This window comes from Salvelinus alpinus, chromosome 3 (assembly GCF_045679555.1).
Source record: "Salvelinus alpinus chromosome 3, SLU_Salpinus.1, whole genome shotgun sequence".
NCBI classification, from domain to species: Eukaryota; Metazoa; Chordata; class Actinopteri; order Salmoniformes; family Salmonidae; genus Salvelinus; species Salvelinus alpinus.
The window spans coordinates 41,020,758-41,309,115 of NC_092088.1; the positions used below are offsets into that span (position 1 = coordinate 41,020,758).

General features: G+C 42.5%; 4 protein-coding genes across 14 annotated transcripts in view; 2 read left to right on the forward strand and 2 right to left on the reverse strand.

Moving 5' to 3' along the window:
- Nucleotides 1-274: 274 nt before the first annotated feature.
- LOC139570707 (cilia- and flagella-associated protein 46) lies at nucleotides 275-119,022 on the forward strand. Of its 9 annotated transcripts, none has more exons than XM_071392829.1 (60): nucleotides 275-543; nucleotides 635-738; nucleotides 10,834-10,965; nucleotides 13,319-13,383; nucleotides 14,407-14,571; nucleotides 14,760-14,883; nucleotides 15,075-15,169; nucleotides 16,120-16,281; nucleotides 16,554-16,653; nucleotides 17,172-17,273; nucleotides 19,203-19,393; nucleotides 19,490-19,718; nucleotides 20,109-20,229; nucleotides 21,445-21,574; nucleotides 22,093-22,217; nucleotides 31,599-31,738; nucleotides 34,533-34,645; nucleotides 35,228-35,440; nucleotides 37,782-38,007; nucleotides 41,087-41,236; nucleotides 44,433-44,543; nucleotides 44,858-45,039; nucleotides 45,521-45,652; nucleotides 45,870-46,035; nucleotides 46,251-46,320; nucleotides 46,832-46,979; nucleotides 47,829-48,012; nucleotides 48,748-48,901; nucleotides 49,010-49,075; nucleotides 51,025-51,248; nucleotides 51,495-51,632; nucleotides 51,882-52,046; nucleotides 52,862-53,010; nucleotides 53,646-53,744; nucleotides 53,875-53,950; nucleotides 54,540-54,689; nucleotides 54,881-55,081; nucleotides 55,350-55,456; nucleotides 55,710-55,892; nucleotides 56,025-56,157; nucleotides 58,240-58,437; nucleotides 61,089-61,277; nucleotides 61,440-61,562; nucleotides 62,904-63,086; nucleotides 71,944-72,117; nucleotides 72,446-72,543; nucleotides 72,913-72,989; nucleotides 81,741-81,910; nucleotides 83,186-83,292; nucleotides 86,544-86,629; nucleotides 89,676-89,843; nucleotides 99,777-99,856; nucleotides 100,225-100,285; nucleotides 100,692-100,724; nucleotides 108,563-108,665; nucleotides 108,853-108,965; nucleotides 116,218-116,299; nucleotides 116,531-116,667; nucleotides 116,831-116,932; nucleotides 118,663-119,022. In XM_071392829.1, the coding sequence occupies exons 1-60, from the start codon at nucleotides 495-497 to the stop codon at nucleotides 118,788-118,790; spliced, it is 7,986 nt and encodes a 2,661-aa protein (XP_071248930.1). In that variant the 5' UTR covers nucleotides 275-494; the 3' UTR covers nucleotides 118,791-119,022. The 9 variants fall into 9 exon arrangements, with proteins under 9 accessions (XP_071248930.1, XP_071248933.1, XP_071248932.1 ...); XM_071392832.1 differs by having other exon boundaries at nucleotides 108,566-108,665; XM_071392831.1 differs by having other exon boundaries at nucleotides 49,013-49,075.
- A 62,111-nt stretch (nucleotides 119,023-181,133) lies between these two features.
- Nucleotides 181,134-218,317, reverse strand: LOC139570708 (vertebrate ancient opsin-like). Its single transcript, XM_071392838.1, has 5 exons — nucleotides 217,559-218,317; nucleotides 214,025-214,235; nucleotides 208,798-208,915; nucleotides 208,352-208,585; nucleotides 181,134-188,415 (listed from the first exon to the last, which is right to left on the reverse strand). Exons 1-5 carry the CDS (start codon nucleotides 217,923-217,925, stop codon nucleotides 188,179-188,181), a joined length of 1,167 nt encoding a protein of 388 aa, XP_071248939.1. The 5' UTR covers nucleotides 217,926-218,317; the 3' UTR covers nucleotides 181,134-188,178.
- A 50,743-nt stretch (nucleotides 218,318-269,060) lies between these two features.
- On the forward strand, nucleotides 269,061-271,568 carry LOC139570710 (homeobox protein Nkx-6.2-like). Of its 2 annotated transcripts, none has more exons than XM_071392843.1 (3): nucleotides 269,061-269,862; nucleotides 270,228-270,400; nucleotides 270,775-271,568. In XM_071392843.1, the coding sequence occupies exons 1-3, from the start codon at nucleotides 269,451-269,453 to the stop codon at nucleotides 271,021-271,023; spliced, it is 834 nt and encodes a 277-aa protein (XP_071248944.1). In that variant the 5' UTR covers nucleotides 269,061-269,450; the 3' UTR covers nucleotides 271,024-271,568. The 2 variants fall into 2 exon arrangements, with proteins under 2 accessions (XP_071248944.1, XP_071248943.1); XM_071392842.1 differs by having other exon boundaries at nucleotides 269,324-269,862; nucleotides 270,207-270,400.
- A 3,275-nt stretch (nucleotides 271,569-274,843) lies between these two features.
- Nucleotides 274,844-288,358, reverse strand: part of LOC139570709 (inositol polyphosphate-5-phosphatase A-like) — a 189,605-nt gene continuing 176,090 nt past the window's right edge. Inside the window, exons 13-16 of one of the 2 annotated variants that reach the window (XM_071392841.1) lie at nucleotides 279,079-279,190; nucleotides 276,065-276,133; nucleotides 275,218-275,254; nucleotides 274,844-274,968 (exon numbers count right to left, since the gene is read on the reverse strand). In XM_071392841.1, the coding sequence (XP_071248942.1) occupies nucleotides 274,931-274,968; nucleotides 275,218-275,254; nucleotides 276,065-276,133; nucleotides 279,079-279,190 (256 nt within the window). In that variant the 3' untranslated portion in view covers nucleotides 274,844-274,930. Of the gene's footprint in view, nucleotides 274,969-275,166; nucleotides 275,255-276,064; nucleotides 276,134-279,078; nucleotides 279,191-288,358 lie in introns of both variants that reach the window. The other variant, XM_071392840.1, reaches the window with a different exon arrangement.

Here is a 288,358-nt window from a genome sequence, read left to right on the forward strand (position 1 = left end):
TTGCAGCCCATCTAATTATTTGTTGAGGTAAAACTTTATTTGAACTCACATGTCACAATCTGACATGATGGCAGTCAAATTTGTTGGCTTACATTAGATATTTGCAATTTTTACATGGTTTTAGGTAGTCTACATTTTTAAGCGCTACTGAACGAAGAGCGATTTGTGAGCCAAATGACCATCTTTTTGAAACGAATGGAGCCAAATGAACCGGATCACTTAGAGTCGCTTCCGCCGTTACTTGTTGCTAAGATACACTCCCAATTTCCTAACAACAACAAGCAGCAAGCTTAGTAGTGGTGCGACAGGAGATGCAAAAACTTGTCAGTAAGGCTAAGTATTTAGCTAGTAGTATCTATTAAAGTAGTACTAGTGACATATAAATAACTTACCAGGTTAATTAATGTTATGTTAGCTAGCAAGCTAGTTATTTGCTAAAGCTAGCCGGGCCCGCCTAATTCTAGCACAGCAACCACCTGTCAAGACTGAGCATTATGGATCTTCACATTCGCCAGTATTTGACCAAGGCACGCCAACAAAAAGGTAACACACTACTAGCTAGTTTCTTAGCTAGCTAAATAGTTGACTGACAGTGTTGTTGAACACGTTTCATATCGTCTGGTTTTGTCTTTAGACACTGATGCGCTGAATGCAGCCTATGACATGATCAGAGAGGGGTCAGATACGCGATGCTTCTGCCCGGAGTTGTACGTTCTGTGCGCAGAACAAGCCCTACAGGTAGGCCTATGATGTGCTATAACGTTGCAAACAATTCTATTAGCTACAGTGTTACATTGTTGTTACAATGTTGCATTGTTACCATTGTAAGCCAGGTAACGTAAACTCAAGTAAACTCGTACATACAATTGCCCTTATTTTAGTGCCCCCAAAACGTAATACTTCCAGATCAACTGTAATGTCAATACCATTGTAAAGCACAATTTATCCCCTTTCCATCAATAATCAATTACATGACCTAAACACTGCCCGTTTCTGCATAATTCAAGCAGGCATGAGCCCCATCGGGTCTTTTTAAAAATGGCGGGTGGGGAAGCGAAACTAATGCGTGATAGTGAGACGAGATATGTTGTGTGGGAAAATTGCTTTTTTTCACTCGATCTGTCCAACTGATCACCTTATCGCCTCTAAAATGTAAATAAAACACTATAAAGAGTTTATATAATGTGTCATTACATACCTATTTGAAGGTTTGTGTCGAATTTGAATCAGGTTTTTAGAGCGATGCTAAAGTGATCTTAGAATTAAACAGCGGCTTTGAGAATGATGATCACATGCAATGATGATGCAAAAAATGACTAGGTATCCCCCCTTACCCTGTCACTGTGAGTAGTGCTACACCTGGTGGAGAGAGATTGTAAGACAGAAATAGTTGCTTTATGCGTGCTGTACGTTACGACATGACATGTCCCGATGTAACGGAGGGTCCGTTTTTTCAACTTTTCTCCAATACTATAGAGCCATTACCATGTCGATCAACGCTTGAATAGAAACCTAGTTCACACCCCTGATTTTGAAGTCAACACAGTCGCTACAGTCCCATTAGTTTTCTTTGTAGCCTTGTTTGAATGTTGTGGTTGCGCACATTAGTACGGAAGGGGGTGAGTTTACGTTAGTTAGCTAGTGTTCGCTACAATCATGCAGTGGTGATGTTAGTCTTGTTGGGGCAACCCCCCAATGTTTTTTAGATGCATGCCAGCAAAGCCACCACACAACACTAGTGAATTTCACTATAATGGTGACAAACGTTGCCCACAAAGTAATAGGGCCTACATAAAGCTGTCCCAACCTCAGAGCTTTCTTTGCAGCACCATGGAGTGAATCCATACCACCGCTACCACCAGGCTATCCGCGGTGCCTTGTCTGGCAGCGAAACAGTTCGGAAACAGTTCAGTTGATATGGCTGACTTGCTTAAACAATTGGGATGTACAAACTATGGCATAAGGGAATGATGAGCGGATAAGAGGCAATCTGTAATTTCAATGGGCCATTCTTACACTATTCTCCCTGTACACCAAGTCAAAACCGTAGGATAAATAAAGGGGCATATAAGCAGACAATGAAAGCTCTTACAATATTCAATTATGACATTTCTCTAAAACAGGCTATAGGCTACATGTACAAGCGATTTGGTGGCATTCCCTGAGTCTCTTTACTGTGTCGCCACCATACTCAATGCTAGGTAGAAGGACTGCTACTTCGATGCCGACAAGAAACAGGGTTTACGTAAAATGCCAAGAGTGTGCAAAGCTGTCATCAAGGCAAAGGGTTGCTACTTTGAAGAATCTAAAATATAAATATATTTAGATTTGTTTTACACTTTTTGGGTCACAACATGATTCCATATGTGTTATTTCATAGTTTAGATGTCTTCACTATTATTCTACATTGTAGAAAATAGTAAAAATAAGGAAAACCCTTTGAGTGTGTAGGTGTGTCCAAACTTTTGACTGGTACTGTATATATATTTTTTGCTGAACAGGTGTCTCAGAAGAGGTGGGGTTTAGCCCCAGCTGCCCTGAATGATGGGTCGCCACTGCAATCATGTCCCTAATCCCACATTCCATATGCGTCTAACTTTTCTTTCTGTGCTTAGCGCAGTCATGTCATGGTTGTTGGTATTAAAATGATATAGTTAAGTGTAGGCTTCTCTATAAAACGTTTCTATTTAAGATCAGGAAGTAGACTATTTACTTTGAACAAGATTGAATACTCAACAATGACATATACAGCAAACAATGACTGATGATGCACTACCCAATGATGCAAAAACTGATGATGCACTACCCAATTTCGAAATTGCACCTTGTGCATTCTACTATTCTACTAACTTTCAAGAGTCAGTTAAAAGCCGGACTGAGTTCCTTAAAAAAAAAAAAGTTTGTCAACCACTGGAAAGGGGGATAAGCTCTATCTGGCTGTGCAGAATATAGAATTGATCCGCACGCCTGTTACATTAAATGCAACATCTTGGAATCTAAATTCAATAGAGTGCGTGTTGTAAGGGCTCTCTTTCGATATAATAATGATGGAACTGTCATATGCTCACTTGATCAAGGATTTAGTCTGTGCTTGAGACTGATAGCATTGAGAAAGATGTCGGCAGCAGTTTTCTGTTGAATTGCTGTACATCAACCAATCAATCAAATGTATTTATATAGCCCTTCTTACATCAGCTGATATCTCAAAGTTCTGTACAGAAACCCAGCCTAAAACCCCAAACAGCAAGCAATGCAGGTGTATAAGCACGATGGCTAGGTAAAACTCCCTAGAAAGGCCAAAACCTAGGAAGAAACCTAGAGAGGAACCAGGCTATGAGGGGTGGCCAGTCCTCTTCTGGCTGTGCCGTGGGGAGATTATAACAGAACATGGCCAAGATGTTCAAATGTTCATAAATGACCAGCATGGTCAAATAATAATAATCACAGTGGTTGTAGAGGGTGCAACAGGTCAGCACCTCAGGATTAAATGTCAGTTGGCTTTTCATAGCCGATCATGAAGAGTATCTCTACCGCTCCTGCTGTCTCTAGAGAGTTGAAAACAGCAGGTCTGGGACAGGTAGTACGTTTCCTGTGAACAGGTCAGGGTTCCATAGCCGCAGGCAGAACAGTTGAAACTGGAGCAGCAGCACGGCCAGGTGGACTGGGGACAGCAAGGAGTCATCATGTCAGGTAGTCCTGAGGCATGGTCCTAGGGCTCAGGTCCTCCGAGAGAGAGAAAGATCTCCGCCACGGCACAACCCAAGCGGGGGCGCCAACCCAGACAGTAAGATTACGTCAGTGACTCAACCCACTCAAGTGACGCACCCCTCCTAGGGACGGCATGGAAGAGCACCAGTAAGCCAGTGACTCAGCCCCTGTAATAGGGTTAGAGGCAGAGAATCCCAGTGGAGAGAGAGGAACCGGCCAGGCAGAGACAGCAAGCGCGGTTCATTGCTCCAGAGCCTTTCCGTTCACCTTCACACTCCTGGGCCAGACTACACTCAATCATATGACCCACTGAAGAGATGAGTCTTCAGTAAAGACTTAAAGGTTGAGACCGAGTCTGCGTCTCTCACATGGGTAGGCAGACCATTCCATAAAAATGGAGCTCTATAGGAGAAAGCCCTGCCTCCAGCTGTTTGCTTAGAAATTCTAATGACAATTAGGAGGCCTGCGTCTTGTGACCGTAGCGTACGTGTAGGTATGTACGGCAGGACCAAATCGTAAAGATAGGTAGGAGTAAGCCCATGTAATGCTTTTTAGATTAGCAGTAAAACTTTGAAATCAGCCCTTGCCTTAACAGGAAGCCAGTGTAGGGAGGCTAGCACTGGAGTAATATGATCACATTTTTTGGTTCTAGTCAGGATTCTAGCAGCCGTATTTAGCACTAACTGAAGTTTATTTAGTGCTTTATCCGGGTAGCCGGAAAGTAGAGCATTGCAGTAGTCTAACCTAGAAGTAACAAAAGCATGGATACATTTTTCTGCATCATTTTTGGACAGAAAGTTTCTGATTTTTGCAATGTTACGTAGATGGAAAAAAGCTGTACTTGAAACAGTCTTGATATGTTCGTCAAAAGAGAGAATGGGGTCCAGAGTAACGCTGAGGTCCGTACAACCATCAAGATTAATTGTCAGATTCAACAGAAGATCTCTTTGTTTCTTGGGACCTAGAACAAGCATCTCTGTTTTGTCCGAGTTTAAAAGTAGAAAGTTTGCAGCCATCCACTCTCTTATGTCTGAAACACAGGCTTCTAGCGAGGGCAATTTTGTGGCTTCACCATGTTTCATTTTTATTTAATTAATTTAATTTCACCTTTATTTAACCAGGTAGGCTAGTTGAGAACAAGTTCTCATTTACAACTGCGATCTGGCCAAGATAAAGCATAGCAGTGTGAACAGACAATAACACAAAGTTACACATGGAGTAAACAATAAACAAGTCAATAACACAGTAAGAAAAAAAAAAATGAGTCTATATACATTGTGTGCAAAAAGCATGAGGAGGTAGGCAATAAATAGGCCATAGGAGCGAATAATTACAATTTAGCAGATTAACACTGGGGTGATAAATCATCAGATGATCATGTGCAGTAGAGATACTGGTGTGCAAAAGAGCAGAAAAGTAAATAAATAAAAACAGTAAGGGGATGAGGTCGGTAAATTGGGTGGGCTGTTTACAGATGGACTATGTACAGCTGCAGCGATCGGTTAGCTGCTCAGATAGCAGATGTTTAAAGTTGGTGAGGGAATTGAAATGTACAGCTGTGTGTCATCCGCATAGCAGTGAAAGTTAACATTATATTTTCGAAATATATAGTGAAAACAATAGTGGTCCTAAAATGGAACCTTGAGGAACACCGAAATTTACAGTTGATTTGTCAGAGGACAAACCATTCACAGAGACAAACTGATATCTTTCCGACAGATAAGATCTAAACCAGGCCAGAACTTGTCCGTGTAAACCAATTTGGGTTTCCAATCTCTCCAAAAGAATGTGGTGATCGATGGTATCAAAAGCAGCACTAAGGTCTAGGAGCACGAGGACAGATGCATAGCCTCGGTCTGACGCCATTAAAAGGTAATTTACCACCTTCACAAGTGCAGTCTCAGTGCTATGATGGGGTCTGAAACCAGACTGAAGCGTTTTGTATACATTGTTTGTTTTCAGGAAGGCAGTGAGTTGCTGCACAACAGCTTTTTCATTTTTTTTAAAGGAATGGGAGATTCGATATAGGCCGATGAGTTTTTTATATTTTCTGGGTCAAGGTTTGGCTTTTTCAAGAGAGGCTTTATTACTGCCACTTTTAGTGAGTTTGGTACACATCCGGTGGATAGAGAGACGTTTATTATGTTCAACATAGGAGGGCCAAGCTCTTTCAGTAGTTTAGTTGGAATAGGGTCCAGTATGCAGCTTGAAGGTTTAGAGGCCATGATTATTTTCATCAATGTGGCAAGAGATATATATATAAAAAAAAAAAAGTTGAGTGTCTCCCTTGATCCTAGGTCCTGGCAGTGTTGTGCAGACTCAGAACAACTGAGCTTTGGAGGAATACGCAGATTTAAAGAGGAGTCCGTAATATGCTTTCTAATGATCATGATCTTTTCGTCAAAGAAGTTCATGAATTTTTCACTGCTGAAGTGAAAGCCATCCTCTCTTGGGGAATGCTGCTTTTTAGTTAACTTTGCGACAATATCAAAAATACATTTTGGATTTTTTTTTTTCCTCAATTAAGTTGGAAAAATAAGATGATCGAGCAACAGTGAGGGCTCTTCGATACATCACGGTACTGTCTTTCCAAGCTAGTCGGAAGACTGTAGCACCATTTCCATTCCAATTTTCTGTAAGCTTGCTTCAGAGCTCGGGTATTTTCTGTATACCAGGGAGCTAGTTTCTAGGGTATTACGCAAGGTTAAATTGAGTTCCTCAGTTAGGTGGTTAACTGATTTTTGTACTCTGACGTCCTTGGGTAGGTGGAGGGAGTCTGGAAGGGCATCTTGGAATCTTTGGGTTGTCTGAGAATTTATAGCACAGCTTTTGATGATCCTTGGTTGGGGTCTGAGCAGATAATTTGTTGCGATTGCAAATTTAATAAAATGGTGGTCCGATTGTCCAAGATTATGAGGAAAAACATTAAGATCCACAACATTTATTCCACGGGACAAAACTAGGTCCAGAGTATGACTGTGGCAGTGAGTAGGTCTGGAGACATGTTGAACAAAACCCACTGAGTCGATGATCGCTCCGAAAGCCTTTTGGAGTGGGTCTGTGGACTTTTCCATGTGAATATTAAAGTCACCAAAAATGTGAATATTATCTGCCATGACTACAAGGTCCGATAGGAATTCAGGGAACTCAGTGAGGAATGCTGTATATGGCCCAGGAGGCCTGTAAACAGTAGCTATAAAAAGTGATTGAGTAGGCTGCATAGATTTCATGACTAGAAGCTCAAAAGACGAAAATTGTAAATTGAAATTTGCTATCGTGAATGTTAGCAACACCTCCGCTTTTGCAGGATGCGCGGTGGATATGGTCACTAGTGTAACCAGGAGGTGAGGCCTCATTTAACACACTAAATTTATCAGGCTTAACCCATGTTTCAGTCAGGCCAATCACATCAAGATTATGATCAGTGATTAGTTAATTAGTTAACTGCTTTGGGAGTGAGGCATCTAACATTAAGTAGCCAGATGTGAGATATCACAATCTCTTTCAATAATGACAGGAATGGAGGAGGTCTTTATTCCAGTGAGATTGCAAAGGCAAACACTGCCATGTTTCGTTTTGCCCAACCTAGGTCGAGGCACAGACACTGTCTCAATGGGGATAGCTGAGCTGACTACACTGACTGTGCTAGTTGCAGACTCCACTAAGCTTGCAGGCTGGCTATCTCATTGTGGAGCTAGGGGAGTTAGAGCTCTGTCAATGTTTGTAGAGAAGATGAGAGCACTCCTCCAGCTAGGATGGAGTCCATCACACCTCAGCAGGCCAGGCTTGGTCCTGTTTGTGGGTGAGTCCCAGAAAGAGGGCCAATTATCTACAAATTCTATCTTTTGGGAGGTGCAGAAAACAGTTTTCAACCAGCGATTGAGTTTTGAGACTGCTGTAGAGCTCATCACTCCCCTAACTGGGAGGGTGCCAGAGACAATTACTCGATGCCGACATCTTTCTAGCTGATTTACACACTGAAGCTATGTTGCGCTTGGTGACCTCTGACTGTTTCATCCTAACACCGTTGGTGCCAACGTGGATAACAATATCCCTCTACTCTCTACCCTACATTTAGGCTACTCTACTAGCCATTTCCTTTGGTTCACAGGAGTGTATTGTTGGTCCAGAAATAACCATGTCCACATTATTTAGGGCAGTATTCCGACTTGACTTTGAGCGTAACTCAGACTTTCAAGTGAATCATTCATTGATGTCAAAGGGAGACTTGTCAGATGTCAAGTCTCTGAATATCGCACTTACTGTGTACAGTCCTGGTATACCCGAAATAGGACATTGAAGTGTTCAAAACATCAGATTTTATTTGATCTGACTGTGTTCTTACACTGACCGAGTAGGTAAATCAGGTGAGAAATACACTACATGACCAAAAGTATTTGGACACCAGCTCGTCGTACATATCATTCCAAAGTCATCTGCATTAATATGGAGTTGGTCCCACCCATGTTGCTATAATAGTCACCACTCTTCTGGGAAGGCTTTCTACTAGATGTTGGAACATTGCTGCAGGGGCTTGCTTCTATTCAGCCACAAGCATTAGTGAAGTCGGGCACTGATGTTGGGTGATTAGGCCTGGCTCGCAGTCGGCGTTCCAATTCACCCCAAGGTGTTAGATGGGATTGAGGTCAGGGCTCTGTGCAGGCCAGTCAAGTTCTTCCACACCAATCTCGACAAACCATTTCTGTATGGACCTCGCTTTGTGCACGAGGGCATTGTCATTCTGAAATAGAAAATGGCCTTCCCCAAACTGTTGCCACAAAGTTGGAAGCACAGAATCGTCTAGAATTTCATTGTATGCTGTAGTTTTAAGATTTCCCTTCACTGGAACTAAGGGGCCTAGCTCGAACCATAAACTGCTCCAGACCATTATTCCTCCACCAAAATGTTATAGTTGGTACTATGCATTGAGGTAGTTGGCGTTCTCCTGGCATCCGCCAAACGCAGATTAGTCCGTAGACTGCCAGATGGTGAAGCATGAGTCATCACTCCAGAGAACCTGTTTCCACTGCTCCAGAGTCCAATGACGGCGATCTTTACACTCCAGCTTGGCATTGCGCATGGTGATCTTAGGCTTGTGTGCGGCTGCTGGGCCATGGAAACCCATTTCATGAATCTCCCGAGGGACTGAGTAATGAAGTGGCTGTACATAATTTGAAAAACGTTTAAATGAATAGAATCACAGTTTGCTGAGTAATTGACTGAAATTCACTACAATTATGTTTATTTTCCACTTCGATGGCGAAATTTCTGTACTGCTAACATTCACTTCCAATAATTTTTGCTCGCATTGCTAGTCCTATTGTTTCTAATTATTCCACATTTATGCAAATGTTTACGGGATATTACAATCCTCTTGTCTTAATCTGTATATTTTCATCCTAGCCTGTAAACTAATCCTGCCTGGCAGATCTTAATGTGCCTTTAGCTTCTACCAAGCCCCATTCCTCTCTTACGTAATCTCAACAACAGCCATTAGAGTGTTATATGATGCAGAAGGGAATAGCCTATGTTGTTTAGTAAATAAAAAGTTAACACATCAAAATACTGTTTAATTCCTAATGAGCCATCCTTGTTTACAGCAATTAGAGACTCAGGCTAATGACAAATATGTTGTGGTTAAGATGAGCTGAGATGTATGTTGTTTATATATGGGTCAGGTTGGATAGCACAGAAAAAGTCAGTGTGAGTAAGAATCACATTTGTCTTTTGCTCAGAGATCCATGGGCCATAAAGAATGGTTGAATAATGCTTAATTCTTGCCGGCAGCAATATGAGCTCACATGGGGCAAATCTTAGGCATGTAGCCTACATGCTTCACAAGATTAAGCATTATTCATATGAACCCTTTCAGAAGACTTACGGGAAATCCCAACAAAGACTCATCATGATTGTATGCTTTTCCCCAGAGTAAACACGTGCCATAAGAATTGTTGAATATACCGAACTGAATATTTACAGTACCTTCGGAAAGTATTCAGACCCCTTGACTTTTTCCACATTTTGTTACATCACAGCCTTATTCTAAAATGGATTAAACGTTTTTTTGTCCTCCTCAATCTACAAACAATACCCCATAATGACAAAGCAAAATGTATTTTTAAAAATATTTTTGCTAATTTATAATAAAAATGAAAAAAAACGATGACATTTACACAAGTATTCAGACCCTTTACTCAGTACTATAGAAGCACATTTGACAGCTATTACAGCATCAAGTCTTCTTGGGTATGAGCTTGGCACACCTGTATTTGGGGAGTTTCTCCCATTATTCTCTGCAGATCCTCTTAAGCTCTGACAGGTTGGAGGGGGAGCGTTGCTGCACAGCCATTTTCATGTCTCCAGAGATGTTCGATCGGGTTCTGGTCCGGTCTCTGGCTGAGCCACTCAAGGACATTCAGAGACTTGTCCCGAAACCACCCCTGCATTGTCTTGGCTGTGTGCTTAGGGTTGTTGTCCTGTTCGAAGGTGAACCTTCGCCCCCAGTCTGAGGTCCTGAGCACTCTGGAGCAGGTTTTCATCAAGGATCTCTGTACTTTGCTCCGTTCATCTTTCCCTCGATCCTGACTAGGTTTCCTCCAGACGTGACGCCAAGAGTTCAATCTTGGCTTCACCAGACCAGAGAATCTTGTTTCTCATCGTCTGAGAGTCCTTTAGGGGACTTTTGGCAAAGTCCAAGCGGGCTGTCATGTGCCTTTTACTGAAGATTGGCTTCTGTCTGGCCACAGACTGCTGCAGAGATGGTTGTTCTTCTGGAAGTTTTTCCAATCTCCACTTTGTCATTATTAATTCATTTTTGAATCTGGCTGTAACGTAACAAAATGTGGAAAGGGGTCTGAATACTTTCTGAATGCACTTTATATTTAATTTGACCCTGTTCTGGATCTGGACTGCGGTCAGCCTGTTGAGTATGGCTGGTCTACATAGCTTTAGCCAGTGAAACACTGGCTTTCATTGCACAGTCAACTTTGTTTAATGGGAAAACACATGCATACAAAGAAATAAATCAACATCGAACTCCGATTTCAGTCAACTTGTTGAATTACAGATTAAAAGTAGAATACTGTTTGAAAACAGCATATTTCAGGGTCTGTTTTGTGTTTTTAGCTGGGATGTGCAGATATCAGCCGAGACTGCCTAATGATGTACTTTGAAGGGAAACCCCCAGCCAATCAATTCCTGTGCCGAGCGTACCTCTGTCAGGGCCAGCTGGAGTCTCCACAGAGCTTTGGGAGTGTGGTGAGGACAAACACGACTACTAGTTTGTGGTTGTTCAGCGATGTTTGATCGTCTAAGCGTATCTTGTCTGATTACCATTGGTTTGACATTTTATAATGGATGAACAGAGACAACCTTTGTGACTCTAGCAGGACTGTCATTATTTTCCCATAGAACCAGCAGCTTAGCACTGGTTCCTCTGCTCTGACCTCGGCATACTTCCATATGAGGCTCTGGGCCCGGTTGCATAAAACACCTGAAGTTAATATCCCCCTTATCTTTTCCTTAAAGTTTCCCTAACTTTAAGTCCGTTGCACAAAACATTTTAAGGTGAATTTCCAGAGGGCCCAGAGCCTCATATGGAAGTATGCAGAGGTCAGAGCAGAGGAACCAGTGCTAAGCTGCTGGTTCTATGGGAAAATACTGAAGGTCCTGGCACACTTTTTTACTCCATACATGTTTCCCTGACACCAAAAGTACTCATTACATTTTGAATGCTTAGCAGGACAGGAAAATGGTCCAATTCACACACTTATCAAGAGAACATGCCTGGTCATCCCTACTGCCTCTGATCTGGCGGACTCACTATACACAAATGCTTTTTTTTGTAAATGATGCGAGTGTTGGAGGGTGCCCCTGGCTATCCGTAAATTTAAAAAACAAGAACAATTGTGCCATCTGGTTTGCTTAATATTTGAAATTATTTTTACTTTTGATACTTATGTATATTTGATCATTTACATTTACTTTTGATACTTAAGTATATTTAAAACCAAATACTTTTTGACTTTTACTCAAATAGAATTTTACTGGGTGAATTTCACTTTTACTTGAGTCATTTTTCTTTACTTTTACTCAAGTATGACAATTGGGTACTTTTCCCACCACTTTCCACCACTAGTTAACAGCATTTGTTGAGGTGAATGTTGCTTTCATCTGCTCTGGTTGCAAAAGGAAAACATCAACCAGCTACTTACTTAGCTAAACAATGGAAGGTGCTTGGCTACAAAGCTACTGTAGCTGGCTAGTTCGCTATAGCTACTCTGTAAGCTAGCTTGAGGTACTAGAAATATAAACAAGTTGAGAAAAAAGTAACTACAAGAAACGTGGTTTATTATTGTCTGAATCAATTTGGTTATCCTGTCTTGATTGTAGAAGTTCTATTTTGCTAGCTAACAAAATGAAAGCAATCTATTTGAGAGAAGTTTAGTCCGTGAAATCAGGCCGTCTCCATGGAAACCAGAAACTCTTTCTGCCATACATGCCTTCAAACTACCATAAAACCCCTTAAATATGCCCTTGACTAAGGAAATATTTGAGGGGCTCTATGCAACGCCCTTAAGCAATTCCCTTAGGTAAGGGAACATTGTGCAACATCATAAAACATCTTAGGTTATTTTTCCATCATCTTTTCCCTAAAAAGTTTCATTAACTTTAAGTCAGTTGCACAAAACATTTTAAGGCAAATTTCTCCCTTAAATTAGGGGCCCGGTTTCATAAAACATAAAACATAAAACCCCTTAAATTATGCCCTTAAGGAAATGTTTGTGTGTCTCTATGCAACACCCTTACACAAAAGTGTTTCTCTTCAGGGTTTACCTTTAATAAATAATTTTCCCTTACCTAAGGGAATTGTGTAAGGGTGTTGCATAAAGCCTCTCAAACATTTCCTTACGCAAGGGCATTATTTTTACAGGTTTTACGGTAGTTTGAAGGCACGTAGTAAAGCAGAAAGAGTATCTGGTTACCATAGAGACGACCTAATTCACTGACTGAATGTCTCTTGAAAGAGATCACATTTATTTTGGATGATTGCAAAATAGAAGTTCTACGTTCAAGACAGGAGAAACAAATTGATTCAGATGATGATAATAATAACGCATTTTCTCAACTTGTTTCTATGACTTTCTAGCAAGCAAAGCTAATTTACAGAGTAGGTAGCTAGCTAGCCAGCTAGCTTTGTAGCCGTGGATTGTGCACCTTCCATTGTTTAGCTATGTAGCTAGCTAGATATCTATTTAGCTGGTGAATGTTTTCCTTTTGAAACCAGGGCAAAGGGAAGCAACATTCACCTCCACAAAGGTGTTTACATTGAGATCCGTAATGAATGAAGCACGTAAGGGACCTACCTCATGGGCACCCTTAACTTATTCACTTCATTTAAGGGGGAAATGCACCTTGAAATGTTTTGTGCAACTTTAAGGGGGAAATTAACTTAAAAATATGTTATGCAACCAGGCCCAGATCCCAAGCCTTGATATAAATACGATGAATAACTCATATAACATACATCTATAGTGTTTATTATGTTATTCCTCCTCTACCTGTCTGTTATTGTGACCCCCCTCTTTCATACTCATTATTTCACTCTTAGGAGGAGATTGAAAAGGCTGTGATTTATTTTCTGAAGGCTATTGAGATTTCAAAGGTCAAACCAAGGTATGCAATCTAACATGAGTCATTTTCCTGTCTTCATCGTTGACCAAAGTGAGCCGTACCCACACTCTTTGTGACAGAAAAGTTGAATTATTTATTTGATATGTGGTCCGTCTTTCATATTGTCTAGCACAAAGTTGCATCATGTCAGTCTATGTTAAAATAGATCATAGAGGGGAAATATTCACAGGATGACGACAGGCTTAGGTGGGAAGTATGGGGGATGAAGGTTTACTCTGTTGCTGGGGCACAGAAATATCCAGGAGTGGGAGACTTAGTGAAAATGTAGGCCTTTTTTCAATATAATTAATCTCTTGGTGCGCAAACATATGATACAAATATGAAGTTGCTCTTAAGATTCATATTTGTTTCACCTTAAGGGTGAAAAGGCTAGCCATAAGCAAATAGCAAAGCAATAAGAATATCAAACGTAATTATCTACTGGCTTATATGCCTTGTGACTGTACACAGATATGTTATGAGCTTTATGCAAAAATGCTCTACAGACAGTAAGAGGTGCATTATTAAGTCATCATATAGGGCCCACAGAGATCTTATTAAATTACAGATCTAATATGTAAAATATATGTGTCAATGAAGGGCTGCCGGAACAATCCCAATTAAGACCAAAGGGAATGACTTTAACACAGTCCAGACTAAAGTACTCCTTCATCCCTGGAGGATAAATTAGTTTGAATTATGTTAGAAAAACTGCAGTAATCTCTGCATCCTTTTTAGTTGATAAATTCCACCCTCGTAGCCTGTAAGTCAGTAATGGCTGTACTCCAAATGGAGATTTACCATAGGGCTAAAGTCTCCAGTCACTCATTGAAAGACTGTTATACTGTACTGTGTACATACATTTTCAATTTATAGGAATTTTCATCCCAAAGTCAACACTTGGCCTAAATTAAAATGTACTGTATAACTGCACTAAAAAGATCAGATAGTGTTTTTCTGCTGTGTAAATGATTGATCTCAACAACAGGTTTTCTTCTTTCTCTCATACTCTTTACTTTCGGGTAGATACCACTTTTTGGTGTTCAATGCTTCAGTGCTCTACTTCCAGATGGTCCGGCCGCTCCTGCGGTCCGGGCCACGCCAGCACCTGGTGCCCACCCTCACTCAGGTGGTCAAGGCACTGGAGGAGGTTGGGGAACAAGACTACAGTTGGAGGGCTCAGCTCATGCTGTAGGTGGCTCTAACTGTCATGCTTTGTCTCATCATACAGTAACAATCAGTAATGCCAAATGTCCCTCAATTATGACACTGAACATTTATGAATCAAGATTTAAAAAAATAAATATATATTTCAGTACAACGATTTGTATTGAGGTGCAGAGTAAAGTGATTGTTGTATCCATTGTCTCTACATGCAGACACCTTGTTGAATGCCTTGTGGATGCTGGGAAAGGGAAAGAAGCTTCTAGTTTTGCCAAGGCCACCTCAGACTTCATAGAGTCACATATCCCTGACCTGTATCCAAAGATATTTTCCCTACAGGTAAAGCCTCTTTTTTGTTGTTGTTATGTGCTGACTAAAGTCATGAACTCCTTTTCGGATGTGGTGTCAGGGTCTGGAAAGACACAACTAGCGTCTCCCTTGTTTTGACTGTCTTTGGGTAGAGCATGGTTACATGTGGGGTTAAACTGGGTCGTTCTATTTATCTACTAATACAATTACGTTACTCCTAGGTACGACACAAGCTGTTTGACTTCACTAAAACCCCCCAAAAAACTGAAGCAAGTCCTGTTTTATCAGTCATCTACAAAATGCAGAAGCTCAAACAGTAAGTGTTTCCCCCCTTTGTCTAACATGATATTATTTTGTTTAATCAACTTAAGAGTTCTTTGTCACTTAACTTTTCCATGCTCCGTTGAGCGTCTTCGTAGGCTCAATGTTTTTTTGCGGCAAGACATCCCAAGAGATTACGCGTCAGAGTATGTTTCTTTTCCACCTATGGATGTATTCTATATCTTCATTTATGAGACTGTAAAGCAGTAACCACAATAACCGTTAACAAGTTGAAGCGAAATATTTTGAAAGTGCTTTTGGGATTAGGTTGTGATGTGCATATTGATAATCTTTTCCTTTGAAAATCCATCTGAAGAATCATACTGCAGCCACTGTTATTTTTCCCCAAAGTTTTTTGCAAGAAGCAAAAGGCTTTGATCTCATTTTTTGCAGCCATACACATTGTGCTTTTTAAAGACTAAAAGGTTATTGTTTGCTGTGGTATGTCTGTTTATTTGTTTGCCATGGTTTAATGAGTTGAGAGTGGGCAGTTCTTTATTAGTGGTTTTAAAGATCAAATTGCATAAGTTGATTTGGACCCTCTGTACCCACTGGACCTAGGTCATTGGGTTAGTGATATGCTGTCTCTCAGCTAGACCCGGAGCATCTCAGAGGTGACAAGGTTATTAGACCACTGATATTTATTGCCCGTTAGTATGGCTTTTGGTACTACTGAGAGGAAGACCAGCGCCCTCCCCGCAGGCGTGTACTCTACATGTCAGACTATCTCACGGTTAACAAGCTGAGCTATAGACATGGGCAGCATGACTCATACCATCACCCAGACCCTACCATCATCATGAGAATTATAAACAGTAGGTTAACATGCCCTGGGTTCAGTGTGTGTGTGTGTGTGCGCGCGCGTGTGTGTGTGTGTGTGCGTGCGTGCGTGCGTGTGTTTGCGCGCACTAATGTGCATGTGTGTGTTCATTCTGCGTTCCATAGTAAGGTTGATGACGTTTGCGAGGCCAGAAAAGAGGACGCTGCCAGGATTAAGGAGATTTTCCTGCTCCTTATGCATTCTGCTGCAGCCCAATCCCCTGTTATAGCGCGTGGCTCCAGCCCTTGTCTTGCAGAGAGCCCCTCACCCATCCCTCCAGCTGACAGGTCGACATCTCCTCTCCTGTTGCAATACTTACTATCATCACTACAATTGGCCTAGTAATTGCCCATATTTCGTTGGACTCTATTCACCTGTCGTTGAATTCATGTGAATTGATAGTCTATCTTCAACACCAATACAGTGGCTTCACATCTCAGTAGCATCAGTCTGAATATTACATGGCTAAATAGTTTTTACTCTTACAGATGATCAAAGTATTGTGAATATCTTATGATTGTCTCACTAACCATGTTAATCTTATACATTGTTTCTAAAGAGTTGCCTTCCTCCTGGAGCTAGCCTTTCTGGCTTTGCAGTTGAAACATCACCAGATGGCAGCGGACTGTCTGAGAGAGCTGAAGACAGCGGGAGTCACTGTGAGTGGCGGCCAATCACAGATAACTCTATTATCATGTCTCTATATTCCATATAGAGTGATGCAATTATGCAAACACATGCACGCAAATTGACCCAATTTCTCAGTCGAGGTCTCGACAAGAGACTTGATTAGCTAGAAGAGGCCCACATATTCCCTTTACCATCAGTTGTATTTCTAATGCACTCAGTAATTCTACATTACATGTGTGGGTGGAAATGGGTATTGGGTAAAGATAAAAGTTAGACGTACAATGTCATCTACACTCTCACTTCGATACTGTGATTCAACTTGAGCCATCAAGGCCCCTTTTCACAGAGCATCTCAAAGAAATAATGCTGATCAAGGATCATTATTATAAAAAATGTATCATAATGAATACGATTATGGACATGGGGGGGCCTGATCCTGAATCAGCGCTCTACTCTGAGACACGGTGGATACACATGGCTGGTCTCACTATAATTTAGCAGTAGAAATGCCATGCTCCTTACATGTTTTGAAATTCTCTATTTGTAGAGTGTTGGCCAGTGCATCATGATGGAGTGTGTCCAGTGTGACCTGGACCTCCAGAAGAAGCAGGAGGGGGGGATGAAGGACTACTCCAAAGCCAATGTGGAGGTGCCCTCTCCTGTGCATGAGTTAGCAGCATTACTGTGCCAGTTTGCCACCCAGAACATATTACAGTACATCAATACAGTGTTAACTGAGCTCAGAAGAGCCTAGCGCCTTTTACGCATTCGCTCTTTTTACTGCAAACCAAGCTGTGGATGTCATTGGGAATGTGTGTTGTAGTTAGAGGTTGACCGTTTATGATTTTTCAACACCGATACCGATTATTGGAGGCCCAAAAAAAGCCGATACCGATTAATCGGACGATTTTTAAAATTTATTTGTGATAATGACAATTACAACAATACTGAATGAACACTTATTTTAACTTAATATAATACATAAATAAAAATCTATTTAGCCTCAAATTAATAATGAAACATGTACAATTTGGTTTAAATAATGCAAAAACAAAGTGTTGGAGAAGAAAGTAAAAGTGCAATATGTGCCATGTAAAAAAGCTAACCTTTAAGTTCCATGCTCACAACATGAGAACATATGGAAGCTGGTGGTTCCTTTTAACATGAGACTTCAATATTCCAAGGTAAGAGGTTTTAGGTTGTAGTTAATATAGTATTTATAGGACTATTTCTCTCTATACCATTTGTATTCCATATACCTTTGACTATTGGATGTTCTTATAGGCACTTTAGTATTGCCAGTGTAACAGTATAGCTTCCGTCCCTCTCCTCGCTCCTACCTGGGCTCGAACGAGGAACACATCGACAACAGCCACCCTCGAAGCAGCGTTATCCATGCAGAGCAAGGGGAACAACTACTCCAAGTCTCAGAGCGAGTGACGTTAGAAACGCTAATAGCGCGCTAGCCATTCCACATCGGTTACACCAGCCTAATCTCGGGAGTTGATAGGCTTGAAGTCATAAACAGCGCAATGCTTGAAGCACAGTGAAGAGCTGCTGGCAAAATGCACGAAAGTGCTGTTTGAATGAATGCTTACTGCTGGTGCCTACCATCGCTCAGTCGGACTGCTCTATCAAATATCAAATCATAGACTTAATTATAACATAATAACACACAGAAATACGAGCCTTTGGTCATTAATATGGTCGAATCCGGAAACTATCATCTCGAAAACAAAACGTTTATTATTATCGCATATACCCTGACTCTGCGTGCAATGAACGCAAGAGAAGTGACACAATTTCACCTGGTTAATATTGCCTGCTAACCTGAATTTCTTTTAGCTAAATATGCAGGTTTAAAAATATATACTTCTGTGTATTGATTTTAAGAAAGGCATTGATGTTTATGGTTAGGTAGACGTTGGAGCAACGACAGTCCTTTTTCCGCGAATGCGCACTGCATCGATTATATGCAACGCAGGACACGCTAGATAAACTAGTAATATCATCAACCATGTGTAGTTAACTAGTGATTATGATTGATTGATTGATTGTTTTTTATGAGATAAGTTTAATGCTAGCTAGCAACTTACCTTGGCTTCTTACTGCATTCGCGTAACAGGCAGGCTCCTCGTGGAGTGCAATGAGAGGCAGGTGGTTAGAGCGTTGGACTAGTTAACTGTAAGGTTGCAAGATTGAATCCCCGAGCTGACAAGGTAAAAATCTGTCGTTCTGCCCCTGAACAAGGCAGTTAACCCACCGTTCCTAGGCCGTCATTGAAAATAAGAACGTGTTCTTAACTGACTTGCCTAGTTAAATAAAGGTGTATAAAAATAAATAAATCGATGTGCAAAAATACCGATTTCCGATTGTTATGAAAACTTGAAATCGGTCATTCCGATTAATCGGTCGACCTCTAGTTGTAGTATCATGATGTTACAGTATTATCTAATTATTATACTGTTAGCGCGATTTAATATATTTGCTTGTCCTGCGCAACAGTGTTGCGCCATACTTTGTAGAATCTGTAGATGCATTAGGCAGTCCTTGCTGTAGTTGTTGCCTGGTCCCTTAGGCCCAGCTGAAGGTGATAGGCAGACTGGACAAGGTGCTGCAGAGTGCAGTAAGAGAGGGGGATGCCAAAGTGATGCAGGCGGTGTGTGCCTCACAGTGGAACACCTGTCTGCCCCTCCTTCAGCACAACCTCAGGAGGAATGTCAAGAGAGCGCTCCTCAAAGTGGCCCAAGTCCTGGAGGACACATACAGGTGACTAACACACACACAGAGGCCATTATGTGTGTTTGTGCACTTTCATGCCTGCATGTGTGTCCAATCTAAAGTGTTAACTTTGTTCTCTCTCAGTGTGCAGCTGGAGATGCGCTGTCAGGTCCACAGTGAGCTGGCAGTGATCGAGGAGGAAGAGGGGAGGCTGGAGCCCGCTCTGCTTCACCTTCAGAAGGCCCTGCTGCTGGACGAGAGGGGGGTGCATCACGAGCGGCTCACCTCAGCCCTTAACCTCCTGCAGCTTCGCGGCACCCTATATCAGACCCCCAGCAGCACAGAGGACCAGGCTGCCATGCTCATCCAGCAGGTCTGTGGACCCCTTACACTAAATACAAAGCAGGACTGGGGAGACTGGGGAGACTTGGCCTGACTTATCCTACTGTAAGATGAAACCCGGCAGTAGGGTGAAATATAGTTTGTGATGTTCCTGATAAGCATGTTTGTTGTTGCCCGACTGTGTGATGAAAAGTCAAACTGTGATGATATGTCAAACTGTGAGATGGTCAGTCAATTGGTAAAATGCTTTGAGTAGACATCAGAGTCGGCCTGCAGAGAAGAGAGATCATAGTAGGTGAAAACAGCATGGGTGTCAGTCTCTGTCTTTCTCTCTGTATTTCTCTGTCTGTCTCTCTCTCTTCGTCTCTCTCTCTGTCTCTCTCTCTTCGTCTCTCTCTCTCTCTCTCTCTCTTCGTTAAAGGCTAAGAATGGTCAGCCTCAGGAGGAGGTGAGAAAAAGACGGCCCATGCTGGTCAACGCAGGCCTCACCCTGGCCCCCGACGCTTTCCAGGTGGTGCTCGACGCGGATAGCACTGCAAAAAGTACAAACTATCTTTTTGAATAGCCATTTCATTTTAGAATGACTTTGGTGTAGTGTCTTTCACCAGCCATCTATAAGATTGCCTAATCCTGCTATGTAAAGCTCACTATTGGTGATAAAGGTACCCTCAAAATTAAGACCGAGTTTCGAGGGGGCTTAGTTGGAAAGAGAGGCTTACTTACTTCACAGCCCAGCATCCAAGTACTATAACCATTTCTTGGAGGATTTGACTGACTCCTTGGTTCGATACGTCTGCATGACAAAAACCCTATAGCTCCTATGCACTGGATCATAGAGCCTATGGAGCCCTGGGGCTAAGGGGCTGGTACTTTGATCTCTCCCGTCTTTGGCCCCCTTGTGCCCAGGATCAAATGAACACTCAGTTGCCTAACGACCCAGACAGGGCCCTACATCTGACAGCCAGGCCATGAGACTGGAGCAGACTAGCTGCTTATACAGACACGGGTCAGGTGTGCAGGTCATGACTACTTTTACCTAGCGATACCTCCTGTGTTACAACACAAACACCTCAAGAACCAGCTGGCTTTCGAGGCATAAGACAAAGAAAACCGATGAAGCCGTTTGAACATCCAAGCAACCCGAGTGACCCCGGAGATTGGAGAAATATGCTGAGCATGTGCTGAAGATGAACCAATGAATAATAGGATGTAGTGTTTGTACCATGCTGTTATTGATCCCCAGACTGTCATCAGCAATGTGCTGTAGTGAGACGTGTCTGGCTGTCTGCGAACTCCGCAAGCGAGAGCAAGGGCCTAGCCTTGGAGCACTCTGCCTTTTTAAAACGCTGCAATCAGATGGAGGCACAGGCCTCTTTTACATTATTCAAGCAGGAACACTATGTGCCTCTCGCTGTTGCAGACACAGTTGTGTGGATCCTTTGTTCAGGGATGTCATTTCTTGATTTCTGATTAATCACCGATTCCTTGATTATCGGAGTTCATTTTCTCTTTAGCAGCCGATAGCTTTAAAAATATATATTTTATGCCAATCACGACGCTGTTTGTCAGGGCTGGGAAGAGTCTGTGGCAAATTGCAGGCTCCTTGGATTCGTTCCAATTTCAAAGTGATTGTCCATCATTGTCATATGACGTATTTTTGTATTTGTTTGTGTGTACGGCACCAATATGATGGACTGTTTATCACTATTCCAATGCAGTTGGTTTCTTCATGTAAATGTGTATTCAAATGTGTTTAGTCCCCTCAGGCACCAGTGGACCTGGCGGTGTGGCTCATCTATCTGCTAAGGCTCAGCACCACTCTGCATGTGTTGAGAAGGTACAGGGACACCTGACCAGACAGGGAGCTGGCAAGAATGACAGGGAGAGGTGTGTATCATGTAAATATGAGTGAATGTGTGTGTGCATGCGTGTTTGTGAGTGAGTGAGTGAGTGAGTGAGAGAGAATATATCAAGGTTTTCTACAAACATGTGCTCTTGTCTTGATATCTTAACCGGCGTTAACACAAATGAATGCACATGGTGCGTAATCAACATTTAACGAACATGAACCATTTGGTAGCTAGCAACTTTAAGTACGTTTCTATGTGCTAGGACACTGTGAGGCCAAGCTGAACTATGTGGCTTATTTAGTTTTTGTGCATACTACTGGTACTGAATATCAATAGTAGGAGGTTTTTCAGGGTGAGGATATGGGATAATGTGTAGCAGCACAACCAGCCTTCCACCAGGCTTCAGTAACACCCTGAAGAATAAACACATCAAAAAGATCTGGAATCACAGTGGGGGAAGAACATACAACCAGGGCTGTCAAACTAGCCAAAGGAAACATTTATTATTTAACCATCCCCAAACAAAGTGTGGATAATTGTATACATTTTTTTCAGGGTGAAATTGTGGGCAGCCCTGGCAAAGACAGCTAGGAAGCAGGAGGTTTGGGATGTGTGTCGAGCTGCCTGTCGTTTCTGTCTGCTCTACGAGGATGGACGATGGAAAGCTCCTAAATCAGACTGTGAGGAAATTTCCATTTGACCACAGAAGGGATATATATATATATATATATATATATATATATATATATATATAAACAGTGGGGAGAACAAGTATTTGATACACTGCCGATTTTGCAGGTTTTCCTACTTACAAAGCATGTAGAGGTCTGTAATTTTTTATCATAGGTACTTCAACTGTGAGAGACGGAATCTAAAACAAAAATCCAGAAAATCACATTGTATGATATTTAAGTAATTAATTTGCATTTTATTGCATGACATAAGTATTTGATACATCAGAAAAGCAGAACTTAATATTTGGTACAGAAACCTTTGTTTGCAATTACAGAGATCATACGTTTCCTGTAGTTCTTGACCAGGTTTGCACACACTGCAGCAGGGATTTTGGCCCACTCCTCCATACAGACCTTCTCCAGATCCTTCAGGTTTCGGGGCTGTCGCTGGGCAATACGGACTTTCAGCTCCCTCCAAAGATTTTCTATTGGGTTCAGTTCTGGAGACTGGCTAGGCCACTCCAGGACCTTGAGATGCTTCTTACGGAGCCACTCCTTAGTTGCCCTGGCTGTGTGTTTCGGGTCGTTGTCATGCTGGAAGACCCAGCCACGACCCATCTTCAATGCTCTTACTGAGGGAAGGAGGTTGTTGGCCAAGATCTCGCGATACATGGCCCTATCCATCCTCCCCTCAATACGGTGCAGTCGTCTTGTCCCCTTTGCAGAAAAGCATCCCCAAAGAATTATGTTTCCACCTCCATGTTTCACGGTTGGGATGGTGTTTTTGGGGTTGTACTCATCCTTCTTCTTCCTCCAAACACGGCGAGTGGAGTTTAGACCAAAAAGCTCTATTTTTGTTTCATCAGACCACATGACCTTCTCCCATTCCTCCTCTGGATCATCCAGATGGTCATTGGCAAACTTCAGACGGGCCTGGACATGCGCTGGCTTGAGCAGGGGGACCTTGCGTGGGCTGCAGGATTTTAATCCATGACGGCGTAGTGTGTTACTAATGGTTTTCTTTGAGACTGTGGTCCCAGCTCTCTTCAGGTCATTGACCAGGTCCTGCCGTGTAGTTCTGGGCTGATCCCTCACCTTCCTCATGATTATTGATGCCCCACGAGGTGAGATCTTGCATGGAGCCCCAGACCGAGGGTGATTGACCGTCATTTTGAATTTCTTCCATTTTCTAATAATTGCGCCAACAGTTGTTGCCTGCACTTGAAGAAACTTGATGATGAACTGTCGTTTCTCTTTGCTTATTTGGGCTGTTCTTACCATTACAGTTGAAGTCGGAAGTTTATATACACCTTAGCCAAATACATTTAATCCTAGTAAAAATTCCCTGTCTTAGGTCAGTTAGGATCACCAGATAATGATTTATTTCAGCTTTTATTTCTTTCATCACATTCCCAGTGGGTCAGAAGTGTACATACACTCAATTAGTATTTGGTAGCATTGCCTTTACATTTTTTAACTTGGGTGAAACGTTTCGGGTAGCCTTCCACAAGCTTCCCACAATAAAGTTGGGTGAATTTTGGCCCATTCCTCCTGACAGAGCTGGTGTAACTGAGTCAGGTTTGTAAGTTATCCTTGCTCTCACACGCTTTTTCAGTTATGCCCACACATTTTCTATAGGATTGAGGTCAGGGCTTTGTGATGGCCACTCCAATACCTTGACTTTGTTGTCCTTAAGCCATTTTCCCACAACTTTGGAAGTATGCTTGGGGTCATTGTCCATTTGGAAGACCCATTTCTGACCAAGCTTTAACTTCCTGACTGATGTCTTGAGATGTTACTTCAATATATCCACATAATTGTCCTACCTCATGATGCCATCTATTTTGTGAACTAGTGCACTAGTCCCTCCTGCAGGAAAGCACCCCCACAACATGATGCTGCCACCCCCGTGCTTCAAAGTTGGGATGGTGTTCTTTGGCTTGCAAGCCTCCCCCTTTTTCCTCCAAACATAACGATGCTCATTATGGCCAAACAGTTCTATTTTTGTTTCATTAGACCAGAGGACATTTCTCCAAAAAGTACGATTTTTGTCCCCATGTGCAGTTGCAAACTGTAGTCTGGCTTTTTTATGGCGGTTTTGGAGCAGGGGCTTCTTCCTTGCTGAGCGGCCTTTCAGGTTATGTCGATATAGGACTCGTTTTACTGTGGATGTAGATACTTTTGTACCTGTTTCCTCCAGCATCTTCAGAAGGGCCTTTGCTGTTGTTCTGGGATTGATTTGGACTTTTCACACCAAAGTACGTTCATCTCTAGGAGACAGAACGCGTCTCCTTCCTGAGCGATATGATGGCTGCGTGGTTCCATGGTGTTTATACTTGCGTACTATTGTTTGTACAGATGAATGTGGTACCTTCAGGCGTTTGGAATTGCTCCCAAGGATGAACCAGACTTGTGGAGGTCTACAATTTTTTTATGATGTCTTGGCTATTCTTTTGAATTTCCCATGATGTCAAGCAAAGTGGCACTGAGTTTGAAGGTAGACCTTGAAATACATCCACAGTTACACCTCCAATTGACTCAAATGATGTCAATTAGCCTTTCAGAAGCTTCTGAAGCCATGACATCATTTTCTGGAATTTTTCAAGCTGTTTAAAGGCACAGTCTTTACAAATCAAATCAAATCACATTTATTTATATAGCCCTTCTTACATCAGCTGATATCTCAAAGTGCTGTACAGAAACCCAGCCTTAAACCCCAAACAGCAAGCAATGCAGGTGTAGAAGCACAGTGGCTAGGAAAAACTCCCTAGAAAGGCCAAAACCTAGGAAGAAACCTAGAGAGGAACCAGGCTATGAGGGGTGGCCAGTCCTCTTCTGGCTGTGCCGGGTGGAGATTATAACAGAACATGGCCAAGATGTTAAAAAGTTCATAAATGACCAGCATGGTCAAATAATAATAATCACAGTAGTTGTCGAGGGTGCAACAAGTCAGCACCTCAGGAGTCAATGTCAGTTGGCTTTTCGTAGCCGATCATTAAGAGTATCTCTACCGCTCCTGCTGTCTCTAGAGAGTTGAAAACAGCAGGTCTGGGACAGGTAGCACGTCCGGTGAACAGGTCAGGGTTCCATAGCCACAGGCAGAACAGTTGAAACTGGAGCAGCAGCACGGCCAGGTGGACTGGGGACAGCAAGGAGTCATCATGCCAGGTAGTCCTGAGGCATGGTCCTAGGGCTCAGGTCTTCCGAGAGAGAGAAAGATCTCCGCCACGGCACAACCCAAGAGGGGGCGCCAACCCAGACAGGAAGATTACGTCAGTGACTCAACCCACTCAAGTGACGCACCCCTCCTAGGGACTGCATGGAAGAGCACCAGTAAGCTAGTGACTCAGCCCCTGTAATAGGGTTAGAGGCAGAGAATCCCAGTGGAGAGAGGGGAACCGGCCAGGCAGAGACAGCAAGGGCGGTTCGTTGCTCCAGAGCCTTTCCGTTCACCTTCACACTCCTGGGCCAGACTACACTCAATCAAATGACCTACTGAAGAGATGAGTCTTCAGTAAAGACTTAAAGGTTGAGACCGAGTCTGCGTCTCTCACATGGGTAGGCAGACCATTCCATAAAAATGGAGCTCTATAGGAGAAAGCCATGCCTCCAGCTGTTTGCTTAGAAATTCTAGGGACAATTAGGAGGCCTGCGTCTTGTGACCGTAGCGTACGTGTAGGTATGTACGGCAGGACCAAATCGGAAAGATAGGTAGGAGCAAGCCCATGTAATGCTTTTTAGATTAGCAGTAAAACCTTGAAATCAGCCCTTGCCTTAACAGGAAGCCAGTGTAGGGAGGCTAGCACTGGAGTAATATTATCAAATTTTGGGGTTCTAGTCAGGATTCTAGCAGCCGTATTTAGCACTAACTGAAGTTTATTTAGTGCTTTATCCGGGTAGCCGGAAAGTAGAGCATTGCAGTAGTCTAACCTAGAAGTAACAAAAGCATGGATACATTTTTCTGCATCATTTTTGGACAGAAAGTTTCTGATTTTTGCAATGTTACGTAGATTGAAAAAAGCTGTCCTTGAAACAGTCTTGATATGTTCGTCAAAAGAGAGATCAGGGTCCAGAGTAACGCTGAGGTCCTTCACAGTTTTATTTGAGACGACTGTACAACCATCAAGATTAATTGTCAGATTCAACAGAAGATCTCTTTGTTTCTTGGGACCTAGAACAAGCATCTCTGTTTTGTCCGAGTTTAAATGTAGAACGTTTGCAGCCATCCACTTCCTTATGTCTGAAACACAGGCTTCCAGCGAGGGCAATTTTGTGGCTTCAACATCTTTCATTGAAATGTACAGCTGTGTGTCATCCGCATAGCAGTGAAAGTTAACATTATATTTTCGAATGACATCCCCAAGAGGTAAAATATATAGTGTAAACAATAGTGGTCCTAAAACGGAACCTTGAGGAACACCGAAATGTACAGTTGATTTGTCAGAGGACAAACCATTCACAGAGACAAACTGATATCTTTCCGACAGATAAGATCTAAACCAGGCCAGAACTTGTCCGTGTAGACCAATTTGGGTTTCCAATCTCTCCAAAAGAATGTGGTGATCGATGGTATCAAAAGCAGCACTAAGGTCTAGGAGCACGAGGACAGATGCAGAGCTACTGTAAACAGTAGCTATAAAAAGTGATTGAGTAGGTTGCATAGATTTCATGACTAGAAGCTCAAAGACGAAAACGTATTTAATTTTTTGGGGAAATTGAAATTTGCTATCGTAAATGTTAGCAACACCTCCGCCTTTGCGGGATGCACGGGGGATATGGTCACTAGTGTAACCAGGGGTTAGGCCTCATTTAACACAGGGGTTATGCCTCATTTATTCATCAGGCTTAAGCCATGTTTCAGTCAGGCCAATCACATCAAGATTATGATCAGTGATAAGTTCATTGACTATAACTGCCTTTGAAGTGAGGGATCGAACATTAAGTAGCCCTATTTTGAGATGTGATGTATCACGATCTCTTTCAATAATGGCAGGAATGGAGGACGTCTTTATTCTAGTGAGATTGCTAAGGCGAACACCGCCATGTTTAGTTTTGCCCAACCTAGGTTGTACAGGTTGGGCAAAACTATAGTACATAGTGTATGTAAACTTCTGACCCACTGGAATTGTGATAAAGTGAATTATAAGTGAAATAAGCTGTCTGTAAACAAATGTTGGAAAAATTACTTGTGTCATGCACAAAGTAGATGTCCTAACCGACTTGCCAAAATTATAGTTTGTTAACAAGAAATTTGTGGAGTGGTTCAAAAACGTGTTTTTATGTCTCCAACCTAAGTGTATGTAAACTTCCTACTTCAACTGTATATGGACTTTGTCTTTTACCAATAGGGCTATCTTCTTTATACCACCGCTACCTTGTCACGTCACAACACAACTGATTGGCTCAAATGCATTAAGAAGGAAAGAAATTCCACAATTTAACTTTTTAAAAGGCACTTCTGTTAATTGAAATGCATTCCAGGTGACTACCTCATGAAGCTGGTTGAGAAAATGCCAAGAGTGTGCAAAGCTGTCATCAAGGCAAAGGGTGGCTACTTTTGAAGAATCTCAAATAAAAAAATATTTTGTTTTGTTTAACACTTTTTGGGGTTTCTACATGATTCCATATGTGTTATTTCATAGTTTTGATGTCTTCACCATTATTCTATAATGTAGAAAATATAAAGAAAACCCCTTGAGTGAGTAGGTGTGTCCAAACTTTTGACTGGTAGTGTGCGTGTGTGCGTGTGTGTGTGTGTGTGTATGATATAAATTCAGCAAAAAAATAAATGTTCTCTCACTGTCAACTGTGTTTATTTTCAGCAAACTTAACATGTGTAAATATTTGTATGAACATAACAAGATTCAACAACTGAGACATAAACGGAGCAAGTCCCACAGATCTGGTGTGGCCACCAGCTGCTTTAAGTACTGTAGTGCATCTCCTCCTCATGGACTGCACCAGATATGCCAGTTCTTGATGTGAGATACCCCACTCTTCCACCAAGGCACCTTCAAGTTCCCGGACATTTCTGGGGGGAATGGCCCTAGCCCTCACCCTCCGATCCAACAGATCCCAGACGTGCTCAATGGGATTGAGATCCGGGCTCTTCGCCGGCCATGGCAGAACACTGACATTCCTGTCTTGCAGGAAATCACGCACAGAACGAGCAGTATGGCTGGTGGCATTGTCATGCTGGAGGGTAATGTCAGGATAAGCCTGCAGGAAGGGTTCCACATGAGGGAGGAGGATGTCTTCCCTGTAACGCACAGCGTTGAGATTGACTGCAATGACAACAAGCTCAGTCCGATGATGCTGTGACACACCGCCTCAGACCATGACAGACCCTCCTCTTCCAAATTGATCCTGCTCCAGAGTACAGGCCTCAGTGTAACGCTCATTCCTTCGACGACAAACGCGAATCCGACCATCACCCCTGGTGAGACAAAACCGCGACTCGTCAGTGAAGATCACTTTTTGCCAGTCCTGTCTGGTCCAACGACGGTGGGTTTGTGCCCATAGGCGATGTTGTTGCCGGTGATGTCTGGTGAGGACCTACCTTACAACAGGCCTACAAGCCCTCAGTCCAGCCTCTCTCAGCCTATTGCGGACAGTCTGAGCACTGATGGAGGGATTTTGCGTTCCTGGTGTAACTCGGGCAGTTGTTGTTGCCATCCTGTACCTGTCCCGCAGGTGTGATGTTCGAATGCACAGATCCTGTGCAGGTGTTGTTACACGTGGTCTACCACTGCGAAGATGATCAGCTGTCCGTCCTGTCTCCCTGTAGCGCTGTCTTAGGCATCTCACAGTACGGACATTGCAATTTATTGCCCTGGCCACATCTGCAGTCCTCAAGCCTCCTTGCAGCATGCCTAAGGCACTTTCACGCAGATGAGCAGGGACCCTGGGCTTCTTTCTTTTGGTGTTTTTCTTTTGGTGTTTTACAAAGAAAGGCCTCTTTAGTGTCCTAAGTTTTCATAACTGTGACCTTAATTGCCTACCATCTGTAAGCTGTTAGTGTCTTAACGACTGTTCCACAGGTGCATGCTCATGAATTGTTTATGGTTCATTGAACAAGCATGGGAAACAGTGTTTAAACCCTTTACAATGAAGATTTGTGAAGTTATTTGGATTTTTACGAATGGTCTTTGAAAGACAGGATCATGAAAAGGGATGTTTTTTTGTTGTTGCTGAGTTTATAAACATCACCGTTCAAAAGTTTGGCCTCACTGAGAAATATGATATGAGATATGACTTTTCTTTGCAACTCTGCCTAGAAGGCCAGCATCCCGGAGTCACCTCTTCACTGTTGATTTTGAGACTGGTGTTTTGCGAGTAGTATTTACTGAAGTTGCCAGTTGAGGACTTGTGAGGCATCTGTTTCTCAAACTAGACACTCTAATGTACTTGTCCTCTTGCTCAGTTGTGCACCAGGGCCTCCCACTCCTCTTTCTATTCTGGTTAGAGCCAGTTTGCGCTGTACTGTGAAGGGATTAGTACACAGCGTTGTACGAGATCTTCAGTTTCTTGGCAATTTCTCGCATGGAATAGCCTTCATTTCCCAGAACAGTAATAGACTGAGTTTCAGAAGGAAGTTCTTTGTTTCTGGCCATTTTGAGCCTGTAATCAAACCCACAAATGCTGATGCTCCAGATACTCAACTAGTCTAAAGAAGGCCAGTTTTATTGCTTCTTTAATCAGGACGACAGTTTTCAGCTGTGCTAACATAATTGCAATAGGGTTTTCTAATGATCAAATTCTTTTAAAATGATAAACTTGGATTAGCTAACACAACGTGCCATTGGAACACAGGAGTGATGGTTGCTGTGTCACGCGGGACTAGGTGGGTGAAGGAATCAGACGCAGAGAGTTCCACTTGGGAAAAGTGCTCCTTTTACTATTGCACACAAAAAATGATAAGCCCAAACATACAGGGCGCAGAGAATAACTTGACAACCCAAAACACAGGGTGCCAAGTAAATAGCAAAATAATATACCTCTACCTAAAACACACACACGTAACATAAAGACAATCCCGCACAAAACAAGGGCGGGTCTACCTACTAAATATAGGGAAGCTCATTAACCGAAAACAGAAACACAGGTGAAACTAATAAGACAAAACAAACAGACAAACGAAAAAGGGATCGGTGGCGGCTAGTAGGACGGTGACAACGACCGCCGAGCACCGCCCGAACAGGCAGGGGAGCCAACTTCGGCGGAAGTCGTGACATGCTGATAATGAGCCTCTGTACGCCTATGTAGATTTTCCATAAAAAATCTGCCATTTCCAATTACAATAGTCATTTACAACATTAACAATGTCTACACTGTATTTCTGTTCAATATTATGTTATTTTAATGAACAAAAAAGTAGTTTATTTCAAAAACAAGGACAAACTTTTGAACATGTGTGTGTGTGTGTGTGTATATATATGTGTGTGTGTGTGTGTGTGTATATATATATACAGTGGGGAGAACAAGTATTTGATACACTGCCGATTTTGCAGGTTTTCCAACTTACAAAGCATGTAGAGGTCTGTAATTTTTATCATAGGTACACTTCAACTGTGAGAGACGGAATCTAAAACAAAAATCCAGAAAATCACATTGTATGATTTTTAAGTAATTCATTTGCATTTTATTGCATGACATAAGTATTTGATACATCAGAAAAGCAGAACTTAATATTTGGTACAGAAACCTTTGTTTGCAATTACAAAGATCATACGTTTCCTGTAGTTATTGACCAGGTTTGCACACACTGCAGCAGGGATTTTGGCCCACTCCTCCATACAGACCTTCTCCAGATCCTTCAGGTTTCGGGGCTGTCGCTGGGCAATACGGACTTTCAGCTCCCTCCAAAGATTTTCTATTGGGTTCAGGTCTGGAGACTGGCTAGGCCACTCCAGGTATATATATATATATATATATATATATATATATATATATATATATATATATATATATATCAATATATTTAAATATTAACTAATTGTATCAAGAGGAATTGATTATGACTCCTAGACTAGTAACTGATTGAAACTTAAGTTGCGGGTATCTCTGGAGGATTGTAGTGTCCGATACTCTTTGAGTTTACATTTACATGTAAAAAATGTTTTCACAGCCTAATTGATTTCACTAAGTCAGTCTATCCACAGCGCTCAACTACTTCATTGAAATCATTAAATCATCTTAAATATTTATTTGGGTGCAAATTAGTTAGTTATCAACCAATGATATTGATAACTAGCATGTGGCTCACTGGTTAGTGCCAGCAGTAATGGAGATTAGTGTAGGAGGGAGGAGAGATTGGGTTTTAACAGAACCACTGACGCATAACTGCACATGCTCACTCTGGCTCGCTCAATACCCTCTGGTCCCCAGGTGAGCGCAAGGCGGGGGATGAGAGCCCAGTGGAGGGTGGGCTCCATGGTGACCGGCGTCCATCGGCAGGACGACTGGCCCAGAGTGCGGAGAAGAACCTGCTCCGTCTGCTGGCTGAAGTCTGCTTCATCAATGCTGAGGTCAGATGACCACCTTTGACCCTTGACCCCTGTCCCTTAATATGCTTAGAAAATCGGTCTTCTCACGAAAACTTCTGTAGTATTCGAACGGTTTGGCCAACAAACTATTATGACCACTCCATGGTAAGACTAACGAACACAATGTTGTTCTCCGTTTTTCTCGACAAGCATCACGGGACTCATCTGATGTCGGTACCGCCGATCTGCCAAGTTCTGTCCGTAGCGTCCAAACAGTTTTGGCTACACACGAACACATACATGTCAGTTGTTTTGCTCTAGGACACCCACAAGCCTTAAGGCTCATCTGGAGGTTGCCCGGTACCACTTAAAAAAATGAATGGAAGTGTATTCGGAAGTAGTTTAGTGGCCAATTTTTGGGGGGTAAATATGGATCCCAAAAAATATAAATAATTTCATGATCTTATATCTCTGATATTGGACATACACTTTAAAACAAACTTAATTTTGATTTATTTTTTGACTGTTTTTTTATTTATGAATCTGTTAGTTAATGCGTTTCTATTGGCTAATAGCAGTAAGGCCAAATACAGTGTTTCATCAAATAATGTTAATTCTAAAATCCAAAATCAAATTGCTAAATTATTGTTGGTATGACCATCTTAAAACAATTCTATATGTTAGCTTAGTAGAACCCCCCCAATCCTCAGTTCTCCTGACCACACACTATAGTCACTGTCACTTTTCTTTATAGACATTGATTGATTCTATTGATGCAATTAATGCAAAGTAAAGATGAAAGACCAATATTAGAGTGGCGCTGTGAGATTTAATCAGATTGAGCCCAGAGGTACAGAGATGATGCGAGATAGAACAGTTAGTGAGCTAACTTTGGTCAACTCTGAGTTCAACTCGGGATAACCGGGCACAAGAAAGTGGCTCACCTTTTATTGCAACGAATCCTTCAGAACTTACCTGCTCCGGGTGCAGACTAACTCAAGGCCAACTCCACTTATCCTGAATGAAATCAGATTCTCCCCCTCTCGCGAAGATGGCGTCATCATCCCCTTCATTTGAGGAAAACAACTGAGTAAATGTAGAGTCAGCAATATGATGTTTATTTAACAGAAATATAAACGCAACATGCAACAATTTAAAATATTTTATTGAGTTACATTTCATATAAGGAAATCAGTCAATTTAAATAAATTAGGCCCTAATCTATGAATTTCACATGACTGGGAATATAGATATTCCTGGCTGTATCACAACCGGCTGTGATTGGGAGTCCCGTAGAACGGTGCACAATTGGCCCAGCATCGCCAGGGTTAGGGTTCGGCTGGGGTAGGCCGTCATTGTAAATAACAATTTGTTCTTAACTGACTTGCCTAGTTAAATAAAGGTTAAATACAAATGTACAAATATGCATCTTTTGGTCGCAGATACCTTAAAAAAATGACCTCACAATGGGCCTCAGGATCTCGTCACGGTATTTCTGTGCATACAAATTGGCATCGATAAAATGCAATTGTGCTCATTGTCCGTAGCTTATGCCGGAACATTCAATTCTCTGGCAACAGCTCTGGTGGACATTCCTGCAGTCAGCATGCCAATTGCACTCTCCCTCAAAACTTGAGACATCTGTGGCGTTGTGTTGTGTGACAAAACTGTTATTATCTCCAGCACAAGGTGGACCTGTGTAATGATTAGGGCTGTCCCCGACCCCCAAAAATCTATTGGTCAATTTTTTTTTACTTGTATATTTCCATACATAGACACATGTTTTAATCAAATCAACTATATGCACTGAGCTTTTCTGATGTTTTACGCGACCTGTTTGATGAAATAATTAAGACACACATGACTAGAGGGAGTCCGACCGCAGTTGATATGATTGTGCCGCCTGGCTCAGACTTGATGCGCTGACTAGCACCCGTTGCCTCTCTCTCCTCCCTGCTGCAGCAACCACCACAGAACATCAGTGTGTGTTTAGCGCTGTCTGTGTTGCTGAAGCTGCAACATAATTACATCCATTTCTGACTGAAAAGTTATGTTACCAAAATCCCTCATTTGTTTAGGAAATAGATGACATATTCCCTCAACCCTTGCTCTCTTTACGTGACACGTGTATTCTTTGCATGCACGTGACCAATAGGGCCTGACCTATAGCATGATCACATCAATAAACTGGTTATATCAAACTATGAACACTGTAACACATGTGACAGCAAAATGGATGCAGAGGACGTGACAAATAAACTCGAAACGGGGGAAGCTTTATTGGTTGCGCATGAGGTAAAGGGGAAGTCGGGTGTGTGGAATAAATGTCACTAGTTGTGGAAAATAAGGTATGGAGCAAGCGCTGTGTGCATAGTAGGCCTATGTGTACCAAAGAGGTGCTGTTAAATTACAATATAATTTTTCTAACAGTTTGGAACAATGTAAACTACACAAAATAAATGATAAGTGTACCAGAGAGTCTGTAGAAGGAGGCTTGGTGCTCACGGAATCAGTCGGCTATCACCCAAACACTCAAACACACAACAGAAGCAGGATCTGTCTTATTTTACTTTGTTCTTAGAGACAAAAAAAGGTGCCCCAAGTGACGTTACACAAAACGTTTTAAGAGTTTCAACTCAGTTGTCAGACAGCCACAGGAGTTAAAATCATTGTTCTCTGAGTTCACCAGTTATATTTGCTGCCTTCGATGACTATGGCTGTGTGGCTGCCCGTTTGTCTCTTTGCTATTTGCTGAGTGGTGTTATTTGCTCCTTTTGAGGCAGAGTTATGGGGAGGGCAAGTCATCATCAATATCATTCGAGGTTGTCCCTTACAGGCCACCATACACAAGCTCCGCTCTGAGGGGGTACAGCTCAACACCCCAGCCGCCCCTCCTGAGGAGAGAGGACTCCGCCTCCCTGAGGACAATCCACAGTGGGCTGTCTACAGGTGAGGACACATGCACACACTCATGTTTTTTTTCTTCTGTCCTAAAATGTATTTCCATTCAAAATCCTATTTTTCTTACCCTAAGCTTAACCTTTAACCCAAACCCTAAACCTAACCATTAAACCCTTACCTTAACCCCAATTCGAACCATAACCCTAATTGTAACTCTAAACCTAACCCCTAAGCTTACAATTGCTTTTGTCCTCATGGGTATGTGGAACATTTTCCTTGTTTTCCTATCCTTGTGGGGAATTTGGGGGATTTTAGGTCCCCACAAGGCTGGATGAATCAACACACACGCACACGCACACACACAAACACAAACAAAACATGCAGATAAACGGACAAAGCACAGCATATCATTTTACATGAAATTTAAACACTATTATAACTTATTTGTGGTTCTCAATATGACCAGTCAAGTGTGTATGTGTAGTTACGGAGCTTGGTTCACCAGGTTGTTATATGTAATATGTAGTGTGTTATACTGTATATTAAAAATATAGTGTGACTTCCTTTGTTATCTCATATATTATGCGCTGCAGACAACATAACTATTGTTCCCCTCCTTCCCACTCCCAGAGATTGGATCCAGGACTTATCTGCCTACGCCACCTCCAACTTCCTGCGGGCAGCCGAGCTGGGAGTAGAGATTCGCGAGGCCTGGGTGGTGGTCAACGCAGCCGTGTACTTATGGAACTACAACAGCCACCTGGTGGAAGCTGGGGAGCAGCGACGCCTCCTGCCCACCTTCCAGAGAGCCGTGGAGCTGCTGAGACAGACCGGACACGCTGGGTAAGTTTAAGAGGAACATCTCACTGGACGGTAACACTTAAACACTACATATTGTAACATTTGCTTGTTGCTGTCACGCACTTCATGCTCATCAGCCTTTTCGTGACATAGTACATATGTGACCCGATTCAGGAAACTAGGCATATGTCGCAAGTCACAACTTCACAGGAGAGCTGTTTGAACGTAAAAAATTATTTTTTTATCAAAATGCATTTTTTAGCAGAAATGCCTTCTCGAACATGTGAACTTTCATCTGCCTTAATATCAAACTTGCATGTAGGGTTGCACAATTTGGGTAATATTCAGAGGTGGAAACTTTCCGTGGGAAATAACGGGAATATATGGTAATTAACGGAAATATATGCAAATTAATATTAATACCATTTAAATGTAGATGTTTTTTGCATTGGATATATTTACCATATCATATGGAGACATAACCTTTTACCTTATCATAAGTACAGTAGACATAATTGCAAATTATTCAATTCTTTCAATAGAAATACAAAAAAACTATTTAGTTATGAATTGAACTTTAATTAAATTAGTTGACTCTTCACATGGGATGATTTCACTGAACAACAAAAGAAAGTGAATATTGAATGATCCCCAATGATCCATCGCATCTCCCAAAACTGTTTTCAGCATACATCTGTAAAATGATAGTCTAGAAACTAAAGCTTTGGTTGTCTTCTTCTCAAGCTTCCATGTCTTCTCCCTGGACCTCCTCAATGTCCACCTCTTGAACATCAGACTCTGAGGCCTCATCTTCACTGTCACTTTCCAACCTTGTGGACAATGGCTCATTGTCAGGCTCAAAAAAACTGACATTTTCCCGGATGGCCACCAATTTTTCAACCCTTTTATTGTTGTGTGCTTGGTCAGCCTGTTGTGTGCTTGGTGTGTGTGTTCCCAAACAAGGACCAGTTGCGCTCTGAGGCGGCTGATGTTGGTGGGATTTGGAGGATGATGGAAGCAACAGGGGAAAGAGCCTCAGATCCACAAAGTCCCTTCCACCAGGTGGCTGATGAGATATGTTGGCACCATTGGCCTTGTTGAACTCTGCACCTAACAGGATGCTCTTGCCAGCACACTTGGGGTCCAACATGTACACTGCGGCGTGTATGGGCTTCAGGCAGAAGTCTTCACGCTTTTTAATTTATTTCAGAACTGAAGTTTCCTCTGCTTGGAGCAACAATGAAGTGGGCAGGGCAGTATGGATTTCTTCTTATACATCTGCAAGCAGACCACTCTCTCCCAAAATACATAATCCAGGAGGATCCTCTTGATGGGGCTGTCCATATCGGCAGACTGTGATATGGCCATTTTTTGGAGAGACTCCTTTCCCTCCAGGAGACTGTCAAACATGATGACAACACTACCCCAACGGGTGTTGCTGGGCAGCTTCAATGTGGTGCTCTTATTCTTCTCACTGCTTGGTGAGGTAGATTGCTGCTATAGCTTGATGGCCCTTCACATACCTAACCATTTCCTTGGCTCTCTTGTAGAGTGTATCCATTGTTTTCAGTGCCATGAAGTCCTTGAGGAGCAGATTCAATGCATGAGCAGCGCAGCCAATAGGTGTGATGTGAGGGTAGGACTCCTCCACTTTAGCAGCCTTCATATTCGCAGCATTGTTTGTCACCAGTGCAAATACCTTCTGTGGTTCAAGGTCATTGATGCCTGCCTTCAGCTCATCTGCAATGTAGAGACCAGTGTGTCTGTTGTCCCTTGTGTCTGTGCTCTTATAGAATACTGGTTGAGGGGTGGAGATGATGTCGTTAATTATTCCTTGCCCACGAACATTCGACCACCCATCAGAGATGATTGCAATACAGTCTGCTTTCTCTATGATTTGCTTGACCTTCACTTGAACTCTGTTGAACTCTGCATCCAGCAAATTAATAGATAAAGCATGTCTGGTTGGAGGGGTGTATGCTGGGCGAAGAACATTTAGAAATCTCTTCCAATACACATTGCCTGTGAACATCAGAGGTGAACCAGTTGCATACACTGCTCGGGCAAGACATTCATCAGCATTTCTCTCAGTATGTTCCTCCATTTGGGTCAAAAGAAGCTGTTGCTATCGATAGGGTGTCTGATTCATCACTTTCACCTTGAATAGACGTAGAGAAACTTTTGTCAGAGGTTGCTTGTTGTGAGCACTGAGGGAACTTTATGCACTTGGCCAGATGATTCTGCATCTTTGTTGCATTCTTCACATATGATTTGGCACAGTATTTGTAAATGTACACAGCTTTTCCTTCTACATTAGCTGCAGTGAAATGTCTCCACACATCAGATTGTATGTACAGAGTATGACGCTCTTCTGTGCTTCCAGGGAGCCGGTGCTGTTGGTTATGCTGTGTGATGCGGTGGCCCAGGGGCTGATCCAGCCCTGGTTTGTGTCGGCTGCTGGGTCGGGAACTGGCCAGGGAAGGGAGGACAGCGGAGGCAGGGGGGAGCTGAGGAAGAAAGGAGCCGGGAAGGGAGCCGAGAGGACAGGCAGCATCCACAGCCTCCCCCTCGACCATGCGGCCCTCCAGGACATGCGGAAGGCTCTGGAGGTGTGTAAGTGTGTGTGTGGGTCAAGTAGTGAGCTAGCCAGGAGACGGGGCCATGGGAGATTTTAAAGGTGACTTGCTAATTAGGTTTGGCAGAGAGTCAGGTTCTATTATCCTTCAATGTGCTGTCAAGGGTACTCCCTCCCCTGAAGAGGTCTAAATTTGGGCTCTGCAAAAATAAACACCCTCTCTCCCACTCTGAGCTTATTGGGATAGGCAGAGGGCAGAGGTGGACCTGCATAGAGACCTGGACTGTATTACTGCTGGGCAGTTTGAGGGATCAGAGAGCTGTGCCTGTGTATTCCTGAAGGGCAGCCTCTGGTCTTCAGGTTTCACAAGTTTCTCTGAATAAGTGATCTCTAAATAAGTTCCCGGAGGGCTGTTGAAACTCTTTATGTCTTACATCTTAGTGTCTCCAGTATCTTTCTCCTATATTTTATTTTGTTGAAAAGGGGGGGGCACAAAAAATGAAAGAATCAAGGCACTTTGATACATTATGCTTTTCAGAAATACTCTAAATACAACTAGGGCTCTATTTTAACAAATACATTTTTCTACAACTAGGGCTCTATTTTAACAAATCAATATTTCTAACCTAGCGCTATGGTAAATCTTAGCGCAGCCGCTGTTGAGTTGTGGTTGTTTTGAAATATTTATTATATTTTCACAGCGGGAATCATGGGCGCAATAGCTGGCGGTGGCAAGGAAAGGCTGGGTTTTGATGAATAAATAAGTTGTAGGTGTGGCGAGGGCTTGACCACTCACTGGCTAATAAATGTTCTCCATGGCTTAATACTGCATGTGGTTGTCTCAAGTTGTTTAGGCTATTGGCAGTCTTTGCGATATCATCAGCTCCAATTCGTCTGGAGGGAATGGGAATGTAATATTCTCGTCCTAGTCCTTTGTGGATTGATACTGTTTATTAAATAGTGTACAGCCACAAATAATAGCAGTAACAGTAAAATACATTGCTTTGTTTAATGTTTGGCATATTTGCGGTCTACATTGTTCTATTTGGCTTCAACATGTAGGCCTAAGTGTCTTTACGCATCACATATTCACTTCTCCAGAAAGAAAAAAATATTAGCCCCCAAACATTGTGAATTAAGCAAAAGCATGAGGGCAAAAACCTCAAATATTTCAAGGCACTCTCACGAGTAGAATATTTTGTAACATTTCATTGATAGGCTACTTGGCTAATGTATGGCCAGAATAAACAAAAAAGATGCGAAGACACATTGCTGTTGAACAAGACTTATAGTAGGGTAGCCTACTGCGGGCTTGGTTTTTAATCAAATAAAATCGAAAACAAGGAATTGGACAGGAAAATAACTTAAATATTTCTAAATATGAGGGTCACCGACATATTCAAATCTTTCGTTCCATGATGGGCATATGGACATATACATTTTTTTTTTTTTTTTTTTTTTACCTGTCTAGGACTGGGGTCCTCGCCAACAGCCAATGAAATTGCAGGGCGGCAAATTCAATCAACAGAAATCTCATAATTCAATTTTCTCAAACATACAAGTATTAGACACCATTTTAAAGATACAATTCTCGTTAATCTAACCACAGTGTCCGATTTCAAAAAAGCTTTTCGGCGAAAGCAGAACATATCATTATGTTAGGTCAGCAACTAGTCACAGAAAGCATACAGCGATTTTCCAACCAAAGAGAGGAGTCACAAAAAGCTGAAATATTGATCAAATGAATCACTAACCTTTGATATTCCTCATCAGATGACACTCCCGGGACAACATGTTACACAATATATGTATGTTTTGTTCGATCAAGTTCATATTTATATCCAAAAACCTCAGTTTACATTTGGCTTTGCCTCCAAAACATCCCGTGAATTTGCACAGAGCCACATGAAATCACAGAAATACTCATAATAAACATTAATAATAGATACAAGTGTTATTCACAGATTTAAAGATATACTTCTCCTTAATGCAACCGCTGTGTCAGATTTCAAAAAAACTTTACGGAAAAAGCAAACCATGCAATAATCTGAGTACGGCGCTCAGAGACCAACACAACCCAAGACGATATCTGCCATGTTGGAGTCAACATAAGTCAGAAATAGCATTATAAATATTCACTTACCTTTGATCTTCGTCAGAATGCACTCCCAGGAATCCCAGTTCCACAATAAATGTTTGATTTGTTCCATAAAGTCGATCATTTATGTCCAAATTCCTCCTTGTTGTTCGCGCATTCAGTACAATCTAAACTCACGACGCGGGCAGGTCCAGGCAAAAGTTCAGACGAAAAGTCATATTACAGTCCGTAGAAACATGTCAAACGAAGTATATAATCAATCTTTAGGATGTTTTTAACATAAATCTTCAATAATGTTCCAACCGGAGAATTCCTTTGTCTGTAGAAAAGCTATGGAACAGAGCTCGCTCTCACGTGAACGAGCGTCACGAGCTCAAAGCATTCTGCCAGACCTCTGACTCACTCCCCTCTCATTCGGCCCCACTTCACAGTAGAAGTATCAGACAAGGTTCTAAAGACTGCTTTGTTTGAACTATTTCATGTGAATGAAGTGCATTTGTTCCTATTCTGCTATTCTCCAAAGGGTTCTCCATTTTCAACATATAGGCCTATATATCAGATAAGTTAGATAGCTGACTTAAACAAACTCAGATTACGCAATGGATTTTCTCTAGATACTGTCATATGTGGAACTCAGAGCTGCAAAGCCCCCACTATGGAGTCCCAAGGTTATGAGTGTATGTGGATTCGAAAAGAGTATTGTGCAGATTCACCTGGTTAGGCTAGTTACTTTGCTAACTGCTATGGTTATGCAAACAGTTTTAACGCTTTTGCAAAGCAGACAGCCTAGCTGTTAAGAGTGTCGTGCCAGTAACCGAAAGGTCGCTAGTTCGAATCCCCGAGCCGACTAAGTGAAAAATCTGTCTGTGTCCTTCAGCAAGGCACGTAAACCTAATTGCTGCTCTAAGTCGCTCTGGATAATAGCGTCTGCTAAATGACTAAAATGTAAATGTAACCCTTATGCTGCTATGGTTACTATGCTAACTTTTATTTCCCCCACTTTATGAACTTTTAGCTGTGTGACTATGCACTGCACCTGTCTAATGGCAATGTGCCGGGAGAGAGCGTCCCTATCGCAGCGAGGAAACAGGTCATTTCTACGTGGGTGTGGACCAAGAGGCTCCTCCAGCAGCAGATTGGACAGAAGCTGGACATTGATGATGAGGTACAGTAACATAACAGTCCAAGTCTCCCTTGGGAAATATGTTTTCTGACCTCAATGGGACTTTCTGGTTAAATATAGGTTAGATAAAATCAAATAAAAACATGCTCACCCAGTCAAGTTAGTCAGTATGATGAGCTGTTCATGAATCTGCCTGGCTGTCAGCCCAGCACCTCAAGCTCAACCTCGACAAGACGGAGCTGCTCTTCCTCCTGTGGAAGGCCTGCCCGTTCCAAGACCTCCATCACGGTTGACAACTCCATGGTGTCTCCCTCCCAGAGTGCAAATAACCTTGCCTTACCCTGGACAGCCCTGTCGTTCTCCAGGTTCATGCTCTACAACATCCAGAGTACAACCCTACCTCGCACAGGAAGCGGCACATGTCCTAATCCAGGCACTTGTCATCTCCCTTCTGGACTACTGCAACTCTCTGTTGGCTGGGCTCCCCGCTTGTGCCATCAAACCCCTACAACGGTGCAGCCCGCCTGGTGTTCAACCTTCCCAAGTTATCACATCTCACCCCAGTTCTCCGCACACGCCACTGGCTTCCAGTTGAAGCTCGCATCTGCTTCAAGACCCTGGTGCTTACCTACGGAGCAGCAAGGGGAACTGCCCCTCCCTAACTTCAGGCTATGCTCAAACCCTACACCTCAACCCAAGCACTCCGTTCTGCAACCTCAGGTCTCTTTGCCCTCCCACCCCTACGGGAGGCCAGCTCCTGCTTAGCCCAGTCAAAGCTTTTCTCTGTCCCGGCACCCCAATGGAGGAACTAGCTTCCCCCTGACTCTCATCCCCTTCACTCAAAAGTCAGTCACAGCAGCTGCCAGACAAGGGGACTTCTTCAAGTATGGGGACTCTTTTATTCCAACAGCCATTAGGCTGTATAATAGATAGTTTGTTGTTCCATCGAGTATACAGCAAATTGCGTTTTCACTTTAAATGTGTAGCTATAGCACTTTGAATGAATTCTATTGTGTAGTTTCTGTGTTTCCTGTTTTATGTACTGTCTTTTTAAGCACATTACCAAATTAATTTCCCCTGGTGGGATAATAAAGTTGATCTGAATCTGAAGGACAGAGTACCTGCCCATCTTTTGAAAACGTCTGAACCCCCCCCCCCCCAAAAACCCACAACTAACTAACACCCTTGCCTTTTGTAAACTAAAACTTGTACTTTACTTTTTTCTACTAGCACTGGCTTTGTTAATAGCTACTTTGAGGAAACTATAACTGAGATGTAGTTGTCTCACCTAGCTATCTTAAGATGAATGCACTAACTGTAAGTCGCTCTGGATAAGCGCGTCTGCTAAATGACTAAATTACAAAATGTGGTTATTCCCCCAGACTCTGAGTCAGTGCAGTGTTAATGTGAGAAGAAATATGATCCATCACCCAACCGTCTGTATATAGTAAATCATTGTTTTAGCTCAAATTACAGTCGTGGCCAAAAGTTTTGAGAATGACACAAATATTAATTTTCACAAAGTCTGCTGCCTCAGTGTCTTTAGATATTTTTGTCAGATGTTACTATGGAATACTGAAGTATAATTACAAGCATTTCATAAGTGTCAAAGGCTTTTATTGACAATTACATGAAGTTGATGCAAAGAGTCAATATTTGCAGTGTTGACCCTTCTTTTTCAAGACCTCTGCAATCCACCCTGGCATGCTGTCAATTAACTTCTGGGCCACATCCTGACTGATGGCAGCCCATTCTTGCATAATCAATGCTTGGAGTTTTTCAGAATTTGCGGGTTTTTGTTTGTCCACCCGCCTCTTGAGGATTGACCACAAGTTCTCAATGGGATTAAGGTCTGGGGAGTTTCCTGGCCATGGACCCAAAATATTGATGTTTTGTTCCCCGAGCCACTTAGTTATCACTTTTGCCTTATGACAAGGTGCTCCATCATGCTGGAAAAGTCATTGTTCGTCACCAAACTGTTCCTGGATCGTTGGGAGATGTTGCTCTCAGAGGATGTGTTGGTACCATTCTATATTCGTGGCTGTGTTCTAAGGCAAAATTGTGAGTGAGCCCACTCCCTTGTCTGAGAAGCAACCAAAAACACATGAATTGTCTCAGGATGCTTTACTGTTGGCATGACACAGGACTGATGATAGTGCTCACCTTGTCTTCTCCGGACAAGCTTTTTTCTGGATGTCCCAAACAATCGGAAAGGGGATTCATCAGAGAAAATGACTTTACCCCAGTCCTCAGCAGTCCAATCCCTGTACCTTTTGCAGAATATCAGTCTGTCCCTGATGTTTTTTTTCCTGGAGAGAAGTGGCTTCTTTGCTGCCCTTCTTGACACCAGGCCATCCTCCAAAAGTCTTTGCCTCACTGTGCATGCAGATGCACTCACACCTGCCTGCTGCCATTCCTGAGCAAGCTCTTTACTGGTGGTGCCCCGATCCCGCAGCTGAATCAAATTTAGGAGACGGTCCTGGCGCTTCCTGGACTTTCTTGGGCGCCCTGAAGCCTTCTTCACAACAATTAAACCGCTCTCCTTGAAGTTCTTGATGATCCGATAAATGGTTGATTTAGGTGCAATCTTACTGGCAGCAATATCCTTGCCTGTGAAGCCCTTTTTGTGCAAAGCAATGATGACAGCACGTGTTTCCTTGCAGGTAACCATGATTGACCGAGGAAGAACAATGTTTCCAAGCACCACCCTCCTTTTGAAGCTTCCAGTCTGTTATTTGAACTCAATCAGCATGACAGCGTGATCTCCAGCCATGTACTCGTCAACACTCACACCTGTATTAACGAGAGAATCACTGACATGGTGTCAGCTGGTCCTTTTGTGGCAGGGCTGAAATGCAGTGGAAATGTTTTTTGGGGATTCAGTTCATTTGCATGGCAAAGAGGGATTTTGCAATTAATTGCAATTCATCTGATCACTCTTCTTAACATTCTGGAGTATATGCAAATTGCCATCATACAAACTGAGGCAGCAGACTTTGTGAAAATTAATATTTGTGTCATTCTCAAAACTTTTGGCCACGACTGTACAGTATCACAAGGGGATAGTGAGTCATTTATTAATTGCAAATGTCAGTCTCATTGATATACTGTACATGTATGATTGTGCCTGTCAGAGATAGAGTTGTTAATTCATCTCTATTGTTTTGACTGGTAAGCCACGGTACCATTGTGATGAAATATTCAGTTTCTTTATCTTTATCTCTTTTTGTCTTTCCAGTGTAAGAATGAGGCAGTGTCAGCCATGACACGTGTGCTGGTAGGAGTGGAAATGCTGTTATGCAACAGTCACCCCAGGCAGATAGAGTTCTCTGTCCCTAGTCTCTCTACGGTAGGTCTTGCTTTCTTAGCCAGGAGGCAACAGATGCTTTGAGACCGTACTGGTAATCAGAGCGTTTGTTCATGTCTATGTCTGTGAATTTGGTCAAAAAATGCTTCCTCAAATGAACATCTTATTTGATTTGTTTGTTTTCATTTCCTAGCCCTGTAGGACTGTATGCATTTCCGCCCTGCATTATTCCATCATTAAACCCCAGTTCTATGGATCCAGAGGACAGAGCACTCATTGCCTCTTTCTCCCTCATCTCCCTCCTCTTCTCCTCCTTCCCTACTATTTTCCTCTCCTCTCTCCATCCTCTCCTCTAGCTGGTCCGCATGACGTCAGACTGCAAGTGGAGTGACCCTGTGGTCGAGCTGCAGGTGTGGACACACCTGGCTTGCTTCTCTCACCAGGCCCAGGACCACAACCTGGTCATGACCTGCAGCCACAATGCACTGCAGCTGGAGGCCGCTGCAGCTCAGAGGTTGAAGGTCATGGCCTATGCTCTGTAGGTGTTGGTCACTATGGTGACTTTGATTCCATCTGTTTTACCAAGGCTGAAATGGTCAGATCTTCCCTGTATGTTTTACCTGATATATACCCATTTTGGTCAATTTGCCTTTAAATCAAAATATGGGATGTGATCAAGTGTTTTTTTTACATAGGACGTTGAGGTGCAAATGACACCTACAGTAGTGTCCACAAGAGAACATTACAATATACTCAGGGCCATATATGCAGTAATACTTTTATGTTACAACAATGTGCAATATACTATCATCGAATGACTTCAGTTAAGGGTTATCTTCAAGGCTTTAAGGTCCCACTCTTTGTAGGATTCTGACAGTCAGTCATTCTAAAAAATGGTGACTGTCAGTATCTACGTTACTGTAGCAGTGACATTTTGTCAAATTCCTGACTGGCTGACTTGATTCTCTGAACGGCATATTTGTCCGCTTATTTAAAAAAAAAAATTGGACCTTTTCAAGTTATAGCCAGTCGGCCGTGCAGGAGATGTTGAGCAATGCTGCATGTCTAAGAGGATTGAGCATGGTCCACAAGTCAAATGGACATCCTCACAGTTACAGAGATGCCTTGCAGATGCTCCAGTCCAGTGTCAGGTTAGTTTCTGTTTTCTGTCATTCCTAAACAATAGACTGCTCATTACTTTGTTCTACCTTTATTTCACTTTGTTGCTTTGACTACAGTATCTCTCTCTTTTTCTCTCTGTCTCTTTCTCTCTCTCTCGTTTTCGATCTGTCTTAATTTTCTCTCTCCATTTCAACCATCTTCATATCCATCCGTGCCATAGCAACCAATGCTTTCTCTCTTCTTCAGCTATGCGGAGCGGGCAGGTAACTCTGTCCTGTGTATGGCTACAGCGCGCCACTACTGGAACAACTGCCTGCCCTTGACTGAGACCTCACTGGAGAGACAGCAGCTCCGACAGCCTCTGGAGAAGATCCTGAAAGCCCTGGTCCACACCAGCAAGAAATACCCAACTGTAAGAACCCCATCTCGAACTTGCCTGGTCGCAGATCTAGTTTTATAGCGAACTCCTGTCGTATTTGTCATGTTTCTCTGGTACGAGCCCTTCCCCACATTGGCTTCTGTACAGTATGTGTATCATTGGTGCTGTCACTGTAAAAAATACTCCTATTCAATCAAGTGGGGTTTGAAGTGTTCATGTGTATGATTCATTTTCTCTGGTGGTTTAAGCAGGGGGAGGAGAAGGGAGGGGCTTCCCTGACTCTGATGCCCTCTGTGACCTCATCGCTGGAAGCCTCAAGTGAGTCCCCACACAAACTTCAAATGTTCATACCGCACAAACCTTTTGACTGCTGTTTCACAGCTAACTACTACTTTTTTATTCTATAATCTTGTTTATGACTTTAATTCCATAAGCCTGCTTGTTTATTTATTTCCAAAACGGCCTGTCTTGTGCTGTATCGTTCTCAAACACCACTAGTAGACTTGATCGATGAAGTCACATTCCCACGCACACCAGTAGGCCATTAGATCTGTGGCATTTACATCCAAGCAGTCACATAGAGTAGTGCTTTTTCCTGAAGTTCTGTTAAGGTCCGTCACCCAACCTATTCACTCTCTACAGAGAACTTCAGGATGCAACAGATCTAATAGCCTACTGGTGTGCGAATCCAAAATATTTGTGATTCTCATTCTCTATTCCTTTCTTTCTGTGTCTGTTTGTGTCTCTGCATTTGTGTTTGCGTGTGTGCGTGCGTGTGTTTATCTATACATTTTTGTGTGTGCGCCTCTGTCTGTGTGTGCGTGTGTAGGCATGGGGAGCCCAGAGGATGACCTGACCCTGAGAGCAGCCATGTACGGCCTGCTGTTCCACATCCACGCGGACAGCTCAGATTGGACAGGAGCTCTGACGTTGCTGGAGCAGGCTATCAGAGACATGCCCCGCACCAGACACAGGCTGTGAGTGCTGGAGAGAAATGATGCGGGGAATAAGGGGAAATAATGGGGAAGGCCAGGAGGAAAGGGAGAGAGGAGAGAGATGGAAGAGGTTTTAAAGGCCATGAGTACTACACTGACACTAGGAGAAAACGGGGGATAGAAATGGTGAAAGGAGAGGAGAGGGGGAGGGAGAGAGAGAGGGAATACAGGACTGCGGACTCCTATCACTGGCGTCATCACATTTCTGTGTGCTTATTTGTACGCATGTTAATATGCCTCGATATGAATATGACGCTATAAATAAGTATGTGTGTTTTATGAAATGTCATATTTTGGATATGGGAAATTCCATCATTATGGAGGCCTCAGCAAAAAAGCCTGACCCTTATTGGGTGAATAAGCATAAAATATGTTTGATTTGTAAAATCTTTTGCTTAAAGAATTCGTTTTTTTGGGGGGGGGGGGGGGGGTTTCAGCTTTTGCGAGGGCTTTTCAGAGTGTCAAATCCTTAGTAATGAAAACATTAGGTCTTGATAGTTTAGCCGGAGGAAATTATGCCCTTAATAAAGCATCACACACGTTTTTCAGTGTTTGAAAAGGACATATATAAAACGTAACTTTTTCATGGCGATTATCACAATCATATTTCTGTGGTGTTACCCATGTGTGAGAACGTGATACCCTTTTCACACTACTGAGCCAAGATAAGCCGTACTGTGCTGGCCTGGTTACACATCCACATAGTTGCTGGAAATGACAATATGAAAAGAAAATGTCTGAGCCAGCACAGGATGGTTTGGGTTGGCACGATGGTGGGAAAAGGGCATGAGAATGTGAAACTGTGTTGTCTTCCCCTTTACTGTGCCCTAGGCTCCTGTTCAAGCACCGGGTGCTGGTGAAAGCTCGGCTGGGGGAGAGTGTGGTGATAGACATGCAGAAGTTCCGGGATGAAGGGGAGCTCTACTGCTCCCACATGTGGCACCGAGTGGCGCTGTGTTCTGGGGAGATGCTACAGCAGTTGGCCTGCTACCAGAATGCCATTACTTCTTTACTGGTAAGGAAAGGGGGACACCCAGTCAGTTGTACAACTGAATACATTCAACCCGAAATGTGTCTTCCGCATTTAACCCAACCCCTCTGAATCAGAGAGGTGCGGAGGGCTGCCTTAATCTACGTCCACGTCATCGGCGTGGGCGTAGAGCGTTTGTGTTTAGTGAATCCACCAGATCATGTAGTAGGGATGACCAGGCTTGTTCTCTTGATAAGTGCGTGAATTGGACAATTTTCCTGTCCTGCTAAGTATTCAAAATCGAATGAGTACTTTTGGGTGTCAGGGAAACTGTATGGAGTAAAAAGTACATTATTTTCTTTAGGAATGTAGTGGAGTAAAAGTTGTCAAAAATATAAATGAGTAAAGTAAGTAAAGATACCAAAAAAAACGACTTAAGTATTTTCACTTAAGTACTTTATACCACTGCACATGCACAAACATATACACACGAAGACACATTCTTGAGCAAACACACACACACACACACACACCTACACCACACACATACACATACACTTTTGCATTTTCACTTTTGATTACTTTACATACATACAGTTCTTCAGTGTGCTCTTATATTGCTGCAGTTCCTTGCCAGGTCTGAATCCAAGTGGCCCTATTGAGCTAAGGGACTCTAGCAGCATCTAGTGGAAGCTTAGTGCTATTGCAGCCAGGCTCTGTGCATCGCTTACGTTGTAGCTTTGTATGGGTGAACCTTATGAGTTTGTTGTGTTTGTGTAGAGTGTGAAGAGTCAGTGGCAGAAGGCGGATTTCCTGTTGGAGTTTGGGGAGTGGCTGTACTGTCAGAACTTTCCCCTTGCTGATGCCCAGCACCAGATACAGTGGGCTATCGACATCCTCCTGCACATGATCACTGACCAGGAAGAGAGCAATGGTATGTTTCTTGTCATTGCTATGTGTTTTGTGTGATTGCTATGTAAAGGTCTGTTTAGTTACTGAAGAATCGTAAACCATTTCCTTTTTTTCTTTTCATTTTAATTAGTAGAGAAGACCGGTTCCAAGGGAAGCAAACTGAAAGAACTGGAGAGGAGAGAAAATTCCCAAGGAGGTACTGCTTTCTCTTGGGATGAGTCTACTCATTTATGTTGAATGCTGTGCGTGTGTGCTTGTACATGTACGCCAGCCTTGGGTTCGAATACTATTTCAGATGTTTTCAAATATTTTAGCAGGGGTTGATTGAGCTTGCCTGGACCCAAGAGAATATTTTCAAAACTGCAACCCTGCAACTAGCACTACAGACAGGCCAGAGCGAATGGGAAAGTATTTTAAAGATTTAAACCCAGGTGGACAGTATGTGGGGAAATCCGACCAGAGTTAAGCACGCGTAACTGGAACGCAATTCCCTTTTTATGCAGTTTTCTCTCTATGCGTATTCTGACCTTGAACTTAAGCATGAGAACAGCATCCTATTCACCATTTGAGATCTAAGAGGTGTGTCTACAGATAAGCCGCATTCTGACTTAATTCCCTCATAATTCCACCACCTTTACTCACAATGAAATGATGATTAAGGTCGAGCAACCTGTCGGTCCCAAGTGGAACAACATCTACTTAATTTTTCTGAAATAACACCGTTCTCCGTGCACTGTAATTTACAAATTGATAAGAGCTAGGTAAATGGAGTAAGCCGTTTGGGTAAGGGGATTGTAAATATAAATGACAATCGTTTTCGATCTTAGGATCGCTTGTAGACAAATGTGAAACCAGTCATATGGCAGCAAACTGACGCATGTCAACAGGTCACCTTTTATCACCACAGTGACGTTTATGAAATGCTGGCCTTATAACATGTAAGGATGACATTTGGAGATCAACGCTATATATAGGCTTCTGTAGCCATGCGCAAATGACAGGCCTATAGCGCAAATGACAGGCCTATAGCGCAAATGACAGGCCTATAGCGCAAATGACAGGCCTATAGCGCCAAACCTACCGAGTTGATTTATGATTTCTAAAATGTTTTAATTATGCCCAGACTTTTCACTGTATCTAACAACAACAAAAAATGGTATGGTGTTAAATATTAGCCACTATCGGTAGCCATTGTCAATTATCCCTACATTCATGTATTACTGTCACTTTTGTTATTTTATTATTATTATTTTTTGCTGGATTCCATTATATCGTTAGCTTACCTTTATTTCCTCTGTCACGTTCGTGTGGTTGTTCCTTAGGATTGCTAGCAATAGTGGATCATATTAGGCTAACTTATTACAAGTTGTGCAATAATAGGGGACGGGTAGCCTATTTGTGTCATTATGGAACGCAGGCCATACGTAGCAGTTTAAACCTGGAGCATAGCGCATGGTTCACGATGACCGTTGTCATCACAGATCCATGGTGAGTGAGTATTATTAGGGTAGATTCATATGACTACTGTTCACTCACCTGTTGTACACTCACCTTCCAATATTTCAACTATTGAACAATTGAATATGGCAACTTCAGGATGAATCAAACCACTGTATTTTTTGATTCGCCAATATATTTAGTGTGTAAAAGCTCTCCAAATATATATTTTTTTATCATTCATGAATACCTTCTAACCCTAAATAATATACAAGATCAGAATATTTTTTTAATCTACCAATTGATGCTGAAAAGGAGACAAATATGTGTGTATTTAGGCCTACATGGCTTTCTTGGATTGATCCCTAATATTCTGAACCGTTCTCTCCATATATTCTAGTGAGTCTGTCGAGAAAATTCTAACTAAAGGTACCCAAATTTAAAGGGGTTGCTTCAGATAAATGTACTGAAACCTCTATTGAATGAAAACTCCACCAGAAAATCTGTTAGCAAGTGGGAGGGTTTTCAGCAGTTGAATTACTTTTATTCAGCGCGTGCAAGGGAACCACGCCTGCAAAGCCCTTTACGCACCTTTAAGGTAAGTCTGAATACCAACTACTGACTAGTGCGTAGGAAAGGCGTGCGCAAGGCGGCGTACATTTCTTAAGTCTGAAACAGGCCCTATGTGTTTTTCCTCCTCCCTTACAGATGAGTCGGGAGAAGGGACAGGGCTGATACCAGTGAAGGTTCAGTCCCACATCGGGGTGCAGGGGGCAGTGTCTGGGCCCTGTCTCTCTGACCTCAGGGAGGTGAGGCGTCTGGACAGCCTGGTCAGAGCACACACTCTGCTGGCTGCCATGGGGGACAGGGCATCCCCCCAGCACCAACAGAACCTACTCAGGGCCTATAGCCTAGTGCTGCAGATCTGGCAGGTAGGGACTCCTTTAAAACTACCACACCTAAGTTGTGTTCATGAGGGCACACCGTAGCAAAACATTTTGTAATGGACAACAGGTTCAGATAGTACCTTTACGTTTCATGTCTACTGAACACGACCCAGTAATTTCACAATGTTTTATACCAGCAGATGCATACAGTATAAGCCACAAAACGGTTTCTCCAATTAAAAAGAATTTGATTTACGGGTAACGAGTGATAGCAGTGCACTCCCATTGCAGGTGTCCATGGCAACTGCACGTGAGGTAATCAGGGAGATGATGAAGAATCCTCTAGTCCCACCGTCCCGGCCATGTCCCTCTGCAACAGCCCAAAAAGACAAAGATAAGGAGAAGGACAAAGGCAAAAAATCTAAAGAGGTAGACCTGACCACCCAGGGCTGATCACCTTCAGAGAAGTCCATGGCTATTTTTTGTTGTTTTTCTCATTGTATAGCATTGCAAATGACAAGTAATGAATGATACGATATGTTATTTTACCATTGTACATTATTGCCAATGTGCAGTTTAGAGTATTTGTACAGTTCAATTGTACACTTTTGCCAGCTGAAAGCAATTAGGAATGAATATTTGGCCAAGGAATACCAGAGCTCTTCTGTGTTTAAACAGCCACCCCCTACTGAGGAGAAGCCCAAAGCCCGGAGGCCACAGGATGACGTGTTGCCCTCCAGCCCAGAGGAGTGGGCACAGTACGACTGTCCCGAGGATGTCCGCCAGGCCTTCAGATATGACACCAGCCCCCACTGCATCAACAGACACAGCCTCAGCAAACAGGCAGGCACCACTAAGCTCTCTCTGACTGCCTCTGTTATAGAGCCCGATAGGGTCATGTTCATTAGGGCACACCATGGCAAAACATTTTGCAACAATAGTTGACAAGTTCAGGTAGTCTCCCTATTTCAGTCTGTTTTCGTCCTTTTGGTCCCTAGTGAATATAAATTATTGAGTCATTATCGGAACAGGGACTGTTTCAATTGGCCGTGGCGGCTCAAGGTCGAAGGCTTGAAAGCCGGAAACATTGACTCGATATTGATCCTCGTCTTGACAAGTCATAATTTGTTTGTTGGAAGAGGATGCCTACTCATTGATTTTGGGAGAAAATCAGAATGTTGGCGGAGAGGAAAAAAATAAGCTTATTTTAAATTAAAGACGTGTAGTGATTAATTTATCTTATGCCACTCCAGTGTGACAGTATTAGGTGACACAATTATGCTTGGTAATCATACAAGTTAAATGAGAACATGCTCAGATGGTGCAGTCCTACACAGTGTCAAAAATATGCTAAACGATGACCAGTCCAACACTTCATGTGATATCAGGCTGTACTGTATTTTTTTTTTTTGTCTGTCCTGTTCCACAAGCTGTATCACCACATGATACAGGTGGATAAAGTCTTATTGTCTATGGCTCAAAGTTTGTCCTACACACGTTCTACACATCAAATTTAACCACTGTCCTGCACAATTTAACCACTGTCCTGAACTACTTATTAAATTACTAATTACAAACGCAGGATGTTAATGAAACAAAATGGTAATGATTAAGTCATGTATTTACTTCCTTTTCTCCCTGTGTCTGGGTGGCTACAGACTCAGAGCTTGTTCTTCCTGGACCTGCTGGTGAAAGAGCTGCAGTCTCTTTCTCTCACCCACCTGACTCTTCCCATTCTGCACCTGGCGGAGGTCATTGCCCATGACCTGCTGGACAGAAGGAGCCTCTCTGACCTCTACCGTCTCAGGTGAGAGTTTATTCTTTCTGTGCAACACTGCTACTTTCACTGGAAATAGTCTATGGGGCGTTTTACCAGACACCAGGCTAATACGGGACTAAAAAGCATTTTCAATGGAGATTCTCCATTTATCTTGCTAGACTTAATGTGTCCGGGAAATTGTGCATATGCACTGAGTATACAAAACCATGAAGAACACAGTCTGTCATGCTCTTTCCTTGACAGACTGACCAGGTGAATCCAGGCGAAAGCTATGATCCCTTATTGATGTTATTTGTTAAATCCACTTCAATCATTGTAGATGAAGGGGAGGAGACGGGTTAAAGAAGGATTTCTAAGCCTTGAGACAATTGAGGCATGGATTGTGTACAGTATGTGTGCCATTCAGAGGGTGAATGGGCAAGACAAAAAAAATGTCAACTCAATATTAGGAAGGTGGTCCTAATGTTTGGTATACTCAGGGTATGTTAGTTAAGGCTACTGCTTTTACTTTTGGCTTGTCAATTATTGAAAAACAGTGTAGGTTTTCCACATGTGTGGTCCAAATCCTTGCCCATTTCAGAATCATTGATTTATTGTGAAATATTACCTAATAGTTTTCCCGTTTATTTCCTTTCCCGTTTATTTCCTTCCTAACGTTTTAGAATTGTGAGGAGCTGTTCTCAGCTGGATATGGAGACGTCTACAGTGTACCACGAGAAGCTCCTGAGCCTGACTGGTATCCATGAGCAGGAACAAATGGAGTATGTGTGCCTCACTCTTTTCCACCAGCTCCTGTACATACTGAATACTCATTTGTATTGGATTTGTAGTGTTTGCCCTGATTCTGTTACTGGTGTTTTGATCTCCTGTCCATGCATTATTTCATTGCAGGTGTCGCAAAGCTATAGCTTTACAAAGAGAGAGAAACAGCCTGTATATGGATTATAATGGCAAAACGGACAATGAGGTTAGTTTCAAAGCGTCATAGCTGAAATAAACAAGCATACCATACAAGGTGTATTATCACCGTAAGGGTTTATAGACCTAGAATTGAAGAGAAAGAAAGCGAAATGACCCCTGAAATGAATAACTGTACTACTGTAGTTCTTAGTTTTATTCTACTTTTATTATAGTTTAAAGACTGATTGGCAAGCAGCACAGGTTGATTACAGTCAAACGCAGAGACAGGGGTATAAGTCCAAACTGCACTTTTCATAATGTGAAACCCATAACACATCATTATCACAGGTTCATGAGAGTTTAATTAGTTGCTTGTTAAATTTCAAATGGCCGTCGCTCATGTCAATCTGGCATGACGATGATCCTCTTCTTTTTTTTTTACGAGCATTATTAATGGTTGTACTTTTTCATTGCCTTACCCAGAGTTCTGCAGCCCGTGAACAATCCTTTAGATTTACAGTATGTTCAGACTTAACCTACTGAGTTCATTCCATAATTCCATATTTTCCATGTGGTGCAGGGCCAGGGGATTGAATATAATTTATGGATCAGAATTCTGACATTGCTGCCTTTATCCTTGTCTCTGTTTACACAAGTCTAAGGTTGACCACATCTGTCTGTCTGGGAAGCAGTGTGGGGATCTGTGGAGTCAGGATATCTGGCTTGATAAGGCTGAGATATGCCTTGGTATGGGACTGTACCAACCCGCCAGACAGCTACTGGCAGAGGCCCATCTGGTGGCTAAGGTTATTTCATTTTGAGTAATTTTGTCAATAGTTTGGTTTTCAATATTTCTCTTAAGTAGTCCACTGCATATTTGTGAAGTGTTTCTCTGTTTTGGTTGAAATGTGACTCCTATTTATGTGTGTGTGAAGTCATAACAGTTTAGCAATTCCCTTGTATTATATTTTTGTGGTCTCTTCTATTGTGTGCTCAGGAGCTGGGAGATCAGGCTGCAGCAGGGAGGAGTCTGCTCTCTCTTGCCGTCCTGGCCAATAAGGAACAGAACCACTCTCAGGCCTTGGCACTGCTGGAGAAGGCCCAAGACATGGGAGGTGATGAGGACTTCTGGTACAAGCTCACCCTGGCCCTGCTGACAGCTCCGGTGACCCAGAGGGGCCAGGATACAGACACCAAGGTCAAAACTATTCTATTTTATTCTATTGAAGCTCCTACAAGCCTCTGCTCAATTGTCCCGTGTGGCTCAGTTGGTAGAGCATGGCACTTGCAACGCCAGCGTTGTGGGTTCATTCCCCACGGGGGGACCAGGATGAATATGTATGAACTTTCCAATTTGTAAGTCGCTCTGGATAAGAGCGTCTGCTAAATGACTTAAATGTAAATGTAAATGTCTCCTCTGAAGCAAATGTTGTCTTTTTCAATGTGACCACTCTCTCCCGTTACAGACAGATCAAATAGTAAAGCAAGGCTGTGGAGCCCTGAAATCTATGCTGGAAAAGAGGCGGAACCGAGCTCCCGTGCTCAGGTTCCTGATCACGTCTTTGGAGAGCAGGTAAGGCTCTTTGATGTCTGTGTTCTCCAAATTCAGTCCTGGAAAGCTGGGTTGTGCAGGCTGTCGATCCAGCCCCGCTGTAAATCACCTTATGGTCCAGAGTCAGACTCACCACCTTGATTAGTTTGATATTTGAATCAGGTGTGGTACTGCAGGGTTGGATCAAAAGCCCTGGTGTACAGTGTTCTCCCCTGTGCTGTGACCAAAACAGACCTCTAGATGTCATTGACTCACTGTGATGTCTGTCTTTCAGAGGGGCGGTGGAGCGTCTGCATGCAGCCAGCCCTGTCGAGCCAGGTGAGGCTCTGTCCACCCAGTCAGTACAGAATCTCATGGCTGCCTGTGACTCCCTGAGAGCGAGCACCAGTGAGTTCCTCCGACTGGGCCACAGAGAGCAAGCTGCTGAAGCTCTCCTGGAGCACGCACAGGCATTGAGGTCAGACATCAACACAACACATCATAGTATGATCTATCCAATTTGGGATCAATAACGTTCATTCATTCACTTTTGTCTACAATTCCTCTGTTGGTCCGCTTCAAATCATTCACAGCATGTTCTACTTTGCAGGATACTGGCTAAACACACTGATGATGAGGGAAAACTGCGCCACCTGCTGGATGCCTACTCCTTCATGCAGCAGGCCGTCTCCGTACAGGAACATGTGGTTCTGAACGCCCAAAGCCTGTTCCCATCACAAGAGGTAAAGCACATACTGTATACCTTCCCAATATCAGCCTTCAAGTCAGAACATACCATACAGTTCAAACTCTTAGGTAATAATTTGGACCTATTTTAAAACATGTTGTAATTTTACTAATCATCACCACCAGGTTGAGTCAAGTTATTCGGTTAGATTCTGATCTAAGGATGACGTGTGTATGAAACAGAAAACAGAACACATTTATTTTATCATTTTTACTCCCTTTTTCTCCCCAATTTCGGGATTACGATCTTGTCTCATTGCTGCAACTCCCCAACGGGCTTGGGAGAGGCGAAGGTCGAGTCATGCGTCCTCTGAAACATGACCTGCCAAACTGCGCTTTTTATTACCCGCTCACTTAACACGGAAGCCGGCTGCACCAATGTGTCGGAGGAAACACCGTTCAACTGATGACCAAAGTCAGCCTGCAGGTGCCTGGCCCGCCACAAGGATGCGCTAGAGCGCGATGAGCCAAGTAAAGCCACCCCGGCCAAACCCTCTCCTAACCCAGACGACACTGGACCAATTGTGCGACGCCCTATGGGACTCCTGGTCACGAATGGGACTCCTGGGATCGAACCCCAGGCTGTAGTGACGCCGCAACACTGCGATGCAGTACCTTAGACCGCTGCGCCACTCGGGAGGCCAGAACGCATTTATTGGAACCATATCTCAGCAGTGTTCTTCATTGTGAAGGAATTTGTCTTAATAAGCGTGCAAATCCTATTTTGCTCAGCTGTTACAGTTCCTCAAAACAGAGTTCTGGCTGTCTGTCCTGGAACTGAAAGCATTTGCAAACAAATTACACTCTATTTAGAGAGTAACTGAACATGTTGACAGGGTTGAGATATTAGATTTGCTTGTGAAAAGTCCATATATGGCTTGTCAGAAAGCCTGATTCGCTGCTTGGACTCAAGTCGACTCAGGGCTGCCAAGTCCAAGCCAGTGCTGCTAAATTATTTATTGAATTCATTTTGCCCTTTGTTTCACTAGGGATCTACATTGTTACATTTTCCAAATGGATGATTTAATTATAGAACAAGGAATTCCTGAAAAGGAGAGAACCATCCATTATAAAGCAGATAAATATACCTATGAACAAGATAATCCTGACCTGCCTGTTAATACTCGCTCAATAAAAATGGCATAATCAGTTTTTTTTTACTGAACATGATATCTCAGCCAAATCATTACTGAATGTGTGTGGACTCTGGTGGATCCACCTATTTGCTCCAGACCTCAGTTCATATCCGATATAGCCTACAGAGTAAACAGACAGACAAACAGACACACACCCGTTTTGAGTTGTTTTTTTCAGAAACACCTGATGGTTAAAAGCCAACTTTCAAACAGGCCAACATCCAAACTGCCTTATGTAGAAAAAGCATTCCAAAAGTCAATGTCAAATATGGAGCAGACACGACTTGCACACTGCCATTTTGAAGTGCATCTTGATCTAATCATGAAAGGACATTGAAATTGCATCTTGCTTCATTATTAAACCACCTGCTGAAATCCGGAAGAATCCAGTTAGCTAGATACAATCTACTTTGACGGTCCAATTCTGCATTTAGGATTAACAGTCTATAGCCCTGTGCTTTCAGCAGATGGTACTGCTGCCCCAATAAGTTACATTGAAATGACATACCAAATATGAAAACAGCAGTGTATATGAATTCACTTACTCTCATGGAACCAGACGAGTGTCTGAAAATTGCATATGAAGTCTGTCACGCAAGATTTGAGTTTATTTGACCCAATCTACGTTTTGTTTCTTGGTTACTTCCCTTTCGTTACGTTGTAAATGAAGGTGTCACTTTTGTTCAGTCTGAAGATGTACGTCGATATACGTTTATCTTCTTCATGAACTTTTCCATTACAAAGGAAATCAAATTCAGATCTAAGCCTTTTAAAGCTATCTTGCACTGGGTTGAAAAAGGAGCTGGGCACGATAAGACATTTTAACTTCCTGCATTTGCATTTACAGTGGTGTCTGTGCGTGTGTTCTTGTTGTTGTAATGTGTCTGTCATAATCTTTGTCTTTTTCTCACTCTCTCTTTCTGCCCTCTGTACCTTCCACAGTGTCAGCCCTTGTCTCTCCCAGCCACGAGGAGGCTGTTGCGGGTCAGACTGGCTCTGGCTGAGCTGTCCTTAGCCATGCTGGAACAGGTGTGTGCTGAGGAGAACAGACTTGCCCTGGCCCAGGACAGGAAAGCCTCTGTGGAGAGAACCGTGGAGGAGTTTGTACGCATTACACCAGACCTCGGCTCTGTAGAGCAGGTAAGGGCATAGACAGAGGTCGTGTCCAAATACACATACTTGCGTTCTAAATAGTAGGCTTTTTGGGTATGCGAAGAAATTGAACGTTTTATAGTATGTGACATTTCTGAAATGTTTTATGCTTTAAATACCAGGATGTCATACTCATTTCGCTTTTCATCAAGTAGAATTCGCTGCACACTGTTGAGGAAGAGAATCATATTTTCACACTTTTTGACTGTTTGACAACAGTTGATAATCAGAATAGGGGATGCCCTCATTTTTTTTTTTACGAATAGCAGCGAACAAGCGTGATTTTCAAACCTGTTTGGTTTGCTTGGATAGCTAGCTAGCTAGTAGTCAATGCCATGGCAAGCAAGATAGGATCTAAGCTAGCTAGCTAGCTAGCCTATTATGCTAGCGACGACGCTTACCGTTTAGCTAACTAACGTCAACAAGCTAAATACATAGCTCTGAGTCTGGCTGGCACTGGCAGGAGTATGGGGTAACGTTAGTTACAGCATGGTGAGGGTGAATTCAATTCTTCAACATCTTGCTAGCTAGCAACATTAGCAAAGCTAGCTGCAGTTATATATTGGCTGCCTAGCAACATGACATCATTTCTGGAGGCAGTGTAAACACAATTTGTGTTAGTCCACCAAGGCCATCCCAACCTGGGTTGACTTCAAAGTCCCAATGGAAACGGGGATTAAGCCAGTTCCAATGTGATCGGTACCCCTCCCCTTGGCCCTAATTACCCCTTCAATGTTTGCAGATCTGTACGGTGAAAGCAATATGGTGGAAGCTTTACCACTAACACCTCTTACACCTATACAGCCTCTTCAGACATGCTAACATCAAGGGATTAGTGCCAAGGGGGAGGGATAGGGAGACATTTGAGACTGGTGGATAGACATAGCGAAAGAAAACTACTGGCCTACACAGTTATTGGACAAGTTACAAACAAAACTATTTCCTCAATTCTGGGAGGCTTATTACAAATCAATGCCCGACTTGTGAGAGCGGGAGAGGAGATTGCCGATTTCATCAACTAGCACTTTGAGTTGCAAATGGTCTATCTAATATTTATGTGTGAAGCTAATGATTAGGCTCAGACAGGGATGGGCTCGTAGGATATGGGCATGCAGACTGCAGAGCACACGCACTCCTCTGGTCAATCTTCAGTAGTTCTGTGAGAGGACCGCAATCATGTCTGTCTGATAGTAAAGGGCTTTTCTCCCAAAGTGAAATCTCCACCGCTATAATGGTCTGATCTGATCAATACTGGCAGTGATTAAGCTTATTGCTTGATGACTCGCTTCATGTTGTTTCTCTCTGTTGCTGCTCCCCGTCATATCAGCTCCCGCATGAAAAAAACTAAGTGAGATCTCACTATTAGTAAGATCTGGTCTGTAGCTACAACCTTTAAGGGTTTTTCTTTGTTGAGAAATGGCCCGTCTTCTGCAACCAAGACGATTCATTAAACCAATGTGCTTTCGATTTGGAGAAGTTTGTGTTTGTCTTGAAATTCCCGAAGTTGGTACACGGGAGGGAGAACCTCCTCTATTAGAGGAAGTCCAAGTTGGTTTTGGAATAAGGATTAGGCCTACCTATTGGGTAATGACCGACGCCGGGGATGAGAAGCAGGTACGGGGAGTTGAACATTTAATGCGGAACAGACAGGTAACAGGACAGGAACAGCGTCAGCACACGGGTATACAAAGACATACGAACATTCATGTTGAAGCCGGGAACAGAGCGGGGAACCAGATAGATATAGGGAAGGTAAGGACAGAGGTGATTGAGTCCAGGTCAGTCCAATAATTGCTGATGCGCGTGACGGGGGGAAGGCAGGTGTGCGTAATGATGATGGCAGGAGTGTGCAATGCTGGGGAGCCTGGCGCCCTCGAGTGCCAGGGGGGAAGAGCTGGAGCATAGTGCAGTGGTTTCCAACCAGTGTACACTCACTTATAAAAGTGACCTGTGGAATGCACATGGAATTTTGACTTGGGGGCATTAGTGCCGGTCAGATAATACATTAAATGGCACATGGTTCCAACTGTATCATTGTTTCAAGTCCAGTGCGCTCAGGCTATCATTTGAGTGGAGTGCAGTAATTTGAATAATTTTTCTTCATCTGTGAAAACCATTAGCAAAGGCAAATCTGATTTAGGTTTAGTCAGTCATTTATTTCTTAATAAATGGCTCTGGGCTTAGCTCTACCACAGCCTCTGCCATAGAAACAAACGGAGCATGCCATTGTGTCTGCGGTTGCGCCTTTATAATGCCTAAAACCGCTCGTCTGTAGCTCAAACTGTTCAAAACTAAAGACCTATTTTACCAGAGCTACATTTTCTTCCTGGTGCAGATTCGCGGAACGCGCTTACAGGGGTACACACAAATTAACATGAGTAAGGAACTATCAAACTATCAAAACGATGAAAATATTTCAAATAAACCCTATTTAATGTCTAAACTTTAGTCACAGAAAATAGATGATTTGCAGTGTTGGATCAGATGAGATGGTCATTACCACAAAAAAAAATGAATAGGGACATTTTAGGTGTGCTGCAGAATTTTGTATTCCATCTCCCTCCCTTCTTCCTTTATACATCCCTCCATTTCCTCTGTGTCCCCCATTAACCACCCCATCCCCTTTGTTCCCTTTGTAGGAGTGGATAACTACAGGGAGGACCCTGGGGCAGGTGGCTTTGAGCCAGCTGGCCACAGTCAACTCCCTGTCCCTTGACTGTTTGGAGACCAGAGCCAGCTCTCTGAGCCTGATGGGGAAATGCCTGAGGCTGCTAGCCATGCAGAGAGACCCGCTCTACCCCTTCACCCTCTGGGATGGACACAACCTGGTACAGACACTGACAGACAATACCAAAAACATAAAACATGGACTAAAATAACTTTTAGGGGGGCTCTTTTAGAGATGTCATTGCTCTTCATAAAAATCTAAGAGCTCAAAAATTGTCAGCGTTCATGACCAGATTGTAAACTAATCTTGATTCTATGAACAGGAGGAGGACCGGTCAGAGTCTAAAGCCAGCCCTGAGGAGGAGGAGGAGTTAACTGGAGAGAATGGCCTAGAGTCAAGCAGAACGGAGCCCAGACAGTACGCAGCCAAATATGCTGAGTTGCAGGTACTGTATAGTCTACCTGGAACCTTTCCTCCACTTTAATCTGGTGTCTTTAGACAAATCGAATTGTTCTTATCTTCAACGGAAGTCACTTTCTTGGCTAGTCTTGATATACTGTAAAAGGCCGTCTTTATTTTTAAAGTAATCTTGGTTACCCAGAAGTAAAATTCTCTCGTGAAAGTTTGTCGTTTCCTGTTTTACTTCTGGGGGAATGCCATTAGCAATTGTGATTATCTTTGTGCAAAGCAGTGATGGAAAATGTACCAAATTGTCATACTTGCGTAAAAGTAAAGAAAGTTACCCAGTAAAATACTACTTCAGTTAAAGTCTAAAAGTATTTGCTTTTAAATGTACTTAAGTATGAAAAGTAAATGTAATCGCTAAAATATACTTAAGTATCAAAAGAAAAAGTAAAAGTATAAATCATTTCAACTTCCTTATATTAAAGCAAACCAGACAGCACAATTATTATAATTTTTTTAAATTCACGGATAGCCAGGTGCACACTTCAACATTCAGACATAATTTACAAAGGAAGCATTTCTGTTTAGTGAGTCCGCCAGATGAGAGGCAGTAGGGATGACCAGGGATGTTTTCTTGATAAGTGCGTGAATTAGAACATTTTCCTGTCCTGCTAAGCATTCAAAATGTAACAAGTACTTTTGGGTTTCAGGGAAAATGTTTTAGGATTAAAAAGTACATTATTTTCTCTAGGAACGTAGTGGAGTAAAAGTAATATAAATAGTAAAGTACAGATACCCTAAAAAACTACTTAAGTAGTACGTTAAAGTATTTATACTTAAGTACTTTACACCACTCGTGCAAAGGAAGGAAGCGAAGTCTCCTCCCTCGCAAAAGAAAACTCTCGGCCAAATCCCTCCCTTCCGCTAATTTCACCCATGTTTATCATGGCCAAAAAGGAAATGTTTTTGTTTAATGAATATTTACGATACAGCCGATTTTGACTTAGTGGCTGTGGAATCTAGTGGAAACCGTTTATCATCCGCACACAGGCTTGAAAATCACCGCACTAGTTTAAGCACCGCCTTCGTCCAATCCTGATTCATCCAAATAATCAATGACGAAAACCCAAAACCAGGAACTACTGTTGCTCGTAATCACAAAATTCTATGTGCGCTTTGACAGATTCTTGCCATTTCATCTGTCCACGAGAGTATATTAAAAGTAACCTAAGAAGGTCAAGTCCATCCAGAAATGTTACTCTGAAGTTGGTGCAATAGATTAATAGCAACAGGTGGCATTATGATAGCATGGTGGCATGCACAACTTGTAGCTACTTGTTTTCTCTCTCTGTTTGTGTGTACGTGTTCGTGTGTATTCCAGAGAAGAAGACGTTCTGCCCAGCAGCTTCTGGCTCAGGCCAGTGAGACTTTAGCACAGGCCGTCAGCCTCTGCCTCCAACACAAACTCCCCAGCTCCATCCTCTCAGAAGCCTGTCTCAATATGCTGGAGTGTCACGGACAGTTTGACCCCTGTGCCACTGGTCAATACCTGGCCCTGCTCCAGGTACAGTATGTACAGTTGAAGTCGGAAGTTTACATACACTTAGGTTGGAAAAATTAAAACTTGTTTTTCGACCACTCCACAAATTTCTTGTTAACAAACTATAGTTTTGGCAAGTCAGTTAGGACATCTACTTTGTGCATGACACAAGTCATTTTTCCAACTATTGTTTACAGACAGATTATTTCACTTATAATTCACTGTATCACAATTCCAGTGGGTCAGAAGTTTACATACACTAATGTTGTGTCTTTGGCTATGCCGGATTAAGTGAAATGACATGCTATTCTATAAAATCCTTTCTCTGTAATTAATATTACCTGATTGAGCTAATCATGTAAATGTAATTAACTAGAAAGTCGGGGCACCACGAAATAATATTTATAGTGCAGTTATCTTCCGAATAAACTCTTAAAGACCTAGTAATATTTTACATCAATAGCAGTCAATATTAATCGTCACCTTATTTCAGTCTCATCTGAAAGTTGTAAATTCTTGGTTATCTTCACGAACCCTGGCTAACAAGTTGAATCAGCAATACAAAATTGGGTTTAATTATTTATTTACTAAATACCTAACTAATCACACAGAATTACATATACACAGAATGAATCATACCTTGATTACAAATTATGTCATAAAGGAAAATGTCCCGAGCGGATGGAACAGATATGACAGCTGGTTACACAAAGAACGGGGGTTGGGTTTGAGTGAAAGAGCGGGAAGACTGAAGAACAAAGGGAGAAGCTGTGTCTCTATCGGGCCGTAGGCAGCTACTCTATCGTAAATACAGAATCTTATGCATTCTAAATTACCGCCCATTTGGAACTTTGCTCCGTTCATCTTTCCCTCGATCCTGACTGGTCTCCCAGTCGGGCTGTCATGCCTTTTACTAAGGAGTGGCTTCCGTCTGGCCACTCTACCATAATGGCCTGATTGGTGGAGTGCTGTAGAGATGGTTGTCCTTCTGGAAGGTTCTTCCATCTCCACAGAGGAACTCTGGAGCTCTGTCAGACTGACCATCGGGTTCTTGGTCACCTACCTGACCAAGGTCCTTCTCCCCAGATTTCTCAGTTTGGCTGTGCGGCCAACTCTAGGAAGAGTCTTGATGGTTCCAAACGTCTTCCATTTAAGAATGATGGAGGCCACTGTGTTCTTGGGGACCTTCATTGCTGCAGAAATGTTTTGGTACCCTTCCCCAGATATGTGCCTCAACACAATCCTGTCTCGAAGCTCTACGGACAATTCCTTCAACCTCTTGGCTTGGTTTTTGCTCTGACATGCACTGTCAACTGTGGGACCTTTTATAGACAGGTGTGGACTTTCCAAATCATGTCCAATCAATTGAATTTACCACAGGTGGACTCCAATCAAGTTGTAGAAACATCTCAAGGACGATCAATGGAAACAGGATGCACCTGAATTTCGAGTCTCATAGAAAAGGGTCTGAATACTTTTTTGTTTTTAATACATTTGCTAAAATGTCTAAAAAGCTGTTTTCACTTCGTCATTATATTATTTTATATTTATTTTGTGTAGATTGATGAGAATTTTTTAAAATGAGATTCATTTTAGAATAAGGCTGTAACGATTTTTTTGGGGGGAAAAGTCAAGGGGTCTGAATACTTCCGAATGCACTGTATAAATCTCTTTATACTATGGCAGTGTTGAATACTTGTTTCTGATTGGCTTGAAGGCAAGGGCATTCTAGAGAGTGCATTATTTCCCTGTAACACACTGTATATCATAACGGGAGAATTCAATGGCTATAGTTAATTTTTAAATGTTCTATGTTTGCGCTGCTTTTGAAAGCAAAAGTAGATTGGAAAACATCATTGGCATTGTTGAAATCGATTTCCATATTAGCAAGGTAGTTTGGTTAGCAAAACTAGCAAGTCTATTTGTTTCGTTACCAAAACAAATACTGTAGCTATCTAGTAAACTTGCAAGCTATTTCAGTGGATGTTGAATACATTTGTACCCGCAAATTAACACATTTTTAGCATTCCTTGGAAAATAATGCAACTCCGTAGGACATCGTGGAAAATACCTTCCACGTCGGTTATTAATTTCCATATAGCGCATAGCCCCTCGTTGATTTACCCTTACGTGTGTATGTAAACATGAACTGAGAGCACTTGAGCAGGATATGAACTCTATTGCGCTTAAACTGCTCACTCAGAATGACCCTGGTCTGGACAGAGTTTTGCAAGACAAAATACATAAACTGGGGTTATTCCTATATGAGAGGGTGAAAGGGGCCTTGGTCAGGTCTCGTTTAATACTCTCAAGGAAATGGTATGACAAATTATCCTAAATATAGTAGGGAGTTTGACCTCCTAATAAAGGTGATTTTAACATTCAAATGATCTTCCTCTTCTCCTCTTCACTTTTTCTCCTGCCATCTCAGAGCTGTGAAGAGCAAACGGTGTCATAGTCCTCAAAAGCCTCAATCCAGCCTCCCCATTAAAGGCTGCAGGTAGCCTAGCGGTTAGAGCGTTTGGCTGGTAACCGAAAGGTAGCTAGTTTGAATGCCCAAGGTGAAAAATCTGTTGATGTGCCCTTGAGCAATGCACTTAATCCTAATTTCTTCAGGGGCGCTGCTGATAATGGCTGACTGTCATGATCGTCGTATGAGAGAGACCAAGGTGCAGCGTGGTATGCGTACATTCTCTTTAATGAATGAACACTGAACAAAAACAACAAAATCAACGGACGAAACGTGAAGCTATACAAATAGTGCAGACAGGCAACTAAACATAGACAAGATCCCACAACACAAATGAGGAAAATGGCTACCTAAATATGATCCCCAATCAGAGACAACGATAAACAGCTGTCTCTGATTGGGAACCATATCAGGCCAACATAGACATACAAAAACCCCTAGACATACAAAAACTAGAGTACCCACCCTAGTCACACCCTGACCTAACCAAAATATATAGAAAAACAGAGATATCTAAGGTCAGGGCGTGACAGTACCCCCCCCCCCCCCCCCAAAGGTGCGGACTCCCGGCGCAAACCTGAACCTATAGGGGAGGGTCCGGGTGGGCATCTACCCTCGGTGGTGGCTCCGGTTCGGGGCGTAGTCCCAGCTCCCTACACTGATCCCTCCGCTTCTGTGGAACCGGACCGTGGATTGTTGCCGGAGGAACCGGACTGTGGATCATCGCCGGAGGCTCAGAACTGGGAACCACCGCTGGAGGCTCTGGACTGCAGCTCATCGCTGAAGACTCTGGACTGCAGCTCGTCGCTGGTGGCCCCGGATTGGAGAACGTCGCTGGAGAACCCGGACTGGGGACCGTCGCTGGAGGCTCCTGACTGGGGACCGTCGCTGGAGGCTCCGGACTGGGGACCGTCGCTGGAGGCTCCGGACTGGGGACCGTCGCTGGAGGTTCCGGACTGTGGATGCGCACTGGAGATCTGATGCGTGGGACCGGTACAGGTGGCACCGGGCTGATGACGCGCACCTCAGGGCGAGTGCGGAGAGGAGGCACAGGACGTACTGGACTGTGGAGGCGCACTGGAGACCTGATGCGTGGGACCGGTACAGGTGGCACCGGGCTGATGACACGCACCTCAGGGCGAGTGCGAAGAGAAGGCACATGACGTACTGGACTGTGGAGGCGTACTGGAGGTCTAGAGCGCAGAGCTGGCACAACCCTTCCTGACTGGATGCTCACTCCAGCCCGGCAAGTGCGGGAAGCTAGCACAGGACGCACTGGGCTGTGAAGGCGCACTGGAGACCTGATGCGTGGGACCGGTACAGGTGGCACCGGGCTGATGACACGCACCTCAGCACGCCCGTTCTGCAGCGTTCTCAATGACAGCACCTCTCTCCGGAATCTTGCGTCGAGCTCCTCATTCGAATCCCTGACTGGCTCTGATTCCCTCCTCGGCTCCGCCGACTGCTCCATGTGCCCCCCCCAAAAAAAGTTTATTGGGGTTGCCTCTCGTGCTTGCTCCGTTGAGCTATCTCCTCGTATCGTCGCCGTTCCGCTTTCGCTGCCTCTATCTCCTCCTTAGGACGGCGATACTCCCCGTCCTTTTCCATCCAGGATCTCCTCCCAAGTCCACTCCTCCTGTACACACAGCTTGGTCCATTTTTGTTTGGATCTTCTGTCACGATCGTTGTATGAGAGAGACCAAGGTGCAGCGTTGTATGCGTACATTCTCTTTAATGAATGAACACTGAACAAAAACAACAAAATCAACTAACGAAACGTGAAGCTATACAAATAGTGCAGACAGGCAACTAAACATAGACAAGATCCCACAACACAAATGAGGAAAATGGCTACCTAAATATGATCCCCAATCAGAGACAACGATAAACAGCATACAAAACCCCCTAGACATACAAAAACTAGAGCACCCACCCTAGTCACACCCTGACCTAACCAAAATATATAGAAAAACAGAGATATCTAAGGTCAGGGAGTGACACTGACCCTGGCTGTGACCCCACTCTCAGGGGGAGTTGAGATATGCACATTTCCATTTTACATGTGTATAATACACACTTGTACATGTGTGAAACAGTACCAATATATATTGGTATTATTAGGGCTGGGAATTGCTAGGGACCTCACAATATGATATTAACACGATACTTTTGTGCTGACTTCGATATGTATTGCGATTCTATATGTATTGTGATTCGATTCTATAATTTTATTGTGATTTGATGTTCCAAACATATGTCTGCTGAAGAGGGACAAGAGAGAGCCATGAGAAAACACATTTTGATCTGTCATGGAAATAAAAGTGCTGGAAACAAATGGTCTTCCTGTTTAAAAAGAAGATGGGGAACAAGCTATGAATGAAAAAAATTTGGGTGCAGGACTGGTACAGCCAGCTAGCGCAAAAATTGTCCAAACAATACCACACGATATAAATAATATCCCCATATGTAACTGCATAGATTTTTCCCCCATCACAAATTATTAGTTACCAAGCTATAGCCAAATAACCTCTAAATAGGGGTTATTTGTTTGGAAGGGAAGGGGCACAAACAGCCATTCATTTCTATATTTACTCTGAGCTGCGCTTCAATAGGTTGGTGGTAGATGGAAGGCCGTGTTGCCCAACAGAGTCCTTGGTCCTTTGAAGAGTGTCTCTGGTGGTGAACGGTATACGTTGTAGTGTCGTCGTTGTGTGGTAGACGGGATACTCTGTCTGTCCTCTCCTAGCCCATGTTTACAGCGGCCGCTGCTAACTCAACGGCTAGGAGGTGTCACTTCTGTAGCGAATAAGAGTTCAAAGTTCATACCATTCGCAACCAAAGCTCACACTGAGGTTGGCTTCGTTCTGTAGTTATTATCTGAATACTTCTGACATCGGACCGTCATCCTAATGTCCCCGGAACAGGAGGGTACATTTTCGTCAAGGGCTTATATAGTGGAGGGAGAAGGGTGTGTTTCATAGTTTATAACCCATGTCTCTTCACAGGGGCGGGCCACTGATTGAGCAGAGCCCTAACCTTATGAAAACCCAAATCTCTCATTTGGAAGCTAAAATTACATTTAATCTTTTCACAAATAATTTTATATTTAAACATTTGAATTGCACAACAATTCCATGTGAATCTGATAACTATAATGTGTAGACTTTCCCAGTTACAGTTTAGGTCGTCCTGTCATCAGTCATAATGTCTCAGATGACAACCGGACTGACATCATATTCATTAACTTCTTACGGCTGAGATCGGCTGAGATCCCGTTAACGGACTTGACAACAGCCAGTGAAAGTGCAGGGCGCCAAATTCAAACAACAGAAATCTCATAATTAAAATTCCTCAAACAGACAAGTATTTTACACCATTTTAAAGATAAACTTGTTGTTAATTCCACCACAGTGTCCGATTTCAAAAAGGCTTTACGACGAAAGCACACCATCTGATTATGTTAGGTCAGTACCTAGTCACAGAAAAACACAGCCATTTTTCCAGCCAAAGAGAGGAGTCACAAAAAGCAGAAATAGAGATAAAATGAATCACTAACCTTTGATGATCTTCATCAGATGACACTCATAGGACTTCATGTTACACAATGCATGTATGTTTTGTTCGATAAAGTTCATATTTATATCCAAAATCTTAATAATAAACATTGATTAAAGTTACAAGTATTATACATGGAACTTTAGATAAACTTCTCCTTAATGCAACCGATGTGTCAGATTTCCAAAAAACTTTACGTAAAACGCACACCATGCTATAATCTGAGTACAGCGCTCAGAGACCAAAACAAGCCATACAGATATCCGCCATGTTGTGGAGTCAACAGAAGCCAGAAATAGTATTATAAATATTCACTTACCTTTGATGATCTTCATCAGAATGCACTCCCAGGAATCCCAGTTCCACAATAAATGGTTGTTTTGTTTGATAACGTCCATAATTTATGTCCAAATACCTCCTTTTTTTTTCGCGCGTTTAGTTCCAAAATCCAAATTGATGACGCGCAGGCCAGACGAAAAGTCAAAAGATTCCATTACAGTTCGTAGAAACATGTCAAACGATGTATAGAATCAATCTTTAGGATGTTTTTAACATAAATCTTCAATAATGTTTCAACCGGAGAATTCCTTTGTCTGTAGAAATGCGATGGAATGCAGCTAACTCTCACGGGGGAGCGCCTGAGTGAGCTCGTGGCACTCTGCCAGAGCCCTGGCTCAATCAGCTCTTATTCCCTCATCCCTCACAGTAGAAGCATCAAACAAGGTTCTAAAGACTGTTGACATCTAGTGGAAGCCTTAGGAAGTGCAATATGACCCCATAGACACTGTATTTTGGATAGGCAAACCTACAAACCTCAGATTTCCCACTTCCTGGTTGGATTTTTTCTCAGATTTTTGCCTGCCATATGAGTTCTGTTATACTCACAGACATCATTCAAACAGTTTTAGAAACTTCAGAGTGTTTTCTATCCAAATCTACTAATAATATGCATATCTTAGCTTCTGGGACTGAGTAGCAGGCAGTTTACTCTGGGCACCTTATTCATCCAAGCAACTCAATACTGCCCCCAGCCATAAAAAGTTAAGAACCAACGCATATTTTCAACTGGTTCTATTACCGAAATATGGTTCCTTTCCCTCCACTTGTTTGATGTTCCCAGACTCTCTATGTTTAACAAAGGCTATTCAAGAGTCCCTCTGTAGAGTCAAGAGAGAGGGAAGGGAGAAAGGTATTTATGGGGGGGTATTAAACCTTACCCACAGGCCAACGTCATGACACTAAGTTGACTGTGCCTTTAAACAGCTTGGAAAATTCCAGAAAACGATGTCATGGCTTTAGAAGCTTCTGATAGGCTAAATGACATAGTTTGAGTCAATTGGAGTTGTACCTGTGGATGTATTTCAAGGCCTACCTTGAAACTCAGTGCCTCTTTGCTTGACATCATGGGAAAATCAAAAGAAATCAGCCAAGACCACAGAAAAAAATTGTAGACCTCCACAAGTCTGGTTCATCCTTGGGAGCAATTCCCAAACGCCTGAAGGTACCACGTTCATCTGTACAAACAATAGTATGCAAGTATAAACACCATGGGACCACGCAGCCGTCATACCACTCAGGAAGGAGACGCTTTTTGTCTCCTAGAGATGAACGTACTTTGGTACGAAAAGTGCAAATCAATCCAGAACAACAGCAAAGGACTTTGTGAAGATGCTGGAGGAAACAGGTACAAAAGTATCTATATCCACAGTGAAACGAGTCCTATATCGACATAACCTGAAAGGCCGATCAGCAAGGAAGAAGCCACTGCTCCAAATCCGCCATAAAAAATCCAGACTCCTGTTTGCAACTGCACATGGGGACAAAGCTTGTACTTTTTGGAGAAATGTCCTCTGGTCTGATGAAACAAAAATAGAACTGTTTGCCCATAATGACCATCGTTATGTTTGGAGGAAAGGGGGGAGGCTTGCAAGCCGAAAAACACCATACCAACCATGAAGCACGGGGGTGGCAGCATCATGTTGTGGGGGTGCTTTGCTGCAGGAGGGACTGGTGCACTTCACAAAATAGATGGCATCATGGGGCAGGACAATTATGTGGATATATTGAAGCAACATCTCAGGACATCAGTCAGGAAGTTAAAACTTGGTCACAAATGGGTCTTCCATATGGACAATGACCCCAAGCATACTTCCAAAGTTGTAGCAAAATGGCTTAAGGACAACAAAGTCAAGGTGTTGGAGTGGCCATCACAAAGCCCTGACCTAAATCCTATAGAAAAGTTGTGGGCAGAACTGAAAAAGCGTGTGCGAGCAAGGAGGCCTACAAACCCGACTCAGTTTTACCAGCTCTGTCAGGAGGAATTGGCCAAAATTCACCCAACTTTATTGTGGGAAGCTTGTGGAAGGCTTCTCAACACCTTTGACCCAAGTTAAACAATTTAAAGGCAATGCTACCAAATACTAATTGAGTGTATGTAAACTTCTGACCCACTGGGAATGTGATGAAAGAAATAAAAGCTGAAATAAATCATTCTCTACTATTATTCTGACATTTCACATTCTTAAAATAAAGTGATGATCCTAACTGACCTAAGACATGGAATTTTTATTAGGATTAAATGTCAGGAATTGTGAAAAACTGAGTTTAAATGTATTTGGCTAAGGTGTATGTAAACTTCCGACCTTAACTGTATGTGTGTAGGGAGGGGTGTTTGTGTACATGTGTACATGCATGTGTATGTTTGCATGTTTGCTGTGCAAGTGTGCGTAGTTAGAGACTGTCTTGGTCACTGTAAGATGTTGTGTCACAGTCTAAATGTTTGTGTGTTACTGTCCCTATTCCTCTTATTTTAGATATTGTGTGCTTTTGCTAATCTCTGTTAATCTCTATTCCCAGAGCTGCTCCTGCACAGCTATGATGGCTGACATTCTAAGATCTGCTTGCACTGACACTCGTGTGTCCCAGCTCTCTGCGCTGCTCAACTTACACAGCAACCTGCTCCCCTCACAGGAGGAGACCCCCACTAGTCTGCTGAAGGGAGTGGAGGACTCACTCAATGGCCTCTCCAAGGTACTGTCCCACAAAACACCCTCAATACAACAGATGTTTTCTAGGCACCATAGAGATTCACTTGAGCACCCATTACTGGTTCCCCATGAATGTATTGCAATAGATTAATTATGCCTTGTTTTGTTTCACACATTGAACGCCATGTGGTCTCTCTGTGGTGTGTCTATCTTTCTTAGCTGGCTAATTGCCCTTTAGAGAGTGTTCATTACAAGCTTTGGATAAAGAGTATTTATTTGCAGTTGCCATTTCAATTATGTATCAACATAAATAATGTGCTCAGTATAAATGGGTAAAAAAAATTATCAACATGTAGCAAATCTGTGCCCAGACCTACAGCCACCTGACCATCAACCCAAGTCACCTGAGTCTCCTGGGAGAGCTGCCCTCTAACCTGAAGATCCTGCTGCTTCAGCACACACAAGACAGGTACATGTCAACGCGGGCTTTTAGTCTGTCTACCGTGTGTCAGACACACACAAGCCCACGAGTCTCCTCTGGCCCCATCTGTTACACTGGCTCGCGGTCTGTCATTTTATGACCGCGTGGTCACATTTCACATTGTGTTAGTTTACATACATTTTCTGGAGCTGGGTGCAATATTTGATGACGCCACAAGAGGGATAGTCTCATCCTATGTCCTCTGTAGAATCAGCACAGTCAGGCTCCTGCTACACCATTTAACATACTTTACTGGAAATGCCAAACATACTTTACTGGAAATGCCAAACATACATATACAGTTCTGTCATGACACGGTTTGCATGGCAAATAGGTGAAATGTGTGTTCTTTTTTAGGTCAACTCTCTATGGAGCTTTCTATGAGAGGAGCAAACTTACAGAGAGTCAGAGAGGGAAGGCCATGCAGGTTTCTGGTGAGGCTTCTCAAACTTTGGGATATTTTCATGTAGTACATGTTCAGTGGGTGGTAACCAGTAGCACTCTTGCATTTATGGAATAAGAAGATGGATGCCAACCTTTAAAGTTGTATTATTTATTTAATTTATTTTTGTGTATGGGTGGGATTTTCATTGCTATGATATGCAATTCGTTTTTTAAGACTAGGCAAATATTCCATTGATATGCAGCAGCAATGCACTTAAGTGTTATCAGCATTCAGAATTAAACTATAAAGAAATAAATCATTCCAGCGTAACATTTAGTATGCCGGGTCTCTCCCTAACAACAGTGCCAATGAAAAGTTGAGAGCTAATTTAGACAGAGACACATGCAAAGATGAACACTGAATAGTAAGATACCTGGACACGGACCCTTTGTCACGCCCTGGCCTTAGTTATCTTTGTTTTCTGTAATATTTTGGTTAGGTCAGGGTGTGACAGGGGGGAATTTTGTGTATAGGTGTCTCGTCTGGGGTGGTTGTATGGTATAGGGGGTTTAGTAGAGTGTATGGGTTTGTGTTGAGTGTAGGTATCTAGGTATGTCTATGGTTGCCTGAATGGTTCTCAATCAGAGACAGCTGTCATTCATTGTCTCTGATTGGGAGCCATATTTAAGGCAGCCATAGGCATTAGGTTAATGTGGGTAATTGTCTATGTGTAGTGTTTAGTGTCAGCACTATTTGTTTGAATAGCTTCACGGTCGTCTGTTTGTTGTTTTTGTTCGTTTGTTTCGTCTTCATAATAAAGAAGATGTCTTTCTATCACGCTGCGCCTTGGTCCACTCTGCCTCATTACGACGATCGTGACACCCTTTCACCTTTTGTCTGCAGCTGCTAGCCAAGCATGGGAATAGCAGATTTTCTAATTCCAAAAAACAAAGGAATGTTTGCATATTGCCTCCTCAAATTACCTTTCTGTAGACTCTGCTGTTCGAAAAGGCACAGGCTAGCATCTGGGCTTGTTTCGGGAGATTGAGATCAAGTACATTCATCACAAAGAAGAGAGGGGAAGGGATGGAGAGACAGGGTTCGTACGGTCTTGAAAAGTAATAGAATTTTAAAATGGTGTTTTCCAAGCCTGGAAAAGTAATGGAAATTAATTTAATAATTTCTGTTAATTCAATTTATTTAGGCACAGTTTTTAAATATTTTATCAATCAAATAAAAATCAACATATCATTCGGGATCGGAAAGACACTGTGTTTGCGAGCATCACCTGCGTGTGTGCGAGACAAGTGGGCCATTGCTCAAGGAGAGAGAGACAGTCAGACATGCAGCAGCAGGTAGGCCTAGCCTATAAAATATGATAGAGAACAGACTAGCTAGGCAGCAATTCAAAACAAAACTTGTACCCTCTGGTTAACTGTTTAGCGATTGATAGCATGTATTAATGTTTTCGTCATGTCCCAAAAAACTTTCCACCGACATTTGCGAATAAGCCCATACAAAATTGATAATTTTTTTTGAAAGATTCATTTGATTATTTTTTTTTTCAATTTAAAGTTTTATTAAGTTTTCAAACAACCAACCAAACACATTCCACATTCACAGATGTGACAGACTTAAAAAAAATTATAATAATAATAAAAAAATATGTTATATATATATATATATATACATATATACATACCTACATATACATACATACACACATACACACAAATAATAATTATAACAAAATTTAAAATGTAGAACTTGCAGCAGCACTATCAAGGTTCTTATTTGCTATTTCCAGCCTTAGCTGAGATGACGAGCCAATGATTAGTTTTTAGATTTTACAGCACCTTACACAACACGCATCTGCTCACCTCCCCGATCCCCCCATTCACTCTGTCCAATTTGAGATATAGTGGAGTAGTGGAGACCAGAGTCTATCAAACTTGGGCTGTCTCTTGTGGAGGTCATAAGTGAGCTTTTCAAGAGGGAGAAAGTCAACAATCTGGTCAATCCACATTTTAAATGTAGGAGAGGTACTAGAGGCCCACAATAGAAGGATACATTTCTTAGCAAAGTATGTAATGGTCATGAGCAAATTTTCTCTGTCAGGATCAAGAACAAAGTCCTGCTGGGCATTAAGAAGATAGAGACACGGGGTCATATCAAACTGTACATCTAGTATTTTCTGTGCAGCAGTATGTATAGATTGCCAAAATCTGGCAATCTCTCTACAGCTCCAAAATACATGCATATAGGTTCCACTTTCAGAGGTACATCTTTTACAGTTAGGAGAAATGTCTGTTTTCATTTTATGGAGTCTCAAGGGAGTGTAATAAAATTTGTACAAAAATTTGTAATTCGATTCTTTCATTTTTACATTAGTAGAGGAGCAGTATACCCTGTCGCAAACCTCCGCCCATAACTCATCACTGATAGTCAGACCAAGGTCCTTTTCCCAGATTATTTTCAAAGGAGTAAAGGAGGAGCCTCCTTTCTCAGAAAGGAGTCTATAGATATAGGATATTTTGCCTTTAATGGATTGTGCTGTGACAAGAAGGGTTTCAACTTCGTTCAACTGAGTTCTAAACCTCCTCTTGGAAGTAAATGAGGAGATGACATGTCTAATTTGAAGATATTTAAAAAAATGGGATCTTGGCACATTGAATTCACTGCAGAGCTCTTGAAAGGATTTCAGTGTAGTGGTCTTCTGATGAAATAGGTCTGAAAAGGTCCTGATTCCTAGAGTATGCCAAAGATTAAAGTTGGCATCCCTCAGGGCTTTTGGCAAGTCTGGGTTGCCTACTATAGGCGAGTGAGAGCATATTTGGGAGGAGATGCCCAGGTATTTCTTACAGTCCCTCCACGCTAGTAGGGTGCTGTAAATCACAAATGTTTTGGCTATGTTGCCCACTTCACTAAAGTTATTAATGAATATAGTTGAGCTTAGTGGCAATGAACCACAGGATTGGGCTTCTATCTGGATCCACGTTGACTCTTGTCTGTTTGTGATCCATGTTAGCATGTTGCGGATTTGGGCAGACCAGTAGTACAATTGAAGGGAGGGAAGGGCAAGACCGCCCTTAGATTCAGGTTTCGATAGAGTGGAGAGCTTGATCCTAGGTTTTTTATTGCCCCATATAAATTTGGTGATGCTTTGGTTAATTGTTTTGAAAAAGGAAGCTGGGAGATAGCATGGGAGCATCTGAAATAAATAGTTCAGTCTAGGGAGGATGTTCATACGGATTACATTCATTCTTCCTACTAAGCTAATTGGGAGGGAGATCCAGGTTTGGAGGTTGTTTTTGATTCGATCCAGGAGTGGAAGATAATTCTCCTTGAAAAGCCTATTCAGATCTGGTGTTATGAATATCCCAAGGTATTGAAACCCCTGTGTCTTCCATTGGAATGGGCATAGTGTCTTCATAGAACTGGTGAGTGTAATATTGAGAGGGCAGACAGTGGATTTGTTAAAATTTATCTTATAACCTGAAAACGTGCCATACTGAGCAATTGTGTCTAAAATGGGAGGAAGGGATTTCTCAGGGTTGGATATGTAGAGCAAGACATCATCCGCGTAAAGCGAAATCTTGTGCTGCAGGCCGCCTGCAGGAACACCTGTAATACTTGGATTGCTCCTTATCAACTCTGCCAGAGGCTCCGCCCCCAACAAGTAGAGCAGGGGGGATAGCGAGCACCCTTGTCTTGTGCCCCGTCCCAAAGGGAATCTGTCAGAGTTCAGTCCGTTAGTAGTCACCATGGCATTTGGATGAGAGTATAGTGATTTGATCCATTTAATAAAGTTTGGGCCCATATTGAACTTTTCTAAGACTGAGAACAAAAAGCTCCACTCCATCCTGTCGAACGCCTTCTCAGCATCCAGTGAAGCCAGCAGGACAGGGGTCTTCTGTGCGTTTACTTGATCAATAATATCAAAAAGACGGCGAATGTTATCAGAAGAGTATCTGTCTCTAATAAATCCAGTTTGGTCCGCTTTTATTATTTTGGGAAGAAGAGTGTTTAGTCTTTTGGCCAGCAATTTGGTAATTATTTTGTAGTCGAAATCCAACAAGCTTATGGGCCGGAAGGAGGAGCAGGATAGGGGGTCCTTGTCTTTTTTGAGCAACACTGTAATGCGAGCTGTGCGCATTGAGTCTGGGAGAACTCCGTTTTTGCAAAAATCCTCCAGCATTGGCATGAAAATAGGGCTAAGCTGGGGCCAAAAAGCTTTGTAGAACTCTCTGGGGAATCCATCTGGGCCTGGGGACTTGTTAGGTGGCATGGAGGTAATTGCCTCCAGGATCTCCTCAGGAGTGAAGGGGGAGTTGAGATCTTCTTGGTCAGTCTCTGATAGTTTAGGTAGCGAGATTCCCTCTAGGAAGGAGTGGAGTTCTGCTTCCGTGTGTTTTCTCTCAGAGGTATATAGTTTGCAGTAAAAATCATGAAAAGTTAAATTGATATTTTTTGGGTCATATGTGACCTCGTCCTCTGCTGTTCGGATAGCCATAATTGTACGCTCTGACTGCTCTTTTTTTAATTGATAAGCAAGCAATCTACTAGGCCTATTGCTATACTCATGGTATTTCTGTTTAGTAAAGAAAACTTTTTTTTTAATCTCCCGAGTATAGTCCAAATTCAGTTTGGCTTTGGCTGCTTTAAGTTGACTCCAGGAGGTGCTGTCTGTGGATTGTTTATGTACTTTTTCACAGCGTTCCAGCTCCCTCTCCAGATCTAGCCTGTGTGCTTCCATTGCTTTTTTCTTAGAGGAAGCATATGCAATTAGATGACCTCTTAGTGTGGCTTTAGCAGCGTCCCACATTGTGGCCGGAGAAACAGGAGAATCTTTGTTGTCTTGTGTGTAGTTGTCTATCCATGTAGTTACCAATGTATGGAATGCTTCGTTTGATAGCATGGAGGTGTTGAATTTCCAGCTCTTTGACCTCGGGATGTTTTTGCAGAGGTCAAAGCGGAGGTGGACAAAGGCGTGATCCGAAAGCGCTATGGGTCCGATTCTACACGTGGCTGAATTTATGAAACTCTTTGGGATAAAAATGTAATCTATACGGGAGTAGGTGTTATGGACATTAGAGTAGTATGTATAGTCCATAGATGAGCTATTAGTCTCTCTCCAGATATCTATCAGTCCCATCTCTTTAGTAAGAGAGTTCAACATCTTTGCAGATCTAGGATTTGTGGTGGGGACTTGAGATGATTTGTCTAGGGTTGGGTTCAGGGTACAATTAAAATCTCCAGCCAACACTCCAAAGGAAACACAATGCTCATTGAACAGGGTTATCATTTTCGACATAAAAGCAGGAGTATCTGTGTTAGGGGCGTATATGTTTAAGAGAGTAATTGGTTGCCCATACAGTGACCCAGTTATCAAAATAAATCTCCCCTCCGGATCAGATATGTTTTTGTCAATTATGAATGGAACATTCTTATGGATAAGTATGGCTGTGCCTCTACTGTTGGATTTGAAAGATGAGAAATACACCTGTCCCACCCAAGCTCTGCGGAGTTTGGCATGTTCAGCATCACAGAGGTGTGTCTCTTGCAATAGCGCGATGTCTGCTTTTTCCTTTTTTAGAGCACATAGTATCTTTTTCCGTTTTATTGCATGACCTAGACCATGGCAGTTCCATGTCAATAGATTTAAGGTACTAGTCATCGTCATCGAACAGTAATCGAACTTTAGTGCAAGTCATCTCTGGGTAAAGGTGGATAGTAGTTACAGCTGCGTTCACATAAAAGGAAAATAAATGGTTTACATAAAATAACAGTCTCTGAACACCCCAGCCGAGTTCCCAAACAACTCGACATATCCCGTTGGATCTATTACCTCCCCGCTCAGTCACAATTCTGTGTTCCCACAACAACAAAAAAAAAAACGGGAACAGTTAGCAACGCACAACGTCTCCCCCTCCCCACCAAAGAAATGCCTCATCCTCTCCGCCCCGCATTGGGTAAATGACAACGTAGCCCCCGTCCAGACCACATTAAAAATGGGAGAAAATAAAATCAATAGCCCAGCCTACATATAGTAGGCCTAGGTTATAATATGGAGCCTATCCCTCTCAGCTAAAGGAACATAAATATAGATTAGACGGCTATAATGACATTTAGCAGGGCGGGTGGGTCTTTGGATATCGGCTATATGTTGTCTTACCTCCTTTAGTAATAATAGTAATCGCATTTAGTCATTGGTCCATTTCTCATTGACCGGGGTTGTCTTTCAAAAAACGTTTTGCCTCTTCGGGAGTTTTGAAGTGTCGCAGGGCTCCTTGGTAAAGAATCCTGAGCTCGTTTGGGTATTTGAATCCCCTAAAGATGCCTCGGTCAATGGAGCATTTCTTCACCTCGTCAAACTCTCGGCGCTTTCGGCGTATTCCAGCTGACAGGTCCTGGAGCAAGATGAGTTTGGCGTTTCCCACTGTAATGGTGTTGGTTTTCGCCGCCTGTAGGACTCGTTCCTTGTCGGTGAATCTCAAGAAACGTATGGTGATTGGGCGCGGTGGTTGTCTGGCTGCTGGTGGGGGCCTCAGTGCTCGGTGAGCTCTCTCGAGTTCTATGGGTCTGTCGGTGGACAGGTGGAGCCACTCGGGAAGTTTGTCTTGCAGGTAGTGGATCAGTGGCATGTTTCCCTCTTCTTTTTCGCCCAGATTTAATAGAACACAATTATTCCTTCGCCCCCTGTTTTCCAGGTCCTCTGTTTTCTCTTCCAGCTGCTCTATTTTTTTTTTAGCATATGCTATTGTTTCCATGGCGTCTGTCAATAAGTTTTCCGTGGATAGGATTCGCCTCTCTGCCTCGTCCAGGCGCCCCGCGTTTATGGTTATCTTGTTGTTTATGTCAGGCAAAGCATTTTCCAGGATTGTCACCTTGCCCCCTATCGCACTGAGCTGAGCGTTAATGGCATCTAGTTTAGTGTTGAGTTCTGTACGTTGGGATCTCAGCTCAGAAAAGATGTCTTCGACAGAGTGCGAGGTTGGCCTTCGTTGGGCCTCGGGGGGGAACGGGTCCTCTTGCTCCCGGCTAATGGCGCTAGCTTTTTCTGAAGCTAGCTGCTTCTTGGAGGTTTTTTCCGTCGCTAGTGCTCGAGTCCGGGTAAAAATGTCACCTGTAGTGTCGCCTTTTGTAGCCGCCATGACTTTTTGACTAAAGCTAAATGAGTTTAAACTTGAAGTGGAGGTAAGATTAGGAATTGGAAACTACTTGTGCGGAGCTCCTAGTTCATGCGGCCATCTCGTTCAGGGGTCACGTGATCCCTCCATTTGATTATTTTAAATGATTATTCTTGATGAAACAAATGATTCACTTCACCATTGTATTAGTTGGGATCTAGTTTAATCGTGGTGAATCGAATCATGTGAATCAAAATAATAAAATGGGAATCGTGAACATTTAATTTTCGGAAAAAATATTAGATTTAGCCTTTCTTTTAGATTATCTGGTTTATTGGGCATCCAATGTATGGGACATTGCAACTCAATAGATGCTAGTCAGCCTGCAAAGTAAATACTTCTAAAGTAGCTAATCTAAATATTTGAAAAAGAAAAGGCAAGGAGCTCAGATGCAAAAATGTAATAACTGTCACGACTTCCACCGAAGGTGGCTCCTCTCCCTGTTCGGGCGGTGCTCGGCGGTCGTCGTCGCCGGCCTACTAGCTGCCACCGATCCATTTTTCTTTTTCGTTTGTGTCTGTCTGTTTTGTTTACACCTGTGTCCTATTAGTTCATTTCGGTGGGTTTATTAACCTCCGCTGCCTGCTATGCTTTGTGCGGGATTATTTGCTGCTGTTTGCTCTGTTAGGGGTGCGTGTTTGCGCCACAGGGTTTTTCTTTTCTCACGGTCGCTGTACCGTTTGGACTGTAATTAGGAGTAGAGGTTTCTCCTCCGTGTGTGACGTTACTTCCCTGTGTGTGGCGACTTCTTTGGGTGTGTTTCCCCACCTGTTGTTGTTGTGTTGGGACTTTCAAATCAACATTGTGCTACTGGGACTTCCTTGCTCTCCTGCTCCTGACTCCTACAATAACAATGTTTTGACAGCCAATATGTCTTCATCAGGCTATAGTCTAAGATAAACATGACTAAACAATAAAAGGTTTATTTCCTGAAGAAAATGTGTGCCTGCCTCAGCAGAATAAAAAGATTCGTAGCTTACCATAGCCGTTTGATCTTTGATATATTGAATGAGCACATTATTTAAAAAGGCATTAAACATATTTGATTGTATTGTTGCATGTTTTACATCAAGGGTGGTCAACCATCCTCCAGGAGAGCTAATGGGTGTGCAGGCTTTTATTCCAGTCCCCCTCTAACAAACTACATTTTAATTTAATTTAATTCGCTGGTCAACCGGACATTGATAAACTAGCTCTGGTGTGTTTGAGCAGGGCTTGATCAAAAGCTTGCACAACCAGTAGCTCTCCAGACTGAGGGTTGACCACGTGTTTTATACAGTTGCCTAACAGGTATTCTACTTTATGGGGGGTTAAGTGCCTTGCTCAACGACAGAAGATGGTACCACCCATGGTGTCGATACCACATTATGCTTACTTTTCTATACGTACATAGAGACGCTGACAATTGTTGGTCATGGAAATCTGGTTAAAAGTCACGGAGAACTCATTGAAAGTCATGGAATTCTATCTTTCAAAATGTGTATGGCGAGAGAGAGGGAGGGAGAGACATGGAAGGGAGAAGGAAAGAGAGATGGGAGGTACTGAGCAGAGAAGAAGGATGTGGGTTTGGGGGAACCAGTTACAGAGGCTGTGCTGTTCTTTTGTTGCAGGTATGCTGGTCTGTACCAGGGTCGCCAAGGTTGCTGTCCAGCCCAGGGCTCTGCTTGATCTCCAGGACAGAACACAAGCCTTCAAACGCGAGACCAAACACAACTTATTGAAAGAGGCGCATTGGCTTGGCAATGAGGGCAGGGCGGGGAGCGAGCGTCACGTTCACCTAGTAGGTCACGCACCCTCTACAACCCCTTTATGAAGCCACTACGACCCTTTGCGACCCTTTGACTTGGCTGTGCAAGTAACATTTTTAATTGGTCGCATCAATGCGACCTGCATATTCTAGCTGGTCACTTCAGTCAAAACATATTTGGGGGGCGGCTAAAACCATGATTGGCTCAAACAAGATAACTCAGATGTGCTAGTGCTTTTGGATTTTGGAACAACATTCAAAATGCAATCGCAGGGAATGAACGGTTTGAACACACATACTGTTGTGACTGTTAGAGAGAGGAGGGTCTCAGCTTCCTGTAGGTATTACGTTTATTTCTCATCTCTCAATATAGACTGTATTAGCACCTTTTTTAACCGTCTATACATTTGAGAAATATGGAGCGCGGGAAGTGTGCATCTGCCATTTTCAGTGATTTCATTGGCTAGTATGCTTAATTCAAAAAAGGTGAGTTACTGTATCTAGAAACAGGTTCAATGAAAAGAGAAACCCGCATCATACATTTTATTAAAGCTTTTGTGTCGGCCTCTTGGCCTTCGTCAGAGCTTTGAGCTTTAATCAGTGACACGAGCAAGAGAAGTTTGCGCGCTTCTCTTTTCTTTCTCTTTTTTTGTTGCTTTTTTTAATACATTACATGTACTGTTAGTTTGATTAATTACACAATGGTGAATTAGCACCAAATGAATAATGATATTGGTACACAAAAAATTTACCAAATGAATCTCTATTGAACAAAAGGAATCTGCAATTCTGGAGCCCTATTTTGAGAGTAAAATATAGCAACAATAGCCTAATTGTCAACCCAAAATTCATGACAATCACTTTTTCAGATTGCACACAAAATATCTTGATCATGCATTCCTGCTTGGACATGTTCAATTCAACGTATTTCTTGAAACATACCATCTAGGTAGCACTGTGAATTACTTTATGAGATGATTGCAAAAAATATATATATTGCATGACGCCTCAACAACATGGTGCGAACAAATCATGACCTGGTGCCACCAACTGAAAATGTTAGTGGCCCTGCTCTATTACCCCTCCACAAACCCTCTACAACCCCTTCTTCTCTTTTTCTCTATTAAAATGATCGACTGGCCTCATAAATAAACCAGTCTACAACAATATCCCGGAGCTGAATTTCTCTCCTCCCTCACTTCCTGACGATATCGGATTTTAATGTCGGTCTGTGTAATCGTTGTCAGTGCTCGAGACAAGTGTTGATTTTACATGTCAGCTAGGCTTTTTCTTTTTGTCCCTGTATAGAAATCGAACTCAGAAGAGAAATTGGAATCTCATTTCAAAGCCATTGTACAAGAAATGGAGGACTATTTGTGTCCAATCCTCTCTCAGTTTGACTTCTCATGCTTCGGGTAAGTCAGTACAGGTCCGGATATTGTCCTGTATTGTACAATGGTCATTTTAGGGTAAAACAATTTTATACCGTTTTCTTAGCTGTACTGGGAGGTCAAAAACATTCTGCTACTGAGTTCTGTTTATTGCAGAACTTAAACTAAACCCAGCCCCTTACACTAACCTTAACCAATTGGGAACTTACTGGACCTAAACATGACCAGCCTATTTTTTTGGCTGAACCACTCAACCAATCACATTGTTTCTGCCCTTGAAGCAGAGCTTGAATAAGGAAAGTTTGAATAAGGAAAATTCCAATGCAGTTGATTTTGTCTACAGTTCATCATAGATATGGGCAAAAAGCCATATTGCAATAAATTGCCTGAATTGATGCATTAACAATAAATAGAATGATAAGACTATAACATTAATGTGCAACACATTTATTTTTAAAATGTTTATCCTTTAAACTACTACGAGCAATTCGATGGTTGTAGCCATCAATTCTCCCATTAACATCACCCATATTAGAAAACTTATTTCATTTCAAACTTCTCTAGTATAGGCTATGATCGGTATGGTCAGTGTTGATTATTTTCTGTTTACCTTCCCAGGTCTAGTTCATCATGTCTGACTTATTCATGTGTTGTATCAGCTAGACATTCACATTGCAAGACTTTGTGTCAGTGTGGCCTGTGATCTTTTTCTCTCTCTCTCTCTGTGTTTGTTTGGTTTTATTATCCTTGTGGGGACCAGAAGTCCTCACAAGGATAGTAAAACAAGGGACATTCTGTGTTTCATCCGACACGTTGGTGCAGCAGGCTTCCGGGTTAAGCGAGCTGGTGTTAAGAAGCGCTTCTTGGCGGGTAATGTTTCGGAGGACGCTTGACTCGACCTTCGCATCTCCCGAGCCCGTTTGGGGAGTGGCAGCAATGAGACAAGATCGTTATTACGAAATTGTGGAGAAAAAATGCAAAATTGTAATTTAAAAAAATTAGGGTTGGGTTTAGGGTTCAGGATAGGGTTAGGTTAATGGTTAGACTGGGGCGGTATATCGTATATTATAAACTGGGTGGTTCGAGCCCTGAATGCTGATAGGCTGACAGCCATTGTATATCAGACCGTATGCCACGGGCATGACAAAGCATTTATTTTTACTGCTCTAATTACGTTGGTAACCAGTTTACATTAGCAATAAGGCACCTCGGGGGTTTGTGGTATATGGCCAATATACCACGGCTAAGGGCTGTATCCAGGCACTCCGCGTTGCGTCGTGCAAAAGAACAAGCCCTTAGCCGTGATATATTGGCCATATACCACACCCCCCCGGGTCTTCTTGCTTAACTGTATACCGTATACCAGGGTATTTGGAAAAAGCCACGGGATGGTTTTTCAATACCATCAAAACTATTTATTTTAAGTTTTTCAATACATTTTTATATTAATACCTGGACTTACCTTTAAGTTAATACCTGGAGTCAACTTGTGCAATGCGTTAGGAGATACAGCAGATTGTGTTCTTAATTTCACCTGTCACATTATTTGACATTATGAAGCTTACCGTAGTTCCCCAGAACAGTTGAGCCAGTCACGTGTTTGTTTGTAAATTGCACAACAGGAGAAAGCAGGAGCTGGTGAGTCCATAGCGTTCTATTTCTATCTGCGAGTGTCTTGTGTGGCGCACTTGAGGTATTTATTTAATTACATTTTTATTTAACCTTTATTTAACTAGGCAAGTCGGTTAAGAACAAATTCTTATTTACAATGACGGCCTACCCCGGACAAACCCTAACCCGGGGAAGGACTATAGCTCTCCTATAGCTCCTCCTACCAGCCTCCACTGGTGTGTATGTTTGTGCCTGCGTGGGAGTGGGTTTCTTTGTGCATGTGCAGTTGAAGTCGGAAGTTTACATACACCTTAGCCAAATATATTTCAACTCAGTTTTTCACAATTCCTGACATTTAATCCTAGTAAAAATCCCATTTTAGGTCAGTTAGGATCACCACTTTATTTTAAGAATGTGAAATGTCAGAATAATAGTAGAGAGAATGATTTATTTCAGCTTTTATTTCTTTCATCACATTCCCAGTGGGTCAGAAGTTTACATATACTCAATTTGTATTTGGTAGCATTGCCTTTAAATTGTTTAACTTGGGTCAAACATTTCGGGTAGCCTCCCACAAGCTTCCCACAATAAGTTGAGTGAATTTTGGCCCATTCCTCCTGACAGAGCTGTTGTAACTGAGTCAGGTTTGTAGGCCTCCTTGCTCGCACACGCTTTTTCAGTTCTGCCCACAAATTCTCTGTGGGATTGAGGTCAGGGCTTTGTGATGGCACTCCAATAGCTTGACTTTGTTGTTCTTAAGCCATTTTGCTACAACTTTGGAAGTATGCTTGGAGTCATTGTCCATTTGGAAGACCCATTTCCAACCAAGCTTTAAATTCCTGACTGATGTCTTGAGATGTTACTTCAATATATCCACAATTTTCCTGCCTCATGATGCCATCTATTTTGTGAAGTGCACCAGTCCCTCCTGAGCGGTATGACGGCTGCGTGGTCCCATGGTGTTTATACTTGCGTACTATTGTTTGTACAGATGAACGTGGTACCTTCAGGTGTTTGGAAATCCCAAAGATGAACCAGACTTGTGGGGATCTACAATTTTTTTTCTGAGGTCTTGGCTGATTTCTTTTTGATTTAACCATGATGTCAAGCAAAGAGGCACTGAGTTTGAAGGTAGGCCTTGAAATACATCCACAGGCACACCTCCAATTGACTCAAATGATGTCAATTAGCCTATCAGAAGCTTCTAAAGCCATGACATAATTTTCTGGAATTTTCCAAGCTGTTTAAAGGCACAGTCAACTTAGTGTATGTAAACGTCTGACCCACTGGAATTGTGATACAGTGAATTATTAGTGAAATTATCTGTCTGTAAACATTTGTTGGAAAAATGACTTGTGTCATGCACAAAGTAAATGTCCTAACCGACTTGCCAAAACTATATTTTGTTAACAAGACATTTGTGGAGTGGTTGAAAACAAGTTTTTATTACTCCAACCTAAGTGTATGTAAACTTCCGACTTCAACTGTATGTGTCCGTATGCATCAGTCTGTCTATTTGTCGAGTTAGGTGTCAGCTGTGACGTTCCTCTGTGTTCTCCTCCTCCTCGAGCTTCTCTGGGCCTTGTACATTCATTTTCTCATGTCTGGACCAGGTCCCCACTGTATCCCTCCTGATCCTCCCTGTCCTTATCTACTTCACTTAGACACCAGACGCCATCAATTTCCATCCCGGAGTCCATCCGGCCCAAAGAAAAGGAGGAGAAAGCAGGCATAGATAAAGGTCTAGCGGGTACGTATTGCTTTTCCCAATAACTGATATATACAGTGTATGGATCAGGGGACTGATGTTCAGAATCTGGAGAGTGCTTGATGTGTTGTAATGTATTGTACTATACCTGCTCATTGCTTGTGATTAGCCGCACAGCTGGATCTACTTAGATTAGATTAAGTTTACTAATTCCCCCTCCATCTCCCATTTCTTTAGATTTTTGTTATACCAGTTTGTTTATTGACCAAATGATGTACAGTGAAGCCACATCAGCATGTTTTTACACAAAAGGCAAATGGTATTTAATTCCCTAAACACAATACTACCTGAAATATATATGTTGTTCAAATATTTACTCTAGTGCGAGATACAGTACAGCTATAGTGTATGTAATGGAACATATAACTTACCAAATAGCTAACTGGACCAGGGCTTAAGAGACCCATTTCAGATGGTGATTTGTACTTTGGATTTTCCCTCGCGCCATTACATGAATAAGTATACGCTGAGTGTAGAAAACATTGGGATTGCCTTCCTAATATTGAGTTGCACCTAGGGCTGTGGCGGTCATGACATTTTATCAGCCGGTGATTGTCAAGCAAATAACTGCCGGTCTCACGGTAATTGACTGTTAATTAACATAAACACATTTTAGCATCTCCTGGCTTCCACGTATAGACTACAAGCCACTGATGCAGACTTTTTGGAACAGCTACATTTTAAAAAGTCTAATAAATCCATACCTTTCACAATAAATCCATTATGTATTTTAGACAGGTCTAAAGAAACATGATGTGAAGAAAATGTTGTATATTTCAGAAGAACAGAATAGAATACTCCTTGCCCTTATGTTAGATCCTGATCTGGCTATGCCATATGGGTGTGGGCTACACTAGTTTATTTAGCAGACAAGATTTGCTTAGAATTCCGTGGCGTTATTTTATAGTATGAAGAATACAATTGAACATAGCTGAATAAAATAGATAGGATATTTTCTCAGCGATTTCTGAAGGAGTGCGCACATGTGGCTATACTGTGTTGAGCGGTTAACAAAGAAACAGGTCCTCCTATATGCTTAATTTAGAGTTATTTATGCAACTTTAGTTGTGATCAAAACATATAGCCCGACGTTTGTATTTTTAATACGTTCTAAGGCTGCGTGATACGACTCTTAATCATGATTTGAAAAAAGTCGCATGAAAGGCATGAGCTCTGTTGTTATTTGCGCAGGTTGCACACATTTCATCAGTCTTTTATTCACAACACTTGATATTGCCTCGATTTTCCCGACGGCATCCCCTGTGTGTGGCCGTAATGCCTCCTAAATAAATCCATGCCTTTTGCGGCCAATGGGTCGTTATGCCCTTGGGCTGAATATAATAATTATAATTCCCTTCTCCCGGCTACGTGCTCTGAAGAAGCACCTCTCACTCACATGGGTCTCTCAGCTCAATTCTTATTAGCCAATGCCCGTCACGTGATCAGGTCTTTCTCGCAGGCTTTTCGGCGGCCAGCATGATGAGTAGGTCTAACGAACAGCAAAAGCACTAGGCTATCAACTTTTGTACTATGGGGGACAGTAGATTGACATAGGCTGCTATGTCAATCTACAATGCCTCATAGTACAAAAGTTTACCTATTCTGTTCGAGAAATAAATATTCCAAACATAGTCTGGGACAGTTGTGGGATGCGATAGATCCCAAATGAATACAGTATAACCACTAGCATCCCCCAAAAAATTATTAAGCAATGAGGCTGACGCAACAGATCAGAACGTTTAGCTTAAAATGTTGATAAACTATTAGGCTTTTTCGTCACATTATAAGCACGGGAATGTGCACACAGCAGTAGGCTATAAGCACAAATGTTCCAAAATGCAATCAATTAGCGGGAAAAACACCATTCTCAAAAGTGACCGCAAATGTAATTATGCATGTCAGGCTTTTATTAAAAAGGTGCATTTTTATGGTGAAAATGATCTTCCCCAAACTTGAAACTCATGCGCTGCTTATATATGCCAGTTAGGCTCTACACCCGTTGTAAAGTGGATTAATGTGCTTAAATTTAAGATGTTATTTGGCTGCTTTTGTTGTGATATAAACCTTGGGCTAGGCTACATGAGGTGTGTGATTATAATTGGAAAAATTCACAAAAAAAGGCATGCTCTGTTTCTTGCCTTACTGCACACAACCTGGGCATGATTCACAAGTGATAAATTATATTATTCACAAGTGAGTTAGCAAGTTTGGTAGGCTACTAACGACCATCAGCAGCATCAGTGCTTGGAGAAGCCTAATTACAGTGACTAAATGGTCACATGGAATTTGACTTCCTTCATGGCTCGTGACTGCCGGTCTGGAGGTAATACGGTCACCGTAGCAGCCCTAGTTGCACCCCCTTTTGCCCTCAGAACAGCCTCAATTCATCTACAAGGTGTTGAAAGCGTTCCACAGGGATGCTGGCCCATGTTGACGCCAGTGCTTCCCACAGTTGTGCCAAGTTGGCTGGATGTCCTTCGGGTGGTGGACCATTCTTGATACACAAGGGAAACTGTTGAGTGTGAAAAGCCCAGCAGCGTTGCAGTTCTTGACACACTCAAACCCATGCGCCTGGCACCTACTACCATAACCTGTCCAAAGGCACTTGCATTTTTTGTCTTGCCCATTCACCCTCTGAATGGCACACATACACAATCAAATGTCTCAGGGCTTAAAAATACTTCTTTAACCCGTCTCCTCCCCTTCATCTACACTGATTTGAAGTGAACCTAACAAGTGACATCAATAAGGGATCATAGCTTTCACATAGTTTCACCTGGTCAGTCTATGTCATGGAAAGAGCAAGTGTTTCTAATTTTTGTACTCTGTATAAAGTATGTTGTATGGCTTTTGATCACATTTTATTTTCACTGTTTACCTAATCAGAGTTTGTGAATGGCAACAAAATGACTATATATACACTAATATAAACATTTTCACAGCAAGCTTAGCATATTGTATTGACGTGTGTACACTGTGTGTGCGGGTGTGTGTGCTCACATTTATCTGTGTCTGTTTGTATGAACAGTGGGGTCTCCTGCAGAGCTCGGGGAGTATGTCGTGCTCCTGGCTGACTGGATGCTCATGGAACTACCACTGGAAGCGTTGGCAATCCTGCAAGAAGAGGGGCTGAGCTCTGTATCTCGTGACTTCTCACTGCAACTCCTCCACACTCGCCTGCAGAGAGAGGAACCAGGTGAGGGGTTACACACACACATTAGCATGCCCACACTAGTAGTATTAAAGGAAGACTCAGCGATATGACGTAGATGCAGAAAGTAAACAGCGTAGTCAGTCAGTTTCTGCAACAACTGAGAGCATTGAAGCACGAGGCTCAACTTGTCCGCAGTTTTGGTGCCCTGGCTTCCACACTGTTAACAGAGTGACACAAATCTGTGCACATGCGCAGATACTGTGTGTGACGGTGTGCGAGCGACGTGTTGCCTCTAGCTCATTTCAATATCTCCGGTGCTGCTCGTGGCAACGTCATTTAGCTGAGTCTACCTTTAACAAAAACATTATTTAAGGTAGTTCATCACACATGCATAAATTAGGCAACTTGCAAACTTTGCAAGTGCAAATTAGCGTCTAAGTCCGTCCAGAGGGTTTTGTACTTTACAAGCATTTAATCTATTCTTACCCCTCCATCCAATTGGCAAAGCTTCATTAAACTTTTTGGAATACTAATGATGTTTTCATGACATAATTTGTTCAGGCAGGATTTAACACCCTCGCCCACACTGTAATCGCTTTAAACCTCAGTTGGAATGACTTTGACAGTGTTTGCATAGCTACAACACTCCATTCCAGCCATACTCAATAGGCAGAATATAATAGTCCCGATCCAGACCTACAATGTGTTAATAAACGCAGTTGGGCTTTAAACTTACTGTTGAGGGAAACTTACTGTAATAAAAGAATGCAAAAGAAGCAATTATTGAAATCAACTAGCCCATTTCTTTAGCTAGGTTAGTTAAGCTAACCAGCTATCTAAACCTTGTAGTTATCATGGCCAGATTCTCTGCTGAGGACCCTATTTGATTTGGTTGTAATGTCGGAGTCACTCAGATATCATATTGACATGGCAAAATGTGTAGAATTGCAGGAAATAATCTTTAAAGCGGCAAAATGTTCTCTCCGCCAAAAAGAGGGTTGTGAACAATGTGGCAAGTTGAAGTTTTATCGCATGCACAAGTACAGTGAAATGCCTTGCAAACTTTACCCAAAGTGCAGTAATCAAGTATAACTAATACAAATAAAAATAAATATTAGGCGAAAGTGGCGGGTAGCAGGATCAATAATAGTAAACAGTATGGCAGCAACTTAAGGGTGGGACATTTTAGTTAAAAAAATATACATTTACATAAGTATTCAGACCCCTTACTAAGTACTTTGTTGAAGCATCTTTGGCAGCGATTACAGCCTTGAGTCTTCTTGGGTATAACGCTACAAGCGTGGCACACCTGTATTTGGGTAGTTTTTTCCATTCTTCTCTGCAGATCCACTCAAGTGCTGTCAGGTTGGACGTGGAGCATCGCTGCACAGCTATTTTCAGGTCTCTCTAGAGATGTTCGATCGGGTTTAAGTCCGGGCTCTGGCTGGGCCACATTCAGAGACTTGTCCCCGAAGCCACTCCTGCGTTGTCTTGGCTGTGTGCTTAGGGTCGTGGTCCTGTTGGAAGGTGAACCTTCGCCCCAGTCTGAGGTCCTGAGCGCTCTGCAGCAGGTTTTCATCAAGGATCTCTCTGTACTTTGCTTCGTTCATCTTTGCCTCGATCCTGACTAGTCTCCCAGTCCCTGCCTCTGAAAAACATCCCCACAGCATGATGCTGCACCTCCATGCTTCACCATAGGGATGGTGCCAGGTTTCCGCTAGTCGTGACGCTTGGCATTGAGGCCAAAGAGTTCAAACTTGGTTTTATTAGAAAAGAGAATCTTGTTTCCCATGGTCTGAGAGTCCTTTAGGTGTTTTTTTGCTAACTCTAAACGGGCTGTCATGTGCCTTTTACTGAGGAGTGGCTTCTGTCTGGCCACTCTAGCATAAAGGCCTGATCGGTGGAGTGCTGCAGATATGGTTGTCCCATCTCCACAGAGGAGCTCTGGAGCTCTGTCAGAGTGACTTTCGGGTTCTTGGTCACCTCCCTGACCGAGGCCCTTCTCCCCCGATTACTCAGTTTGGCCGGGTGGCCTGCTCTTGGAAGAGTCTTGGTGGTTCCAAACTTCTTCCATTTAAGAATGATGGAGGCCACAGTGTTCTTGGGGACCTTCATGTTTTGGTACCCTTCCCCAGATCTGTGCCTTGACACAATCCTGTCTCGGAGCTCCAAGGACAATTCCTTCGACCTCACGGCTTGGTTTTTGATCTGACATGCACTGTCAACTGTTGGACCTTATTTAGACAGCTGTGTGCCTTTCCAAATCATGTCCAATCAAATGAATTCACGACAGGTGGACTCCAATCAAGTTGTAGTAACATCTCAAGGATGATCAATGGAAACAGGATGCACCTGAGCTCAATTTCGAGTCTCATCGCAAAGGGTCTGAATATTATCTAAATAAGGTATTTTTTTAATTTTTTTTATACATTTTAGAATAAGGCTGTAACGTAACAAAATGTGGAAAAAGTCAAGGGGTCTGAATACTTTCCGAGTGCACTGTATGTGTATTAAAGTAGTACAAAGTTTAGTATTTGGTCCCATATTCCTAGTGCGCAATGATTACATCAAGCTTGTGACTCTACAAACTTGTTGGATGCATTTGCTGTTTGTTTTGGTTGTGTTTCAGATTATTTTGTGCTCAATAGAAATTAATGGTAAATAACGTTCTACATTATTGTTCCATTATTGTGGATACTACCATGGTTACGTTTAGTTCTGACTGAATCGTGAATAATGATGAGTGACAAAGTTAGAAGCACAAATATCATACCCCCAAGATATGCTAACCTCTCACCATTACAATAACAGGGGAGATAAGCATTTTTGGGGGGGGCTATGATATATGTGTGCGTCTGTAACTTTCTCACTCTCACTTTTGTTGGTGGGAGAGGGCAGAGTGGAGTGCCGTTGAGATTGCGTCGTCTGTGGATCTGTTGGGGTGGTATGCAAGTTGGAGTGGGTCCAGAATTATGTGTGCCATGACCAGCCTTTCAAAGCACTACATTACAGATGTGAGTGCTACAGGGCAGTAGTCATTGTTACGATGTCGATAAAGTACAATATCCATCCGGACCTTTGTCGCCTAGGAAATTTGTGTGACCGGACCTTCTCAAAAAGTATTTGAGTACCTCTGCTCTATTCTTTCCCAATATGGTCTGCGTATCCAAATTAATTTGTAATTTGGTTGTAAAATTCACATGACAAGTGAACTTTACGTTTATATCTGGGAAGGTAATTCTGATAATGACACGGAGAAATGTGAGCCTCACATTCTAGAGGATACAATAAAATAAGTATCAGATAGTGTTCAATCAATATATTTTATTAGTAAGCTGCAGTGTCTATCCAATAAGTTATGTACTGCACATAGATCATGATGCTCTTACATAGAGTACCAATCAAAAGTTTAGACACACCTACTCATTCAAGGGTTTTCTTTATTTTTACTATTTTCTACATTGTAGAATAATAGTGAAGACATCAAAACTATGTTGTAACCAAAGAAGTACTAAACAAATCCAAATATATGACATATTTGAGATTCTTCAAAGTAGCCACCCTTTGCCTTGATGACAGCTTTGCACACTCTTCAGATTCTCTCAACCAGCTTCATGAGGAATGATTTTCCAACAGTCTTGAAGGAGTTCCCACATATGCTGAGCACTTCTTGGCTGCTTTTCGTTCACTCTGTGGTCCAACTCATCACAAACTATCTCAATTGGGTTGAGGTTAGGTGATTGTGGGATCCAGGTCATCTGATGCAGCACTCCATCACTTTCCTTCTTGGTCAAATAGCCCTTAAACCAGATGGGTTGGCGTATCGCTGCAGAATGCTGTGGTAGCCATTGCTGGTTAAGTGTGCTTTTAAATTCTAAATAAATCACAGACAGTGTCACCAGCAAAACACCATCACACTTCCTCCTCCATGCTTCACGGTGGGAACCACACATGCGGAGATCATCTGTTCAGCTACTCTGCGTCTCACAAATACACGGCGATTGGAACCAAAAATCTCAAATTTGGACTCATTAGACCCAAGGACAGATTTCCACCGGTCTAATGTCCATTGCTCGTGTTTCTTGGCCCAAGCAAGTCTCTTCTTCTTATTGGTGTCCTTTAGTAGTGATTCACGTAGTCTCCTCTGAACAGTTGATGTTGAAATGTGTCTGTTACTTGAACTCTGTGAGCACTTATTTGGGCTGCAATTTCTGAGGCTGGTAACTCTAATGAACTTATCCTCTGCAGCATAGGTAACTCTAGGTCTTCCTTTCCTGTGGCAGTCCTCATGAGAGCAAGTTTCATCGTAGTGCTTGATGGTTTTTACGATTGCACTTGAAGAAACTTTCAAAGTTCTTAATTTTCCAGATTGACTGACCTTCATTTTTTAAAGTAATGATGGACTGTCATTTCTCTTAGCTTATTTGAGCTGTTTTTGCCATAATATGGACTTAGCCCTATTTGGTAAAATACAATTTTCTGTATACCACCCCTACCTTGTCACAACACAACTGATTGTCTCAAACACATTAAGAAGGAAAGAAATTCCACAAATTCACTTTTAACAAGGCACACCTGTTAATTGAAATGCATTCCAGGTGACTACCTCGTGAAGTTGGTTGAGATAATGCCAAGAGTGTGCAAAGCTGTTATCAAGGCAAAGGGTGGCTACTTGGAAGAATCTAAATATAAAATATTTGGTTACTATATGATTCCATATGTGTTATTTCCTCGTTTTGATGTCTTCACTATTATTCTACAATGTAGAAAATAGTAAAAATAAAGAAAAACCCTTGAATGAGTAGGTGTGTCTAAACTTTTGATTGGTTCTGTAGATCATGATGCTCTTACATAGATCATGATGCTCTTACACCCACCACTTTTTTGGTAAACAGCTAAGGGATTGTCTGGAAAAATGTAACATGCTCAAATTCATAGACTGAGCTGTGGATGCTTCGTTCTAACGTCATTGATTTGAGTGTAATCCAATTCAATGGAATAAGAAATGTTTTAGAGGCATTTTGAACAAATAGATCCTGAATGACAGCCATTGTTTAGTGAAGGACAATGTTTACTGTAGCCTGAAGCATCTACAACACAACCACGAAAATGTAATAATGGACAAGAAAATACTTATTTAAGTATAAATAACTTTACTACTTTTTAAAAAAAATGTAAAGGTCAATTTTGTCAGCAAGACTCATTAATTATTTCAGGCTACAAGAGTGTAGGCCTAATGACAATTGTTGAATGTCATTACACTTTTTTAATACATTTTTTTTCATGAGGTTTTATAATTTATTGGTTGACAAGACAAACTATAAAACACAAACACACACAAACCAACAGACATTACACATTTATCCCCCCACCCAAATTCCCATCTCACTCACAGGACTTGCTTACTTAAGTACATGTATGTACAGTAATGATTTTATACTGCCAAGTGTTGTAGTTTTGCACAATGCAGTAGAGAGATTGACAGTTCAAATTGAGCTATGTCCATGAATAAATAAATCCATTGCTAATGTGGCAGAGTGTGTGGGTGTAACGTCTGTCGTCTTCCTCCTCCTCGGACGAGGAGAGGCGAGAAGGATCAGATGACCAATATGCAGCGTGGTAATTTGACATAACGATGTTTATTAAAGAATAAAGACGAACACGAAAAACACTTGAGAATTTACAAAATAATAAACGGAGTCAACAGACCTGAACAAACGAACTTACATAACACGAAGAACGCACGAACAGGAAAATAGACTACACAAAAACCGAACGAACAAACGAAACAGTCCCGTGTGGTGCAAACAGACACAGACACGGAAGACAACCACCCACAACAAACAATGTGAAACAACCTACCTTAATATGGTTCTCAATCAGAGGAAACGTAAACCACCTGCCTCTAATTGAGAACCATATCAGGTAACCCATTAACCAACATAGATACACATAACATAGAATGCCCACCCCAACTCACGCCCTGACCGACTAAACACATACAAAACAACAGAAAACAGGTCAGGAACATGACAGTGGGGCTTGGCATTGTAAGGCAACCATTCTCTTGGCTGTTGTTAGGCCGGCAAGCCAAATCCTTCTCTGCCTGTATGTTAAGTTCGGTGAAGACTCATCGTTAAACAATAGCACATTGGCCAGACATGGGATGGGTTTAGACAAAATGCCTGACATTGATGAAGCCACAGATTGCCAAAAGGAGTGAACCTCTGGGCACTCCCAGACCATATTAAAAAATGTGACCAATATATATTGTCCTGCTAATTATTTTATTTTTTATTTTACCTTTATTTAACTAGGCAATTCAGTTAAGAACAAATTCTTATTTTCTATGACAGCCTAGGAACAGTGGGTTAACTGCCTTGTTCAGGGGAAGAACGACAGATTTGTACCTCAGCTTGGGGATTCGAACTTGCCGCCCCAATAACAGGGTTAATAATATAACTGTGAGAATGTCCAACGGGCTTTTATATAATTCTAAATTAATATTAACAATAATCGCTTTGTTTAAAAAATAACAATATTTTGGAGATTCTATTTTCAAATAACGTAAAATGAGCGAGGAAAAAGGCCATTCTTGAACATGGGGTGAGACATTGTTCCAATTTGTTATTTAGAATGATTTATTTCTGTTTTTAGAGGGAGAGAAACCAAAAACCTACAATCATCTCATGGGTCTCCCAGTCGAGGGCGGCACAGGTATTGAACCAGCATCTGTAGCAACACAGCTGGCACTGCTATGCAGTGTCTTAGACTGTTGCACCACTCAGGCGCTGTATAATGTGACTGGTCGGGAGTGGACTACACTACTACAGTAAGACCAAAATAAAATAATAAAAACCTTAGTGTAACAACAGTTTTAGTAAGTAATACTGAAGTCGTGCACAATTATCAGTTTCTATTTAGGTTTATGTCGCCCATTCATTGTCAGAGACCCATTTGGACCCAAAAGCATAATCAGTGTTCTAACTCCCCCTTGCGCTGGTCTGGAGCAATGAAGTGGTGGCGCAGGGTACCGTACTAAACCACAAATTATCCCGTGGTGTAAGCTCACAATTTTTAAAGGAGGAACCACTGTACTTTGGCATTAAACCACACATTGTGGGCACAGAATAAAGACCCAGTAATATAATTTAAGATTGGGGAGATTTTGGCCTCCAGAACACTTCCGTCTTTGTAAAGTGGACATTTTGATCCAAGGGCACTTTCCCCTCCATATACATTTGGAAATCAAAGGGTGCAGTTTCTTCCAATATCCCAGTGGCTGTGAAAGGGGAATCATAGAGCTGTAAAAGTTTATCCGAGGAAGTATGTTCAGCTTAATGATGTACATGCAAGTTTGAAAAGAGTTTGAATTTGTGCATTGAGACCATCTTTGTAGGTCTGACTCTACTTGTTTATGAACACTATTAAAATTGGTAGTGATCTGTAAGGATGGATAGATGTCAATGCCTAGGTATTTGAAATGGCTTACTATTGGGATGTCAGGGGACATGTAGGTATCGCTTCATTAAGCGGTAATAGTGTGGATTTGGTCCAATTAATTGTGTAACCTGAGATTTAACTAAAGTTTTTAAAGATATTGAGAAGGACAGGTAGAGAACGAGGGACGTCTCCAACCTATAGTAATATATCATCTGCATATGGTGGTCAGAGATGTGAGCAGTGGTAGGAACATGTGTGGACTGACAGACTGCCTGAGCCAGGGGTTCTAGTGATAAAGCAAAGAGTAAGCTGCTGAGAGCACATCCTTGCCTTGTCCTTCTGGCAATGAGGAATTGTTTAGAGGTACTGCCATTCAAAGTGATCAAAGGCCTTTTCGGCATGAAGTGAAATGAACAGCATCAGCTAGTTCCACATCTGCAGCTGCAGAAATGACGTGTAGCAGACGGCAGATGTTGTCAGAGGCCAAACAAGTTTTTATAAAACCAGTTTGATCATGATGAACTAAATTTGTCATGCAAGGTTCAAGTCTGCGAGCCAATAATTTTTGCATATCATTTAACATCTAAATTGAACAATGATATGGGGCGATAGAATACTGGTGCCATCATTATCGTCATGTTTAACCTACAATTTAGAATAAAAAGAGCGAAAAGTATTGTTAATTAACTTTTGGTCTGTATGCACTATCCCCTCTGTTGATTTGACTGTAATATTATTTGCAAAGCCCTCATTGGTCCTTAGTTTCATAGCCAATAACCGGCTGGGCCTTGCACTGTTGAAGTAATAATTCTGACGAGCTTTGTACATAAGAAATTCCGCACATCTGTATAAAACATTCAGTTCTTTCTTAACCAATTCTATGTCGTGTAAATATTTTGAAGAGGTGACAGATTGCACTCTGTTGTAAAACATTTAACTTTGCCTCCAATCGTTTTGCTTCATTAATATTTGCCTTGTGTAAATTAGAAGAGAATAAAGTTGCATTGCTTCTAATAAAGCCTTGAATTGCATCCCGAAGTATGCTTGGATCGTCAACCGATCCTTCATTAATGCTAATGAATTCTTTGAGATCTATTGCAAATTGATGTTTGAAGCTCTTATTTTGTAGGAGAGGGGTATTGAAGCGCCAGCGAGCTGCAAAGTTCCTGTTACCACATAAATTAGCCATATACAAAACTATATTATTGTCTGACCGAATATTTGGCATACACTGAGTATACAAAACATTAAGAACACCTGCTCTTTCCATGACATAGATTGACCAGGTGAATCTAGTTGAAAGCTATGATCCCTTATTGATGTCACTTGTTAAATCCACTTCAATGAGTATAGATAAAGGGGAGACAGGTTAAAGAAGGATTTTTAAGACTTGTGTTGTGTTTTATTTTTGTGTTTTATTTATACATGAACATTTGCAGTGTATCTCGCAGCCTGTCTGGGTGTAAAACAAGTGTAACAAACATCAGACATGCATTCAACATTTTGAACCTCTGAAATAGTCTTCACATGTAAAATTACAGTAAGTAAATTGTATTTAAATGTTTTATTGTAGTTCTTTTGAAGGATGATGTTTTCTTAACCTTTCTGAAAATATGCACATTTGTAATTTACAAAAGGAAAAGTAGTTCATGTTATGTTTGGGCAAGCTTAATTAACTTTAAAAAGGTTAAATAATTTGCATAACACCAGTGGGTGCTCAAAGGTTACAGACTTAAATGAGCAGAGACGTACATAGGGCATTTGGAATCTGGTGTGTGTATGTGTGTGTGTGTGTGTGTGTGTGTGTGTGTGTGTGTGTGTGTGTGTGTGTGTGTGTGTGTGTGTGTGTGTGTGTGTGTGTGTGTGGTGCACACACATGTCGTACTGAGCAGAGATTGTATGTGGATGAGGTTGGCTGGAGTATATATAAAAAAAGTGACATTTACTTTCCACACCTAGGACAAACATTACCATCATTTTGACATCTATAGTTTACCACTGTGTCAAGAAGATGTAGTGCCTGAAGCACCTTTTGGAAAGCGATATTTGTTATTCTACGCAGTAGTTTGCATGAAACATGCACAGGATGAATTTGAGCATACAAAAGAATTCCTTTGGGAAAGCAATGGTTATTTTGTTTAGGTGTCTGTCTGTTGTTTCTGGATTTAATTATAGGGTACATTTACTGAAAAGGAATTCTTCAAGGCCTGACGTTTAAAGGTTCAATGCTTTGCAGTTCTCTAGTTTGCTATCTCGGTTAACATGGAACTATAATCTTGCTTAATTTGGTCAGACGTAGCCTGTCCGCTAGAGATTACTAGTTTGCTAGTGGTCACTGCAGAAGGAAGTATTTATGGGTCGTAGGAAAACTTTCAGAGTTTCTGTATTCTTTCAGCGTCTTCAATGATGTCATTGGCTTTGGCAATAAACCTGAAAGTAAAGTAAAGTCATTAGGGATTTGTCAAAATGCTGTGTAATTTAAACCGCCAGACAACTGCTTCCTTTATTATTTCTGCATCCTGTTTGTGGCAGTTGAAAGTGACAACAAAAAGGAGACCAAAGGTGGAAAGGGAGCCAAGGGGAAGGTAGATCAAAGCAAAGCCATCAAAATGGTGAGTTCAGTAAATAAATATAGGCCTGCCTTTTTACCTGCCTTCAGCACAGGAAATTATTTAAGTCCCCTGGCCCGCTTGTGACTTCTCAATCAATTACATAATGTTTCTGTAATGATCCTGTGTCTGGCTTCTAAACCATATTTATTCCCTGTCACCCTTTCACTCTTGCTCTCTTTCTCTCTCTCTCTTCCTCTGTCTCTCTTTCTCCCCCTCTCTCTCGCGCTCTCTATCTCCCTTTCACTACTCCACTCTCTCACTCCCAAGTCAAATTTATCTCTTCCGCTCTTGCTGTCACAGATGTTTGTTTGGATGTCTCTATCCAATATTAGTCTACCTGGATTTAATCTGTGTTTTTTGTTACCCAGGTGCCGGTCAGTCGTGTCTTGCCTCCCAACACCCTCCCAGTAGACACACACAACTTCAAATGTATATTTTACTTGTTTGACTTTAATAATGACCTTTAACACCTCCAATAAGTATTTCACTGATTTTCAGTGGTGAGATAATCTATATTTCTAGGAATTTCCTAGATAGGTATTTCTTAAATATCTTCCCGGTACAGCCAGAAGAGGACTGGCCACCCCTCAGTGCCTGGTTCCTCTCTAGGTTTTTTCCTATGTCCCTGCTTTCTAGAGTTTTTCCTCGCCACTGTGCTTCTACCTATGCATTGCTTGCTCTTTGGGGTTTAACCCTGGGCATCTGTAAAGCACTTTGTGACAACTGCTTATGTAGAAATGGCTTTATGAAATTTGATTTAGGAAATAAGATTGTTTGTAATGCCAGACCAGTGACATAATGTGGAGAAAATTGTCCTTAATACACCTCATCTAAGATATCATAGACCCTTACAACGAAGAGGAATATGGTAAGTAAGCATGATCTCAGTTGTCATTATGATGTTTCTGATTTTGCTAATAATTTCCTAAGAGAATCGTTGATCACGATACGGCCCCAGACGATAAGCTATGTTGTTCTGACAGCCCCGGCCCATATTCATGGGTGTCTAGGATCAGATTTGACTTTATATCATAATGTATAAGATTATATGGACAGGGGGTACCTGATCCTATCAGCACTTCTACTCTGAGACACTTTATGAGTATAGACCCTGATCTCGACTGATATCTTTGTAAGCTGTGCTATGATGGGTTTTGTTGCAGTAGGAACCTAGGGGCATGGCTCTCCTGAACGAAACATCCAAGAATACCATAAAGAGGTGCATCCAATCTAGTGTAGAATATGCCCCCAAAAAGTAGTTGATTCAAGATAGCACTGTTTTCCAATCCCATTTATTGATTTGATATTTTGTTTTAATAAGCATGAAAATGTTGCCAGCGCCAAATAGACGTGGTTGTAATGGTCAGAGTTTTTAGCCTTTAGCCGACTTTTATGTTGATGTCCCTACGCGCGGGTGAAGTATGTGAGTGGTCGTTTTACGAAATCTGTCTTGCCTGCTACTTACTTAAACCGCATACTGTGTACTAATCATACCAAATACTACATAGAACGTACTGTTTAGTAAAATCCTATGCAGTAAGCAACAAATATCAATATACTACTCATCTTTATTGAGATGGCCTCATTGAATGCGCAATCGCGCTTTTCCCCCGACGTTCATACATCTTTGTAGAACACGTCCCCTATTTTGATTATCAGCTGGTGTCGAACACACTTGAGTGTGAAAAAACTATTCAGTTCTGTGAAGCGAATTCTACTAGATGAAAAGCCAAAATGAGTATGACATCCGGGCATTTAAAGTATACTTGATTTTCAAAATTTCACATACTATAAAAGGTAATTTTTTCGCATACTCAAACGGCCTACTGTGTCCAAATACCCATACTAACCAGTCCAAATACCCATACTTGCATCGTAGATAGTAGGCTGTTTGAGGATGCGAAATAAGAACGTTTTATAGTATGTGAAATTATGAAAATATAGTATGCTTTAAATGCCTGGATGTCATTCTCATTTCGGCTTTTACAACAGCTGTTAATCAGATATGGATATGGGGATGTGCTACCAAAATTAAACAATAACACAAAACAACACAATCGTGCATGACGCATTCTCAGTATGCAAAAATAGAACTCTTTATAGTATGTACATTTTCAAAAAATCGAGTATGGTTTAAATGCCAGGATGTTATACTCATTTCTGATTTTCATCTAGTAGAATTCGATGCACACTTTTCCAAAATGCATTAGAAGCAAAGGATCCGACCCCTTTTTTCAATTTTCGCCTAAAATGACATACCCAAATCGAACTGCCTGTAGCTCAGGACCTGAAGCAAGGATATTTTTTATTTTATTTTTTATTTCACCTTTATTTAACCAGGTAGGCTAGTTGAGAACAAGTTCTCATTTGCAACTGCGACCTGGCCAAGATAAAGCATAGCAGTGTGAACAGACAACACAGAGTTACACATGGAGTAAACAATAAACAAGTCAATAACATGGTAGAAAAAAGAGAATCTATATACAATGTGTGCAAAAGGCATGAGGTAGGCAATAAATCGAATAATTACAATTTAGCAGATTAACACTGGAGTGATAAATCATCAGATGATCATGTGCAAGAAGAGATATTGGTACTGGTGTGCAAAAGAGCAGAAAAGTAAATAAATAAAAGCAGTATGTGGGGTGAGGTAGGTAAATTGGGTGGGTAGTTTACAGATGGACTATGTACAGCTGCAGCGATCGGTTAGCTGCTCGGATAGCAGATTTTTAAAGTTGTTGAGGGAGATAAAAGTCTCCAACTTCAGAGATTTTTGCAATTCGTTCCAGTCGCAGGCAGCAGAGAACTGGAAGGAAAGGCGTCCAAATGAGGTTTTAGCTTTAGGGATGATCAGTGAGATACACCTGCTGGAGCGCGTGCTGCGGGTGGGTGTAGCCATCGTGACCAGTGAACTGAGATAAGGCGGCACTTTACCTAGCATAGCCTTGTAGATGACCTGGAGCCAGTGGGTCTGACGACGAACATGTAGCGAGGGCCAGCCGACTAGGGCATACAGGTCGCAGTGGTGGGTCGTATAAGGTGCTTTAGTAACAAAACGAATGGCACTGTGATAAACTGCATCCAGTTTGCTGAGTAGAGTGTTGGAAGCTATTTTGTAGATGACATCGCCGAAGTCGAGGATCGGCAGGATAGTCAGTTTTACTAGGGTAAGTTTGGCGGCGTGAGTGAAGGAGGCTTTGTTGCGAAATAGAAAGCCGATTCTTGATTTGATTTTGGATTGGAGATGTTTGATATGAGTCTGGAAGGAGAGTTTGCAGTCTAGCCAGACACCTAGGTACTTATAGATGTCCACATATTCTAGGTCGGAACCGTCCAGGGTGGTGATGCTAGTCGGGCGTGCGGGTGCAGGCAGCGAGCGGTTGAAAAGCATGCATTTGGTTTTACTAGCGTTTAAGAGCAGTTGGAGGCCACGGAAGGAGTGTTGTATGGCATTGAAGCTCGTTTGGAGGTTAGATAGCACAGTGTCCAAGGAAGGGCCGGAAGTATATAGAATGGTGTCGTCTGCGTAGAGGTGGATCAGGGAATCGCCCGCAGCAAGAGCAACATCATTGATGTATACAGAGAAAAGAGTCGGCCCGAGAATTGAACCCTGTGGTACCCCCATAGAGACTGCCAGAGGACCGGACAACATGCCCTCCGATTTGACACACTGAACTCTGTCTGCAAAGTAGTTGGTGAACCAGGCAAGGCAGTCATTAGAAAAACCGAGGCTACTGAGTCTGCCGATAAGAATATGGTGATTGACAGAGTCGAAAGCCTTGGCCAGGTCGATGAAGACGGCTGCACAGTAATGTCTTTTATCGATGGCGGTTATGATGTCGTTTAGTACCTTGAGCGTGGCTGAGGTGCATCCGTGACCGGCTCGGAAACCGGATTGCACAGCGGAGAAGGTACGGTGGGATTCGAGATGGTCAGTGATCTGTTTGTTGACTTGGCTTTCGAAGACCTTAGATAGGCAGGGCAGGATGGATATAGGTCTGTAACAGTTTGGGTCCAGGGTGTCTCCCCCTTTGAAGAGGGGGATGACCGCAGCAGCTTTCCAATCCTTGGGGATCTCAGATGATACGAAGGAGAGGTTGAACAGGCTGGTAATAGGGGGTGCGACAATGGCGGCGGACAGTTTCAGAAATAGGGGGTCCAGATTGTCAAGCCCAGCTGATTTGTATGGGTCCAGGTTTTCCAGCTCTTTCAGAACATCTGCTATCTGGATTTGGGTAAAGGAGAAGCTGGGGAGGCTTGGGCGAGTAGCAGCGGGGGGGGCGGGGCTGTTGGCCAAGGTTGGAGTCGCCAGGAAGAAGGCATGGCCAGCCATTGAGAAATGCTTGTTGAAGTCTTCGATTATCACGGATTTATCGGTGGTGACCGTGTTACCTAGCCTCAGTGCAGTGGGCAGCTGGGAGGAGGTGCTCTTGTTCTCCATGGACTTTACAGTATCCCAGAACTTTTTGGAGTTAGAGCTACAGGATGCGAATTTCTGCTTGAAAAAGCTGGCCTTTGCTTTCCTGACTGACTGCGTGTATTGGTTCCTGACTTCCCTGAACAGTTGCATATCGCGGGGGCTCTTCGATGCTATTGCAGTTCGCCACAGGATGTTTTTGTGCTGGTCGAGGGCAGTCAGGTCTGGAGTGAACCAAGGGCTATATCTGTTCTTGGTTCTGCATTTTTTGAACGGAGCATGCTTGTCTAATATGGTGAGGAAGTAACATTTAAAGAATGACCAGGCATCCTCAACTGACGGGATGAGGTCAATATCCTTCCAGGGTACCCGGGCCAGGTCGATTAGAAAGGCCTGCTCGCAGAAGTGTTTTAGGGAGCGTTTGACAGTGATGAGGGGTGGTCGTTTGACCGCAGACCCGTGGCGGATACAGGCAATGAGGCAGTGATCGCTGAGATCTTGATTGAAGACAGCAGAGGTGTATTTGGAGGGCAGGTTGGTCAGGATAATGTCTATTAGGGTGCCCATGTTTACGGATTTAGGGTTGTACCTGGTGGGTTCCTTGATGATTTGTGTGAGATTGAGGGCATCAAGCTTGGATTGTAGGACTGCCGGGGTGTTAAGCATATCCCAGTTTAGGTCACCTAACAGAACAAACTCTGAAGCTAGATGGGGAGCGATCAATTCACAGATGGTGTCCAGGGCACAGCTGGGAGCTGAGGGGGGTCGGTAGCAGGCGGCAACAGTGAGAGACTTATTTCTGGAGAGATTAATTTTTAAAATTAGAAGTTCGAACTGTTTGGGCATAGACCTGGAAAGTATGACAGAACTTTGCAGGCTATCTCTGCAGTAGATTGCAACTCCTCCCCCTTTGGCAGTTCTATCTTGACGGAAAGTGTTATAGTTGGGTATGGAAATCTCAGAATTTTTGGTGGCCTTCCTAAGCCAGGATTCGGACACGGCAAGGACATCAGGATTGGCAGAGTGTGCTAAAGCGGTGAGTAAGGCAAACTTAGGGAGGAGGCTTCGGATGTTGACATGCATGAGGCCAAGGCTTTTTCGATCGCAGAAGTCAACAAATGAGGGTGACTGGGGACATGCAGGGCCTGGGTTTACCTCCACATCACCCGAGGAACAGAGGAGTAGTAGGATGAGGGTGCGGCTAAAGGCTATCAAAACTGGTCGCCTAGAGCGTTGGGGACAAAGAATAAAAGGAGCAGATTTATGGGCGTGGTAGAATAGATTCTGGGCATAATGTGCAGACAGGGGTATGGAGGGGCGCGGGTACAGCGGAGGCAAGCCCAGGCACTGGGTGATGATAAGAGAGGTTGTATCTCTGGACATGCTGGTCTCAATGGGTGAGGTCACCGCATGTGTGGGGGGTGGGACAAAGGGGGTATCAGAGGTACGGAGAGTGGAACTACAGGGTCCATTGCAAACCAAAACAATGACAATGAAAACTAGCCTGAACAACAGTATGCAAGGCATATTGATATTTGAGAGAGACATACAATAAGGCATAAAGTGATTGCAGGTCTTGATTGGGAGAGCTAGCTAAAACAACAGGTAAGATAACAGCAGCAATAACAGGGTGCTAGTCTGACACAGCAACAACAGGTAAAAAATGGCGATGACTAGGCAGAGAGGGTCGGATTAACTACACACAGATCCTGAGTTAAAGCACAGAGCCGACAGATAAGACACAAATAAACAGAATGGAGTACCGTGAATTAATGGACAGTCAAGCATGCATCAGCTATGTAGCCAAGTGATCATAGTGTCCAGGGGGCAGCCGTAGATGGAGCAGAGGAGGCCTCCACTAAGCTAGCACGCGGCGTGTAAAGTTAGTAGCCCGGGGGGTGGTCTGCTCAGACGTGGTTGTGTCGACAGAGAATCCAAGCCAGATGGCGATGGCGAAAGAGAGGTTGTGAATTGTAGAATAGTGTTTGCTAACTGGTGCTAGCTTCGTGGCAGTGGCAGTGGCACTAGCTCTTCAGCTAGCCGGCAGATGGGCCTAGCTCGAGGCTAGCTCAAGGCTAACTGGTGCTTGCTTCGGGACAGAGGTGTTAGCCAGTAGTAGCCACTCGGTTGCAGCTAGCTAGCTGTGATGATACGGTGTAATTGTCCAGAGCTTGCGTCAGGAATCCGGTGATGTGGTAGAGAAAAAGCAGTCCTATATGCTCTGGGTTGATATCGCGCTTGCAGCTAGCCGGCAGATGGGCCTAGCTCGAGGCTAGCTCAAGGCTAACTGGTGCTTGCTTCGGGACAGAGGTGTTAGCCAGTAGTAGCCACTCGGTTGCAGCTAGCTAGCTGTGATGATACGGTGTAATTGTCCAGAGCTTGCGTCAGGAATCCGGTGATGTGGTAGAGAAAAAGCAGTCCTATATGCTCTGGGTTGATAACGCGCTGCAGCTAGCCGGCAGATGGGCCTAGCTCGAGGCTAGCTCAAGGCTAACTGGTGCTTGCTTCGGGACAGAGGTGTTAGCCAGTTGTAGCCACTCGGTTGCAGCTAGCTAGCTGTGATAATACGGTGTAATTGTCCAGAGCTTGCGTCAGGAATCCGGTGATGTGGTAGAGAAAAAGCAGTCCTATATGCTCTGGGTTGATATCGCGCTTGCAGACTGGCAGGTATCGGCCCGGTATTGAAGCTGGCTGTGTCCGAGTTAAGGGCGAAGACCGCAGCAGTGGCTAACTGACTACTAGCTAGTAGCTAGTTATCTGGCTAGCTTCTGATTGGGGTTACGGTTCAAAAGTATATAAAAAATAGCAGGTCCGTACCACATTGGGTGAGGCGGAATGTAGGAATGTATATTCAGTTCCTAGATGGAAAGTGAAATTAAAATAAATACGAAATGTATACGAAAAATACGAATACTATTTACACGGGACAAGACAGGACAAAGACAAAGGGTTAGGATATGCATATTCTTGATACCATTTGAAAGGAAACACTTTGAAGTTTGTGGAAATGTGAAATGAATGTAGGAGAATATAACACATTAGATCTGGTAAAAGATAATACAAAGAAAAAGCGTGTTTTTCTTTTTGTACCATCGTCTTTGAAATGCAAGAGTTAGGCCAAAATGTATTATTCCAGCCCAGGCGCAATTTAGATTTTGGCCACTAGCTGGCTTCAGTGTATGTGCAAGTTTAAGGGGGCACCGATCCCGTAGAGGTTAATTAGGAAGATGGATTTCTGCTTTCTCATTGAAAAGTGTTTCTTGTTCTCTTGGCCTTCGTCAGAGCTTTTAAACGAAATATTAAACCATCTTTTGATTTCTGAACGTGTCGACACAGGGGACTTGGGATGTGGCTACGTTATTGATGTCATGTTAGTCAGGCCTTATGATTTGAACATATGGATTGTTATAGTTTGTAGGCTAGGTTACCTATTGAATTATTACATGTATGGATCAAGCCTTAGCAGTCACTTTCATCTCGTTCCCAATGATCAGTGCTTTAGTTTATTACGTTGCTGTCCAACGGTTCTGAATTTGCGATGCACCCAACTGTCCAAATTGTTCTGTGCAATAGCCTTTTGATTTGAGCATTTGAAAGGTTTTGGTGTGTGTACTAGGCTATTTGATTTAATGTATATATGTTACAGCACTTAGGTTTCACTAATAAATATGTTGAAATGGAACCAGATTATACATTTCTGTCTTCAGTCCTTTTTAAATAGGATAGATGGGCTATATGGTCTACTATGGTATAAGTCGAATGTGATAGTGTTCGTATAACCAGCCTCAGTAGGCCTATTACTCCATTCCTATTCTATTCAGAGTTTTGAGCAATTAATCAAATTAAAATGAGCTATTATCAGACTGGTTCATGTGGTGCATGCCTGTTAAATTTGGAAAAATCCACCCACACACTGCCTGCGTTGCGGCCATGGCATACTGCATACTTTTTAATAAACAGTACAGTACGTGCTAAATACTATGCAACGATGCATACATAGTATGCGGTTTAAGTACAGTATGTAGTACGCTAGTATGGGTATTCGGACACAGCCTCTGTGTTTAGAACTAAGACTCCTTCTCAGCAAGGAGAATTTTGCAATGATTAATGTGCTGTTTGCCAAAATCCAATGGACTATTGACTGGCCTTGACGTGTCCTCCTCCCTCCACCATCGGGTCCCCAAACTCCCTTCACACTGTACATTTTGTCAGTGCAATTCTTACTGTTGTTTATTCTGTGTGTGTGTGTCGTGTGCGTGTGTGTACGTTGCGGGGGGGGTATGTTTCAGAAGGCAGCAGCCTGACAGAGAGGATGAAGAGGACTTTGGAGGCATACAGCCAGCAGTTCACCCCACTGTGGGAGGGCTTTTTGGGAAGTGAACACACTCCCAGGTCAGAAGTCACTTTCACTCAACACACTCATTAGCAGTAATGACACAAGTGCTCCAGTAGAGTCACATATGTATGTCATGTATTCCTGTCCGCTGGCATACCAATCTGATGGCAGATGTGTTTTACGTGATGTTTTTTCATGGCATGCTGCACTCTTAAGCCACTAACACTGATGTGTGTGTGTCAGTCTCGCAGAGCTGGAGCAGCTGCTGACAAACTGCAGTGCTTTCATCTTCCATGGAATGGAGCGCTTTCTCGCTAACATCCCACCATTCAAGCTGGCTGCCCTCAACCTTTCTGGTACTGTATCCAATATCTACCTACTTTTTTTTGTGTTTTGAGTTTGTTTGATCTGAGTTTCAAGAACCTTCTTGTGAAGATGTTGGACGATTTTGAGGTAGATTTTATTTTGTAGTATCAGCTTTTTCCATCGAATACCGACCGTTTAAATTTTTTGATCAGAAAACAAGCCCTTAAAACCTTTTCTCAATATAGGGGGTGCTGTTTCAACGTTAGCATTTATCGTCTCCAAATTAAACTGCCTCATACTCAATTCTTGCTCGTACAATATGCATACAATTATTATTACTATTGGATAGAAAACAATCTCTAGTTTCTAAAACCGTTTGAATTATGTCTGTGGGTGAACCAGAACTCTTTCTACAGCGAAAATCATGACAGGACATGCGAAGCTCTGAAAAATAGTCTCTGATCTCGGATCAGTTGAAAACTCTGTGTGCCCTATGGCTTGACATGAACTGCACCCGCCTTCCCCTGGATGTCAGTAACCAATGAGAAGTGGAATGGTGTCTCTACGTGTTTGTCAGAGTTTATAAAAGGGAGTGGAGTGAGATGACCCTTCCTTTTGACGCTCGCCAGGACGCAAGGGAGGACATCAGAATCGCATGCTCAAAAGCTCTCGTTATTGATCAAAGATCTATCCGTCTGTGATTTAGTTCGATATAGGTGTTAGAAACATCATAACGAAGTTATTTGAAACCGATTTATATCAGTTCATGCGAGTATATTGCTATTTTTCTGAATTTCCTTAGTATTGCGTTTGACGATTTGGGCATGTGTGTGCCGTGAAGCTATCGTTAGCTGCTAGTTCTGAAGTTGAGGAGGTCGTTTTACAACAAAGCAACGATACTTTTGGACAAAGGACACATTGCCCAAGATACTGATGGAAGCTCGTCCAAAAGTAAGAGTTATTTATGATTTTATTCCGTATTTATGTGGAAAAATTTAAACGCAGTTGTCGGCCATTTTTTGCGGCACTAGTCTGGCTGTAACTCACAATGTATGTCTTGTAACGTTAATTTTAAAAATCTAAATCAGCGGTTGCATTAATAACCAATGCATCTTTCATTAGCTGTCCAACCTGTATTTTTTTAGTCAATCTAATCGATAAATAATCGTAATCATAGGTGCCTTTCCAAGATGGCGCCGGCCCGAATGCATGTTTTGACAGATTACATTGCATCACCAAGATTTTTGATGCTAAATATGCACATTTTCGAACAAACTCTATATGCATTGTGTAATATGATGTTACAGGACTGTCATCTGAAGAATTCTGAGAAGGTTAGTGAAAAAATTAATATATTTTGGTGGCGATAACGTTATCGACCCTTTTGGCTTGATTCAATGCTGGGTGATGTTAGCTCATGTGGTATGCTAATATAACGATATATTGGTATGTGGTATGTGGTATGCTAATATAACGATATATTGTGTCTGGATTCACAAGATCTGTGTCTTTCGATTGCTGTATGCTGTGTATTTTTCAGAAATGTTTTAGGATGAGTATTTTGGTAATTGACGTCGGTCTCTGTAATTATTCCGGCTGCTTCCAACGCTATTTCAGATTGCAGCTGCAATGTAGAAATGTGATTTATACCTGAAATATGCACATTTTTCTAAAAAAAACTATCCTATACCATGAATATGTTATCAGACTGTCATCTTATGAAGTTGTTTCTTGGTTAGTGGCTATATATATCTTTATTTAGTCGAATTAGTGATAGCTACTGATGCAGGAAAAAAATGGTGAAGAAAAAAAGTGGTGTCTTTTGCTATCGTGGTTAGCTAATAGATTTACATATTGTGTCTTCCCTGTAAAACACTTAGAAAATCTGAAACATTGTCTGGATTCACAAGATCTGTGTCTTTCGATTGCTGTATGCTGTGTATTTTTCAGAAATGTTTTAGGATGAGTATTTTGGTAATTGACGTCGGTCTCTGTAATTATTCCGGCTGCTTCCAACGCTATTTCAGATTGCAGCTGCAATGTAGAAATGTGATTTATACCTGAAAAATGCACATTTTTCTAAAAAAACTTATCCTATACCATAAATATGTTATCAGACTGTCATCTTATGAAGTTGTTTCTTGGTTAGTGGCTATATATATCTTTATTTAGTCGAAATTGTGATAGCTGCCCATGCAGGAATAAAATGGTGGAGAAAAAAAAGTTGTGTCTTTTGCTATCGTGGTTAGCTAATAGATTTACATATTGTGTCTTCCCTGTAAAACACTTAGAAAATCTGAAACATTGTCTGGATTCACAAGATCTGTGTCTTTCGATTGCTGTATGCTGTGTATTTTTCAGAAATGTTTTAGGATGAGTATTTTGGTAATTGACGTCGGTCTCTGTAATTATTCCGGCTGCTTCCAACGCTATTTCAGATTGCAGCTGCAATGTAGAAATGTGATTTATACCTGAAAAATGCACATTTTTCTAAAAAAACTTATCCTATACCATAAATATGTTATCAGACTGTCATCTTATGAAGTTGTTTCTTGGTTAGTGGCTATATATATATTTATTTAGTCGAAATTGTGATAGCTGCCCATGCAGGAAAAAAATGGTGGAGAAAAAAAAGTTGTGTCTTTTGCTATCGTGGTTAGCTAATAGATTTACATATTGTGTCTTCCCTGTAAAACATTTTAAAAATCAGAAATGATGGCTGGATTCACAAGATCTGTATCTTTCATCTGGTGTCTTGGACTTGTGATTTAATGATATTTAGATGCTTGTATTTACTTGTGACGCTATGCTAGGCTATGCTAGTCAGCTTTTTTACTGTGGGGGGTGCTCCCGGATCCGGGATGAGTACCAACTAAAAGATTTTGAGGTAGATTTTATTTTGTAGTATCAGCTTTTTCCATCGAATACCGACCGTTTCAATTTTTTGATCAGAAAACAAGCATGCCCTTAACCAAAGCCAAAGCTCAAATACCAGAACACAAATAAATAACCAGAACCTGCCACATTCCAACTATGCCTCCCTGCCAGTAAGCTGCTGTTGTATATATGCCATCACTGCAGAATTAGCACAACATACCTTTTGAAGTGACCCATTTGTCTGAAAAGGCGTCCCAAATGGCACCCTATTCCCTATGTAGTGCACTACTTTTGACCAGGGCCTCTTGTTAAAAGTAGAGCACTACCTTTAGGGAATACGGTGCCATTTAGGATGCACCCTGTGTGTCAGAGATTTATTGTCTGCCATCTACTATTCCACTGGAATGTAAAAAAAAAAATTAAGGAAACTTAGTAGAAAACAACATCATTCAACTCCAACTCCAACTCAAAAGACTGGTATTCAAAGGCATTAGGCTATAAGTTCAGAACACAGAACATAACTCTTCCGTTATGACGGGGAATATTTGTAAAGAATTATATAAAAATGTCCACGTTATGTCAAAGATCTGAGGGGCTTTGGATATTATGTGATGATAATATGATTTATTTGATCAAATTAAGGATGGAGAAACAAAAACCCAGATATACATTTTAAATAGTACTGTGTGTAGCTTATGTACGTAAATGGAGCAGTAGACTTAATCTCTTTAAACACATCAATCTTTAATTCCCCAAGTGGTTATATTTAGAAAGACAGCAATGTAACATCAATTAGATTTCATTATAGGCCCTTTGCTGTTACATTTTCCAAGTTTCACCAAGCACTTGTAGAAATTATACAGAGATTCAGAATGAATGGATTAGGGATAATCACTAGGCTTAGATGATTTATTAACATGATATAGGCCTAGTGATTGTTTGATGTAGGTTTAATGTGTGCATTGGAGATGTTCATCAGATGTAGTGTTCTGAATCTGTCGCCCGGAGTTGAAGTAGTTATTATAGGCACTAGAGAGCAAGCTGTCAATTAACGTTAATCTCACATTGAACTGTTCCCTGGACAGGAACACTGGCGTTCCCAATCCAGCAGATCAGAGTCTGGAGCTGACAGTGCCCCACCTGTGGCCTAACCCGGGTGTGTCACACTTTGGCAGATCCATTGACAAACCTCTCCGCAATTGATATTGACTAGGGGCCTTGTCTATAAACATTGATTACACCAATTGCCACTCAAAAATCTGTTTTGAGGTCGTAGTGCTGTAGTACTACGAAGTAGATGGAAATAGACACTTGACGAACACATTCATTGACAAAAAATAATAGCATGTTTTTGTCGAACGTACAGTATGTTGTGAAAAGAATAGCCATGTTTTTTCTTCTCATTTGCATTATGTGAAATTAAATACCGGTGTCTAAATAGAGCATAAAGCAGCCTGTATAAAACAACGAGGAAGAGAAGCGCTCTTTGGTAAAAGGGGTAAATTGGTCATCAAAAAGAAAGGAGGAACAAGGCAAGGTGCTCTTTGGTAGGTGCTCTTTGGTAAAAGGGGTAAATTGGTCATCAAAAAGAAAGGAGGAACAAGGCACTCTTCATAGAAGTAACAAATGTTTTTTGGGGGGCGGGGGGTTGATTCTCATCATGTTCGTATTGCAGGCCTTTGGTATTTTGCAGACAGAGACTCCACTCTTTCCTCAGTGGCTGCTGTCTTGATTCCTTTATTACGATACTTTTTCACTAATCTTCCTTAAATAACTGATCACACACCCCAAAAAGCCTACTTACTTTTCACACCTTTCAAACCCTTTTCACAACAATCAAACCCTTTTCACAGGCATGGCTCTTGGCCTTGCTTGATTTTTTAAAAACTTTTTTACTTCCACGTTTTGGGTGTGGATGACACTGGGTGTATTTGATCTGATTGACAGGGGAAGTCAGGATGACCTTACACATCACCCTGGGCCTCACAATACCATCCACTATCACAGACAGGCTGGGCTTTGGCACTTCTAACCCAACAAAGTGGTGAGGAATGTTCAGACTATGTTGCCTCGTCTGAATAACAGCTGTTACTCGATAACAAGCCGACCCCACCCAGTTAACAAGCCAGCAGGTACAAGGTGTTTGCAGATGTTATAGATAGTTTCGAGTTGTAATGTCATGCACAAGTACAAGTACAGGGAAATGTATTTTCTTGCATCAGACCGAGATGTTCAGAACTGATCTAGAGCAGAGGGAGGGAGGATGAGTTATATTCTACTTCCTGCACTCAATCTAATGCCTGAAGAGAGTTTTGACCATGACAAACTGTGCTTGTTGGAGTCATGAACATGAATCAATAGCTCTCTTCTCTTTTTCCTTTCGTTTACACACACTGGCCTAAATTCATTGACCTTCCTTCATAACCTATCTAGGGGCTACAGACGAGAATTAGACCTTTTACAAACTCTGGTGCATTTACATTGATGTAAACAAGGAAATGTGCATTAATGTGCACGGTCCCTGTCAAATAAATCCCATAAATAAATAATTCCAAGTATAGATACACTACCGTTCAAAAGTTTCGGTCACTTAGAAAGGTCTTCTTCTTTTTTTTAAGAAAAGCTCATTTGTTGTCATTTGTTGTAAAATAACATAAAATTGATCAGAAATACAGTGTAGACATTGTTAATGTTGTAAATGACTATTGTATCTGGAAACGGTAGATTTTTTTAACTGGGTATCTAAATAGGCGTACAGAGGCCCATTATCAGCAACCATCACTCCTGTGTTCCAATGGCACGTTGCGTTAACTAACCCAAGTTTATCATTTTAAAAGGCTAATTGATCATTAGAAAAGTATTTTGCAATTATGTTAGCACAGCTGAAAACTGATCTGATTAAAGAAGCAATAAAACTGGCCTTCTTTAGACTAGTTGAGTATTTGGAGCATCAGCATTTGTGGGTTCGATTACATGCTCAAAATGGCCAGAAACAAAGAACTTTCTTCTGAAGCTCGTCAGTCTATTCTTGTTCTGAGAAATGAAGGCTATTCCATGCGAGAAATTGCCAAGAAACTGAAGATCTTGTACAACGCTGTTTGCTACTCCCTTCACAGAACTGCGCAAACTGGCCCTAACCAGAATAGAAATAGGACTGGGAGGCCCCGGTGCACAACTGAGCAAGAGGACAAGTACATTAGAGTATATAGTTTGAGAAACAGACGCCTCACAAGTCCTCAACTGGCAGCTTCATTAAATAGTACCCTCAAAACACCAGTCTCAATGTCAACAGTGACAAGCCGGAGTCGAGTTCCTCTGTCCAGTGTCTGTGTTCTTTTGTCCATCTTAATCTTTTCTTTTAATTGGCCAGTCTGAGATATGGCTTTTTTTTTACAACTTTGCCTAGAAGGCCAGCATCCCGGAGTCACCTCTTCACTGTTGACGTTGAGACTGGTGTTTGATGTTATTTTAATGGACCAAAAATTTGCTTTTCTTTCAAAAATAAGGACCTTTCTAAGTGACCCCAAACTTTTGAACAGTAGTGTATCATTCCACCCATAGAGTGCTTTTTGGGTAGTGTAATTTGGTCCCAAAAAACAATTTATTTCACCTAATTTCTAAATGTTGTCATAAAGAGCACATAGTCAAGAATTTCGCTACACCCGCAATCTCCTAAATATGTGTATGTGACCAATAACATTTTATTTGATAAAAAGCATGTTTTCACATCTCAAAAGGATTAAATTAAGAATGAAGTGCCATTTAAAGTAACAGGATTGACGTAATAAGGCTGACGATTTCATCTTAAATCAGCCATAACTCCCCTTGTGACAGGGAATGGAATGATTTACTTAAATTGAATGTAAGTTAAAAAAATATATATAAAGTTAAACATTTCTAGCCTATCTATCAATGCGTAAAAGGGTTGATGTGTTATGCTCGACCCGTTCAGTGTTCCACCACAAAACACCAGAAAAAGGTCAAAAAGAGTAAAACCAGCTGACATGCTTTTACACTATGATTTACATTATCTTTTGAAAATATAACTTAAAGGAATAGTTTGACAATATTAAAATGAGAGTTCAGTAGAAACAGGGCTTAACTTCAAATAAGGGAAAAATGTAAATGAATCACTAATAATGTGAAATAAATAATAATCTTCCGAATTTTGGGGTGAAGTGGGTTGAAATCTTCCTAGAAGTCGGAAAAACATGCACTTTAGCAAGTCTTTATTCATATAAAAAATCGGAGTTTATTGAATTGTCCATGTGGTTTATGTTAGGGGCACTTCATTTAATATAACAGGCTTTTAAAATGCAATATTGGTGCACCATTTTTACATAAAATATCAAAGGGACACAAAAGTCACTATTTGTGGAACGACCCATGATCAGATGATGATAATGTGTTGTTATTTGTCCTCAGAGTGCCAGATGGCTGTCCTTTTTGACCTCGTCCAGAACAGCGCCAGCATGCTACGGCAATCCAAGCTAGATGTGCAAAAGAGGTAAAGCATTGCATGTGCTTCCTATGACTTTATCCAATGAAGACGCTGGACAGTTCCTTTTTAGACCTCATGTGTCTCCGTCTCTCTTTCTATCCTTCTTTCTACCTCTTATCTATATATTCTCTATCTCCCCCTCTCTCGCTCCCCTTTATCTATATTTCTCTCTCTTTCTATCCATCTCTTTTTCTCTCTCTTTCTCACTCTATCTCTCGCTTTCTCCCACTCTTATAGTGATGGGCACCTGGCCCTGGAGAGGCCCCTGGAGACAGTCCTGCTACTCACTCTGAGTGGCGTCCGTTGTGTTCTGCTCAACCAGTGGCACAGCAGCCCCCAGAGGAACATAAATAACATGGACTCCGTCATGGAGAGTGAGTTCAATACACTGTTACTGATGCACATTACTGTATGTAAATTAAACACAGTTTCATATAAAACTAAACTGGGACATGACGGCTTTAATTTAAGGTGTGATATGAAGTCTAAGAATAGCCGTACTATGTGTTGTGTACTGTGTGTTTTCATGTGTTGTAGATCTCCTGAGGGTGGGCCTGACCTCTGGCCAGACTGTCCATGCACTGAGGAAGGGAGAAGTCCAGAGGACAGAGAAAGACACAAACACTGCAGGATCAGATGGTAGGCTATATACTGTATACCATCACTACAACTCTGGGGCTGGGCCATATTCAATCATGTCTGGTAGTATTCTGTGAAGGCAGTGAGCAAATATGTTGAAATTGATATGTAGTTAAATATACCCATTTGGAAGAATGTTGAGTGCTTTTTGCATTACAAAAATCCCATGGGATGCATTTGCGCCGTTGTTTACATTTTTGTTGGTGGCACTATGCGGGAATAATGCCATTCATCAAGTGAGCCTTTAATCCTTCACACTAGTGGGAATTGGCCTAAATGGATAGGGCTAAATTGAAATGTTTCTTACAGAATAAATATGAATGGCATATGCATAACCATGGTAGCAATTGAAAGGGAACAGTTTGGAGATTATGGGGAAATTATTAGACCAAAGGTGAGTACACAACAGTTCACCTGACACAAGACTGAATCCAAATATTACGCTGTTGATTTTATGTGCATTTGACTTTGGCTGTACTTTTTTGCCGTATTTGTTGATAACGAAATCTGAAAATGTTCTGGATACATTCAGTAACAAAATAAGAATATTCCTGGAAAACGTGGGGTAGGTGCAATAGAAATTACAAGGGTTTGAGTGAGACTGACTAACTGGTGTCCCCAAGTGGCAATACACCTCCAAAGTGTGCACAGTTCCTAAGCAATTTCAACTATAAGGTACTTTTTTTTTAGCTTTCGTAACTGCCGTCGAGGAACTAGAGTAAGCATACTTGTAGTCGTTTAATTTGGAACACAATCCTGCTTCCCTGCCATCAGACACTTACTGTTGTTGTTTACACAATCCAAAAACGGTCAATTATAAATCACAATCTGGGTCAGGTCGGCATGACTTGAAAGCTTGTTCTATTGCTAATATGACGATATAACATGTAATTTTACAGTGTTAGGCTTTCACAAGGCAATTAAAATAGAAATGAGTCATGAGTGTATTCAGGTGCGTATGACGCTGTGGATTTTCTTCACAATTAACAAACAGGCTCATGTTCAGAACAACCCAGGGTATGACGCCGTGTAATCTTGTAACTGTACATCAAACATAGTGATCATGAACATTGACACTGTATATGACATGAGTTTGGAAATTTGAAGTGCACATTTGGACTCACGAGTGTTTGGCTTGCTTTTATGGCATCAAAGCAGTATTTATTATAATCCTCAACGTCTCATCTTTCAGAATACACCGAGTCATCTTCATTTACAGCATTTCCCCAAGTCAGATAACAAAACATTTACAAAAGTTGCCCAATTAACCGGGATAGACGAGGGCAACTTTTTGTCACATGATGCTCAAGTTCATGATGCTCAAGTTCAGTACGGCTTTCAGTCAAAACTCATACAGCACTGTGAACCGGAGAACCTGCACTCTACATCATGTATAGCATGTTACTGTAGAGCCACTGCGTTCCAATGTAGGTGCTTATTAGTGCCCAAAATCTGCCATTTTCAACCAGTATACGGGTACGAGTGTAAAGGATTAAGTGCATGTATTCAGATGTCAATTAGTCTTGCCACCAAGCAAAATGTGATTTTTTTTGCTTATCCCATTCATGACACAATTCCTAGAATTAAAATGTTCCTAAAACTGAATACTCTGTCAATTATTAGGATTTAAAAGACGGAGCACATTGCTACCTGTGTCACTCTCACTCCCTTTTAGTCCTCATGACTCATCTCTCTCTCTCTCTCATACTCCCTCTCTCTTTTCTCTACAGATGCCATATGCCATGAGGATTCGGTAAATAGAGATGGGAATGCACATGAGGCTCAACCAAGATTGACCACTTCACCATCAGCCTTCAATTGTGTCATCTATGGACTGCCTAACTTAGTTATTACATGAGCCGCTTCAGTCCCTCATGACATTCCTTCAAATTTAAGGATAATATTAAAATTGTTTTATTAAAAGAAAACATCAACACAATGTCATCTAATAACACAGTTATTCCTAAGGCTGTACAATTACAAACAGATCCCAAAAATGCATTAGCCAAGAGTAATCCTCAGTTTCTCTGAGACAGTTCACCGTTCATTTCTTGGCCTCAGTGAATAAATAAATATCTTGTTTGCCTCCACTTGTTTCATCTGTTTTATTGCGCCGAGCAGAAATAAGCCATCTAATGCACCTGGTGCCAGTGGTGGGATAGACAGGGTTGGGTAAGAGGGAAATCTCTAAAGCATTATCGTCCACTCCCCAAGCGTTCGCCCCTATGGAGCTCTGCCATGCTTTGGAATTACACTGTTATCAAAACCAATAATGTAATAAAACTCTATGAAAACATAGGGATGTATAGTACATAATACTTGGACCACATGAGTTGGTTGTGAGAGGACTAGATCTACAGTAGGCCACAGGACAGCACCCGGGGCTGTATGTGTAAAGCGTCTCAGAGTAGGAGGGTTGATCTAGGATCAGCCCCCCCCCCCCCCCATGCTGTCTGTGTGACCTTATTCATTGTAATCTAAAAGTCTAATCTTATCCTAAATTAGCACTCTTGACACGCTTGATATATATACGGCCCCTGGTCACAAATAACATTTGTGCCACTTGACGTTCCAGCAGATGCAACTGAAGTAGTTGTGTGTGTTGCTCTTGAGATCTTTCACCCTGTCGATACATCACACCTTTGTTAGCAACCATGTCGTTTATAGTGCTTGCTTCCGTGTTGTCTTTTGGTTGTGTGTTTACTCAAGATATACCTTAACAGTCTACTCTAGATGATAAGTGGGATGTTGGCTGTTATCTGGTATCCAAGAGTCACTGTAAAACTCTTGACAGCCCTTTCGATCCATATTTCTATGTCGCTTTCTATCCATCTCTTGGAGATCACTCAGATTAACATAAAGGACTGAATGATCAATGCGTTAAAAACTGATCTGACCAAACATAATTGAGAGGAGCCATGGGCAAGTCCAAAAACTCGAGAAAATCCACTTCTCGTAAAGCAGGTATGTTGTGTGTTATTGTAGAGGCTTCAATAACATTCAGTGAATGTTTGCCTCGAGGCGGATTTTTAAGTATGACCACCTGAATCTCAAGGCAAAGGGAACACGAGCCATCTTTGAATTAACATTAAGGTTAGTCTTAGCTGTAAGCACCCTCGGTAGAGATGTTTGAACTCAGATAATTGTTTTCTTTCCGATGTTCTCTGATTTCTGTAACATGCATGTCACACAAGAATCTTTGAATAAAAATGGGATTTTGTACTTACCGGTAATTCAACATTCTGTCGACGTGAACAAAGCAGAGGCTTTGTCAGTTCACATGGTGGCTGAGAGAACATGATTCACTGTTTCAATTAAATGGGGCTTTTTGTGTGAGGGTTATTGATTCTAATTCAGGGACATGTGGTTATGCAGTGCATCCAGAATATTAACCATAAGCTTGTAATCCTCAGTTTCCCAGTATTTGTTGTTATGTCCTGCTGACTTTTATCCTGCTGAAAAATGGTTGTTAATTGGTCAAAATGTTTGCTCTCTCTGTCAGCATATGCGCTACTGGTGTTGAAGTCAGGTGCAGGAGAGCAGAGAGTTGTGATCAGGCGCACTCTTTATTTGGGCGGAAGCACAACAAACGGACGCAACAGCGTCAAACCTCCAGCCAAAAAGCAGAAGAGAAATGCGCAAAATAGCGTCACAAAACAAACGTAATAATCCAACCTCCTATGGGTTACACAAGAATACCCATGGCGGGAAATAACCAGCCTGGTGCGGCACACTGAACATGTAACAAAAACAATTCCACACAAGGACATGGGGGGGAACAGAGGAATATATATATGCAGTGTGATTAGGGAATGTAAACCAGGTGTGCAGGGAACAAGACAAAACAAATGGAACAATGAAAAATGGGGCGGCGATGGCTAGAAGGCCGGTGACGTCGACCGCCGAACGCCACCCAAACAAGGAGAGGAGCCGACTTCGGTGGAAGCCGTGACACTCTCAAACATCTTTGTCTTGTGTTGGGTGGATAATGGTCTTATACTTTAAGAGGTCCATGAACTCTGGATGTGAAGCTGTCCTCAATTACTTTATATCAAAATAGAAGGCCCTACTAGGTCGTAGCACTGAGTGTGTATGTGTGTGTGTCATTGTGGTTGAAGGTTCCTCCAAGGAGCGTTCTGGGAATCCAGGAGACAAGTGGGAGAGAAGGAGGCGTACAGTGATAATGAAGGTACAGTAAAGGCTGGGTTCCAATAGAGGGATGAATGGGCATTCTCATTTCTCCCTGTTTTCCCTTGTTCAGATAATATCAGTTCAATGGGCAGGCAACATATTTTCTTCCTATATAGCGTACTGTATATGTATATGGTTTGTATGGCCTCAGGCCCAAACCGGTATCTGTAGATTATTACCCCTGAACAGCTCTGTTTGGAGTAATACATTTTGATACTATGTTCGGTAAGAGTGAAATGAAGAGCTGTCTCATTAGCTTATCAGACAACTCTCAATTGATGTAACTGTGGTCATACAAACGTGCCCATTCCATACCAACATTTAGAGCCATACACATTCCTTGTTTAAGATAAGGCCCTGAGATGAGCAGCTCAAGGTCTGTTACTGTAGGCAAACACTGTGTACCAGGGGTCCAATCTTTACTTCCTCTTCCCAGTTTCCAGTATACACAAGATGCTTATGATTGCACTGCATTCAATCTATAGACTGTTGTCAACATATCACTGAATGTCAAGTATTTTGCAAGTACAGTATGTGTGTACATGCCAAATCAAGGGCATTTCTTGGTTTGAAGAATGGGGACAATACTGTAATTATTCTATATTTGAGATATTTAAAGTGTAATGCAAAGTTGTCAGGCAAGTATTACACTACTCTACATTTAATATACATTGAACAAAAATAGAATGCAACATATAAAGTGTTGGTACCATGTTTCATGAGCTGAAATAAAAGATCACAGAAATCTTCCATACACACAAAAAGCTTATTTATCAAAAATGTTGTGCACAAAATGTATCCTTTGCGAACATAATCCATTCACTTGACAAGTGTGGAATATGAATAAGCTGATTAAACAGCATGATCATTACACAGGTGCACCTTGTGCTGGAGACAATAAAAGGCCCCTCTAAAATGTGCAGTTTTGTAAACACAACACAATGCCACAGATGTCTCAAGTTTTGAAGGATCATGCAATTGCATTGCTGACTGCAGGAATGTCCACCAGAGCTGTTGCCAGAGAATTGAATGTTCATTCTACTGCCAATGTTTGTCAATTGAGATTGCGTGGCTGTGTGCTTGATTTTATACACCTGTCATAAACCACTGTGGCTGAAATAGCCAAATCTACTAATTTGAAGGGATGTCCACATACTTTTATATCTATCCACCTGTGGTAAATTCATTTGATTGGACAAGATTTGGAAAGGCACACACCTGTCTATATAAGGTCCCACAGTTGATAGTGCATATCAGAGCAAAAACCAAGCTATGAGGTCAAAGGAATTGTCCGTAGAGCTCCGAGACAGGATTATATCGAGGCACAGATCTGGGGAAGGGTACCAAAACATTTCTGCAGCACTGAAGGTTCCCAAGAACACATTGACCTCCATAATTTTTTAATGGAAGAAGTTTGGGACCACCAAGACGTCCTAGAGCTGGCTGCCCGGCCAAACTGAGCAATCGGGGGAGAAGGGCCTTGGTCAGGGAGGTGACCGAGAACCCGATGGTCACTCCTCAGTAAGGCACATGACAGCCCACTTGGAGTTTGCCAAAAGACACCAAAAGGACTCAGACCATGAGAAACAAGATTATTTGGTCTGATGAAACTAAGATTGAACTCTTTGGCCAGAAACCTGGCACCGTCCCTACGGTGAAGCATGGTGGTGGCAGCATCATGCTATGGGGATGTTTTTCAGCGGTTGGGACTGGGAGACTAGTTAGGATTGAGGGAAAGATGAACGGAGCAAAGTACAAAGAGATCCTTGATGAAAACCTGCTCAAGAGCACTCAGGACCTCAGACCGGGGCGACAGTTCACCTTCCAACAGGACAACGACCCTAAGCACACAGCCAAGACAAAGCAGGAGTAGCTTCGGGACAAGTCTCTGAATGTCCTTGAACACGATCGAACATCTCTGGAGAGACCGTAAAATTGCTGTGCAGCGACGCTCCCCTTCCAACCTGACAGAGCTTGAGAGGATCTACAGAGAAGAATGGGAGAAACTCCCCAAATCCAGGTGTGCCAAGCTTGCAGCGTCATACCCAAGAAGACTCGAAGCTGTAATCGCTGAGTAAAGGGTCTGAATATATACATTAATATGGTATTACAAAATTGTTAAAATTCTGAAAACCTAATTTTGCTTTGTCATTATGGGGTATTGTGTGTAGATTGATTAGGGGGGAAACGATTTAATAAATGTTAGAATAAGGCTGTAACGTGACAAAGTGGAAAAAGTCAAGGGGTCTGAATACTTTCCAAATGCACTGTATGTGTGTGTTGGTCTTTGTTTATTTGTATGTGTTGGGCTTTAGCTGAGATTATTCTTTACAGAGTCAAGTATATTTACCCATTCCTCAATTGTTCCTTGAGTAGCACCATTCTTTCTCAATTATTCCAATGTCATAACTTCTAATAGTAACTGTATCCACTGGCGAAATGGGAGAGAGAGTGGGGTGATTGCCATCTAAGAGCCTACGTATTTTTTTGCAGCAGTGCTGCCTGCCAGTATCAATCATCTCTGATTGATTGAGAGATTCAAGGACCTATCATCGTTAAGTACCATGGTATGTAGATGCAATGCATTGAATATTAAAGATTCTTGCGCTTCAAAATGGGTTTAGTAACTTTGTCCCAGAAGCATTAACTGCAGGGCACCTCCACATCATATGAAGGAATGTGCCTACCTGATATAGGGAACACAGTGAACAGTTGGGAGTTGGGGCCAATTTCATCGTTAAACTTTTCCTTGGTGTTAAATACAGTCTGTGAACAAATTGAAAATGTATAAATTGATGGTATGGATTACGGTCATATTTTTCTATATTCTGTTCCAGTTAAAGTGTTGTTCAGATTCACTTAGCTCTGTTGATCATGTTTTTTTAATGGCTAGCTCAGAATTTGAGCTTTCCAAAAGTTGTTTATATATTATAGCAATCAGTCCTTTCGGGAGCCCAGATCATTTATTTTTCAATTCCATCATTGGATGGTTCGGTAGTTGGGTTTCCCAAGGGACAGTTGTAAATATAGTAAAAAGAATTTGAGTGGTAATATGTATGCTTCTTTCAAATCTTGGAATGTTCTAAAACCATTACTGTCCATGATATCGGCAAGGGTACAGATTCCACATTTGGACAATTGGGGGGATGCAAAAGGCTGCCCTCCAGATCACTAGGCAGTATTGGGAAATATTGGAGTATGGGCATACCATTTTGATTCCCAGTTACATTGTTTTTAAATTTTGTGCCAAATAGAAAGTGTGAGCAATAATAGGACCAAAGCATAGTTTACATTGTTTAAGGGATATACAGTTGAAGTCGGAAGTTTACATACACCTTAGCCAAATACATTTAAACTCAGTTTTGAATGGATCAATTCAAAAAGAAAACATTTAAGAACTTTAGTCACTTCAAAAGTCTTTGGAACATAACTGTCAATGTAAATTTGCTAAATCTACCCCACACTCATTCTCTACCTGAATTGATGTCCCTGAATTCTACATTTAGTTTGGTATCTAAAGCTTGTCTGGTGACACTTTAATCAATATTCCACTTGAGGTCAGGGCTTTGTGATGGCCACTCCAAAACCTTGACTTTGTTGTCCATTAGCCATTTGGGCACAACTTTGGAGGTATGCTTGGGGTCATTGTCCATTTTGAAGACCCATTTGCGACCAAGCTTTAACTTCCTGACTGATGTCTTGAGATGTTGCTTCAATATATCCACATAATTTTCCTCCCTCATGATCCCATCTATTTTGTGAAGTGCACCAGTCCCTCCTGCAGCAAAGCACCCCCACAACATGATGCTGCCACCCCCGTGCTTCACGGTTGGGATGGTGTTCTTCGGCTTGCAAGCCTCCCCTTTTTCCTCCAAACATAACGATGGTCATTATGGCCAAACAGTTCTATTTTTGTTTCATCAGACCAGAGGACATTTCTCCAAAAAGGTTTGCAAACCGGAGTCTGGCTTTTTTATGGCGGTTTTGGAACAGTGGCTTCTTCCTTGCTAAGCGGTCTTTCAGGTTAAGTCGATATAAGACTCATTTTACTATGGATATAGATACTTTTGTACCTGTTTCCTCCAGCATCTTCACACGGTCCTTTGCTGTTGTTCTGGGATTGATTTGCACTTTTCACACCAATTGATTTGCACTTTTCACACCAAAGTACGTTCATCTCTAAGAGACAGAACGCGTCTCCTTCCTGAGCGGTGTGACGGCTGCGTGGTCCCATGGGGTTTATACTTGCGTACTATTGTTTGTACAGATGAACATGATACCTTCAGGCATTTGGAAATTGATCCCAAGGATGAACCAGACTTGTGGAGGTCTACAATTTTTTTTCTGAGGTCTTGGCTGATTTCTTATGATTTTCCCATGATGTCAAGCAAAGAGGCACTGAGTTTGATGGTAGGCCTTGAAATACATCCACAGGTACACCTCCAATTAACTAAAATGATGTCAATTAGCCTATAAGAAGCTTCTGAAGCCATGACATCATTTTCTGGAATGTTCCAAGTTGTTTAAAGGCACAGTCAACTTAGTGTATGTAAACTTCTGACCCACTGGAATTGTGATACAGTGAATTATCAGTGAAATAATCTGTCTGTAAACAATTGTTGGAAAAATTACTTGTGTCATGCATAAAGTAGATGTCCTAACCGACTTGCCAAAACTATAGTGTGTTAACAAGAAATTTGTGGAGTGGTTGTAAAACGAGTTTTAATGACTCCAACCTAACTGTATGTAAACTTCCAACTTCAACTGTAGGTATTCCCCTTGTCCAGATGGGATAGGGCAGTGTGCAGTGCGATGGGGCGGTATGCAAATTGTAGTGGGCCTAGGGTGTCGGGTAAGGTGAAGGTAATATGATCCTTAACTAGCCTCTCAAAGCACTTCATGATGGCTTAAGTGAGTGCTATGGGACAATAGTCATTAGCTCAGTTAACTTCTCTTCCTTGGGTACAGGAACAATGGTGGACATCGTGAAGTAAGTGGGGACAACAGACTGGGATAAGAAGAGATTGAATATGTACATAAACACTCCACCAAGCTAGTCTGCACATGCTCTGAGGACGTGGCTTGGGACGCCGTCTAGGCCAGTAGCCTAGCGAGGGTTAACACGCTTAAATGTCTTACTCAAGTCGGCCACAGAGAGCGAGAGCTTACAGTCCTCGTAAGTGGTGGTGGCCCGTGTCTGCGGCTCACTGTTTTCCTTGAAGCGGGCGAAGAAGGTGTTTGAGCGAAGCGTCAGTGTCCGCCACGTGGCTGGCTTTCCCTTGCCTGCGCCGTTGAATTGTGACTCCACTTTGTCCCTGTACTGTTGCTTTGCCTCTTTGATTGCCTAACGAAGGGCATAGCTGGTCTGTTTAATACATCCATGTTCCCAGCCACCTTGCTGTGGTTAAATGCCATGGTTCACACTTTCAGTTTTGTGCGAATTCTGCCCTCTATCCACGGTTTTTGTTTTGGATAAGTTCTCATCATAACAGAGGGAACACCATCCTAAATGCACTTCCTGATGAACTCAGTCACCGAGTCAGTTTATATGTCAATACTATTCTCAGAGGCAACCCATAACATTTCCCACTCAAAACTCATACGTGTGACATATCTGTAACTATACGGTGTGACCTGTTTTCTGCTTGGGGAATTTCGTCACTTTCAGATATAAGATAATTGATTTTGCATAGTTTAATTAGATTCCTCTTAACAAGCCATCACACTCCATTTTGCCGTGACGGTGCTGTGATGCCGCCTGCTTTGTTCCAGGCCTCTATTGACTATTTTCACTCTCAATGTTTTCTCCTAAACTTCAGCCCTTCTCCCAAACTTCCAGTGTTGTTCCTAATATGTTAACATTTACATTACATTTAAGTCATTTAGCAGACGCTCTTATCCAGAGCGACTTACAAATTGGTGCATTCACCTTATGATATCCAGTGGAACAACCACTTTACAATAGTGCATCTAACTATTTTAAGGGGGAGGGGGGGGGTTAGGAGGATTACTTTATCCTATCCTAGGTATTCCTTAAAGAGGTGGGGTTTCAGGTGTCTCCGGAAGGTGGTGATTGACTCCGCTGACCTGGCGTCGTGAGGGAGTTTGTTCCACCATTGGGGTGCCAGAGCAGCGAACAGTTTTGACTGAGCTGAGCGGGAACTGTACTTCCTCAGAGGTAGGGAGGCGAGCAGGCCAGAGGTGGATGAACGCAGTGCCCTTGTTTGGGTGTAGGGCCTGAAGGTACGGAGGTGCCGTTCCCCTCACAGCTCCGTAGGCAAGCACCATGGTCTTGTAGCGGATGCGAGCTTCAACTGGAAGCCAGTGGAGAGAGCGGAGGAGCGGGGTGACGTGAGAGAACTTGGGAAGGTTGAACACCAGACGGGCTGCGGCGTTCTGGATGAGTTGTAGGGGTTTAATGGCACAGGCAGGGAGCCCAGCCAACAGCGAGTTGCAGTAATCCAGACGGGAGATGACAAGTGCCTGGATTAGGACCTGCGCCGCTTCCTGTGTGAGGCAGGGTCGTACTCTGCGAATGTTGTAGAGCATGAACCTACAGGAACGGGTCACCGCCTTGATGTGAGTTGAGAACGACAGGGTGTTGTCCAGGATCACGCCAAGGTTCTTAGCGCTCTGGGAGGAGGACACAATGGAGTTGTTAACCGTGATGGCGAGATCATGGAACGGGCAGTCCTTCCCCGGGAGGAAGAGCAGCTCCGTCTTGCCGAGGTTCAGCTTGAGGTGGTGATCCGTCATCCACACTGATATGTCTGCCAGACATGCAGAGATGCGATTCGCCACCTGGTTATCAGAGGGGGGAAAGGAGAAGATTAATTGTGTGTCGTCTGCATAGCAATGATAGGAGAGGCCATGTGAGGATATGACAGAGCCAAGTGACTTGGTGTATAGCGAGAATAGGAGAGGGCCTAGAACAGAGCCCTGGGGGACACCAGTGGTGAGAGCACGTGGTGCGGAGACAGATTCTCGCCACGCCACCTGGTAGGAGCGACCTGTCAGGTAGGACGCAATCCAAGCGTGGGCCGCGCCGGAGATGCCCAGCTCGGAGAGGGTGGAGAGGAGGATCTGATGGTTCACAGTATCAAAGGCAGCCGATAGGTCTAGAAGGATGAGAGCAGAGGAGAGAGAGTTAGCTTTAGCAGTGCGGAGCGCCTCCGTGACACAGAGAAGAGCAGTCTCAGTTGAATGACTAGTCTTGAAACCTGACTGATTTGGATCAAGAAGGTCATTCTGAGAGAGATAGCAGGAGAGCTGGCCAAGGACGGCACGTTCAAGAGTTTTGGAGAGAAAAGAAAGAAGGGATACTGGTCTGTAGTTGTTGACATCGGAGGGATCGAGTGTAGGTTTTTTCAGAAGGGGTGCAACTCTCGCTCTCTTGAGGGAGGGACGTAGCCAGCGGTCAAGGATGAGTTGATGAGCGAGGTGAGGTAAGGGAGAAGGTCTCCGGAAATGGTCTGGAGAAGAGAGGAGGGGATAGGGTCAAGCGGGCAGGTTGTTGGGCGGCCGGCCGTCACAAGACGCAAGATTTCATCTGGAGAGAGAGGGGAGAAAGAGGTCAAAGCACAGGGTAGGGCAGTGTGAGCAGAACCAGCGGTGTCGTTTGACTTAGCAAACGAGGATCGGATGTCGTCGACCTTCTTTTCAAAATGGTTGACGAAGTCATCCGCAGAGAGGGAGGAGGGGGGAGGAGGGGGAGGAGGATTCAGGAGGGAGGAGAAGGTGGCAAAGAGCTTCCTAGGGTTAGAGGCAGATGCTTGGAATTTAGAGTGGTAGAAAGTGGCTTTAGCAGCAGAGACAGAAGAGGAGAATGTAGAGAGGAGGGAGTGAAAGGATGCCAGGTCCGCAGGGAGGCGAGTTTCCCTCATTTCCGCTCGGCTGCCCGGAGCCCTGTTCTGTGAGCTCGCAGTGAGTCGTCGAGCCACGGAGCAGGAGGGGAGGACCGAGCCGGCCTGGAGGATAGGGGACATAGAGAGTCAAAGGATGCAGAAAGGGAGGAGAGGAGGGTTGAGGAGGCAGAATCAGGAGATAGGTTGGAGAAGGTTTGAGCAGAGGGAAGAGATGATAGGATGGAAGAGGAGAGAGTAGCGGGGGAGAGAGAGCGAAGGTTGGGACGGCGCGATACCATCCGAGTAGGGGCAGTGTGGGAAGTGTTAGATGAGAGCGAGAGGGAAAAGGATACAAGGTAGTGGTCGGAGACTTGGAGGGGAATTGCAGTGAGATTAGTGGAAGAACAGCATCTAGTAAAGATGAGGTCAAGCGTATTGCCTGCCTTGTGAGTAGGGGGGGAAGGTGAGAGGGTGAGGTCAAAAGAGGAGAGGAGTGGAAAGAAGGAGGCAGAGAGGAATGAGTCAAAGGTAGACGTGGGGAGGTTAAAGTCACCCAGAACTGTGAGAGGTGAGCCATCCTCAGGAAAGGAACTTATCAGGGCGTCAAGCTCATTGATGAACTCTCCAAGGGAACCTGGAGGGCGATAAATGATAAGGATGTTAAGCTTGAAAGGGCTGGTAACTGTGACAGCATGGAATTCAAAGGAGGCGATAGACAGATGGGTCAGGGGAGAAAGAGAGAATGTCCACTTGGGAGAGATGAGGATCCCAGTGCCACCGCCCCGCTGACCAGAAGCTCTCGGGGTGTGCGAGAACACGTGGGCAGACGAGGCGAGAGCAGTAGGAGTAGCAGTGTTGTCAGTGGTAATCCATGTTTCCGTCAGTGCCAAGAAGTCGAGGGACTGGAGGGACGCATAGGCTGAGATGAACTCTGCCTTGTTGGCCGCAGATCGGCAGTTCCAGAGGCTGCCGGAGACCTGGAACTCCACGTGGGTCGTGCGCGCTGGAACCACCAGGTTAGAATGGCAGCGGCCACGCGGTGTGAAGCGTTTGTATGGTCTGTGCAGAGAGGAGAGAAGAGGGATAGACAGACACATAGTTGACAGGCTACAGAAGAGGCTACGCTAATGCAAAGGAGATTAGAATGACAAGTGGACTACACGTCTCGAATGTTCAGGAAGTTAAGCTTACGTTGCAAAAATAAAATAAAATCTTATTGACTAAAATGATATAGTACTGCTGGCAGTGAAGTAGGCTGGCTAGCAGTGGCTGCGTTGTTGACTTTGTTTGAACGTGTAGCTGGCTAGGTAACCTCGACAATTTCTCAAAACTACACAATTATCTTGGATACAAGGACAGCAAAGACAACTATGTAGCTAGCTAACACTACGCTAATCAAGTCGTTCCGTTGTAATGTAAGTTGTAATGTGAGTTTCTACAGTGCTGCTATTCGGTAGAAGTTGGCTAGCTAGCAGTGTTAGCTAGCAGTGTTGACTAGGTAGGAGACGGCAGCGCAGCGCGGCGGACGAAAATAGCTGGCTAGTTAACCGAATAATTACTCTAACCAACTCTAAGCTACACAATTATCTTAGATACAAAGATAGCAAAGACAACTATGTAGCCAGCTAACACTACACTAATCAAGTCGTTCCGTTGTAATGTAATCGTTTCTCCAGTGCTGCTATGCTGCTATGCTGCTATTCGGTGGCTAGCTGGCTAGCTAGCAGTGTTGACTACGTTACGTTACGAAAATAGCTGGCTAGTTAACCGAATAATTACTCTAACCAACTCTAAGCTACACAATTATCTTAGATACAAAGATACAAAGATAGCAAAGACAACTATGTAGCCAGCTAACACTACACTAATCAAGTCGTTCCGTTGTAATGTAATCGTTTCTCCAGTGCTGCTATGCTGCTATGCTGCTATTCGGTGGCTAGCATGTTAACATAATAAGAAATGTATATTTGTCTAATTCTTTAACGAGTATGTTATGACATTGTTTATTAATTGCTGACTTAATGTATCTTGTATGTGAATCATGGTCCTAAACTGAATGTAGTTCAGGAAATTGATTGCGGCTTACTGTCAGTGACTGTTGAATGGATCAATTCAAAAAGAAAACATTTAAGAACTTTAGTCACTTCAAAAGTCTTTGGAACATAACTGTCAATGTAAATTTGCTAAATCTACCCCACACTCATTCTCTACCTGAATTGATGTCCCTGAATTCTACATTTAGTTTGGTATCTAAAGCTTGTCTGGTGACACTTTAATCAATATTCCACTTAAAAGGCTTTGTAGAATACACCGTTCTGCACATACAAAGCTCATTGATTGCAGCCTTGTGAATGGCTGTTAAAAGGATCCATTACTAACACATTTTCCTGCCGTTTCACAAGTGTTTTGAAACAAAACTTGATTCGAATCTCCTGAGCTGGTTCGGGCCAGTATCTAAAGCTTGCCTGGTGACACTATTGCAACAACATCCCACCTAAAAGGCTTTGTAGAATAGCAGTGTTTGTGTTGTTCAAGGCAGTATGGAAGTAGAGCAATTCTCTTTGACTCATCCTTGACTTGAGGCATTGCAATGACGCAATTGGTGCTCCATTGCAATTAACACTCTCGACCTTCCATGTGTCATTGACAATAGGTCCAATGTGAGTGTCACAGGTTGGCAATAGAGAACAACACTCTCAGTAGAAGCACTCTTAATCTTATTTACATATTTCAAACCACTAAAATGAGACAATAGCCAAGGATAGCAGAGATTGGTTTAGTCTGAAATGGCACCCTATTCCCTACAAAGTGCACTACTTCTGACCAGGACTATATAGGGAATATGGTGCCTTTTCAGATGCAGCCATGCTTTAACACTCTGATAGTCTTTTACTAGCGTAGTCAACATAGCCAAAGAGTTTATATTCAGACCAGGTTCCAGTCTGCAAGTCTTTAGAAGCAGGAAGTCAGAATAGTACATTTACTATGGTGCTGGAGAGCAGTGCACACAGTAATTGAGTGAAAGGATTACAGATCTCTTGATGGTGTTAATGTTGTTTGCTTCTTTGCTGTCTTCTTGCATGTTAAACTGAAATAACAGCATTTTCCAATTAAGGAGCAATGCAATAATCCACAGTGCATATCAGTTTGCGGATCGCCAAAAATATGACATGCAACTGTGTACAAACACACAAACCCACACATCATTATTTAAAACAAGCTTTTTAATGATTTGATCAAAGCAAAGAGATTCATTCATCTGCTCAAGGCCCTTATTTCTGCCCTCTGAATACACCAGGTGAATGGCAAGTTCAGCTCCTTGGTATCAACCAACTCCACCCTGCGTCAGGACATTGAGACCATGATAGGAGAGAAGGAGAAGTTTCAACAGCTACACAGAAAGCTGCAACGGGTAGGAAGGGGAGAAACCTCTTTTCAACATTTAGAAAATGTGTTTTTTTGTCAAGTCTGGGGTCCAGGAGTTGAAATCTGTAGTTCTGAGGGAGACAGTTCTACATTCTACAAATCATGAGTTGATTTCCAAAGTTTTGTCTGCAATGCAGTTTCTTTGACAATTTTACTGGGTTTGGGTTTGACACAACAGAAACTATCGGAGACCTGTCGGCAAAAGGGAAATGTTTTGGACGAGGCCATTGAACACATTAACATGAGGTACAGTAATCATCCTTCCTCCAGCTCTCTCTGTAGTTGTGCGTAGTGCTTTATTCAGCCTTTAAGTAGGCCTACAGTCATTTAGGGCAGGCTCCGCCACAGTGGGAATGGAAATATCATGTGATACCATTTCCTCCTTCCATCAGACTCGCTGTGCTATAGAGCCCCGATCAGGCCCTATCAGGATAATATGTCAAAGTAGCATCACTGATATTGGTCCCTCTTACAGGGATGTTTGATGTTGTTGAGGTGCACTGCTGTGGAAAGGGGAGTTTTTTTTTAATTTATTTTTGTTATTTTTTTAACATCTTTCTGTCCCCTCGTTCAGGGAGGAAGTTTGGATCCGCCTCCTCAGAGCCCAGGATCAGCGGCTAAAGGACAGGGAGAGGCGGAGAGGAGAGGGAGCGCCACAGAGCGCTGTGCCACACTCACAAAACAGAACAGTTCCACCAGGAGAAGACCAAAGTCAGACGAAATGACAAGAGTTTTCTCAAAGCTGAGGATAACAGAGGTGTGCTGCTGATTCATGTTGTTCCCAATCCTTGGGGGTGATCGTCCTTTAACTTTAACTCAATTCTACTATCCCCCAGAAACTTGTTTCAAATTCTGTATTCACATCATATACTTAAGTTAAAATGATGTGTTTTACTTGAAAGATACTATAAGCATTATCTGTAATTTCTTGGAATGCCATTGTCCCTCTCTCCCAAAAGCAAAATAGCTCATATTTCATTTTACACCATATGCAAAACCGGCTTTTGTTCCTTTAATACAAGGTCATTGATACAATACAATGCCATATGGCAGTATATACACCTCGTCCACATTACAAAATAATGCATACATTGTAAATAGAGTGCAAATAGAGTGCTCGTATATTACTTTAACAGCGTCTTTCATGCTTTGTCTGAATGCTACTAACCGACACAGTCAAATTTGTAGAGGCTGAAATCAGAGTTCCCCGATTAACATTATCAGTGTGGCCTTCAGACACCCTATGCTTCCAGCTCGCTACTGTTTTGTCATTACTGATGGAATTTGAAAATGACGAGCCTGTTGATGTAACGGTCCTGACCTGTTTTATGTTGTTTTTGTATGTGTTTAGGTCAGGGCATGTGTTTTGGGTGGGCAGTCTATGTTATCTGTTTCTATGTTGGTTGTGGTTGCCTGGTATGGCTCTTAATTAGAGGCAGGTGTTTTGCGTTCTCCTCTAATTAAGAGTCATATTTAGGTAGGGTGTTCTCACTGTTTGTTTGTGGGTGATTGTCTTCCGTATCTGTGTTATGTCTTGCACCATACGGGACTGTTCGGTTGTTCGTGTCGTTTCGATGTAGTCTGTTCCTGTCCGTAAGTGTTACGTTTAATTATGTAAGTTTATGTTCAGGTTTCGTCTACTTCGTTTTCTTGTTTTGTATTTTTGAAGGGGTTTTTGTTTTTCCGTGTTGCCATCATCGTCGTATTGAAATAAAAGAGATGGCCTATTTCCCTACTGCTGCATTTTGGTCTGATGATCCTTCTCTCCTCTCCTCATCTGAGGAGGAGGAGGACAACAGCCCTTACAGAATCACCCACCAAACTAGGACCAAGCGGCAAGGGAAAGCTCAACAGAGCAACCAGGACTTCTGGACTTGGGAGGAGATCCTGGACGGTAAAGGACCCTGGGCTCAGCCAGGGGAATATCGCCGTCCCAAGACGGAGTTGGAAGCAGCGAAGGCAGAGAGGCGCTGGTATGAGGAGGCAGCGCGGCGACGCGGTTGGGAGCCCGTGAGTCAGACCCAAAAATTTCTTGGGGGGGGGCACACGAGGAGTGTGGCAAAGCCGGGTAGGATACCTGAGCCAACTCCCCGTGCTTACCGTGGAGTGAGAAGGCGTCGTACTGGTAAGACACCGTGTTATGCGGTAAAGCGCACGGTGTCCCCAGTACGCGTGCTTAGCCCAGTGCTGGCTATTCCACCTTGCCGCACTGGGAGGGCTAAGTTGGGCATCGAGCTGGATGTCATGAAGCCGGCCCAACGCATCTGGCCACCAGTGCGTCTCCTCGGGCCGGCATACATGGCACCAGCCTTACGAATGGTGTCCCCGGTTTGCCAGTATAGCCCAGTGCGGGCTATTCCACCTCGCCGCACTGGCAGGGCTACGGGCACCATTCAACCTGGTAAGGTTGGGCAGGCTCGGTGCTCAAGAGCACGTGTCCTCCTTCACGGTCCGGTATACCCGGTGCCACCTCCATGTACCAGTCCTCCGGTGGCAGCCCCCCGTACCAGGCTGTCTCTCCGGGTTCTCTCTCCAGCTGTTTCCTCCTCTCCAGCGCAGCCAGTGCCTAGACCATGCACCAGGCTGTCTCTCCTTCTCCTCCCTACAGAGCCGTCCTGCCATGACCAGCCAGAGCTGTCCTGCCATGACCAGCCAGAGCCGTCCTGCCATGACCAGCCAGAGCCGTCCTGCCATGACCTGCCAGAGCCGTCCTGCTATGACCTGCCAGAGCCGTCCAGCCAGGACCTGCCAGAGCCGTCCAGCCAGGACCTGCCAGAGCCGTCCAGCCGGGACCTGCCAGAGCCGTCCAGCCGGGACCTGCCAGAGCCGTCCAGCCGGGACCTGCCAGAGCCGTCCAGCCGGGACCTGCCAGAGCCGTCCAGCCGGGACCTGCCAGAGCCGTCCAGCCGGGACCTGCCAGAGCCGTCCAGCCGGGACCTGCCAGAGTCCCTCAGCCGGGACCTGCCAGAGTCCCTCAGCCGGGACCTGCCAGAGTCCCTCAGCCGGGACCTGCCAGAGTCCCTCAGCCGGGACCTGCCAGAGTCCCTCAGCCGGGACCTGCCAGAGTCCCTCAGCCGGGATCTGCCAGAGTCCCTCAGCCGGGATCTGCCAGAGTCCCTCAGCCGGGACCTGCCCCTTGTCCCGGTGCTGCCCCTTGTCCCGGTGCTGCCCCTTGTCCCGGTGCTGCCCCTTGTCCCGGTGCTGCCCCTTGTCCCGGTGCTGCCCCTTATCCCGGTGCTGCCCCTTGTCCCGGTGCTGCCCCTTGTCCCGGTGCTGCCCCTTGTCCCGGTGCTGCCCCTTGTCCCGGTGCTGCCCCTTGTCCCGGTGCTGCCCCTTGTCCCGGTGCTGCCCCTTGTCCCGGTGCTGCCCCTTGTCCCGGTGCTGGCCGTTCATTTAGGGGATGTTAGTTTTAGGGTGGTCATTGGGAGGGGAAGACAGAAGCGGGGAGTGACTATGGTGGTGTGGGGACAGCGTCCAGAGCCGGAGCCACCACCGTGGTCAACTGCCCACCCAGACCCTCCCCTGGACTTTGTGCTGGTGCGCCCGGCGTTCGCACCTTGAGGGGGGGGTTCTGTAACGGTCCTGACCTGTTTTATGTTGTTTTTGTATGTGTTTAGGTCAGGGCATGTGTTTTGGGTGGGCAGTCTATGTTATCTGTTTCTATGTTGGTTGTGGTTGCCTGGTATGGCTCTTAATTAGAGGCAGGTGTTTTGCGTTCTCCTCTAATTAAGAGTCATATTTAGGTAGGGTGTTCTCACTGTTTGTTTGTGGGTGATTGTCTTCCGTATCTGTGTTATGTCTTGCACCATACGGGACTGTTCGGTTGTTCGTGTCGTTTCGATGTAGTCTGTTCCTGTCCGTAAGTGTTACGTTTAATTATGTAAGTTTATGTTCAGGTTTCGTCTACTTCGTTTTCTTGTTTTGTATTTTTGAAGGGGTTTTTGTTTTTCCGTGTTGCCATCATCGTCGTATTGAAATAAAAGAGATGGCCTATTTCCCTACTGCTGCATTTTGGTCTGATGATCCTTCTCTCCTCTCCTCGTCCGAGGATGAGGAGAGAGACAGCCCTTACAGTTGATTGAAGGGGCAAAACTAAGTGATATTTCTCTACCTCTCGTTAAAAACATAGAATAACATTTGAATTAGATTTCTTTCTACAAACTTGTTTGCCTTTTCTGTTCTTTATCTATTTTTCCATGTGACCTGTTGATTCATTCATCATACCTAGACATGCCCAGGCGTAGCACCAAAGCTGATGGCATAAGCAGGGTAAGGGTTGTGTTCATCAGGGCACAATGTAACAAACTGTTTTGCAAAAAAAAACGAAAACGATGGTTCTTATTGGACAAGTTCAGGTAGTCCCTCCCTCTTTTAGTCACCCTTTCTTCCATTTGGTGTCCAATGAATGTGGCCCATGAGTTTTTATTTACCATGTGACCTGACAAGTCTATAACTAAGGCTCAGAGCTATTTCTGGCCAGGTCATATGGTCGGGAAAAACTCCTGGCCCTACTTATGCCTTGGCATCTGTTTGGTGTTGGGCTTGGGTATCTCTTCAACAACAGTCCCTGACTGTTACTTGTTACTGTGCCTGGTGTGTGAATATAGATTACACTGTGCTGCTGCTCCTCACCTCCTCGATTGTGAGTCAAAAGAGAGCACGGAGGCCTGTGATAAGGTTTTTCAGGCCCTTAAGTTGTACCACAAGCCCCTGGACCTACCAGGCAAGCCCGAAACATTTCTATAATGGAATATAGAGAGTAGCTTCAAGGGCACAGTGTGCTTCCCATATAATTAATAGGATCTCTATGGTTCTTCCGTTTTGGTAGCTACAGTTGTAGTCCTCAGACTCTATATCATCTACTGCATCTTGCCATCTTTATGTAATACATGTATCACTAGCCACTTTAAACTATGCCACTTTATGTTTATATACCCTACATTACTCATCTCATATGTATATACTGTACTCAATACCATCTACTGCATCTTGCCTATGCCGTTCTGTACCATCACTCATTCATATATCTTTATGTACATATTCTTTATCCCTTTACACTTGTGTGTATAAGGTAGTAGTTGTGGAATTGTTAGGTTAGATTACTCGTTGGTTATTACTGCATTGTCGGAACTAGAAGCACAAGCATTTCGCTACACTCGCATTAGCATCTGCTAACCATGTGTATGTGACAAATAAAATTTGATTTGATTTGAAATAGAACTGCATGCTTCACAATGCCTTGTCAGCCATTACTGAGTGTACCTATGAAGGTGCAATCAGTGATGTGGTCAGAGGCTCTCCCATTCTAGTCGTTCTATTTCTATGCCTCAGACTCCAAAGGAACTGTCCTTTTACAGGACTGCAAAAGAAGGAAAGCAAAGTGTAGCAGCAGATGTAGCTGCAATAGTATGAGTTTGCCGTGGAAAAGATGGGTGACATCGTGGAGCATAGCACCAAAAGGAGGAGCCAGCCAAGGGGAGGAGCTATAAGCCAAACCGTCCCCACAGAGGATCTGGGAGTGGAGGAAAGGAGACGGGCCCTGCTCTGGGAATCAGGTAGATCCTTTCACACTACTGATCTGAACCAAGCCAAACCGAGCCAAGCTGTACTGTACTGGCCTGCTTAAGCATCCACGTTAGTTGCTGGACCCATGCTGAAAAGGACAACATGCAAAGAAAATATCATTGTCAGCACAGTAATGTTCAGGAGGGGACAATAATATAAAAAAGGGTACCATCCAGCCAATATCCTGACATATGGTTGGACATTCATATATATAATCTACGGACGTCAATAGAAGACGTGCATAAATGTGCATGAATGTATCTCTGCTGTCCACAAATATACAGTAAGGGTAACTATTAAAAAGACTGCCTAGTCAGACCATTAATACAGTACTGTTCCAGCTGGCTGATAGGCAGTATTACTCAAGTAGTGTAAAGCAGAGCAACAAAGAATTTTCGACCGCTTTACTTGGCGATACATCCTCAATTTCCGACTTGGAAGACAACGCCTTCTAAACGTCCATGACTAGTTGCAGACAGCATCAGATACATGTGCTACACATTCATAGACAGAGGGGTTCCGCTTCCCTCGCTTGGATGATTTTCCGGTGAGATTCAGCCACTTGCAAATTTAAGAACAATTATGAACGCACATAGACGAAAGATACATGATTTTATAATTGAAATGTTTTTATTGGTCAAATATTTGTGCAAGCCTGGGTTCCTTTGGCGTCCACGAATACATGCCAATGGTGGTCCGTTTGAATTTAGAAAATGCTCCGTTATTCAATTAAATCCATGTTTTGCTCCATGAAATATCCAACATCTTGTATATTTCAAATCTTCTCATTGATTGAGGCAGGTGAGTGTCCTTCAACGCAGCACTTGATTTCTGAGTCGTGCTTATGACATGCTGCACTTTGGGGGACACACCCACCTGTCTCAATCAGTGAGAAAACTATTTAAATAGACAAGATAGCAAATATGTAGGATCCAAAGGTACAACAAAAATGTAAGAAGCAGGTAAATTACATGCAAATGAAACGGTAGAAAACTGAAGCTCTACATGGCTTCTTCCATTTGATAGATGCAAAATGGCTCTAACAGTAACAATGACCAGTTTCTGGAACCAAAATGTAAAAATTATGATATAAAAATAATATGGTGTGTGAGTACAGTATAGCTAGTTAAAATGTTCTCTCACAAGTGAAATATTCTATTCAGTACCATTAAAACACTTCCTGTGTTTTTTTTTGTGTAAGCCCAAAGTCATAGCCACAGAATACAGTTACACATGTCATCATTTGTTATTAAAAAATAATGAGTCGGACAGAACAGCTCTCCCAAACGCACAGGAGGTTGGTGGCACCTTAATTGGTTTCCATGTGTTTGATGCCATTTCATTTGCTCTGTTCCAGCCATTATTATGAGCCGTTCTCCCCTCAGCAGCCTCCTGTGGCTCACTCAGGGAATATAAAATTGGCCCTTTTTCTCTGATGAACAAGAGGAAGAAGTAGAGAAACTGTGAGATGACAGATTGGACACGGACACACTTTAATTCACAAGGGGGGGGGGGGGATAAACATTGAAAGACAGCCACTATAATGTAAAAGCCTTGGGATTCAATAACTAGACCAATCTTGACAAGAGACATCGTTTTTCCTGTGTAAAGAAAAGCCATGCGTTAGATAGAAAGCCGCCGACAACTGCATTCTAAGTGTTTCAAAAACAGAGCTGGAATGTAATTGGAGAGACAGAGGAGGAAATAAGTACCGAACACTCTGTTTGTCTACACTACCTCGTGGCTCCATTATGCTTCTCACTCTATACCCAATTATAAAGAGATCCTCCCTGAACTGCATTTTAAAGGCCTATTATCCTCTTCACCATCGATTACATCAAGAGACAGTGGAGAAAATCAACACACCGTATTTAATATGAAGTTATACGGTGCAAATAAAGTGTGCTGCGACTGAGAGCATTCAGAGGGGTCATCTCGATCGCATTGCGCCAGTGTTGTCGTGACAAACCCAGGCGTTGACTGGGCTTGCATGTCAGTCATGGAGCCGTGGAGGAGCACACTGGCGTATTGGGGTTGACAGAATGAGGATGATTTGGATGGTGGACTGTCCCTCAAGCAAATAAATGTTCCTGCAGCGTCCCCGGGGGCTTCAGACTCCAGGTGCTGGCAGGCAGGCAGACGGTTTCTCGGCCCAGGTGCCTCTCAGCCTTCCACCTTCCTCCTAACCAATCACCTCACTGCAAGGACATAGCTGACTCAAGAGAGATATACAGCTAGGTTCTGTACATGCATTTCGAATAAAGGAGGTCTATGGAGAGTTGTGAATTTAGGTCAGAGACAGAACCATGGCTGGTGGATACCAGTGGGCTAGCGTTCAGATGGTCGGTATTATGGAGATATATGGTCTCACTGTTCGCACCATGAAACCTCTGTGAAATACACCAGTGACAGAATATTGGTATGAAGGACAACAAATTAGTAATTGAGCTGTGATACTGTACAAATGTTACAAAGGAGAATTCAGTGTCACAGCTCAAAGTGCCGAGCAGCTAAATGTAGCCAAAGTCAATTTCAGGGACAATGGGTAAATTCTCCAGTGCTTCCCTTCAATTTACCATGGACTGTACATTCTCATAACTAACATAGTGAATGTAACCTGTGCATTTTTCCCCCCAAGTTGTTCTCGGGGACCTGTGCTAAGTGTGGGAGGTAACTGTAATGCAGCTGTAGAAGGGAGTGTGCACCTGCATGTCCGTCCATCTGTCTGTGCACCTGCAGTGTGTTTTGAAATGTAGGCAGATAGCATCAGTGTGTCTAAATGCTCCCACTTTCCCTTTACCTTCCACCACAGCAAATTACTTGGAATTTTCAGCGATTCACGGTAATGCCGGATGTCTGGCGACGCGCACTAGATTGCTTTTTTCTCTGCCTGAGCTTTCTTTTAACAGAATAAGGGCTAGATCAGTCGACAAATATAAACACTTCACTTTCAGTCAATTAAGGGCATTATTCTAATGAGCCTCTAGTGGGTAGACTGAGAAGGAGCTGTGCTCTATGCATAGTAACTTAAAATGAAGGATTGTGCTCATGTTCAAAGATTTTAATAGACATTTCAATAGACTATTGAACATAAATGTAAGGATACACAAAGCTGCTCACACTCTATCCCCTGGATGCCATTTAAAGCAAATACACTTGAGGTTTCAGGCCTCACATCTCACACTTAAGCCTTGTTCCCATTGGCAGTTTGAGGTGATCTACACCCTGAAGAAGGCTGCAAAGCCGAAACGTCTGTGTACACCAGGGTTCCCCTGCTGATGGCCCGCGGGTCGAATTTGGCCCCTGGGGGATTCTATTTGGCCCCCCAAGTTCTCTGAGCAAAAAATATATAAATATTGTAAAAACACCAGCAAGTCAGCTCTGAGTGATTTTAATTTTGGACATCTGTTCCAAAGTAATCCCACGCGTAATAGAGAGAGATATAAATGATCATATACAAATGTAAGCAAGGTTTGAAATGATTGTTTTAGTCAAGTATTATATCTGTTTGGGCTTCTTGCGGTCAATTTGCTGTCTACAAATTATTTGTAATTATATTCCGGGCCCCCCACTCATTAAAAAATTAGGCTTGAGGCTGAATCTAGTTGATGAACCCTGGTGTACGTTATCCCTTATGCATGTGGTAGCTAACTGGCATGTTCATTGATTACAGACAAATTAGTGAATGTGCTACAAAGCTAAACAGCTACCTAGCTAAAAAGGTCCTGGCTAGCCATAAAGGACTTGTTTTGAAAGTTGGATCATCTTATCCTTTGAGGCTTTAAAAGTGTTCTTACGGTATGATTTTGAACATTCAAAGCAACTGGGAAACATCCATGGCAGCCATTGTTGTCACCTTAACTTGCTACATAACTTCTGAGTGAAAGGAAACAAGTGCACCACAACCAAGCAGCTTACACTAGTACGCACACCCTGTGCTTACTATGACAATTAGCTTAGACATGCCAGCAAATGACTGCTGTCTGAACACATACAGTGCATTGGGAAAGTATTTAGCAATACCCCATAATGACAAAGCAAAAACAGGATGCATCTGAACTCAATTTCGAGTCTCATAGCAAAGGGTCTGAATACTTATGTAAATAAGGTATTTCTGTTTTGCAAAAAAGTTAAGAATAACTGTTTCCATTGAACATCCTTGAGATGTTTCTACAACTTGATTGGAGTACACCTGTGGTAAATTCAATTGATTTGACATGATTTGGAAAAGCACACACCTGTCTATGTAAGGTCCCACAGTTGACAGTGCATGTCAGAGCAAAAACCAAGCCATGAGGTCGAAGGATTGTCGGTAGAGCTCCGAGACAGGATTGTGTCAATCACAGATCTGGGGAAGGGTACCAACACATTTCTGCAACATTGAAGGTTCCCAAGAACATCATTCTTAACTAGAAGAACTTTGGAACCACCAAACAGTACCGTGACAGTACCGTGCCGTATCGAAGAGCCCTCACTGCTGCTCGATCATCCTATTTTTCCAACTTAATTGAGTAAAATAAGAACAATCCAAAATGTATTTTTGATACTATCGCAAAGCTAACTAAAAAGCAGCATTCCCCAAGTGAGGATGGCTTTCACTTCAGCAGTAATAAATTCATGAACTTCTTTGAGGAAAAGATCATGATCATTAGAAAGCAAATTACGGACCCCTCTTTAATAAATCTGCGTATTCCTCCAAAGCTCAACTGTCCTGAGTCTGCACAACTCTGCCAGGACCTAGGATCAAGAGAGACACTTACGTTTTTTAGTACTATATCTCTTGACACAATGATGAAAATAATCATGCCCTCTAAAAATTAATTCCAACCAAACTACTGAAAGAGCTGATTCCTGTGCTCGGCCCTCCTATGTTGAACATAATAAACGTCTCTCTGTCCACCGGATGTGTACCAAACTCACTAAAAGTGGCAGTAATAAAGCCTCTCTTGAAAAAGCCAAACCGTGTGTTATGCTGGTGAATGAGGACCCAAAAGCGACGTAATAGAAACAGAGTCTTTATTCCAGTCTTAAACAAACAATGATTCTCCTGGATATTATCAAAGGTAAATCCAAAACAGGAAACTGAAATCCTCTCGTCAGTAGAGAGGAACGACTGGAGACGCGACCACAGACTGCAGGTCGCTTCAGGAAGGCACAGGCCGTAGCTGACATAGACACCTGCTCACACGCAGCATCTGAAGAAGGCAAAAACACGACAGGGCGGAACAAGGACACAGAACAGCAAACATCAAACAAGAATCCGACAAGGACAGAAGCGGAAAACAGAGGGAGAAATAGGGACTCTAATCAGAGGGCAAAATAGGGGACAGGTGTGAAAGAGTAAATGAGGTCGTTAGGAGAATGAGAAACAGCTGGGAGCAGGAACGGAACGATAGAGAGAGAGAGCGGGAGAGGGAGAGAGGGAGGAGGAGAGAGAGGGATAGAAAGAGGGAAAGAACCTAATAAGACCAGCAGAGGGAAGCACAGGGACAAGACATGATGATCAAAGACAAAACATGACAGTACCCCCCCACTCACCGAGCGCCTCCTGGCGCACTCGAGGAGGAACCCTGGCGGCAACGAAGGAAATCATCAATCAACGAACGGTCCAGCACGTCCCGAGATGGAACCCAACTCCTCTCCTCAGGACCGTAACCCTCCCAATCCACTAAGTACTGGTGACCACGTCCCCGAGAACGCATGTCCATGATCCTCCGTACCTTGTAAATAGGTGCGCCCTCGACAAGGACGGGGGGGGGGGGAGGGAAGACGAACGGGGGCGCGAAGAAAAGGCTTGACACAAGAGACATGGAAGACAGGGTGGACGCGATGAAGATGTCGCGGAAGAAGCAGTCGCACAGCGACAGGATTGACGACCTGAGAGACACGGAACGGACCAATGAACCGCGGAGTCAACTTGCGAGAAGCTGTCGTAAGGGGAAGGTTACGAGTGGAAAGCCACACTCTCTGACCGCGACAATACCTAGGACTCTTAATCCTACGTTTATTGGCGGCTCTCACAGTCTGCGCCCTGTAACGGCAAAGTGCAGACCTGACCCTCCTCCAGGTGCGCTCACAACGTTGGACAAAAGCCTGAGCGGAGGGAACGCTGGACTCGGCGAGCTGGGACGAGAACAGAGGAGGCTGGTAACCAAGACTACTCTGAAACGGAGATAGCCCGGTAGCAGACGAAGGAAGCGAGTTGTGAGCGTACTCAGCCCAGGGGAGCTGTTCTGCCCAAGACGCAGGGTTTCGAAACGAAAGGCTGCGTAATATGCGACCAATCGACTGATTGGCCCTTTCTGCTTGACCGTTAGACTGGGGATGAAACCCGGAAGAGAGACTGACGGAAGCACCAATCAAACGACAGAACTCCCTCCAAAACTGTGACGTGAATTGCGGGCCTCTGTCTGAAACGGCGTCTAACGGGAGGCCATGAATTCTGAACACATTCTCAATGATGACTTGTGCCGTCTCCTTAGCGGAAGGAAGCTTAGCGAGGGGAATGAAATGTGCCGCCTTAGAGAACCTATCGATAACCGTAAGAATCACAGTCTTCCCCGCAGACGAAGGCAGACCGGTAATAAAGTCTAAGGCGATGTGAGACCATGGTCGAGAAGGAATGGGAAGCGGTCTGAGACGACCGGCAGGAGGAGAGTTACCTGACTTAGTCTGCGCGCAGTCCGAACAAGCAGCCACGAAACGGCGCGTGTCCCGCTCCTGAGTAGGCCACCAAAACCGCTGGCGAATAGAAGCAAGCGTACCCCGAACGCCGGGGTGGCCAGCTAACTTGGCAGAATGAGCCCACTGAAGAACAGCCAGACGAGTAGAGACAGGAACGAACAGAAGGTTACTAGGACAAGCGCGCGGCGACGCAGTGTGAGTGAGTGCTTGCTTTACCTGTCTCTCAATTCCCCAGACAGTCAACCCGACAACACGCCCTTCAGGGAGAATCCCCTCGGGGTCGGTAGAAGCCACAGGAGAACTAAAGAGACGGGATAAGGCATCAGGCTTGGTGTTCTTATTTCCCGGGCGATAGGAAATCACGAACTCGAAACGAGCGAAAAACAACGCCCAACGAGCTTGACGTGCATTAAGTCGTTTGGCAGAACGAATGTACTCAAGGTTCTTATGGTCAGTCCAAACGACAAAAGGGACGGTCGCCCCCTCCAACCACTGTCGCCATTCGCCTATGGCTAAGCGGATGGCGAGCAGTTCGCGGTTACCCACATCATAGTTGCGTTCCGATGGCGACAGGCGATGAGAAAAGTAAGCGCAAGGATGGACCTTATCGTCAGACTGGAAGCGCTGGGACAGAATGGCTCCCACGCCCACCTCTGAAGCGTCAACCTCGACAATGAATTGTTTAGTGACGTCAGGAGTAACAAGGATAGGGGCGGATGTAAAACGCTTCTTGAGGAGATCAAAAGCTCCCTGGGCGGAACCGGACCACTTAAAGCAAGTCTTGACAGAAGTCAGAGCTGTGAGAGGAGCAGCCACTTGACCGAAATTACGAATGAAACGCCGATAGAAATTAGCGAAACCGAGAAAGCGCTGTAACTCGACACGTGACTTAGGAACGGGCCAATCGCTGACAGCCTGGACCTTAGCGGGATCCATCTGAATGCCTTCAGCGGAAATAACAGAACCGAGAAATGTGACAGAGGAGACATGAAAGGCGCACTTCTCAGCCTTCACGTAGAGACAATTCTCTAAAAGGCGCTGGAGTACACGTCGAACGTGCTGAACATGAATCTCGAGTGACGGTGAAAAAATCAGGATATCGTCAAGGTAAACGAAAACAAAGATGTTCAGCATGTCTCTCAGTACATCATTAACTAATGCCTGAAAGACAGCTGGAGCATTAGCGAGACCGAACGGCAGAACCCGGTATTCAAAATGCCCTAACGGAGTGTTAAACGCCGTTTTCCACTCGTCCCCCTCTCTGATGCGTACGAGATGGTAAGCGTTACGAAGGTCCAACTTAGTAAAGAACCTGGCTCCCTGCAGAATCTCGAAGGCTGACGACATAAGGGGAAGCGGATAACGATTCTTAACCGTTATGTCATTCAGCCCTCGATAATCCACGCAGGGGCGCAGAGTACCGTCCTTCTTCTTAACAAAGAAAAACCCCGCTCCGGCGGGAGAGGAAGAAGGCACCACGGTACCGGCGTCGAGAGAAACAGACAGATAATCCTCGAGAGCCTTACGTTCGGGAGCCGACAGAGAGTATAGTCTACCCCGAGGGGGAGTGGTCCCCGGAAGGAGATCAATACAACAATCATACGACCGGTGAGGAGGAAGAGAGTTGGCTCTGGACCGACTGAAGACCGTGCGTAGATCATGATATTCCTCCGGCACTCCTGTCAAATCACCAGGTTCCTCCTGAGTAGAGGGGACAGAAGAAACAGGAGGGATAGCAGACATTAAACACTTCACATGACAAGAAACGTTCCAGGATAGGATAGAATTACTAGACCAATTAATAGAAGGATTATGACATACTAGCCAGGGATGACCCAAAACAACAGGTGTAAAAGGTGAACGAAAAATCAAAAAGGAAATGGTCTCACTGTGGTTACCAGATACTGTGAGGGTTAAAGGTAGTGTCTCACATCTGATACTGGGGAGAGGACTACCATCTAAGGCGAACATGGGCGTGGGCTTCCCTAACTGTCTGAGAGGAATGTCATGTTTCCGAGCCCATGCTTCGTCCATAAAACAACCCTCAGCCCCAGAGTCTATCAAGGCACTGCAGGAAGCAGCCGAACCGGTCCAGCGTAGATGGACCGACAAGGTAGTACAGGATCTTGATGGAGAGACCTGAGTAGTAGCGCTCACCAGTAGCCCTCCGCTTACTGATGAGCTCTGGCCTTTTACTGGACATGACATGACAAAATGTCCAGCAGAACCGCAATAGAGGCAAAGGCGGTTGGTGATTCTCCGTTCCCTCTCCTTAGTCGAGATGCGAATACCTCCCAGCTGCATGGGCTCAGTCTCTGAGCCGATGGGAGGAGATGGTTGAGATGCGGAGAGGGGAAACACCGTTAACGCGAGCTCTCTTCCACGAGCTCGGTGACGAAGATCTACCCGTCGTTCTATGCGGATGGCGAGTGCAATCAAAGAGTCCACGCTGGAAGGAACCTCCCGGGAGAGAATCTCATCCTTAACCTCAGCGTGGAGTCCCTCCAGAAAACGAGCGAGCAACGCCGGCTCGTTCCAGTCACTGGATGCAGCAAGAGTGCGAAACTCTATAGAGTAATCCGTTATGGATCGATCACCTTGACATAGGGAAGCCAGGGCCCTGGAAGCCTCCTTCCCAAAAACTGAACGATCAAAAACCCGTATCATCTCCTCCTTAAAGTTCTGATAAACGTTAGAACACTCAGCCCTTGCCTCCCAGATAGCTGTGCCCCACTCCCGAGCCCGACCAGTAAGGAGTGATATGACGTAAGCGATCCGAGCTCTCTCTCCTGAGTATGTGTTGGGCTGGAGAGAGAACACAATATCACACTGGGTGAGAAAGGAGCGACACTCAGTGGGCTGCCCAGAGTAACATGGTGGGTTATTAACCCTAGGCTCCGGAGACTCGGAAGACCAGGAAGTAGCTGGTGGCACGAGACGAAGACTCTGAAACTGTCCTGAGAGATCGGAGACATGAGCGGCCAGGGTCTCAACGGCATGACGAGCAGCAGACAATTCCTGCTCGTGTCTGCCGAGCATTGCTCCCTGGATCTCGACGGCAGTGTTGCGAGAATCCGTAGTCGCTGGGTCCATTCTTGGTCGGATTCTTCTGTTATGCTGGTGAATGAGGACCCAAAAGCGACGTAATAGAAACAGAGTCTTTATTCCAGTCTTAAACAAACAATGATTCTCCTGGATATTATCAAAGGTAAATCCAAAACAGGAAACTGAAATCCTCTCGTCAGTAGAGAGGAACGACTGGAGACGCGACCACAGACTGCAGGTCACTTCAGGAAGGCACAGGCCGTAGCTGACATAGACACCTGCTCACACGCAGCATCTGAAGAAGGCAAAAACACGACAGGGCGGAACAAGGACACAGAACAGCAAACATCAAACAAGAATCCGACAAGGACAGAAGCGGAAAACAGAGGGAGAAATAGGGACTCTAATCAGAGGGCAAAATAGGGGACAGGTGTGAAAGAGTAAATGAGGTCGTTAGGAGAATGAGAAACAGCTGGGAGCAGGAACGGAACGATAGAGAGAGAGAGCGGGAGAGGGAGAGAGGGAGGAGGAGAGAGAGGGATAGAAAGAGGGAAAGAACCTAATAAGACCAGCAGAGGGAAGCACAGGGACAAGACATGATGATCAAAGACAAAACATGACACCGTGACCCAGAAAATATAAAAAAACTATCGGCCTATATCGAATCTTCCATTCCTCTCAATTTTTTGGGAAAAAGCTGTTGCACGGCAACTCACTGCCATCCTGAAGACAAACAATGTATACGAAATGCTTCAGTCTGGTTTTAGACCCCATCATAGCACTGAGACTGCACTTGTGAAGGTGGTAAATTACCTTTTAATGGCGTCAGACCGATGCTCTGCATCTGTCCTCGTGCTTCTAGACCTTAGTGCTGCTTTTGATACCATCGATCACCACATTCTTTTGGAGAGATTGGAAACCCAAATTGGTATTTATGGACAAGTTCTGGCCTGGTTTAGATCTTATCTGTCGGAAAGATATCAGTTTGTCTCTGTGAATGGTTTGTCCTTTGACAAATCAACTGTACATTTCGATGTTCCTCAAGGTTCCATTTTGGTACCACTATTGTTTTCACTATATATTTTTCCTCTTGAGGATGTCATTCGAAAACATAATGTTAACTTTCCCTGCTATGCGGATGACACACAGCTGTACATTTCAATGAAACATGGTGAAGCCCCAAAATTGCCCTCGCTAGAAGCCTGTGTTTCAGACATAAGGAAGTGGATGGCTGCAAACCTTCTACTTTTAAACTCGGACAAAACAGAGATGCTTGGTCTAGGTCCCAAGAAACAAAGAGATCTTCTGTTTAATCTGACAATTAATCTTGATGGTTGTAAAGTCGTCTCAAATAAAACTGTGAAGGACCTCGGCGTTACTCTGGACCCTGATCTCTCTTTTGACGAACATATCAAGACTGTTTCAAGGACAGCTTTTTTCCATCTACGTAACATTGCAAAAATCAGAAACTTTCTGTCCAAAAATGATACAGAAAAATTAATCCATGCTTTTGTTACTTCTAGGTTAGACTACTGCAATGCTCTACTTTCCGGCTACCCGGATAAAGCATATAATAATCTCCACCCGGCCACCCGGTTATAATCTCCACCCGGCACAGCCAGAAGAGGACTGGCCACCCCTCATAGCCTGGTTCCTCTCTAGGTTTCTTCCTAGGTTTTGGCCTTTCTAGGGAGTTTTTCCTAGCCACCGTGCTTTTACACCTGCATTGCTTGCTGTTTGGGGTTTTAGGCTGGGTTTCTGTACAGCACTTTGAGATATCAGCTGATGTAAGAAGGGCTATATAAATACATTTGATTTGATTTGATTCCTAGAGCTGGCCGCCCAGCCAAACTAAGCAGTCAGGGAGCTCCAGAGTTCCTCTGTGGAGATGAGGATGACAACCATCTTTGCAGCACTCCACCAATCAAGCCTTTATGGTAGAAATGTTATTTGCCACATGCGCCGAATACAACAGATGTAGACCTTGCAGTGAAATGCTTACTTACAAGCCCTTAACCGACAATGCAGTTTTAAGAAAAATACCACAAAAAAAAGAAAGAAATTAACAAATAATTAAAGAGTAGCAGGAAAATAAGAACAGCGAGGCTATATACAGGGGGTACAATGTGCAGGTGTCAATGTGCAGGGGCACCGGTTAGTCGAGGTACATGTAGGTAGAGTTATTAAAGTGACTATGCTTACATAATAACAGAGAGTAGCAGTAGCATAAATTAGGGGGGGGCAATGCAAATAGTCTGGGTAGCCATTTCAATAGATGTTCAGAAGTCTTATGGCTTGGGGGAAGAAGCTGTTTAGAAGCCTCTTGGACCTAGACTTGGCGCTCCGGTACCGCTTAACATGCGGTAGTGAGAGAACAATCTATGACTAGGGTGGCTGGAGTCTTTGACAATTTTTAGGGCCTTCCTCTGACACCATCTAGTATAGAGGTCCTGGATGGCAGGAAGCTTGGCCCCAGTGATGTACTGGGCCGTACGCACTACCCTCTGTAGTGCCTTGCGGTCGGAGGCCGAACAGTTGCCATACCAGGCAGTGATGCAACCAGTCAGGATGCTCTCGATGGTGCAGCCGTAGAACCTTTTGAGGATCTGAGGACCCATGCCAAATCTTTTCAGTCTCCTGAGGGGGAATAGGTTTTGTCGTGCCCTCTTCACGACTGTCTTGGTGTGCTTGGACCATGTTAGTTTGTTGGTGATTTGGACACCAAGGAACTTGAAAATCTCAACCTGCTCCACTACAGCCCCGTCGATGAGAATGGGGGCGTGCTCGGTCCTCCTTTTCCTGTATTCCACAGTCGTCTACGTTGTTTTGATCACGTTGAGGGAGAGGTTTGTCGTCCTTGCACCACACAGTCAGGTCTCTGACCTCCTCCCTATAGGCTGTCTCGTCATTGTCGGTGATCAGGCCTACCACTGTTGTGTCATCGGCAAACTTCATGATGGTGTTGGAGTCGTGCCTGGCCCATGCAGTCATGAGTGAACGGGGAGTACAGGAGGGGACTGAGCAAGCACCCCTGAGGGGCCCCAGTGTTGAGGATCAGAGTGGCGGATGTGTTGTTACCTACCCTTACGACCTGGGGGCGGCCCATCAGGATTCCAGGATCCAGTTGCAGAGGGAGGTGTTTAGTCCCAGGGTTCTTAGCTTAGTGATTAGCTTTGAGGGCACTATGGTGTTGAACGCTGCGCTGTAGTCAATGAATAGAATTCTCACATAGGTGTTCCTTTTGTCCAGGTGTGAAAGGGCAGTGTGGAGTGCAATAGAGATTGCATCATCTATGGATCTGTTGGGGTGGTATGCAAATTGGAGTGGGTCTAGGGTTTCTGGGATAATGGTGTTGATGTGAGCCATGACCAGCCTTTTAAAGCACGTCATGGCTACAGACATAAGTGCTACGGGTCTGTAGTAATTTAGGCAGGTTACCTGTTCTTGGGCACTGAGACTATGGTGGTCTGCTTGAAACATGTTGGTGTTACAGACTCAGACAGGGAGAGGTTGAAATATCAGTGAAGACTCTTGCTAGTTGGTCAGCGCATGCTCGGAGTACACGTCCTGGTAATGGGTCTGGCCCTGCGGCCTTGTGAATGTTGACCTGTTTAAAGGTCTTACTCACATCGGGTGCGGATAGCTTGATGACACAGTCGTCCGGAACAGCTGATGCTCTCATGCATGTTTCAGAGTTACTTGCCTCGAAGCTAGCATAGAAGTAATTTAGCTCATCTGGTAGGCTTGTGTCACTGGGCAGCTCTCGGCTGTGCTTCCCTTTGTAGTCTGTAATAGTTTGCAAGTCCTGTCACATCCGACGAGCGTCAGAGCCGGTGTAGACGATTTGATCTTAGTCCTGTATTGACACTTTGCCTGTTTAATGGTTCGTCGGAGGGCGAACCATCAAATAGTGGCCAGACGGAAGCCACTCCTCAGTAAAAGGCACATGATAGTCCACTTGGAGTTTGCCAAAAGGCACCTAAAGGACTCTCAGACCATGAGAAACAAGATTATCTGGTCTGATGAAACCAAGATTGAACTCTTTGGCCTGAATGCCAAGTTTCACGTCTGGAGGAAACCAGACACCGCTTATCACCTGGTCAATACCATCCCTACGGTGAAGCATGGTGGTGGCAGCATCGTGTTGTGGGGATGTTTTTTAGCGACAGGGACTGGGAGACTAATCAGGATCAAGGGAAAGATGAACTGAGCAAAGTACAGAGAGAGCATGATAAAAACCTGCTCCAGAGCGCTCAGAACCTCAGACTGGGGCGAAGGTTCACCTTCCAACAGGACAACAGCCCTATGCACACAGCCAAGACAATGCAGGAGTGGCTTCAGAACAAGTCTCTGAATTGCCTTGAGTGGCCCAGCCAGAGCCCGGAGTTGAACCCGATCGAACATATATGGAGTGACCTGAAAATAGTTGTGCAGCGACGCTCCCCATCTAACCTGACGGAGCTTTGAGAGGATCTGCTGAGAAGAATGGGAGAAACTCCCCAAATACAGGTGTGCCAAGCTTGTAGCATCATACCCAAGAAGACACAAGGCTGTAACCGATTTCAAAGGTGTTTCGACAAAGTACTGAGTAAAGGATCTGAATACTTCTGCAAATGTGATATTTCAGTTGTTTATTTTTAATACATTTGCCAAAAATTCTAAACACCTGTTTTTGCTTTGTCATTATGGGGTATTGTGTGTAGATTGATGAGGGAATTTTTAAAATATTTGATCAATTTTAGAATAAGGCTGTAAATTAACAAAATGTGGAAAAAGTGAAGGGGTCTGAATACTTTCCGAATGCACTGTACAAATCCGATTTGGTCACTTGTAACACTGTTTAGACAGTCAGTATTCCAAAATGGATTTGAAAAAACAAAACTGATTTGAGTATTAAGGCCTGCAGTGTGAACAAGGCTTCACTAAGCTTTCAACATCAGGTATAATTAGCCATTTGTGGTGTCAAACTTATTCTCTCTGTGTTCTGATTGTACTTAAGTTATTGGTAACACTTTACTTATCAAAGCCTGCCAGTGTAATACTTGATAGCTTGATATAAGCGTATGGGCCTTTATAATGTCTTATAATAATGTTTATAATATCTTAGGTCTCTCTTTGTTTGAAAAATGTTTTTTACCTCAGCAGGAGGCGCTCTACTTTTGTGGGGCCCATATTCCCGAGCAGTTGTAGCAGGTCCTGGGGATGGTGGAGGTGAGTCTGAGCTTCGGAGGGGCAGGAGGCTGACAGAGCACCGGCGAAGCTCCACCTTGCTGCTTGGAGTGTTAGCGGAGGAACAGGAAAGACTGAGGGAGCTGACTAGGAAGGCTCTGGAGGAGCAGAGGGGTCAGGAAGAGAAGGAACCCAGCTGGCATCAACACTGAGCTCTTGTCTAAATGCTGAGTAAGATGCTCTATAGCATCATCTGAACTAAACAAAGCCACCCAAACACCCCGTCTTTGAAAAATATTAATATAAATAAATACATGTAAAGTTGCAGATTACTGTTTGAAGTCTTTCTATATTCCCTTTCCATTTTTGGAAGAAAGACCCCACTGTCATATCTGCCTAATGTACTGTATCATTTATATAATGGAATTAGGAACAGCATTCAGCAGAGCTGCTTTCTTGACTGCAACAGATAAGCTTTTAAAGGCCAAATTGATGATGGATATGTTATTAGTTCTGACTTCCTCTGGCGATGTCTTAAAAGATTTGATTAATTGTGTACTCAAGATACCAACCACAGTGTTGCAGACAGGATTTCGCTTGCTTCTGTTTCCTCAGAGATGGCAAAATGAAAATGTGTAGATCATAAAGATACAATATACCCAAATTGTCTTAGTTATACATTTTTTGTTGTTGTTAAATCATCATACACTACAGTATAGTGACCAATGCAATATTATTTGTACCCATTTGTCAAATATATAAGTCATTTACAGGCTATTATTACCTTATCCACCCATATGTGTTTGTTATGACAGAAACAACATAACAGTCTGAGTAGAGATTTGTTGAGTTCTGTATTTTTATTTCTTCAAAAATAACAACTAGAACAAACACTTCTACCTTTTATAAAAAATGTAAGACTTGATTGTCTCTGCATGAAATAAACAGCCAAACAGCTGTTTCTCAATGAAGGGACTCATTCTTGTTTGTTCGTCTGTATCTTGTTCTTGTCTTTCCCTGTCAGGAGAGGATCCGAACTTTGCCCTCTTCAATTATGTATTGGAGCAGAGCATAATAGTAGAGGAGACGACCAAAGACTTGGAACAGGTACTGTACTGAACACTGAGAGGGTGAGAGGTTACTCACAGCTCCAGGCCTGTTTCCATAAAGCGTCTCAGAGTAGGAGTGCTGATCTAGGATCAGGTCCCCCCTGTCTATGTAATCTTATTCGTTATGATCCAGAAATCCAAACCTACAGTAGATCAGCTCTCCTACTCTGAGACGCTTTAGGAATCCGGGGCCCCTGATCAGATGGCAGAGTGAGATACAGCGATGGTTTAACTCAATTAAAAGATGACTAAAGTCATTACTCTTATCTATTGTGATAATCATACAGATTTTTAAGTAGTCACTATTTATATTAAGCCTATATAACCTTGCTATCTAGTGTCACTATCAAAGGACTCAATTTGAGTGGATTCATCACTGTTTTAGGACTCATTTTGAAGAGAGGTTCTGAAAATAGTGTGTTAATGTACAGGTAACTGTCATTGGAAACACGAGTAAATGAGGGTTCTGGCGGATCTGTTATGGTGTGGGGTGCATTTCCCTGGCATAGTTTAGGTCCACTCAACCCCTTAGAGGGCAAGGTAAACACCAATTCACAGCCATTTTGAGTGATCACCTTCAACCTTTGGTTAATCTTTTCTATCCTGATGGGAGTGGATGAAAATGAGTGGTTACCGGATGGTTTTATGAGCATGAAAACGATGTTAACCATATACAATGGCCAGTCACCAGATCTCAACTGATTGAACACTTATGGGAGATTCTGGAGCGGCGCCTGAGACAGTGTTTTCCACCACCATCAACAAAACACCAAATTATGGCATTTATTGTGGAAGAATAGTGTTGCATCCCTCCAATAGAGTTCCAGTCACGTGTAGAATCTGGAAGGCGCATTGAAGCTGCGGTAGCCCAACGCCCTATTAAGACACTTTATGTCGGTGTTTCCATTATTTTGGCTATTACCTGTATCTTTCTCTAAGCTGGATAGCTTGGACAGAAGCTTGTTGCTTAATGATTTTATAGACCTTCCCGCCCCTTTAGAAACAGAATTGGCTGTCGATAAGGCACAACACTGCACTGATACTGCTAGCTGATTCTCTGCTGAAAATACGTGGTTATAAAGCATGGGCCTGGGTGGTGGCACTGCTGGGGCCTCTGTTGCAGCTCAAATGGAGTGTCGAGCTCCAGAAGGAGACAGACTTTGCTGGGCGACGCTCACACCAAGACAGGGCTAGAGAACTGGAGCTAGAGTGTCAGCAGGCTACGGAGGTCGCCAGAAAATTCCAAACAGATGTTGAAAAGTAGGAGAATATTCTGAGCCTGGTCAAAACAGGTATATATATATAAAAATATATCACCACCACTTTGCGAACAGAACACTGTTATATTGTAGGACAAATAAAAGGTTCAAGAATGATAGGCCAGGTCAAAGAACAAGCCCCAATAAGAAATCATGACTTATAAAGAGCTGGGCCCAGGCTGCCAGGACTAGCAGTACCTCTGTATATCACTTCCCTTGAAAATGTTCTATGTGATCTGCAAATGTGATCTGTAAGTGTTCTCATGTTTTCAAGATATATCAGATGAATGGATACTTGCAGTAAATGTCTAATCAAGAAAGTCATTTTTTTCCCAAAAGGAGAACATCTCCTTTACAATGTATTGCAGTCACACCTGATTATACAGTATATGGTGCTATGGTTCTTAGCCTGTCCTATAGGCTGGTGTACATCTCCTCTCCAGACAGTTCTGTTGGTCCCCTGAGACCATCCATCCAGTAAGCCATCGACGAAGCCCCAAAACACATCAGAGTTAGCCTTGGTCCGTCGCTGTGTGACTTATGCACACTAGTAGCACAGCTGTTCAGGGGTTAACTGCAGTGTAGGTGAGGTCCATGGCTTCATTATTTTGGGAGTGTGGTGTATAGCATGAATTTACAACTTTATATCTGGTATAAACATAGCCTACTCCTCGTCCAAGGACCTTACTTGCTATGTTCAGAGGTAAACTGGCTCTGGTAACCAAAACAGCCAATCTAAATCTAACAGTGAATCAACTATCAATTGCGATACGGTTCTAGAAACATAAAGCCATCCACTTTCATATCACATTAAAATGATTTTACAAATGCAAAATATACACTTACTGTTTTAACACAGTTGCAGCCAGAGGTGTTTTTCATTTACAACCCTTTTCTGGCGTCCTTCTTCCGTTGCACACAGGTGTTGTGAGACACTAGATAGCTAATTAAAAACAGGTGGTCGCCTCTCTTCCGTAAACAAGCCTTACCATGTAAATATGGTTATGTGGGAATTGTGTTAAAAAGGTGTGTAGTAATTTGACCTTTTTTTTCTTTTTTTCTTCTTTCTCGATGATATAAAAGTAAAGTTGTCCCACTGAAAATAAACTCTATCCCAAGGTTAGTTAGTTTTTAGAGGACTGAGGCGGGTTTTCCTCTGACTTTTCACCTGGCCTTTTCTCCTTTCACATTTCTTTTGATCCTGACAAACTACCCAGTCCCTGCCGGTGAAAAGCATACCCGTAACATGATGCTGCCACCACAATACTTGAAGATACAGAGGGTTTCACTCTGTGTTGAGTTGCATTGGATTTGATCCAAACCTGTAGTTTTTAATTTAGGCCAAAACGTTAATTTATTTGCTGTGTTGTCTTGCAGTATTACTTAACTGCCTCATTACAAACATAATGGATTATTTGTAGTGGATTTTTTAACACAGGCTTTCCATATTTTCTCTTTGTCATACAGGCCAGTAAATGTGGAGTGATTGCAAAGTTGTCGATCCTTTGTATTTTCAAGTATTGTTGTGGCAGCATCATGTTACGAGTATGCTTTTCACTGGTAGGGACTGGGGAGTTTGGGTGCTTCCACCAAGTAATAACTCTGGGGTGTGAAAACATATGCAATCAATCAAATAAAATAAATGTTTTGGGGGGGAGGGGGGGGTGTTCTATAATTTCTTTCACTTTGAAAATGTGGAGTAGGTTGTGTAGATCTAATTGAATCCTTTCACAGCAAAATGTGAAGACCACGCAAGTGGTGTGTAGACTAACAGATCTTCAGACAATAGACCAATACACAACAATAAATGAATGACACATCTTTGTTGTCAAGGATCTTCTTCGCAATCCTTTCTGCTCCACTTTGCCTCCTCTTGCCCAATGAGAGTTATCTCTACCTTCTATATATCAGTATGCAGCTGTGTGTGGGAAAGCACAGGCAGGCTGTGTATGCTCTGAAGCCAGTCATCAGTCAATTTTATCATGGCCCCCTTGCTCTTCTGTGGCATCTCCCATTCTCTGTGAAGGGGGATGTGCTACTCCTCACACTCATGTCCTAGCCCAATTATTTTATGGCCTGTGTGTGTGTGTGTGTGTGTGTGTGTGTGTGTGTGTGTGTGTGTGTGTGTGTGTGTGTGTGTGTGTGTGTGTGTGTGTGTGTGTGTGTGTGTGTGTGTGTGTGTGTGTGTGTGTGTGTGTGTGCGTGTGCGTGTGCGCGTGTGTTTGGGTGCCTGAACACATGGATGTTCACTCATCTGTGTGTGTTCATGTTTTCATGTGTGTGCGTGTGCACTTTAACATTTCCAAGAAAATGTTATTCCAAACATGTTCAGACACCTCAAGGTTTTCTGGATTCTAGGACAGGGGTTGGCCATTTAGAAGTGCCACAGAGAGAGCACTCATGCTGAAGAAATGTGGTGTGTCCACCTTCAAACCGAGAGAAAATCCCAAGAGAGAGGAAAAACCGACTTATCTCCTTATTTATTTCTTTATTTTACCTTTATTTTATTAACAGGGAGTCCCATTGAGACCAAGGTCTCTTTTGCAAGGAACCCCTGCATATACACAATTTACAAAATACAACATAATACAAATATACAAAATTACAAACACACTCAAGTAAAACAATCAAATTCATCAGCAAAGAGGTCCCTAATCAACATTGTGAACTGCCCGAGAGGCACCAGAACATTCAGTTTTAAGGAAATCTGTAAATCCAAACATGGTGGTGCAAAGAAACTAAACACAGATTTACCTAACTCTGAGGAGACCGAATGGATTTCCAGAGTTAGCCATCCCTGAGACTAGGTATGGTTATAAGTATGTCTAAAAGTTATCAATAATGTTAGACACGTTACTTTCAGCCTAGTCCGAGCAAAGTAAACCGTGTAGTTGGGAAGTGATTATTTATTATTTACAAAATCGGGCTCATCGCCGGCTGGCCTTGTTAGCTTTAAGAGGCGGAGGAGAAACTGAGCGAGACGGAGGGAGAAACTGAGCGAGACGGAGCGAGAAACTGAGCGAGACGGAGCGAGAAACTGAGCGAGACGGAGCGAGAAAGCAGGAGCAGACCTAAACACTCTCTCCATCTGCATTTAGATTTATGCTGCATCTTCACATTGTTGTCCACTTCCAGAACAGTCATGCCATTGTTACATTTTTATGAGATGCCAGTGACATTACGTTCAGAGATGGAGAGATACATGACAGTTACATACCCCAAAAACAGGATTTAAATTGGAAATCAAGGTTATGTTGAATCATCATGTGCCCTCGGTCAGAATATTTCAGAATTATTATGAGAATGGATGTGTTACCCAGCACATTGTACAACCAGGGAGCTGTCTGCTTTGTATGCCCATTTCGTTCAGCAGGAAGTGTGGAGGCTTACTAGTTGTTGAATAGTCAAGCAAGTGGCCCCTTATCTGATGCAGTGACAACATGCACAAATTAATGATTTACAATATGTGTACTCGAGGCCAAAGGATCAGATTAATATTTTGAGAGTGAAACTACCCTTGAATATTAAACATGATGTCCCATACAGACAGGTGTATTATGTAATGCATACGTGTGTGTGTGTGTGTGTGTGTGTGTGTGTGTGTGTGTGTGTGTGTGTGTGTGTGTGAGTGAGTGAGTGAGTGAGTGAGAGAGTGAGAGAGTGAGTGAGTGAGTGAGTGAGTGAGTGAGTGAGTGAGTGAGTGAGTGAGTGAGTGAGTGAGTGAGTGAGTGAGTGAGTGAGTGAGTGAGTGAGTGAGTGAGTGAGTGAGTGAGTGAGTGAGTGAGTGAGTGAGTGAGTGAGTGAGTGAGTGAGTGAGTGAGTGAGTGAGTGAGTGAGTGAGTGAGTGAGTGAGTGAGTGAGGGAGGACTGGACAGATGACACATTCTAGTTTCTACAGTTTCTAAGGTGCAGGGTAGATGGTAGTAGGGGTGAACAGGCCATGGCTCGGGTGGCTGAGGTTCTTGATGATCTTCTTGGCCTTCCTGTGACACCGGGCACTATAGATGTCCAGAAGGGCAGGCATTGTATTGACGCAAAGCATTAAAAAGAGGGGCAAAGTGCTGTTATTTAAACCGCTCACACTTTCTTCGTCCTTCACATCGGAGTGCTGCTGCAGGCTCGTTGCGTGTCTTGACCAATCAGATTCACGGAAATAGCAGCCTCTGCCGAGTCCCTAACAACCAGGTGTTCCGGTTTCCAGGAGAAATGGAAAGAGAGCCTTTGACACGACTTACGCTTTTGGATGTTAACAAGGCGACATTCCATCTTAACTCCTCTTCCACACATACTGGATTGGTTGAACAGTGTAGAAGAGAACCTCCCCTGACAAGTTTTTTTCCCCTTCTCGTCAAGACCAGTATGTAGCGTTTCTTTTATGCCTGCTATGTTAGGTTAGCCAGGAACAACCACAAAGCTCAAGGCGCTTTCCACTTTCATCCTGTATTTATTCAGTAAGTGTGATAACACATCACTCCCGACAGACACAAGCAAAAACTGTATTGCATGGAAATTAGAAAATGTTTCAGTCTGATCAACTGTAGACTACTAACAAAAGCAGTAATGTTGTGTATTTATAGCCCATTTGTTTGTGAGACAATGTGTGAATGGTATACATTGGGTTTATATTCAAACTTGGGCTGATTAGGCCAAAAGTATTAACTGGAATTAATCAATAAACACAATAGCTGACATAGACTACACGATGCAAACCTGCATAAAGCAAGCTCAGCGCTGTGAATTTTATTGTCCATTTTATTGCTTTCTCTGTGCCTGTGCATAGGAACCCCCCTAGTCCTTCTTCAAAATATAATTCATATGAACAAGTACAAAGTTGCTGCAGTTTGACAAGGGTTTTTAGTCTTTTGACCAATCAGATCAGCTCTTTTGCCTTTAATTGGGCAGAATATCAGAATTCTGCTGCCTGTGTAAATGCAGCCTAATAGCTGCCTGTCAGAGATCACGCTCTACTTCTATCAGACCAGCGTGTGCCATTCTCCGTGTAAAGTATAGCCATTTTACTGTAACACCACTGTGGTAATTTACTTAAATCTATTGCATATCTATAGCGCATTCATGTCATGCTATGCAAGAGCTCATATTTATGGATCTTATTAGATGCATCATTACAATGACAGCATAGTGCCATCATTATGGCTGTTCTCAAAAGTGTTCTTCTGCCATACCAGTGTTACTGAAAATGCCCTGAGGTCAAACCACGTTTTGAAAATTATAGCCTGTACCAGCCCCATTTCCTCCACTGGTCGGTATAGGCCCGTGACTTACGTTCTTCTTCTCACTGAGGTCAAAGGTGCATGAAGTTCCCCACAGGGTTGAATCCTCAAGGTACATTTTACAGATCAAATTGTGTAGGTGAGGGTAACTCATTAACAGCCCTACTAGGTGTTTCCCTTGCCGGAGGGGCAGCCAGTTCATACAGGGATCGACACAGGCTCAGATACAGTCTACAAAAAGACACCTTCCACTTCAGCCAGCAGAAATCGTGTTAAACAAAGCCTTACACAGGTGAATCTGTCTCTGTGAGAAGCATCACTGATGTCACAGTTCAGTTAAACAGACAAACTGAAAAGCTGCCATTCTACAGTGCCTTCAGAAAGCATTCATACCCTTTAGCTTATTCCAAATGCTGTTGTGTTACAGCCTGAATTCAAAGTTGATTAAATATATACACACGCGGCAACAGTGAAAGACTTGTTTCTGGAAAGGTGAATTTTTAGAAGTAGAAGCTCGAATTATTTGGGTACAGACTTGGATAGTAATACAGAACTCTGCAGGCTATCTTTGCAGTAGATTGCAACACTGGCCCCTTTGGCAGTTCTATCTTGGCGGAAAATGTTATAGTTTGCGATGGAGATTTCAGGGTTTTTGGTGGTTTTCCTAAGCCAGGATTCAGACACGGCTAAGACATCCGGGTTGGCAGAGTGTGCTAAAGCAGTGAGTAAAAGAAACTTAGGGAGTAGGCTTCTAATGTTAAAATGCATGAAACCAAGGCTTTTACGGTTACATAAGTCAACAAATGAGAGCACCTGGGGAGTGGGAGTGGGGCTAGGCACTGCAGGACCTGGATTAACCTCTACATCACCAGAGGAACAGAGGAGAAGTAGGATAAGGGTACGGCTAAATGCTACACGAACTGGCCGTCTAGCACGTTCGGAACAGAGAGTAAAAGGAGCAGGTTTCTGGGCCCGATAGCATAGATTCAAGGCATAGTGTACAGACAAAGGTAAGGTAGGATGTGAGTACATTGGAGGTAAACCTAGGCATTGAGTAATGATGAGAGAGATATAGTCTCTAGAGACGTTTAAACCAGGAGATGTCATCGCATATGTAGGAAGTGGAACAACATGGTTGGTTAAGGCAAATTGAGCAGGGCTAGAAGCTCTACAGTGAAATAAGACAGTAATCACTAACCAGGACAGTAATGGACGAGGCATATTGATATTAGAGAGAGGCATGCGTAGCCAAGTGAACATATGGGTCCAGTGAGTGGTTGGGCACGGCGATTCAGACAGTTAGCAGGCCGATGCTAACAAGCTAACAGTTACTAGGCCGGGGCTAAACAAGCTAGCAGTTAGCAGACCGGGGCTGGCAAGCTAGCAGTTAGCAGACTGAGTTTTGAAGGTAGGCCTTGAAATACATCCACAGGTACACCTCCAATTGACTCAAATGATGTCAATTAGCCTATCAGAAGCTTCTAAAGCCATGACATAATTTTCTGGAATTTTCCAAGCTGTTTAAAGGCACAGTCAACTTAGTGTATGTAAACTTCTGACCCACTGGAATTGTGATACAGTGAATTATAAATGAAATAATCTGTCTCTAAACAATTGTTGGAAGAATTACTTGTGTCATGCACAAAGTAGATGTCCTAACCGACTTGCCAAAACTATAGTTTGTTAACAAGAAATTTGTGGAGTTGTTGAAAAACGCGTTTTTATGACTCCAACCTAAGTGTATGTAAACTTCCGACTTCAACTGTATTTCATTAACCTTTAATAATGTGGTTGGGACTTGTTATAATACGTTCATGAAATGTATTATAGATGTGTAATAAATGTATTATAGATATATAGTCAGAGTAAATCGTTACCTCATGCACTATTTGATGCAGCTCTATGTCTTTTAATAAAGGGGTTACATGTGAAATACTCTTGGAAACTATGCAAACTACAACAATGTTTAAACACCTTATCCCCCACCTGGTTCTATTGGAGTCAACATGGGCCAGCATTCCTGCGAAACTCTTTCAACACCTTGCAGAGTCCATCCCCCGATGAAATCGGTGAGGGTTCAGGGTGATGGTTCAGGTTGGGGAGGCAGCATCTCAATGTTTTTGGAAAATATATTTAAAATAAACTGAAGTATAAATTATAAAAAATTCAATAAATATATAAGAAAAATAGAAAAATCACTAATAATTAAGGAGTAACAATAAAATAACAGTAGCGAGTCTATATACAGGGGGTACCGGCTAGTCAATGTGCGGGGGCACCGGTTAGTCGAGGTAATTGAGGCAATATGTACATGTAGGTAGAGGTAAAGTGACTATGCATCAGTGGAGACTGGTGACTTGAAAAATTGAGGAGGATGGGAGACCCACGGTATGGGCGCGGAACGCACGGAGGCGACAAAGTGTGTTTCAAAGACTAATTATTTTAACCTAAAGCATTTAACAAAGACATTTATAGTACAATATTATGGGGAATGGGAATAAGAGGGCTACTTACACCGTGTTGGAAAGGGATCACAGCAGTGATTGAATGAGGGTATAAGGCATGAGTTGAAGTGTTCAAAGGCTTGACTTCAGTGCAGGACAGGATTTGACTGGGAAGACAAAAAACTATAAGGCAACACACTACACAGTTAGACAAAAGAGCTAAGAATTAATTAGTCCAAGCAAGGAGTAAAATCATTGATGTGCAATAATGTGATTGTGTATGTGATTGACTCTACATACAGTAATGAGAGAAAATTGATAGGTCACAGTGCTTGGAGAGGAAACATTCAATGTGCCAGTGGATGAGCAGGCACATGAGACGTGGCTTCAGTTCATGTCAGGAGAAAGTTGACAATGGTAGTGGAGTGGTCATAACCTCTTAATCAGGGAAAAGGAGAGGACTTAACTGTAAATACAAATAGCAGATACATTCCATTACAGCTGCGCGATTGTAGGTTTGGACAACGAGTTTCTCTATGAACTTAAACTCAGACATCTCAAAACTCATGAAGTTAAACACAGACTGCGCATCTCGCCCACTTGACACATTAAAGTATACCAAGAAACGTTCCTGAATACCTGACGATAACTGACAACTGCAAGCAGACTGGTGGCACCATAGGCACCATAGGTCCCAGAGCGGTGGCTGAAAAATCGTTTCGTTTTCATCCGATACAGCATGTCAGATTTCTAATGTTTAGGTGTGTAACGGCTTTCGTCCTCTTCGTCTGAGGAGGAGTAGGAAACATGGGACCAATGTGCAGCGTGGTACGTATCCATAATAACTTTTAATGGGAATGAATACAAAATACAAAAAGAACAAGAGAATCAAATGAAAACCGACACAGTCCCGAACACTGAAACGGAAAACAACTACCCCCAACTCATAGTGGGAAAACAGGCTACCTAAGTATGATTCTCAATCAGAGACAACGATCGACACCTGCCTCTGATTGAGAACCATACTAGGCCAAACACATATAAATATAACGTACAGAACAAAACATAGAAAAACAACATAGAATGCTCACCCCAACTCACGCCCTGACCAACCTAAAATAAAGACATAAAAAAGGAACTAAGGTCAGAACGTGACAAGGTGTAGCATAGGCTGCTGCAACATTTATGTCATGAGTTTTTGCTTGTGTCTGTCTGGAGTGATTATGTGTTATCATCTTTGTTAAATAAATATCGGAGGAAAGTGGAAAGCCTACCTGAGCGCGCACAAAAAATGCAGTTGAAAGTTTGATATGTTCAGCAAGTAAAGCATCGTAATGTGTAATTACCTCTGCAAGCTCCTTGTAGTTGCCCTTGGTAACGGAACTGTCCCTCTCATCGTGTCCTCTAAAAGCAAATTCTTGCATGCCCTGCTTTTGTTTTTTCATTTTGCTGAACGATCGATGTTCTTCAGGTCACTTTACCCACCTTTCGACCAAGGCTCAGACTTGACCTTCATTGCAAAACAATCTACTTTAATAAATTATTCTGTGACATGTGAATATATTTAGTATACTGTAGTTTATCTAAAAAGAAATCACTATTTTAATTTTTATGAAATTTCACTGAGGAGGATGGTCCTCCCCTTCCTCCTCGTAGGAGCCTCCACTGCTATGCATCCATAATAAACAGAGAGTAGCAGCAGCATAAAAATGAGGGAGGGCAGCGCAAATAGTCCAGGAAGCCATTTGATTAGCTGTTCAGGAGTCTTATGGCTTGGGGGAAGAAGCTGTTTAGAAGCATCTTGGACCTAGACTTGGCGCTCCGGTACCGCCTGCCGTGCGGTAGCAGAGAGAACAGTCTATGACTAGGGTGGCTAGAGTCTTTGGCAATTTTTAGGGCCTTCCTCTGACACCGTCTGGTATAGAGGTCCTGGATGGCAGGAAGCTTGGCCCGGGTGATGTACTGGGCCATACGCATTACCCTCTGTAGTGCCTTGCGGTCGGAGGTCAAGCAGTTGCCATACCAGCCGGTGATGCAACCAGTCAGGATGCTCTCTGGTGCAGCTGTAGAACTTTTTGAGGATCTGAGGACCCATGCCAAATCTTTTCAGTCTCCTGAGGGGGAATAGGCATTGTCGTGCCCTCTTCACGACTGTCTTTCTGTGTTTGGACCATGATAGTTTGTTGGTGATGTGGACACCAAGGAACTTGCAGCTCTCAACTACGCCTCTGAGTGACGCCGAAGGAAGAGAGGGAGAGTGCAGCTTCTAATTTGACAACAGAAGACAGACCGCCTTTTGCTGTCAAATAGGAAGGCTGCATTATCAGAATGCAATTTTTTACAGGCCCGAAATAATATTTTTGTGAAAAATGATTGTGAAACACTATCATTCCACTTTTACTACAGATATATTATCGACATTTTCTAAATTACAATGCAAAAATTCTAGATGTAGCTCCTTTAAAAGTGTACATGGCTAAATATGTTACGCTTGCTGAAAGCACAGCTTTAGAAATAGTTCATACATCTTTTTATAATTCTTATCTTTCTGCTGGAACCTATAGCACCAAACCCTTCGCTGCTATGGACAACTGTTTTTCAAGACAAGCCATGTATTCTGAGTCCCTTCATAAATTCAAGTACTGTTTTTCAACAACCATGAGTCATCCTTATTCTCACCTATCACCTCCCTTGTCTACTCTGGGTCTGCATTGCCCAAGATAAAAGCTTTTTCCAGGACAACGTATGTTTTTCTTAACTGGCCCAATGCTCTAACTGCTAGGCATCATGGCGCCCTAAAAATCCACTGTAGTTGAGAGAGGAACTTGAGAACCCAAAGGAGCATAGTGTTTTTTTTACCTATGCAATGTACCTGTTATTACAGTTCAATTATTCTATTCAAGCATAATCCCTAAAGACTAATAACTGAAGAACGTTATTTACACTGAACATAAATATAAAGGCAACATGTAAAGTGTTGGTCCCATATTTCATGAGCTGAAATAAAAGATCCCAGAAATTTTCCAAACACAGAAGAAGCTTCTTTCTCTCACATTTTTTGCACAAATTTCTTTACATCCCTGTTAGTGAGCATTTCTCCTTTGCCAAGATAATCCATCCACCTGACAGGTGTGGCATGTCAAGAAGCTGATTAAACAGCATGATTATTATTACGTGTTTGCACCTTGTGCTGGGGCCAATTAAAGGCCACTCTAAAATGTGCAGCTTTGACACACAACACAGTGCCACAGATGTCTCAAGTTTAGAGGGAGAGTGCAATTGGCATGCTGACTGCAGGAATGTCCACCAGAGCTGTTAACAGAGAATTGAGCGTTCATTTCTCTAACATAAGCCGTTTTAGAGAATTTGGCAGTACGTCCAACCGGCCTCACAACCGCAGACCATGTGTAACCACGCCAGCCCATCTCAACATCCGGCTTCTTCACCTGCGGGATCGTCTGAGACCAGTCACCCAGACAGCTGATGAAACTGTGGTTTTGCATAATCAAAGAATTTCTGCACAAGCCGTCAGAAATTGTTTGAGGGAAGCTCATCTGTGTGCTCCTCGTACTCACCAGGGTCTTGACCTGACCGCAGTTTGGCGTCATAACCAACTTCAGTGGGCAAATGCTCACGTTCGATGGCCACTAGAATGCTGAAGAAGTGTGCTCTTCACGGATGAATCATGGTTTCAACTGTACCACGCAGTACGACGTTGTGTGGGTGAGCGATTTGCTGATGTCAACGTTGTGAACAGAGTGCCCCATGGTGGCGGTGGGGTTATTGTATGGGCAGGCATAAGCTACGGACAACAAACACAATTGCATTTTATCAACGACAATTTGAATGCAGAAAGATACCATGACGAGATCCTGAGGCCCATTGTCGTGCCATTCATCTGCTGCCATCACCTCATGTTTCAGCATAATAATGCACATCGCCATGTCGCAAGAATCTGTACACAATTCCTGGAAGCTGAAAATGTCCCAGTTCTTCCAGGGCCTGCATACTCACCAGACATGTGAGTATGCATGTTAAGCATGTTTGGGATGCTCTGGATCGATGTGTATGACAGCGTGTTCCAGTTCCAGCCAATGTCCAGCAAATTCCCACAGCCATTGAAGAGGAGTGGGACAACATTCCACAGGCCACAATCAACAGCCTGATCAACTCTATGTGAAGGAGATGTGTCGCGCTGCATGAGACAAATGGTGGTCACACCAGATACAGACTGGTTTTCTGATCCACACCCCTACCTTTTTTTAAGGTATTGGTGACCAACAGATGCATATCTGTATTACCAGTCATTTGAAATACATAGATTAGGGCCTTATGAATGTATTTCAATTGACTGATTTCCTTATATGAACTGTAACTGAGTAAAATACTTGACATTTTTGCATGTTGCATTTCTTTTTTTGTTCAGTGTAGCATACCTTAATCTACAAAATGTATCAATGACCAGCTCAGAAGAATGAACCAACCACATCATTTTATCAGCATCCACCATTTTCAATCTCTCTTTTGCCAAATGAAATATTAAACCTGAAGGCCTGACAAAATGATGCCATCTTATCAATTAATGATGTGCTTCAAAGTGCAGGGGAAATAGAATGTGTAATGTCCTCTTTCATCCGGCAAAAAAAGACTGATGTTGTGGAATATTTATACACTGTGCAAATAGATTGGACCTGTAAAGCGTACCCAGGCTGACAAATCATTCACATGTTCACTTGGGTCGCGGCCATCTCTGACTCAACAAAATGATGTAATTTGCATCCCGGGTCAGGGTTTCCCATACTTCCCTTCTTGTTTGTTGATCCTTTTCACTCCAAAGCTAATCTGCAACTTTTTCAACCTAAATATTACTCACCTGGTTTTATCACTGAAGTCGAACGAATGAACAAAAGCTAGCTTAAGATGTGCTGCTGAACACCTGGAAACCTGACAGTAACAGGCCATGATTGAACCTTAGTTACTTCAAAACCAGGTTGTCTATGAGATGTCTTCTTCTTTGGTGTCTGTTATAGATACAGAGGAAAGGGCGGGGCCAAGATATAGATGCCTGTTCCTGTGACATCACACCGCAGGAAGCGTGAGGATGGGTTCTCAACATGAATCAGTAGAAAAGGGAAACATATACTGTATGCACATCCAATCATCAAGTCCTGGACAGAAAAACTACTGAATGAAAATGTTCATTCATTTCTGCACATGAATCACCATGGTCTCCAAATTCATAATTTTTAAGATGAAATATACCTCCTTAAAAAAAATCTATAGCAATGGAGATTAGATTATGGTTAGGAGCAATTTAAATTGTAAAATCTCTTTTGATAAACATATCTTTACCAGACAAAGATTAGATACATATATCCACCTGTTCTGTGAAGGGAGTAGTACATTGCGTTGTACGAGATCTTCAGTTTCTTGGCAAGTTCTCACATGGAATAGCCTTCATTTCTCAGAACAAGAATAGACTGACGAGTTTCAGAAGAAAGTCTTTGTTTCTAGCCATTTTGAGCCTGTAATCGAACCCACAAATGCTGATGCTCCAGATACTCAACTAGTCTAAAGAAGGCCCTTTTTATTGCTTCTTTATCCAGAACAAGAGTTTTCAGCTGTGCTAACATAATTGCAAAAGGATTTTCTAATGATCAATTAGCCTTTTAAAATGATAAACTTGGATTAGCTAACACAACGTGCCATTGGAACACAGGAGTGATGGTTGCTGATAATGGGCCTCTGTACGCCTATGTAGATATTCCATAAAAAATCTGTTGTTTCCAGCTACAATAGTCATTTGCAACATTAACAATGTCTACACTGTATTTCTGATCAATTTGATGTTATTTAAAAAAATGTGCTTTTCTTTCAAAAACAAGGACATTCCTAAGTGACCACAAACTTTTGAAAGGTGGTGTGTGTAAAGACTAAATTCCTTGTAAGTGTGGCAAAGTCTGAAACTATTTGTAAACAGTTGGAATTTCTTGCTTTGAATCTTGAGGTTTCAAAGGGTCCCTCTATAACTGTGATGGGCTGTTATAGACCCCCCTCTGCTCTCGGTGGTGCATTTTCTTCTCTGATGCACCTTATGTCTAAACTTCTTTACAGTGAGATTATCTTGATTGGTGATCTCAAGTGGTGTTGGTTAAAGCTGGTGTCTGATGATTTTAAAATGTATTGTAATTCTATGAATCTTACCCAGTTGATTAACTCACCCACCCACCCAAATCTCAAATGTCCAGAGAAATCTACCCTGATTGATTTGATATTGACAAATGTTCCACATAAATATTCTGCGGTTGGTGTTTTTTGTAATGATTTAAGTGAACATTGTGCTGTTGCTGTTAGAAATGCTATGGTACCTAAGACCCACCTACACTTTATTCGTAAAATAAACTTTAAGAGTTTTAATGATCAGGCTTTCTTTCATGATTTGTTTTATTTTGACTGGAGCAAGATTGAGCTTATTCCTGATGTGGAAACTGCCTGGAAATTCTTTATGGTGTTTTTTTCCAAATAGTAAACAAACATGCCCCATTCCGCAGGTTCAGAGTTAAAGTGCAGGATAATCCATGGTTTTCTTCTGAGCTGTCTTGTATTATTCACAAACGCAATCTAGCCTGGGCTGTTCTGATGCTGTCACGCCTGCTCCCGCTCTCCCTCTCTGGTGCTCAAGGACACCAGTCTGCCTATCATTACGCCCACCTGTCACCTTCGTTATGCACACCTGCGCCTCATTGGACCCACCTGAACTCCATCATTATTTGATTGCCTCCCTTTTAACTGTTTGTTCCCTCTGTTTCATCCCCGTGTCAGCATTGATGTCGTTATTTTGTCCCCTGTCCAGACGCTGTTCCTGTCCTGTTTCATGTCCGTTATTTATTAAATGTTCTCCCTGTGCCTGCTTCATGTCTCCAGCGTCGATCCCCACAGATGCTGATTGGCTTATTTTTAGGCAGCTACGAAACAAGTTTTCTTTTCTTCTCAGGAAGGCCAAGTCTGGATATGTTATGTCTGTTGTCACTGATAACCTGAATGACCCTAGAAAGTTTTGGAAGGTTATTAAGTCTACAGTATGTCTGGTAACAGTAATGCTAATGAATTACCGTCATGTGTATTGAAGGATTCTCTTGCTGTATATAACAACTGAAATGCTGAATTGTTTCAATGAGCATTTTGTATAATCTGGTAGGCTGTTTGATTCAGTATCCTCTGTCTCTGTACAACCCTGTGTGGATGAACCAGTGAGAGCTGGTCAAAGCTTTTTGCCAATCTCAGTGCAGGAGGTACACAAAGCCCTGAAATCCTAGATCAGAGAAAGCCTGCAGGTCCAGTTCTTCTTGATTCCTGCTTTTTAAAACTGGCAGCTGATTTCATAGCTGAACCACTTATATATCTGTTCAATCTAACCCTGTAATGTAATGAAATTCCAATGATCTGGAAATCAGCATTTGTCCTACCACTTTTAAAAGGGGGAGACTCTTTTAAATAATTATAGGCCAATCTCAAAGCTGGAAAAAATACTTCAAACTGTTGTTAGTGAACAGCTAAAAATGTTTTTATGTGTCTCACTTTTTATTGATCTCTCTAAGGCTTTTGATACAGTTGATCATGCTATACTGAGGCAGAGATTGTTGAGCGTAGGTCTTTCAGAGGATGCAGTTGCATGGTTTGCTAACTATCTGTCTGATAGAACTCAGTGCACTCAATTCGATAGGCTCATGTCTGTTAAATTGTCTGTCTGTAATGGTGTGCCCCAGGGCTCCGTACTTGGTCCGCTCTTATTCACTATGTATATAAATAATTTTGACAAAAATGTACAAAATGCGCAACTTCACTTTTATGCTGATGATACTGTTATTTATTGTTGTGCCTCGTCTTTCACAAAAGCTTTCCAGAACTTGCAAGCTGCTTTTTATACTGTTCAACATACCTTGTGTCAATTGAAGCTTATCCTCAATACTGACAAAACTAAACTAATAGTGTTTTCTAAAGCAGGAAATAGACTTCTGACCCTTTAATCTATTACTACCTGTCAGGGCAATGAGATTGAGACTGTAACCTCATATAAATATCTTGAAATGTTTATTGATGATATCCTCTCTTTTAAATTGCATATTCAACAACTTACAAAAAAATTGAAGCTGAATTTGGGATTTTATTTTAAGAATAAGGCCTGCTTTTCTTTTGAAGCCAGAAGGAGGCTAGTATCAGCTACATTTATGCCTATACTAGACTATGGGGATATTTTATATATGAATGCTTCCGCTCAGTGTTTGAGATCAATTGACACCCTTTACCATGGAGCATTGAGATTTATTTTAAACTACAAAACCCTTATGCACCACTGCACTTTATATACAAGGGTTGGCTGGCCTTCTCTAGTCAATCGTAGGCTCAGTCACTGGTATACTTTTATTTACATAGACATTTTGGGTTTACTACCATTTTATTTGGGCATTTTTATTGTTCAGAAATGTGGTGGGTACTCTCTTTGTTTGCAGGACTTTATACTGCTAACTGTTGCAAATGTCTGAACTGAATTTGGTAAAAGGGCTTTTATGTACTCTGCACCATCGGCTTGGAATGCCTTACAAAATACTTTTAAACTGGAAGAACTTGTCCCGATTGGTGTTTTTAAATGATTGATGAAGGATTTTGAGGCTAATTCCCTGACATGTCAATGTTTTTAATTAGCTCTTTTATGATTTTGTTATACTCTTGTGAATTCTATGGTTTTTTACCAGGTTACCTGTAGTTTTTCATGTTGTCTGTCTGTAATTGTGTAATGACTTGGTGCTGCCTATCTTGGCCAGGACGCTCTTGAAAAAGAGATGTCAAATCTCAATGAGCCCTTCTTGGTTAAATAAAGGTTAAATAAATCAATAAAAAAGCTCAGTGACTTTCAATAAATAAATACATTTCCAATAAGTCAGTTCGTGAAATTTCTGCCCTGCTAGTGCTGCCGTGGTCAACTGTAAGCGCTGTTTTTGTGAAGTGGAAATGTCTAAGAGCAACAACAGCTCAGCTGCGAAAGTGATAGGCCACACAAGCTCACAGAACGGGAACGCCGAGTGCAGAAGTGTGTAGTGCTAAAAAATCAGTCCTCGGTTGCAACATTCACTACCGAGTTTCAAACTGCCTCTGGAAACAACGTCAGCACAATAACTGTTCGTCGGGAGCTTCGTGTAATGGGTTTCCATGGCCGAGCAGCCGCACACAAGCCTAAAATCACCATGTGCAATGCCAAGCATCGGCTGGAGTGGTGTAAAGCACGCCGCTATTGGACATTGTAGCAGTGGAAATGTGTTCTATGGAGTGATGAATCGTGCTTTACCATCTGGCAGTCCGACGGACAAATCTGGATTTGGCGGATGCAAGGAGAATGCTACCTGCCCCAATGCATAGTGCCAACTGTGAAGTTTGGTGGGGGAGGAATAATGGTCTGGGGCTGTTTTTCATGGTTCGGGCTAGGTCCCTTAGTTCCAGTGAAGATCAATGTTAACACTACATCATACAAGAACATTCTAGATGATTCTGTGCTTCCAACTTTGTGGCAACAGTTTCGGGAAGGCCCTTTCCTGTTTCAGCATGACAATACCCTCGTGCACAAAGCAAGGTCCGTACAGAAATACTCTGTTGAGATTGGTGTGGAAGAACTTGACTGGCCTGCACAGAGCCCTGACCTCAACCCCATCAAACACCTTTGGGATGAATTGGAACGCCTACTGCGAGCCAGGCCTAATTGCTCAACATCAGTGCTCGACCTCACTAATGTTCTTGTGGCTGAATGGAAGCAAGTCCACACAGAAATGTTCCAAAATCTATCGACGATATCGACTTCAGCCGGGCTTGTGGGGGTCAAAGAGAAAAACGGAGAACACCATCATATTTGTGAGAGTCTTCATAGCTGCGGGAGGGAGGGGTGCTGAGGGTGCTGCAGCATCCCCTGGTAAAGCACAATAAAAAATAATACATTTGCACTCGGCCTTTATTACTCATGTATGAGCGGAGAAAACAGCTTTCCGACCAACATTGTTTTCCTCAGAACCCCTTGTACAACACTTCCACTGTTGGTTGGCACAAATACACAACATTTGGTAACTTTTAGTTGACTGCAACCAGTAGCCTGAAGTGTACCGTAAAAATACAGGAACTTTTTAACAGTGTAGCATTTCGTGGCATAAAGGAAAACATTATGGAGAGGGAAAGAACACGATTGTTCTTCACAACCATTACAGGAGTAAAAAAAACTCCTGAGCAGTAAAGAACCCAACCTAAAAAATTGTTACACATATCACCCTCACCCCTGACAAAGAAACCCTCAAGAACATTTTTGAGAGTGTAGGTGCAATGACATGACATCATAGCTCTGGCTCTGCGCTTCACAGCGCTGTATGGGTTTTGACTGACAGCCGTTCTGAACTTGAGCACCTCGAGCGACAAGAAGTTGCCCACGTCCCTCCCGCTAATTGGGCAACTTTTGAGGATTGTAATAAGACATTGAGGATTGTAATAAATACTCCTTTGATGTCATACAAGCAAGCCAAATACCCGCAGGTCCAAATCTGCACTTTACATTTCCCTATCATAGAACTCATGTCATATAGTGTCAACATTTATGATCACTATGGTTGAGGTACAGTTACAAGATGACATGGTGGCATACCCCTGGTTGTTCTGAACAGAATGAGCCTGTGTTTGTCTATTGTGAACAAAATTTACCCCGGCACACGCACCTGAATGCACGTATGACTCCTTTCTATACGCACCACTATTATGATCTGTTTCCTTGAATGGTATTGTGAAAGCCTAACACCGTAATATCACATTTTATAACTTAGCTAGTCATGTTGGCAATAGAACAGGCTTTCAAATGATGCCCAACCGACCCAGATTGCGATTTATAATGGAACTGTGCACACTTTAGAGAGGTGTGGCCACTTGGAGACACCAGTTAGTCCTCTCACTCAAACTCTTCAGTCTTGTGCCTGTTGAACTGTTGTGTCCTCACCTTTGGTCTAATAAATTATCATAATATCAAAACTGTTCCCTTTCAATTGCTACCATGGTTATGCATATGCTTTTCATATTTCATATGTTAGAAACAATTAAATGTAGCCCTAGCCAATTTCCATGAGTGTAAAGAGTTAATTGCAGGGAACTTTGGATTGAGTTTAACAGGTCTCATTATCATTGTCAATGGAACAGTACTTTAATTGAGCACTTGGACAACACTCTCCTGAGCAATTTTCTTCTGAGCAACCTGTGTGTGTGTGTGTGGCAGGGAGCAGATACAGCGTAAATGTTGTGTTTCTAATTAGAGTTTGAAGTACATAGGCCACATTTGATTGAAGTGGCTGTGTGCAGACCGCCATTAAGTAACAGTCTTTAGTCACAGCTGGCCTAGTTTTCTCTCTCTCTCTCTCTCTCTCTTCTCTCTCGCTCTCTCTCTCTCGCTCTCTCTCTCTCTCTCCCTCTCCCTCCCTCGCTCTTGCTCTCTCTCGCTCTAAATATTTTGAAAGAAGAGTCGTTGAGGATAATAATAATCACAGAGTCCAATGGCGGCGAGCTTTACACCACTCAAGCCGACGCTTGGCATTGCGCATGGTAAACATAGGCTTGTGTGCGACTATTTTGCCATGGAAACCCCTTTCATGATGCTCCCGACAGTTATTGTGCTGATGTTATTTCCAGAGGCAGTTTGAAACTCGGTAGTGAGTGTTGCAACCTAGGACAGACGATTTTTAAGTGCTACGCGCTTCAGCACTCGCTGGTCCCGTTCTGTGAGCTTGTGTGGCCTTTTTACTGCCAATGTTTGTCTATGGAGATTGCATGGCTGTGTTCTCGATACACCTGTCAGCAACTGATGTTGCTGAAATAACCGAATCCACTATTGTGAAGGGGTGTCCACATACTTTTGTAAATATAGTGTATGTTATCAAAATGCATATCAAAGTTAGAAGTATTAGAAGTATTAGAAAATACAAAGTCGTTTTAGCCTTGACTAGGAGTGGCCAAAATAGCGAGAGTAGTCTAGTGTACTATGGCAGCAAACATGAACCACAGTAGTAAAAAAAATAGCAGAGGGCAATATGTCCACTAGATGACAGCAAAGGAACCACTAAGACCCCACAGGAATGGTGAGAAATCCATATCTTCATTTAAACCAGGGTACTTAGTGGCCTGTAGTTTGTAAATTCCAAAACTTTCCCTTTGGTTTAGCTGTTTAAGGCGGTCCCATTTTCAAATTGAGGCTGGAACATGGTCAAGACCCATAGCTTTTAGGGATTCAGGGATGGCATGATGTAAGGACTTGTAGTTCCTTGTCATGGGGTAGTCTTCATTGCCTGCCCATATTGCATACTTGTGTTCGCTAAGCTGTCCTAAAGGCGTCTCTTTGTCTGTCCAATGTAAAATACCTTGCACTGTGGACATTCCACTCTGTAGATGATATGATTGGTTTTACAGTTAATGAAATGCTTGACTTGATACTCTGTGTTAGAAGCTGTGTCAACAAAATACTTTTTCTGTGCAATATTTCTGCAATGATTGCACTGGTTGCATTTGAAAGAGCCCCTGGGTTTGTGTTCTAGCCAAGTGTTTGTTTTTATTTTTTTATTTTTAACCCCTCCACCACCACCCCTCTTCAGAGGACAAAAATCTTCATTTTTTTACAGCTTTTTTTTTTATACATATACATATATTTTACATACACATTTGACATATACATTTTACATACATGGTACTTTTATATATAACAACAATACATTGCCAAACAAACGCTTTAATCCCAACCCTCAGCCACACTCAACCCATCCCACCTATCACCTTGGACCGCCCTTGTTTGGTTTCCATGTGCCATGTGCCATAATTGTGCTGTGATGTTTTACAACATTTTTGAATCTTTCTAATCGTATATTATCCACAGATTGTGCGCTAAAGATGAAAACCTTTCCTATGAGTATTATTATATTATTTATTGATTGGCCATGGCTTTCCAGATCGCCCAACACTGCTATTTGTAAGGTTAATTTTAAGTGCATGTTGTGATTTGCCCCACTCATAAGTGCATGTTATGCATGTTTAAGTGCATGTTGCCTCCACTCATCCCATTTCAGTCTCTTGGAGGACCCACACACTCCAAGTAGACCTCCACCAGCCACTATACTTTAATGTAATTTATAAGTTAATACAAACCAACCACAGTGGCAGTCTTTCTTCAAATGTATGTACACTGTAGGTACAATGTAATATAATATAATAACAATGCTTAAAAGCAATAGAATGGTAAAAGTCTTCAGATTTGATCAGATCAGATTTGATATCAATCAAACAGGGTTTATTAAAAATAGACACAAACAAATAAAAGAACATGTTTTAGTTTAATACAATATGCAAAAAAACAAGATATATATTAATCAATAATTGCTGTCAATGCCAAAAAGGCTTTCAACCATCTTAAATGACCTGTTCTATTCAAAACTTTGGAAGCCTTCAACTTTCCAGTTGAAGTGTCATGGCCGTCGTAGGGAGGAGACCAAGGCGCAGCCTGGTATGCGTACATTCTCTTTATTATAAGAATGAACACTGAACAAAACTAACAAAACAACAAAACGAACCGCTATACAAAGAGAGCTGAACAGGCAACTACACATAGACAAGAAACCACAAAACCAAAAGGGAAAATGGCAACCTAAATATGATCCCCAATCAGAGACAACAATAAACAGCTGCCTCTGATTGGGAACCAATTCAGGCCACCATAGACATACATATGCCTAGACTTTACAAAAACAAGCATACCCACCCTCGTCACACCCTGACCTAACCAAAATAATAAAGAAAACATAGATAACTAAGGTCAGGGCGTGACATGAAGTAATACATTTTATTTAAAAAAATAGTATTAATGTCCTACAGCAATAATATACACAAATAATACATTATCTGATGAAATTGCTTTAGAAAGGGGCACAAGACAGGGATGTCTCCTCTCCCTCCTCCTGTTTGCACTGCCGATTGACCCGTTTGCACAAATAATTAGTCAGGACCCAAATGTAGCGGGTATCACTATTGGGAAACATTAATATAAAATAAACTTATTTGCAGATGATCTCCTGATATACCTGACCAATATTGAAAACTCAATGCCCCTTTGCTAAAAATATTTTCAGAATAATCAAAATGAAAGTGGAAAATACGAAATAGAAAAATATCACACGATCTACAGAAATCCTTTAAGTGGACCACAACAAAATATTAAATACTTAGGATGCTTAATAAATGACAACAAACAAAAAATATATAAATATAACTTTATTCCAATACTCAACAACATGAAAACAGATCTAATTAAATGGTATAATCAATCCCATAAATCTTACAGGTAGAATAAACCTATTTAGACTGGCATGGCTGCTAAAGTTCATTCTTTAAAAAAGTATACTCTGTCATAATAGACTTTATTTGGGCAAATACAATTCATAGAATACAAAGGAACGTTTTACATCTTCCTTTGTAGAAGGATGGTTGAAGGTTGGTTTGAACTTTTACAGTACTTCCGACATGTAGTTAAATGCACTAAAGAGGAACAATATGTACATATTTAAGATGCGCATGCTCATCCACAGAATATTTTTGGACGTGTCTGTTTTTAAAGGATAAAGCTAAGAACATGAAGAACTTCATCGTTAGGAACACTATAACAACATGGAAGAAAATGTACCGTATTTTTCAAGAACCAATATCACTTCCTAAAAACACAACCTTATGGAACAATCCTTGGATAACTTTTCAGAATTCCCCGATAAATTGGCCCACATGGAAAACTAAAGGAATAGAAACCGTAAATGACTTGGTAACAGGAAATATATTTATTTCCATGACAGAATTAAAAAGTCGTTTCAAATACACGCAAGTTACCCTTTGACATATCACAAAATTTTTATTTGAAATCTTTTGGACATCAGAGCAACCTTGAGGGAATAGTTTAAATAAATTCATCAAAATAATGTTTGTAATGAAATTTTTTAATCGTTATTTGAATATGTTGGTAACCCATTGTATAAAAGTGATAATGCCCTCGAAGCCGGTGTTTGGAGGATATATTGACACGGTTTGCAAATCCAATGCCAATATATCCTCCAAACACCGGCTTCTCTGAAGCTCTGAGTAATTAGACATTTTTCAGCACAATTTGGTGAAAGCGCTGAAATCTTTAGAAAGCCTTGCTTTTCCATCACTAACAATAAACAGGTTTGTGAAGTGATTAGTAATTCCTATTGGAATCCAGCCAGAGGGAGGATATCCAACAATTTAAATATTTTATTCCGCCACAACCTGCATTCAGAATGACAGGTGGAAGACTTGACAAAGAAGACTATCTAAACCAGCTAAAGTGGAACTACTATCTCAGTAACCGGGGCAATAAAACCAATCCCTTACAGATTGAATTTGTTTAGAAAAATTACATTATTTATGTTTTGTATAGTATAAATTAAATGAATCAATCAATGTGCACGCAAAAAAAATGTAGATATTAAAACAAACCATTCTAAAAATCAACCTGCAACAAAGCATTTTGGGAAGAATGGTAATGACGCTCCTCCCACATTGTTTTCACTCAGAGTTAAATGAACTCAACACAGTCAAGTAACAACAACAACAACACCACGCAGTGTTGATTCCGCTGTGATTCAAATAACACTTCATTTATTTATCAGAGTCAGTAGAAAGGCCTCTTTAGTGTCCTAAGTTTTCATAAATGTGACCTTAATTGCCTTCAAACCCACTGGTGTTATCTCCACTTGAATCAACACTCAGATATGACACTCACAACACTTTTTACCTTAACACCGAGATTGTAACACAGCCAGATACAGACAGGTGACATGGAATTATTGTCTGCCTATGGGATTGGGTTTACACAAAGGGCAAGGGATAAATTGACCATAGTCTTAGTCTGAACTAACTGTAGTCTGATCTATTTTCCAACAATTAAACTTGATTGTATTTCATCTGGCCATATCTGATTCTGCTGAAACAGACGTTTATGTTCAGAAGACTGATGTGACCAGGTAAAGAGAAGAGACCAACAAACAGAGCCACAGAAAATAGCACGTCATGTTGTAAAGATGGTGTCAACCAACAACACTACCTACCAACAGCTCTCCACCCTGACGCTCTGCCGTCTCCATGTACAGTAGTCTACAGCCAGCTGCAGAGTTAAATATCATGGCTGCTCAGAGGACAGACAGACTTGTAGCTCAGAGGACGGACAGGCTTGTAGCTCAGAGGACAGACAGACTTGTAGCTCAGAGGACAGACAGGCGTGTAGCTCAGAGGACAGACATGCTTGTAGCTTGTGAGAATATACTCGAGTACTATGGGTCAGTGGTTCATCTAAGGTGAGCACGAAAGACAGTGAAAACTCGGACACTCTCCTGACCAAAAAGTTCTGAGCTAACAGCTTGTTAGAGAGTCTATTCTCCACTCACCCTATATAGATATTGCAACTGTAACATTCTCAAAAGGATGAGGTCAGGTCATGATTGGGAGAAGGTGACCTGTATTCTCTATTCTCTGTGTAGTCTGAACATGGTGTTTGTGTGATCAGCCTTATTTTCTAAAGATGACTGATGTCCACATCCACACTGAGATTCACCCGGTCCATCTGAATCAGTGTTGTTTGTCCCTCACCCTCAGCCTTACTGCAACTAGACAGAATAAACAGAACGGGTGATGGAGAGTACCTGTCAGTGTTTGGACTAAATAAATCTGATGATTTATGGAAGGTCAATAAAGATCCCTCAGTTAATTATTAAATGAGAGTCGAACAGGGTGGCTGTTTTGTTTTGCTGCATCATTGACCGTATGGACAGGGCTGACAAAAGAATCACACATACAGTACCAGTCAAAGGTTTTAACACACCTACTCATTCAAGGGTTTTTATTTTCTACAATACATATGGAATCATGTAGTAACGATATTATATTTTATATTTGAGATTCTTCAAAGTAGCCACCCTTTGCCTTGATGACAGCTTTGCACACTCTGGCATTCTCTCAACCAGATTCACTTGGAATGCTTTCCCAATAGTCTTGAAGGAGTTCCCACATATGCTGAGCACTTGTTTGCTGCTTTTCCTTCACTCTGAGGTCCAACTCATCCCAAACCATCTCAATTGGGCCGGGTGATTGTGGAGGCCAGGTCATCTGATGCAGCACTCCATCACTCTCCTTCTTGGTCAAATAGCTAGCATTCAGTCTCAATCTAAATCAATAATAGTTGTTGTGGCCTGGGGACTAGTTGTAGTTATACTGTTTGCAGTATTTCGTGGGGAGTTTACACTCCACTTGATCCCACACTTGTTGCTGTGTCTCTGGTGAACAGCAGTGGAAAGCTGAGCGAGACCATGTCCCATTGAACTGGTGCAGAGATTGAAAGTGGCATGTTGACCATGGCAGTCTGGCTCCCCTCCCCTCTGGTCCACAGTAACTTGAGAGAAGTGAGAGCTGAGAGGGAGAGAGGGAGATACGGTGCAGGAGTGGAGGGGAGGAGAGGGGAGGGTTGTCTCTCTCGTTGTCTCTCTCGCTGCCTCTCTCTCTCTCTCTCTACCCTTTCAGTGAATCTAATTCATCAAGGTCTAGTGTGACCCAGGTGTCCCTGATGGCTACTCAGGCCACTTTAATCCAAAGCGATTTGTCAAAAGTGTCAAGTTAAAGCATAAATGCAATATGGCATAGGAGACACGCTCTGTAATATCGTCATAATGAAGGAGGTAATGGGACCATGCGTGATCCCATACTGTCCATAATAGCTAGTTAAATGTAACCCGGGTTAATGGAGATGGGATCGGCTCACAGAGACAACATGCATGGAGAAATGTACTCACACATATCAACACACACACAACAAAGGACATTTTCTTTTTAAAGTGTATGCAATAAGAAAGAATAGAGACCGAATTAAGAAGGAAGACTCTAGACTTTGGTAGAAATGTTGTACACCATAAGCACAATTGTAAATGTTTTCCTTGTTATTGTCTGTGTGTGTGTACTATGTTATATGTCATCTTACAAAGGATGATGCTTGTTGAGTTGTTTCTGTTCTTCAATGGGATTGTGTACAATGATTCATAAACCTAGACAGCAACACAACCAATCATTGCTTTTAAAAATATATTTTAATCCAATACATAATTTTTTTTCTAATAACTAGCGTTCATGACCTTTAACTCTTGTAAATAACTGAAGACAAAAGAGTTACATTAAAAACAGCAGAACAACTCTCAACGTGCCATGGTAAGTACAATACAACAAACACTGTGGCAGGAGCATGATAGACAGGGCAAGAGTGAAATAATTCTAATTGGGGAGAATGGGCTCGTGGTAATGACTGGGGCGGAAAAGGTGGAATGGTATCAAATATACAGTATCAAAACACATGGTTTCCAGGTGTTTGTGATGCCATTCCATTTGCTCCGTTCCGGCCATTACTATGAGCCGTTCTCCTCAGCAGCCTCCACTGAGATGGAGCTATAGATGCAAATACAGTAGACCATGAGATTGATGTGGTCGTTCTAAACATATTTTGAAGCTATACACTGTTTGTGTACAAAGACGCAATGACAACAAAAACATGAACAATGTAGTAGTACATTAGATTTAACAGTGCATAAGTTATATATCTCAATCATCAATGAGTATGAACAGCAGGAAATCTTACAGATTGTGCCTTTAAGCATCTTATGGTCAACATACACTACCGTTCAATAGTTTGGGGTCACTTAGAAATGTCTTTGTTTTTGAAAGAAAAGCAAAAATAATTTTCCATTAAAATAACATCAAATTGATCAGAAATACAGTGTAGACATTGTTAATGTTGTAAATGACTATTGTAGCTGGAAACGGCAGATTTTTATGGAATATCTACATAGGTAAACAGAGGCCCATTGTCAGCAACCATCACTCCTGTGTTCCAATGGCATATGGTGTTAGCTAATCCAAGTTTATCCTTTTAAAAGGCTAATTGATCATTAGAAAACCCTTTTGCAATTATGTTAGCCCAGCTGAAAACTGTTGTTCTGATTAAAGAAGCAATAAAACTGTCCTTCTTTAGACTAGTTGAGTATCTGGAGCGTCAGCATTTGTGGGTTCGATTACAGGCTCAAAATGGCCAGAAACAAAGACCTTTCTTCTGAAACTCGTCAGTCTATTCTTGTTCTGAGAAATGAAGGCTATTCCATGCGAGAAATTGCCAAGAAACTGAAGATCTCGTATAACGCTGTGTACTACTCCCTTCACAGAACAGCACAAACTGGCTCTAACCAGAATATAAAGAGGAGGGAGGCCCAGGTGCACAACTGAGCAAGAGGACAAGTACATTAGAGTGTCTAGTTTGAGAAACAGACGCCTCAAGTCCTCAGCTGGCAGCTTCATTAAATAGTACCCAAAAAACACCAGTCTCAACGTCAACAGCGACGTTAATGCCCTCGAAGCCAGTGTTGAGGATATATTGGCACGGTTTGTCGCCAATATATCCTCCAAACACCGGCTTGTCAGGCATTATCACTTAATTGTTACATTCAAGGATGGTGCAGCACAGAATGGTAAACAAGAGACGCTGTCATGTGTACAGGATATAGTTAAAGAGAAATTAACAAGTTCAAATACTTCTGAAATACACTATTGCTGACTGTAGACCCATGCTTTGTGATGTGATACTCATTGTACAATGGTTGTGTGTACATTGCTACAACAGTTATCTACGCTAATGATGAGCCGAGCTACTTGGATTCACTGGACCCAGTCACATTGCCCATATATAGTATTTCTTGACAATGTACAGTAACAGAGTGAAGAAAGTATTCTTTGTGGAATCATGATATATATACAGTCCCTCTATTTCCCAGCAGAGCCAGCATGGGGCCAGCTGTACCAAGTCTCATTGACTGTCTTTGTTTGGAATGAAAGCTTTCCCATCGAGTCTGCTCAATAAGAGAACAAAACAAAGGTACTGAAACAGCATAGAAAAACAATAATCTCTCAGCAGTTGCCATCGCAGGGGCTTCAAATGGGAAAAGAGCTAAAGATGAGTCTGGCTCGTCTGGATTAGAGCAAGACTCAACAGACGCCCCCCTCCGACAACCTTGATGATGCAGGTGGTGGAGTCACAGGCCCCCGTACACACTCAAGTTGTACAACTGATGTTCAATGCATTTGGCACAACCCGAGAGTACATCAGTTGTACAAGCTGAGTGTGTACGGGGCTGTTAGGTAGTTAAAACTGTTAGGTAGTTAATGACAATAGGCCTACCAGAACACAAACTACTCACAACTCAAGTAAAGGGGGGTGGAATCAGACAAGTAAATTGTCTATTTACAACCGTCATTTCTAGCTTATTGAATTGCTCATATTTAATCACTGTCAACAAACGTTTAATGTCCTTGTCATAATAATGATAAGTAATGGAGGGGATTTAAAGGCCCAGTGCAGTCAAAAGTGTGATTTTTCTGTGTTTAATACTTATTTCCAGACTGAGGTTGGAATAATACTGTGAAATTTTGAAAATTATGATAATTTACTTTTAGTACTAGAGCTGTTTGAAAAGACGGCCTGAAATTTCAGCCTGTTTTGGCGCGATGGAGTTCTGGCCTGCCTGGTGAAATCTCCAGGCGGTAAATTAGTCGATAGACCAATAAGAAAGAGGGATTCCAATAACAGGTATTTTTTTGTTTTCCAATCCCCACTCAGACCACTCCCAAACAGTCCTAGAAAAATTCTTGCTTGAGAAATTGCTCTTTGCAAGAAGCTATTTGTTTTTTTTCTTCAGAAATTATTTGATATTGAGATCAAAACTGCTGCATTGAACCTTTAAAGTATAGCACTTTTGAAGTGCTGAAATAATATTGTATTGTAGTGGGAAGGGGCAATCAAGGGAGGATTAGGTGGCCATAATTGTATGAAAGGCCATGGAATCTATGGATTACAGAATAAGGACCTTGCTTTAACTCTCATCCTACCGACTGGGGTCATTTCGACCCCAGAGCCATATTTTTGATCATAGTCCAAATGTGGTTTATTCAGTTCTTCAAATGTTTCATGAATTTGTCAAATGTACGCCTTTCCTACGCACGCCTTTCCTACACACTTCTCAGTAGTTGGTTTTCAGACTTACCTTATGCAGGTGCGTAATAGACTTTGCAGGCGTGGTTCCCTTGCGCTCGCTGAATACATTTAATTCAACCTCTGAACACCGTCACACTTGCTGGCTAACAGATTTACTCATGGAGTGTTGATTCAATAGGGTTTCAGTACATTTATCTTAAGCCATCCATTTAAATAGGGGGTATCTTTAATTAGAATTTTCTCGACAGACTCACTAGAATACATAAAGAACAGGTTCTGAATATAGATATCAATGAAAGAAATCCATCTACATATATGCATATTCATCTCCGTTTCAGCACCAACTGGTAGATTTAAAAATACTCTGATCTTGTATATTATTTTGGCACATTTCTTGGGTAGGAAAATATGTATGATTCATTAAAAAGAAATGGTTTGGAGAGCCTTTACGCACTAAATATATTGATGAATCAAAAATGGGGTGGTTTGATTCATCCTGCAAGTTGTCGTATTCAAGTTCAATCCATGAAATATTGGAAGGTGGAAAAAAGTGTACAATAAGGTTTGAACAACAGCTATAAATCTACCCTAATCATGGAACTGTATGACAACTGTCCAGTCGCCATGAACCGTGCGCCAGGCTCCAGGTTTAACCTGAGTCCCATAATGATATAAATACATGTCCCCAATTATTGCAAATGTTAGCCTAATATGATCCACTAATGCGGACGTGACAGAGGAAAGAAACGGAATGGAATGGAATGAAGCCAAAATCACCTAATGATCCAAAAATCACCTAATTCGCCTATACAGGCGTGGCCAAAAGATTTGAGAATGACACAGATATTAATTTCCACAAAGTTTGTTCCTTCAGTGTCTTTAGATATTTTTGACAGATGTTACTATGGAATGCTGAAGTATAATTACAAGCATTTCATAAGTGTCAAAGGCTTTTATTGACAATTACATGAAGTTGATGCAAAGAGTCAATATTTGCAGTGTTGAACCTTCTTTTTCAAAACCTCTGCAATCCACCCTGGCATGCTGTCAAATAACTTCTGGGCCACATCCTGACTGATGGCAGCCCATTCTTGCATAATCAATGCCTGGAGTTTGTCAAAATTTGTGGGTTTTTGTTTGTCCACCCGCCTCTTGAGGATTGACCACAAGTTCTCAATGGGATTAAGGTCTGGGGAGTTTCCTGGCCATGGACCCAAAATATCTATGTTTTGTTCCCCGAGCCACTTAGTTATCACTTTTGACTTATGGCAAGGTGCTCCATCATGCTGGAAAAGGCATTATTCGTCACCAAACTGTTCCTGGATGTTTGGGAGAAGTTGCTCTCGGAGGATGTGTTGGTACCATTCTTTATTCATAGGCAAATTGGCAAAATTGTGAGTGAGCCCACTCCCTTGGCTGAGAAGCAACCCCACACATGGTCTCAGGATGCTTTACTGTGGGCATGACACAGGACTGATGGTAGCGCTCACCTTGTCTTCTCTGGACAAGCTTTTTTCCGCATGCCCCAAACAATCTGAAAGGGGATTCATCAGAGAAAATGACTTTACCCCAGTCCTCAGCAGTACAATCCCTGTACCTTTTGCAGAGTATCAGTCTGTCCCTGATGTTTTCCGTGGAGAGAAGTGGCTTCTTTGCCGCCCTTCTTGACACCAGGCCATCCTCCAAAATTCTTCGCCTCACTGTGCGTGCAGAGTCACTCACACCTGCCTGCTGCCATTCCTGAGCAAGCTCTTTACTGGTGGTGCCCCGATCCCGCAGCTGAATCAACTTTAGGAAACGGACCTGGCGCTTGAAATTCTTGATGATCTGATAAATGGTTGATTTAGGTGCAATCTTACTAGCAGCAATATCCTTGCCTGTGAAGCCCTTTTTGTGCAAAACAATGATGACGGCACGTGTTTCCTTGCAGGTAACCATGATTGACAGAGGAAGAACAATGATTCCAAGCACCACCCTCCTTTGGAAGCTTCCAGTCTGTTATTCGAACTCAATCAGGATGACAGAGTGATCTCCAGCCTTGTCCTCGTCAACATTCACACCTGTGTTAACGAGAGAATCACTGACATGATGTCAGCTGGTCCTTTTGTGGCAGGGCTGAAATGCAGTGGAAATGTTTTTTGGGGAGTTAGTTCATTTGCATGGCAAAGAGGGACTTTGCAATTAATTGCAATACATCTGATCACTCTTCATTTCAAATTGCCATCATACAAACTGAGGCAGCAGACTTTGTGAAAATTAATATTTGTGTCATTCTCAAAACTTTTGGCCACAACTGTAGTGTAATTTGATAGATAGGACTTTTATTTGAATCTAGGTTTCTCTGAAGACATAATAACAAGTTATCCATACCACCAGAGGGTGCAGGGGGACCTTTCTTTGTGATTTTGACCAGATAGACAGATCTTCTGCAGAAATTCAGCTACCCATGTGCTGACCTAAGATTGTACTTTTCTATACTACGAATTGTATGACTGTGTACAAAACCAAAATTACCTTATTTTTGTGCATAAAAAAATCTGCCAATGGTATACAACATCTGCCATTGATATAAATACTTGACATAACGACAAAACAGAACTCAGATACACTCTGGATCTACACAGAGAGCTGTATTTGTCTGTATTCTCAGAAAAGTAGTTATTCTAGGGCAAATCTAAAAATAAAAAATTAAGTATTTATTTGAATACGGGTTTCTCTGGAGACCTAGTTTTAAGTTTGGTGGAGGGGGACCTGTATCAGTGGTTTTGACCAGATAGACAGATCACCTGCAGAGATGGAGCACCTTATGTACTAGCCTATGGTTATAACTGGTTATAACTATGTATGACCATGTACAAAATCAACATTACCTTACATATATGCTTAGTTGCATTCAAAACAGCTCATTAAAAAAAGTATGTCAGTATGAATACTTGGTAGAACTGTAATAAAGAAACCAGCTACCCTCTAAATGTACATATAGTGTTGTATTGCTGTGTATTCTTCGAAAAATAGTAATTCTACTGGAAGTGTTATATAAATACATGAATTCCTATAAAATCGTCGAATATTCTAGATGTGCAACTTGTTATGGTATTTGGGTTGCTATTACATTTGGTTTGAAGTAACTGAAGATTTGGGCATGCTTTCTGAAGCCTACAGCCATAGGCCCTACTACTGCTATTGTTTCACTAGCAACGATGCTCATGCTGGCTTTGGGGTAAGTAAATAAAGAAAAGGAAGCCATATTGTTGGTCATTGTCTCACAGGTTCAATAGATTAATCACTTTTTTAAATTAAGTATATTTCAAATGTTGGTGTACTGCCCCTTTAAAATTGCCAGTCATTTTTACCACATAAGACAAAATGTATATTTACATCAACATTCTAAAAACGAAATGATAACAATCAAATGATGGTAAATTGGCTTAATAGTACTTCTGTGGATTGTACCTGGGAAAAAGGCTGCACATTATTTAAGTGAAATGTATATTCTTGTTTCCTAGAATATGCAAATACCCTGTAATTTTGCGAAAATAAGTATTTATTTTATTTAGATAACATTATATATATATCTAATGATGTTTTGATAATAATTAATTTGATATTTTGCTATGATTGTTGTTTTTTCCAATAGTTTCTTCTTGGGGTCAAAATTACCCCAGTTGGTAATCCATGTCTGTAAAATATATTGGTGGTATGAGGGATAAAGGAATCCTTTGAGGAGCAGTGTCCACAGAAAGGGTGGACTAAGGTATTGAGGAGGGAAGAATGCCTCCTACTGGCACTCTAACACAATTTCCAACAGCATATGGTCTCCTACCCCAGAGATCAACCAGGCCTGACCCTGCTTAGCCTCAGATGAAAATCAGCAGATAGAGGCAGTCAGGGTGATCTGGCCGCTTGCCATACATGAAAGCATTATGTCCCTCGTTTGTGCTACGGTTTCCCTCCATGTCTACTAATACATAAAAAGTCAACCAGGGAACCCTTGTGGTTACACCTGGCATCTTTAAACTAACACATACCACAAGACGTTGGTGGGTAAGAGAAGATGCATCTGCATAGCAATGGAAGGGGAGGATGAAAAGGCAGTGAGGACCGGAGGAGAGTTCAGGGGTGGGATAGTCTTCTGTTGGCCTACATGGGGCAGACTTTGTTCTCTGGGATTGGCAGCTGGACGAAGGATCTGCACTTGCGGGGGGATGCCTCCTCATTCTTAGGCTGGGTGTTGCCGCAGACCGGGATGCGTGCTGCTATGGCTGACATCTCGCCCCCCGTGCAGCTCTCCCCCGTCATTCCCAGTCGCTCCGACGTTGCATTCATGTTCTCTGGCGCAGGCTTGCCGGTAAAGAGCTGAATCAGGCACTTCCTGAACTGGAAAAAGGTCAAAGGGCATTAGAACAGCCAATCGAAAAAGAAAATACAAGACAGGCAGTGAAGACATTGGCAATGAAATAAACGTTCTTTTTTGGAAAAGTTCAAAAAGCACATTCTTTGTTTCTTAATGTGTAGTATTCTGTTTGGTGCCTTTTGAACAGGACCCAGGTGATATCACACTGCCAGGCAATAAGTGGATATCTGAACTGTCAGGTTACTTTAGCTCCTCTTAAAAAGAAGCAGATACATGGCAGACATTGTTACCTGGCTGTGCAGGTAGGAGATATTTATCATACTTATCAAGAGATGCCCAGCACGTACTGCAACACTAGCTCCATAGCTCCACTCAGGAGACTGAAAAGATTTGGCATGGGTCCTCAGATCCCAAAAGGTTCTACAGCTGCACCATCGAGAGCATCCGGACTGGTGCAAAGCTGTCATCAAGGCAAAGGGTGGCTACTTTGAAGAATCTCAAATCTCAAATATATTTTTTTGGAGAAGAAAAATGTTAATACATGATTCCATATGTGTTATTTCATAGTTTTGATGTCTTCACTATTATTCTACAACGTAGAATTCTTGAATGAGTATGTAGGTGTCCAAACGTTTGACTGGTACTGTATATATTCAATATATTCAACGTCACATAAAATCTATTCCAAATACATGTAGATACATTTGCATCTTTGCTAAAAGATCGGGCAGTACACTCACTACAGACTTAGATTTGTTCCTAAAGGAGGTACAACCGTTTGTCATTGAGGTGGTACCCTGTAAGGTAATCCTTTGTACATTTAGTTATAGGTACATAATTGTACCCCAGTTCATACCTCAGTACCTTTCTTACATATAGTCCAGAAGGTACAAAATCATGCTTTTAGAAAAGTTACAATTTGCCCTTATAGGGAACCACAAAAATGACAACGCCATAATGTTCTTAGTAAGTGACAAAAATGTACCTCTACCATAGACCACTTTAACTGGGACAACATAATGCCAGCAGCACTTGTGGATTTGACAGCTCTAATACAGTTTCACCACTGACACCGCCAAAACAACCACTATGCGGATGTCGACTAAAGCGGATCTGATTGAATAGAGCCCTTAATCTTTTTGTACCCCAGGGAACAATAAGAAATAAAAGGAACAAGTAATTAAAGAGCAGCAGTAAAATAACAATAGCAAGACTATATACAGGGGGTACCGGTACAGAGTCAATGTGCGGGGCACCGGTGTCGAGGTTATTGTGGTAATATGTACATGTAGGTAGATTTATTAAAGTGACTATGCATAGATAATAACATAGAGTAGCAGCGACGTAAAAGAGGGGGGTCAATAGAAATAGCCTGGGAAGCCATTTGATTAGATGTTCAGGAGTCTTATGGATTGGGGATAAAAGCTGTTTAGAAACCTCTTGGACCTAGACTTGGCGCTCCGGTACCGCTTGCCGTGCGGTAGCAGAGAGAACAGTCTATGACTAGGGTAGGGTCCTGGATGGCAGGAAGCTGGCCCCAGTGATGTACTGGGCCGTACGCACTACCCTCTGTAGTGCCTTGCGGTCAGGGGCCGAGCAGTTGCCATACTAGGCAGTGTTGCAACCAGTCAGGATGCTCTAGATGGTGCAACTGTAGAACCGTTTGAGGATCTGAAGACCCATGCCAAATCTTTTCAGTCTCCTGAGGGGGAATAGGTTTTGTCGTGCCCTCTTCACGACTGTCTTGCTGTGTTTGGACCATGTTAGTTTGTTGGTGATGTGGACACCAAGGAACTTGAAGCTCTCAACCTGCTCCACTACAGCCCCGTCGATGAGAATGGGGGCGTGCTCGGTCCTCCTTTTCCTGTAGTCCACAATCATCTACGTTGTCTTGATCACATTGAGAGAGAGGTTGTTGTACTGGCACCACACAGCCAGGTCTCTGACCTCCTACCTATAGGCTGTCTCGTCGTTGATCAGGCCTACCACTGTTGTGTCATCGGCCAAACTTAATGATGGTGTTGGAGTCGTGCCTTGCCGTGCAGTCATGAGTAAACAGGGAGTACAGGAGAGGACTGAGCACACACCCCTGAGGGGCCCCTGTGTTGAGGATCAGAGTGGCGGATGTTGTTACATACCCTCACCACTTAGGGGCGGCCCGTCAGGAAGTCCAGGATCCAGTTGCAGAGGGAGGTGTTTAGTCCCAGGGTCCTTAGCTTATTGATGAGCTTTGAGGGCACTATGGTGCTGAACGCTGAGCTGTAGTCAATGAATAGCATTCTTACATAGGTAAGGGCAGTGTGGAGTGTAATAGAGATTGCATCATCTGTGGATCTGTTAGGGCGGTATGTAAATTGGAGTGGGTCTAGGGTTTCTGGGATAATGGTGTTGATGTGAGCCATGACCAGCCTTTCAAAGCACTTCATGGCTACAGACGTGAGTGCTACGGGTCGGTAGTCATTTTGGCAGGTTGCCTTAGTGGTCTTGGGCACAGGGACTATGGTGGTCTGCTTAAAACATGTTGGTATTACAGACTCGGACAGGGAGAGGTTGAAAATGTCAGTGAAGATACTTGCCAGTTGGTCAGCGCATGCTCGCAGTACACATCCTGGTAATCCGTCTGGCCCTGCGGCCTTGTGAATGTTGACCTGTTTAAAGGCCTTACTCAAATCGCCTGCGGAGAGCGTGATCACACATTCGTCTGGAGCAGCTCGTGCTCTCATGCAGGTTTCAGTGTTATTTGCATCGAAGCGAGCATAGAAGTCGTTTCGTCTGGTAGGCTCGTGTCACTGGGCAGCTCTCGGCTGTGCTTCCCTTTGTAGTCTGTAATGGTTTGCAAGCCCTGCCACATCCGACGAGCATCGGAGCCGGTGTAGTACGATTCGATCTTAGTCCTGTATTGACGCTTTGCTTGTTTTATGGTTCGTCGGAGGGCATAGCGGGATTTCTTGTAAGTTTACGGGTTAGAGTCTCCTTGAAAGCGGCAGCTCTAGCCTTTAGATCAGTGCGGATGTTGCCTGTAATCCATGGCTTCTATACGTACGGTAACTGTAGGGACGACGTCATCGATGCACTTATTGATGAAGCCAATGACTGATGTGGTGTACTCCTCAATGCCATCGGAAGAATCCCGGAACATATTTCAGTCTGTGCTAGCAAAACAGTCCAGTAGCTTACAACGCAAAAAAAACAACAACGCAAAAAAACGAACAAGAAACACAGTTGGTTAGGAGCACATAAAAAAACATGAGCCATCTTCTCCAGCTGCATAATTACTATATAGTTTTTGCAAGTAGCTCTGAAAGCAGTGACCATGAGCCAAAAGTGGTACCCGACTAAACTGTACTGGCCAGATTCAGACTTACGTAGTGTAAGCATTTCCTACGCACTTCTCAGTAGTTGGTTTTCAGACTTACCTTATCTTCTTATGGCTGAAGGGGCAGTATTGAGTAGCTTGGATGAAAGGTGCCCAGAGTAAACGGCCTGCTCCTATGTCATAGTTGCTAATATATGCATATTATTATTAGTATTGGATAGAAAACACTCTAAAGTTTCTAAAACTGTTTGAATTGTGTCTGTGAGATTAACAGAACTCATATGGCAGGCAAAAACCTGAGAAGTTTCACTTCCTGTTTGGATTTTTTCTGGGGGTGCCATATTTTCAACCAAGCTCTAATTGAAAATACAGAGAGATATGGATGGGTTTTCACTTCCTACGGCTTCCACTAGATGTCAACAGTCAATAGAACTAAGTCTGATGACTCTAAGGGGGGTCGAAGGAGACAGAAATTAGTAATCACTGCCATGAGGTGCCCACGCATTGAACTGGCGCGTTCACGTGAGAGTGAGCTCCGTTCCATCTCTCAATTGAAGTCGATGTAATTCTCCGGTTGGAACGTTATTCAAGATGTATGTTAACAACATTCTAAAGATTGATTCAGTACATCGTTTGACATGTTTCTACTGACTGTAACGGAACGTTTGGACATTTCGTCACGTTATAGTGGTCGCGCTTTGAGACTTTGGTTAGGGCGTTTGGTAAACAATTCGAAAGTAGCTAATTTGACATAAATAACGGACATTAATGAACAAATCAAGCATTTATTGTGGACCTGCGATTCCTAGGACTGCATTCTGATGAATTCATCAAAGGTAAGGAAACATTTATCATGTATTTTCTGGTTTCTGTTGAGTCCAACATGGTGGCTAATTTGGCTATTCATCTGAGCGCCGTCTCAGATTATTGCATGGTTTATCTTTCCGTAAAGTCTTTTTGAAATCTGACACAGCGGTTGCATTAAGGAGAGGTATATTTATAATTCCATGTGTATAACTTGTATTATCATCTATATTTATGATGAGTATTTCTGTTGAAACGATGTGGCTATGCAAAGTCACTTGATGTTTTTGCAACTAGTGAATCTAACGCCTCAATGTAAACTCAGATTTTTTTATATAAATATGAACTTAATCAAACAAAACATGCATGTATTGTGTAACATGAAGTCCTATGTGTCATCTGATGAAAATAATTGAAGGTTAGTGATTAATTTTATCTCTATTCTGGTTTTTGTGAAAGCTTTAGCTGGAAAAAATGGCTGTGGTTATTGTGGTTTTGTGGTGACCTAACATAATCGTTTGTAGTGCTTTCGCTGAAAAGCCTATTTGAAATCGGACACTTTGGTGGAATTAACAACAAGATTACCTTTAAAATGATATGACACATGAATGTCTGAGGAATTTTAATTATGAAATTTCAGTTTTTTGAATTTGGCGCCCTGCACTTCGACTGGCTGTTGTCATATCGATCCCGTTAACGGGACTGCAGCCATAAACGGTTATGCAGATGGGTAACGGGCTTTGCAGGCGTGGTTCCCTAGCACGCGCTGAATACATTTAATTCAACCTCTGAACACCCTCCCACTTGCTGGCCAACAGATTTTGTCATGGAGTTCATTCAATAGGGTTTTCCGTACATTTATCTTAAGCCATCCTTTAAATAGGGGGTACCTTTAATTAGAATTTTCGACAGACTCACTAGAATACATAGAGAACGGGTTCCGAATATAGATATCAATGAAAGAAAGCCATCTACATACAGTATATGCATATTCGTCTCCGTTTCAGAACCAACTGGTAGACTTAAAAATACTCTGACCTTGAATCATAAAAAAAACTGGTTTGGAGAGCCTTTACACACTAAATATATTGATGAATCAAACATGGAGGGGTTTGATTCATCCTGCAAGATGTCATATTCAAGTTCAATCCATGAAATATTGGCAGGTGGAAAAAAGTGTATAACAGGTTGAGAACAATAGTCCTAGAAATGTGCCTAATCCTCACTAATCATGGAACTGTATATCAACGGTCCAGTAGTCGTGAACCGTGCAGGTTTAACCTGGTAAACGGAATGGAATGATGTAAAACAGGCTACAAATTGAAGGAAACAAACACTAAAGTGACAGTTACTGTACAAATGTATGTGGGTATCACCAATGGTAGCTCCTGAATGTGGCTAACATTTAAAATGATCCAAATGATAAATAAAACGGAGAAAAGCCCGGCATATATTTAAAACAATCTAAAGTGCATACATGAACTGGGCAGGTACAGCCGTACAGAAACCTATAGCTTGGGTCTTTAAATTTCATCCACGCAAATTATGAGGGCAGGGCATACAATAACAATGTGGAATAACGGCACAGTTATTTATAGCCTACTTCACTGTGTGAAAAGGGTCCACAATACATGCCATGTTGATATGACTTACAGTTTGCTTCCATATGACTGGTTTCACATTCGTCTCCAGCGATCATAAGGAAAAACCATCTCAAATAAATTGCTATGTGGATTTACAATCCCCTTCTCCAAACGGATTACTCATATATAGGGTTGTTGCGGTGACCATATTACCACCACACCGGCGGTCACGAGTCATGAAGGCAGTCAAATTCCACGTGACCGTTTAGTCACGGTAATTAGGCTTCTCCAAGCTCTGATGCTGCTGATGGTCATTAGTAGCCTACCAAACTTGCTAACTGCCTGGTACTCAGCACTCTATTGTCCCTCTAATCACTCTGACATTAATGCAAATGCCTTTGTATATGCAATTGAGCCTTAAAAACAGAGTGGTGGCCGTGAGGGACAAATGACGTATTAACCTTATATTTTTAAATTAATAGTTAAGACATTTATGTTCTGTTAATGCTGTGTTTTTATGCACTCCACTCTAGCTTCCTGCAGCTAGTCTGGGCATCGAGGACATGGGTTTTACTAGAGATAGCTTGAGCTGACAATTGATTGATATCTTAGCGATAAAAACCAACAGCCACATTCCATTCTATGATTAGTGGTGCATGTGAGACATATGCCTCTGGGCTGATTGAGCCTGCATTCCATAGACAAGATATGGTGTATGTTTAGCCAGGATAGAGATAGCCTGGAGGAGCAGAACAAAGGCCTCAGTATTCCTAATTATCCTGGCATCTGGGAAACAAAGACAAGGTGGGGTTAAAAATAACACCAGAGGCAGATAACTAGGAGATGAACCCAGAGTGCATTATATGATGGCCCTTAGTCTGCATGGGAAGGGTGGAGCCAGCCATGATAGCATGTTTAGGTCTACTATATATACACACAACTCTGCATTTCTGTAAAAGTTAAGCACTCGGTCCGACAGTCAAGACTGTTGGGCTGACGGTTTCATTATTGCAATAATGAATCGATATTAAATAAAGATGATTGTTTGAAGAAATGACCAAGTCTCTCTCAGTACTGAATTTCCACGACATCTCTACTAAAAAGAGGAGGATCCCATCAGCTAGGCCTACTATATTTATTTCTCAACTTTCCTAATATTAAGCACATTGTTTATCTTTACAACAAGAGTATAGCCTACCTGGTTGGCATGAAAATGAACTGCGGGAAAAGCGTCCTCCATTCGCTATTTAAGTGCATAGATTTATTTTTCCTGCTGCCCTTTTCGAGACAGGTGCATGATAATGGTCCGTTCTAAACAAATTTCACAGCTATATTATTTAGTATATGCAAAGACAAGATTAAATCAATAATATTCTGATGGATGACAATATTAGCCTATCACTTGTGAATGATATTATCACTTGTAAATAATGCCCCCATAAGAAACTGCCATTTTTTTGTGTCGCACACCTCATGTTGTCCGGGTTTGGCCGGGTTAGGCCATCATTGTAAACAAGAATTTGTTCTTAACCGACTTGCCCGTTTAAATAAGGTTAAATAAAAAAAGTTTAAAATGTAGCCTAGCCCATAGGCCTATATGTTTTGATAAGGTTTGTATAACAACTAAAGTGTCCAAATAACTTCTTAAAATTAAGCACAATATATCTGCTTTACAAGGGGTTTAGAGCCTAACTGGCATACAGTGAGGGAAAAAAGTATTTGATCCCCTGCTGATTTTGTACGTTTGCCCACTGACAAAGAAATTATCAGTCTATAATTTTAATGGTAGGTTTATTTGAACAGTGAGAGACAGAATAACAACAAAAATATCCAGAAAAATGCATGTCAAAAATTTTATAAATTGATTTGCATTTTAATGAGGGAAATAAGTATTTGACCCCTTCTCAATCAAAAAGATTTCTGGCTCCCAGGTGTCTTTCATACAGGTAACGAACGGAGACTAGGAGCACACTCTTTAAGGGAGTGCTCCTAATCTCAGTTTCTTACCTGTATAAAAGATACCTGTCCACAGAAGCAATCAATCAATCAGATTCCAAACTCTCCACCATGGCCAAGACCAAAGAGCTCTCCAAGGATGTCAGGGACAAGATTGTAGACCTACACAAGGCTGGAATGGGCTACAAGACCATTGCCAAGCAGCTTGGTGAGAAGGTGACAACAGTTTCTGTGATTATTCGCAAATGGAAGAAACACAAAAGAACTGTCAATCTCCCTCAGCCTGGGGCTCCATGCAAGATCTCACCTCGTGGAGTTGCAATGATCATGAGAACGGTGAGGAATCAGCCCAGAACTACACAGGAGGATCTTGTCAATGATCTCAAGGCAGCTGGGACCATAGTCATCAAGAAAACAATTGGTAACACACTATGCCGTGAAGGACTGAAATCCTGCAGCGCCCGCAAGGTCCCCCTGCTCAAGAAAGCACATATACATGCCCGTCTGAAGTTTGCCAATGAACATCTGAATGATTCAGAGGACAACTGGGTGAACGTGTTGTGGTCAGATGAGACCAAAATGGAGTTCTTTGGCATCAACCCAACTTGCCGTGTTTGGAGGAGGAGGAATGCTGCCTATGACCCCAAGAAACCATCCCCACCGTCAAACATGGAGGTGGAAACATTATGCTTTGGGGGTGTTTTTCTGCTAAAGGGACAGGACAACTTCACCGCATCAAAGGGACGATGGACGGGGCCATGTACCGTCAAATCTTGGGTGAAAACCTCCTTCCCTCAGCCAGGGTATTGAAAATGGGTCGTGGATGGGTATTCCAGCATGACAATGACCCAAAACACACGGCCAAGGCAACAAAGGAGTGGCTCAAGAAGAAGCACATTAAGGTCCTGGAGTGGCCTAGCCAGTCTCCAGACCTTAATCCCATAGAAAATCTGTGGAGGGAGCTGAAGGTTCGAGTTGCCAAACGTCAGCCTCGAAACCTTAATGACTTGAAGAAGATCTGCAAAGAGGAGTGGGACAAAATCCCTCCTGAGATGTGTGCAAACCTGGTGGCCAACTACAAGAAACGTCTGACCTCTGTGATTGCCAACAAGGGTTTTGCCACCAAGTACTAAGTCATGTTTTGCAGAGGGGTCAAATACTTATTTCCCTCATTAAAATGCAAATCAATTCATAACATTTTTGACATGCGTTTTTCCGGATTTTTTTGTTGATATTCTGTCTCTCACTGTTCAAATAAACCTACCATTAAAATTATAGACTGATCATTTCTTTGTCAGTGGGCAAACGTACAAAATCAGCAGGGGATCAAATACTTTTTCCCTCACTGTACATAAGCAGCATGTGTTTCAAGTTTGGGGAAGATAATTTTCACCACAAAAATGCACCTTTATAATAAAATCATTACATGCATAATCGCATTTGCGTCACTTTTGATAATGGTGTTTTCCCGCTAATGCAACACTCAAACTTATAGCCTACTGCCATGTGCACATTGTTGTGCTTATAATGTGAAGAAATAGCCTAATAGTTTATCAACATATTAAGATAAATGTTCAGATCTGTTGCGTTAGCCACATTGCATACAATTTTTTTGCTAGTGGTTGTATTCATTTGAGATCTATCGCATCCCATAACTTTCCCAGACTGTATTTAAAAGATTATTTCTCCCACAGAATAGAATAGTTCAACTTTTGTACTATGGGGGATAGTAGATTGACATAGGCTAGTACTTTTGCTCATTTACTCATCTTGTTGGCTGACGAAAAGTAAATGTGGACAGTTCTTCCAATATCTTCAATATGCACCTCGATTTGTCTGTCTTCACTTGTAGCCTGTTAGAAAGACCCGATCACGTGATGGAGAGCCATGTGAGTGAGAGGTGCTTAGGAGCACACAGCACTCCGGGCAAAGAGCACAATGGCCACTGGCCGCAAAAGGCATGGATTTTTTTAGGGTGCATTACGGCCACAAAGGGGATGCCGCCGTGAAATTCGAGGCATTACCAAGTGCTTGTCAAATTGTGAATGAGAGAGTAATGAAGAGTGTACAGCCTGCGCAAAAAAACAAAGCAGAGCTCATGCCTTTCAAGCAACCTTTTTCAAATCATCATTAGCGTCGCATCATGCAGCCTTACAATGTATAAATATAAAAAAATATAGCCCAAAGTTTGTAGAACAACTAAAGTTACATTGTAAAGGTTTTCTTCCTGGGGTGAAGGAGAGGACCAAAATGCAGCGTAGCCAGTGCTCAACATGTTTAATTATAAGAACAAGTGAACACTACAAACAACTTACAAAATAACAAACGTGCAAAACCGATACAGACCTATCTGGTGCAGAACACAAACACAGAGACAGGTAACAACCACCCACAACGAACACAGTGAAACAACCTACCTAAATATGACTCTTAATTAGAGGAACGCAAAACACCTGCCTCTAATTAAGAGCCATACCAGGCAACCCTAAACCAACATAGAAACACACAACATAGAATGCCCACCCAAAACTCACGCCCTGACCATCACACACATACAAAACAACAGAAAACAGGTCAGGAACGTGACAGAACCCCCCCCTCAAGGTGCGAACGCCGGGCGCACCAGCACAAAGTCCAGGGGAGGGTCTGGGTGGGCATCTGACCACGGTGGTGGCTCAGGCTCCGGACGCTGTCCCCACACCACCATAGTCACTCCCCGCTTCTGTATCCCCCTCCCAATGACCACCCTCCAACTAAAACCACCTAAATGAAGGGGCAGCACCGGGATAAGGGGCAGCACCGGGATAAGGGGCGGCAGGTCCTGGCTGAGGGACTCTGGCAGGTCCTGGCTGAGGGACTCTGGCAGGTCCTGGCTGAGGGACTCTGGCAGGTCCTGGCTGAGGGACTCTGGCAGGTCCTGGCTGAGGGACTCTGGCAGGTCCTGGCTGAGGGACTCTGGCAGGTCCTGGCTGAGGGACTCTGGCAGGTCCTGGCTGAGGGACTCTGGCAGGTCCTGGCTGAGGGACTCTGGCAGGTCCTGGCTGAGGGACTCTGGCAGGTCCGGGCTGAGGGACTCTGGCAGGTCCGGGCTGAGGGACTCTGGCAGGTCCGGGCTGAGGGACTCTGGCAGGTCCGGGCTGAGGGACTCTGGCAGGTCCGGTCTGGCGGAAGGCTCTGGCTGATCCGGTCTGGCGGAAGGCTCTGGCTGATCCGGTCTGGCGGAAGGCTCTGGCTGATCCGGTCTGGCGGAAGGCTCTGGCTGATCCGGTCTGGCGGAAGGCTCTGGCTGATCCGGTCTGGCGGAAGGCTCTGGCTGATCCGGTCTGGCGGAAGGCTCTGGCTGATCCGGTCTGGCGGAAGGCTCTGGCTGATCCGGTCTGGCGGAAGGCTCTGGCTGATCCGGTCTGGCGGAAGGCTCTAGCGGCTCCTGTCTGGCGGACGGCTCTGTAGGCTCTTGGCAGACGGGCGGCTTTGCAGGCTCATGACAGACGGGCAGTTCAGGCGCCGCTGGGCAGACGGGCAGCTCAGGCGCCGCTGGGCAGACGGGCACACCTGTAGGAAGGAGACGGAGAGACAGCCTGGTGCGTGGTATAGGCACTGGCTGCGCTGGAGAGGAGGAAAGCTCTGACAGCGCTGGACAGGTGGGAGCAGCTGGAGAGAGAACCCGGAGAGACAGCCTGGTGCGGGGGGCTGCCACCGGTGGACTGGTACTTGGAGGTACCGGGCTGAGGGCACGCACCTCAGGGCGAGTGCGGGGAGAAGGAACAGTACGTACAGGGCTCTGGAGACGCACAGGAGGCTTAGTGCGTGGTGCCGGAACTGGAGGCACTGGGCTGGAGACACGCACCATAGGGAGAGTGCGTGGAGGAGGAACAGGGCTCTGGAGATGCACTGGAAGCCTGGTGCGTGGTGTAGGCACTGGTGGTACTGAGCTGGGGTGGGAAGGTGGCGCCGGATATACCGGACCGTGAAGGAGGACACGTGCTCTTGAGCACCGAGCCTCCCCAACCTTACCAGGTTGAATGGTCCCCGTAGCCCTGCCAGTGCGGCGAGGTGGAATAGCCCGCACTGGGCTATGCAGGCGAACCAGGGACACCACCTGTAAGGCTGGTGCCATGTACGCCGGCCCGAGGAGACGTACTGGAGACCAGATACGTTGGGCCGGCTTCATGGCACTCGGCTCGATGCCCAACCTAGCCCTCCCAGTGCGGCAAGGTGGAATAGCCCGCACTGGGCTAAGCACGCGTACTGGGGACACCGTGCGCTTTACCGCATAACACGGTGTCTGACCAGTACGACGCTCTCTCACTCCACGGCAAGCCCGGGGAGTTGGCTCAGGTATCCAACCCGGCTTCGCCACACCCCCCTTTAGCCCCCCCCCCCAAGAAATTTTTGGGTGAGCCTCTCGGGCTTCCAGCCTCTCTTACGTGCTGCCTCCTCAATCCACCGCTCCTGGGCTGTGGCTGCCTCCTTCACCTCCCGAGAGCGGCGATTCTCTCCAACCCTTCCCCAGGGTCCTTTTCCGTCCATGATCTCCCAAGACCATTCCTCCTGTGTCCAGTAGTCCTGTGTACTGGGCCGCTGCTGCTCCCCGTTGCTACGCTGCTTGGTCCTGGTTTGGTGGGTGGTTCTGTAAAGGTTTTCTTCCTGGGGTGAAGGAGAGGACCAAAATGCAGCGTAGCCAGTGCTCAACATGTTTAATTATAAGAACAAGTGAACACTACAAACAACTTACAAAATAACAAACGTGCAAAACCGATACAGACCTATCTGGTGCAGAACACAAACACAGAGACAGGTAACAACCACCCACAACGAACACAGTGAAACAACCTACCTAAATATGACTCTTAATTAGAGGAACGCAAAACACCTGCCTCTAATTAAGAGCCATACCAGGCAACCCTAAACCAACATAGAAACACACAACATAGAATGCCCACCCAAAACTCACGCCCTGACCATCACACACATACAAAACAACAGAAAACAGGTCAGGAACGTGACATACATTAATAACTCTAAATTAAGCATATAGAAGTACCTTTTTCTTTGTTAACCGCTCAACACAGAATAGCCGCATGTGTTTTTGGGGAAAATATTTCAATTTTATTCAGCTTTGTTCAATTGTATTCTTTATACTATAAAATAATGCCCTGGAATTCTAAGCAAATCTTGTCTGTTAAATAATCTAGTGTAGCCCACAGGCATTTGGCATAGCCAGATCAGGATCTAACGTAAGGACAACTCAGAGTATGCTATTCTGTTATTCTGAAATAGACTACATTATCTTCATGTCATGCTTCTTTAGACTTATCTAAAATAAATAATTGATTTATTGTGAAGGTGTAAGCTATATTACATGGATTTATTAGACATTTTAAACTGTAGATGTTCCAAAGGTCTGCATCAGTGGCTTGTAGTCTATGCGTAGAAGCCAGGAGATGCTAAATGTGTTTATGCTAATTAACGGTTAATTATCGTGAGACTGACAGTTATTTGTTTGACAATCACCGGCTGACAAACTTTTGTGACTGCCACAGCCCTACTCATATACCTCCCTCTTATCAATAGATCTTATCAATTTATACATTACAGTGCATGGCGAATGCTGTTATTTCTATCAGAAAAAAGAAAGTCGATTATTTTTCCACTTGGAACTGGCAAGTTCGATCAACATTATTCATGGTTTCCTCACACGTAAAGGTGGTGTAATTATGAGAGAATTAAGTCAAGGTCAGAATACAGTGTATCTATAGACACACCTCCACCACACCTTGTTTTCTTGGATCTCCATCCCAAACGAATAGCAGGTGAATTGCATGCTATTCTCATGCTTAAGTTCAAGATCAGAGAGAAAAGAGCATAAACATTTTGAAAATAACAACAACAACAAAAAATTACATTCCATTTAGGGGCACTTAACTCGGGTTGGAATTCCCCCCCTAGTGTGTCTTCCTAGCTGTCACTCAAATGTCGAGGGACTGAAGCTCATTGGCTGAAACTCGAATTGCTACCTGGGGTGTAAATAGGGAAAAATGGCACCTCACAGCAACAGTCGCTTTCAAACTAGCGATTTTGTGGCTAATTAAGGTAATTCTGCTCATATGTTTGAACTACACATTGACACATCCAGCCTAAAGAGAGAGTTAAAAAAATACTAATCACCAAAGTACAGGAGTGTGTCTTTAAATCAGCCATGGGGGGCAATTTAATGCAAGATTAATTATTTTATTTTATTGTTAACATTTCTAGCCTGTCTATCTATGGATAACAGGGTTGACGTGTTATGCTTGTCCCTCTCAGTTTTACACCACAAAACACCAAAACATTTGAACCAGCTCACCTGCTTTAACACTATGATTTGACTATTGATGTTCAATGTTTAATTTGAAGGAGAAAATGAAATAGTAATCACATGCAATAAATAATAATGTTCAGAAATAACTTTGTCAAAACAACAAAATAACTAGGGATTTACAATAATGGTGAAATAATAGAGTATTTTTGTGGGTTAGTGGGTTAAAATCTTCATAGAAGTCACAGAGGGTGCATGGAGGGACATGTTAAAATGCAGAATTTTGTCACTTCAACCAATTTTATTCTTATTGATAATTGGTGCATAAATTCTACTTAAAGTGGAACCGACAGCGTTTTAACTACTTTGCAGATATGAAACAAACAGACAATCATAAATATCAAATTCCCATTTTATGCTACAAAACCAACTTCATTAAAAGAGGTTTTAAAAATAGGTTATACTGGACTCAAAATTGCATGACGTACACTAAGACATTGTTGGCAGAATAGATGGATGCAGATCAATGCATGATCAATATAATTCACCAATACATTTCTTGGTAGTCCAAAAAATATTGCTATGAGGTTGTCAATCACAGCCGGCCTGGTACATTGTTTGCTGTCTCCACTCATTCGGGATGCACTGTTTCAGTTTCAATGACTCAATATTTTGGACAAAATCGGACGAAGGCTGCAAATGTCAATACAATCAAACTAGCAAGGGCAATGATCACAAGTCAGTCATAACGTGGCTAATAGGCTAGCGTATCTTTTTATGTAGCTCTTTATTTAGCAACCTAAAAGCCCGGAGCCTAATGTTAGCTAGCTAGCTGCTGGGAAGATGTCATGTGATTAGAAGAATGGGTGAGTGACTGACTTTTTCCCCTCATATCGTTTTTTCGGTGGCTACAGCTAGATGCAGGTGTAAAGAAAAATCTAATCGCTTTGCTAGCTAGCTAGCTAGTTAGCTATGCTGAACTTGAACGACTGTTATCCACTTAGCATATCTCTTGCATTTGTAAATTCATTCTGGCTATCTATCTACTCCGATATCAGAGTACTCTTGTCTGAGTGTGCCAGAGCGCATAATAATGGATGAATTTACGAACGCGCGACACCCGCTGAATATGACCAGTGTAAATGTATTAATGGTGGCTTTGTAACTGCCTTCATACACACTTTCAAGGAGAAACCTAATTTAATCAATATGCCTACAGAAATGCATACCAGGGTTAGTTCGACTGATAGCCTTGTTTGCAAAAGCCAAGTAAGAAAGTGCATAGACCTTGGAATTGGTATTTTTTTGAATTGCTCATTCCTTTCTGTGAGTGTTTTTTTTATTTTATCTGTGAGTGTTATTTGAAATGATATTTTCACTAAAAGCATCTGGTTTCCCATTCTTAGCTACTCTTGGCAACTTTGGCTGCCTGCAAAAAAAATACGTTAGCATGCACCGAAAGTGAATTTGTTATTATCCTCATCACACAGTTTAGTGACCAACTGTAATAATACTTTTATCTGTTGCATGTTTACCTCTGCTTTCAGTGTTTCTTCAAGGCTGGCTCAATGACCTTTAAGGTGATTATTCATCTCTGGTATATTTTTCTAGATAATTTTCAAACTTCAAAAGTAGGCTCTGATCTTCCGTGACTGTCTGTAGCTGGGTAAATTGACCTTGATTACTTCCTCTAGTTTGGCAGAAATCTTACGTTTCACATTCTCTCTCTCATTCATTGAGTTAACAGCTATCAAGAGGTTTTTGCCAGTCCTATCTTTCACCGAGGGCCATGTTCACATCTGCAGAATAACTCAATCATGATTATTTTGCTAAAAGAAAATACTAATGTTCATGGTTGACAAACCAACGCTTACAGTGTGAAACCAAAATAAACAGCATGTTAACGTTGTTTTAAACATATCACTCAAACTGTATGTGGTTTTGATTGATTAAAGCCCTGAGATTTTGTCTGGAGTCAATTAGAATTGATGAGTAAAGTATTTGATTGAACACTTCTAAGCTACAGACATAATCACAGTTTTCTTCACTCACGTCTGTTTTACTGACTTGACTTGCCTTGACAATAATCCCCGGTGTAATACTAAATTTATATCTCCCTTTCAATGAGCAGATGAGCCAGAGAAATCAAGAACCGCTGTGATAATAATTCATTAATTTGTAGAGCGCATTTCCCACAATCAATGTGCAGGATACCTTTTTATAATTACAAAACGAACTGGTACTTGCCTGCGTATCGAGGAGCTAATGAAATTTTAAAGCAGCCATTTATTCATACACCATACAATATATAAGGACAGGCATAGTCCCCTCCAAGCTCATCAACAAGCTCAGATTCCTGGGACTGAACACATACCTCTGCAACTGGATCCTGGTCTTCCTGATGGGCTGGCCCCAGGTGGTGAGGGTAGGCAACAACACCTCCGCCACGCTGACCCTCAACATGGGGCCCCTCAGAGATGTGTGCTTAGTCCCCTCCTGTACTCCCTGTTCACCCACGACTGCGTGGCCACACACAACTCCAAAACCATCATCAAGTGTGCTGAAGACACAACGGTAGTAGGCCTGATCACAGACAGTGATGAGACAGCCTACAGGGAGGAGGTCAGAGACCTGGCAGTGTGGTGCCAAGGACCAAGGAACTGATCGTGGACTACAGGAAAAAGGGAGAAGAGCACGCCCCCATCCAAATCGACGGGGCTGTAGTGGAGTGGGTCGAGAGCTAAAAGTTCCTTGGCGTCCACATCCCTAAGGACTTAACATGGTCCACCCACCCGCACAGTCGTGAAGAGGGAATGACAGTGCCTCATCCCCCTCAGGAGGCTGAAAAGATTTGGCATGGGCCCTCGGATCCTCAAAAAGTTATACCGCTGCACCATCTAGCGCATCTTGACTGGCTGCATCACCGCTTGGTATGGTAATTGCACCGCCCTTGACCACAAAACGCTACAGAGGTTGGTGTGGACGGCCAAGTACATCACTGAGGCTGAGCTCCCAGCCATCGAGGACCTCTATATCAGGCGGTGTCAGATGAAGAAGGCCTGAAAAATTACCAAAAACTTCAGCCACCGAAGCCATAGACTATTCACTCTGCTACCGTCCAGCAAATGGTACCAAAGCATCGGCTCTCGGACCAACAGGCTCTGGAACAACTTCTCCCCCCAAGCCATAAGACTGCTAAATAGTCTGGGTAACCATTTAATTAGCTATCTGCATTGACACTATCTTGCACTGACTATATGCACCCTTACAAGACTATATTTACAATATATATACAGTGAGGGAAAAAAGTATTTGATCCCCTGCTGATTTTGTACGTTTGCCCACTGACAAAGAAATGATCAGTCTATAATTTTAATGGTAGGTTTATTTGAACAGTGAGAGACAGAATATCAACAAAAAAATCCAGAAAAACGCATGTCAAAAATGTTATGAATTGATTTGCATTTTAATGAGGGAAATAAGTATTTGACCCCTCTGCAAACATGACTTAGTACTTGGTGGCAAAACCCTTGTTGGCAATCACAGAGGTCAGATGTTTCTTGTAGTTGGCCACCAGGTTTGCACACATCTCAGCAGGGATTTTGTCCCACTCCTCTTTGCAGATCTTCTTCAAGTCATTAAGGTTTCGAGGCTGACGTTTGGCAACTCGAACCTTCAGCTCCCTCCACAGATTTTCTATGGGATTAAGGTCTGGAGACTGGCTAGGCCACTCCAGGACCTTAATGTGCTTCTTCTTGAGCCACTCCTTTGTTGCCTTGGCCGTGTGTTTTGGGTCATTGTCATGCTGGAATACCCATCCACGACCCATTTTCAATACCCTGGCTGAGGGAAGGAGGTTTTCACCCAAGATTTGACGGTACATGGCCCCGTCCATCGTCCCTTTGATGCGGTGAAGTTGTCCTGTCCCTTTAGCAGAAAAACACCCCCAAAGCATAATGTTTCCACCTCCATGTTTGACGGTGGGGATGGTTTCTTGGGGTCATAGGCAGCATTCCTCCTCCTCCAAACACGGCAAGTTGGGTTGATGCCAAAGAACTCCATTTTGGTCTCATCTGACCACAACACGTTCACCCAGTTGTCCTCTGAATCATTCAGATGTTCATTGGCAAACTTCAGACGGGCATGTATATGTGCTTTCTTGAGCAGGGGGACCTTGCGGGCGCTGCAGGATTTCAGTCCTTCACGGCATAGTGTGTTACCAATTGTTTTCTTGGTGACTATGGTCCCAGCTGCCTTGAGATCATTGACAAGATCCTCCTGTGTAGTTCTGGGCTGATTCCTCACCGTTCTCATGATCATTGCAACTCCACGAGGTGAGATCTTGCATGGAGCCCCAGGCTGAGGGAGATTGACAGTTCTTTTGTGTTTCTTCCATTTGCGAATAATCACAGAAACTGTTGTCACCTTCTCACCAAGCTGCTTGGCAATGGTCTTGTAGCCCATTCCAGCCTTGTGTAGGTCTACAATCTTGTCCCTGACATCCTTGGAGAGCTCTTTGGTCTTGGCCATGGTGGAGAGTTTGGAATCTGATTGATTGATTGCTTCTGTGGACAGGTATCTTTTATACAGGTAAGAAACTGAGATTAGGAGCACTCCCTTTAAGAGTGTGCTCCTAATCTCCGTTCGTTACCTGTATGAAAGACACCTGGGAGCCAGAAATCTTTTTGATTGAGAAGGGGTCAAATACTTATTTCCCTCATTAAAATGCAAATCAATTTATAACATTTTTGACATGCATTTTTCTGGATATTTTTGTTGTTATTCTGTCTCTCACTGTTCAAATAAACCTACCATTAAAATTATAGACTGATAATTTCTTTGTCAGTGGGCAAATGTACAAAATCAGCAGGGGATCAAATACTTTTTTCCCTCACTGTATACACATTCACTCACACACACACATACACACTACACTTACACTCTCACACAAACCCACACACATTCACATGTAGCCTCAAAACTACTACATACACACACAACACCTACATGCATACCGATGCTACACAGACACACTTTCACTCATCATATGCTGCTGCTACTCTGTTCTTTATTTTACTCTTATTATTATCTATCCTAATGCCTACTCACTTTACCTTGCCTTTATGTACATTTCTACCTCAAATATCCAGTACCCCTTTGTTTAACTCTGCATCATTGGGAAGGGCTCATAAGCAAGCATTTGACGTTAAAGTCTACACCTGTTGTAGTCGGCGGATGTGACAAATAAAATGTGATTTCGTGATGCCTCTCAGCTATGTGTCAGTTGAGTGAGACTTCCCACAACTTGTCAGAGAACTGGTGGGCATTTCTTCCTGCTGAACACCAAATTGTATTTCGTCTTCGCCGACAAACGCATAGCTTATCATCGCTTTTGTTTGGGCGGCGTCAGCAGTGTAATTGCGTTAGAGCTGTCCAATCGGTAAGCGGCTGTTCTTGTGATCGTTGTAATGAAACCACACCCGTCCTTAAATCTGACCCGTGTTAGAACTTCCAGACAAGAAAGTGTAGGCTATATCGAAATAATGAAACTCAAATGTAATTTCAATGAACAAAATAATAGGGATTTATATCAGCCTAATCAAGGTGTAGATTACATCACACATTCCAGGATTCGAACTTGTAACGTGGCTCCATTGTAACGTGGCTGCAATTAAGTGCATCCAACGGCATGTCCACGATAGGTAACGCCAGGAACCGCTTGTGGATTTGACAACTCTAACACAGTTACACCTCCGACACTGGCAAAACAAAAGCAATGACAAACGATGTGTTTGTCGGCTAACACGTGTTACTGCTGATTTGATTGTATCCTGGCCTTATTCCCAGGACACCTGGGAATGTCCTGGGAACAGTGTCTAAACCATTGGACAACAATAATAACAGTAATATAGCCTATCCATAATCTGTTAGCTTCCAGTGAAATTAATTAGCCAGAGAATATCATCAGTAGCAATGCGTTCAGGAGGAAAAGAGTGAGATACCTGTTTGTTCATGAAGACGTAGATGACTGGGTTGTAGACTGCAGCCGTCTTGGAGAAGAAAGCGGGTGCAGCAGCCAGTCTGGGGTCCAGGTAGATGGTGGGACAGGCTGTGACAATGATGGAGAAGGCTGCGTAGGGCGTCCAGCCCACCATGAAAGCCACGATCATCACCACCACCATGCGTGTCACCTGACGCTCCGGTTTCTTGGCGTTACCCAGCCTGCCATGGGACACCTGAGGGTTACGTGAAAACAAACACCTTCGGTTATTGAGCAAGAAAGTCTGCCGTGTGAGTTTATTTAAAGACTTCTAAGAACTTAACTGAAAGGCTTGAATACACCAGGACGTAAAGACTAGACATTACAAGCCAAGGATTGGCCAATTACTACTTTGGTTCAGTTGCATCCACTCCCAATAGTTCCAGTATTTTATAAATGGGAACGGACCTTTCTCAGCTTCTGTAGGAGCTTCCCATAGCAGTAGATGATCACCCCCAGGGGCATTATGAAGCAGGTCACAAAGAAGGTGATGATGTAGGTGTGATTTGAAATGTTGTTGGAGTACCTGAGGAAAGTAGAACATAAACAGTTGAATGACATTTCCAACATTTGCTACATGGCCTGGTCTTATGGCTGAGTCTGTATTTAAAGTGATAGTTCACTCTTATAAAGCTCAAGCTGATTTTCAAACTGTTTTTAAAATATATATGCTGGTTATATAGCAATGTCCAGCATCTCCTGACTAGCATTTTTGGAGCCAGACAATAAATTTAAAAACGGTTTGTAAAAACACCCCAGGAATGTCAAAAAACAAACAAAACCTTTTTTTTCAAGTTAACTGCAACTTTAAAAAGGGGCAATCTGTAGTTGCTGCATCCATTTTTGAACTGAGTGTACAAAACATTAAGGACACCTTCCTGACATCAATAAGGGATCATAGCTTTCACCTGGATGCACCTGGTCAGTCTATGTCATGGAAAGAGTCCTTAATGTTTTGTACACTCAGTGTGTACCCATTATTAACTTATAAATGCCTCATGAGCTTAGTTCAACTGTCACACCCCATGAGAACCCAGAATATAAGCTTGTTTTTCTCCAATGTTTGTAAACATTGTAATTGTAAACAAACACTGTATGGCCTCAAAACATGGTTAAAACAATCATTTTGATATCATGGATGGTCAGTCCTTGCATCCATAGCTCTGTGTATTAATCTGAGAGTGGCTACATTTATCCAGGCCAATGCCTCAGCCTTTTACCAAAACATAGGCGGGGTGTCCCGTTATTATTGTTTCAACCTTAGATTCGGCCTTTAAGGACACCATAAAGGTGTGTGACATAATGTTGACAGAGGTGGAGGGTCGTATTGGGCCGTTCAGATAGGCTTATTCTGTTTTGTACCTCATTTGAGATGAAATTAAAGTGGGAATTCTACAGCTGAAGCAAATCTATGGGACAAAAATTTCCATTATAAATACCTGTTACCGCTATCAAAGGCGGCAAGCTGGGGATTCATTCACACAGAACCAGAGACAGACTCTAAATCAGAAGTTGAGTTTAGGGAGGTGCACCTAACTAAAATGTCCCCACCCACGGTCCCCCAGGCGCCCTACTGATTTAGATTCCCAGCCTAACGCATGCCTTATCGGCCTGTCACAGCCCATAGGTTTTAAGGATTTGAATGGAAGTCAATGCAATACTGCGTTGTAAGGTGGAACACTGACAGCAATCACGGGTCAACATAACATACTATATGATAATCAGCATCATTTTTCATAACATTCACAATGCCTAGAATTGAAAAGTTTACCTCTTTTGAATATTCTGAATCATGTGAATAGTGTGCATTCTAATGCTACTTGGGTTGAATAAATAAATGAGGCATTGAAAATGCATTATGTGGATGCATGTGGACCCCTACATCTGTGTTTCCTCAGTCCCTACTGGGAAGTCAACATGACCCAAATGTTTTCTGACAGAACACAAGCTGTGTATTCACAGAGGGACAAGTTAGGACACAGATATATTATGTATATCCTTGAATGTGGCTTATAATTTCATTGTTGACTGTATTTCACTTCCTTGGCGATGGCTCTCTCAATGGACCAGAGGCAGTGCTCATCAGCCCCCCTACCTGCCTCCCTTTGATTAGCAATGCTTAACATCATTACCATGATCTCTAGAAGGAGGGTACCCCGTAGGGCCAAATTAGCCTGGCTCCTTGACTTGAAAGTGTTTTTCCATTGTAAAGGTGAGATAATTTCGCAAGGTGCCATCAACTAAGTTACATACACAAGGCTTAGTCTTAACCTCTAGCTAGTAGTTATATGAAGAGTTTAATTCCAAAATGCTATATATCCACTTTCAGAAATGTTGGTAAATTAGCTTTTATTATTTAAAGAAATTATGAAAAGAGATTGGTCTGTTTTTTCACTGTCTAATCGGGGCATTGGGTTGTCGATGACAGACATGTTTGTTTAAAATATATCACTTGATGGTTTCATTTCAGAGAGACAATCTTTTAATTTGCAAAATGCTATACAGTGGAGTCCAAAACCTTGAAAAATATAAGAGAAAATGAATAAATTAAATAAAACATTTTAAATATTGAGCTTTATTGTATGCTCCAAAACATTTGAAAAGTATGTTATTTTATACTAATACAATTGCAATGAAAAATAGATTTAATTCTCAAAAAGGTAGGGATCAAAAGTATTGACACCCCTGTTTTCAATACCTTTCAATAGCTCACCTTGCGAGGATTACAGTCATTCTTGAATTGTGGTGGCATTTGCATCTCTTGGCTTTGCAACCATGAAAAACACTTTAAAATGGGCCTCCCGGGTGGCGCAGTGGTCTAAGGCACTGCATCACAGTGTTAGCTGTGCCACCAGAGACTAGGTTTGAGCCCAGGAGGCCCATGGGACGGCGCACAATTGGCCCAGCGTCGTTCGGGTTAGGGAGGGTTTGGACGGGATATCCTTGTCTCATCGCGCACTAGTGACTCCTAAGGCGGGCCGGGCGCAGTGCACGCTAACCAGGTCGCTAGGTGTATGGTGTTTCCTCCGATACATTGGTGCGGCTGGCTTCCGGGTTGGATGCGCGCTGTGCGGCTTGGTTGGTTTGTGTTTTGGAGAACGCATGGCTCTCAACCTTCGCCTCTCCCGAGTCCATGCGGGAGTTGTAGCGATGAGACAAGACAGTAACTACTAACAATTGGATACCACTTTAAAATGACAATGTTTGTCATTCATGTTTTATTTTACACAGTATTGCAACTCCTTCATACTGCAAAACTTTACCTGAAGGCATTTTGTAAAGTACTAATATACGTAATAAGTATGTAATATATTGTATAGAGCAGGTATTCCCAAACTGGGGTACACGCGCAATGGGGGTACGCCAAATAAAAATGTGATTCACATTTTAAAAAAAATATATATTATTATTATTGTTTTTTTAATTCTCTTCACATTTTCAAACAGTCCATTTATATTTTCCAATGGGGCTATACATTCGGGTGAGGTTTCTCTCTCGCCTGGCTGGCCTCATTTCACTGCCAAAAATAAAATTAAACCATCTAGTGTTCAGCGAAATAACAACACAATGTCAAATACAGGTAGCCTAGTGAAATAATGAACATCTATTCACATTAACCGTTACTCTCTCGCGGGAATTCCACTATGCAGCCAAACGTAGCTGCAGCTCATGTTGGTATCTGTACTGGTGGTGCAAAAGCCATGGCAGGGAGACATAGTGGAGTGGTAGCGCGCATGCAAGCAGTTGCTCCCGACGCCACTGGAGGACACTGCAGCATCCACCGAGAGGCTCTTGCTGCCAAGGGAATGCCCGAGAGCTTGAAAGACGTTTCGGACACTACAGTGAAAATGGTTAACTTTGTTAAAACAAGGCCCCTGTACTCTCGTGTATTTTCTGCACTATGCAATGATATGGGCAGCGACCATGTAACGCTTTTACAACATACAGTATCAAGAGGCAAAGTTTGACACATGTTTTTTTAAATTGAGAGATGAGCTTAAAGTTTTCTTTACTGACCATCATTTTCACTTGTCTGACCGCTTGCATGTTGAAGAGTTTCTCACACGACTGGTCTGGGTGATGTTTTTTCTCACCTGAATGATCTGCATCTAGGATTACAGGGACTCTCCGCAACTATATTCAATGTATTAAGAAGTTGGAGCTCTTTTCTTTCTACATTAACAAGGACAACACACAGATCTTTCCATCATTGTATGATTTTTTAACTCAAGCTTACGGACAATGTTAAACGTGATATAGCAAAGCACCTGAGTGAGTTGGGTGTGCAATTACGCAGGTACTTTCCCAAAATGGATGACACAAACAACTGGATTCGTTATCCCTTTCATGCCCTGCGTCGTCCACTTACCAATATCTGAACAAGGGAGCCTCATCGAAATTGCAACAAGTGGTTCTGTGAAAATGTAATTTAATCAGAAGCCACTGCCAGATTTCTGGATTGGGCTGCGCTCAGAGAATCCTGCCTTGGCAAATCGCGCTGTTAAGACACTGATGCCCTTTGCAACCACGTACCTATGTGAGAGTGGATTCTCAGCCCTCACTAGCATGAAAACTAAATACACTTCCCAGGAGCCGGGTTGTGACAAACTCACACTCATTCTTATGTATTGTGTGTGTGTGGCAGGCTTTCAATGATGGCAAAAAACAACATTTGAGAGCGCGCTGACCCTGGTGCTAGAGGGGGTACGCAGCTGGAGGTTGCATGTTTGAAGGGGTACGGGACAGTAAAAAGTTTTGGAACCACTGGATATTGCAATAAAAACAAAGAAGGATATTCAAATAAAATAAAAATCTAACAAATGTAATTGTTACGAGATGTCACCAAGCCAGTAGATGGCGCTGCTGTTATGTGTAGCTGAGTGTGATACTATATAGTACTATTGAGCCAAGTTTGGCATTACTTCATATGCACTGAATGGAGCTGTATGCATGCTACCGAGTGATCCTGAAGTAGAGACTTTCTGATCAACATTACCTTGCTCTTGTATAGAATAAACACCATACAAAACAACAATGTGTATCCCTTCATTTGACGTCATTGATGTTTCCGCCTTGAAAATCACTTCTTACAAAGAAATACACAGATCTTGGTGAGCATTTTCTCCAGTGGCAAACTCTTATCGGGGAGGGGTCTATATTAAAAGGAAATAATTTGATAATCACACCCTTTTAGTATGTCATGAATTTGAGGTATAAATTAAAAAAATGGTATTGGTGTTACTTGATTTAAATGAAGGGAAATTACAGTGTGAGCAAAATGATTATGATAATACGTTTGTCAATTACTTTTTATGGATTGATGACCTCCATTTAAGAAAATCCAAAATGACCTAAAATGTGTCATTGGTGTTCCTACCGCTACTGTTGGTAAGTTACAATGTTATCATAATAGTAACAATTATTTAAAGTCATTAAGCTGCCATATTAGTTGATTAAGAATGGGCAGACTTACCCAAATGCATTTAAATAAATACAAAATGCCATGCCCAAATGCCACTGCAATTCAAAAATGACCCGTTTGTGCCTGCGTGCGTTTATGATACAAACAGGAGGTCGAGGTTGCTGTACATCTATGTTTACGTGTGCTCTCTGCTCTCTCTCAGTTGCCTCTCACCAGTTTGGCTCGCAGGTGGTGCCGATCTTGCTGACGGTGTAGCTGCACCAGCCGAACACAGGAGGGATAGTCCAGATGAAGGAGAAGGTCCAGACAAACAGCAGGCCCATTGCCGCATGCTTCCCCCTAAGACGAACATTCCCCAGAGGCCGGCAGATCACAAAGAAACGCTCGAAGGACAGGACTGCCAGGGACCACAGAGCCACAATCCCTAAGAGGAGGCAGAGACAGTCTGTAGGGCCCAGAAGAAACATCTACCCATTTGGCTGTGACTATATTCATTAAAATAACAATTCATTACATATTTTCATTTAAAACATTATCTTGATATGTAAATTCATACAATTTAATTCTTCCACCAGAATATATAGTCCGTTAACAAAAATGGTTGCTATGCCGGCTGACTAAAGTTGTTGTCGCTAGCTAGCTAGCTAGACAACTTCAGCTAACTCAGTCACGCTTATATTAACCCCGCTTTACCAAACTAAATGCAAGGCTAAAAGCAAGGGGAAATAGTGTGTAAATTCAGATAAATACAATAGATGATTAGGACAGCAACCTGAATATGATTATATTATGGAGGGTGAGAAATAATTCAGATGGACCTGTTAGCAGGCATAGGTGTGCCTGTTGGTGAATACAGCACGGGTTGGAATGCTGCTCGTCCAATCAGCATCAATGATCGAAACAACCCGTTTCATAAAATGTGCTAAACACTACCATTCTACACTTCACTCTACCTAAAATGGCTACCTAGAACGATTGTAAAAACTGCCAGCTTTCTGGCACTCCCTTCTGGTTAGTTTAGTCAGGCAGCTGAAGCCCCGTTTCCAATGGCACTTTGAAGTGAACCTATGCTGGACTGGCCTTGGTGGACTAGCTCAAATTTGGCCCTAATTTTAAATCCCAGTGGAAACGGTGTTTTAGTCTCCTATTTTTCAGACCATAAACCACATTTAGTGTTTTTATTGGCCAAGGTCACACCAGACGTTCTTATATTAGCCAATCAGCAGCATCTATTCCCGAGACTTCAGGTTCATTCATCTACGCTGGCAGGGCAGAAATCAGATAACATTGCTTTCCATTCTGACGAGCTCCACTTTTACCCCCCTGCTACCCTTTTCCTCTTGTGTACAATATCCTTGGTGTGTGACATTTTACTGTGCGTGCATCTAAAACATACGTGTTTTAAGATCTATGTCCCGTTGGTTTATTTGCTAAGTATTGTCTGTTGTTGTATTTTTACATGCATGTTGAGCTTGTTGGTTAGCTCGCGCTGCTGCTAGCATTTACACAAAGAATGCATTAGTAGTGTATGTTAGCATGCATAGTAGCTTTAGCCATTTGTTAGCATTTGTCATTTGAGGTGATAGGCTATTTCCTTTGTATATGTAAATCGCTCATGCTCTGGTGTTTATATTATTGTAAGGACCCTGGGTTTATAAGCGCGGATATCGACTCTGCCGCTCGAGCATGCTTTTGCGGCACAGTCGATAGCGCGCTGGACTTCGGGCTTGAAGGTCGAGGGTTCGAGACCTGCTCCCTGCCTGTTTCATTACATTATGTAGACATTCCTGTATTGCTGTTGTTGATGTACTGGTCCACTAGCCTGTTTAGTAGGCAGATAGAAACTAGCCCTGCAGAAGGAAAATATCCCTACATTTATATTATCTCCCTTACAGAACCAGAATCTGTCAGTTTCAAGAGTGGCGTGTGTGTGTGTCTGTGTGGATCCTTTCTGCCCATTAAAAACCCCTTAACTAGAAATACTGTCTCGTTGTTCTGGATGGACATTGTTGTAGCGGCTCTACTACCGGCCTGGAAATCAGCACCTGAGTTCTATTGTAATGGTTCTGATTGTAATGTGAAAAGGTTCTACCTGGAACCAAAAAGGGTTTGGTTTTACTACAGGGACAGCGGAAGAACACTTTGTTCTAGGTAGACCTTTTTGTCTAAGAGTATGTACAGTGCCTTCAGAAAGTATTCACACTACTTGACTTCTTCCACATTTTGTAGTGTTAGTGGGATTAAAATGGATTAAATTGTGAAACAAAAACAAAAATACTCTGTCAAAGCGGGATTGTGCTACATGTGCCCATTATTCTTTCCAAAATCCTTCAAGCTCTGTCAAATTGGTTGTTGATCATTGCTAGACAACCATTTCCAGGTCTTGCCATAGATTTTTAAGTAGGTTTAAGTCAAAACTGTAACTCGGCCACTCAGGAACATTCACTGTCTTTTTGGTAGGCAACTCTAGTGTAGATTTTTGTTTTAGGATATTTTCCTGCTGAAAGGTGAATTAATCTCCCAATGTCTGGAGGAAAGCAGACTGAACCAGGTTTTCCTCTAGGATTTTGGCTGTGCTTAGCTCCATTCAGTTTATATTTTATCCTAAAGAACTCCCCAGTGCTTAAACAATGACAAGATACTCATAACATGATGCAGCCACCACTATGCTTGAAAATATGGAGTGGTACTCAGTAATGTGTTGTATTGCATTTGCCCCAAACATTTTGTTTTCAGAACAAGTTCAATTGCTTTGCCACATTTTTTGCGGTATTACTTTATTGCCTTGTTGCTAACAGGATGCATGTTTTGGAATATATTTATTCTGTACAGGCTTCCTTCTTTTCACTCTGTCAATTAGGTTAGTATTTTGGAGTAATTACTATGTTGTTGATCTGTCCTCAGTTTTCTCCTATCACAGTCATTAAATTCTGTAACTGTTTTAAAGTCACCATTGACCTCCTGGTGAAATCTACTGCAACTCAGTTAGGAAGGTAGCCTGTATCTTTGTAGCGACAAGGTGTATTGATACACCATCCAAAATGTAATTAATAACCTCACCATGCTCAAAGGGATAATCAATGTCTGCTTTTTAATTTAACCGTCTACCAATAGGTCTTTGCGAGGCGTTGGAAAACCTCCCTGTTTTTTGCGGTTGAATCTGTGTTTGAAATTCAGTGCTCGACCGAGGGACCTTACAGATAACTGTATGTGTGGGGTACAGAAATGAGGTCGTCATTATTGCACACAGAGTGAGTCCCTGCAACTTGTGACTTGTTAAGCACATTTTTATTCCTGAACTTATTTAGGCCATAAAGGGCGTTTCAGCTTTTCATTTTTAATTAATTTGTAAAAATGTCGACACCCTCGTGTGCAAAACATGTTGGTTTCCTAAATTAGATCAGTTATTTTAATTTAAAAAATGACGATCATATCTATTTGCCTGTGTAATTTTGCCATCAGTTTTATGTCCATTTTTCAGCACCACAAAATGCTTTGAAAGAACTGCCAAATGCACTACAAAAGATGGATGAATTCCTTTCTGCTATGTATTATCTGTCTTTAAAAAAACTGTCTAAGAAACCAAATTAATCAAACAATCAATCAGTCTGACTTTCAAACGCTATTATTTTGCTACATTTCGGAATCTAAACAGCTCCAACACTGACACCTGCAGCAACTATGCGGTTACACCAGCATCCCAGGTTACTTATTCAAAAACATTACCATGATCCATGCTGAACTTACCGAAATAGGTGACAGCAAAACCCTCCAATACGCAAGCCCAATTTCCAAGAAAAAAATACCCTTTGGCATTTGTTAGAAAACTTATTGTTCCACCGGTGAGTGACACAAGGAAATCAGCGACAGATAAATTAACTATGATATAATTTAAGGGCTGTCTCAGCTGTTTGAACTTGTAAGTGGCCAACATAACAGTAAAATTTTCAAAGAGAGACAGAGATGTTACAACAAACATCAGGGTAGCCAAAACTGCGAAATTCCAAGGTGCAAGATGTGTTATTGGACCAGTGAACGGATCAGCGTGTGGTTTGAAGATCTCGGCTGCCTCGTTATAAGAAACACCATTTACTGCAATTCTTATATTATCCATTGTCCATGTCAAAATACTTGCACTTGACTATAGAGTAAAAATCCTATTGCACTCGTGGGTTATGTAAAGGGTCAGAGATCTTGTGGTCCATTACTCATTTTCACAACTTAATTTGGACTCTCCTCCTCGAAGCTGCAGCATGCCCAGTCGCGCGTAAAGAGCATTCGTTTGAAAGAATTACTGGATACATTTCTTTGAGTAGGCTGTACTTAGAATCTTGATATCCGCATTTTACATGAAAGCACATATTTTGAACCAAAGCGACGAATCCACAGTTATTCAGAATTCAAGGCTGTTTAAAGAGTGAGTCTGTATCTAGAAAAACAGCAACGGTACACAAAAAACCGCAAAAGCACTGCTGCAAATAAACAAACACTTTCTTAATGAATATGTGCGGACGGAATCTGAGCCTTGAGAAGGCTTACCAGCAAGTGAATTAGTAGGTGACTTATGTTGCCTGTAGTCGACTCGCTCGCAACAATTCGAGCGTCACTCCTGACCTGGAGGAAATGTAGCCCCAAAGGCCGGTAGATGGCGAAATTGAGTCGTGTCATCTTACCATCCAAATGCATTGTATGCAGCCGGCAATACACTCATATCCCTCGTGGACCGGTTCGTACCTACAACATTCTCCATTCAGACTGCATAGGTTTTGATTTCCTAAACTCTGTTTAATGGAGAGAAGGCGAAAAAAAAACAATGAAAATATGCCTACTTTGTTTTTGAAACACCACTATCCACCACCATGCTAGAGTGGCTAAATGCTAAGCAAATAAAAATTTTAAAAAATTGTACTGAAATCATAAGCTACAGCTAGCTAGCACTGCAGTGCATAAAATGTGGTGAGTAGGTGGCTCAAAGAGAAAAACAATATTTGAACAGTTTGTAACAAATACATTTATTAAAAAATGAAGGAGAAGCGAGAGAGTGGGAGCTAGCTATATTTAATTTTTAAAAATCACTTTCACTTACTTCAAAACACATTTTTGAGAGTATCAGAGGTGTAAAAGAGTGGGGGGCAATGCAAATAGTCTGGGTAACCATTTGATTAGGTATTCAAGAGTCTTATGGCTTGAGGGTAGAAGCTGTTTAGAAGCCTCTTGGACCTAGACTAGGCGCTCAAGTACCGCTTGCCGTGCAGTAGCACAGAGAACAGTCTATGACTAGACGGCTGGAGTCTTTGACAATTTTTAGGGCCTTCCTCTGACACCGCATGGTATAGAGGTCCTTAATGGCAGGAAGCTTGGCCCCAGTGATGTACTGGTCCGTTCGTACTGCCATCTGTAGTGCCTTGCGGTTGGAGGCCGAGCAATTGCCATACCAGGCAGTGATGCAACCAGTCAGGATGCTCTCGATTGTGCAGCTGTAAAACCGTTTGAGGATCTGAGGACCCATGCCAAATCTTTTCAGTCTCCTGAGGGGGAATAGGTTTTGTCGTGCTCTCTTCACAACTGTCTAGGTGTGCTTGGAGCATGTTAATTTGTTGGTGATGTGGACACCAAGGAACTTGAAGCTCTCAACCTGCTCCACTGCAGCCCCGTCGATGAGAATGGGTGCATGCTCAGTCCTCTTTTTCCTGAAGTCCACAATCATCTCCTTTGTCTTGATCACGTTGAGGGAGAGGTTGTTGTCCTGGCACCACACGGCCAGGTCTCTGACCTCCTCCCTATAGGCTGTCTCGTCGTTGTCGGTGATCAGGCCTACCACTGTTGTGTCATCTGCAAACTTAATGATGGTGTTGGAGTTGTGCCTGGCTGTGCAGTCATGAGTGAAGAGGGAGTACAGGAGGGGACTGAGCACGCACCCCTGAGGGGCCCCTGTGTTGAGGATCAGAGTGGCGGATGGGGCGGCCCGTCAGGAAGTCCAGGATCCAGTTGCAGAGGGAGGTGTTTAGTCCCAGGGTCCTTAGATTATTGATGAGCTTTGAGGGCACTATGGTGCTGAATGCTGAGCTGTAGTCAATGAATAGCATTCTCACATAGGTGTTCATTTTGTCCAGGTGGAAAGGGCAGTGTGGAGTGCAATAGAGATTGCATCAACTCTGGATCTGTTGGGGCAGTATGCAAATTGGAGTGGGTCTAGGGTTTCTGGATAATGGTGTTGATGTGAGCCATGACCAGCCTTTCAAAGCACTTCATGGCTACAGACGTGAGTGCTATGGGTCAGTAGTAATTTTGGCAGGTTACCTTAGTGGTCTTGGGCACAGGCACTATGGTGGTCTGCTTAAAACATGTTGGTATTACAGACTCGGACATGGAGAGGTTGAAAGTGTCAGTTTAGACACTTGCCAGTTGGTCAGCGCATGCTCGCAGTACACATCCTGGTAATCCGTCTGGCCCTGCCGCCTTGTGAATGTTGACCTGTTTCAAGGTCTTACTCACATCGGCTGCAGAGAGCGTGATCACACAGTCTTCTGGAACAGCTGGTGCTCTCATGCATGTTTCAGTGTTATTTGCCTCGAAGCGAGCATAGAAGTAGTTTAGTTCGTCTGGTAGGCTTGTTTCACTGGGCAGCTCTCGGCTGTGCTTCCCTTTGTAGTCTGTAATGGTCTGCAAGCTCTGCCACATCCGACGAGTGTCAGAGCCGGTGTAGTACAATTCAATCTTAGTCCTGTATTGACGCTTTGCCTGTTTGATGGTTCGTCTGAGGGCATAGCGGGATTTCTTATAAGCTTCCGGGTTAGAGTCCCGCTCCTTGAAAGCGCAGCTCTGGCCTTTAACTCAGTGAGGATGTTGCCTGTAATCCATGGATTTTGGTTGTGGTATGTACGTATGGTCACTGTGGGGATGACGTCATCGATGCACTTATTGATGAAGTCAATAACTGATGTGGTGTACTCCTCAATGACATCGGCAGAATCCCGGAACATATTCCAGTCTGTGCTAGCAAAACAGTCCTGTAGCTTAGCATCTGCTTCATCTGACCACTTTTTATTGATCTAGTGACTGGTGCTTCCTGCTTAAATTTTTGCTTGTAAGCAGGGATCAGGAGGATAGAATTATGATCAGATTTGCCAAATGGAGGTCGATGGCGAGGGAGAGCTTTGTATGCGTCTTTGTGTGTGGAGTAAAGGTGGTCCAGTGTTTTTTTTTTCTCCTCTGGTTGCACATTTAACATGCTGATATAAATTTGGTTATAACGGATTTAAGTTTCCCTTCCTTACAGCCGCCGGCTACTAGGAGCGCCACCTCTGGGTGAGCGTTTTCTTGTTTGCTTATGGACGGAATACAGCTCATTCAATGCTGTCTTAGTGCCAGCCTCTGACAGGGGTGGTATGTAAACAGCCACGAAAAATACAGATGAAAACTCTCTTGGTAGATAGTGTGGTCTATAGCTTATCATGAGATACTCTACCTCAGGCGAGCAATAGCTTGAGACTTCCTTAGATATCGTGCACCCGCTGTTATTTACAGAACTACGTACTACACCGCCCCTTGTCTTACCAGACGCCGCTGTTCTATCCTGCCGGTGCAGAGTATAACCAGCCAGCTGTATGTTGATAGTGTCATCGTTCAGCCATGACTCCGTGAAGCATAAGATATTACAGTTTTGAATGTCCCGTTGGTAGTTTAGTCTTCTGCGTAGGTCATCTATTTTATTCTCCAAAGATTGCACATTTTCTAGCAGAATGGAAGGTTGTGGGGGTTTATTCGATCGCCTAAGAATTCTCAGAAGGCAGCCCGTCCTCCTGCCCCTTTTTCTCCGCCTCCTCTTCACGCAAATCACAGGGACTGTTCCCGAGAAAGCAGTATATCGTTTGCGTCGGGCTTGTCAGACTCGTTAAAGGAAAAAAAGGATTCTGCCGGTATGTGGTGAGTAATCGCAGTCCTGATGTCCAGAAGTTATATCGGTCATAAGAGACGGTAGCTAGCGAATGCAGTTGGCTAGTTTAGCCTACTCAAACACCCGGTTCAAACAGAGAGGGATGCTATGTTAGCTAGCTGGCTATGGCTATCCAACACCGGAACTCTTCCAAGTCAAGGTAAGCGTTTGGTTTTATTCATTTATTGCCACCGGGGCCCGCCAGTGTAACTGCTAAACTGATTACTGACTGTACACTACTGCTAATGTGTTAGTTTACTAATGTGTTAGTTCTATTAGCTATGCTGACTATGATGTTAGCTAGCTAATATTGTGACAACGATGTAGGCTGTCTCTGCCGGTTAGTGATACGATATGAAGGTTTGGCCTGGTCACAAACAGCTGATGTGTTGTGCACTGAAGTCCACAAGTGAAGGGGTAAAGGTGAGAGAGGAGGAGAGCGCGTAGATGCGAGAAGGAATTACAACGAGAAAAGTGATCATGCTGTTTGTATGTGGCTGCTATGAAAGTGAACTGTGTTTGCTTGTAATCAGGGGTGTATTCATTCTGCTGATTATGTTGAAAAACGTTTCTTAAACGGAAGCAAACGAAACGGGGATAAACATACCTGAATTTGTCCAATAAAAACTCTATTTTGCAACTGTTGGACTAATGATTACACCCTAGATCAGTTAGATGCAGGCAAGAGTGTGCAAGGCAGTATTGAATGTGTCACTGTGTGTCACCTTGATTACAAAACAATATCTCTACCACTGCACCTACGTTGTAAACTTTCATTCATAGGCTAGGTTGTAGCAACCTCATTGTGGGTATAGGGAAAATTTGAGTATCATGTAGTAGCCTAAACCTATCGATGTTACTTTGAGCTCGGTGAATTGAATATGAATGACAGTCATCCAATATGCTGTAAAAGAAATAAGGCCATGCTCATCAAAAAAATCATTGTCCTCCCTCATCTTAAACGGCACCAACCTCCACTGATCTGGCTATATGAGAAATATATGATGATAAGGGTTACGTGCAATGTGTGTATTATGAGTGTGTACTGTACAGTGTTTACTTTGTATACAGCATGAAAGTGTCTAAGAAAATGTTCCCCTTGGGACATCCTATCAGACCAACAGCGGCATTGCGTTTTGATACACCTGAAGTAGGGCTACATTCATTTCCAGTGGAACTCTGCATTTGCCTTGCAGCATTGCAAGAAAATCTGTGTGGTACATATTGTACAGTACATTGTATAAATCCAACGTATGCATCGAATTGTATGGTAGATGGTAGATACATGTGTTCAGCATAGTTGTGTAGTGACGCAAATGGTACACAATGATGCTGTCGGTTCGATCAGGCATAGTCTACAGTATATGCATCATTCGTGAAGCACGACAAATACACTGCCTTTCACTTTCATATTTTGAATAGGGCAATATTTTATATATACACTGAACTAAAATATAAACCCAATATGTAAAGTGTTGGTCCCATGTTTCATACCCTCAAAAAGCTTTTTTCTCTAAAATGTTGTGCACAAATTTGTTTATATCCCTTTTACTGATCATTTCTCCTAACAGGTGTGGCATATCAAGAAGCTGATTAAACAGCATGATTATTACACAGGTGCTCGGGACAAAAAAAGGCCACTTTAAAATGTGCATTTGCCTTACAAAGCAACAATCCCACAGATGTCTCAAGTTTTGAGGGAGCGTGCAATTGGCATGCTGACTGACGGAATGTCCACCAGAGCTGTTGCCAGATAATTGAATGTAATTTTCTCTACTATACGCGGCCTCCAATGCCGTTTTAGAGAATTTGGCTGTACATCCAACCGGCCTCACAACCGCAGACTACGTGTAACCACGCTAGCCCAGGGCCTCTCCATCCGGCTTCTTCACCCGTAAGATCGTTAGAGGGGGGAGTATTTCTGTCTGTAATAAAGCCCTTTTGTGGGGAAAACTCATTTTGATTGGCTGGGCCTGGCTGCAAAATGCACCCCTGCCCATTCATGTGAAATCCATAGATTAGAGCAAAATTTATTTACAGTTGAAGTCAGAAGTTTACATACACCTTAGCCCAATACATTTAATCTCAGTTTTTCACAATTCCTGACATTTAATCCTAGTAAAAATTCCCTGTCTTAGGTCAGTTAGGATCACCACTTTATTTTAAGAATGTGAAATGTCAGAATAATAGTAGAGAGAATGATTTATTTCAGCTTTTATTTCTTTCATCACATTCCCAGTGGGTCAGACGTTTACATACACTCAATTAGTATTTGGTAGCATTGCCTTTAAATTGTTTAACTAGGGTCAAATGTTTTGGGTAGCCTTCCACAAGCTTCCCACAATAAGTTGGGTGAATTTTGTCCCATTCCTCCTGGCAGAGCTGGTGTAACTGAGTCAGGTTTGTAGGCCTCCTTGCTCGCACGCGCTTTTTCAGTTCTGCCCACAAATGTTCTATAGGATTGAGGTCAGGGCTTTGTGATGGCAACTCCAATACCTTGACTTTGTTGTCCTTAAGCCATTTTGCCACATCTTTGGAAGTATGCTTGGGGTCATTGTCCATTTGGAAGACCCATTTGCGACAAAGCTTTAACTTCCTGACTGATGTCTTGAGATGTTGCTTCAATATATCCACATAATTTTCCTGCCTCATGATGCCATCTATTTTGTGAATTGCACCAGTCCCTCCTGCAGCAAAACACCCCCACAACATGATGCTGCCACCCCCGTGCTTCACGGTTGGGATGGTGTTCTTCGGCTTGCAAGCATCCCCCTTTTTCCTCCAAACATAACAATGGTCATTATGGCCAAACATTTCTATTTTTGTTTCATCAGACCAGAGGACATTTCTCCAAAAAGTACGATCTTTGTACCCATGTGCAGTTGCAAACCGCAGTCTGGCTTTTGTATGGTGGTTTTGGAACACTGGCTTCTTCCTTTCTGAGCGGCCTTTCAATTTACGTCGATATAGGACTCGTTTTACTGTGGATATAGAGACTTTTGTACCGGTTTCCTCCAGCAACTTCACAAGGTCCTTTGCTGTTGTTCTGGGATTGATTTGCACTTTTCGCACCAAAGTACATTCATCTCTAGGAGACAGAATACGTCTCCTTCCTGAGCGGTATGACAGCTGCGTGGTCCCATGGTGTTTATGTACTACTGTTTGTACAGATGAATGTTGTACCTTCAGGCGTTTGGAAATTTCTCCCAATGATGAACCAGACTTGTGGAGGTCTACAGTTTTTTTTCTGAGGTCTTGGCTGATTTCTTTTGATTTTCCCATGATGTCAAGCAAAGAGGCACTGAGTTTGAAGGTAGGCCTTGAAATACATCCACAGGTACACCTCCAATTGACTCAAATTATATCAATTAGCCTATCAGAAGCTTCTAAAGCCATGACATCATTTTCTGGAATTTTCCAAGCTGTTTAAAGGCACAGTCAACTTAGTGTATGTAAACTTCTGACTCACTGGAATTGTGATACAGTGAATTATAAGTGAAATAATCTGTCTGTAAACAATTGTTGGAAGAAATACTTGTGTCATGCACAAAGTAGATGTCCTAACCGACTTGCCAAAACTATAGTTTGTTAATGAGAAATTTGTGGAGTGGTTGAAAAACGAGTTTTAATTACCTAAGTGTATGTAAACTTCTGACTTCAACTGTATTTCAATTGACTGATTTCCTTATATGAACTGTAACTCAGTAAAAAATTTGAAATTGTTGCGTTTATATTGTTGTTCAGTGTATATATAAATATATGATGATATAACATTCATCAAAGCCTCTCAGTGAAGGCTACATGTATTGATTATTTAACAATATGCAGTTAGCCTATGTAGCATTTCATATCGGACATTTAAAACTCTAGGCTAACATTATTAGGATACGCTATATAACGTTTTATATTAGTAGGCCTATTGCATGAGGAGTTCAAACCTTTGACAATTGTTGAATGCTTAAAGTTAGACTCAGCGAAATGACGTTGCCACGGGCATCAACGCAGATATTGGTCTTGTTCAACATTGCTGCCGATGGTGCAGGCGACTGCCAACTGACTGATCTGCATAGAATCTTGCATCATAAATAACAACTCGTTATTATTTGTAGATCAATTTACCTATGATACATTACAGTTTTGATCCTCTTGAATACGTGCATTGAGATGAGCAAGGTGCAAGACTCTCACACAGTCACAAACAGTATCTGCACATGTGCACGGGTTCGCTGTTCGCAGCATGGTAGCCAGGGCACCAAAGCAGCAGAAGTTGAGCCTCAATTTGACCCATTATGCCAGTGGTCACCAACCTTTCGGTGACCGAGTCAAGATCACTTTCGCAGTCAAAAAGCAAGCTGAGATCTACCACTCAGAATCTTTTTTTTTTAAATGACTTTAAAAAGCTTTGATAACAAAATAGATCATTTGGTGTAGGACTTGCCAGGCAGCACGGCTGAGCATGCATTTAAATCATTTGCTAATAATTGCTTTTTTATTTTACTGGACTGATGAAACCTGCATCTGATGGTCATGGTGCTTTTAAGACAACTGGGAACTCTGAAAAAAAATGTTAAATCATAACGTCAGTGATCTTCAGGTCGGAAAATTGTAGCACTGGGAAGATGCCCTAGGTTACGACTTGGAATCCCGAGTTGGATGACCGTTCAAAAGATTTTTCCATGTCGGATCTCGGATTTATTCCCGAAGTTCCCAGTTGTCTTGAACTCACTGAAGTCAGTAGTCTGAAATTTCAGAGTTTCCAGTTGTTTTGAACAAGGCATTAGTCTCAGCGGATGGAGGGAAAGAGTGGTAGAGGGTCCACTTTCCTCCGGTGAGCCTGGCCAGAGAGAGTGGACACCTTCTTCCACCTGATGGCGAAACTCGAGTCGCACAGCATCTGCCTCAAGCCCAAATTAATTTTGTTCCTATGACCAGAGAAAGTGAAATATTCCTTGGTATTAAAATAGAGATGACGATCTGCTACTGCTAATTCATTGCAGCATGAGTGGAAGTAGGGACAAGCCATTTTATGTTTTGTAATGGTGTTAAATTAAAAAAGTGTTGACCTTGCTGAGTAAAAATGTTGACATGAACTCACTCATAAAAACAGCATCTCTTTACTGTATTCTTTGACAGTCTGTCTGGTAATGTTTTGAAAAGTTATGAAATCTCACATAGGCTAGTATCAAACCTTGCTGTGGTCAGGGTTGTGGGAGCTGTAGGCACAGTGATTTGAGCTATCTGATTGGCCAGCATAGTACACACACTTGATTTAGCCACAGATCTCCCAGTCTGCCCGGTAGGTGGAGTTGTCTTTTCAGACAAATTAAATGGTTAAAGATGGGAACACTTTGCCTACCTGGTGCGCAGGGCTTTAGAATCAAGTGCCCCTACCGCCAACAACACAACATGAAAAAAAAACAGTGCAAGCCTTTATCGTTGGCTTTTCGACAGAAATGTTTGTTGATCGACTAGGAATGCATTGAAGATCGACCGGTTGGTGACCACTGTACTATGCTGTTTATATTTTACATCTAAGTCATATCGCTGAGTCTACCTGTTATGCCAGTAGCCTATAGCCTAACCCAAACTATTTGTTTTTTTACTGAGGGGAGACTGCCAAGCAAACATAAAACAGTAGGCCCAAAAAAAAGACATTTTATCCCGTGGTCATGCATACAGACGCATTGCGAGGTCATTTTTGAAGTCTTAATAGATTTTCTATAGATTTAATGATTGTATCATTGTTTGGCATAATGACTTTCTTAACTAGCCTGACCACATTAAGCAGACGTAGGATATGTTGTATACATTTGGGTCCCTTCATTTAGTTTGATGTTATGTTACAAATGGAATAGTGTTCTGGTGACTTAAGACATAAACTAAAGTCAGGAGGTTGGTCAGGGAGTATAGGTGAGTGTATACCATGACCGTCTAGCAATCCAAAGGTACTGTAGCATTTTAGCTAACCCTTTCACTAACCTTAACCTATAAGCGGTGATAGCCTATGGCATGCTTTGAGTTATTCATAGAGGATTCTGTCAGAAATATTACTTATTATAGTAAGCTACTGTTGTCGGAACCTGCTGTCAATATTTTGTAATCATACCATTGAGGTCAACGGAGTTGTTGTTTCGATATCACTGGAATCTCAGAAGCTCGAAGAACCTATCACACACGTCTGTCAGAGACAGACAGGTTGAGTGGCGAATGAGGTGAGCCCCTCCCCTTCATTATAAGGATTTACCAACTTTTGTCTTCTCTGTTGGGTGACTTCACTGAAGGTTTTCGCTGAGGGTAAGAATTAGCTTTTTTTCCCCCTTTGACTACTGTGGTAGCTAGTGTCACATGGCTAGCTACTGAGACTTTGCTAGCTTAGCTGGAAGGCTTAGCGAACCTGGCTAGCTCGCTGCAAGGCTAGCTATCCTACTGACTAGCTTTTCTACCTAGAAGTGTAGAATTACTAGCTCACTCTCTTGTTTAGCTCAACCCACTACCGCGCCACGTTGACTAGATCAACCGTCCTAGCTTCACTGCTTATCGGTCGAGAGCCATGTTTTTGTTTTTCCCAAGACTAACAAAGCGCTAGCTTCCTGTGGCTAACATTGTGCTATCTAGCTCAGCTAGCCACGTTTACATTGTTAAAGGAATAGCGTTCTCCGACTAGCACTGTGCTAACTAGCTAAGCTATTAGCCCACGTGGCGAAGTTACGTTTCACTTTGTTCTCAGATTAACTGTTTTTTTGGAGCCGTGGAGCCTGCTAGTTTGACCCAAGGGGCACCGAGCAAGGCCCTGGCTCCTGCCCAGGCACTGGATCCGTGTCCATGCTGGACAACCATATCATGCAAGGACAGTTATGCTCCCATTGTAGGGAGTGCGCAGAGCAAGTCCAGCATGGTTTGTCTCCGGCACTGCCTTCGAGCAGGTATACTTCTCACAGACCCAACCCTCACTGGCCGACGTCTTGGATGGCTACCCTGAGGAGCTTCACCCACTCTTTCAGGGCTTGGCCCAGGAGGAGGGGGACCTTGTCATCAACAATGGCAAGGGCATGACCAAACTCCTCCAGGCAGCGGAGGAGGATGAGGAGTTGCAAACTCTAACATCTAGGCCCTCTTCCGCTCTTAGCGGGGCATCGATGGCAGATGACAGATATTCACTCATCGATATCTGCAAACAGGCATTGGCCAGACTCAGCATTGAGTGACCCGAATTGGAGGGGGTGGCAGCTCAGAGAGGGACTGGTATGATGGGAGGATGCTCTCCTCTCGCACCTTCCCAGGCAAGCAACTCCTCTCAGCCATCCCAGCTTGCGTGGCGGAAGCAAAACGTAACTGGGACAAACCCTTGATCAGCAAAGTCAATACCGGAATTTTGCCAACATGAATGTCAAGGACATGGAGGAGCTGGGCCTTGGCAAGCCACCAACCACCTCAATGCCAGTGCCTCATTGCTGAAGGGCACTTACCTTCCTGGTAAGACGGACCTCTTTTCCGTGTCCATCTACCAAAAGGTCTACGTGTCCGCCGTACGTTCTGTACAGGCCTTGAATGGTACATCCATACTGCTGGCCTACCAGGCCAATTTGATGCTGTAGATGCATAATCTCTGATGTCTGTCGTGACACACCTCAACCTCCGAGCCTCCAGAGGCGCCATTCAAGGCTATGGCCGTACCATGAGCCTTGCAGTGGTGTAGGAGAGAGCCTTCCTTGACTCTCCTGTTGAGTCGAAAGGAACTGTTTGGGCCGGCTGTCGCCGCCATGCGGCAGAAGTGCAAACTTTGAAAGAAGAAGGACGAAGCCTTTAACTTCTGCCTGCCCCGTAGACCCGGGAACCGTGGCTACCCGGCCTACCCTTCTACATGGCTTCGTGGCAGGGTGAGGGCAATTTTCTGGCACCAGGGCCTTCCATGCGAAGCCCTCAAAGATGCTGCGGGCATCAACCCCGCTGTTCGCATCCCCAAACGGGCCAAAAGTGGTGAAAACGGTCCTTAACTGCAGCCGCATCAAGGTCCCGACCAGCTGATTCCCCTGCGTGGAAGAAGGGGTGCCTGACCTAGGGGTGCGCCCCCTGTGGCAAAGAGGGGCAGCCAACAGTTCACCCCGTGTTCTGGCCTACCACCTCTCGGGTCGAGCACAGACTTCCCCCCCATCACAGAGGCACATCTATTCTCCTAGAACGCTTCCTTTTGTGCAGCAATCCATTTCCATGTGTTCGCTATCAAGGAAGACTGAGGCAATTCACCCCTGTGTGCCCTCCGTATCACGGCTCTACTCCAGGATTTTGTTCAAGCAGCCGGGGCAGGAAGGCAAATTGCCAGTCACCACGAAGCACTGTTCCATTTTACAGTATGTTAACACCTCCCTTCAGTAAAAACAGTATTTGCTGTATCCAGTCATGCTAAGGAAACATAGCAAAAATATAATGAAAGGGCAACTTGCTCCATCGCCACCAGAGGGCGCTCCGTTCAACGTGCTGTTTCGCTCTATTCGTTGAGGTGACTGGTTCGCATCAGGTTTCTAATGTTTTCTTTTCAAGTCCTACGAATTCCTTCCTGTCCCATTTAGGCTAGCACTAGTTCCATGAACGTTCAGCAAATGTGTAGAGGCAGCTCTCACACCCCTGAAAAACAAGGGGCTGAGAGTCTCCGCTTACATAGAAAATGTTTTGCTCCCCATAGAAAATGTTTTGCTCCCCATCCCAGGACCAAGCGGACCAAGGATGTATTGGCTGTGTGCTTAGGGTCGTTGTCCTGTTGGAAGGTAAACATATTCCCCATTCTGAGGTCCTGCGCGCTCTAGAGCAGGTTTTCATCAAGGATCTTACTGTACTTTGCTCCGTTCATCTTTGCCTCGATCCTGACTAGTCTCCCAGTCTCTGCAACTAAAAAACACCCCCACAGCATAATGCTGCCACCACCATGGTTCACCGCAATGATGGTGCCAGGTTTCCTCCAGACATGATGCTTGGAATTCAGGACGAAGATTTCAATCTTGGTTTCATCCGACCAGAGAATCTTGTTTATCATGGTCTGAGAGTCTTTAGGTGTCTTTTGGCAAACTCCAAGTGGGCTGTCATGTGCTTTTTACTGAGGAGTAGCTTCCATCTGGCCACTCTACCATAGAGGCCTGATTGGTGGAGTGCTGCAGAGATGGTTGTACTTCTGGAAGGTTCTCCCATCTCCACAGAGAAACTCTGGAGCTCTGTCAGAGAGACCATCGGGTTCTTGGTCACCTCCCTGACCAAGACCCTTCTCCCCGATTGCTCAGTTTGGCCGGGCGGCCATCTCTAGGAAGAGTCTTGGCGGTTCCAAACTCCTTCCATTAAAGAATGATGGAGGCCAGCATGTTCTTGGGAACCTTCAATGCTGCAGAAATGTTTTGGTAGCCTTCCCCAGATCTGTGCCTCGACACAATCCTGTCTCGGAGATCTACGGACAATTCCTTCAACCACATGGCTTGGTTTTTGCTCTGACATGCACTGTTAACTGTGGGACCTTATATAGACAGGTGTGAGCCTTTCCAAATCATGTCCAATCAATTGAATTTATGACAGGTGGACTCCAATCAAGTTGTAGAAACATCTCAAGGATGATCAATGGAAACAGGATGCACCTGAGCTCAATTTCGAGTCTCATTGCAAAGGGTCTGAATGCTTCTGTAAATAAGGTATTTATGTTTTCACTTTGTCATTATGGGGTATTGTGTGTAGATTGAGGGGGGAAATTATTTTATCAATTTTAGAATAAGGCTGTAATGTTACAAATTCAAGGGGTCTGAATACTTTCTGAATGCACTGTAAATAGACAGCTATGAAAAGTATAGATGAAAACGCTCTTGGTAAATACTCTGGTCTGCAGCTTATCGTAACTCAGGCGAGCAGAAACTTAAGACTTCCTTAACATTAGAGATTGCGCACCAGCTCTTATTAACAAAGAGAAACATCCCTCTTCCCTTCGTCTTACCCAAGTCTGCCGTCCAGTCTTGACGATGCTCATTCAGTTTGTTCTCCATTGATTGCACGTTCGACAATAAAACAGAGGGCAATGGCGGTCTATTTGCTCGCCGACGCAGCCTCGTCAGGGTTCCGGCTCGCCTGCCACTATTTCGCCACTGTTTCCTCTTTCAAGTCCCGGGGATTATGGCCTGGTCCGGAGTAACCGGAACGTCCAGAGCTGCCGACTAAATGAAGTACACATTTTCGTCCAAATTGAGGTGTGACCGCTGTTCTAATGTTCAGAAGCTGTTTTCGGGTCATTTTTCGCTCATGGGAAATGATGGCAGAGACATTATGTATAAAAAAAAGTTACGATCCACATACATAAAACACACAAAATAATTGGTCAGTAGCCCGTAAGACGGCTGCTATCCACTGCAGCGCCATCTTCATATGCCATGCATTGTTAGGCATTAATTCAAATTCAAACTGTAGATATACACTACATGACCAAAAGTATGTGGACACCTTCTCGTCGAACATCTCATTCTAAAATCATGGGCATTAATAGGGAATAGGTCCCCCCTTTGCTGCTATAACAGCCTCCACTCTTCTGGGAAGGCTTTCCACTAGATGTTGGAACATTGCTGTAGGGACTTGCTTCCATTCAGCCACGAGCATTAGTGAGGTCGGGCACTGATGTTGGGCGATTTGGCCTGGCACGCAGTGGGCGTTCCATTTCATCCCAAAGGTGTTCAATGGGGTTGAGGTCAGGGCTCTGTGCACCCCAGTCAAGTTCTTCCATACCGATCTTGACAAACCCTTTCTGTATGGCCCTCGCTTTGTCCACGTGGCATTGTCATGCTGAAACAGGAAAGGGCCTTCCCCAAACTGTTGCCACAAAGTTGGAAGCACAGAATGGTCTAGAATGTCATTGTATGCTGTAGCGTTAAGATTTCCCTTCATTGGAACTAAGGGGCCTAGCACGAACTATGAAGAACAGCCCCAGACAATTATTCCTCCTCCACCAAACAGTTGGCACTATGCATTGGAGCAGGTAGCGTTATCCTTGCATCCGCCAAACCCAGATTCGTCCGTCGAACTGCCAGATGGTGAAGTGTGATTCATCACTCCAGAGAACGCGTTTCCACTGCTTCTGATTCCAATGGGGGCAAGCTTTATACCAGACGATCTTTACACGCTACGCATTTCAGCACTCAACGGTCCCGTTCTGTGAGCTTGTGTGGCCTACCATTTCGCGGCTGAGCTGTTGTTGCTCCTAGACGTTTCCACTTCACAATAACTTTGACCGGGGCAGAAAGTTGAAGAACTGACTTGTTGGAAAGGTGGCATCCTATGACGGTGCCACGTTGAAAGTCACCGAGCTCTTCATTAAGGCCATCCTATTGCCATTTTTTGTCTATGGAGATCGCATGGCTGTGGGCTCAATTTTATACACCTGTCAGCAACGGGTGTGGCTGAAATAGCCGAATCCCCTAATTTGAAGGGTTGTCCACATACTTTTGTAGATATAGTGTATATGATAACACACTGAAGTACAACTGCCTCTGAGGTATTTGATAGGTTTGGTCTCCTAGTTATATTGGTGACCACTATCACTATGTACATGACCACTATCACTATGTGACAGATAAGAGAAATGCAAATGAGTTGATCAAGCATCTTCTGCCCAGGGAGAGGGAGATGTTTCTTTATGCCAGCTTAAAAAAAGGTCCTGGGAGGAGTGTCATCAACACAGGTCAAACCTTATCCTTCTACACCACACACACGCAGGAGCAGACACACACGTAGACAGACGCACACAGATCCTCACACGCGCACACTTACTCACTGATTTCCTATCTCACTGTGACAATTACATTGAGATTGTTTTACTGGCATGACATCCATGCAATTACACTGGCGTGTGATTTTTGAGACCTCTTCAGAAAAGGAAAAGATGGTCAAGAGGTGGGGATGGTGTCATGTGCAACATTTTAAAGACTATCAGTGTGTATTTTTGCAAGGTAAGCTTAACCTTAAACCTCCTTGGAGACACTGTTGGAGATTGTATTTGAATCCAAAACACTATGATATTCCTACCCATCCTGACTCCATTTCAGGATGCTCACGACTTAGTATATGTTTCTGAAAAGAAACGGGTGTTTGGCATCGAGGTTAGTGGTTACTGCCGCTGCCTTCTGAGCACACATGTATGCCAGTACTGGCGTGGGTTTGAATCTGGCCTACGCCCTTCAAGCACGCCATCGCTCTTCCTTACTTTCCTGTCTCTTCGACTTTCTCTGTCCAATAAACAAACAAACCAAAAAAGAGGCACCAAATAAAATACCTAGAAGTCATTACAGACTGCCTCCTCCCTCCCCCCTCCGCTAGATCTTCCACTGTCATCTTCTTACTCCCTCGGGGACAGATGTCATGTTGATTCATTTGTACTGGAATCGAAAAGGTCGATCAGTATTTCTCACCAGGCACAGCACCACAGACTGAAATGCCCCTGTCAACCTTTTCCCTGGTTTGCACCGTTCCAAGAAAAAACGGTGGTGAGTGTTGAGTAATGTCAGGAGTGCCGGCTGCCGTTGAATAGCGCGGGAGAGGAGAGGCTCAGGGGGACTCCGATGGGAAATGCATTACACCCTGAGGCATAGCAACATGTTTATTACTGACAAGTACCCTTCAACAGACTCTTCCAGCACAACCTGCTTCTTTACACAGCATAGTGATTGAGTCCAAAAAGGTGATTTCTTCGTTTGTTTTGGAAAGAGAGGCAAGTTTCCATCATTTCCCCAGGATTGTGCTATTATTAGATGAGATCCTTGGGAGGCATATCTAACCTCAAAGGGCATTTGCAACCAACAACATTATGATTCAGTAAACACCCAAGTGATGGAAAAGAGGTCAGTCAGAATTGTTTTTGTTACAGAGTACTGTCATAATAGATTTTGAGATTAGTTTTGAATGATTCATTCATGTTCAGTGCGTGAGGGTCCATTGGTCCATCAGCAGCTGTTACTTGAATGCGTCTTATGATGCAGCAGCATCGGCACTATCGTGGAGTGAGAATATCATAACGAGCAAATTCTTCATCTTGAAGATTTCTGTGAATAAAATTGTGCTAGACAACATGGCCATTTTATGTACATTGAAACTGCAAATTTAATTTATTAATTCAGAAATATCTAAGCTGCTAGAAAAGGAAAGTGTCATGGTTAGATAGATACTTGGGTCATATGCCTTTGGGTCTATTTTTCTCCAACAAAACAATTTGTCAGTAGTAATTTGTCAGTAGTAATTTACAAATGTTTTGTTGTGCGTCTGCACTTTAAACAGATATCTGTTGCCTGTTGGTATTATTGAAGCAATACAAGTCTGTAGGTTCATGGCAAGAAGAAAATAGCACTGATTAAAAGACCATAGGCCAAACTTTGAAAAAATCCAGCCTGAAACCGGCCTCGTCCCATGACAAAAAAGTGGAGTCTACAGACAGACACATTTTATTTATTTTTATTTAACCCTTATTTTACCAGGTAAGTTGACTGAGAATACATTCTCATTTACAGCAACGACTTGGGGAAAAGTTACAGGGGAGAGGAGGGGGCATTAATGAGCCAATTGGAAGCTGGGGATGACTAGGTGGCCATGAGGGCCAGATTGGGAATTTAGCCAGGACAACGGGGATAACACCCCCACCCCTATGAGTGCCATGGGATCTTTAGTGACCACAGAGAGTCAGGACACCCGTTTATGTCCCATCTGAAAGACAACACCCTACACAGGGCAATCACATACCAGGACCAACTCTGCTTAGCTTCAGAGGCAAGCCAGCAATGGGATGCAGGGTGTTATGCTGCTGGCAACAATGGTGGTGATGTATGGCCTATTCAGCACCCATCTGTGGTAAGAGGAAACTACAACATAATTTACATTAAATAGATAGCAAGTCACCGATAACATGGATACAGCACTGGAAAAGAATAATGGACAAAAAGTGCACAGAACATGAAGAAAACTGATAAAGCGTAGAACGGAGTATCCTGGAATTCTCACAACTTACAGTAGTGAGTGCATATATTTTCGTACTGGTCCCCATGGTAATCGAAACCCACCACAACCCTGGCATTGTAAGCGCCGTACTCTACCAACTGAGCCACACGAGTTTGTCTTGGCCCAATAAATTAAATAGAGTTGTACATCCTGACAGAATCTTAATTTCATATCTGGGGCTCAGGGGTTGCTGACACGATAATAAATATAGCCGTAGGAATTTTCGAACAAGAAAAGTGGGTGTGCGTCTGGCGTGCATGTCTGCCTGCGTAGGTGCGTGTGCGCGCGCGTGTGTGTGGGCTCCTTTGTGTGCATCTCTTTGTTTCTCATCATACCGACTGCAGTCATCTCAATGGGCCTTTAACCCAGATAGAGTTGACGTCAATTTAGACTTTCTTCTTACATGTTGTTTAACAAACTGAAATAGTTTCTCTCTGTTTATGCCTGGTGCATTAGTAAAATTGGATTTTGAATTGAGTTTGTGCTGAGGCAAAGCAGTCTAACTTTCCTCTTTGAATAAATGCCTGTTGAATTCCATCCTTCAGGTGTGTAACAGAGAGATGACCTATGACAGAACATCAACGTCCTCCCTCCACCTCCAACCCTAGCAAATTTTCTCCTGCTCTGTGGACCCTTCAAAATCAAACCGCCCTGGGGGAGGCTGTGGGTGTGTGTGTGTGTGTGTTTGTGTCACTGGAGGCTGGTGGGAGGAGCTATAGGAGGACGGGTTCATTGTAATGCCTGGAATGGAATCAATGGAACCGAGTCAAACATGTGGTTTCCATATGTATGATGTGTTTGATACCGTTATATTAATTCCATTCCAGCCATTACAATGAACCTGTCCTCTTATAGCTCCTCCCACCTGCCGCCACGTGTGTGTGTGTGTGTGTGTGTGTGTGTGTGTGTGTGTGTGTGTGTGTGTGTGTGTGTGTGTGTGTGTGTGTGTGTGTGTGTGTGTGTGTGTGTGTGTGTGTGTGTGTGTGTGCACGTGCGCCCGTGTGTGTGTGGCATTGGGGGATAAGGTTTGTGTTAGTTGTTTGGTTGATACTCATCCCAGAACCTTTTTATGTCTAGCTCTGGTTGGCATTAAACATCTTCCTCTCTCTGGGCAGCAGATGCTTGTTCAGCTTATTTGCATTTCTGTTATCTGCCACATTAGTTGTCTGCCCAGACTACCCCCCCCCCCCCCCATCATGAGATAGAGATAATCATCAGCAACATCTTTCAAGGAAGCACAGGAAGGGAAAGGGACTGGCATTTGTTTAATGGTAGTGCCAGAGAAGGAAGCAGAATCAGGGCCTGGGTGGTAATAGGATAGTAACAAAACCCTCTGATGGTACCATTACTATAGACTACAAGAGTGCACCATTACCCTTTCATTTTTACATTGGGAACTATTTCATGAATATGATCGGAAAAGTCACAAAAGCAGGAAAGTAGAAAAAAACCATTCCCTGCCATTACTTCCTATTTATCCATGTATCTTATAATGCTCCCTAACATATCAGATTTATTTCAAATGAGAGATCATGGACAAAATGGATGATAATTAGATGCTTTCTTGGGTGTGTCCCAATAATCTCTAATTTCTTCTGAAGTGTGCACTCGTTCACTCCTCTCCTCAAATTTGAAAACATTTGGATTTGTGTTGCCATGTGCTAAAGGAAGTTTCAATATACAATACTAGTCATTTTCTTTTAAATCAATGAATGGAAGTGAACAAGTGCACACTTCAGGAAAAATAAGAGATAATTGTGACACACCCCATGAGTCACCCTGGCCAGAAATAAGCATAGGTCTGTCTTCACACTATCTAGTAAAGATTGTGTTTCAATGGAACTCATCTGAATGCTATTCCATCCTATACAGTGCTTTCAGAAAGTATTCATACCCCTTTACTTATTACACATTTTGTTGTTACAGCCTGAGTTCAAAATTGATTAGATTTATGCTTTTTCCTCACTCATCTACACACAATACCTTATAATGACAAAGTGAAAACATGATTTTATAAATTTCTGCACATGTATTTCAAATGAGAAATACAGAAATGTCTCATTTACATAAGTATTCACATCCCTAAGTTAAAACATGTTAGAATACCCTTAGACAGCGATTACAGCTCTGAGTCTTTTTGGGTAAGTCTCTAAGAGCTTTCCACACCTGGATTGTGCAGTATTTGCCCATTTATTATTTTCAAAATTGGTTGTTGATCATTGCTAGACAACTATTTTCAGTTTTTTTCAAGTAGATTTAAGTCAAAACTGTAACTCGGCCATTCCAGCGTAGATTTGGCCTTGTGTTTTAGGTTATTGTCCTGCTGAAAGGTGAATTAATCTCCCATTGTTTGGTGGAAAGAAGACTGAACCAAGTTTTTCTTAGGATTTTACCTGTGCTTAGCTCCAATCCGTTTATTCTTATCCTGAAAAACTCCCCAGTCCTTAACGATTACAAGCATACCCCTAACATGGAGAACTTCCCTGGTCTTTGTGGTTGAATCTGTGTTTGAAATGCATTGCTCGACTGAGGGACCTTACAATTATCTGTGTGTGTGGGGTACAGAAATGCTGAAGTCATAAAAAAATGTTAAACACTATTAATGCGCACAGAGTCCATGCAACTTATTATGTGACTTGTTAAGCACATATTTACTCCTGAACTTATTTAGGCTTTCCATAACAAAGGGGTTGAGTACTTATTGACTCAAGACATTTCAACTTTGAACTTTTAATTCATTAGTAAAAATGTCTAAAAACATTATTCCACTTTGACATTATGGGCTATTGTTTGTAGGCCAATGACAAACAAAACTCAATTTAATCCATTTTGAATTCAGGCTGTATCACAACAAAATGTGGAAAAGGTCAAGGGGTGTGAATACTTTTCGAAGGCATTGTACATGGCCTATATGTATGCTAATTACTTCTTTGTAATCACACATAACTCTACATGCCTTGACATACTGATAACATGCAAACCCCGTAGAAGTTGTAGTAACCTTATATGAGCACACTGGACTGGAGCATTGGTGTTAAACTGTTCATTTATTGTAACCTTTAATGATCATGCTGGAATGGATCCTTCGGTGTTAAACTGTTCATTTGGTATAAAATGTCAATCGCACAGCCTTTCTCATGGGAATGCAGCTCTGACATCCGCAGTGGCTTAACCTTTCCAAAGAGCTCTGTGCTGCTCGCACCGCAGCAAATGTCGCCTCGGTTGCTTTTATGTGGAAGAAAGTATCCTATTCATCTCTACCATTCTATTTCATTGCATTTCGGGAAATGAGTTTTATATCACACATTGTTGTAGACTTGGTTTAATCTTGCACCTTTACTGAACTTTCTGTCGGTGTTAGTTGCAGTAGTGTAAAGTCACTTGTAAAAAAGACTTTGAAGTACTACTTAAGTACATTTGAAGTACTACATTCCTAAATAAAAGATGTACTTTTTACTCCCATACATTATCCCTGACACCCAAAAGTACTCATTACATTTTGAATGCTCAGGCAAGACAGCAATATAATCCTATTCACGCACCATATAACACATTGTCATCCCTACTGACTCTTATCTGGCGAACTCACTAAACACATAAACTGCATTTTGTAAATGATGCCCCTGGTTGTCTGTAAAAAAGAATATAAAGACTGTGCCTTCTGGTTTGCTTAATATAAGGAATTTCATGTATAGAATTTACTTTTAAGTTTTTTGTATAAAGATTTAGTTATTTTTGCACCACTTCACTTAAGTTCACTTACAACCAGATACTTCTGGACTTTTACTCAAGTAGTATTTTACTGGGTGACTTTCACTTTTACTTGAGTCATTTTCTATTAAGGTATCTTTACTTTTACTCAAGTATGACAATTTAGTACTTTTTCCACCACTGGTTAGTTGAACGTTTTGGAGTTTGTGAGAGTTGCTCAAAAAGAGAATATGTTCTCAGTCACTTACCTGGTAAAATAAGGGTAAAGAAAGAGCTCCGATTGACAGGTAAATATTCTGGAGAAAATGATCTTGTAATCTAGGTGACCTGGATCCCAGATCTAATCCCAGCCATGTACAGCCCTTTGGTGGGACAGGTGCTTAAAATGAGAAGAAAAAAAATCGACCATAATTCCATTCATACTTTTCTACTGTTCCTGTAGCCATATTACCCCTACTTTTTGAAAACATAGGCCTGAAGGGGAGTTGAAGGGGAATTGGGTATCTTTACTAAAACCACTACTGGGGTGGGCTATTGGGCTATTGTCATTGCTAATATAGGCTAAATGAATCAGCTAGTTAGCGAGGCCATTCTGTCAAAACAAGCTAACTAGTCTTTACTTGATTTGAATGTATTCTGCTACTGACAGTTGAACTGCAGTTGCCTCGTTCCCTGTCCCTGACTGTGAGACAACACGTGCTAGCAACTCCAAAGTAACCAACTGGCGATATTCATTTCAAACTCCCCACCCGGCCTGGCGCCGGTGGGTAGCTTGTGCATGTGAAAAGCGGGAAAGGGGATTTTTTTCAAGGTTCATAAGTGTATGAGAAATGATCTACTTTGATAGGCAATCAGTTGCATTTAAAGTTACAAGAGAGAAAAGAGACCAAACATTCAAGAAAAAGTAATTTGTTTAAAAAAACACCAACAATCAAAGGGCACTTTTTTCATTGGATGGCAAAAGGGCAGGTGCTCCAGCATCCGGGCTCTGTCTGTGCACGTGCCTGGGTCTAGGTGACCCATCACAATCCCATTGAGGATGCAGAAGTGTCAGTATAGATGTTGAAGTTCTGTCTGTCGTTTCATAATGGCCTTATTTTTGGTCGGGCGCCGTCTGGGTCAGCTCTAATTGTTGGTAAATGAGAATTGCCTTGGGTGAGGCTGAGGAGCAGATGGCTGTCTTTGGGGACCTTCACCGCCGCTGGAAACACAGCCGTATGTCCTCGGATGCAAATACAGCCCACAAACATTTCCCTGAAAGAGATTTGTGTGTGTGCGTGTGCGTGCGCGTGTGTGTATGTGTGTGTGTGTGTACTGTTTGTGCTATTGAGGACACAATCCACTGAAATGCGTATTATTGTACTTTGCCTGTGACATTGAATAGCAGCAAACACATCATATGCTTCTACTTTATGACATATTTTAACTTCTGAAACATGTTGATGCCGCGTTGTGTACCATTCAACTTCAGAAACTGAAAGTTATTCTAAAATGCATTCAGTTGACTAACTGTATAGAAAACACAACTTGAGATTCAACACAAGTGATGTCACAGAGGGAATAGGAGGGGGAAAGTGGAGACAGATTCCAGAGAATCAGGGCAGTCCCAGCTGTTAGCCTGGAGACTTTAAAGGGGGACTGAACTTCCTGATATGGCCTCGTTTTGAAGCTTGGTCATTAAGAAATGCTAGCGGCCATGACATCCTCAGATCCTCAAGAGATCCAAAAGTTCTACAGCTGCACCATTGAGAGCATCTTGACTGGATGCATCACCGCTTGGTATGGCAACTGCTTGGCATCCGACCGCAAGTCATAGAATGTTCTCTCTGTTTCCACAGCTTCTACCCCCAAACTATAAGACTACTAAATAGTTAGTTCAATAGTTAACCAAAAAGCTACCCGGACTATCTGCATTTACCCTTTTTGCACAAACATTTTTTGACTCATCACTACGCTGCTGCTACTGTTAATTATCTATCCTGCTGCCTTGTCACTGCATTCCTAGTTATATGTACACACTGTATATACAAAAGTATGTGGACACCTGCTCGTCGAAAATCTCATTCGAATATCATGGGCATTAACATAGAGTTGGACGATTTAAAACATGCTACGCGCTTCAACACTCGGCGGTCCCGTTCTGTGAGCTTGTGTGGCCTACTACTTCGCGGCTGAGCCGTTGTTGTTGCTCCTAGACGTTTCCACTTCACATTAACAGCACTTACAGTTAACCATTCGGAAAAGTATTCAGAGCGCTTCCCTTTTTCGAAATGTTGTTATGTTACAGCCTTATTCTAAAATGGATTAAATAAATAAAAAATCCTCATCAATCTACACACAATACCCCATAATGAAAAAAGCGAAAACAGGTTTTTTGACATTTTTGCAAATGTATTAAATTAAAAAAAATATATATATATATACCTTATTTACATAAGTATTCAGACCCTTTGGTATGAGACTCGAAATTGAGCTCAGATGCATCCTGTTTCCATTGATCAACCTTGACATGTTTCTACAACTTGGTAAATTCAATTGATTAGAAATGATTGGAAAGGCACACACCTGTCTATATAAGTACCCAAAGTTGACAGTGCATGTCAGAGAAAAAACCAAGCCATGAGGTTGAAGGAATTGTCCGTAGAGCTCCAAGACAGGATTATGTTGAGGCACAGATCTGGGGAAGGGTACCAAAACATTTCTGCAGCATTGAAGTTCCCCAGGAGCACAGTGGCCTCCTTAATTATTAAATGGGAGAAGTTTGGAACCACCAAGTATATATAGTGTAACTTTAGAAGAAGTTGTCTCTGCAGTACGTTCCTTCCCTAACGGAAAAGCGACTGGCCCTGATGGATTTGGTATAGTTTTACAAAACATGTTCAGAAAAGGTTACTTCTCTGATGTTGAGGATGTTTTAACATTGTATTGAAACTTGCAGACTCCCGGAGTCTTTATACTCTGCCAATATCTCCCTAATAATAAAGAAAGATAAAGATGAAACAGATCCATCTTCATATCGTCCTATTGCCCTCCTCGGATGCGACCTTAAGGTGTTTACTAAAATCCTTGCAAACAGACTAAATAAATGCATGTCGACTATAATTTATCATGACCAAACTGGTTTTATCCCAGACAGATGCTCATGTTAGGCGATTGATGAATATCATGTATTCCAAATATGACAAAGATTCTAAAGTTGCCATTCTTGCACTTGATGCTCTAAAAGCTTTTGACCAAGTGGAATGGAACTACATTCTGACAGTAATACATTTGTTTTGTTTGGGCGAGAGTTTTGTCTCTTGGGTTTAAATACTATATGCTGCCTGACGGCTTCAGTTCTCACTATTTAAAAGAAATCACCTTCGTTTTCACTTGAACGTTCCTGTCGCCAGGGGTGGCCCTTGAATCCATTGCTATTCGCCATTGCTATGGAGCCCCTAGCTATTAGTATCAGGAGTCATCCTGACATTGCTCCGCTAAACATGGACAAGGTTGATCTCCGCATCTCACTCCATGCGGATTACGTAATTTTGTTGGAGCTCATCGAATCATTTGGAGAACTTTCTGGGTACACCATAAACTGTGATAAAAGTGAATTCTTGCCTGTTAAATGCGACTTAAACCCAGACTTTCTTAAAAATATACCTTTCAAAATCACAAGGGACAATATTTAATATGTAGGTGTCATCCCCAAGGACCCTGAATTGATTTATAAATTGAACTCTCGGCATGGAGAAGTTGATGCGCAACATTGAGATCTGTAGAGTGTTGCCTCTATCTATGATAGGCCGTGTTAACGCTATTAAAATGGTTACACTCCCCAGATTCACTTATCTCTTTCAGAATCTGCCTATATTGTTTTAACTAAAGCTTTTTTCCAGATTCTTGAATTCTATCATCTTGCCTTTTGTGTGGGGATACAAAGTACACCGTATCAACAACAAAAACTTGATCGAGCCCAAAGAATTAGGGGGACTGAGCCTACCAAATGTTCAGCATTGGTTTATTGGTAGGATGCATATCCTGGCGTGGTAGATCCCTCCACCCCTTCATGGTTCACTATTGAACAAGATATACACAACACCTCTCTTCCAGCACTTCTATTTTCATCAACTAAATCCCCTACAATTATTACTGGCAGTAACTTTATGCAAAAAAAGTCATAAAACATGGTATCAAATTAGGAAAACATCCGGTCTCCCGGAGACCTATGTCCAGTACCAAATGACCCTCGTTTTACCCCTCGGTCTCTTCGATAGTCTGCCGAAGGTACCCTAGGTCACCCTAGGTCACCTCTTCTGGTCATGCCCCAAACTGCTCACATTCTGGCTGGATATTTTAAGTGTTACTCAGAAGTCTGTCTGAATAAGCCTCATCTAATAATGATAGCTAAAATATTTGGATCTGGAATGTGTCTTTCAGCATCAGTAGAACACGCCTGACTCTCCTCCACCAGTCATACAAGGAGAATGATTTTATGCCCCCCATCAAAAAGAGATCTGGCCCAATCAAGCACAGGTTACACCTGAAGCGTGAGGACTTGCAGCGAGTGGTGAACTTCATCAACAACTACGCAGAGGATAATGCAATAGTATTACCAGGACGCCACCCAGGACACAAACACTTTGGTGGAAAGCTGCTGCCATCCCATGTGGCAAAAGCAGCGGTGTGGTGTCTCTACAAGGAATCGATTACAACAATTGGTATGTAAAGCATAAACAACCCATGTTTTGATTGACACTACGTTTATTGATCTTACATTATTTGTGTATTTTCCCAAGGAACATGCAGTCGGGCTGTCTTCCTTCAGGAATCTGTAGATAAAATTGCTGCCCCACATCTCAAACACTAAGCCGAGGACAGACCTGTGCTGGCAGTGCCAGAGGAACAACTATCAGCTCTAAAGATCTGCAAATCTGCCAGAAGCTAAAGTCAGCCAAGCTGAAGAAGCAAGAGCAGCGTTTCCTGCTTGTTCAGAGTGAGCGGTCTGTATACCCGAAGTTGGTTGCTGACTGCAAGACCACCTGTCAAGACCTGCAGTTGTCTCTGGGGGTCCCTACTGAATCAGCAAGCAAAGACATTAGGATACATTACAGCTTTGATTTTTCTCAACATGTAAGCAACATTTCCTCCTTTATACTGATTGAGGACCTTCTTACTGATGAATGTTTGTTTTAATAACAGTTTTTTTTCTTTGCTTGCATTTGTATTTATATTGATGTGTGATTTGCTAGTACTGTACCATGCACAAGCTCCCCCACAGTCTGTACCTGATCACAGGCCACACCAAGTTTGCTCCCAAATGATGCTTTGTCAGAGATGGCTGGTGTGGGGAAGGATAGCACTGTGACAGGGGTCAACATCCCACAGCTGGCTGGACTGGAGGATGGTACGGTGCTGGTGGAAAGCTATGACTGGTAACAACACCTGACTCCGTACTTCAGGCCACTGCCACAGATCAAGCAGTACCAGCACTTCAGGTGAATATAATTTTCATTGCATTGTATGAGGTTATTATTTTTATCTAAACTTGGGAGGTGAATTGATGTTATACCAGGTTGTAATCATCCATTTTTTTATTGTCTATCTTCCTGTTTTACAGCTTCGATGCTCTGGAGCCTGGTGTTGTTCTTGCCAAGGAGCGTTTCAGCTGCTGCAGAACGCTGACGTGCTTCCTCCCATAGATGGCCTGCCTGTACATGCACCACTTGGACAAATGTATATTTTTGAGAAAATCAGGGAGTTTTGCGACGAAGAGGGCACGGACATCACATGCCCTGCACCAAAGTCAAAGGCAGGACATAAACAGGCTCTCCGAATATAGATTCCCTTGTTCATGCGTGGTGCGGACATACCAGTTCATCACTGGGGGGCGAGTTCCCAGTCATCCAGACTATCTGCAGTGCCTCTATGCACATTCACATGACTCTATCCTAACACACACATACACATACTAGCCATACTTCTACTATAAATAAAAAAAATCCTGCTGTTCAGCCACTTTACCCCTGATTGTATGCATATAACTACCTCCTCTATCACCAGTATCACTGATATCATTATTGATATTGTTCTTGGTACGTACTGTATACTATTTTGTTCTTTCATTGACACTTTTTGTTCTTCTTTTTTTTTACACTGACACTTTCTATTTTCTATATTGCTACTATACAAATATGCAAGTAACCATTTCACTGTACCGTTTACACCTTCCTTAGAGACCCATCCACTTAGCTAGATGTGACTGTGGGGTAGATATAGCCTCTCTTTCACATGACCCATCAAGCTAGCCAGGTGTATCTGGGGGTGATTACGGCCATCTATTCTATTTCATGTGTACATGTCTAGACAATAGTTGCCCATTATCCATTTAGCTAGATGTGGCTGGGGGGTGGTTATAGTATTTCTTTCACATGACCCATCAATTTAGACAAGTTTGTCTGAGTAAGCATTATCTAATAATTATAAAATATTCATACAATATTTTTATCTGAACACTTTCTATTTTTATGCTGCTACTATGCAAATATGCAAGTAACCATTTCACTGTTCTGTTTACTTACACATGTGAATGTGACACATAAACTTAGGATTTTATTTGATATAGTGTGTTTACCAGAGATGGTAATGTGAAAAACAACATGACCTGCACCAAAGTTAGATTAGGATATAGGCCAAGGAATAGATCAAGTGTATTTTTATCTGGAGTTTTTCCTTCTTGTAGGCTTCTATAAATCTTTGATTGTTTACTATCTACCTTACTCTGTTTAGCACATGGCCTCACATGTGAATCCTTAAAGAGATGGGTGGGGCTAAGGCTTAAGAGGGTGTGAACGATGCTGAATGGGTGTAAACAAAGAACAGCTCTCCAGTAGGTGTACCAAAACATTCAAGCTGTATCCATACCTACTGTACTGTATACCCTAAAAAGCCAAAGTTCCAAAGGCCTAAAATACTGTATAAGAGATAATACAAAAGTTATGTTATGATTCCTATGTTGAAGATGTACAAAACATTTGTTGGTCTGATGTGTGTAAGGAGGAGCATCTTGATGCGTTTATGAAATTGTTTCTTCAAGTCATTGATAAGCATGCACCTATTAAGAAGCTGACTGCTAGAACTGTTAAAGCTGTGGATTGATGAGAAATTGAAAAATGTGATGTTTGAGTGAGATGAAGCAAAAGAAGTGGCTAATAAGTCTGGCTGCACAGCTGATTTGCAAACTTACTGTAAATTGAGAAAAGATGTGACTAAACTGAACAGAACTAAGAAGAAACTGTGTTATGAAACTAAGATAAATTATATAAAGTATGATTTGAAAAAAGCTTTGGAGTTGTTTAAATTATGGTCAGAAAGACTAATTCAACTCCATCTTTCATTGAATCAGATGGCTCATTCATCACAAAAACTTTTGATATTGACAATTATTTTCAAAACTATTTACTCGCCAAAGTGAGCAAACTCAGGCATGACATATCAACAACAAACTGTGAGCCATGAAATTCATGCATAAAACACCTAATAATGAAAGAAAAACAGCGTCATTTTTTATTCTGTAAAGTCAGTGTGGAAGAGGTGTGAAAATGTTTGTTGTCCGTCAATAAAGAGGAACCACCTGGTATTGACTACTTGGAAAACTACTGGGGATGGTAGCGGACTATATTGCCACTCCTGTTTGTCATATCTTTAACTTGAGCCTGGGGAAAAGTGTTTGCACTCAGATCTGGAGGGAAGCTAAAGTCATTCCGCTACCCTGGAATGGTAAAGCACCCTTTACTAGTTCTAATAGCTGACCAATCAGCTTGCTGCTCTCTGTGATATGTGGGACGGTAGCGTCCCACCTGGCCAACATCCAGTGAAAATGCAGAGCGCCAAATTCAAATAAATTACTATAAAAATTTAACTTTCATGAAATCACACATTCAATATACCAAATTAAAGCTACACTTGTTGTGAATCCAGCCAACGTGTCAGACTTTAAAAATGCTTTACGGCGAAAGCAAACAATGCTATTATCTGAGGATAGCACCCCAGCTAACAATCACAGACCATCATATTTCAACACTCTCGGTGCGACACAAAACGCAGAAATAAAGATATAATTTATGCCTTACCTTTGACGAGCTTCTTCTGTTGGCACTCCATAAACATCACAAATGGTCCTTTTGTTCGATTAATTCCGTCGATATATATCCAAAATGTCAATTTATTTGGCGCGTTTGATCCAGAAAAACACTGGTTCCAACTTGCACAACGTGACTTCAAAATATCTCAAAAGTTACCTGTAAGCTTTGTCCAAATATTTCAAACTACTTTTGTAATACAACGTTAGGTATTTTTTAACGTAAATAATCGATAAAATTGAAGACGGGATAATCTGTGTAGCATGCTTTCTGGTCACGCACGTCTAACAAACAGTACACTTCACTGGAGCCTCATTCTGAACATGGCTACTTCTTCATTTCTCAAAGGAAAAACCTCAACCAATTTCTAAAGACTGTTGACATCCAGTGGAAGCGATAGGAACTGCAGGAAGGTCCCGTAGAAATGTGGATTCCCAATGAAAACCCATTGAAAAGAGAGTGACCTCAAAAAAAAAATCTGAATGGTTTGTCCACTGGGTTTTGCCTGCCAAATAAGTTATGGTATAGTCACAGACATGATTCAAACAGTTTTTGAAACTTCAGAGTGTTTTCTATCCAGTAATATGCATATATTAGCATCTGGGACTGAGTAGGAGGCAGTTTACTCTGGGCACGCTTTTCATCCAAACGTGAAAATGCTGCCCCCTATCCTAGAGAAGTTAACAAACCTTTGGGAAAAAATTATGTCAGCAGATCCTCTCAAGCTCTGTCAGGTTGGATGGGGAGCATCGCTTCACAGCTATTTTCAGGTCTCCCCAGAGATTTTCGATCAAGTTCAATTCCAGGCTCTGGCTGGGCCACTCAAGGACATTCAGAGACTTGTCCCGATGCCACTCCTGCCTTGTCTTGGCTGTGTGCTTAGGGTCATTGTTCTGTTGGAAGGTGAACCTTCGCCTCAGTCTGAGGTGCTGATCGCTCTGGAGAGGTTTTCATCAACGATCTCTCTGTACTTTGCTAAGTTCATCTTTCCCTCGATCCTGACTAGTCTCCCAGTCCCTGTTGCTAAAAAACATCTCCACAGCATGATGCTGCCACCACCATGCTTCACCGTAGAGATGGTGCCAGGTTTCCTCCAGACATGACGCTTGGCATTCAGGCCAAAGAGTTCAATCTTGGTTTCATCAGACCAGAGAATCTTGTTTGGAGATGGTTATTCTTCTGGAAGGTTTACCCATCTCCACAGAGGAACTCTGGAGCTCATTCAGGGTTACCATCGGGTTCTTGGTCACCTCCCTGATCAATGCCCTTCTTCCCCCGATTGCTCAGTTTGGCCAGGCGGCCAGCTCTAGGAAGAGTATTGGTGGTTCCAAACTTCTTCCATTAAAGAATGATGGAGGCAACTGTGTTCTTGGGGACCTCCAATGATGCAGAAATGTTTTGTACCCTTCCCCAGATCTGTGCCTCGACACAATCCTGTCTTGGAGCTCTACGGACTTGTGTATTGTGTGTAGATTGATGAGGAAACTGTTTAATTTAATCAATTTTAGAATAAGGCTGTAAAGTTTAAAAAAAATATGTATACTTTGAATACTTTCCGAATGCACTGTATACAGTGGTGGGAAAAGTACTCAATTGTCATACTTGAGTAAAAGTAAAGATACCTTAATAGAAAATGACTCAAGTAAAATTGAAAGTCACCCAGTAAAATACTACTTGAGTAAAAGACTAAAAGTATTTGGTTTTAAATATACTTAGGTATCAAAAGTACAAGTGAAAGTATAAATCATTTCTAATCTATATATTAAGCCAATCAGACGGCACAATTCTCTTGTTTTTATTTATTTATGGCTGGCCAGGGGCACACTCCAACACTCAGACATAATTTACAAATAAAGCAGTTGTGTTGAGTGAGTCAGCCAGATCAGAGGCAGAAGGGATGACCAGGGATGTACTCTAGATAAGTGTGTGAATTGGACCATTTTCCTGTGCTGCTAAGCATTGAAGATGTGAGTACTTTTGCGTGGCAGGGAAATGTATGGAGTAAAATGGACAACATTTTCTTTAGGAATGTAGTGAAGTAAAAGTAAAAGTTGTCAAGTAAAGTACAAATACTCAAAACCTTTTTTTATTTATATTTTTGAAATATTTTTTTCTTCACATTTTCAAACAGTCCATTTATATTTTACAACGGGGCTATACATTTGGGTGAGTTTTTTTTCTCGCCTGAGTAGCCTCGTTTCATTGCCAAAAATAAAATTAAACCATCTATTAACACAATGTCAAATACAGGTAGTCAAATAATTAACATCCAATCACATTAACCTTTACTCTCTCGAGGGAATTCCACTAACGGTCCGTATTTAGCCAAACGTAGCTGCTGCTCATTCCGTTTGCTCGAAAATGGATGAATGGTTTAAAAAAGTAAAGCCTGTATCCATTGAGACACATACCAGCTCTACTGATAGTATTGCTACTACCAGTAGTACTGCACCTGCACCTGTCGACAACACAAGTTGTTCTGCTTCCACGAGCACATCCAATCCTAGCATCAGTAATTGTATGTTTGTTGTTAGCCCAGCTAGCATGGACACTGACAGTTGTGAATCTGATGCAGCCAAAGAGCTACTGCCCCCTTACCCGGGAAAGCACCGAACAACAGACAGGGACATTGGGGTTCACTTATATTGGGAGTAGTGCCTTTCCTCAGCCACAGTGTGTTACTGTTGTACTACAGCCACAGTTGTACTATCTCACAACTCGATGAAGCCTCTTGCGCAGACATTTAGAAACAAAACATGCCAGTTTGAAAAATAAGCCACAGGAGATTTTTGAGCGAGAATTAAGACGACTTTCGAGTAGTAAGACATGTATAAAAGCAACAGATACCATTAATAAGAAGGGGCTAGAAGCGCCTTATATAGTGAGCTACCGAGTGGCTAGGACAGGCAAGCCCCATACTATTGTGGAGGACTTAATTCTTCCTGCTGCCAGATATGGCTGGGACAATGCTGGGGGAAAGGCCCAAAAAACTATACAGACAATGCCTTCATCAAACAACACTGTTTCACGACGCATAAATGACATGGCAGGAGATGTTTTGAAACAATTACTGCTTCGCATACATGCCTGTGAATTCTATGCGTTACAGCTGGATGAGTCAACAGACGTGGCGGACCTGGCACAGCTTCTGGTATTTGTCCGTTACGTTTATGGGGGGTCAATTAAGGAAGATATCCTCTTCTGCAAACCACCGGAAACCAGGACAACAGAAGAGGATATTTTTAAAGTACTGGACAGCTTTGTGACATCAAATGGACTTTGGTGGTCAAGATGTGTTGGTATCTGTACTGATGGCGCAAAAGCCATGACAGGGAGACATAGTGGAGTGGTAACACACGTGTAAGCAGTTGCTCCGGACGCCACTTGGGTACACTGCAGCATCCACCGAGAGGCTCTTGCTGCCAAGGGAATGCCTGACAGCTTGAAATACGTTTTAGACACTACAGTGAAAATTGTTCACTTTGTTATAGCAAAGCCCCTGAACTCTTGTGTATTTTCTGCACTATGCAATGATATGGGTAGCAACCATGTAACGCTTTTACAACAAACAGAAGTGCGCTGGTTATCAAGGAGCAAAGTATTGACATGTTTCTTTGAATTGAGAGACGAGCGTAAAGTTTTCTTTACTGAACATAATTTTCACTTATCTGACAGCTAGCAAGATGAGGAGTTTCTCACACGACTGGCCTATCTGGGTGATGTTTTTTCTGAATCTAGGATTACAGGGACTCTCCGCAACTATATTCAATGTGCGGGACAAAATTGAGGCTATGATTAATAAGTTGGAGCTCTTCTCTGTCTGCATTAACAAGGACAACAGACAGGTCTTTCCATCATTGTGTGATTTTCTGTGTGCAAATTAACTCAAGCTTACGGACAATGTTAAATGTGACATAGCGAAGCACCTGAGTGAGTTGGGTGCGCAATTACACAGCTACTTTCCCTGAAATGGATAACACAAACAACTGGAGTCGTTATCCCTTTCATGCCCTGCCTCCAGTCCACTTACCGATATCTGAACAAGAGAGCCTCATCAAAATTGCAACAAGCGGTTCTGTGAAAATTGAATTTAAATCAGAAGCCACTGCCAGATTTCTGGATTGGGCTGCGCTCAGAGTATCCTGCCTTGGCAAATCGCGCTGTTAAGACACCGATTCTCTTCGCAACCACGTACCTATGGGAGAGTGGATTCTCGACCCTCACTAGCATGAAAACTAAATACAGGCACAGACTGTGTGTGGGAAATGATTTAAGACAGACTCTCTCCAGTATAACCCAACACTGCAGAGTTATGTGCATCCTTTCAAGCACACCCTTCTCATTAACCTGTGGTGAGTTATTCACAATTTTCAATGAACAAATAAGGTTTTATATGTAAGATGGTTAAATAAATTATTGATTATTATTATTATTTGTGCCCTAGTCCTATAAGAGCTCTTTGTCACTTCTTACGAGCCGGGTTGTGACAAAAACTCACACTCATTCTTATGTTTAATAAACGTATCGTATAGTGTGTGTGCAAAATGTTGGCAAAAAACAACATTTGAGAGTGCACTGACCCCGGTGCTAGAGGGGGTACGCAGCTGGAGATTGAATGTTTGAAGGGTTACGGGACTATAAAAGGTTTGGGAACCACTGATCTATACAATATAATAAACACTTTTGTTAACTTCCTAGCATTCAAAATAATAGATAGATATCCCTAATTCCTAAAAACATGTTACAATAAATCTACTGGGTCATAGCATAACTACATGTAACATATGGATTTGCATTAGTATACGCATATAAAGTACCAATGCAAAGATACACCTCACTTTTACATTTTTTTTAGTTATTACATAAAACCGATCAGAATTCCGAAGAATGCCGAAGTCATGCCGGAATAAGTTTCATCAGCCGATGAATATAGTGAGGTAAATACAAAGTAGATAGATTCTAGAGAAAAGAATGCATTGTGCACAGGAGACGAGGGGAAGAGTGAACAATAAGATGGTGATTGGAGGAAGGCTCCAGACAGATGGAAATGATCACAACAGCACAGTCATTCAGCTACTGTGGCGTGCTAGTACTAAGCCAAAGTTGAAAAACTCTGGTGGTGTACTTCACAAAGAACACATCGAAAAGTTGACCTAACAAATTAGAGTGCGAAAAACAAACAAAGAATAGTCGAGGTACTGAACAATTGGAGCAGGCAGGAAATGATTTTCCACTTTCTGTTTGAGCCAGAGCCAAGCCTGTTGGTGCAGGAGAAGTCAGAGCTGCTTGGAGCAGCCGAGCAGGATCATGCAACCCCCACATGTGGGGAATCTGATTGGTTGTTTTCGTCACACCTCCTCATGATTGGTAGATTGTAGCTCACCACTGCCAACACTCGGTCTGCATCGATAGTGGCTAACGATAGCCAGCTCGAGTTAGCTAACGCAGAGTAGATTCTCCATATGACGTTGAGAAATAGTGCATTGTGGGTAGTTTAGAAAATATCCCGAAGTTAATAAATATGTAAAAAAATATATATTTAAGGATTATGTTTGTAGCAGTGGCGAACCATGACTATTGGAGCTAGGCCCTCAGTTGCGGAAAAAGATCTGACGTCATACATATAGACAGAGAACTCGGATGCCTGCGTATACAGAGCATGACTTGAGACCTATCTTTTGCAGACCTTTGTATGAGAAGCAATTCTTTGATGACAGAGTCAAACGGTCCTAAGCCACGCAGCGGCTGGGGCTCACAGATGTAGCACACGTACACAACGGTTGTAAATATCGACAGCAGGAACCATATTAGAAGAAATATTAGTTGCGTCGTTTCAAAGAAACATTTGCCTAAACAAACAGTCACTCATATAGTGGTGGAATAAATTCAACCACATGTAACCGATGTGAAATGGCTAGCTAGTTAGCGGTGGTGCGCGCTAATAGCGTTTCAATCGGTGACGTCACTCGTTCTGAGACCTGAAGTAGTTGTGAAGTTGAGTTTTGGTGTCGAAGTGCTGACTTTGTCAAACAGGCTAAATGTTTGAAACCAGTTGTCCAGGTTGAGCTATTATCGGTGCTGAAGAGTAGGCAATTCCAACAGTAAAGCTTTTTTGTCAGCTCACAGCCGGTTATCCACAGATAGAATTCATAATTATTAACTTGAAAATGCCTTTCAAAACTCTTTCCTCGTTCCACCAAATCAGGCAATGCAGGAGTTGGTCTCCCGGTCTGTACAATATTTAACTTTTCATTAAAAGTTAGTCTTGCAAAGGGCGATGCTAACAATTTAGCCACCACATCTGTCACGCCCTGGCCTTAGTATTCTTTGTTTTCTTTATTATTTGAGTTAGGTCAGGGTGTGACATGGGGAATGTTTGTGTTTTGTCTCGTCTTGGGTGGTTATATGGTAAAGGGGGTGTTGGGTTTAGTGTATGGGGTTGTGGTTAGTGAATGTGTCTAGGTAAGTCTATGGTTGCCTGAGTGGTTCTCAATCAGAGACAGCTGTTGGGAGCCATATTTAAGGCAGCCATAGGCATTATGTGTTTGTGGGTAATTGTCTATGTAGAACGTTTGTAGTTTGTATTGCACTTACGTTTGTAGCTTCACGGTCGTTTGTTGTTTTGTTATAGTGTTCGTTTCGTGTTTCTCTCGTCTCTAATAAAAAGAGCATGTATTTTTCACACGCTGCGCCTTGGTCCACTCAATATCCTCAAGACGATCGTGACAACATCGTCCTCGATTACTCTCTCTGTAGTTTCCACCGCCATCGTTACGTACACTCACTGCAAAAAGCTAGCCAGCTAGCTAGGCTAAAGCGTGAGAAAACAAGATAAGGCTCGCTATTAGCTCTGACGACACTTAGGCCCTCTAGAGGGCCTTGAGGCATCATACAATTGTCCAACCTATTACAAGACAATTTGTGATTGGTTGATTCTACTGTCATTCCAAAATGATGCTCTAACTGAAGTCAATGTCAATTAAGTTGGCTGGTGACTTCTATTCAAAGCCTGAGGGCCTAGCCAATGAGTGTTGAACCCAGATAGATTATTTCTACCAAGAGACTACCAAAGAAAAAGTCTGATTGGATATTTTTTTCTCTTGGATATTTACCCTTCTTTTTCCAACACAAACTGAAGAAATTCAATAGGAAGATCACTACAATTAACAAAAAAATAAACAAAAAATAAAAAATAAAAAATAAATCAATGAAAACAAAATTAGAAATTATACTATATTAAAATATATACAGATTTGTATCTATCTTTAGGCCCTCTCTGAGGGTGTAGAGGGCCCTGACGGTTCCCCACTGGTTTGTAGTTATAGGTAACCAAATCGTGACTACAGCTAAGTTACTAAGTCTTTGACCACACTGCATTGATACTTTGGTAAGTAAAAACGAATGCTTCTATCCTTTAAGTGTTTTTCATGGTTGCAAAGACGAGGGACGCAAATGCCACCGCAATTCAAGAACAGCCCTTATTGAAAACTTTGTCTCCACACCTTGTAATTGGATTTTCAACATTGCAGCATCAATTTGATTTGTGTAAAGTAAATGTACATTTTGAATTCGGAAAATAAAGACATGTCATGGACATAATGATTTGCACCCCAGAGATAGTACTTGGTTGCACAGCCGTTGGCCAAGATAACTGCAGACAAATGCATCTTGTAGTCATCAATGAGCTTGCCCTCCATTGAAGATTGTGGGTCTTTCAGCAGGACAACGACCCCAAACACACATCAAAAGCATCCTGGAAGGGTTCCAGAAGAATCACATCCAAAACCCATGGCGAGATCTGAAAACAACTGTTGGTGGAGGGAACCCCTAAAACATTGAAGAAAGAGCCGTTTGCTGCTGGAGAGTGGGCCAAATTGCCAGTAGAAAGGTGCAGCAAGCAGTTATCTTGGCCAAAGGCTGTACAAACAAGTACGAGCTCCGGGGTGCCAATCATTTTGTCCATGTCTTTATTTTCTCAATTAAAATCGTAAAATTAAGTTTACAAAAATGTAATTGGTTTGGCAATGTTGAAAATCCAATTATAAGGTGTGGAGACCAAAGCCTGGATTCAATCAGATCGAGCGATAGCCGACACCAGCATAGCTGATGTTTTGGCAGTGTTGGGAGGTGTAACTGTTCAGAATTTGTTGGGAGGTGTAACTGCTTTAGAAGTTCAGAATGAGAAAGTGTGTAGGCTATATAAAAAGAATGATGTTCAAAATGAAAATCATTAAATTAAATAATGAGGATTTCTATCAGCCTAATCAAGGTGTAGATTACATCTCACATTCCAGTGTTCCAACTTGTAAACAAGGCTGCGTGGGATTTCTCTTAATGCGAATTGGCATTGTTCGCTTTAGTATAATGCCGTGAAATGCTTACTTACAAGCCCTTAACCAACAGTGCAGTTCAAGAAGAAGAAAATATTTACCAAGTAGGCTAAAAAACAAAAAGTAATAATAAAAAGTAACACAATAAGAATAACAATAACAAGGCTATATACATGGGGCACCGGTATCGAGTCAGTGAGCAGTACAGGCTAGGTAATCTGTACATGTAGGTGGCGGCGAAGTGACTATGCATAGGTAACAAACAAACAGCAAGTCGCAGCAGTGTACAAGGGGGGGGGGGGGGGGGGGGGGTCAAAGTAAATTGTCCGGTGGCAATTTTTATGAATTGTTCAGCAGTCTAATGGCTTGGGGGTAGAAGCCTTTTGGTCCTAGACTTGGCGCTCCGGTACCGCTTGCCGTGCGGGTGAGTTGGGTGACTGGAGTCTCTGACAATTTTATGGGTTTTCCTCTGACACCGCCTATTATATAGGTCCTGGATGGCAGGAAGCTTGGCCCCAGTGATGTACTGGGCCGTTCGCACTTCCCTCTGTTGCGCCTTACGGTCAGATGCCGAGTAGTTGCCATACAAGGCGGTGATGCAACCGGTCAGGATGCTCTCGATGGCGCCGCTGTAGAACATTTTGAGGATCTGGGGACCCATGCCAAATCTTTTCGGTCTCCTGAGGGGGAAAAGGTTTTGTCGTGCCCTCTTCACGACTGTCTTGGTATGTTTAGACCAGGATAGTTTGTTGGTGATGTGGACACCAAGGAACTTGAAATTCTTGACCCGCTCCACTACAGCCTCGTTGATGTTAATGGGGGCCAGTTCGGCGCTCCTTTTCCTGTAGTCCACGATCAGCTCCTTTGTCTTGCTCACATTGAGGGAGAGGTTGTCCTTGCACCACACTGCCAGTTCTCTGACCTCCTCCCTAAAGGCCGTCTCATCATTGTCGGTGACGGGGCCTGCCACTGTTGTGTCGTCAGCAAACTTAATGATGGTGTTGGAGTCGTGTTTGGCCACGCAGTCGTGGGTGAACAGGGAATACAGGAGGGGACTAAGTACACACCCCTGACGGGCCCCAGTGTTAAGGATCAGCGTTGCAGACATGTTGTTGCCTACTCTTACCACATGGGGGCAGCCTGTCAGGAAGTCCAGGATCCAGTTGCAGACGGAGATGTTTAGTCCCAGAGTCCTTAGCTTTGTGATGAGGTTCGTGGGCACTATGGTGTTGAACGCTGAGCTGCAGTCGATGAACAGCATTCTCACATAGGTGTTCCTTTTGTCCAGGTGAGAAAGGGCGGTTTGGAGTGCGATTGAGATTGCATCATCTATGGATCTGTTGGGGCGGTATGCGAATTGGAGTGAGTCTAGGGTTTCCGGGAGGATGCTGTTATGTGAGCCATGACTAGCCTTTCAAAGAACTTCATGGCTACCGAAGTGAGTACCTGTCACGTTCCTGACCTTATTTCCTTTGTTCAGTCTTTGTTTAGTTGGTCAGGACGTGAGCTGGGTGGGCATTCTATGTTATGTGTTTCTATGTTTGGTTTAGGGTTGTCTAACTAGCCTGATATGGTTCTCAATCAGAGGCAGGTGTTTTACGTTGTCTCTGATTGGGAACCATATTTAGGTAGGCTGTTCTCACTGTTTGTTTGTGGGTGATTGTTCCTGTTCGTGCGTTCATTGTTTTTCATTTGTTCACATGTTCAGGACTGTTGGCGTCGTTGGTTTCGTTTTGTTTATTGTTTTGTTCGTCTAGAAAAGTATTCTAATAAATATGGATACATACCACGCTGCGTTTTGGTCCTCCGATCCTTCTAACTTATCCTCCTCTGACGAGGAGGATTACGACGAGCGTTACAGTACCACGGGGCGGTGATCGTTTAGGCAGGTTACCTCCACTTCCTTGGGCACAGGGACTATGGTGGTCTGCTTGAAACATGTAGGTATTACAGACTCGGTCAGGGAGAGGTTAAAAATGTCAGTGAAGACACTTGACAGTTGGTTCGTGCATGCTTTGAGTACACGTCCTGGTAATCCGTCTGGCCCAGCGGCTTTGTGAATGTTGACCTGTTTAAAGGTTTTGTTCACATCGGCTACCGAGAGCATTATCACACAGTCATCCAGAACAGCTGGTGCTCTCGTGCATGCTTCAGTATTGCTTGTCTTGAAGCCGGCATAAATGGCATTTAGCTTGTCTGTTAGGCTCTCGTCACTGGGCAGCTCATGTCTGGGTTTCCCTTTGTAGTCCGTAATAGTTTTAAAGCCCTGCCACATCAGACGAGTGTCAGAGCCGGTGTAGTAGGATTCAATCTTAATTCTGTACTGACGCTTTGCTCGTTTGATGATTTTTTATAAGCGTCCAGATTAGTCTCCCGCTCCTTGAAAGCGGCAGCTCTAGCCTTTAGCTCGATGCGGATGTTGTCTGTAATCCATGGCTTCTGGTTGGGATATGTACATACGGTCACTGTGGGGACGACGTCATCGATGCACTTATTGATGAAGCCTTTGACTGAGGTGGTGTATTACTCAATGCCATTGGATGAATCGTGGAACATATTCCAGTCTGTGCTAGCAAAACAGTCCAGTAGTTTAGCATCCGCGTCATCTGACTACTTCCGTATTGAGCGAGTCACTGGTACTTTCTTCTTTAGTTTTTGCTTGTAAGCAGGAATCAGGAGGATAGAATTGTGGTCAGATTTGCCAAATGGAGGGCGGGAGAGAGCTTTGTATGCATCTCTCTGTGTGGAGTAAAGGTGGTCTAGGATTTTTCCCCCCCTGGTTGCACATGTGACATGCTGGTAAATGTATGGCAGGTTTAGGGGAAAGCGGGTACAGCTGAAAAAACTGTATCTCTATTTGACAGCTGACAGATTTATACTGTAGTTTGGCTTTAAACAAGGACACTGCAAGTGTATTTCATTTCTTGGGGCATCTGTGTGAATGCTCAAAGCAGATCATGGAGAGAGGCGAGACAGGGGGACATAAAGAGGGCCATAATGGCAAGAGGCAGACTCCCATAATGGCACATAATATGACTTACTGTACTTCATATGTCTCCTACCCCCTACAAATAAGCTTGTTAGTGTGCTAATGTTGTGCTGCAGGATAAGAAAGTGCACATTACTGACCAAAAAACTACAAGAACATTTGGAAACCAGCAGGTGGCTAGATTGTGAGTTATTACATCTTAGCAAACATAGCATACTATTATTGAATTCATTATCATTAAATTAAGCAGCAGAGCAGGAGAGAGAGAGGAACTGTCTTTCCACTGAACTTGGTTTCAGAAAAAGTGAGTCACCCTAAAGAACACGGACATCATTTGGGTAAAAACCACTAACAAATTAACTTTCCAAATACCCCCAACTGTCTCTATTTTATAAGACCTTAACATTTCCGCAAAAGGTTCATGTTTCTTGATTGACATGTTTCATTCCAGTGATCTAAAAAATAAATAACTGCAACGTGAGAACTCCTACAGTGTAAGTTTTATTCCTAGATGTGTGTGATTTATTTTTTTGTCTGTAAGAATATTTGTTTGAATATTATTTGAGAATATTTTGTCAGAGACTGGATGATTATTCTGTTCTTATCGTTGTTATCTCGTCTCGACATTAGAGGTTGGAATCCTCCTGTCAAAAACATCATACAGAAGTTCTGAGCAAAGTTGAATGTTCTTTATCTGATTCCCAAGGTAAAAATGAGGTCTGGCAAAGCACATCGTGAAAGGTTTTAAAGACACTGTGTTGTTGTTGCATAAGCAAGCTGACTAGAGCAAGTTTGGTTCATTTTGATGGCTTGAAGCACCTTGAAACCCTAACTGGGTAATTTTTTTGACCATCCTTTATGTTTCAGCCCTGTCATCTGTGAACATGTATGTAAATAGAAGTGTCATGTCCATAGGGGGCACAGGGGAACATGCCCCCTCAGATTTGTCCTGTTAAAAAAAGATATACTGTATATATCCATACTTTTTAGTCAAAAGTATGGACACACCTACTCATTCAAGGGTATTTCTTTATTTTTACTATTTTCTACGCATTAAGAATGAAAGAAATTCCGCAAATGAACTTTAACGAGGCACACCTGGTTAATTGAAATGCATTCCAGGTGACTACCTCATGAATCTGGTTGAGAGAATGCCAAGAGTGTGCAAAGCTGTCATCAAGGCAATCTCAAATATAAAACATATCTTGATTTGTTTAACACTTTTTTGGTTACTACGTGATTCCATATGTGTTATTTTATAGTTTTGATGTCTTCACTATTATTCTACAATGGTATAAAATAGTAAAAATAAATAAAAGCCCTTGAATGAGTAGGTGTCCAACCTTTTGACTGGTACTGTATATATATATATATATCTATTAAAGGGTCTGAATACTTATGTAAATGTGATATTTCTGTTTTCTATTTTAATAAATGTGCAACATTTTATAAAAACCTGTTTTCGCTTTCTCATGTATTGTGTGTAGATTGATGAGGGGGGAAAAATATTGAATACATTTTAGAATAGGGCTGTAAGGTAACAAAATGGGGGAAAAGTAAAGGGGTCTGAATACTTTCCGAATGCACTGTCTGTCAACAACAGATGCACAAGCACTGAATAGTTAACAATTTAACTTTATCAGCTCCATAAATCAAATAACCTTAATCTTCCCCACAGCATTTCCAAGAGACTCCCAGATGATTATTTTAAATCCAAGCCCCCGTCCCCGCAGGAGGCATTTTACCACTTGGTAGACCTTGATTGTAAATAATATTTTTGTTCTTAATTGACTTGCCTAGTTAAATAAATGAAAATCAATGTGTCAACCAAATATTACTCAATTATCCACGTTGAAATGACGTAGTGTATCCAGTGGGATATTTTTCATCACTTTTCATATCCTGTCATTATTAGTAATGGGGCTCCCGAGTGGCACAACGGTCTAAGGCACTGCATCTCAGTGCAAAAGGCATCATTACAGACCCTGGTTTGATTCCAGGCTGTATCACAACTGGAAGTGATTGGGAGTCCCATAGAGTGGCGCGCAATTGGCCCAGCGTCGTCCAGGTTTGGCCCTGTGTAGGCCGTCATTGTAATTAAGAATTTCTTCTTAACTGACTTGCCTAGTTACTTTTTTATTTTATTTTTTAAAATGTAAAAAAACTGATACAGTTCCAAAGGTACAGTGAAAGTTGAAAAATATGTATTGCTATGTCTTCAAAAGCTGAGCAGTAATATCCTGATAAATCAACTTGCCCAGATTCCAAAATCCCTACATGGAATGTCCATATTACCTCAACTACCTCATACATTAACTCGGTACCAGTACTGTATATAGTCTCATCATTGCTATTTTTTTCCGTTACTATTTCCTTTTTTATAAAAAACACAAAAATCTTACTTTTTAACTCTGCATTGTTGGGATAGGGCTCATAGGTAAGCGCTTGACTGTAAAGTCTCCACCTGTTGTACTTGGTGCATGTGACAAATAACATTTGATTTGATTTGCTTCATGGGTGTGTGGCTGTGCTCTCTCTTTAGTATTTGTTGCCATCTAGTGGAGATATAGAAAAGTGTTTATCTCTGTATTATTGTTGAACCATGTGGTCAGGGAAAAATCCGCATAGTATTCAGGCTTTTTATACTTAACATAAATGAATGGTAAAGACACGTGAATTACAATTCTACTGTCAAAGTACATCTGAAAAAAAATACTGCTGTGGGACTTAAACACGGGCCCTGTGACTGTCAGTCCAACACTTTAGCCATAACATCAATGGGTTTAAACCTCTTGACCAGGTCACTATAAGGTCGCTGTCCCCTTCCTTTTGGAAAGCGTGGCCCCGTGCTCTATCTTACAGCTGGACATACCTTCATAACGCCATAACACTTCTGACACCAGAAGAGCTCATTCTGGGGGTAGCCCAACTGGGAATTGAACACAGATCCCTGCAACTGTCAGTCCAACACCTAAGCCTAAGACCTAAGAGGTACAAACCTCTTTATACGGTTGCAAGGTGGTGAACGAAGATCACTGCAATGCCAATGACAACGCGTAGTCTTGATACTGACAGCCATTTTACCTCCCTGCTCATTGACCTCACCACATGTTGGAGTTAGTCAGACCAACGGTGGCCATCCCAATTCCCTACCAAAATAGCACATTGAATGGTGTATTCTCTCTCTCTCTCTCTCTCTCTCTCTCTCTCTCTCTCTCTCTCTCTCTCTCTCTCTCTCTCTCTCTCTCTCTCTCTCTCTCTCTCTCTCTCTCTCTCTCTCTCTCTCTCTCTCTCTCTCTCTCTCTCTCTCTCTCTCTCTCTCTCTCTCACACACACACACACACACACACACACACACACACACACACACACACACACACACAGTGTCAATTTCAGTACCTTTACATTCAAGTTTTCAGCATCTAATACTGCACCAATATTTGTTCATTTTTATTAAAGTACTGAACGCCAATAGCCTGATATGCTGTTGCCAGAGGATGTCAAGTGTTGTACAGCTCCTGAAGAGCTTTGTGAGTTATGTTTTTCACTTGTGTCATACAAGCTATATGGTCTAATGGAACTTTCGACCCTTGAGAATTCAGGAGCAACACAACTCATGATGGATTTGCGCTATAAACCAGACAGTTTCTCATGTGTCCTTGCTCCAACGGTGTACAACACGGAGGCTCACACTGTCCTTCATGTGTGCTTCTTTATGATGTCCAGTATATGATCAAATGACCAATAATCTCCCCCTTGATTGCTTTGAAGATGGCTTCCTTGGTAATCCATATGAAATCAATTGAATTGACCCACGTGAGCCAAGGTCTGACAATAACCCACGTTTGTATTGTAGGACAAAGTTTGTGTCGCTAGAGTGCGCACTCAACCCTGTTATGTGTCTGGATCAGATGCGATGCTGAGCTGGAACATTGACGAGCGTCAGATAATGGTGTCTGCTCTTTATCTCTCTGGGGTGTATAAAAAAAAGTGATTGGTATTTCTCGACAGTAACTCCGGTATCTAAATCATATATGATCCAATCAAATTAGGAGCCTCATTCTCAAATGTGATACCTGGGTAGGACTCTGGGCTGTTATTGACCTCATGTTGTGTTCTGTTTATTGGTTTGATTTATATCCTTTATTTCATGTTGTAAACGATAATACGAGTTTTTAGTCTATAATTTTGCAGTAATAATACTGTAATCTTCAATATCCCTACTTTAGACTTGGCTACAGAGCAGCCTCAGTTCGTCGGGGCATAGACTCTTCAAAGTCTCGAAAGCGTTCCACACGGATGCTGGCCCATGTTGACGCCAATGATTCCCACAGTTGTGTCAAGTTGGCTGGATGTCCTTTGGGTGGTGGACCATTCTTGATACACACAGGAAACTGCTGAGCGTGAAAAACCCAGCAGTGTTGCAGTTCTTGACACACTCAAACCAGTGCACCTGGCACCTACGACCATACTCCATTGAAAGGCACTTAAATATGTTGTCTTGCCCAATCACCCTCTGAATGGCACACATACACCTCCATGTCTCAATTGTCTCAAGGCTTAAAAATCATTCTTTAACATATCTCTTCCCCCTCATCTATACACTGGTTTAAGTGGATTTAACATGTGACATCAATAAGGGATCATAACTTTCACCTGGTCAGTCTGTCATGGAAAGGTGTTCCTAATGTTTTGTACACTCAGTGTATATACACTCACCGGCTAGTTCATTAGCTAGTACAAGGGTCGGACCCCCCTTTGCCTCCAGGGTAGCCTGAATTCTTTGGGGCATGGATTCTACACTGAGTGTACAAAACATTAGGAACACCTTCCTAATATTGAGTTGCACCCCCTTTTGCCCTCAGAACAGCCTCAATCAGTCGGCGCATGGACTTTACAAGGTGTTGAAAGCGTTTCACTGGGATGCTAACCCATGTTGACTCTAATGCTGGCAAATGTTGACTGAAGAATAAATTCATGCAGAACACATTGTTACAAAATAAATCAAAAGGAAGAGTATGTTTTGAAAAGTTTGTCCTACTTTATTTCTGAGAGATATAAGAAAGCTAAGGAAATGATTGCGCTAAATTTTTTACCCATATTTAACACGTTTTTTGGGCCAAAGGTACTGCCATAATTCCATTATTTTTAAAAACTGGTACCAGGTTACATTCAGACAAGTCTTGTAAGGCTTGTGGGCGTCAAACTGCAAAACAACCGACATAGTGAGAGTCAGCTTTCAATGGTGGGTGGGGACATTAGTTTGTAGCTTAAACCAGACACTAAAGACATTTTCATGAGAAGAACCATTTTTGGGGTGTATTATGGGGTCTGACAAACGCCGCAATACCCCATAATGACAAAGTGAAAGCAGGTTTTAGAAATGTTTGCAAATTTATTGAAATTGAAATACAGGAATATCCAATTGACATAAGTATTCACACCCCTGAGTCAATACTTTGTAGAAGCACCTTTGGCAGCGATTACAGCTGTGTGTCTTTCTTGGTAAGTCTCTAAGAGCATTCCACACCTGGATTGCGCAACTTTTGTCAATTTTTTTATTTATTTTTTATTCTTCCAGCTTTGTCAAATTGATTGTTGATCATTGCTAGACAACCATTTTCAGTTCTTGTCATCGATTTTCAAGCAGATTCAAAACTGTAACTCAGCCACTCTGAAACATGCACTGCCTTCTTGGTAAGCAACTCCAGAGTAGATTTGGCCATCTGTATTAGGTTATTGTCCTGCTGAAAGGTGAAATCATCGCCCACTGTCTTGTGGAAAGCAGACTGAACCAGGTTTTCCTCTAGGATTTTTCCTGTGCTTAGCTCCCATTGCGTTTCTTTTTTATCCTGAAAACTCCCCAGTCCTTAACGATTACAAGCATGCCCATAACATGAGGCAACCACCACGATGCTTGAAAATATGGAGAGTGGTACTCAGTAATGTGTTGTATTGGATTTGCCCCAAACATAACACCTTGTATTCATGACAAAACTTACATTTCTTTGCCAATTGTTTTGCAGTATTACTCTAGTGCCTTGTTGCAAACATGATGCATGTTTTTGAATATTTTTATTCTGTACAAGCTTCCTTCTTTTCACTCTGTCAATTAGGTTGGTATTGTGGAGTAACTACAATGTTGTTGATCCAACCTCAATTTTCTGTAAATGTTTTAAAGTCACCATTGGCCTCATGGTGAAATCCCTGAGCGGTTTCCTTTCTCTTTGGCAACTGAGTAAGGAAGGACGCCTGTATCTTTGTAGTGACTGGGTGTTTTGATACAAAGTGTAATTAATACACTTTGTATGCTCAAAAGGATATTAAAAGTCTGCTTTTTTGTATTTGTACCCTTCTGTCCTTCTTTGCGAGGCATTGGAAAACCCCCCTGTTCTTTGTGGTTGAATCTATGGTTGAAATTCACTGCTCGACTGAGGGATCTTACAAATAACTGAATGTGTGGGATACAGAGATGAGGCAGTCATTCAAAAAACATGTTAAACTATTAGTGTCCACGCAAGTTATTATCTGACTTGTTACGCACATTTTTACTCCTGGACTTATTTAAACTTGCCATAAGAAAGGGGTTGAATACTTATTGAATCAAGACATTTAAGCTTTTCATTTTTAGTTAATTTAGAAAGAAATCGAAAAACCTAATTCCACTTTGACATTATGGGGTAATGTGTGTAGGCCAGTGACACAACATCTCAATGTAAACCATTTTAAATGCAGGCTTTAACACAACAAAATGTGGAAAAATTCAAGGGGTGTGAATAGTTTCTGAAGGCATTGTAAACTCAACAGAACCTCATATAGACATAATTTACAAACGCAGTATTTGTGTTTAGTGAGACCGCGAAATTAGAGGCAGTAGAAATTACGAGTTAAATTGAAGGGGCGCGAATTGGACTGTGTTGCTCAGTTGCTGTCCTGCCTGAGCATTCGAAATGTAACGAGTACTTTTGGGTGTCAGGAAAAATGTATGGGAGTAAAAAGTACATATTTTCTTGTGGAATGTAGTGAAGACAAAGTTGTCTAAAATATAAATAGTAAAGTACAGATACGCCCAAAATATACTTAAAGGTCCAATGCAGACGTTTAAAAAAAAATGTTTTATCTCAATATCAAATAATTTCATGGTAACAATGAAGTATACCTTATTGTGATTGTGTTCAATTAAAATGGCCAAAAAGAAACAAAAATAATTTATTGCAGACAGCAATTTCTCAAGAAATAATTTAGCTAGGACTGTCTGGGAGAGGTTTGAGTAGGGAGTGGAAAACTGGAAATTAATTAGCTGTTATTGGTAGAGAGGTTTGGAAGTCTCTTTCTTATTGGTCTATTAACTAATTTATTGCATGGTGATGCATCCATGGAAGGCCAAAACTCCCTTCAGCCAAATCAGGCTGACATTTCAGGTGATCTTTTCAAACAGCTCTTACATTAAAAGGGCATTATCATAATTTTCACAATTTCACAGTATTATTCCAACCTCATAGTGTGGAAATATATATAAATGATAAAACCTAGGAAATCACGTTTTTGACTGCACTGGGCCTTTAAGTAGTAACCTACTTAAAATTATTTTTACTTAGTTACTTTACACCTCTGCTCAAGGGTGTGTGCTATGAGTTTAGTGGGTGATGGCCTATGCTTTTTTATTTTATTTTAGCCTACTTATTATGAAATAGTCTCTGATAAACAACTCTTCTTGACGCCAAGAGGGGGCTCTTCGAAACTATCATCTGGGATTCGTGCCTCTGGCATTTTTGTAAAATGGTTTATTTACTTCAATGTTAAAGTTGACGTCAGCTTTTTTTTCTGATCGGTATTAGCTTTAAACTTCCATTTAATTCAATCATGAGATATAAAACAATTATAACAACGAATTCATTAAATTGAACATTAAAATGTTCGATTATAATTTTAATTTGTATATTTCGTTTTTTGTTTTACATGCACTGTGATGGGCACACTTGCCTATTGCGTACAGGTTACCTTATATTGATGATTAATAATAATAATAAGAAATATATATATATATATTTGTAATAGACCTACCTTCAATACTTGTAATACTTGTAATAACAAACTAATGCGTTTACAGGGTGATATAATTCAAATATCTGATATAATATTGCGTTTTTACAATTAATAAGTTGTAAGGCACCTATAATAAAACTCCATAATAAAGGCCTCCTGTAATTAGTGAAAATAAAACTCGTTTATGTTAAAGTCAAGATATAGATAGTTTGAGCCGATTTTGAATCGACCGTGCTGCTTAGTAGGCCTACAAATGCACAGACTGATGAGCACACTAGTAATAGAAATACTGTGGTGGAGAATGCATTCCAAAAAGTTGGTTGATAAATAATAATTACAAAACATTTGTTAATTATGAATTTGAACGAAACTAATTGCCCCATTTAGTTATGGCCTGTAAATGTGCCACTATCTGGCATAGGCTGATGCATCAAGACGGAAAATGCATAGGCTACTAGTGGGCAAAGGATTATTCAATCACACAGTATTGATCATTTCACAATATGTTTTTTAAAAATAGATGGTCTTTTCTTACATTATTCTCTGTGCAATTGCAGTTGGTTGCAGGTGAAATTAAGTTTTTTTTCTTCTGATTGATTATTGCCTAATAGAACTTTCCAATGACTGTGAAAACGAATGAGTGAATTGACGGATGAAGATTGCTTTCAGCACCTGTCCTTTCCGATTAAATAGTTACATAACACGTCGTCAATAACATTATATTGACTGTGGATAATATGACCTAAAATAATGACAATGAACAAACAAATATGTGAAATCCAATTATAGTATTATTCATGTTTTTAACGTTTGAAAATGTCGCTAACTATAGACAGGTTTTATCTCTCTACCTTATTGTTAACTAAATTGCCTAAAGAAATGCTGTGCAAAATTGGGAAACTTTTACTTTTTCAAACCCCTTAGAATGAACATACTTCTCTCTGTTATTTGAGGTCCAAGGTGGATTTGCTGAACCATTCAAATTGTAACGTGGCCATATTTCACTCTAACAACATTCATACATCTCCATAAAATATTAGCGCGGTCGCTTGAAGCAGCACTCAATTTGATGACGTCTAGAACCACGCGGTTTTCTCAGTCCAGGTCCTATCTCATGACGGAAATAATGCAAAAACAACAATGATAATTTGAGTAATGAAAAAAAAAGACAGGTCTATCCGTTACACGGTTTAGTTGTCAGTTTGGACACGATGAAGGCTACCAGGGTAGAGATATCGGTGCCTCTGACCAGTGACAGTGATACAGATACAATCGCTTATCTGATTTTCTATTGAGTAGGCCAAGTGATACCATCTTTAAGAATCACTATGTTTGTCTTGACCCGTACTATAAAAAAAAATAGATTTACAACATAACACGAAACCAAAATAAGGGTCATTTTTATATATTTAAAAAAATGTATATAACATTTGTATATAGGCCTAAAACATTTGTTTACAGCATTTACAGACAATATCAAGATAACCCCACAACAACTAAACAGCCCAATGAATCCGTTATTAATTTCGACTTCTAAAACGGACCATGTAAGCTACGAATAATAGCAAAAATATAAATTTTGTGTAAAGTTAAGATGATACTTGGCTGCAAAAAAATCCATTATTGTGGTCAGTTAATTTTATCTTGCGCTGAAATAGATTTGATTAATACTTTTCTAAAATGTAAACCTCAGTGAAGTATGCCTAGTCTATATGCTTGTTATACATCCACAATCCCAAAACATAAAGCATGCTTTCAATAAATACTGGATGCCTCTTCTAGAAATGCAAAGGCTATAATCGCATCTTCAACCTCCTGCAAATCACTGGTAACAATGAAATCACCATACAACATAGTTGTATTGAGTTTAATGTACTTACATTGTCATCGGCAATGGGTTATATTGTAAATAAATCGTATTTGTCAAATCTTGAAACAATGATTTCTACCGTATGATGCATCATTAATAGCAGTACAAGACGATCTTGATAGAGTGTGGCTTTGTCCAAGGGACGCACATGCAAAGTACCCGAGTGTGTTCCCTCCAATCAGAGCGCTCTCTCACTCAACATTATCCAATGGGAAATATGTGCATGCAGGTTGCTGCACGGTTATCAGTGCATCCCGCTTCACTCACGCCATAGTTCGAGTCAATTTACGAAGAAAGCCGACCCTTATGGTCACCATCAAAACCACTAAAAAACATCATCAGATCCTTCGACTTCCGAGAGGATTCTCGATGTGGACGCATGCGGCAAACTCACTATTGACAGTCTGAACCGGAGAGACATTTTTTTTTTAATCAAACTTGTCCGACAACGCAAGAGAATTTCTCTCCTAAAGAAGTGTTTTTGTTTTCTGAAGTTTCAACCTTCAGTGGCTGCCGTATCCAGGATATACTTCAGAAGCTCCTGTAGTGGCCTCTGCTTATCGACCTTTATATTTATTACTTTCTCCGGTTTATTATTATATTTACTCGAGCAAATTTGGTGGTTCATGCTCCCAAATGTTAGCTGTTGGGCAGATGGATGCTAACAGGCAGAGTGCTTTCGTCCTAGGCAGTACACCGCTGGCAGCATTGCACAACATGACCGAGATGAAGACGTCTTTATTTCCCTACACTTTGCAGAATCATGTGGGCTTCAAGGCGCCTTCTCTCAATAATTTGAACGCACAGCTTGCCCTGGGGACACCACATGGAATTAGCGATATCTTGGGTAGACCTATCAACTCAGCTGGACAGCTGCTCTCGGGCTTTCCAAGGATAAACGGCTTGGCCACCGCAGGAATGTACTTTAACCCAGCAGCCGTTTCTCGGTACCCAAAGCCCCTGACGGATCTCCCAGGAAGAGCCCCCATATTCTGGCCCGGAGTGATGCAGAGCTCCCCTTGGAGGGATCCTCGAGTGCCCTGTCCTGGTACGCTTGTTATCTGGCTGTGTATAGTGCAAAAATGTTTAAATGTAGCTATACAAATCGTAATGTTTTACTTTTTTAATGTAGACATCTCTTGAATAGCCTAGGATATTTGTTTATTTGTTCGGTAACCTATGTTTTGGTTCTCCTTGTAAATAACTTATAACAACTACCTATACATAACGATTTCGATGGGCTATCCATTTATATTGCTTCCTTTTAATTAATATTCTAAGCCTAGCTATGATTGTCAACACGATGTCTCTCTCCAGGAGTAAACTCGTGACAACTGTTTACTACTGATGATGATATACTAATCACTGTTGTGTTTACATATTTTTGACTAGACTCTTCAATCTTTTTTGTAGCTCAAGCAAACATGATGCTCGACAAGGATGGAAAGAAAAAACACTCCAGACCAACTTTTTCTGGACAGCAAATTTTTGCATTGGAGAAAACCTTTGAACAGACGAAATACCTTGCTGGCCCAGAGAGAGCTCGACTGGCTTACTCTTTAGGAATGACTGAAAGTCAAGTCAAGGTATGTATCATTACTTGAGTCATATTTTTTACATTAATTAATTCATAAGCCTAAATGTTAATCGTTTTTAAATTCAAATTGGTATGTGGCAGTTCTGTGTGTAATGTGTGTTATTCTCAGTTATTATTATTAGCAGGCTTATTATTATTGCCAATATTGTTAACATTGGTGGTATTTGCCTATGCTGTTATTGTGTTTACATTATTATGCAATTGGAGCTATTAATAACTTCATGTTTAGCAATGTTTTTTTTTTGGCTCCAACTCAGATAGTAATAACTTTTATGTTGGAAGAATAATTACTACCCACTATAAGTATGTCTTATAATTGTATTTATTAAGTGTTTAATTGTATGTTATTGCTTCTCCCAATAGGTATGGTTTCAAAACAGGAGAACCAAATGGCGGAAGAGACACGCAGCGGAAATGGCAACAGCCAAAAAGAAACATGACTCTGAAACTGAGAAGATGAAGGAAAGCTCGGACAATGAGGATGATGACGAGTACAACAAACCTCTGGACCCTAATTCAGACGACGAAAAAATCACAAGACTTCTGAAAAAGCACAAGGCTACAAACCTTTCCCTGATCAGTCCATGCAGCAATAGCTCGGACACCTTGTGATGACCGTGACAACTTGTCGCGAAGAGACTGAAACACTCCACGGTGCTTCTAAAGCTAATTTAACCAGGGTATAAATTGTTCAAATGGAAAGAAAGGGCGCTGATGGGTGGTGTGAATGATTTATGTTGTACAAACGAAAATGTAAGTGAGATGTATATATTTTTTACCGAGTAAGTTATGTTATTAAACCAATGTAAACAAGACATGGCAGCCTTTCCCGCAAATCCCGATAAGCATATACCCTCGCAATATTATGGCTTCATTTTGTTATATTATTGCCGAATAATGTTACCCATCTCTCCACCTTTTACCATTCTAAATTCAATACAGGTACACAATGTATACATGCAAATGTTGTAAATTATAATGTAAAAAGCTTGTTTTAACGATTTCAACTCAGTTCTATAATTTGAAGGAATTTATGTTTTACCTCATCAAACAAAGATAGAGAACTGGACCATCGTTTATGTTGGAATAAGAGAGTATTATTACTTCTGCGAAGATGGAAGAAAAAAAACGTATTATGAATAAATTATTTAACAAGCTTTTGTTTTTAAAATGGAATTTTGTTTTTGAACAGTTTTCATCTTCACTGAAATTACTCTTCATTGAATAACCACATATTTTAACATTGATCGGGACCCACTCAAATACTGAGAAAGACGGGTCTAATAAATTATAATGAACGGAAACCTGTTTGCTTCTTCTATCCAAGACCGTCTGAGATGTTTTGCATCACTTTTGTAAAACTTGCTTACGCAAGATGGAATAGCTCAATGTTAGTTGCGTTGGTGAAAATACAGGCCTATACTAAACTAATAGGCCTAGGTCTTGTGAAATGGGCCAACAAGGACAAACTATAAATTACACTTGACATTAGACTACTTGTAATGTTATTCTCAATATTATACTTTTCTTTTTTTGACAACGGTGTTGTGAATGATGGTGGTGATTAGGCCTAAACAATGCAATGTCTATACATTTATACATAGGGAGTTCCATGAATATATAGGCTACATATAAAGTCTGTATTTTTTTTCAATTTTCTCAACATTTCAAAAACGAAATTGTCTACATTCACAAACCCAGATATGGTAATTGGAATGGAGGGTTGTTTATAGGTTATAGCCTCCATATGTTTGCGTTACAACCCCAAATTATAGCCTACTTTATGTTTGCAATTATTAGAGTTTGAAGTGTGTAGACTACCTTATCCCTTTTAAAGTATATAGACTTCACACATCTCAGAACAGTTCATTTTGAAATAGTGATTTTCTTTGGACCTAACGCTCTGAAGTGTAGTTTGGACTTTTGATTCGGGCTCATTCATGGTTAAAGTACAATAGGAGAGAGAATGACTAGTCTACAATGTAGGCTATATTTAAAGCACAAATCAATACATTTTCAGAAAAATAGGTAAATGTCCATAGTGCTAGGCCCCTACAGGCTAATTAATTAAACTGCATATTGTACTGTATTTTATACCACGTTTCACTATTGCCCTATTACATTTATTGGTTATTATATAAATGCACTGGTTCTAATTTACTTGAAATATAGAAATTAGCAATTTTTCATTAATCCATAACTGTTTTCTATATATGTCTAACACGGGATAATGTTTTCGGCGTCCACACAGACAGCCCAATTCTGACCTTCTTTCCTCCACTAATTGGTCGTTTGGCCAATCAGATCAGCTCTGAAAAAAATCTGCTGTGAAAAGATCTGATGTGATTGGTCAAAAGACCGAAAAATGATCAGAATTGGGCTGACTGTGTAAACGCAGCATAATAGGCCTAGAAGGCCAGTCTAGCTGAAATAACCATAGGACTAGAATTACCAAAGTGGAGATTTAAACCTCGATCACACCGATAATGTCATAGCATTTTGGTAAAAAAAAGGAAATACACCCATTTCCAACGGAACGCCGCGTTTGCCTTGCACCATTGTGTTACAGATGCAGTTGCAGTGCGTTCTGTGGAGCATCAATTGGATTTATCGAACGGCTTGACAGAAATGGTAGCAGAAGGTGAACGTTGAACTTTTGTTGCACACATGTCCAGATGATGCTGCGTTAATTTTGAGCCATAGCTCTGTAAGTGTGATCGAGGCGTTAAAGCTGCATGGTTTAACTTGATGTGATATCACGACCATCTTTGAAAACGGTAATCCCTATGTGCACATAGCCTCTGAACGATTGTGGCCACGCATGCAAGTTGAGCAAGTTTTACAAATAATAAGACCTAATCAATCTTGTTGTGCGGTATGCAATGCTGAAGTGATAGATGCGGTGGAATGATGACAAAACACCCATTGAGTTCTAATGGTTTTATTGCTTGAGAACCGCATAACCAACACTAGAGGCCATGACGTCAATGGGGTATAGAATCTCTATCTGCTGAAAGAACTGAACAAACTGCAGCTTCTCTTATCACGTGACCAGCGGGAAAAACAAGCAGTTTTGCCAACGAATCAAATCACACTGTTAAGACAACAAATTCAGCGGCAGTCACAAAATAATTTCCACTTGCGGTGATTTAGATGAAGAAAAAAAAATCCTGGATCAATCTAACGGCTTCACACAGTCTGAACTCTGTAGTGTAGTAAATTAAATCAATAAAAGGAAACCTTCGCGTTTCATCAACAGCCTCCCCTAATCGCTTTTTAACGCTCGAACGAGCGATGAGAGGACCTTAATTTGCAACATAGCAGTGAAGGCTGTTGAAGGCTACATACACAATTCAAAAGCAATTCTTCCTGGTCTTTCCCGACTTTAGCGTTTTTTTGTTGATGTTTTTTTTACAATGTATAATCAATACCTTTATCTATTAGTTGGACTTAACTATTTTATGTTAACTCTTACACAATTCATTTCTTTGTACAATACTTGGCACCATAATGCAGTAACAAAAATAGATACCCAAGCCTATCTAAAAACATCACATTCAGAACCATAATATTATTACATAGAAATAAGTTAGAATAATAATAATGAAATAATGTGAGACTGCTATATATGAAACAATATCTTATATGATCTATGGCACTGCTTAAAACATCCTTGGATAGGCTATATAAATCATGTTGGCTGAAAATAAGTTTTTTTCTTTTCTTCTCTCCATTGTAATGTTAGATTCAAAGGTCATGGCTGATGAAACACCCAGCAGCCATATTGTCTCCATATACTTCAGCATAACAATTGTGGTAAGAATGATAAATTATCTCTTTAAAAAGTACAGTATATAAAATGAGATTCAGCTGATGTGAGGCATGGCAGTGTTATGCACACAAGTCAGCAATGACAAATTAAAAAAAAACTAGAAAATAAAATCTAAATGAAATTAGGTGAAAATATTTATCTATTCTAAACAGTGGGACCACAAAGTTCGGTCAGAAGAGAGAAAACAGCACTAAAACCATCAACAACTCTATGTTATACTGTCCAATGTACAAATAAACCTAACAATATAGATATACAATTTTTTTTGCATTGCACTTTTTAAAAACATCTTATGGAAGTAGCTTCTATGTTAGAGGCGTACCTAAAATTGCAAATATGGTATCTAAAATAATGTAGTTATGACTAATTTCTATTAGAGTTTTGGCAACAAGGCTGTGACATGGAAAATAGTTGTCCTTCCTTTCTCTGAGGGGAATAGGGTGCGTCGCAATGGTGAGGTCAGTAAGATGTGTCTTATCGCAAACGTGTCTCGGGTGGGTAGTCCAGATACTGACGTGTTGTGTGGAAAAACAACAGCTTGTATGAATGAGGTGTTAGAACGACTGCAACTGGTCAGCACTGCTGAAAAGTCTGTATAGGGTCTTCAGTGTGTGTGTGTGTGTGTGTGTGTGTGTGTGTGTGTGTGTATCCTGTGTCCAACTCTCGTGTTCTTCTCACAGAGGCGCTTCACGCAGATATCTTTTCCACCCTTTGGCACCACTTCCCTGACAAAATAAAGAAGAAAAAAACAGAGGCGCAATGAGAATTATGCCTCAGCGTCAGGCATGTACTATACAAACAACAAAAAAAATGCAATGCAAAAAATGTAGGAAACCGAAGCCTAATTAATAATAAGAATATTAATTAGAATAATAATGACGGTAAAAATCTATAATTTATTAATAATAAATAAAAATATTTACCAAGACATCACTGCACGTTACAACACTTGTGCTTATTTGCATTAGCTTTACCTGCCCCGGTTGTTAAACGAAAGGACAGGTAGACAGGCTGCCAGACAGAGGGACACAGAGAGACAAATGAGCCAGTTAGCAACAGTCCTGCCCTGAGTGTGAAGGGTCAAAGGCAAATGGAGCCAATACAAGTTTAAAGCTCTCAAACACGCACAAAGACACACGCCCTAAACTCACATACCAGGGGGGCGCACATATTTTCACCTGCGTGCTAACTACATTGGAAAAAATGTAAACATAGCAGAATGTGATTTTAGCGGGTGCATGTGGTTCTTGGCCTAGGTCTGGTGGAGTATCTCTCTGTACCCAGGTCCCCTCACACACACACACACACTACTGTCCAGTCCACAGTAAGTAATGATGAAAGACTGAGGAGTTCAGCTTTAAGGCGCCTCTCTCTCTGTCAGCCTAACAGCCACTGTCTGACACTACAGACTCGAGGGACTGTGTTAAATACTATCTATAAAGTCAGCATGACAAAATAGCCTCTGATCACAATATGACTGTTGACAGCCAACTTTTGGTTTCATTATAGGCACATGCATAAGCATTTGCAGCAATAGGTCAGTTGAGTACTAGGTTTTGGTTATGATAAGGTAAGGTAGTTGTACTAGTCATATTCTTTAAAATAAAGGACTATACCGAATTCCATTCATTGAAAATGTCTGGAAATCCCAAATTTCAACAAAGTGCAAACTTAGTTTTCAATTGAAACAATAGAACATGATGAAATAATGTACTCAATTTCACACATACAAATCCATACACAGACAGACCACCACCCATACCCACAAACAGGCAAAACAACACAACACAACCCAGAAGTGGGCTAGGCCTGTGATGTTACCTTATGGTCCCCCATGCAGACGTTGGGCCCTATATTGTCATAGACCAAGTTCTTCTCCTCATTTTCAGGCTGAGAAAAAAAAACATTAAAATAATTATATTAAAATAACAGTAGTATAAAAATGTAAACAAATAACTAAAACATAATCGAAAGAGAAAAATGTTCCTCCCAGTGTGCCAAATCATTTTATTTGTTGCCATTTCGAGGTCAAATAAGCATTACTCGGATTTCATTTTAACAATGTTATTACAAGAACATTTCTTATCTTAGACATTTCATGCGGTGTTATTAAACCTGATCCTGAAGTAGCCTACAGTTGATTACATATGACTGATTTATAACTAACAGCAGAGTTTTAACAGAGTTAATACAACTTCAGAAAGTCAATATTGTACATTTTACTTGAAGATTGAATACAGTGAATGGACAGGAACTGTAAGGAAACCAGTTACCAAGACCATATTTACCTCCCAAACAAATGAGCTCATACAGCATATGAATGAATCATGTTTCCATATTTCACACAAAGGAAGTGTCAAAACACAGACATGAACCTCAGGCCTAGAGTAAAATAAATCATTTCTCTGGTAGAACTGAAGAGTTTTTAAAGAGCCTGAGAGCCGTCAGTTGTGACTAGGTGAGCGCTTCCACTTGAGAAGAAACAACGAGTAGCTTCAGAATGGACCAGAAACTTAAATCCAAATTAACTTCAAACCTATCCTGCTAGTCTAAGGTCACTGGTGCGCTGACGTGCACCGTGCGGCGGGTACCTCACTCTACCTTTCTATAGGGCCACGCACCGGCACTTTCCCCAACCGCCTGCCAAACGCATAAGTCGCTGACTCCTGGAGCCCGGGATACATTCATCACCTAGAGACTTGATCATTTACAAAGACAGCATCAAATTGTGGATTTTCGGGCTGCATAATCTTTAGACAGATAAACAAATTACCGGGGGCCCTCCGGCAGAAACAGAGCGCTCGCTCCGCTGAGCATTCATTATCGCACATCCACCCTCCGGCGCTGTGCCGCGCAGGCAGCGGGCAACCTTTGGCGTGTTAGGGCTCGGCAAGCAGAAAATAACATGGCGGCGAGTTAACCGACCATGCCATGATAGACGATGCCACGTGGGCGTCTTTTTCAGGCCCATGTCTCAACAATCTGTAACGCTGCCTTGGAGTGACTGAGCGTGTGCGTGTTTGTCTGTGGTGTGTGTGTGTGTGCGCGCACGTGCGTATACTCAGTGCATCATCAGCCAATCTGTGAACATTTTAACATTAGGCTCCCCTACATTACAAGCAATTAACCTGTAATTGAGAAAATAAATAACTACTATTTATGGACAATTTATAGCCTTTTTGTCTCTTTTTTAAAACTAATGATGAGGGCAAGTATTTTGGAAAGGGGGATTAGCCAAACCTTCCTGTAAAGCCACAGCAGATGAGAAGAAAGGCTAGTAAGGAATTGTTATATTTTAGAAAGCCAACTTCCTTTATCTCCTCCCTTCTGTGTTCTGGAGCTCAGAGATGTGAGTGTGGTTGTGTGCAGACTCCCACTGCGAAGTGGACTACTGTACTGGGCTTTTATCCTGGAGACTCCTGCACACACCCAGACCATCAGATAAACGGCAGGCACAACTACGGTAGTACAGAAGAGAGGTGCTACTGTGGAGGAAGGGATGCTCTGGTGTTGTGTTCATTAAAGATTCTCTCGTCGCCATGGACGGCAAGTTCCTCCCCGTACAGGGACATGTTCAATAGGGCACACCGTAGCAAAACGTTTTGCAGTGGACATGTTCAGACTGTTTCTCTCTGTTTCACCCCATTTCGGACAATTTTGTGCCTACTGAACATCTGCCATGCCATGTCAAGGTGGCTGCCTTCACTTCAATTTACAGCTGGCCTCGCCGGTGTAATCTAGTCTCATTTATCACACCAGATGCCTTCCAACAGCTCTATTGTCATGGACCATCTCCAGCTTAATCAAGTGTGAGTGTGCACTTTTAGACACAATACATTTCTCCTCTTGTCACCTTAAAAAGCATAGTAATCAAATAGGTGGACAAACTCAATCTATTCATTGGGCTGATTAAAGCAAAAAATGGGACACCTCAGTGTAAACTGAAATGACAGATTTACACAAACCTTTTTTCCCCGACAACAACCGCAACCAACAAGAAAAACTTACCAAAAAAGGATGCAGTTCTTAAAGTTGTAGTTACATGGAAAATGGTAAGTTAGGCTGATCGTAAACATGTTAAGAGATGCACTTTGTGAAGATGCCAAGTGCTGAAGAGGTCTTAGAAACAGTTTTGCATTATCCAACCCCAGATCCGCCATGTTCTCTAAACATCACAGTCAGACGTGAACAACTTTGAGAGACTAGCATGGTAGATATTTCAAGTAATCCAGCAAACAACAGGGGAAAGACAACAGTCTGGAGCCCAAACTGGTGCCGTGTTGACGGGGAGGGAGGGGAGTGGTGGCAGATTGGTTGAGAGTTTACAATGCCTCTCCTGGATTTAGGCAGGGTGGTGGGCCACAGCTTTGGGTTCTGCCACTGTGTTGACTCTGAGGAAGAGCAGACAGAGGGAGCACAAGATCTCTGTCTTTACAGGGCCATTATGGCCCGCTGGCAAGCTAGAAGATAGGGGACATATATACTGTCTGTGTGGACCCTGGGCTTAAACTCACCGTATGAATATTCACACACAGTAAATCCCTCCATCTGGGAGGCTGGCAGAGCATGGGCAGAGCAGAGAGCGAGAGAGAAGAAGTGAGAGTAACAGAGTGGGTTGAAGAAAGAGAGAGAATGGAGGAGAGGGGAAGAAGTTGAGACGGAATGTGAAGGAAAGAGGGATGGAGGAAGAGCAGATGCCATAGACCAAGGGTGTGATGCTATCCCCGATTGGCAATCCAAGATTCTACATTAATCTGGGATACACCACGGGGTGATGGTCTGCCAATGACGGCAGATCGCCGTGTGTATGTGTCTTAGGCTTCTTAAAAACTCACCTTTAAGACCAGGTCTTTAGCTGTGGCAGACATGAGGACACGGTCACACCAGGCAGGGCATCTAGTGTTCATGTACTGCTTTCCCTGACTGCTGTCTTCACTGTACGGATAACTGTGGAAACAACCCGCCCCAAAAAACACACCATCATCATACAATAATCAAGACTTCTGTGTTAATAAAGTGGAAGAAATACAAAAAGACAATTCGGTGTATTCTAAATTAGATTGTTAAAAGGCATTCTTAGTTAGGGGCTAGAGCACAGAAAAGGAAAGAACACTGAATCTAAATCAGATACACAGCTTTGACTGTCTGGAAATCATCTTTTGATTAAACACACATGGATGGCTCAATCAGAGAAATGTTTACAGGCTCAGTGGATCTCCCCCACTCGCTCCCCCCTCCACATCCCTATGCAGCCATCAAAAAGAGATTAGGGCTGTGGCAAATGGCCAAGTGAGATTGTATCTGGTAACAGGAGGAACAATCGGATGATTTAAGTAGCCCGGGCCCGCCGGGAACCCTATCGAGCCGATGCAGATTTACATTGTTGAGAATTCAATTTAGCCCTACAGCTCATCAAACTGCATTAGATTTACATGCCACCAATCCAATTTGTTTGTGCGGCTCATCAGGATAGGACCGGGTTTACATACTGTAATTCCAATCCAATTTGCTCCTTCAGTGCTACACACAGGGCTCACCGTGGCGTAACGCAACACACGTTTCCCCCCGGGGCCAGTAATAAACGAATGACAAAATAACCCCAGCCGTCCGATATTATTCTCCATTGTCGAGAAGCTCAGGTGACGACGTTAAAAGACTTGAAAGTAACAGTGCGATTATTATGTTTCTGTGTGTCTGTTTGTGTGCGCACACATCTTCCTGTGTATGCACGTGTGTTTTACACCATAATGGGACGTGACCCCCCCCATTCCCAGTATTCTCCAGTCAGTCAGATGGGTCCATAGGTCCGAATGAGAGGCTGCTAGCACACAGCTATCGGATACATTCACCTAGCTAACTAGTGGCTGCTACGACACACACAGGCACCTCTTTAGGCCAACCAGCCATGCTGTGCTGGGCAAGCCATACACTGTCACATTGCAGCCATGAAGGGTGATTGTGTCACTCTCAGGCAGCCAGGCAGGAAACCAACTGCGCAAACAGAGGCCTGGTAAACACCTCCAGGCGTGCGCACGTACACACACACACACACACACACACACACACACACACACACACACACACACACACACACACACACACACACACACACACACACACACACACACACACACACACACACACACACACACACACACACACACACACACACACACACACACACACACAGCGGGGGATGCTACAGTTGTGCCATAGCGACCAGTACGACCACAGAATGGGGACTACGGGAGGGCGGACCGGGGTGGGATGGGAGGGCGGACCGGGGTGGGATGGGGGGGGGGAAATAGGGGACGAGAGGTACCCACATCCGGCCAGCGCACAGCACCCCCCCCTGCTGGGTGAACAAGCAGGCCTGCAGAGGGCTCCTTTACAGAGCCCCCAGCCTCCAATTAGCATTAATGGCACGTTAAAGCATGTGGAAATGCAGCAGGTTTTGGTATGCTAAAGAAGGGATGATAAAGGGATCCTCCGGATGAAAGTCTTTCATAGACGTGAGGAAGAAAAGGACGAGGGATGCCGAGTGGGAGAGAGAGAGAAGAGGGGATAGAGAGAGCTCAGACAGTAAAATGAGAGTGCGGGAGGAAAAGAGCAGCGTCATCAAAGTGGCTCGATCTTCAGGGGCTGGCCTAGCTACAGACTCTCCAGTCCATACAGTGAACTGGCCCTAAATGACTATGCGATCTCTCTATCGTAAGGGAAATAAAAGGAGTATCAACCTATCGTAGCAAATTTCTATGGAGCACATTAACAAAAAACAAAACCACTATTACCTAACTGTTTTTGATAATGAAATAACAAATCGGAAAAAGGTTATTAATCATCGTATAAGGGGATTAGCGATACTCAACAATGGCAATTGAACGATAATGTCTATCTGCAGGCAGTCTTACCCTACACTCCTCCTCCCCTTCTCACCGCACCCTCCAATGGCTCCAATTGAGATAACAGGTCCTAATGCAACAGCAAACATCAGTGGCGGCTTTGGGGAGCACTGTGTGATTAATGTGTCCGATTAGCGCAGATACAAACGTATCTGAAAGCAAACGGGGCTAGTGGGTGTGCGCGGCCGGAGCCCGTCAGCTCCTATCGGTCTCTTATTGCCCGCAGCAAGACTAATTACACTAATTAAATGGGGCCGAGTTCATAAACTCAACAATCGCCCACCTGTGTGTATGAGTCTGCCATGTTCGCTGTGAGACTGAGACCAACACACCCACACACACACTCCGCTGGCCCAACTTCGGTCCCTCAGGTAGGCTACTGTGGTGCTGCTGCACCTGGCTTAACTACCTAGACCAGAGGTTCACCCGCAGATCTGCTAACAGCTTCTATGAACCACCCGGGTGTAATGCATAGTGCATTGTGAATATATTCACATGCAGTCATAAAGGTGGTTATAAGGAGCCGTGAGCTGTTGCCAATGCTTATACTGCAACCAATATGCACTATGGGATGACAGGAAGCATTGGAAATGAGGAAGTCAAAATGTGCACCTGTACACCATTGAACACGTCCTCTTTTGTTGGGTTATAACCTCTAGTGTAAAGTTCACAGACTTCAACACGGGGAACTTCCACATAGCCAACATGTCTCTCAAAGCCACCACATCATTACTCATTCTTCATGTGGGTTTTTAATGTTCGACTTCCTGCTGTAACATCACTCGTAGGTTTTTTTTCCTGGTAAGTGTCAAACGCCTGTCAGTCGTGTGTTTGAGCAGTACCAAGCATCGGCGATGTGAAACCCAGCCCTACTGTGTGTCAGTCAGTCCTGGGTTCAAAAACTTTTAGAGTTGGCTCTAAACGTGCCAGATGGGTGGGGTTTGCATTTGCACTTTTGCAGCTATTCTATTGGTTCCATTGCACAAGGAAGTTCAATTATTTGAACCCAGGTCTGGTATCACTCAGCCTCACCATCCAGAGAGAGAGAGCGGAAATGGGCCGGGCCAGGCCAGTTGGGAGCTCTTGTCCCCAAGCTGCAGTCACCCAGCACTGTCGAGCTCCATCCCCGTTCTGTTGTGTCCAACATTTCCTATCTCCTGGCCAAATTCCGTTATCTTGTTTTACATAATGACAAATAAGTGACAAGCCAAACAGGGGCCAATTGAGTGTGTCCGTATTTAACAAAGGGAATATAAACTAGTGAATATGGGCAGGGCAGGGAGCCAGAGATAAGATTGGTTACAGTATGAATGACACAAGGGCAGAGGTAAGGAGGGGCATCATGGGGCTAATGTCACATGACTCAGTGTCGATGGGGCCGTATGGACGCAGGGATTGGCTTAGCTGTCAGGTTATTTTCTTTTTACGGTAAAGTAAACTTTTCTTCCTCCCAAATGACTCACCTCACCCGCTCCGCCATATTTGTTTACCATTATCAGGGGAGGCTTGGCAAAGCAAGGACGGAAACGAGGAGCGACACACCTCAATTTTCATTCACAAAGATCAGCCGCACAAACTGCTATCAATAAAACTCCCTGAGTGTTTGCTCCACATTTCAGGGTTGGGGAGCTCTCCGCCACAACATTGGCCCAATACAAACACAGTGTCAAATGCCACAGGTTGCTCAGAGGTGGTGTGTGTGTTAGACAGACTGCTACACTCTGTGCAAGAGGTTCTGTATCGGTGAAGAGCTGCAACTATTCAGCAGCCCACTTTCCACTCAGGAGGAAGTCTTGAGCGTCTGTTTAACCCTCTCTGTACCAGAGCCATTTAAACAAAAGGCTCCCTCTCATCCCAGCGAAGCATCAGCACAGGGAAGAAGCACACAGACACACGGCCATTGTATATATCCTACAATAGCCCCTTCCACATTTTCAATGGATCCCCAGCAGTTAGAACGATGGATGTGTTCAGAGTGTGAAACAATGTTCCACTTCAGCTGATTGTGTGTGATAACGCACGATCTCATCAACACTCCAGCAAACAATATCAGCTGTGTGCGTGCCTTAGAATCTCTCTCTTGCGGCGCTAAACGAAACAGTGGCTAACGGACATCTCTGGTACTCCATAAACAGTCATGCGCCTCCACCGCAATATAGGAGAACCTTTCAGAGTACAGGACTTCACTTGCACTGGCCATCAGATGCACGCGCACGCATGCACATGCACATGCGCACACACACACCACTCTTAAGAGGCTCAGTGGGTGGGATCTCAATGTCTTCCTCATTCTGCAGGGAGAGTGAGTGTGCCAAGGCCCTACTGGCTCATTCACAAATTCCACCATTCAATGAGGAAACATCACACTCAGTAAAGCACCGTTATCCAATGGTGAACTGTTGGAAAATTGAACATGGCCATCAAACAGAGATAATGCTTAGCATTCAGCTGTTTGGTTTCAACTGCTGCTTGTTTTCTGAGGCAGGGCACAGGGCATATGGACAGACGAGTGTTTTCGAGAGCATGTCCTGGAGAATTGGCAGATCACCATTTATGTCATTGGACCAAACACTATTTCCCCGCCTAAACTGATGGGCAACCACACGGGCAATCGTTTTTTCTCAAGGTTTTCTTCCGCCTGCATTGTAAACGCTGTGTCTTTTCCCGGGGGGGGGGGGGTCAGTCTTCGCCCATCGTCATAGACCCGCCATGTTTGGAAAATGTATGCTAACATGCCAAGGTTGGTACCGGGGCGCTCCCAGATTCCTGTTAAACACCAAACAGTGAAGAGACAACTGTTTATCAGCCCTCCTCCTCGCACACCCTGCCCCTCCTCACCTCGCGACCCCCTGGCCACTTTGCTCCTCTCGCCCCTCTCGTCCCTGGCCTGTCTAGACTTGGCAAACACAGATGCATGGGACTGGAGCCATCCTTACTAGCTCAAGTGTCTTCCCATCCTTCTCTTGTTCCACTCTCACTATCCCTCTTTCCTCCTCCCTCTCGGAGTAGTCGACTCATTGGGGCTGTACACTGATAGAGTTAGAACGCCAGTCTGTCTGATGTCGCTCAAAAGCTCCCTCCGAGCCCATTCAGGGTAATCTGGTTAAAGCAGGAATACATTCTTCCCCTACTCTCTCTTTGTTCACTGAATTTCCCCCCGCTCCAGGTTTAGATTACATTTTTGCATCGATCTTAGACCCCCCCAAAAAAGAACAAATAAATCAGATAACGGGCAGTACTAAAAGCATTCTCCTAAAATCAATCAAAATATATGAATAACATAAGTTACTCAGCCTCCTCAGATGTTTTTGGGAGATTACCTTAGTTATGCTATTCCAGCAAACATAATCAGAAATGTACCATTTCAAGTATACCATTCAGTTATTTTGAGTCTTGGGTCCATGCTGTTGTTTGTTACAAAGAGGGGGTGGATGGCTCTAACTATTTTTATCATGAGGTTGGTTTCCAATTGATAAACTCGTCTTGAAAGACTGTGCCCCGCTCCCAACTACTAAACTCCAACAGATATCGCATTTTAGCATACTTGTGTGTATGAGTGTGTGTGCTTCTGTGTGAATGGGATACCCCACAGCCTATCAGCGTGCGGCAGCCGGCTGGCACCAGGTACAACTCTCGCGGGCTACGGCTAAATTCCACACCCCGGTGGCCGAGTGCTTAGACATGTCACGGGTCAACTTTGACAGACGACGTCTTGAAAGTGGAGCGATATTATATCTACAGCTTGTAGCACATTCCAGAAATGCAAACATGATGCACGAGAACGTACGGGACAGACACTAAAATAATGTATAGTCTCAACACTATAGTGTCTTATTCTAAAAATGGAATTGAATCTCCAGTTTGGGGTGGTGGAGCTTTTACTGCAGCCTGGTGGAGGTGAAAGAGGATCATCGTTTTTTCCCCCCGCTGTTACATATTTTCACAACCTCATACACACAGCTCTGGCCCTGTAATTCATAAATGGTCTCAGAGTAGTAGTGCTGATCTTAGCTCAGCCCCCCCCACCGTCCAGACAATCGCACTCATTATTATCTAAACAGCCAAAACTGATCCTGTACCAGCACTCCTACCCTGAGACACGTTGAGAATACAGACCCTGATCCCAAAACCAAAAGAAGTGAGGGTTTGATGACATCTTTATCTCCGGCAACATGCTAAATGACCTCAAATACAGCAACTAGGCTATGGTTATCCAATTACATAGGTGGACAGACTTCCACATGCAGGATTAATTCATAGAATAAACCGTATTGAACAGTATTGATTTCTAGATTGAATGTAAGCGCGCATGTGTGTATGTGCGTGCGTGCAGGGGGCCTCCGTGGCTTGTGTTAAGGGGAGTAATAACCTCACAGATGGTGAGGGGCTGTTCCGGAGCAGGCTACGTGATGGAGAACAATCATTGAGTGCTTGATTGCTCATGGAGCACAAGGATGATCTGACAGGGGGAGGGGGACAAGTATGTATGCAGTGTGTGTATGTGTTAGTGCAAGTGTGTGTTATGTGAATGGGAGAAGGTTGTTTAAGTTTAACTAGGCCATTTCTACTCATTAACCGCTGACAAGGAAGTGGCTTGTATCAGATGCTGAGTGGATTGAATCAAATTTCATACGCTATGCCCAGGTTTTTAGCAATTTGATTCATCATGTCCCCATTAGGTGAACATCATTCGTATTCTTTCACAGCAAGCCTGTTCATTCACTCGGCAGGGAGACGATGATTCAATATTATATTATGGATAGATAGGTGCAAAAGTCACCGAGTGTAAAAGGACAATAAATCCAGACGTCACTTATGCAAAGCGATGTAAATGGGGTCCCTGATTAAGACACGGAGTAATTTAAAAACAGTGACTGGCAGGACCTTGACACACACACACACACACACTCTCCACCGGTCCGGCTCCACACCCGCCACCAGAGCAGTTTATCAAGTAATTATTGTTTGATTACAGCATTTCATTATCTGCACTGATTGAGACACGAGTGACAAAGGTCAAGCGCCATTATCGCGCCACCGCCAAAACATATTCCCACACAGGCCGGTGTGTGTGCTTGCCCTCCCTCTGCTCTGAAAAGGGCTAATTGCAAATGCATTTGTTTGAGGAAGAGGAGACGAGAAGGATCCCCCTCTCCATGGTCCCCCAACTCCCACCGCGACGGAATATCAATGCAGTGCTCTTCACACACACAAGCAAGAACAGACACACACATACACGTGCCTGCAACCGCACACACAGATACACACGCACACACACCCACCCACCTACCCAGGGGAGCAGTTTAGAAGCACATCCAATCATACTAAACAATTGATAACCATCAAACATATATTTGGCACAAACAAAGCCATTTGGCCCAAGAGGGTTGATTGAGTAATGTTAAGGCCCCATACCATTAATGGAGCAAAACATCAGCCTGTTTGTGCACTGCTGATTTACTCTGCTCTTCAGTGATGTGGTGCTTTAGTAAGGTTAGTAATCCACTTCTTTTTACAACACATTCTTACCAATGGATAGAATGAGTCCTTCCAAAAAGTTATGATTTGTACACCGTTAACTGAATCCTGGATAACTAAGTGAATACCTACTGTGACTAAACACATGGTTAGAATGCGAGATGAAGGGTATGAGGGGTAGGCACACCATTTCATGGCCAATGATAGTGAAGGGCAGAGAGTAGGCCCTTTATGGGGTAATAGACAGGGGTAGTAGCTAATATACAGGACAATAGATAGTTACAGGTAGGTACCAATACAGGTACCAATTAATGTGCAGGGTAATAAACTCAGCAAAAAAAGAAACGTCCTCTCACTGTCAACTGCGTGTATTTTCAGCAAACTTAACCAATGTAAATATTTGTATAAACATAAGATTCAACAACTGAGACATAAACTGAACAAGTTCAAGAGACATGTGACTAACATAAATTGAATAATGTGTCCCTGAACAAAGGGGGGGGAGGGGGTGGTCAAAATCAAAAGTAACAGTCAGTATCTGGTGTGGCCACCAGCTGCATTAAGTACTGCAGTGCATCTCCTCCTCATGGACTGCACCAGACTTGCCAGTTCTTGCTGTGAGATGTTACCCCACTCTTCCACCAAGGCACTTGCAGGTTCCTGGACATTTCTGGGGGGAATGGCCCTAGCCCTCACCCTCCATTCCAACAGGTCCCAGACGTGCTCAATGGGATTGAGATCAGGGCTCTTTGCTGGCCATGGCAGAACACTGACATTCCTGTCTTACAGGAAATCATGCACAGAACGAGCAGTATAGCTGGGGGCATTGTCATGCTGGAGGGTCATGTCAGAATGAGCCTGCAGGAAGGGTACCACATGAGGGAGGAGGATGTCTTTCCTGTAACGCACAGCTTCGAGATTGCCTGCAATGGCAACAAGCTCAGTCCGATGATGCTGTGACACACCGCCCCAGACCATGACGGACCCTCCACCTCCAAATCGCTCCAGAGTACAGGCCTTGGTGTAACGCTCATTCCTTCAACGATGAACGCAAGTCCGACCATCACCCCTGGTGAGACAAAACCACGACTCGTCAGTGAAGAGCTCCTTATACAAAACCACCAGCGACGGTGGGTTTGTGCCCATAGGCAACGTTGTTGCCAGTGATGTCTGGTGAGGACCTGCCTTACAACAGGCCTACAAGCCCTCAGTCCAGCCTCTCTCAGCCTATTGCGTACAGTCTGAGCACTGATGGAGGGATTGTGCGTTTCTGGTGTAACTCGGGCAGTTGTTGTTGCCATCCTGTACCTGTCCCGCAAGTGTGATGTTTGGATGTACCAATCCTGTGCAGGTGGTGTTACATGTGTTCCGCCACTGCGACAATGATCAGCTGTCCATCCTGTCTCCCTGTAGCGCTGTCTTAGGCGTCTCACAGTACGAACATAGCAATTTATTGCCCCGGCCACATCTGCAGTCCTCATGCCTCCTTGCAGCATGCCTAAGGTACATTCACACAGATGAGCAGGAACCATGAGCATCTTTCTTTTGGTGTTTTTCAGAGTCAGTAGAAAGGCCACTTTAGTGTCCTAAGTTTTCATGACTGGTACCTTAATTGCATACCGTCTGTAAGCTGTCAGTGTCTTAACCTCTCTGGGATATTCGAGATGCAAGCGTCCCACCTCAACTACAGACAGTGAAATTGCAGGGCGCCAAATTCAAAACAACAGAAATCCCA

Bases quoted from the DNA above. Each gene is read 5' to 3' on its own strand.
- LOC139570707 (XM_071392829.1), top strand. From the start codon at position 495: ATGGATCTTCACATTCGCCAGTATTTGACCAAGGCACGCCAACAAAAA. The intron at 45,653-45,869 runs GTTAGTTTCTGT...TCTCTTCTTCAG, and splicing joins ATGCTCCAGTCCAGTGTCAG to CTATGCGGAGCGGGCAGGTA. The intron at 49,076-51,024 runs GTACTGCTTTCT...CCTCCCTTACAG, and splicing joins GAGAGAAAATTCCCAAGGAG to ATGAGTCGGGAGAAGGGACA.
- LOC139570710 (XM_071392842.1), top strand. From the start codon at position 269,451: ATGTTAGCTGTTGGGCAGATGGATGCTAACAGGCAGAGTGCTTTCGTC. The intron at 269,863-270,206 runs GTACGCTTGTTA...ATTTTTGACTAG, and splicing joins TCCTCGAGTGCCCTGTCCTG to ACTCTTCAATCTTTTTTGTA. The intron at 270,401-270,774 runs GTATGTATCATT...TTCTCCCAATAG, and splicing joins TGACTGAAAGTCAAGTCAAG to GTATGGTTTCAAAACAGGAG.
- LOC139570708 (XM_071392838.1), bottom strand. From the start codon at position 217,925: ATGGATAATATAAGAATTGCAGTAAATGGTGTTTCTTATAACGAGGCA. The intron at 214,236-217,558 runs GTAAGTTCAGCA...GCCTCCTCTTAG, and splicing joins TTTTGCTGTCACCTATTTCG to GGATTGTGGCTCTGTGGTCC. The intron at 208,916-214,024 runs GTGAGAGGCAAC...TACTTTCCTCAG, and splicing joins ACCACCTGCGAGCCAAACTG to GTACTCCAACAACATTTCAA.